Genomic DNA, 288358 nt, shown 5'->3' with positions numbered 1-288358 from the left:
AGGATTAAGCACATTGAATTGAAATATCACTTCTTGAGGGAAAAAGTTCAAAGTAAAGATGTTATCTTGAAGCATGTTTCTACCAAGGAGAAGCTTGCAGATATCTTTACCAAACCTCTGCCTAAGACCACTTTCGAGTATCTTAGAAGTCAATTGGGGGTTGTCCCTCTTCATGAAGTCAGTTAAGCATGATGTTGATTGCATCAGTCCCTGAACCACTTGTAGAATCCTATATGGACTGATGAAGGAGTGGATGTATTCCACGTGGGGAGCATCAACATCACAGTGAGAGCAGAATTACATGTTTTACTTTCACTTTGGCATTGTTGTCAAAGGGGGAGAAGATTTAAGTGTCTATTTAGGTGAATACTTGGTAATGTAAACTAGGATTCCTATTCACCAGCGGCAAGGCAAAGATAGACAGGGCAAGGTGAATAATTGGTAATGTAAACTAGGATTCCTATTCACCAATCTCAGCAGCAATCAGTGGCATTGATATTTGTATTGCCATCAATGCCAAAGGGGGAGATTGTTGGCATTTTGAGTTTGTTGGCATTTTGCATAGAAATTGCATTAATGATATGTATTCATTGATGTCAATTGAACCGGTAAATGGTATTCATGTTATTTTTGATATTGTTGTTTTTTTATATTGGCTAGTAACTGGTATGTTTGTGAGAAGAACCGGTGTAAAGGGTTAAACCTTTCTATGTAATGTAACTGGTAAACCCTATCAGTTGTTAAACCCTAACTGACCAAGTTTGATGGTTTATTATCTGATAAGCGGCAGTGATGGAGATACATGTGATCATTTGATTGAGGATATATTCAAATTGTTTTGGCATGTTTGTTCTTGTCTAGGGAAGGAGCAAAGTGGATTGCATCTAATACACAACGTGTGATGAGTTACAAAGTTTGATGGAGCGGTGATCATGGAGCGGTTGGAATTGTCTTGAAGAATGTGAAGAGATTGTCATGATTTCTAACAATCAAGATTGAACCGACTTGTTTGTAATCTCGATGATGAGAATTAGGTTTTTGTTGTGTTACCGACCTAATTGATTTCTATTTAAGGTCGATGAAGTTGTTTGGCAAGGTTGGTAGAAAACCTATTGAGTTTGTAGTTGCCAAACTGGTGAATGGATCTACACTTTTAAGTGAAGGCAGACTGAAGGTTATAGAAGGATGTGATCAAGCAAAAGCAGTGCTACTCAAACAGATCAAGAAAAACTATTTTTTTCTAACAATTACAGCAAAAGTAAAATCCCTTAACTGGGTAAGCTCTAACAAGCTTGGTTACTCATTAAATCCTCTAACAAGGTGATCCATTAGTTTGGATTCTTAAATCCTCCAGCAAGGTTACTCCTAACATGGTATTGTGCTTCTAACATTGCATATTTGTAAATCCCTTAACCGGGTGATTCCTAACTGGAATTAGTTCTTAACAGGACTTATTGTAAAGCTCTAACAGGCTTTGGCTCCTAACAGGACGAACTTAAAAAGAGTTCATATAGCTATCCTTGTGAGTCCCATCTCACCGTGGTTTTTACCTATTTGGGTTTTCCACGTATAAATATTTATGTCAAGTGGTGATTGCTTTTGTGGTTGTGACTTTATTTGTTGATTTGGTTAATCTCTAATAAGGCATTTTAAGTAGAAGCATTGAGAGATGAATATATTGAGTTATGATTAAGCATTGTTGATATTCACAAGATTGAAGTTGTTTACTGTTAAAGTTGTCATAACAGTTAAACCGGTTGATGTCAAGTATTCTTATGAATATTGATCTTGACTAAGATATGTTTACTTTGTTTGACTGAGTTTGACTTTGGGAAATTTGTATCAGTTTTTCAGTATACTGATTCACCCCCCCCTCAGTATTCTACCAGATACTTATTCTTTCATCATACCATCAGTGATGTCTACTTAAAGAGACTATTTCCTAGAAGCTTAGGAGACCAAGCATTGGAATAGTTTATACATCTCCTACATGGCTCTAATATCACATTCAAAGACTTAGTGGAAAAATTTGTTGCACATTTCTCATATAAAATTGAACACAAAGTCTCTATTCTAGACTTTTACAACACAAAACAAAGAAATGGGGAAATCGTTGCTAACTTCTTACAAAGATGGAGACATATTTATAGTAGATTCCCTTGGGAAATTCTTGAAAAATAATTGGTGACCATATTTGTCCAAAATTTGAATTATGAAATGGCCTTCCACCTACAAATGCAATACACTAATACTTTTGATGAAATCATAGACAAAGGTACAAATATACAAAAAGTGCATATCGCTAAAGGCCTAGTCAAAATTTACAAAGACAACAACAACAACCAATCCAAAGAAAAGACACGCTTTTGGGTCGTAAATTATTTTTTTGTAAATAATGGTTTAGGTAATGTTGAACATGTGCAAACTGTTCAAACACCATCATTGTCCAAAAATAATCCAAACAAATAAAATACTCAAAAAACATCATTGTCCCATAAGGATAACCTCAAAAACACAATAAACTCAAACACAAATACATTCCATTAGGAAAACCAATCAAGGCATTTTTTCAAAAACTTGTACAAGAAAATATGGTTCAATATCATATCAAAAAACTATTTGATGAAAATCAACCAAAACCCACATGGTATAAAGATAATAAATATTGTGAGTTCCATTGCGTCAAGAAACATGACACAACTAAATGTATGAAACTAAAGAACTACATCCAAGACCATATTCATAAATAAGGAATTTAAGTAGTACATACATTTGTTGGAAATTTGAGTTGTGTTGTGTTGTCATTGATGTCAACCTATTTGGTGTTGTCATTGATGTCACTATGTGTTGTATAGATATTGTAGATGGTCTGAAAGTGAATGTTATGATATTGTTGTGTGGTCTGGTAGTGATATTGAGAAAGTTTGAGGTGATTCTGGAAAGTTGGTGTAGTTGAAGTTTTGATATGTAGGAAAGAGTTTTTAATGTCTCTATGGAAGAATGCTCTGCATTCCTTTAGTATTTCAAGATTATGGAGTGAGATTTTGGATATAATGTTTATGATATATGTATGTTGCACTATCAAGTTTGCAAGTTCTCTGTTGCTCATATGGTATAGTTAGTTGTTGTTGTTTTTGATAGTGGGGTGTCTATTAGAACGAATCCAAAGAATGTTGGGCAGTTCTTTGATATGTGGTTTTTAGTGTTGCATCTTGGAGAAGATGTTTATTTAGTTTGTACACTGTTCTAGATCAGAATTCTAATGATAATTTGTTCGGCAAGTGGAGTTATGGTGTTCTGAGTTCTATTTTGTCAGATGGTTTGATTTCTAGTTGACTGAGGTGTTGTATCCTATTTGTATCATTCTTTGGTAGTTGAATTTGGATGTAGATATGGGTCTCACCATGGCATGTGTAGATCTGCATTGATTTTTGTGCACTAGAGGATGTTTTTGGGCTAACTAGTTGGTGTGCTTCATTATTTATCTATGTATTTCATTAGGTGTCAACCTTGGAGGATGCATTAGCATGTTTTGTTCATTGGAATTGTTTGGAAAGGATGTACATTTTGATTGTATTTGGGTCCCATTTATCTCTTGGAGTGGACCACAATGGACGTTATATGTTCAAGTGGTCAAATTTATTCAATATTATTTATTCTATCTATGGATGACCCTCAACTAGGGTTTCAATGAATTATCTTGTATATATATGAGTGTGGATGTATGAGTTGAGTATGGAATGTGTGTGAATTGATGTGAAGTGGATGTGAATGATGCACAAGCAGATTTGGTATACCAAAAGTGTGAATGACAATTTGTGAAGAGCTTCTAGACAATGTGTGATGTCAAATGTGTTTGCCATGATATTAGTCACTGGACATAGTGGTTCAAGGATAATTTCATGATTAGTAGATCTCTTTCATTTCAATCCATTGATCATTTGCACCTGCCAAAAGGTGTGTTTCTTTTGGCAATTTGTGAAACCCTTTGTATCTTGCCCTAAGGTTGTGCACCTTAGTCTTGTCATTTCTTTAGGGGCAATGAGCTCCTTGGCCTTTAGCCTAACTATAGTAATCAATTCTTCATATGCTTGGAATAGATCCAAATCTTGTCATCTATCACCTAACAATGGCACCAGGTGCAAAACCTGTAAAACAAAAGCTGAAAAAAATGAATCCACAAGAGGCACTTTTGGTCAAAGTTAAGCTTGATAAATTACTTGAAATTGGTTTCATCTTACCCATATATTATCCAAAATGGGTTTCAAACATTATACTTGTTGCAAAACCAGCTAGCAGCATCAGAGTATGTACGAACTTCAGAGATATCAATAAAGCTTGTCCTAAGGATGATTTTCCATTACCCAAAATAGACTTAATTGTTGATCATATAGTTGGACCACAATGTTATCACTCATGGATGGATTCCCCAGCTATAATCAAATTAAGATTGCACCAAAGGACCAGCATAAAATAGCTTTCACATGTCCTTGGGGAACATTTTTTTGGAATGTCATGCCTTTTGGCCTCAAGAATGCTAGAGCTACCTATCAGAGAGCTATGGAAACTATTTTTAACAACATGATGCACAATTTGATGGAAGACTATGTGGATGACCTCTTGGGAAAATCAATCACAAGAAAAATTTGTTTAGATGTCTTAGATGAGATCTTCACTCGATTGGAAAAGTACAAAGTGAGATTGAATCCCAAGAAATGTGTCTTTGGAGTAACCTTCTGAAATCTCCTATTGCGTCACAACGAAACATAGAAGTTGATCCAACAAAATTCAATGCTATCTTAGAGATGTCTTCTCCAAAGAATATCAATCAACTCAGATATTTACAAGGAAAGCTACAATCAGTCCAAATATTCATCGCAAAACTTGCAAATAAGTGCAATCCTTTTACACACTTGCTAAAAGAACATTGCATTCAAATGGTATGACAAATGTCAACAAGCTCTTCAGATTCTCAAATATTATCTCATGAATCATCATGTTCTTATGCCCCCAATCGAAGGCAAGCCCCTACTTCTATACATATCAACAACAACGATGATGACAATGCTAGGGACACTTTTAGCACAACAAGATTATGAAGGAAAAGAAAGAGCTATCTACTACATCAGTCACAAGAGATACGAACTTTATTACACTCCTATTAAGCATGGATGTCTTGCCATACTTTTTTCCTCACATAAATTGTGACATTACATGCTCACCCACAAAACAAAGCTTGTAGAAAAGATTGATCCCCTCAAGTGCTTGCTCAACAAGGTGGCCTTCACAAGTCAACTAGTAAAATGGGTAATGATTCTCAATGAATTTGATATCAAATATGTTGAGAGAATGGACATCAAAGAACAATTCATTGAAAACCAACTAGCAGATGCACCAATGATAGATGATCACCCCTTGATTTTAGAATTTCCAGATGAATCCATCTTAGCAGCATCATCTTCAAGATTATGGCAACTCTATTTTTATGGATCATTCACACAACATGTAGTTGGAGCAGGAATCCTTTTTGTCACACCTCAAGGGGATTGCATTCCAAAATCATGTATAGACTATCATTCCTTTGCACAAATAATATAACATAATATGAGGTACTTACAACAAGAATAAATATTGCAGTTCAATGAAAGATCCAAGAACTTCATGTTTTTGGTGATTCCTAGTTATTCATTTGGCAAACAAACAATGATTATCAAACAAAGGATGAAAAGTTCATGCCTAAAAAATAGATGTCTAAGGAGTTCAAGAAATACTTTAAAGAGATCACCCTAGAGCAGATTATGGGAGATAACAATAGAGTTATTGATGTTATGGCTACCATTGCTTCCTTGATTGATATGTCACACAATACAACCTATTGTGAGTTCTTGGTGGATAATCTCTTGGTTCCTACATATGAGATCCCTCCACCTAAGCTTATATGTATTGTTTGTCTTGATTCCCTTTAGTACGGTGACATATTCACCTACCTCTATAACAACACCCTTCCACCCAACCTTTCCAATAATCAACATCGTACCTTCATCTACCAAAATTCATGTTACATTATCATTGTCGACACCCTTTACGATAGAGGTCTTGATGGTACCCTCCTTAGTTTTGTGAAAATGGTGTTGTACACCTTGCATAATAATGTTTCATTGTTATATTATTTAATTATTGTGTGAGGTGGACAAGGAATTATATTATAATATCATAGTGTATTGTTGCACCTAGGAATACCTATATGGACGTGCAACATGTAGAGATTCCCTTGGAATATTCTTGTAACCAGTTGATGACTTGTTCTGACACATTGGTATTGTTAAATTGTATTTATTTAATATTGGAGAATATAATTGTGATGAAGTACCCAATATTAAATGTGGGTCAAGGGGAGGTAGGAAAAATATTATATTTTATTGTCACATTGTTTTGGGCACATGGTTTTGATGTAATATCACTTGGTGGTTTTGTGGGAGCTTGTGTTTATAAAAGCAACCACAAGGGTAGTTATTTGGGTTGGTCAGATAGCCAGGTTAGCATTTGTGAAGGAGGAAGTATTTCATGGGATGTGTGGATTCATGCTTGGTCACATGGAGTGCTTGGTTATGGATGGGTTTTCAAAGGCTTTCCATAATTGTATTGTAATAGACGCATTGTTGATAATACATGGTGGATGATGCTTTTGGAGGCTAGGTTTTTCTCTCATGGGGGTTTTCCCAGGATATATCTCATGTCACATTTTCATGGGTATGTTGTCTATTCTTTGCATGTGGCTTCTATGTGTTGATTTGATTGAAATCTATAATGGGTTATGTGGAAATTGTCATAAAGATGGTTGTAAGTTTCCTTACACTTAGATGTCTAGAATGTGAGAAAATACAAACCACATTGTGTGAGGTACTTGAAGGTATATGTGGGGCTCACTCTAGTGGTCCAACCCTAGTTAAGAATCTGATAAGGACTGGTTACTACTAGCCTACTATAGAAAAATATGCTTATCAATTTGTTAGGAAATGCAAACCGATTGCAAAACCTTGGCCATTTTATTAGTGGGGACTCATTCTCATAGGTAAGATTCACCCTCCATCTTCCAATGGCCATAAATTCATTATTACTGCCACTGAGTATTTCACCAAAGAGATTGATGTTGTTCCTCTCACACAAGTCATGGGCAAAAAGATCACCACATTTATCCTCAATTACATTACATGTCGGTACAGTGTCCCTATCTCCATCACCGTGAATAACAAGTGTTCCTTAAAAAATCGGGATGTTCATGAACTCTATGAGAAGTTGCCATCTTTACAGGTCTCCTTGGGCAATCTTATCAATGATGAGGATTATCAAGTCTCCCAGCTTCAAGATCTTGAATTATTGGATGAGCTGATTATTTCTGGATTAAATTGTAAATAGAAAAATTGCACACAATTTAATCTAGAAACAATTTGATCTATACTATGCATTGTAGAAATCTCTTATCTTTTATTGGATGAGCATCGACAAAATGCTTTTGATCACCTCAAAGTATATCAATTGTGCATGTCTCATAGTTACAACCACAAGATTAAACCTCACACATTTGAGGTAGGTAACTCAATTCTCAAAGAAAATCCTAAGAATCAATAGGTTCGAGAAAAAAGGGGTAAATTTGAACCTAACGGGCTTGGCCCCTATATTATTACAGCAATTTATGGCTCTGAAGCATATCATTTATCAAATCCCAAAGGTTAACCACTTGAAGATCCTATCAATAGCGTACATCTTCTCAAGTTCTACACTTAGACCTTTAGAGAATCCCTTAACATAAAAATAAAATTAAAAAAATAAAAAGAAGAAAATCGCCACCTTGATGAAAACCTAGCAAACAAGTGTCTTGCTGACACAATTAAATTAAAAAATCAAGAAAAAAATAAAGAGAAATGAATTTGTGCAATGGTGAAAACCACTTCGATGGCACCTTGGGCAAGTACCATGGTGAAAATCGGGCAACCAACACCATGTGTAGGGACTTTGATCCTCTCTCCTTCAAGATTCCACACCATCCTTTCACTTTGCACACACTTACATCTTATCATTTCATAAAAAAAATCATCCCCATCATGGCTTGATATTGTTTTACTGAGTTCTTCACCTTCCCAAATAAGCCTACTATCACCCTTGCTTCATCCATAATAATCAAGACCTATCTCTAATTGGGGGCATATCCTTGACCTACTAATATAATTAGATCCTTGGCGTTGTATGTTGTGAGGAACTTCAACTTTTTACCCTCCTTACGCACACAATTTGCAATAAAGTTTTGCTTGCATCACCAATCCCCAGTAAATATTTTATCTTTCTTTGCAATAAAACATCAATTTCATGGAGTGGAACAATTTTAATTGAACATGAGCAACGTTGAGCTTCAACCAAATCAAACTTTTGAGTAGATTGAGATCGTAGAATCACTAATGGTCCTATTTGTCTTAACGCTATCTACCCTTTATTAGGATACAATCAAAATCTAACAAAATCTAAATCTAAATTGTGGAAAGAAATATTTGTAGCATGAGGGTTCTATTGAATATTAGTTTAGGTCTTTTGTTTTCTCTTTTGATTTGATATTTTGGTGACATGATTACTATGCTCCTCAAGGATGTCTACAGACTAGAGTGGTCGAGATGGGGCATGATCACCAGATTGTTGCTTGTGGATTATTCTCTAGTAATACTATAGCTTGTCTGAGGATATGATGGCCTGTGACCATCAAAAAACTAACGAGTCTAGTGTCAACAGGGCCATTCATTGTCTGTGAGTGTTATCTCTCCATGAAAATGATACGTGGATTGTCCAAGTCAAACCCATGTGTAGACAGTCGCACCTGCTTGCCATAATAAGCTCAATGATGATATAAGCACTTTAAATTTACATAATCGCTCATCATCCCTTCCTTATCCCAATAGTCCCATATTGACCAAATAAGTATATTGACATGCCAAAAATACTAGGGGCATGCATTGCATTAAAAACCATCATGCATCACGACATGATTAGTAGCGCATGTATAATCATATCATCTCATATAGTATCACATCTTGCATCCATAATAAGTTAGCTCATAATCACATCATGATATATATATACATCATCATCCATATCTATCATATATAAAATCATCATAGGTTAATGTACATATCCACATAAGATCATTATGCATCCATCATGATAGTACATGCATATAGACATCATAAACATAAAAAAATAGCATAAAAAATCATCATATAGAACCATATTATAAATGCATCTCATCATAAGAATCATAACACATAAGTCATAACTACATCATATAGTATATCATGCATAATCCATCACATAATCACATAAACATCATAGAATCATATAGAATCATCCTATCATATAGAACATCATAAGAGCATCACATAAGAACAGATGTATACAATCATTGCTAGGAATCATGTCATCTCATATATAATCAAAAAAACATGTGTCAGATACAATGATGTCAAAACCACAAAATGGCTACTAGGAGCCTCATCATCATTGACCCATAGGTGTTTGCATATCATCATAAAAACTAACACAAAAAATAGACTTGATGGAGCTATGACAAAATCCCACCCTCAGAACTGAATGGTCTCAAAGGTCTCTAAGCTCCTAATGGCCCAGCCCCTCCTATCCCTATTAGTGGTGGTCCCCCTGTTGTTGCTCCTAATGGTACCCATGGTGGACCCATCACTCCCCTGCTCTCCACCCTTTGTTGTTTAGACCTCCTATAGGAAGTGGTGCAGGAGCACCTAGCACAAAGGTACACCAGGAGGTTAAAGATCATGCCATGAGTCATTTCACTCATATTTGAGTTTATATGGTCATTTTAATGTATTTGAGTCCATTGAGTCAAAATGTAAAGGGCTATGAGCCATAATTGTAACAATTTGTAAAAGTTGCTCAAGTTGTCCTAATGGGTCCTAGTTGGGCCAAGAAGGTCAAAAATATGTAAAATACCCAATGAAGGGTAAAATGGATGTAATATGTTATGTTTAGTCCATTTTTGAATATTTAGAGGGTCCATGTAAATTTTGGAGTCATTCTTGCAAAAAACTATAAAAGTTGCACAAACAACATTGCAAAAATGCAACAAAAATGATGAAGAGTTGGTTCCCATTGGTCTTGGAGGTAGTTAGGAAGGTATGAATGGTCAAGAGGCTTTAAATACCATTGTATTATCAATCCAAGTCAATATTTGAGGAAGGAGAACATTTTGGTATATTTCGATGCACTCAATTCTTGTTATTTTGATTGGTTTTAACTATTTTTTAGTTGTTTCCAGGCCTTGTGCAACCTGTACAACCTGGAAACAATGTATCAATAGTATTATTAGATAGGGGAATTAATAAGCTTTCCTTTGGTTTTGGTTTGGAACATTTTCATTGTGAAATGAATGAGATATGAGGATTTTACTAAAAACTGCCTGGAAACCCTCATTAACAGTGTTAGTCACAAGGATTTGTTGATATCTCACAATGTAACCATCCAAAAATTGTAATATTATATATTTTAGTAGTGGATTTAATTTAATTCAATATGGTTTTTATTTGGTATTGAATGGTTTGGTATTGTGTGAGATATTTGATGCCCTAGGCAGACTGGGCATGCACATTTCTTGTTTTTCTATAACAGTCAAAACAGTCTCGGTGTAGAGGGCATAAATCTCTAACGAACCGTTGGATCTTTACAATTTTTGGATATGTTTTAGAAAGACTGGTTATATATGTCTCCCCTAGAGATATTCCAACAATTTTGTCTGGGTTAAAAGATATGAGTAACAGAATCAGAAATATCAAAACAGGGACAGTCAAGTTTGTCATTTTCATTACTAGTCCAAATCATTTTGCAAGTTGGGGATAAGGTGTTTGTGGATGATAAATGGGATGTAAGAGGGAATTTTTTTATCATGAATAATGCTTGAATGCAGATTTAATTTCTCATACATTAAAATTTTTATTGGTTGGTTGTTGGGATAATATGTTAAGGATGTTGATAATGCCTCTAACTGATTGAAGAATTGTGTTGATATATTGGGCTTCATGGATGGTTTGGATTTCTTGGTTGGAATTTCATGATGCTCTGCATCAGGAAGTCTACTAAAAACTCCCAACCCTCTATCCTATCGGTACTATTTCCTCATACAGTCATCTCCAGTATGTTATCTGTAGCCTAACCCTCATGGAAAACTCCATAATGCCCATAACCTCACCCTGTTGTTCCCTCAAATCCTAATGTATGGTGTCCTCAACTTATGTATACCTCTATATGTCCAAGTTCCTCTCTCGTGTAATATCCTACACTTGTTATCTGAGAGTGGCTACCTCTTCCTAAAAAGAGGTTACTTGCGCATATTGGGCCTATAGTTATACCTACAAGGTAGCTATCTGCCTATCTTTTTCATATGTTTGTGGGGCATCCTTATTCAATGGCCCTTTTCCTATAAATGGTAAAGAAAAGGCCTCCACAACGCACACTATCACACCATATGACTACACCAATAATGTCAACACTTCGTCATATTTTGACTCCATCATAGGAAGAATTGAAAAATCCTCCAACCAAGTAGCCACCATAACCACAAAAAATTCTAAGTGTATCATTACCACCCACTAGGGAAAAGTAACCATTCAAGGAGAATCCAACTCATCCATCAAATCATCAATCCAATATAACCCCTTAGATCACTCTGGTAAGACTCATGCGTAAATTGTTGCAGATATGGAGAAGTGTGTTATCATTGATGTCAACCCATATGGAACATTATGTTGTGGTAGTAGTATGGTGGGTGTAAGTGCGAGAAGAAACGTCTAATGCTTATTGGAGGCAATGAGCCAAACGTAGCTAAATTTGAGTAGATCTAGAAGTGTGCTAGAGGCAATGAGTAGAAATTAGTTGATGAGGTCATGTTGAGTTGTTGTGGTGGAAGTTAATCAATTATTCATGCTAATTTGAGGTTGACACCTCCATTTGATTAGGGAGTGGTGAACTTCCTTTGGTTGAGGCAAAAAGAAATCAATTTAGGGAGTTGTAACTTCCTTGGGTTGTAACCCTAAAATAAAGTTGTAATCCTATTTTTATCATTGTGAGGCTGAATTTGGATAGTAGATCCAAGCATCTTTCTCATCGTGGTTTTTTCCACATAAATCTAGTTTTTCTTGTGCAATTGTAATGTTGTGTTTCATTACTACTGATATATTTTTAACTTCCTTGGGTTGTAGCCCTAAAACAAAGTTGTAATCCTAATTTTATCATTGTGAGGTTGAATTTGAACAGTAGATCCAAATATCTTTCTCATCGTGGTTTTTTCCTTGTTGGTTTTTCCACATAAATCTAGTTTCTCTTGTGCAATTGTGATATTGTGTTTCATTACTAGTGATCTATTTGTAAATAAATGTTCTAGGTTTATGCTAAAGGGTTTAAGTTTGATTGAATATTGATTCATCCCCCTTCAGTATTCTAGTATATTCAACAATTGGCATCAGAGACAAGTTCCCTGTAAGAAGCCTAATAGCTTGAGGAAGATTCAGGTTGGCACACAAAGGTTCTTACAAGGCACTTTAGTTTGATGGTGTTGGCATCTGGCATAACTGATGCAGATCAGGTCATGCATTTGAAGTTGGATGACTACACCGGTAAAGGATAGAAGTCTATTTGTGATGAAGAGATTGAGATTCTATGAATAGATGACATGATCAGTTATTTGTGTTGTCATTGTTGGCAACTGATGTTCTTGATGTTCCTGATATTTTATTTTATCATATAAGTGATTTAGTTTACCAAAAGATAGGGTTTATCGGTAGTGAACTAAAGTCTGTGAAACAAAACTTTTAACCGGTAAAGCAGAATTGCTTTGATTGGATCGGTCGATTGGCTTTGATTGGTGATTTCTAGTTTGGATGGTGAGCTTGTATTATGGAAAGATGTATGTGACCAAAACTGGAACTTGTGATGATTACTGAAAGGCGTATTTCAATTTCTGATGAAGTTTTTCTAAGGTTTTAGTAGGGTTTAAGGACCGGTGAAGAAATCATCAAACTGATAATGATTTATGTTATGATGGTGATCGACAACGAGTCTACTTAAAGTTGGTAACATGGCACAACCTGCGTGAAAGATTTATAATAGTTGTTTTAGCACGATTCAAGGAAGATTTTCTTGGAAATCAGCGAAATGCTTTAGAGAGTGTTTTGAGGATATAGATCGGATTTCTATGATGAGTTATGATCAATCAATGATTGACATTGCATTGTAATTTGTTGTTATGATCTGGTTAGCGATCTACGATGATCTTTTGTGATCTTATTGTAAACTCATGATGTAATTAGGTTTTGTGGCCAACCTAGTTGAGATGGCTATTTATGTTGACACAATTGATGTTTATTGTGTCAGTGGTCTTAGAGAATGTGTTAAGTCATCCAAGTGAAGTGTGTAATCTACCTGAGAGTTGCAGAGTGTTGTGTATAACTGGATCTGATCAAGCATGCAGAGAAGTGAAAGAAAACATATCATTTTCTTACTATTGTTCCCTAATAGTCACAGCAGGTTAAATGCCTTGACCAGGTAGGTTCTACCAGGCCTTAATCATTTAAGTCCCCTAATAGGGTAACTCTCAAAAGAGTGTTAAATCCTCTCACGAGGTTGATCCTAACAGATCATCAAGATCCTAATCGAGTTGCAAGGCAAATCCCCTAATTGGGTGACTCCTAACAGGGTCTTCTCTTAACCAGGCATATTGTAAGCTTTTAACAAGGCTAAGCTCCTAACAGGGCGTACTTTGAAAGAGTACAAATATTTGTGGGTGCCAACTCCCATCGTGGTTTTTTCCCTATTTGGGTTTCCACGTCAAAAACTTATGGTGTTCATGTGTGGAATGTTTTTCATGTGATGTTCTTGTTTATATTTCATTTCATGCATTATTTCTGAGAAATTGGTTATGATGTTTTATCATAAGTTTATCAGAGGTTACCGATACTGATAAGAAGTTGTTTGAGAAAGTTTTTGATCTTATTGATAAGGTTAATGAGTTGGTAATTGATCAAGTTTGTATGATTACTTTGGTGGTGAAAGTATTGGTAAATGATTTGATTAATGTGTTAAGCAAATCTGATAAACAAGTTATTAGATCTGATTACAGAAGTTGAGATATTTGTTATATAGTTTAAGATATGAGATAAGATGAAATAAGTTTGATTTTGAGTTAAATTTTGAATTGGTCTTAATATTGATTCACCCCCCCTCTCAGTATTAACCAAAATCTCATTGGATTAAAAGATGGATCAAACTACACTTTTTGGTGAGTATGGATGGAATCCTATCTGACCTCTCTTAGGTTTAGTGTTTGGCAATCTGATGAGATTGGTTATGCTCCTCCTTCTACTCCCTTAACTAATCTAGATAAGATCAAGGAATACAAAAATAATGCTAAAGAAAAAAAGTTGTTTTGAGTGGATTAGCTGATGTTGAGCTTATAAAGGTGATATGTTGATGCACTATTAAGGATGTTTGGGATAAAATTAGTGGTATGAAGGGGACACTAAAGTCAATCAAGACAAGTTGCAAATCTACAAAGGTAAATTTGAAAACCTAAGAATGTCAGAAGATGAGGATATTGCTAGCTATCTACTCCAAGTAGATGAAGTTGTTAGAGCACTCTGAAATGTTGGAGAGGAATTCAAATAACTAGTTGTGTTACAAAAGGTAATTAGTTCTCTTATCAAAGCTTATAGTCCTAAAGTGCCTTCTATTGAGAAAGGTAGAGATTTAAATAAATTTTCAATGGATAAAATCTTTGGTGCTCTCACTAAGGTGTCTTGCACTCTAGAAGTCGATAAAAACACTAAAAAATCTATGATTGTGTGGAATGCCTTCCATGCAAAAGAAGAGACAAACTCTTGGGTGATTGACAGTGGATGTTCTAACCACATGACAGGTTACAAAAGTAAGTTCACCAATCTTGAGAAATGGAATAGAGGCATAATCAAATTTGGGGATGATTTCTTTGAGATAATTTGCGAAAAGGGCACAATAACTATTGATGAAAAGAACAAAACAAAAAATGTTCTATATTTTAAAGGTCTCAAGCACAATATACTCAATGTAAGTTAAATGTATAGAAAAGGTTACAATATCCTTTTTAATGATAAGGGATGTGAAATCAGGAAGGAAAGATCTGGAATATTGTTGGTAGAAGGAGCCAGGATTAAAGGCAATGTGTATAATATAAGAGAAGCTAATGGAAGAAATTGTCTAGGACAAGCAAGTGAATATTGGTTATGGATAAAAGAATGGGACACATCATCTTTGAGAATCTTGTGAAGAAAAACTCTACACATGCAGTCAAATACATGCCAAAGATTGAAAAGTCTGCAAACATCTTATGCAAAGAATGTTAGATTGGGAAGCAAACAAGGACAACGCTAAAAGCCAAGGAGTACTCTTCTACAAAACTTTTGAATCTCATCCATACTAACTTGTGTAGACCAACCATAACAAAGAGTCTTCAAGGTGAAAGGTACTTCATGTTACTCATTAATGATTTCTCTAGGATGACTCAAGTTACATTCTTGAAAGAAAAATTAGAGGCTTTAAACATGTTTGAGATTTTTTAGTCAATGGTTGAAAATGAAATTAATAGTAGTATCAAGTGTCTAAGATCAGATAGAGGAGGTGATTTTACCTCAAATATCAAATAGAGGAGGTGATTTTGCCTCAAATGAATTTAAAACATTTTGTAAAGAAAATGAAATAAAGAGGCATCTATATTCTCCTAAACTCCTCAACAAAACAGAGTAGTAGAAAGAAAGAATAGAATTGTTCAAGAGATGGTAAGAATAATGTTAAAAGAAGCAAATCAGCCTAATGTGTATTGGAAAGAAGCAGTCTATATTCTTAATAGAGGACAACAGTGAACAATAACAAGAATCCTTATGAGCTATGGCATGGAAGACCTACAATAGTCAAGTACTTCAAAGTGTTTGGAAGTAAATATTACATCAAAAGAGATGAATAATATTTGGGGAAGTTTGATTTTAGATCCAATGAAAGTATCTTTCTTAGATACTCAACTAGGTCCAGGGCATACATATGCTACAACCAAAGATTGAGAAAGGTGGTTGAAAGTACAAATGTCAAAGTGGGTGAGGACTCACACTAAAACACATGTTAACTTGAAGACTATGAATCTAATAAATCTCCAAACACAAAATAAAAAGAGGCACCTAATGAAAAATAAGAAACACCAGAGAAGACTACCAAAACCCTTGCCGAATATGTTCAGAAGAATCACTCTAAAGACCAAGTAATTGGAGATAAAAATGGATTGTAGACCAAGATAAGAGTTGCAAAAATAAATGGACAAGTTAAATTTTGTTTACTATCCAAGATAGAACCAATAATTGTTAAGGATGCCAACAAGGATGAAGGTTGGAATCAAGTAATGGAAGAAGAATTAAATCAAATTGAAAAAAATTGGACTTGGAAATTGGTTCCAAGGTATACTAACAAGAATCTGATAGGAACAAAGTGGGTGTTTAGAAAGAAACCAAATAAAGATAGAGAAGTTGTAAGAAATAAGGCAAAACTTTTATGTAAAGGCTATTCATGAGTGAAAGGAATTTGTTTTGAAAAAACCTTTTCTATGTGGCCAAAATGGAAGCAATTAGAATGTTTCTTGCTTTTGTTGTACACAAGAACTTCAAGGTTTATCAAATGGATGTTAAATCTAAATTTTTGAATGACGAGCTAGAAGAAGTCTACATTTAGTAGCCTAATGGATTTCCTCTCCAGAGAACCAAACATGGTATGCAAGACTAGACAAGTACTTACACCAGCAAGGATTCAATAAAGGTATCGTGGACATAAATATTTTCTTTAGAATTAAGTATGAAAGAATTATAATTATTGTTGTATATGTTGATGATGTCATATTTCATGGAGATGATGCAATGTGTGAGAATTTTGCTGAAAAAATATAGAAAAAATTTGAGATGTCCATGCTAGGTGAGTTGTATTTCATTCTTTGACTTCAAATTGCTTAATCAAAAGATGGAATATTATTTTTCAAGCTAAATATGTTAAGGAAACATTGAAGAAGTTTTGTATGAAAGACTTAAAACCAGTGAGTAATCCTATGGCAATAGATTGTCATTTGATAAAAGATGATCAATCACCTCACCTTGATCAAACTCAATGCAGATCTATGATTGGAAGCCTACTATATCTTACTTCATCTAGGCCTAACATTATGCATGTGGTTTGTTTAGTTGCAAGATTTCAATCTAATCCAAAATAAACTCATGTCAAGGCAGTCAAAAGAATCTTTAGATATTTAAAAAACACTTTGGACTATGGACAACGATATGAAAAGGGTAATTATTTTGACTTAAGTTCTTATATTGATGCTAATTGGGCTAGTCATGTAGATGATAAAATAGGTACCAGTGATGAAGCCTTCTTTTTGGGAAGCAAATTATTCTTATGGTTCAGTAAGAAGCAAGACACAATGTCCCTGTCAACAACAGAAGCAAAGTATATAGAAATAGCATCTTGTTGCACTCATGTATTGTGGATGAAGTAGACCTTGAAGGACATCAAGGTAACATATGATGAGCCTATTCATATTTGGCAAGATAATACAAGTGTCATCAATATTTAAAAAATCTAATTATGCATTCTAGAACCAAGCACATATCTATCTGATATCACTTTCAAAGGGAGAAAGTTGCAAATCAAGAAGTGAATTTGGAATATGTACCTACAATGGATCAAGTTGAAGATATCTTTACAAAAGTTCTTTCAAAGGATAGATTTGAGTATCTCAAACTGAATTTAGGAGTTTTTTCCCCTACTTCTTCTAACTAGATGCATAGGTGAAGCATTTGTCTAGGGGGCTCAAGTCAAGACACATCTTTTTGTTGGACTAATGAGGGTTACCTCTCAGGGGGATTAGGTAGTGGGTTGATGTTGACAGGGGGAGAGTAGGTGGAGCATCTAAATAGATAGGGAGAGTATTCTTATTATTGTAGAGTCTAATGAAGACCCCTTATCCTTTTCCCTTGGTGTTAAAGGGGGAGAGAAATTTGAGTACATAGTAAATGTTGCCATCAATGATAAAGGGGGAAATTGTTGCAGATTTGGAATAGTGTGTTGTCATTGATTTCAATCCATATGGAACAATGTGTTGTCATTGATTTCAACCCATATAGGAATATGTGTTATGGTAGTAGTGTGGTGTGTAGAAGTGTGCAAAAAAAACTTGATTCCTACTAGAGGCAATGAGCCAAAGGTAGCTACATTTGAGTAGACCTAGAAGTGTTCTAGAGACAATGAATTGAAAGTAGCTAATGAGGTCATGCTGTGTTGTTGTGGTGGAATTTAATCAATTATTCATGCTAATTTGATGTTGAAGCCCTCCTTTAAGTGTTGTAATTATCAGGTAGTAGTGAAATTCCTATGTTTGAAGCCATAAAACTGCTATTTAGGGAGTTATAGTTTCCTTGGATTGTAGCCCTAAAACAAAGTTGTAATCATATTTTTATTATTGTGAGGTTCGATTTGGACGATAGATCCAAGTAGCTTGCTCACTATGGTCTTTCCCTTGTTTAGTTTTCCATGTGAATCTGATGTCTCTTGTGCAATTATGATATTATGCTCCATTGTTGTTGATCTATTTGTAAATAAGGGTTTTAGGTTTATGTTGAATGGTTTTTTATTAAATATTGATTCAAACTCCCCCATCTCATTATTTCAGTATATTTATCATAAATATACATCATTGAACTATTGAGAACTTCTCTCATACATAAATAAATATTATATAAAGCTTTACAACAATCTTGGGTCCCTAATGATATCAATGTTTCAAATTCCAAGCCATGATAGGAAATTTATACACCCAACATCACTAAGTCTTTACTAATATAAACTTTGCATCCACTGATGCATCCCATAATAAAGCCCCCCACATTGAAGCTTTCATCCATAAACATAAGATTAAATGAGTCCTTGTAGATGATGTTTCCAGCTTAAATCTATGCACATTAAAACTCATAAAATAATCGAGATATTTTGATGGTGCCATAGATCCTCAAAAGAAAGTTTTTATTTTTTATTTTTTTATTTTGTTTTTATCATTAATAATAGTTTCTTTTATTTATAGAAGGTGGAATTACAAAGATTACAAATTATTTTAAGGAATAACTAGTTATTGCAAAAGACCAATGACATTACCACATAGACATCATCATCCCAAAAAACTAGAGTACCCTGCAATGAATCATGCCAATAGTATAGGACAATACAATATAGAAACCCTACCACCCATAGAAAACCTACCAACTACCACTTACATCTTTCAATTACATCAGGGAGCAAAGAAAACAAAACCCCCATATCACTAGACTCCAAAAATCACTAGATCTTTGCAACAAATGACATTGAACAAAAACCAATACATGAGGACATAGAGAATGAAGACCAGAAGTCAATTACTTCACATTTGAAGTCTCCCCACCCACATTCTGCGGCATCACCTTTGCCACCCTTCCTCACCTCAGACCCCACTTCCCTTTGCCTTTTGTTGTACTGTTGTCCATTGCAACACTTGCCATGGCCTCTCTTTGTCTGAGGTAGGTTTTTCAGATATTACCACCCAATGAGAGCCTTAGCTCGCCATTCATCTCAATTGCATTCTATAGGCCAGAAAATAAAAGGGACCAATTCATACACCTCCACTGTAGTTGGGTCCTCAATCCCCTTACACACATCAAACTCTACCCCCGGGATAGCCCATTCCAAAATGGAATCCAACCTAATAAGCCACTCAGCATCCAGGATTGCATGAACCACCCATTTGACGCTCTTTTTTGCCTCACCCAAATCCAGACCCCATGCAACAACCATCGTCACAATGTCCATGTTGTACTTGTAATGGTGCTTTGCCTGGAGGAAAACCTCACCTAGCAAAGCCTCCATCACTTGCACGAATTTGTCATCAACAAACTTGAAGAGCACCTTCAATCGTTTCACCGAGGCCAAACCAAAGAAATTTTCCTGAGGCAATGAAGTCATCGAGGGGAAATCGACCTTCATATTCTCGACTTCAAGGAAAAACTCAGCTAGAGTTCATAGAAAAAGACACACAACACCCCCCTATAATGCCACCTCAAGCCCCCCATCCCAACAAAATTACACTCCTATCGTCTAATAAATGCGACATTCATTCCTCTACGTGTAAAATTGTCAGTCGTCAAGGATGAGAGTATGAAAATCCTTGACTCTCAACTCACCAACATCATTAAAAGATAGTGCCCATTTTGAAAGGGTATCTGCTTCCTTATTTCTAGTACGATGAATGTGACTAATTTGGAAGTTTTGGAGAGTTTCCAATTCATTACGAATTGCAAAAATGTACTTTTTCAAATGCCAAGCCCTCACTTCCCTAGAAATGATTGCACCAATGATCATTAGTGAGTCGCCCTCCAAATTAATTCTTGATAATCCCAAATGTTTCCCAAATTTGATCGCATAAAGGGCCGACATTGCTTTTGCCACATTGTTTGTACCATTCTCTAATCTCTTTGCACCAAAAGCAAGTATACTCCCCTCGTCCAGTCCCTTTAACTATGATTTAACTATTTTTCTTTGTTGAAGTTAGTGTGCATCATCCCTTTCTCAATTACTTTAGCATGAAGCTCCCTCGGGGCTTCTTCCAAATGGAGCTTCTCAATTATTTTTTTTGAAAGATTCACTATTCCATCTTTTAAGACATTCTTTGAGGAACTGCAATTTTTTTTATAACATAAAAGCCTTGTTACACGATCTATAGGGGGGCATCCTCCACCAATTAGTGACAAGATATTTAAAACCATCGGCTCACAACCACATTTTCTCAAATTTAAAGGGGCATCTCATCGAAGCTACCTCTTTTTGTATTATCAAGCTATTTGGATAGTGATCCGACCCTAAAAACGGAAGGATGACAGCCTCACAAATCCAATTTCCCTTTGTCCAATCCCCAACCAAAAAGAACCTGTCCAACTTCTTTGCAATATTTAAGAAGCCCCTACGCCTATTAGTCCAAGTAAAGTCCCCTTTCTCTAATCTTACTTCAATCAAGCCATTTTCAGAAACAAAGTCATTGAAATCATGTTGAGTTTGACTAGCCCAACCAATACCCATAGTTTATCCGATGGGCAGAGAATGGCATTAAAATCTCCCCCCCCCAGCAAAAAGATGGCTTCATCATCTGCATTTAGGATTGCATAAAGATTTTGCCATAAAACCTTTTTACCACTAGAATTATTTGTTCCATACACATTAATCATGAGGAAAGTTGCATTCAAAGGTTTTGAGAAAATCTTACAACATTGCCAATGTCTATCTTGACTGATAATTTGAACTTCCACGTTGGACTCTTTCCACAACACACCAAGGCCCCCCAAAAGCTCCAATAGCTTCCACAAAGAAACATCTCCAATGACAACATCTCCAACAACTAAAGTACCTACTGAAGAGATCAAAATCATTCACATTGTTGGTCCATTTTTGAACTTGGCCAAAATTAAACTTTAAAGTCATGGTTCATAGTTAGCCTTTTTAAAAAAAAATTAACTTCCAAACTTATGAATTTTCCGGACTTTCAAACTTTTGAATTTCCCAGAATTTTAAACTTTCAAAATTTCCAGACTTTCAAACTTCTGAATTTCCCAGACTTTCAAAATTTCCAGACTTTCAGACTTCTGAATTTCGCAGACTTTCAAAAATTTCAGACTTCTGAATTTCCCAAACTTTCAAAATTTCCAGACTTTCAGACTTCTAAATTTCGCAGACTTTCAAAAATTTCAGACTTCTGAATTTCCCAGACTTTCAAATTTTCCAGACTTTCAGACTTCTGAATTTCCCAGACTTTCAAACTTTTGAATTTCCCAGACTTTCAAACTTTCAAAATTTCCAAACTTTCAGACTTCTGAATTTCCCAAACTTTCAGACTTTCAAAAATTCCCAATTTCCCAACATCACTGATTCACAAGCCTAAAAATGCATCCGAAAAAAGTTGTCAATTTCTTAAATCTAAAGACAACCCATGTAATATTTTAGTCTCAAATGTCTCCGGTTTTAATTTTATGGCCATACAAGCTCATATGATATGTCATTTTAATATTTTCTCTATGGAGCGTTATGGTTGGCATGGCCATTTTACAAAGGAAGTACCTCAAGTTTGTGAGTTGTTCAAAAATGGTTAAAAAACCATATTTTATTTTAATTATCATAACCGCTCACAAATTTTTATGGCCCCAGGATGCTTGGTTAACCCACGATGAATTTACTCTAAAGAAGTTGTAGGAGAAATTAAATTTTTTTCTCAATTTCTCTATAATTTATGTATAACATTTTAAAACATTTTAAGGTGTTTTAAGTCTTTTTGAAAGCAACAATGTCAGGGGAATGTGAAAGGGTTATTTCATTTTTTTTTAAAAGAAGCAGTTACAGAAACTGAAAGGGGCTTATTGGAGAGTCTTTAAATATGTAATCAACAAGTTATAAAAAGGAGGAAAAGGAAGAAAAAGGGGAGAAGGCAATGCAGTTTTCTTTTCTGCACAGTTTTTTTGTACAAGAGTGTTGAGTCTGTGAACTCACATTTTGACATTGAAGGAATAAATAAGATGCTTCCGAGTCTTTGAATTTATTAATGTTTTCTTTCAATTACAATGAACTGTGCTTCTTTGTAATTACTTCTGGTGTCATTCTATTATATCAGACTATGCATGTATTTAATCCTGAAGATTTGAATTTATATTAAATCATCCGTTGATAAGGGTATGTTGCTCTTTCTTTCCTTGCATGTCATTTGTGAGTGTGGGATAAGTAAACTGTGTGTTGTTTGTCTACATTCACTTCATTCTAAAATTGATCTTTTGCATCTACTTTCATGGTTATGGGTAGGTGTTAGTTTTCCTTTTCTGCTTTCTGGTGAAAATCGTACCCTGTGTTTTCATTCATTGCATATCATTTGAAGGTAGTTGCACCTTGTAAAATAAGTAGAGAGAACTTGCAAACACCATTGCAAGTGACTCAATCGTTGGTCAGATTGTCATTGGCATGGGCAAAAGAGTATAAAATAGAAGTGATAAACCTGTCAACTAACAAATTTTTGGCTACTCTGCTAGGGAATGAAAGGTTGGTGTTTTGTTCTCTCAGAAATTTGAAGGTGCCTCCCCAAGGATGGAGGTTGGCGACTCTGTGTTTTAGTTCAAGATCTCTTGGTAGAAGAATTCCAGTGTATGTGTTGGTTAATAGATTTGTCTTTCACACAATTTAACTCTTTAACTTCTGCATGCCCATAAACGAAAGACAAAACACACCAACAGTTGGATAACTGCTTAAATAGTTAACCTATGTATACGGGTACAACTCCCCAAGAATGATTTTCGATAAGCTTAGGTTACAACAATTTCTATGCACACTTTTTACCAGAAAGCATTAAAGGTATTTAAGCATTCATTTGTCAACACAAAATGAATATTGCAAATATTTTTAAGCACAAATTTTTTTTAAAAGTTCACAGACTTTCATTCCTTTAATCGACAAGATAGACATTTAAGTATTTTTTTTCTTTTTGCACATTCACATACACTGCACAAGAAAGATGACAAATTCTGCAATTGAATCAAATCTTCAAAGAGATTCACACTTCAATTCATAAATACACAGATTTAAAAGATGAAATATGTTGCGATTTCATCAACAGATCAAATTGTCTTTCCTTCAGAATACATAGCACTACAAAAAAATAAAGCTTATGTCCTATCTCAACCAAAAAAAATTCAGACCTTTTACAAGGCTAATAAAAGAGTATATATAGCTAGTAGGCCATGATAGTTCGTTACAATTAAAACCAGAGTAAAATGTCCAACTCTCCCCGAGAGTCAAAGAAGTCTATCCCTATAACTAAAAAGCAACTACCAAAATAGGAAAAGCGACATAAGCCACGAGCAATGACCATGTGATCAAGCTCCGGCAGTCGACGTGGCATCCACCTGTTTCTCCTGAGGCGAAGGAGTGCTACGGATATTGCGCCATTCCAAATGAGTTGTAGAGAAGTTGAGGATGAGCTGGTAATGCGAAAGACCAATATGAAGTATTTTCTGCTTCTAGACCTCCTTCTTCTTGCTCACCTATACAACTTTTCCCTACAACCAACATGGGTTCAATTCGTGCAATTCTTGAGAAGTCTTCTATTGTTAAGGATTTTGCTTCTTGGATTTGTCGAACTCGATCCTTGAAGGCTTAAATCATATTAGCTGAATCTTCAAGTGTCTGCCTATCATCTTTCAGGAGTTGAATATCTATGCACTTAATGTCTTTTTGCATAATATTAATCAATTCTTTTAACTCCTTCAAAAGTTTGATTGATTCTTCATGCCCCTGTTCAATAATTGAGTTCCTCCATTCGATATTTTCTTTACATACAAAAAGCACATTGTCGTTTAGACCATGCATTGGTTTTTCTGCTAGGAAGTTCATGACTCCATACCTTTGGGTATCTCTCATTTGTTTCAACATAGCTACTCGTTTGCTTTTCTCTTTCTCCCAAGTGATTATTTATGTTTCTAATTCCTTTCCCACAAACTCTGCACTTCCAAATACCTTAATCTGATTATAGATGTAGCATGTGCCTTGCTGAGCAATTGATTCCAACCACTCACTAAAAATGTCTACTACCATTTGACTTCTTTGAACCTGATCAAGCAATTTCTGGTTCATTGGTGACTTTGAATCAAATGACAAAGGTACCTAGGAAAGCAGTTGTGGATTGGGATCTTGTATGGCATTGATGTACTGAGCCATCTGCATTATAATTTGTTTCATTTCATTCTTATATTTTTCTTCCTTCCAAGTCTTGGTCAGAATTCTCTTGGTGGAGGTATCCAGGTGTTTGGCGTCTATAGCTCGAGAGGCCGCCCCTAAATCAACTTTCTTAATAAAAAAGTCTTTTTCAATGATGGTCTCAACATCTTTATCCATTGGAGGTCGAGCTACCTCTGCAACCCAATGCCCTGGTTGATCATCTACATCTATCATTGCTTCAGTTTTGAGTTTCTTGGACTTTGACGCTCTCCCCAAACATTTGCTAACCATATCTTCCATTGGAATAGGGGTTGGAATTGCATTTCTTTTCTTGCTAAGCGAAGTGCTTAACCATTTGGGGATAGTAGATGTTTCCTTGGGTGGAGGTGTTTGTTGGTTAGAGATAACAACAACCAAAGTAGCATCAACAGTGAGCTTGTCCAATACCTAGGCATCCATTGTCCCTTGAATTTATTCTTCAGAGTCCAAATCTACCACAAGTGGATTTGTGGGAAGTTTCTGACTGATCTTCTTGCTACGAGAGCATATGATGCAAACAGGGGAGGAACTTAGAGAAGATTCTCCTAAGTTTACAGTTTTAATTTCCTCGCTCCTCTATTTTTCATTACCTGCAACATCAATAGCAATGTTAGAAGAGGGAAAAGATACTTGTGAAGTTGCACGAGTTCGGCCAACTTTTCTACTCCTTGATGCAAAAATGATCTGCTATCCAAAATGGCGGTCCTTTAGCCATCTTTCAGTCCGTCTAATAACATTGAAAGTTTTATCTTGAATGTTGTCATCTCCTTTTCAATCCCAATCAACTCTTGGAATAGGTTGCCCTTGTATCTTCTCATTGAACTCGGGATCAACAACTTCTTCATCCTCATCCTCGTGTACATTAGAGACATTCATAGATAGACCCATTGCCACAATCTGTTCAACTTTGAACCTAGACCACAATCTCTTTCTAACTTCAAACTCATCATTACAGTTCTCCTAGTAGTCTTCCAACTGATGTTCATGATGAAAATCAATACCAACATTCAATTTTTCTATGGCATACCTTTAGCTATCAAATTTGTGTCTAACAACATATGACTGCAAATTAAACTTCTTCAATTCAAGTTCAAGATTTAAAGCATCTGAAATAGATTTACAACTATAATAACCTAGCTCTACTAGAAAAACAACTCCAAACTTCCCTTCATTTCTTTTAACAATGTAGGTGAGCTATCAACTGTCCTCAATCAAAATATAACTATCCAAAGCATACCTGGGTAACCTGAAAGGTTCACCCTAAAAGCCACCAACTCTAACATAAGTGAACTGAGCAAACTGAATGAAGAAACTACCATAGATACCTACAAATTCCATCGCTTCTATTGATAATCTTTTGTTTAAGTTACCTTGCAACTCGTGAACCAATCTACCTGCAAAAATGTCGTTCCACCTCATGAAGTTTTCAGCATATTTCTGCTGCTGCAGGTGAGGGTAGTATTTGTAAACCCTTATCCTGTCAACCCAGGGTTCTTGGTATAAAACATTCCAGTCTCGAGTGCAGGCGAGCATATAAAACAGGTACGAGGACATATAAAAACCGCACATCCCTGCAGATTTGTTTAAGCTCTCATGTATTCTCTCTGCAATAACTTGCCCCCAATCTAGAGAAGCGCTTCCATTCAAGATAACTTGAATGTAGAAATACATCCAGTCTTCCCAATAGAAGGCATGAGCATTTCCCTTCAATATGTTCAACAAAATAACAATATCTCGCACTTCTTCTATAAAATGTTCTCTGGTGAGTGGCCTCGACAACCTAGAACCTCCTTTTTGGATTTTCAGCAACCAATTTCTAGCAATTATGCTTCTTTAGGTACTCTTCTTCTCAAAGAAGAAAGAGTATGAGGTACCAATGGTCTAGTCTTTGTATGACTCCTTATGGGGAATTCCCATGGCTGCCATTACAGTCTCCCTATCAATTTTCAACAACACCTCTCCATGGATAGCCCTAATACACCTTTGTTATGCATCATATTGGTTCATGCAGCGACTTCAATCAAACCACTTCTTACGATTTTCTCCATCATGGAATTCTGAGTTGGATTCTTAGCTCTTTCTAAGAAGTCAGTGAGGTTTGCTTGCGCCAGTGAAGTGTCATCCATCTCCGGTAGTGAGCTAATAAAACAGGAAGTACGACCCAATTTCGGCAGAGTTGGCCTCATGATGGCCCCTCTCATACTTATCAAACAACTTCGGGAATAAAATGAATTCCACTATTATAGCAAAGGAAATGAACAACAGCTAGCTTCTGAGCAAGAAAATACAACAGGAGAAGAAGTAATTGAAACTAACCTGATCCTGACAGCAAATTTCTGAAACCTTCTGAGTGCAGATACAATACCTTCGGCCTCCTTCGCTTTCACAGCTACTGAGAAAATACTTGAGAGATTGCTAGTTTTTACAACAAAAATGAATAAAATCTCACTCAAATCCTTGCTAGTTGCACTAATTAAGTAAGTTTGTGTGAATTGATACCTGATTTGATGGATATCCGTCATGCATTTAATTTTGGGTCACTCCATTACATGTCACGCGAATTATCATAATTACTTTCCATAATTAGAAATTGAAATCCTAAACTTCCAAGAATATTCCATTTCTCGTCGTCATTTTCCCTCCATGATACGCGCACCACTTCTGAATGAGGCCTTAGATTATGAATTTTGAGCATTGAACCTTGAACGAAGAACCAAAAGGTTCAAGGGTTCAAGTTCAACTCTGAGAAGAAACATAGAACACAACCCAAAACAATCTTCACAGCATAAAAAAACAAAAGACAACGAACGAGCAAAGATAAGACTGACACACAACTAACTTTGAACCTTGAATCTTGAATCTTGAACCAAATGATTCAAAGGTTCAAGTTCAACATGAATTTTCAACAATAGCGCTCGCCTTTTACCATGAAACAAAGTCGCGAAGACAACTAACTTTAAAGTGGACATTGAACTTGAACTTTGAACTAAGAAAGGTTCAATCACTTAAGTTCAAAGGAAGGAAACACACAACCGAAAAGGAAAATAATAATAAAAGAATGACTTTTAAATTGAAACTCAAAAAAAAAGGGGGGGACTAACAATATGTTATGGCTTTAGTTGCAGCACAACCATGGGGAGCTGAAATTGGACCCTAGGTTTTACCCCAATACTCAGCTTTGCCTAAAAGATCAAGAAAATATTTTCCAAAGTTTGTTGGAGATAAGACACAAGATCCTGATGACCATATTAAAGAATTCATGGTTTCTTGCGGGATTCTTGGAGTGCAAGAAGAAGATGTTTTTGTGTGGTTGTTTGTTGAAAGCCTCATTGGAGATGCTACAGTATGGTTTCAGAATTTGGAATATGGATGTATTACCAGCTAGGATGATTTGAAGGTAATTTTTCTTGGAGTATTTTAACATGTGGTTGATGCATATGAATTATTGCTTAAATTCTTTCAAATACAAAAGAAAGAGGATGAACCTATTAGAAATTTTGTTGAGAGATTCAGTTGGTGTTTTGAAAAGATCCCTCAAGAGTATCAACCAATTGAAAATAATTAGTTATGTGTATTTGATGTTGCATTACATCCCGAGATTAAATTCTTGTTGAAACGTATGAAGGTTCTAAATTTCAGAGATGCACAAAAAGAAGCTATCAAAATAGAGGATGATATGATCATAACTGGAATGAAATATGTAAGTAAAAGTGTTGTTAAAATTCCAGAATATGAAGTACTCTTTCAAAGTCAAAACTTTGATTCAAAAAAAGAATCTTTGCAAAGGAGCCTTGTTGCAAAAAGAGCAGAGATAGTGTCACCTATATCCTATTGTCAAGATCTAACAGTGTTTAATGAAAAATATTTCCAAGCGTCTCCTGTAACTAAAGCTGGCACTTATGATGCTACAAGAGTTTATTATTCTTATATTGATGAAAGTGATTCCTCTAGAGGTGCAAATGATTGTCTTACACAACCAAAGGAATTGGTGACTTTCCCAGCTTCAACTACTACAAAACAAAATTTTGACAACATACATGATCAAGAATTGAACAAAAATTTGTTAGAAAATTCTTTTTCTTCAAATTTTGAATCTCACATATGATATTTCTGATGCAATTCCAGCAAACGATTTTAATCAGACAAGCACGAGAAATCAACATGAAGAAGAAATGTGTAATCAAGAACAACCAAGAAATGTCTCTTGTGTTGATATGCAAACTGATTTGAATCATTCCAATTCCTACAAGCTGATTGTTTGGGAAATTATGAAAGTGCTAGAAAACATGTTAGGAGCAATAAATCATTTACCAATGATGAAATATTTCACATGCAACCAGATTTTGAGGCATTCAAATTTGGTGACAAAAATTGTGAAAACAAGACATGCTTAGAAGAATTTAGTAGTCATCCCATATTGGTATCTTTTTGTTTTGAAAATGAATTTGATGATGCTTTCTTTGAGAGCAAACATTTAGAGGATCTAAGTTTGAACTTGGATAAAAATGTCCCTGCACATCATCCTCGCGATCTTTATGAAGGTTGCCCTATTGATTTTTTGTTCAAAGAATTACACAAAGGATGCTAGGATTCTCAAAGTAGATTCAGACCAGCCTGCACATTACAGTTGGTTTTAGAACTTTATGATGCAAAGTGGCTCTTTGGATTCAAGGTTTTACTTGAGAACTTTTTGCAGAGCATTGTCACCAAGTCTTTCTTCATAGTAGTTGCAAGCTGGTAGATTAAAATGATTCTTTTTGCTTACCAACCACTTTTTCACACTGGCAAAATTATTTTTCCCAACCCGTCAATGACTTCACTTAATCAGTTGTGGGCATGATTTGAGGTAGGGTCTTAATGACCATGTACATATTTAGGTGGTTTTTGGTTTGAGTTTTGTTTTCAGTTTTGGCTTCCAGGTTTTGGTGTGACCAGTTCCCCTCAACTCGTTTGCAAAGTAGCTCCCTTTCCTTTGCCATTTATTGACTCTGCAACCCAATGGACTAGGCATTGATCATGTTCAGAGTTCTGGGATCCTCTTCATCTTTGCAATCCTTGTCCCCAATCAGAGCCTGTTGTCGGTCCATTTTTGAACTTGGCCAAATTTAAACTTTAAAGTCCTAGTTCATAGTTAGCCTTTTCAAAAACAAATTAATTTCCAAACTTATGAATTTTCTAGACTTTCAGAATTTCAAAATTTTCAAACTTTCAGACTTTTGAATTTTCTAGACTTTCAAAATTTCTAGACTTTCAGACTTCTGAATTTCTCAAACTTTCAAACTTTCAAAATTCTTGATTTCCCAACATCATTGATTCATAGGCCTAAAAATGCATGGAAAAAAAGTTGTTGATTTCTTAAATCTAAAGATAACCCACTTAATATTTTGGTCTCAAATGTCCCCAATTTTAATTTTATGGCTATACAAGCTCATATGATATGTTATTTTAATATTTTCTATATGGAGCGATATGGTTGGCAGGGCCAGTTTACAAAGGAAGTACCTCAAGTTTGTGAGATGTTCAAAAATGGTTAAAAACTCATGTTTTATTTTAATTATCATAACCGCTTACAAATTTTTATGGCCCCAGGATGCCTGGTTAACCCATGGTGAAGTTACTCTAAAGTAGTTGTAGGAGATTTTTTTTTTCTCTCAATTTCTCTATAATTTATGTACAATAATTTAAAACATTTTAAGGTGTTTTAAATTTTTTTGAAAGCAACAATTTCAGGGGAATGTGAAAGGGTTGTTTCATTCTTTTAAAAAAGAAGCAGTTACAGAAACTGAAAGGGGCTTATTGGAGAATTTAAATATGCAATCAACATGTTATTAAAAAAGAGGAAAAGGAAGAAAAAGGGGAGAAAGCATCATAGTTTTCTTTTCTGCATAGTTTTATTGTACAAGAGTATTGAGTCTGTGAACTCACATTTTGACATTGAAGGAATAAAGAGGATGTTTCTGAGTCTTTGAATTTATTAATGTTTTCCTTAAATTACAATGAATTGTGCTTCTTTGTAATTACTTTAAGTGTCATTCTATTATATCAAACTGTGTATGTATTTAATTTTGAAGCTTTGAATTTATATTAAATCATCAGTTGATAAGAGTTTGTTGCTCTTTCTTTCCTTGGATGTCATTTGTGAGTGTGGGATAAGTAAACCGTGTTTTGTTTGTCTACATTCACTTCATTCTAAAATCAATCTTTTGCATCTATTTTCATGGTTATGGGTAGGTGTTAGTTTGCCTTTTTTGCTTTCTGGTGAGAAGCATACCCTGTGTTTTCATTTATTGCATATAATTTGAAGGTAGTTGCACCTTGTAAAATAAGTAGAGAACACTTGCAAACACCATTGCAAGTGACTCAATTGTTGGTCAGATTGTCATTGACATGGGCAAAAGAGTATAGAATAGAAGTGACAAATTTGTTAACTAACACACATTCAATTTAGTTTCTTGCAGCGTCAATGAATCTGGCCTCAACTGATCAAGACATCTTTTGTTCAGTCGAAATTTGTCAGGGGTATTGCAACCCCTGACATTTCATGATAGGACCCTCATTGCTCCTAGGGAAACACGTAGCCTTTTCCCAATCTAAGCTTTCTTTTCCCTTTTCCACTCCCAATAATTTTTAGTTACATTCTTGTGGATTTGGGTCCTTTCCTTTTCTTCTCCCCAATCTTAATCTTTGACACTTTCGTGAAAGATTGTCCCAAGCTTCTTTTGTCCATAATGCCCAAATCAACGTTCAATCCTAAAATATCCTCTTCCAGAGAATCCTCAACACAATCATACTCTTCATCTAGATCATCAAAATCATCTCCACTTTCCTTGGCCTCTTCAAATAATTTTTCCAGATTTCTAATAGGTGATATTTGGATATCCTTGAACTGCAGCCCTTCAACAACAACGTAGGAACCATCCTTGCCAAGCTTCTACTCCACCCCTTGAATCTCATCGATCCTATTCCCACTCAAAGATGAAAAATCCATATGCTCCACTCTCTCCCTCATTTGCCCATTGGAGTGTGAACATTTTTCCAATGGAGATCTCTCAAACCAACCTCCAATCCTACCCTCAATATCAATAGTGTGATTCACTGACCTATCCTTCAATTCATCACAAGCTTCCCCTGCAAATAAACCTGGGTTGGGTTGTAAGACATTCATGAAATCATTTGAATAATCAAAATATCTTCTTTAATCAAATACCATCTTGTATACCAATTGATAAACACAAGTTGTTGTTTGAAGATCTTTCATGGTTTAAACCTTCCTCATAAACCAAATTCGTAATACCCCTTTAGCCAATTCAAAATCCTTGATTTTCGGAAGCTCAAATAATTATGACCTTACCTCCTTCTCAAAAGTAGTATCAATAACATTTAGCAACTCCTATCTAACCTTCCCTAAACTAGCTCTAGGTGTACGAGGATTCTCTAGCTTGTCCAACAATTTTTGAAACTTTTCAGATACCCTATTTTGCTCCAACTCCTTCCCTTTAACATGGGCAACACAATCATCTATAGAATGCTTTGCACTTCTACATCTCTTACAATTTTCCACAACCTCCTTGATCTGAATCTTTTGCTGAAATAATTTCTATTTTCGTAGGAATAGGAGGAAGGGGCCACCAATGAACACATATCCTAGAGTAAAGGCTAACATTTTTCTTTTCCTCAACATCATCCACACAAACAAATATTCTAATCTTATTGCCAATCAATTTTAGGGTTTCAGGATGTTTGTATTCACTCACTAGGTTATATAATCTAAACCAAAATGTGATTTTCTCCATTGAGATTGCTAGAGGGTCAAAATTCGGGGACCGATCCTTCATAAAAACCCCATTCCCCAATCATGAATGACCCATTATTTGAAATCCATTTCTTTTCTAAGGTGTTTTGACAGATTACCAAATAGAAGCCATTTGGTAAGGTATTAATGGTGAAATCCTTACTCCAATGCCCATTGCACCATTTGCGCACCTACAAATAGATCGGCCATTCCCTCAACCATTTCATGAAAAAATCTTTCTCCCTCATTTATTTTAGCAACTCCTTCCACTCCATTTTCAATATGCAGAGACAGAGAACAAGATTAGGGATTCTCAATACGTACCTTATGAACTTTATTATGATCTTTCACTCTCCAAAATGTGTGCTCAATTTCGTTGAATGGTTTTTGCTTGGGAAAATCAACTCCCTTAGCTTTTGACTAATATTGGGGAAATCTCGACCCTTTTTGCACCCTAGAGAAGTTTTTCGATGGCCGGTTAGATGTTATAAGGGCACAATCCTCTCAAACCCTAGTAGGAGGACGCTATGCACGATTCTGAAAGGCCCCTCCATTTCGTCGTTGTTGCACATTCTTGCATAGGAAGTTAATTCAAAACCCTAGCCAACCATCGCTCGAAGCTATCTGACCATTTAACTCACCTCCAAGTGATTACTAATTATCCTCAAAAGAAAGTTACTATCAAGGCATATGGTGATGTTGAAAGAGAACCCAAAGGAACAATAAAACTACCACTCCAAGTTGGTCTAGATGTCATAGAAACTAATTGTCAAGTCTTATAACTCAATCTCCCCTACAATATTTTCCTTTAGAGACCACATACCCATTCCATGCAACTCATTCCCTCTAATTACCACCAATGCATTGAATTCCCCCAAAACAATATGGATTTCACTATTCATGTTGATCCACAACCCTTCTAGTATTGAAAACTTTTAGAAGGTGCATACAACCATTGGTACCCAACTAATAATCTCGTATCATCTCCTTCATACTACATTGATCTCATAAATATTTTCTCGTCTTCTAATTCTATTCAACTCAAGATCAAGGCTAAGCTTGTATACAAAGGGTGTGGAGAATATGAACTATAGGATGTATTATATGTAGGACAGATCCCATCTCTAAAGTATTATGGACAACCTCAACCCTTGGAAGCAAAATAAGAAATCATTATCAAGTATGAAGATATAACATTCCAACCTTGGGGACATCTAGACAAAGAATAAAATGAAGAATATGTTACATATTGTCAAGAAAAAACTCCAAGTATACCAAAAGAAAAGTATCATAAAGGATTCCCTATTTATGAAAGCATGGTATACAAAGGAAAAGGTCTTGGAGTCAATGTATAAGTAATCAAATAACCAATCTCCCCTTAGGAAAATCCTAGTTATCAAGGGCCTAGGCATGGTTCACTTGAGAGTCCATCTCTTAAAATTTATTTTATCTTTACTAAAGTTGCAAAATATTTTCCTATTGTCAATAGCACCAATGGGGGTACCCACGAAGATTCCTTTGCACACATCACCAAACTCTTCCTTTCTACAAACATTTGCACCATGAAACCATCTACCCCTATCGACATACCACTTGTATACCTAGAATTAATCAATTATAATCAACAAGGACCTCCCACATTAGACTTTTGTGAAAATGTTGAAGTAATAATGGAAAGTCTTGGAAATCAAAGAACACATACCATCAAGAGATCACAAATTATGATTTGGTATTCAATTGAACAGGGCAACATGCTTTAGAGAGAAATTTAATTCCCTTATTCCTAAAAGTAAAAATCCAATAAAAATAAAGTCTACTAATGAAAACCTTAATAAGGTGCTATAGACAAAGAAAATAAAAAAAACAAAAGACATATCTTCTAGCAAAAACCTTGATAAGGCACAAGAAGCTGAGGAATTCGACTTACCTCTAATAGTACCACCTCAATAAGAAAAGTCTACAATCCTAGTGGAAGAAACACAAGAAGTCATTTTGGGCATTTTAGATCTCCTTTATTGAGATAACATTTATTGTAATAGATCTCTTATTGGTCAAGAAAAATAAAATATAACCATTTTTTTGCAAAGAGTAGAAATGAAATTTGCATGACCATATGCAGATATGCTAGGGCTAAATCCAAATTATTGGTACATCATCTTGTGGTGTATCCTAATGCAAAAATGATCAAGCTGATTTAAGAAAAGTGCATCCATAAATAACCCTACTTGTTAAAGCAAAACTACAAAAACTCCTTGATGTGGGTTTCATATGCCCTATTGACTACCCAAAATGGGTTTCCAATGTAGTTTTGGTTGTTAAGCCCACTAGGGACATCAAAATTTACACTAATTTCAAAGACCTAAATAAAGCATGCCCAAAAGATTATTTTTCCATTGCTAATTATTGATATGATAGCTGATCTCAACACAGTACATGAGATGCTTTCATTAATTGATGGATTTTTTGGTTATAATCAAATCAAAATACAACTGAAGACCAACATAAGACTACTTTTATAGCACCACCAGGTACTATTTATTATCAAGTAATGCCTTTTGGGGTGAAAAATGCTACAACAATATATCAAAAGGCAATGACTATGATATTTCATGGTCTCCTTCACGACTGAATGGAAGACTATGGAGATAAACTCATAGGAAAATTAAAAAACAAGAGGACATATTTAAGTACTTGAGAAAATCTTTGACATACTTGCACAATATTAGTACAAATCAATCCAATAAAATATGTATTTGAGGTCACTTCATGAAAGATTTTAGTTTTTATTATTTTAAAAAGAGGTATAGAGGTGGAACCCACAAAAGTAAAAGTTATACTTGAAATGACACCTCCAAAAACACTAAAGCAATTACACAAGCTACAAAGCAAACTCTAAGCTATCCATCGATTCATTGCGCAATTGGCTGATAAATGTCAACCATTTTCACATCTGCTATAAAAAATACATTTCAATAGGATAATCAATGTCAAAAACATTTTGATCAGCTCAAAGAATATCTTTCATCACTAGCAATGCTCATGACACCTAGTGAAGAGAAACCACATATTTTGTACATTTTTGCAACATTGGTTACCTCAGGGGAGCTCCTAGCACAACAAAAGGGAGATGGAAAAGGAAGATCTATTTATTACATCAGTCATACTCTTCTGGGCTCAGTTAAATCATGCACATATAAAACTAACATTTATTGCAGTTGTCTTCAACACTCAAAAGGTTAAACATTACATGCTCAATTATAAAACATAACTCACGTCCAAAATAGACCCGCTAAAGTACTTGTTACAAAAAGCAACACTTACAGGATGAACAACAAAATGGGTGATGATCAAGTGAGTGAATTTGGACAAGTAATAGCAGATCAATTAACTGATGCACCTTTGCAAGAAGATCATCCATTGAAAAATTCCCATATAATGCAATATTATCCATAACACAAATAACTCAATGAAAATCATATTTTGATTGATCGCATACTCAACATGGATTGAGAGTAAGTGTTTTATTTATTACATAGTAAGGTGATTGTATTCCTAAATTATACATGCTTGCATTCTAATGCACAATTAATGTAGCAGAATGTGAAGCCCTGATTACAAGACTCTCCATAGTTATCGAATGAAAAATCATTGATTTATTAGTCTATGGAGACTCTCAGTTAGTCATCAAAGTGAATGATGAATATCAAATAATGGATGATAAACTTCTTCAATACAAAAGAATGTTTGAAAGCTTCAAGCAATATTTCATTGCAATCAAACTCGATCAAGTACCCCATACAAACAAATGGGCAACTCATGTTGTGACAATAATTCAATCATTGCTAGAAATGCCACAAAATATCCATAAATGTGAGTTCCCAATGGAACATTTCTATTTGTAGCATATGATGTTCCCAAAATAGAAATGGCACATATGTGAAATTATTGGTCCTAATTTATTGTGGTATCATGATGTTTAAGCCTACCTTCGCCATAACACAATTCCACCTAACCTATCTAACAACCAACAAAAAACATTAATTCAAAGCTCATCACGCTTCACCATCCTAGGTGATACACTTTACTAAAGGAACTTTGATAGAGCCATTTTACGATGCTTACATTTAGAAGAAGCTAAAGTGGCTTTACACGAGGTACACAAAGGTATATATGGTGCACACTCTAGTATATCAATTTGTGAATAAATGTCTACCATTCCAACCACCATGATCTAATTCTACACCATCTCAAGAGTTGCATCTCATCACTACTCCTTGGCGTTTCTCACAGTGGAGCTTGATCTTATTGGCAAAATTCACCCATCATCCTCCAATGCCCATAAAATCATAATTGTAGTTATTGAATACTTCACGAAGTGGGTTGAATCCATCCCCTCACATATATCACTAGCAAGAAAATCATAAAATTCATCCTCCACTACCTCATATGTTGCTATGGCATCTCACTTTCTATTGTCATAGACAATAAAAAAACCTTTTCAATAATTAAGATTTTCTTTAAGTACCAGATCTTTCATGTGCCTTGAAGTGTCATTCTCACATGCTTTCACCTTGTGACACTTGGTTAAGCCTTCTCCTTCTACTTCAATCTTGAATGTCCATCTCATATTAAGATCTTGACCCCCGATTTCTCTATTGGGAAATCTATAAAGTGGAGCCTCTCCCTTCGTCATCACTTCATTTCATACTATCATTGTGCTATCATTTTACCTATCCATTTGATAAGGCTGTGATTATTGGACAACTATCCACAAAAAAACAATATAATCAAGAGAAAATCAAGTGATTTGAGTGCATCACTTTGGCTCAATCATGCAAGAAAGCAAGGCATAAATTTGCATTGATTTTATTTTGTTTAATTACTTCTTTTTACTTTATTCTTTCATATTTTTTTTCCTTATAAAAAAAAACATACATAACATGTAATACCAACATGGATGTGGGCCTCTCAAACAAGGAAATCAAACTCAAATAACAATTCCTAAAATAGGAAATCAACCTAATAAACATCTCTTATAATCCTCTTGATGACATCATAAACCAAATCACATGTACAAGGAGATCATCATGTCTACTATACCTTAAAATGAATCTTCAAAAACTAACAATTCATAGCTCAAGATACATATCTATGAAAGATAAATCATAAAAAATAACACATATGAAACAAGAATGGGATAATAAATTTCGTATGATAAATCACTATGTAGACCAAGATTGGGGAAGGAGAATTCTCCTCCAAGATAACCAAGTCATCATGACCCACTCAAATATCCTCTCAAGCCCATCGTGAACTCATATCCATGTCCAAGTGAAGGCTCCTCAATCTCCTCACTAAAACTAATCACAAAGTACCTCTCTCAACAAATGTCTCTAATTCCAAGGGAAATCCAACCTCACCTCAGTCTCCAAGTATCCATGAGCACCTAAAACCAATAAATCCATGCTACAAAATTGCACTATCATGAATCTCCAAGCAAATGACCAATGTACTCAATACCAAGAGTGTTGTGATAAGCCAAAAATGAGAACATCACAAATAGCAATATCTATCATATATAATAAGAGTGTATGTAATGTACATGAGGTAAGGGTGATGACGTGAGAAGGTAGGACACAATGACTAACCATCCATCCAAATATGGAACACTTGTGAGCTCACTTGACAAGTGTGTCAACAAGTGGTAAGTGTGTACACAATATGTGTCTTACAAAGTGACGATGCATGCCTCAACCACATAAGATGATACAAAACTCTAAAATTCCTTAAGTAGTGGTGAGAATAAACTCTAAATGTCCCTAAGTGGAGAATTAATCAAGTGAATAGTACTCACTCCAGGTATGCTAAAATCTAGGTACTTTGATAAAGTCACTATTTACACCAACAAGATCATTTCCACAATTTCAACCAAAGAATTTAGAAGCTAACCATGACATCATGATCTAACATCTCCTAGGATATCATATGCAATAATGCATACATAATGGTGTCAAGAGAACTTGTATCATGTCATCAATCAGATTGGTATTAGGGTAAAACCAAGATAGAATATCTCACACACACTAAACAAAGAAGCAAAATATTCAATCATATGAAGATAAAGATCTTATAATAGCGAATCTACAAATGTGAAATAAATATCACTATAGCAATAGGGTTCAAGGCTCCTCCAAGACATTCCCATACACTAAAGAAGATTGTTGATCACAAAAGATAAATCCACATCACTATAAACAACTCCCACTAAACTATGATATCAAGCTACACTTGCATCATGATAATCATCTCCTAAATTAAGATCACACATGGTCCAAAAATACTCAACTATAAACTAAACAAACCTAGAGAACAAGTAGAACAAACATATCCAAGCCAAGAAGATAAAACTACCATAAAAACAATAGAAATCAATTTTATAAATTGCCAAACCATCATTGTCAAAAGATCAATCATATAACTGTGTATCCAAACTATCCATGACATCGTGATAAAACACATGTTACAAGTTTCAATAACTAACTATCCAAGTACACTAAATAATCCATTCTCTCATCCTAAAGAAACATATTAATGCACAAATTACCATAAATAAATCCCAACAATTTACTTTCTAAGTATTCCAACCATCCATACTCTCATCCCAAAGCAACATATCAATGCATAAATTACCACAGACAAGGCCAGATAACAAAATTTGTATCAACACTAAAGTAATATTATGGATATAGACAATACACATTTGAGTCATCCCATTGCAACTAAATGGGTGGTAATCCAACACAAATACATAACTTGAAGATCATGACTAACATACAAACTTATCATCACATTCGTAACCTAGGATCTATTTTCACATGTTACAAGAGGATGAAGAGTATTGGATAAATTGATTAGAAGAGGTTTGATATGCGAATAGATTATTTTTTTAGTCTATTAGTCAATCTTGTTTAGATTCTCACAATTGTGAATAAATGGAAAGTGTGTCTAGGAGTTTCATTGATGGCTTTTAAAAATGACAAGTGTGTGACAGTGCAAGATGATGGATGAATGATGTATAAGCAGTTCCTTTAAACAACTGCAAGTGTATACAAATAGACATGCATAGGCCTAAACCATCATTCCATTAAAAAAGCTTAGGTATTTTTCAAAGAGGATAATTATTGGGTGGGAAAAATCATTCAAAATGTTAGGAGACACTAGCACAATAATGATGTAGGGGTGCAATCACGGGTGGAGTAAGAATCAACAATAAAAGTGGTCATGCTTAGGTGAAATGAGGTGTTATTTTGTTGTTTTAGGCTTGAAAATAGTCAAAATGGGTCAAAATCATGAATATTGGTGATGAACAGTAAAATAGGTATAAGACATGAAGGGGATAGTATTAAATTACATTTTTAACTCCACATATATGATTGTATTAGATAGTATTTCATCTATAGGATATTGAAATGCCCTAGTTTCGAGCTTTAATTAGTTAGCAATGTTCAAATACTTTTTGCAAATACCAATTCTTGATTTAATTTTAATGTGTTCTTGTCTCCTTAAGCCTAGTTTGAAGATCTATTAGGAAACGATGCCCCTAGCTTGATTCCTTTATTTTTTCTCATCAATACCCTTGGTTACCTCTTACAACATGTCTACTCTCACCATTTGATCTGTCACATAACCTTCCCCACCATTAACATCTCTTTAACTCTATTTTGGTGATGATATTATGTTTTTCATCCAAAAATTTCATAAATAACTCTCCAACATTGTGTGTGCTAGATCTCTTTTATGTCATGTCTAGAAAAACATGGTGAAAAATCCAAGCACCCATGCATCCCCTTTGAGCTAAGAGTTACTTTATTTGATACATGAAAATGGTTCATAAAAAAAATGAAGATTTAGATACTCACCTAGATCAATATATTAATCTATGATAGGCCACATCTAAGTGGGCAACATGATTCCCCTTGCTCTCTCTCTCTCTCTCTCACACACACACACACACACACACACACACACACACACACACACACACACACACACACACACACACACACACACACACACACACACACACACACACACACACACACTATAAGGAACATGCTATAAGGAACTCCCTATATTTATCATATTTTAATGGTCCAAACAAGGAAAAAAAGAGAGAGGCATCCCTATCTCATCATGAGCACATTGAATTCATCCTATGAATATTCAAAGTTTGGATCTCATTAACCTTAGCACTTGAGGCACATGCCTCATAGTTAAATGGATCCTTAGGGGTCATGGTGACACCCTTTAGAAAATGCTCATAAGACACCGCATTGCTACAATCATTAGTCTTCTCGACACCCTACTCTAAGGCTCATGCCTTGACTTAGTTTAATAATATTTAGAAGTCCTGGGAAGCTATCTCAGCACAACTGAATTTGGATGACTAGTCCTTGATATATGTATTGATCTTCCCAATCTCTTCCATTTGGTGAAACTAACTTATCGAAGTGGTTGATCTTCCTCTTTCCATTGAAAAAGAGTTTAGAAAAATATTTTTGTTCTAGAAAATGGATTTAGAGTTCACGTGACCTCCCCAATATTTGACAAACATGAGCAAGACAACTTCAAGCAAAATTTCAAATTACCTCCTCCAATAAGAAAATGATCATCTCAAACATATTTTGTTTTGGTATCATTTTCATCTACTCCTATAATTTCCTTAAGGACTAGATATGTCCAAATGGTTGTGAATTCTCTACTTTCTCACTCAAGCCTTCTAATTTGACTAGAGGCTTCATGCCAAATAAAAATGCTCCTTTAGCAACTCTAAATGGTTCAAATTTCCTTCTTCCCTTTGTAAATCCAAGGTAGACTCCCAAGTGCAACTCAAAGCTAGAAATCTGTTCACTTTAGACTTTCTATAAGTGATTCTTTCCATTTCCTTGAATCCTATCCCATTCTTTATGTATTATGCAAAAAGAATGAGGTTGTTAAACATAACTTTTTATTATATTCCTTGATCTATACTTCCTTTAACTATATGATCTATACTTCCTTAAACTCAATCTTCTATTTGATCTATACTTCCTTTAACTATATGCTATCTTGGAAATCATCCTTCCCTGTAGTTTTTGTTTCTAATAACATTGCATTTGAAATTTGTCAAGAAACCATTTTTAAACATATATGAATATCAATTGATATGTTGATTTAACTGATCTTCTACATTTGTAGGATGTTGGTATTTGATTGCTTTATTCTAATCTCATTTTCTAAATGACAAACCTTACATGTATTTTTTGGGACACCAATTTCATTAAGATATCATCAATTGGGTTTCCAATATTCAATTGTCATTGAAGGTGTTGGAAAATAATTAAGAAGGCTTGTCCAAGATGTTGGAAGAGATCACAGTTATTGTTGACAACTTGTCATCAACTAATTACACTCCACATAACAAATATTGTTTTAATAAAACCAATTAATTGTGAAATAGTTAATACTTTGTAATTATACTTTACACTTTACAATATGAACAACTCCAATTTTCAATTGCAATGTGGATTGATTCTTAATTGAGTTCCAATAAAAAAATGAAACTTTATGATTAATTAGAAGGTAAAAATACAAAAATTACTTATTAAAGTAAAAATAAATTTATGAGTATATTAATGTGTGATTTCAAACATTTTTTTTTATTTTCAAAATTTAGCTTTGAAAAAACAAATTTCATGAATGCATATATAAGTGTGGCATGTGTATACATACATACAAATTTGATTGATAATTTATTCTCCGAATTAGTTTGTACTTTGTAATTATACTTTACAATTTACAATAATTGTATTTTTTTACTTTAATATAAATTAACATTTGATCGAGTTCCATTAAAAAAATGAAACTTTCCACAAGCAATTGATTAGAAGAAATCATACATGTATTTTTTTGGGACACCAATTTCATTAAGATCTCGAGTTTCCAATATTCAATTGTCATTGAAGGTGTTGGAAAATAATTAAGAAGGCTTGTCCAATATGTTGGAAGAGATCACAATTATTGCTGACAACTTCTCATCAACTAATTGCACTCCACATAACAACTATTGATTCAATAAAACTAATTAATTGTGAATTAGTCAATACTTTGTAATTATACTTCACAAATTACAATATGAATAACTCCAATTTTCAAGTGCAATTGACTATTAATCAAGTTCCAATAAAAAATGAAACTTTATGATTAATTAAAAGGTAAAAATAGAAAATTACAATTTTAAATAGAACTAAACCTATGAGTATTAGTAATAAGTGATTTCAAATATTTTTTTATTTTCAAAATTTAGCTTTAAAAAAACAAATTTCATGAATACATGTCTAAGCCTGGTATGTGTATATACATGCAAATTTGATTGATAATTTACTCTATGAATTAGAAAATACCTTGTAATTATACTTTACAATTTACAATACTTTGTATTTTTCAACTTTAATGTAAATTGACTCTTAGTTGAGTTCTAATAAAAAATGACTTTATGATCAATTGTAAGATAAAGATACAACATTACAATTTAAAATAACAACTTTAATGTAAATTGACTCTTAGTTGAGTTGCAATAGAAAATGACACTTTATGATTAATTGAAAGATAAAAATATAAAATTACAATTTAAAATAAAAGAAAATCCATGATATTTTTCAAAATTTAGATTGGAAAGAACAAATTTCATTCAACTTTAATGTAAATTGACTCTTAGTTGAGTTCTAATAAAAAATGACACTTTATGATTAATTGCAAGATACAAAAATACAACATTACAATTTAAAATAACAACTTTAATATAAATGGATACACACAATCAAATCCATAAACAACTCACTGATTGTATATGCAATTTTTATCATCAACGTTTCGATCACACTTGGTGATTCATCATCAAGAATTCCAAGGAAATGAAAGATGAATCATGGTGTGATTCCAAACGTTGATGATAAAAATTGTAGAATCTCTAGAGACATCAAGTGAATATTAAAATGGATTGTGGAAATCTAATAACATTACTAATTCTAATAAAAAATATAATTTTATGATTAATTGAAAAATAAAAATATAAGACTACAATTTAAAATAAAATTAAACCCATGATATTTTTTTGTTTTCAAAATTTAACTTTGAAAGAACAAATTTCATGAAATTCATGTGCAACGACTTTAAGATTATAGTCAACTTGGTTAAAGAGAGAGTGGCGCCCATGGGAAACCAAGATAAAATGTCTGTAAAAAGTATAACAGCAGATCAACGGTGGAGAATTTATCTGCACAGAGAGAAAAAGAGACAGCATTACAGTTGATGATGTCGGTTGCAATGTAATGCATTGGATGCTCTACAATTACATAGAAAGTGGTGAGAGTTCAGCAATGGTAGGCCGCGATATCCAACGGCTATAAAATTAATGGAGCTATCCAATTAAAAAAGTTAAAAAGTGAACCATCCAATAATTATGGCGCTCTGTACTTGTCGGGACATAGTCCAAGTTGTGTTAGGTTTTTATGCGCAATTTAGTGTCGGAAAATCGCGTAGTAAAGTGGTGATGTGGCCACAGGACGCTAGTGATATATACACACGGATATCCCCTAATGCGGGTATATACACACTCACTGACACACAGTATGCAGTATACACATAATCTGACAACCCCACAAATGCAATATCGAAGGCAGGGATACAGGGGAGGAAGGCTTTAATGCTTTCTTCATTTAAATTTCGAGGTGAGCTGTCATTTTGCTTTTCTTCTCTGCGCCTCGGGAGGTCTGGGGTTCGATTCCGGTTGATGCCCGGAGCTGGCCAAATTGCCGCGGTTTTACACTCGGTGAGTGGCTTGTCTCTATTTTTTTGTTGTTGTTGCGGGTGTTGTTTAGGCTTAGCGTTTTTTCTAGGGTTCGAAGCGCACGGCTTCGGGGCTTAGGGTTCACTTCTCTCTTTCCATTTTTATTGGTGGGAGATCCGAGTCGAGTCGCAGGAGCTTCGATTTTGTGAAAATTGGGATGCACATTGTATGCCGTTTTAGGAAATCTCCTCAATTTAGCTCGTGAAACCCTTCGATGTGGCTCTAGGCAAGGCTAGGTTTCTAGAGGTTCTAATGCTCGAACAATGCCAACGGGAGAGGATGCCAATCCTGCGGAACCTGTTTTATTGCTAGGAGTTGAAGAGTGGAAGTGGACAAAGCTTAATTATGAACATAGTTTGCTTAAGGATGATGAGGGGCCGATTATGGCGACATTAAAGAGTAAATGATTGGTTTGTCAGAGAATGCGGCCCAGAATGTTTTAGAACGTTTTCTTGTTTAGAGGTGAACGAAGCTCAACTAATTAGCACTAGTGCGGTGTTTAAGAAAAATGAGTGGGGTCAGAAGAAGTGGCCACAAAGGTTTTAGAACATGTTCTTATTTAGAGTTAAGGGAAGTTCAATTAATTGGCACTAGAGTAGTGTTTACGAGCAATCAGTGGTATAGAGGAAGTGGCTGAAGAGACAGTAGAATATTTTCGTTGTTTAGAGGCGGATGACGGTCGAATGGCATAAGGTTGACATTTAAGAATAATAAGTAGCGTCAGTGGAAGGGGCTGAAAAGATATTAGAACATTTTTCTTCTTTAGGGTTTGTTGAAGCTTAATTAATAGTAGGGCAACCTGGCAAACGTGTCTATAGGTGGGATTTCATTTACGAGGTAAGTTGATAGATAGATAGATAGATAGAAAGATTTTAAGAGTGTTTCTCTGCGATTTCAGGATGGGGGCATGCGGGTGTGGTTTTGGGGATGGCAAATTCTCGCTAAATTTTGATGGTGGGGGATGGCTGTATAAACCAAAATCAGCTAAAATTATGAAAAGTAAATGCAATGTGCTGAGTTGGCAATGACAATCCCCCTACCCCCATCTACCTTTTGAAATTTTAGAGGGTTTTAACTTTTTTCCCTGAAATTTTTCCCTGAAAAGCAACTTTTTTTTCTATTCTTTTGCACCAGATGGTGCAGGATGTCCAGTTCTGCGCTCCCTCTCTCTCCCTTCAATTCAATTGGATGCTTGAAATGTTGGGGACATAACCTTTATCTGAGGGACATGTCCCTGTGGAGTGCTGGATTTTAATATTGTATGCATGATGGAAAGCACCAGCAAAGCAGTGAGAAATTTCTTTGCTGCTGCTTTAAGATCGAGAATTGGCTGCTGCTTCTTTTTGAATTTCAATCTTCCTACTGTTAAACTATGTAGATAGATAGACAGAGAGATTTCACTAATGTGTACTACACAAAAACAGTCCGCAGAGGACCAGGAAATAAAGCATCACTCAAGAAGTGAGAAACTTCTGACAGATAGAGTGGGGAGATTAAGATTGGTTTTGAGTCTGTGCTGCTGCACTTTTAACTGTGACCATTCCCTCTATTAATTTTGGTCAGAATTTACCCCATTTAGTTCATTGATTGCGTAGTAGTTAGTTTAGCTTCATTAGAGTAAAAGTCAAGGCCAAAGTATAGTTTTAGGTTTCAGTCTAGCCAGTGTTCCATGGTGCATGGGTTTCCTAATAGTAATGCACCTTGCTTACTGGGCTCATCCTATCCTCATAAATTGAAAGAAATTTGTACAAGTGGGGTGGTATTTAATGAAAAATCTTGGCTTCTGGGATGACAGTTTAGTTCTATGTCATTTCAGTTTGATGGTTGGATGGACATATTAAACCGGACAGATGGGTAGGTAGATTAACTATTGGGTGGCATTTTTTGAGAAATCTTGGCTTCTTTGCTAGCAGATAAGTATTATGTGATTTCAGACTTCAGTATGCTAGCCAGTAACAATGAAAAATTAAACTAGACAAAGGAGTAGGCAGATCAGTTATGCTTTTGTCGGTGTAGTGATCAAGTAAGGTAATGACAGCTGTTTAAGTAATGAATAAGCAAATGCAGCATCCTATAACCTGACAATTGAGTAAAGGAAGCTTATTCAAAGCTAATTGATAAGTTAGGCAATTGCCATCCACATAGCTATCTCCTCATTAATGTACTAAAATGTATATAACCTTTTGTTTATTATAGCCTATTGGATATTTTTATTAGCTTTCATGGCTTAAGTAGTTAGGCGAAAAAATTCTAGTATTGAAATACTTATAGATCAATGCAAGCATGCTTTGTCATGCATCTAAAGGGAATTTGCTGTGCATTTTGATTTGTCCAAAGAAGGTCTAGGGGATAGTGCTTGTAATGAGAATTTAGATGTGTTCTATTCATTGTAAGCAAATTGAGGAAACAATTTAGATAGAGAAATTACTAGAAATAAAACAATTTTTTTTCTATTAATCTATGCTTTTTGTACATGAGATACTCTCAAGGGAGATGCATGGCCATGTATCCTGTCTTGTTTATCCCATATCTTTCTATATATATACATTTGTCGACTTGATGCTACAGGTATTTATAAATTACATGTTTAGGAGGGGAAAAGAGGTGTTATGGAAGTTGAAATGATCAAGATGGTTGAATCAATGAATTCCCATATTTTGTTAATGTTTGTAGCTGCAGGAGACTTCATTATTCCTGCGATGGTTGTGAATCTATATTGTTCGACAATTTTGAGTTTTGCGTTTGATTCTTTGGGTTTCTTCATAGCTGGAAGGGTAACGGCTTCCTTGATAATCGTCACCGACTTGTGTGTATGACTTGCAGCTTCGTGGGAGCCTCGTGTGTGCTAGTAGTGGTTTCTTTCCTCCTCGTATTTCATCCGTTGAGAGGTTCAGATTGTTTCATCGCCTATGTGGCTCTTTTGATAACCGGTTTATGTAACGGCTCACTTTGTAACTGCTGATAGCTTATGGCGCTTCAGCTTTCCGTCTTCCTCCGTCAAGAGATATCTTCGAGCCTTGTTCTTATATATAGTAGCACTAGTAGGTTGTCGGGTGTGTGCAAGATGTTAATAAGGGGGTCGAGATATATATATTTTCTTATGAGATCATCCGGGTGAGAAGCCTTGGATCTTCATTTGTGTTTCTATATCTTCTCTTCATATATGATTTATGTATGAGTATTTCATATTGCAGAGAGCTTATGTGCTAGCCGTATGGTAGAAACCATCAGTTTTCCTGAGATGTTATTGACTTATTTTGTTGATTGTTAAGTGCTAAAAATCATGTTTAGATCCTTGCTTGATTAAGCTTAAGAGCTTTGTATTCAAATTTGTGCCTTCAATAAAAGTTTGATTTTTGGTGTGGCTGGGTTTTTCACCCTCAGGTGGAGGGTTTTCCCAAGATAAATTCTTGTGTATCTTGTTCTTGTGAAATTTTATTGTTTCAGATTTCTGTGTCTTATGTTTCTGGTTCTAACTTTAACATATTTGAGTTCCACATATTGATGGTTTCACTGCTAGTTTTGACTAATGCCTTGTCATGGAATGACTCCAAAAGTTGTGCCAAATGGTTGCTTCACAACCTAAAATATTATGTGGTATAGTGAGGTGTTGTGTAGGGTTTTACATAGATTTTTGGATTGTGCAAAATGTGTGCTGTTTTGTGTACAGGTGTAGATATTTTGTAGAACTCAAATAGAGTTGTTTGTGAAACTATGCGACATGATCTTTGGTGCCTTGTGGATGGTTCATGATGCAAAGGGCTGCACGAGAGTTGTAGGATGTCTTTTGGGTTGTGCAACAGGGTTCTCGTCATTGCATGAGTGATAGGATATGGTGATAGGAGTTGTGTGTGGTGGTATGACATGGTTCCTAGCACTGCACAAGTGGCATATGACGCAAAGGGTTGTGTGTGGTTGTGTGACATGGTTCTTGAGATTGTCAAGGAGTTGTGTGCATTGCTATGTGATAGACTGAGGCTTGCACATGAAATTACATGGTAACAAGTGGATCATTCACTCCTATTTGAAGAAGAATTGTCTTATTGCACTAAGATACACATTTGTGCAATTTGATATGGAATTGTGTGTCACAATGCATGTTTGAATGCCCAAATACACTATCACAAGAATCAATTGGTGCTATGTCAAAAATTAGCTCCTCTCAAAAAGAACGAGTAACGTACTTGAAGCAACATTGGTGAGTGATGAATTACTTTTGGTGTTCTATTAACTAATCTATCTCAAACACAAGTTGTTTGATAGTAGCTTTGAAGAAGGGATTCTTCATGCCTTTGCCATTGACCAAGAATTCAAGTGATTGCCCTTTTGTGTGTTATTCATCCTTGAAGGCTTCCAATAAGTTTTCATAAGTTGGATTTATATATTCTTTTTGGTTGGTCCTCCTCCCACAAAGCATGGGTTTGCCATAACTCAGATATGGGTGAAGAAACTTTAGAAATGTGATTTCGATCTCTTCCTTGTTAGAAAAGTCATTATAGGGAAATATGATTGTAGTCAATCTAAGAATTTATCTAATACATCTATATCTATTGTACCCTCAAATAATTAACATCTAAATATTCTTGGTATCTAGGGGGACTCTTAAACTTGACAATTGAGTTGATGAAACCACATGTTCAAGGACTTCAAAGAACATTGTATCTTTGATTATGACATGGATTATGTCTTTCGCTTCTTCCATTTGAACTTGCTTGAAACAACTTAGTATGTATTTGAGGGATCTCGTGGCTTGACATTGAACTTTAGATACTTCAATCTCATTGGATGGGAAATACAAGATGAATCAATCTAATACCAATGATTTGGATCCCGAGAAGGATAGGAGGACAACAGTCTAAATGAGGATTTAGATGTGTTATGTGTGGTTAAACAAATGGAGAAAAGGATTCAAATAGAGAAAATACTAGACTTGAAAGAAAAAGCTGTATATGGCCTTTATGTGTTTTGTGCCTTTTGTACATGGCATACACTTGAGGGAGATGTACGACTATGCTTCCTCTCCTATCTAATATCAACTTTTATCTACTTGATGTTATATATATACATTTATAAATTACATGATCATGAGGGGGCAAAAGGGTTGTTATGGAAGTTGAAATAGTTGAGATCAGAGATGCAAAAATCTCCAAAAAGTATCGATTATAACCAATTATTGCGAATCAGTCTTGTTAATGATTTTTTCCCCCAAAAATCCCGATTTTTTGCAAATCAATCCCATGGATGATTTTTACCCAAAAAATTGCCCCCTTTTTGAAAAATTGTTTTGCATTTAAATTGCATTTGAAACCTTAATCAATCTCCCACCGATTTGTAAAACCCTCAAAGCTTACAAAATATTTAATGAAACAATTGCATGATATTTATAGGGCATGACTACCAATGGGAGCAGGCCAGGATGTGCAAAGAAGGCACAACTAGTTGCAAATTTGTAGGGAGTTGAGAGGCGGTGCATTTGAGTCAAAAGGAGGCAATTTTACATTCAATAATTTCACACCATATAAGTAGTATTTACACAAAAGTCAACCAATGCATACAAATTGATGAATAATCTATTAATAAAATTTTTAATGTGCACATCACAAGAACCTTTCAATTTCAATGCACAAAATAAAAAACGTTAAATCTATTTTATTTTGGTGGGGCTTCCATCCAAAGAGATAGTATTTTATTTTTATGATAGATGAATGGTCTATATAAAGAGGTAATATTTTAGCTCACTATTCATACTTCATATTTTGTGTCTACTTTGTCATGCTTTCATTTTATCTATATTTGGATGCTAGGGTTTCTATCAATGTCTTCAATACATTGTTACACATGGTTTAGTTTTGTGTCTTCTTATCTACTTCGAATGTTAAATAAATTTTTGATCTACAGATCACAAGGTTCTTTCAATTCAAATCAACAAGAGTAAAAACGTTAAATCTAGATTTTGTTTTGGTGGGGCTTCTGTCCAAATAGATAATATTTTACTATTACGAGAGGTGAATGGTCTATGTTTTGAAATTTGAAGTTATATTTTAGCTCGTTTTGTCTACTTCATATTTTATGTCTACTTTATCATGGTTTAATATTGTGTTTACTTCTAACTTGAATTTTTTCACAACTAAATTGTTATTGTGAAGGTTGGTTGGTTATTTGGTCCAACCAGCATTTTATGGTCTATCTTTTCTATAGCGGTATAGCCTTGTAAATCAGTTCTTTGGAAATAAATAATTTGTATTCTTGGATAGATGGCCTAAATTTAATTCTAATTTAGACTCTTTGTCATATAATTGCTTTGGTTGATGAATACGACAATGCTATAGTTTCATTTTTTTTTAACTTAGTCTTCTTTACTAGAAGTGAAGAGGTAATGTTATGTGTAGGTCATCTTTATCTTCATAACATTTCATTCTTCTCTCAAGTTGTAGTACAAAAACACTTGGCTGCATAAATTTTGCAGTGATAAAATGTTTTTTCTTTCATCCTACTGGGATGCAAGCATGCTTATTGCAATTGTTGTGAGATCTTACTAAGTTTTCAAAGTTTTCAGAGTTTGATATAATAGTCCACTCTCAATGATTAAACATTCTTTTCATATGAGTAATAATTTGAAATGTAGTGTTGTTAGTAACATTTTACCATCCACTCACATCATACAACAAGACTAGAGGTTTACTTGCATATTATTCAGTGAACTGTTTTATTGTTAACTTAGCAATAACTTTATCAACTTCATACAAAACTTACCAAAGAATTATTTAGTAGCAAAGCTTATATGCTGCTTCTTCTATTTTAGACAAACTTCATTTGGACAATTCATGCGTTAAACTCTCTATTTTATTTGCTCTCTATATCTCTATGCTATGGAAATCCTTCTAAATTTAAAAAACAAGTATCTTTTGTCTCTTCTTCAACATTTTTTGAAGTTTTTTAAAATCTGATTTTTTCCTGTTCAAATCCTGATTTTTTCAAAAAATCTTATACTTTTAGTTTGCCGACTTTTTCCCCAAAAGATTTTTGCTCCTATGGTTGAGATGATTGAACTCCCATGTGTGAGTCCTCAACTTCTGATGGTTTGCACCCGCTTGCATGCTGTGCTAACAAGTGTCTTGTCATGGAACAACTCTAGAAGTTGTGCCAAATGGCTGCTTGTGTGAGTTGAAATTTCATGTGGTGTTTTGAAGTGTTGTGTAGGGTTTTGCATTGAGTTTTGAATTGTGGACTTAGTAGCATGGATGTGGCACCAAACTCAGCAAAGTTGTTTGGGAAATTGTGTTACATGATGCAAAGGGCCGCATGAGATTTGTAGGATATCTTTTGGGTTGTGTGGCACGGTTGTTGATGTTGTGCAAGTGATGCATGGTGAGAGGAGCTGCTATGCTGGCACAACATTGTTTCTTGCACTGTGTGAGTAGTGCATGATACAAGTAGTTGCATGTGGTTGTACGACATGGTTCTTGGTGTTGTGTGAGAAACACATGATGCAAGGATCTGTGCACAAGTGTTTGCACAATTGCATGAGCGATTGAGGGTTGCCTCCAAACTTGTGTTATAGCATGCAGATCTCATTCTATCTAGAAAAAACATGATGATCTAGTAGAACTTTTAAATTGTATCATGGACTAATGATTAAATAGACTGAAGGTGGCTACTGACATTCTTACAATCGAGTAGAGTCAAGGAGTCTTATCTAAAGCTAAAGTTAACTTTGGCAAATGCCATCCATGGAACTATATTCTCAGTAATACATATTAGTCTATACAACTTTCAATTTAAAAATTCATTGCATGATTGCATTGATATTTAAAAGTTGGACTGTTGATTACATATGCAGCATGTCAATGTGGAGAAATTCAAATGGATAGTTTTGGCTGGTTTTCATGGCACAGATTAACACACTACTGAAATATTTTTTAGATGAATTGCATAGGTTTGTACCACTGAAACATTTTGAGTGAATTGCACAAATTTTTACTACTGAATGCCATGTAAGTAGAGGGAATTTACTGTACATTCTACCTGGATAAAATATGATGTACCATTTGTTTTGGTCATGTCATCAAGGGGGGAAGTTACTGCCTATTCTGTTCGGAGAAAACACACTACATTTTTTTTTGAGAACATTTAAGATGGTTAAACGACCTCTTGAAATTGATTTTCGTGTAGATTACTGCCAAAGAAAGTATGACTTTGCAATTGCAATTGAATGTGGCACATGGCATTTGATGAAGATTTAGATGGGAGAGCCAAATGGTACTTTAAATTGTCCTGTTGGTGAAAAGCTCAGCTAAGGAGGCTGCTTCCTAATGGTCAATAATGACTCATATTTAAGTACACTCTAAAACTGATGTAGCTAAGTAGGTTGAAAGCAACTTTCTTCTTTCCACAATCTAGTAAATCCATGTCATTAATATATCAAATCAGATTTCTGTGAAGGTTTAATTTGACAGTTATATCTAATATATACAAAAAAATATTTTGAATGTAAAGTGATGCTTTTGCCTTTGTTCCCATTTTGTATGACTTCCAAGGGATGGTTTATGAATTTTAATTTGTAAAAGTTCCTATTGAATTGGAAATTACTTCCAACACTTTTATTCTGGCTAATCTCTACTTTGCTCTCCATTCAAATTTAGTCTATGTATAGCAATAGAATTGGTAATACATGTGCAAGCCATTGGCAGATGCAGGGCCTCAGACTGAAATGCTTTTCGGATTTGAATGGTCAAAAGAAAAGCAATGCTTTATCTTGCCTGTATGGCATATCACATGGCTTCAAAAATATGCATGAGATTTTTACTTTACCAGAGTTCAATCTATCTTGGACCATCTTGAATTAAACTGGAATTGTATGATGAGTCACAGTTGGGCTGATCTCTTCTTTAGCATGCAGCAGTAGATTTTGTATTACACACACATTCACATTCAAGCGACGTAGATGCAGAAGTTACATTGACGATGCTTTCCATAGATCACAGTTGCAAATCTATTACTTGAGATTGAGGTTTGCAAAGTGTGTAAGCAAAATTGCTATCCTTTTATTCAGTTTGGGAGCGTGCATTTATGTGTCTTTAGCTTATGTTATTTACTAATGTAAAAGACAATTTCACTGTTATCTTTAAGCTTCAAAAGTAGAAAGCAAGATTAAAAGGACAAACACATTAACTTTTTCCCCTTCAAATGGGCCACTTGAGATGCCATCCAGCCTTCACCCTGAGGGGATACTGAAAGATACAAATCATGACTTAATTGAATTAGTTTAAAACTTCTGCTTCTACACTATTTTGGTTCTTCCAAATTGAACTGGAGAAATGAGTGATTTTTAAATTCAAAATTTTCAAAGAATATTGCAGGTGAAGTCCTTCACAATCCTCTTGGTCATATATTTTTCCATAGGACTTCCTCTTCAGCTCTTTTTAGCACTACCACTCGTTTTATCAAGATCTGCCTATTTCGCTACTCCATAAGTGCTTCAAAATCTTATTTATAAGCTTTTGTCTGCAACATTAATCACCACCTTCCTGTAATAATACTGGAAAATTACAGTAAAGGAAATTTTTAGGTGTAGTTAAATATCTGATAAAAGGCTCAAGGCATTTAAAAGATGCTCACCAGATTTTACACATACCTGGAATTTTATGCATACCATGGAAGACACTCAAACCTAAGAATGAATATTTTAATCAAGGGAAATGTTCAATCTGTGAAGAAAACTTTTAGCTTAAAACAGAGATGTTAGGATGACAATCTTCTTCCCTGAAGTTATGATGGAGTGGCCTCATGAAGACTGCTTGGAGACCAACTTGCTCTTTTAGAAAGTCAATAGAGGCAAAAGCTGTGATCAGGGAGGCAACTGGTGGAATTAAGAATCCAATCAACATCACATGGAGGAAGCTGTTTGAGCGTTTACTGTCATGCAGAACTATTTTGGTTGATTTGTCAATAGGAAAATTAGTTTTTAATGAAGTTGTTTAGTTTGATAATTTTTCTGAGGTTATAATCATAGTAGCAATATTTTTTCTTGGGAATAAACTGACAAACCAAATAATTTCTCCATTAATTGGGACAAAATTAGGTGTAAGGAAAAATTGGGTTAGTGTTAGAGAAAAGTTAGCAAAATTGCTGCAGAAATCAGAAATAACCCAGAAACTTCGAATTTATTTGGACCAACAATCCTGAAAAGATCAACAAAAATAGTGATTCAAATTGGGGTCATGTTTATTAGTCCTTGAACCTTTTGAAGGCAATTTAAAAATATGTTTGAGTTGATTCATTCTGATATATGGTTGCCAATTTGTGGTGGTTGTCTTGTTATAAGCTTTGAAGATAATTTTACAACAATGTAAATTTTTTCTTCAATATTATGTAATGATAAATGGTCGGTTTATTTCCAAAAGTTAAGTTATCGGGTTCGCCGGCTGCCTGGCCTGATGCGGGTCCGGGGTACCTGTCAAAACCTTTTGCGAGGGAGATTTCGCCATTGCCGAGTATGCTGAAGTGGAGTTGGGTGGAGTATGGAGTATCTTGAAATAATTTTAGAATAAAGTTTTAAACTTAAATATTTGAATTTAGATATGTTAAGTTAATATATTTTAGTATTTATAATATTTGTTAAATTTTTTTAATATATTTGTATTTTAATATTTTATAATTTATATAAGGTGAATTTATATTTATATGTACATAAATAAATATACATAAATAAGCATAAAACTAACAACCCAAACCCCTTTTGAAAATTTTGTCGAATCGGCCAACTGGGTTCTCGAACTCAAACCCGTGCCCAAACCCGAATGGGCAATTTAGTCCAAAAGCAAAAGTTCTATGTATATCCTTGGGTACAATTAAAAGCAAGAGAAAAAGGAGATGGCACAAGTATAAATCAACAGGAAAGAGATAATAAACATGATATTTGAATGTGATGCATGCTAATGGAAATGACAAATTGGTCTACATGTTGTAACAACTGTGCTGGTTCTAACTCTTCTACTGATGCAAATGCTGTCTTCTTTTTGTAATTTCAAAGGTTTTGAAGAATTTTAAGCAAAAAATAACAAGTGCGCCAGGCAAGAAATGCACATAAAACTGAACTGACAAGAAGTATAGAGCAACTGCAACTATATCAAGTATCAGGTAATTGCTACAATTGAAACTAATACATAAAACATACCCGGAGGTACTCAGATTGTTTAAATAAGAAAATTTTGGAACTTGCCAACCAAGACAGGGAAATTGACCAAAATAGGTGTACAAGTCCAAAATACAATTTCTCTACGCTAGAAATGAGATGAAACCACTTGAATGTGCCGGGCATTGGGAATGGTGCAACCAGATTGCAAAAAAGAAAGGCGTTTCAGCCTCCTAGACAAAACGTTCCTTTTCTGGACCCCATGTGCCAAGCAAGAATTGTACGGCAAGCAACAAGAACTTGTACGATTGCTTATTGAAATGAAAGATGTTGCTAATTGGGGCAACTAAACCTGAATGCCCTTTCCTTATTAAAAAGTCTGCAAATAATTGAAGATAATAACCTCTGATGAAGCATAGTAAGACTCCTGAATGAAGCCCTCGGAGTTGCAATAATTCAGTTGATCTTTCATAGCCTCAAAATCACAGAACCATGAAAAATTATCTTTCTTCAATAGCAAACCCTCCGAAACCCTTGTCTCAAAAAATCCACAGAGCAAAACCAAGCAATTTCAAATAATCAATGGTGAATTGAGGTTGAATTGCTTCTTTCCCTTTATAACCCCAAATGGTACAAATTCCAAGAAAGTACGCCCAATTGCCTTTTAAAATACATTAAATGTATTTTAATTACTTTACATAGTTATGAAATGAATTTGGGTGAACTTTTTCATTTAAGTGATTTTGAAAGTCACTTTATAATATTTAAGTGGCTTTTTAATTTATATAATGACTTTATGATATCAATATAAGTTAATTAAATAACGTAACCACTAAAATATTTATGTCTCCCTCAATATTCAGTCTTTTGACGAGCAGCCTGAAGCTGGGGTCAACACTGTATAACCCCATGTGTGCAGGTGCCCTGACTAAAAATAGATTCATTGCTAGATTGACTTACTATAAATAGTAAGTTCCTCAACTATGCTCAAACACTGATATACAAAGGCCTAGAACTGAACCGGAGACTGAACTTAAGACATGGAGTGACAACAATCTCTATTAACTGCCACTGAGACTCTCTATACAAACATATTAGCCTACGAGAGTCCAAGTAATAGGCTAATCCCTCGAACTCTGATGCTCACGAAAATGGGGACATTACACATGTCAACAATAAGTTAAGTACATTGATGTTTTTGCAAATGACTAAGGAAATGAAAAAGGCAGGTGTAAGTATGAAATTCATAGAATAGTACATCTCAAGATACAATTAATGCATACCATTGGAAGACAACAAATTGATCTACATGCCTATAATAAGTACACTACATTGATGTTTTTGCACGTTACTTTGGAAATGAAAAAGGCTGGCATAAGTATGAAATGCATAGAATGGTATAGCCTAAGATAGAATTCGCTAGTAAACCTATTGAATTTTACAAGGCAATATGGACAAAGGTTAGAAGATATGAACAAGACCTGAGGCTGCTGACAAGAAATAAACATTCAACAAAATTAACATTTATTGATCTAAAACTGATTTTTTTTAATTAATGAATTTGATATGTGAACAGTACCTTTTCAGGTGAGAACCAGTAGTCTGTTTTGTTAAAACTTGTATACCATTTTTTTCTCAAAAAGTCTGCAGGCAATTGGAAATCCTATAATTGAAATTTTGATTGATGTCTAAGGGTGCAAATTAATATGTTCTACAGAAAAATGCTATTGTATTTATTATCTCTGTTGTAATTATTTTATATGTATAAATGAAGGCAGAGGAAAGTTCTGTACTTTTTGTTTGGTTGTTTTTCTTGTTACGTAGCCTTTAACAAATTTTACTTGAATGTGCCTATACAGGCATGCTAGTCTCCAATGTTTGAACTGAGAACGGCCTCTCTTGGTAGCAGTGATGGAATTTATATCATAGCGAATACAATTTTTCAATGGACATCTGTGCTAATGACAGCTTCACAGTTGATAATTATCTTTGTTCTGATGTGCTTGGCTTTTACAAGCTGTAGCAATGCCATAAATCTGGATGGTAATTTTTTAGCTGAGCCAATCTAACTATGTTTTTGCTTTCTTGATGAACATATTGAATCAGTGGGGCACATTGTAACTTTTTTACAACCTCCAGGTGAAGTTTTACTTGCTTTCAAGTCACAAGTCATTGATTCTGATGGTGTTCTTGTCAAATGGAAGAAAGAGGATCTGGACCCTTGCGGTTGGAGCGGTGTTACTTGTGATTCTCGAACCAGGCGGGTTATTCACTTGTGAGTTTGTGTGATGAATAACTTAACTTCTAGTGGATTTAGCATTGTTCAATTTTTGATGAGAGAGTTTATTGTCTTTGAAAGAATTTCTCTATCGCCTTTAACAGTTACATTGTATCATGAGCTAACTCTCTGCTTTCATTGTGCTGTCTTGATTTTCAGGAATCTTCCCTATCTCAAACTTAAGGGGTCTATATCGTCAGACATTGGCAAGCTGAGTCACTTACGAAGATTGTATGCTCTCTGCAAGACCTTGTGTAGTTATCAAACTGACTTCATCTTGCCTTGATATTTATTTCCTTTTGTCTAGTGCATTTTATCATACATATATCATTCATTGTATGAACCCAATTTTGTTGTTGGCCTCAAATTTGGTGATGCATCCGGCATGGACTTAGAGGCATTAGGTTTATCATAAGCTTTCAGAGATTTTTGTGTTGGTGAAACTTCAGGACTCAAAGTTTAGACTGTAAAAAATGGTCTAAAGATTTTGTAATTCTGATGTTACAAATGCTACAAGTTCTAACATACAGTACGAAAGATGAATTGACATCTTTATGAAATTTAAAGGTGATTTCAAATAATTACCTAAATAAAGGTCTTGAAGGAGACTTGAAATGAAAAACCATTACTCAGTTGTTTTCAGAGATATGATATTATGTATTACTGTGAAAACCTTAAATCTTACATGTTACTATGATTTTCAGAGCATTGCATGACAACAATTTTTTTGGTGACATTCCTTCAACCTTGGGAAATTGCACACAGTTGAGAGCTTTGTAAGTAGCATTACCAACACTTCTCATTCTTTCCACTGCATTTTTTGACGTTTGTCTTTCCACTCTTCTGTTGAATTTCTCGAACTAAGTATGCTCTCCTCATCGTGAAAGATTTAATGGTGTAAAGGATTGTTTTGTAATTTGTGATTTGAATCTGCTCCATCATTTATTGTTGAATGCAAATTAACAAAACATATGGTACTTACAGAATTAACAAAATTGAATTCCAGAAGTTAGGCTTTTACCTTCTTTTTTTCTCTTTCTTTGTGATTTTTCATTTGTTTCAATGCTGATACATGCTATGTTGGTGCAAAAATTACGCGGTTCAGACTTTGAGTTACTGGACAAGCATAGTCAACTTGCTACTGGGACAATTTTCAAGCCAAAGTTGGGCAAAATTCATAATATAAGTACATAAAACATTTGACCATTTTAAGTTTTTGTTCTTTCATTGAGTGAAGCCATAAATTGTTGAATGCAGAGTCATTGGTAAGTACTAGAGAGCTTTTCTCATAGTTGAGTTTAACTGAATGTGTCTAGTTTAGGTTATGAGTTAATTTTGAGACTTTTTACACGTACTTGAAGTACTGCCAATCACTGACATGTAGTTGAGTTTAACTGAAAGTGCACCTGGAGGAGTTTTACATGACATATGTCACTTAAAAGTGCCTTTGGAGGAGTTTCACATGACAGTCATCACTAGAAAGTGTTGACAGTCATCACTAGAAAGTGTGCCTCCTTTATCCCCTCTTAACTCTTGGTGGTAATCACTTCACTTACTGCCACATTTTACCCTGCTGGAGAAGTTGCGAGTCGCAAATGCCAATGAAAAGTGCATTTTGTATTGACTGACCTATTATCTTGCTTGGTGCATTTCCTAATGCTTTAGCAACTCATTTTCTTTTGCTAAGTGCTTTTCACTAAATATGCCACTTATCATGATACTTGGGTCGAGATTAGCTCTAATCACCTAGAGTTCTGCTGTTTTTCTTGAATTATGGATGTCATTTTTTGTTTTCTGCTGTTGCAACTTTTTTTTCATCCCGTTCACAATTTTTATTTTGCCACTTGCGCAATTCATTTCCTGCTGCTGCAGGATTTGTTTTCTATTGTGTGCAATTTTTGTTTTTGTTTGATTTTATCTCTTTAAAAGAGGACTGGAACACTTACAGGCTTTTGCCTTGTTTGCTGTTCTAGCATGTTGATATGTTCTTTCTTCCCTAATCTGCTCTTGAACGTTTTCATTGTTTAGTATTTATAAAGCTTGTATTCATCATCTAACCCTACAAAAGTTGTTAGTAAATTGGGCAAGACATTAGAATATAACTGTTTGAATGGATGGAAAGACAAGGTTTTGGTAAATTTTCATATGGGTACAACACACTCTTGGTTTTTTAAAACAAGGGAAAATCACATTAAGAAAAAGGATCAAATCATCAAAAGATACATCCTCTACCGAAGGCTATGAATGAGGTACCCTTGGGGTGTAATGGCAAGGTGCTTTGTCCTCTTTTGAGGAAGACTAATTTGGATTTTGTAATCTTGTTTTTTAGAGAAAGTCTCATCCTAGTGTTAGAAGATTGGAGTAAATCTGTAAGGATAAGGAAATTGTTAATGAAGGTCTTGGATGACGAAATCTAATAAATGAATCTCCTCAACCCTACACTTGTCTATTGACATTCATCCACCTTGATATCTTCTAATAAGGAAAATAGGAAGATGGATTTGGTCAAGAAGCATACTATAGAATTTGTTGATGGAAATAGGTTTTCTTGTATGATTTTTTTTGTAGTTTATATGACGGATGATTTTACTTGAATTTGTCCTAGTATTGCTCTTTTGGGGTGTCAAAATGTTTTGAGTTGTGTTTATGTGAATCGAGAATGAGCAACTAACAAGGCAAAAAATTGAAACATAAATGTTTGAATGGATGGAAAAACAAGGTTTAGCTTCGAAACTCGACTGAATATGGCCTTTTTATATGGATATACACTCTTAGTTGTTCAATAGTCTATGCCAACCTCATTGATGGAAATAGGTTTTCTTGTATGCAATTTTTCTTTGTAGATTTAATGATGTCTTTACTTGAATTTGGCACAATTTTACTCATTTTGAAAGGAAGTCAGTTCCTTAGCTTTAGCTTTTGTGTCAATTCTATGAATGTCCTATTACATACAACCTTATGTTAAAGTTTGGGAGTATGCGGTAGACTTCCTTGTTATGCTGAGAGGCATCTACAATGACATCAAAATGTTCGTAAACAAAAATCCATTTTTGAAACAATTTGACATGCAAACAATAGGTAAATGCATGAAATATGCCATGTTTCAGCTTTTGTGAAGGTGTTATTTTATTACTCCAAATAAAATAGAACCCTTGCCACTTGTCTCCAGCTAGATTCACAACTTTTTGCATGTAGGATTTTAATGGATTTGTAAGCTTTTTGCATGCAGGACTTTAATGGATTTGTATTCTTGGTGTTTAGTATTTTAGAAGAACATTTATTTTAGAGATGATCATTCTCTTCAATTATAAGATATCTCTCGGCATATTTTACATATATTTTTTTCGATATATTAGTCGATATATTGTTTTCCTTGAAAATTAGTGCTTCTGTGATTACAAAATAACATGCTCCTAAGGGCATTGCTCTTCAAGGTGCGCAGTATCCATAGGGAAGTCAACTTTGTGTTCTTGGCTTGGACACAAGGGGTATGAGTTAGGATGTTCCTATAATTGGCACATAGGCTAGAATTGAAGAACTAAATTACTTTTGCATTCCAACCTTGCTTACTTGAAAGTTACATAGAGTTGGCCTCTATAGCCTTGAAACAACTTGGGCCCCTTGTAAGTAATACTGTGCCAAATTCAAATTGAAATAGTAAGACAACCAAATCAAATCTGTGAAAAAAATTGCATATGTGAAAACTTGTTCTTTCATTAGTACAAACACTTGTCTATGGTTGGACAAGGAGCCTAGAGTCTTTAGAAACCCTATTTTCTTTAATTTTTTGGAAATGCCACCACATTCAAGATGTTGGGAAATTCCATTGTGACCAAATATTCAGTAAATCGATCAAGCCCAAATATTTAGGAACCTATTCAGTAGCCTCCATCGTGGCCAAAGTTCTTGGAAACTCCACCTTGACAAGTTTATTAGAAATCCCACTTTCTTATGTAGGTAACCCAATTATACCTGAATCAGTTGAAAACCTCATTGTGCCCAAATTTCTATAAAACCATACTTTGCAAAGTAGTTTGGAAATCCCACCTTGTTGAAATTTTGTGTAAACTCTATTGAAATTATATACAAAACCCATTAAGCCCATATTTTCAAGAAACTTCATTGCATTCAAATTTATTGGAAACCCCACCACAACCAAGATATTTGGAAACCCCACTATATCTAATATATTTAAGAATCTCCGCTATACCCAAATATTTAGGAAATCCTACCTCGTCAAGATTGTTTGGATGACCTCACCTTGACCTCAAGATTGTTTGGAAGATATTTGGAAGCCCCACCACATCTAACATATTTAGGAATCTTCACTATACCCAAATATTTAGGAAATCCCACCTTTTCAAGATTGTTTGGAAGATCTCACCATGACCTCAAGATTGTTTGGAAGATCTCACCATGACCTCAAGATTGTTTGGAAAACTTTACCATGCCCAAATTTCTTGGAAACCCCACTTAGGTGAGTTTTTTGAATACCTAACATAGTCAATTTTTTTTTGGTTTTTAAGTCCATGGTTTGGGATCAACTCATATAGGGGTTGGGGAATGAGGATTGGATCTAGGGTTGAAGAATTGGTTTTGGGTTTAAGATTGGTAAACATGGTTGAGGGGTTTAAGGATGTGTTTGGGGTGCAAGGTTAGGTTAGGGTATAGGGTTGGTTGGGAGACGAGGTCGGGGAATAGGGTTGTGGCCCAGTGTTTGGCACAAGGTTAGTTTATACGTTCTTGTGCCTAGGTTAGGAGAATTGGTATTAGGGCATGGTTGTTTTGTGATGATGTTGCGAGGCAAGGTTGGTTTACCTAGTTTGTGCCTAAGTTAGAGGAACCAGGCTGGGGTTCAAGATGTATTGTTTCTAGCTTGGTTCTTAAAATTATTTATCTAGTGTAGGTTGGTTTTAGGGTTTGCCTCTCAATTCTTGAATAGAGAGAAAAAGAGTTCCTTTAGGTCAACTTCATACGATTGTTGATTATATAGAAAGAAAGTTATCTAGAAGGGTGTTGACAATATTATGGAATGTGTTCCTTTGAAAGATCCAATCTATTTCTAAATATTGTTTTGGTCCAAAATTGTATCATGCTTTGAATTGAGCCGTTAATTCAAAGAACCTTACTTTATGTTTCACAAGGTGAACATCTTTTGCAATTGGTTATACTAATGTATGAAATGCATTTGGCACGTCTTTAAATGCTGTTTAGTTTAGTAGGTCCATGCCATCCCTAGTGCTTGATAGGTTTTGTGTGTACAGTGTTCATGGCCTGTTGCTTGAAATAATTCATCCACTTTGTGCTGGTATGAATTAGTAAAAGGTGTTTCAAAGATCTGAATTTCTTTCTAAGTATTCTTTTGTTCTAAAATGTTGCATGCTTTACAATTAGTCTTAATTCGAAGTAGTTTCTTAATGTTTCACAAGTTGAAGATCTTTTGTAGTATGTGTTGTGACGTTTATACACATCGCCCCATTGCAAATGGGGACCCCTTGTTTTTGCTTTTTAGGGTATTCGTTTTGTTAGTTTGCTTGGCTTGGCAGTAGTTTCGTTAGTTGTTAACCTTTGCTATTGTAAATAGGTCTTAGGGTTTATGAGGTCAACAATGTCAAGGATGCAAAAGTTTGATTTGTCCTCATGGAAATCAAATTTCTATTCTTTTGAATTTTTGTGAGGACAGATGAGAATTCCTTATGGAGATCAATGTTGTACAATTGAGGATTTGAATTGAAGAAATTGATGTTGAAAATCCATTAGGTCCCTATGAAAATCGAATTTCCACTTAGCAATTAAATCAAAGATCAATTTTGTCCATATTGAAATCGAATTTCCACTTCACATGGGAGGTGGAAGGATTTTGAAACAAGTTTAAGAGTAAAAATAGGGATCATTTTTGCTCCTATGAGGGTTGATTTTCCACACTCCCCACAAAAATCAACTTTCTTGAGGGGCATTACATCAAAGTTTGGGACAAAAGTAAGGAACAAAAAGTCCCTATGCAGATCGATTTTCCACTCAGAGCATATAGGTCAACTTTCCTAAGGGGGGGTTGACATCAAAAGTAAGGCCAAAAGTTGGGAAAAAGTAGGGACTAATTTGTCCCTAGAGAAAATGCCTTGCAAGCATTGAATAAAAAGTAGGGATCGATTTTATCCCTATACCAATTGGATCTCCACCAAGGATATAATTTTACAAAGGAACAATGAAAAATCCATAGAGACTGAATTGCCCCTATCACCATTGATTTTCCACTTGGAGGTAAAGTTGCTAAGGTAGAGTGAATTCCATAAGGATTAATGTTGTCGTTACTCTTGTCGATTTTCCACTTGAAATTAAATGTGCAAAGGTAATGTGAAATTCATAAGGACTAGTGAGTCCCTATAAGGACCAGGTTTCCACTCCTTATGTGGTGAAGGAATTCAAAATGCTAAATGCATTTCATAAGGGACCAAATTATCCCTATGCATGTCAATTTCCCACCAAGGTAATGACAATTTAAAACAAATTTATCCCTATGAAATCTGACTTATCTCCAAGGGGTGCGAACCTATGTGTGGATCAATCAAAAGTTGGGACGAATTAATCCCTATGAGGTGCGAATTTCCATTCATGATTATCCAAAATTCAAACAAAACAAACAAAATGAAATCTCACCTCTTGATGTTTCAATTTCAAGTCGGCTGGAGGGAAATCAAAAGGCATGATGAAAAGACATATAAGCCGACCTTATTGGAGATAATTTACCAATATATAAAGGAAGATCAAGGAAGAGCAAGATAATCATTCAATTTCAAAATCGATTTTCTTCAAGGCAGATTTAATGAGAATTGTGCAGATCTGATCCTGATTTTCAAAGCATACCTAAGAGGAGTGAAATTTCCAGCAGGAGTGCAGGTTTAAGTGCAGAAAATCAGACTTGGAAGGAATGAATCAGACCTGATGTCATGCATTTCCAGACTTGTGTTAACATTCTCAGACCTAAAGTGATCATTTCCAGATTTGAGAGGGGTTGTGAGAGGCATGATATGTAAATTGTTAATGTGTGTTTTGATTTAAAATGTGTTTGCTTGGAAAGGACCTGTTGTGACCTATTTCACACATCGACCCATTGCGAATGGGGACCCCCTAGTTGTTTGCTTTTTAGGGTTTTGGGTCTTAGCTCTACAATTTCATGTCTTTTCATTGGGAGTTTAAGATTAGGGTTTTTTGAGAAGTCATCCGAAGACAAGTAGAGAATTTGTGCTCAGAACTCTATTAGGATGTTGTCAAAGTACTCAGAAGGCCCAAAGGACGAAGATCACAATTGCTTTGAGTCAATTTTGACACCTTTCTATTTTTAGAAATTTTGCTTTTTTTGCTTTTTTGATTTTTGGCACTTTGGGACCAATTCGAGAAGCAACTTTTTTGGCTTGCTTTTTGCTTTTTTTGCTTTTTTCTGCTTTTTTGAAAGTAGGTTTAGGGTTTGGTTCCTCAGGTCATGACATCGGTGCCCATGTTGTCAGAATAAAAAAAAAGTAGGGAAAAAGCTTCGGGCTAGGGTTTTGTTCCAGAAGATTTAGATAAAACATGATAGATCAAAACTTGAACATGACAATAGAATGAAGTTTGGAGGGTGGCACGCAAACATACAAAAGTTATAGATGGAAGATGAACTCCAAAGTCCATCCAGCATAAGAAAAATTTAATGTCCAATCTGCCTTCAACGTTGACCAGCAAGCTGAGAAAAGAATGTCCAAACATGTGCAAAGTTCGACCAGCACTAACAAAGGCATTGCCCAAAGAGCATGAAAGTCTGCCATGCCTAACAAGCAGCCAAGTCCGCCTTGGCTAATAACTTCCATCAAGTCTGCCCAGCCAAGTGAAAGATATGTCCAAAGGAGGTGTAAAGTCCCCTAGGAGCATGAAAGGTATGGCAAAGAAGTCTCAACGTCTGCCTTGGATGAATGGCTAAACAACTTCAAAGTTCGCCTAGGAGGAGTTGAGGGTGGCCATGTCCACAAGAGCATGAAGTCCGATCTGCAGCAACTTAAGATGGCCAAACACAAGGAAGTTCCAATGAAGCCTAAAGTCTGCCATGTTGGCTAATGAAGAGTGAAGTCCGCCTTGTCCAATGGGACTTAAAAGTCCTCTAAAGACATAAGAGAAGATGGCCGATATAGGGGTAAAGTCTGCTTGGAAAGATAGAGGAATATGTCGTGACAAATTGGAAGTCCGCTTAAGGAAGGAAAAGTAAGGTAAGATGGCACATTGAACATGAAGTCTGTGCAAGCCTAAGACATGTCCAAATTCTTTCAAAGTCTGCCCTATGAAGAAGTTCGAACACAAGGTGTAAAGTCCACTTTGGAACATAAGGTAAATTGCACAAGGTTTGGAAGATGGCCAAACACATTCAAAGTCCGATTAGCACTAAGCCAAGACATGGCCAAATGTTCTCAAGGTCCGCCAAGAAGGATGGCTTAACAATGTTGAAGTCCGCCCAAAGGAAAATATGAAAGACAAGGTAAGAAGGTTGGCCGATGAAGTCATAAAATCCGCCTAGGCATGATTGACTACAAAGTATGATGGAATTTGACCTAAACATGAAGGATGTCAAAATTCTTTCAAAGTCCACCTAAGAAGATTAAAGAGTATGTAAGAGGTCCGCCAAGATAGATATCCAATCAAGTCTTCAAGTCCGACCTAAGGCATAGACAAATGCCAAGAAGATGTAAAGTTTGCCTAGGCATAAATGGAATATGTGAAGATGACTAAGCAAGATGAAAGTTCGCTCATGATTTGAAGATTAGACATAAAGATGACCAACTTGCCATGACGAATGATAAATTCGACAAAGAAACACATGAAATCAAGGGTCAATTAATTGAACGGGTTGGGAAAATTAAGCTTGACATAGAGAATTATTTTCGAAGGCAAAATAATTTCAACACTCAAGAAAGATTTTCGAAAATTCAACATTTAGAAAAATTTGGAATTTGTGAAAAGAATCTAGAAGATTCCTTTTTTTTTGGCTAAGGATGAAAAATAAAAACTTAGTTAAAACAAAGACCAAGTTTGATGAATGTAAAGTAAAACAAAAAAACGAAGAAAAAAAATAAAAAGTTGGAGCTTCTAAAATTAAAATCCACTAGCTCTATATCTATTCAACCAGTCACTTTCAAATTCATTATTCAGGTTTGAAGATTGGAGTTCGATTGTGAAGAAGCTCTCTCTCTCTCACGAGGTTGTAAAAAATTGATGATTGAAGAAGAATTTTTGAAAAGTGAAATTTTCCAAGTGTTGGAGGCAAGAAATAAAGTGCTTTTCCAGATTTGAAGATAGATTTTCAGTCATGAGCAATTTCGAAGGTTCAAAATCAAAGTCTGACTGATTGATTACACCCTCTTCTGTCTTACTTATTTTCGTGAAATTCACCAAGTACTTGGCCAAAATTCTTCACTTTCAGTCCGCTTTCTCACAAGAATTTAACCTTTTGACAAGCTGAAAGTGAAATTTTCAACTAAAATGTCCAAAATCAGAATGAAAACTTTGAATTTTCTTGAAAAATAATATTGAATTCTTCATGTGTTTCGCAGGATAATGACTACCAAGGGAGCACCTTCAAGAAAAGAAGAGATGAAGTTCGCCAGTAAGGGATTGCAATCAGAATCGAAGATCAATTCAAAATGGAAAAATGTCATAGACACCAACCTCGGGCACATAGATTTCAAAGAATTCAGAAAGAGGATGTATGGGCAAGATGGATTGTTGCCAACACCTATTGCTCGCCGGATGATGAGAAATGGCATCATCCAAGCAGCTGGATTTCTACCAGCCATGGAATGTGCAGAACTAGGTTGAATGCACATTACACTACAATGCCCAAGAGAGAGAAATTGTTGCACCAGATGGAAGAGTCTTGGCTTGTCTCAGAGAATTGGCCATTCAAGAAGCCTTCGGGATTCCAAGCTATAATTGAACTTCATATAAAACAAAGGAAGAAACTAAGAAACTCTATGAAAGTCAGCTCGAACTTTGTATGACAAACATTAATAAGTCATGGCTAGAAAAACCAAGACCTAGGTCCAAGAAGGTGTTGAAGAATTTATTCCGCACTGACTTCAAGGAAGGCTATGGGGATCTCATCCTACTGCTGAATAGAGTAATGGGCAGCCCTCAAGGTGCGCCATTCTAGACATGGATTTATTACTTCATTGATGAGATCACTTCCGGAGTCAGGATGTTTAAGTGGTCTAGAATAATCAGCGACAACTTGGACGAACAACTGAGAAATTTGGAATGGACAAAGCCCTTTTATATGAGCTTCTACATCGTCTACCTATTGGCAAGAGACTATAGATATACATGACTGATTTGCAGAGGCATTGTTGGCAATAGCAAGAATGAGTTCAAGTCCTATGATTGCTATCCGCAACTACAGCTGAGCGAAAAGGCCCACTTCAGGCGAGTAAATGATGCATTCTTGATGTATATCACCAGAATAATGCAAGGAGGAAACCATTAGAGGCTAACTCTAGAGGCCAAAAGTTTAATAAGTATCGATCTTGGTTTATCCAGATTCCTAGATTTACTTACATAAGAATTCAAGGTTTTACTGGTTGTCCTTATCGACTTCCAATCTATCCTACCAACACAATGCCTTCTTGAGGCCCTTAGACAATTGGAGACTTATCAAGGCTTCCAAAGAGCAAAGCAAAAGGTGGCTATTTCCTTTCCTTTCTTCATCGGAAATATGTTGGAGTCTTGCCCAACAGTGCAAGCAATTGAGAGTGCCAGGCTTGAGATGCAATGGTACCCTTTCACAATCTATATCGGTCCAGAGCTGATTATGACCCTCACAACAATATTGGGACAGTAAATGGAGAAAGGTACATACATAGAATAGACTTGGAAGATTTTTGGGAAATGCTGTTGATGAGTTTGACATCAGGAAGAGACTATGGTCTAGATTGCTAGTAAGCTTGATTAGGACAATTGAACTTTTCCATGTGCCTGATCAGTTGGAAGATGATGGTGAATACACCCAACCACGCTTTAATGAGAATGCACCTCTTCCTCTTGTGAAATGGTCAGAACTAGAGCATGTAGATTTGATCACCTTGATGCGGCCAGTTGTAAAGTATTCAAAATGGTGGGTCGATCAGTAGATTCATGGACTAAAAGTAAAGAATCTAACCTTGACCTATAACCTGATGGGTGAAATGGAAGCATATTCTTCAAATGTAGAGGCATCTCAAAATGCCGGACCCATTGAAAGCACTAACTCTAGGAAGAAGAAGAAAGAGGTTGGAAACTCTTCAAATACAAAGGGCAATACAACTATAAATGAAGGACTTGCTTAGAAGAAGCAAAGGCAAGAACCATCTCGTTCTGCCGCATCTGGGAATAGAAATAATTTATTGACTATTGATGAGTCATTGGTTGAGATACAAATTCCTTCTCCAATCCATGGAGAAAATGTAGAGTCAATCCATTAGGAAGATGAAGAGCCTCTGCCACAAATATTGGAGTCAAATAATGAGATGGATCTTCTGGGTGATGAATTTCAAGAGGGAATGATTTCCATTCTTCGAGGAGGCCAAAATATTTCATGTGAAGAGAATGATCAGGAGGAGGAAGGCGTAGAACAACCTACTATTCCTGATTGGCTGAAAGAGAGACTGAAAGTAAAAGCACCAGTGGAAGTTCAGGAAGAGGAAGATGACACAGCCGATTTCTTGGCCAGATTAGAAGAGGTTGTTGCAAAGAAGCCTGCACGAAAGTTTTCCACAATTTAGAGAGACAAGATAGGCTATCGAACAGTTCAGATTTCTATACCTGAAGCAAACAAGTCAAAAGAAGATATAACCCATCAAGAGTATGGAATTACCACCTTTGACTTGGGATCGACTACAAAGGGTCAAGAGGTGGAAGACTTAGACAATTCAGTCGCTTCCATGAAGGCAAGAATAGACAGGGAGGTAGGAAAGACAAGAGAATATAAAAAGGAAGTTGAGCGCCTGAAGGAGTACATTCAACACCTGACCAAGCCACTCAACCAAACCAATCTAGCAGCTCCTCCACTTTTGAATTCTTCACAGGAGACAATCAAAGATTCTAGGGAATGGCCAGAGAAACTAAGGAATGGATGGAGAGCGTAAGGGAAGAGGCAACCGCGTTTATGAAAGGATTACCATTGGCCTATGGACAAACTTCTTCGTAGCTTTCCAGGATTGCAAATATGGCGGAAGCATGGGTTGATCTCCAAGACATTCAAGGCAGAATTGTTTTATGCCTTAAAGTATTGAAAGGAATTCCGAAACATGAGTTAGTAGATGGAAATGTGATTGCAGCAGGAGCTGCATATGACTTAAACAGTTGGCACTGGATACTGGTTGCATGAAGTGAAATTTTAGAGAAAGTAAAGGCTGATAGTGTCAAACCTGAGGAGCAGATAAAATAATTCAGAATAAGATCCTCCTTATGTAGCTGCGGATGTGCTTGAAAAAGAAACAATTCGAGAAAAATATATGCACCTAGAAAGTTTAAGCTCAAGATACAGGAAATGTTCTTTGCCAACACTAGACCTGTCCTGAAGCAGAATTTGACTAAGGCATCGAGCGTCTTGTCCATCCGAGATGCCTTCCAAAAACAAGAATTGGAATGGGAAATTGCTTTTGCTGTATGTGCAGATGATTTGGATGGATTGGAATTCAGGATCAATGTGTTGCCACATGTCACCATGGAGGAGGTCGACCTGATTGTGTCCAGGTTCATTGAACATTTTGCTGCTCAAAAGGATAAGGATGACACCTAGAAGATAGCTCCTTGTGCCACATGTCTAGCTTGCATCTTGTTTTATTTTGGGAAACTCTAATTAGGGTTTTGGTGTCTTAATTTCAGCCATCGATCTTAGATTGATCTCGACCATTCATTCATTTTTGAGAACTCTATATAAACTCTCATTCTCTCATTTTCATTTTGGTTGTGGAGAGATTTATGAAATTGTTGCTTAGAGCTACTTGAATAATAAATAGTTCATTTGTAGATTTGCTTTGAAGCCTTATTTATTATTAAGTGGTTGCATGGTTGCATACTTTCTTCAACAGTAGAATAGAATAGAATAGATTTGCTTAAAGTAAATTTCGCTTTTAATGTTGTTAGATGAATGAAGGATTTGATAGTTTAGATTGGTGAAACTTTGCTCATACTTTCTTTGGATGGATGATTTTCATTCAATGTGTTAAGTTAGCCTGAGCTTATGATGTGGATGCTTTAACTTTTACTTGGAGTAAATATTGTCCGATTGATGGTATTATTCACGAGTATAAAAATCTTACGCACAACCTTAGAAGATTGCACTCGCTTTGCGTAGTTGTCCAAGTGTGGCAAAACAAAGTGTCGTTATTGGTTTCACCCAGTCTTTACTGTCTCTTGAGTTCATTTGAATAGCTTAGAAGGAGCAACTTCTGAACCCTTATCCTTTTTATCCTTTTTTTGAGGAAGTTAAATCTGAAAATCCAAAAAACAAAAAAATAGAGATCATTTATTGTTATATTCGTTTAAGTCCTAGCTTGTGAATGATACTTGTCAAGCGTAAGTCCCCCTTGTATATCAGCATACATAACCAAGGAAGCTATCCAACATAAAGTCCCCTGTTCACACATATAGACCTTGGAGTCGCCTTGTGGTCTTCCTCACAATCTTGGCACAAGTAGTGATTTTGTTTAGAAGAGGATAGAGTATCCTTGGATATTTTATTCTAATGTTTGGTATATGATAAAACGTATACCAACAGGGCCTCACAAGGTTTGCAAGTGGATAGCAAAGAAAGACTTCACAACTTGAGTGAGAGATCAAGTGATCCAAGGAGCATGGAATAAAAGACTTCATCACATAGGAATTCAAGGACTGCTCCAAAGTGTGGCATCAATATATGAGGGATATTTTCACAACTAAAGGGAGATCAAGTCATCAAGGGATCAGAGCATGGTCTTCCTGTTCAAAGATGCGGAATAAAAGATTCAACAATAACATGAAGCGTATATACAACCACAATATGGCAGATACTTCTGCATGAGGAACTCAACATTGCAAGGAAGGACTTCACTACGTGAGGAAGGGTAAGTCATACAATCCATGATGAAGGTTCCAACACACTCAAGGCGAAGTGTACATTTTCAAGACATTCAAGGGTTTTGATCATATGAGGGAGCTTGTCAATGTAAGGAGGCCTAAGGATGAAATCCATCAAGATAGAGGTTACTTTACAAGCATCAAGTTTATCAAGGCATGGAGGAGTTCAAGTCAAAGACAAGTGGGATGCATCATGAAGAGGGAATGCTAGGGAGAAGATCCATACGTTCATGGTGACAATTTATAGGATGAGCAAGTTGAGAGGGCGCCTAGTCATTAATCCAATCACGTCATTCCAAGTCAAAGCATCTAGATTGAATGTACTTGACTTATCCAATGAGGAGGATAACTACCACATGTGGAGGCACAAAGTTCAATGTACCTAACCTCATCACTCATTGATCAACATTCAAAGGACGTGTGTCCAAATTATTGTAATTATTTCATTGGCCAAAAGGGAGTTTGTTTTAACAAACCCTATTTAGGGTTTTATTGTAAAATCTTGGCCATTGATTTGAGAATCAATCTAAGCCATTGAAATTTAACGAGCTTTCTATATAAGGCTCAATCTTCTCATTTGTAAGAGTTGATAGCTATTAATTGGGGTAGCAGAATAGTTATTAATTAGGTAGCAGAAGCAATTAGGAGTTAGAAGTAGAGTAGGAGGAGGAAACCAAAAATTGTTGCCAAGGCTTGTGGAAATAAATACTTGATTTCATTGAAGTTATCGTGGATCTTTGTGTCGTTTCTTCATGTTGCATGGTTTCTTGTTACTTCTCAAAGTTAGATAGAATTCATTGATTATGATGGATGCTTATGAAGATTTTTGTGATGAATTCCTTGGTTCATACTTTTTGTGGTTTGCTGATTGCAAGCCAGTGTAAAGTTAGCCCGAACCTCATTATTATTCTAAGTTCGATTGTGGATACTTGTTCAAGTTGCGCCAACATTGGGTAATTGAGTGATGTATTAAGTTTAACAATGTGAAGATCTTACATTTACTTAGGAGATTGCATCAGTCTTGTGTAGTTGTAGTCATGTTGGTGAAGCAAGACTCAATCTGAGGGAATTTGTCTATCCAAGTAACACTCATCGTCATCATAGATCTTCCATGTTCCAGTAGAGTTCAAGTCAATCGTAAGTCCATGTCTATCCAAGGAATCCTTTATCCTTTTGCCTTTTTTCAAGTCAATTAGAATCCATGTTCTAGTAGAGTTCAAGCAAATTGTGAGTCCCCTTGTGATTCCAACAAATCACATCACACAATGAGTCTATCCACATATCAAGTCAAGACTTGACTATTGGAACCTTGGAGTCATCTTGTTTGATCATAGTTTAGCATTCAAAAGGTCTTTGTTGAAGAGAGGATAGAATACTTAGTATTTTATTTTGTGTTTGAGGTGTCATAAAATACACATCAACTTAGGCTTTAATGGCTACACAACAATTGTTGTTTGGTAGGTTTTCTCGATGTCAAAATTTTTCATTGAGTCCCTTTTCTATTCACTTAGATTTCTTTTTGCCCTTGTTTATGATTGATCTAAGAAATATTTGAATGTGTTTAACTTTTCATTGCTATGTTTTTCCTGAGTATGAACCTTTGTATGCTTTGTTCATGTAAAGATATTTGCTTGAGTTTGTGAAAAGTTTAGGTCTAGGATGTTTTTTTGTGTTTTTAACAGTGTTCCACAAAAATGTGTTCCCCCCTAGGCCTACGTTTCCGAGACAAGGAGACGGGGATGTGTGTCTCCTGCCGTTGCGCCACCGCCACCGATGCTCTGCCGAAGATGTGGAGATGTCTCAACGTCTCCAAGAATCCTTGGGAGACGCCTAGAAGTTTCTCGGGGGGCGAGGAGACGCCTAGAAGTTTCTCGTCGCCCAATATAAAAAGGCATTAAATTTTTTATGTTTTAAAATAATGAGCCATTTTTGGGGGTTAGGGGGTAACCCTAATTTTTATTTTTTCAGCAATTCGAGCAAGCTGAAGAGGAGAAAAAACTTGGAGAAGTCTGATTGAAGGAGTGAAAAGAGTGAGTGCAAGTGTGAGGAGTGAGAAGGAGCAAGAAGAAGAGGAGGAAGAGGATTCTAAAACATTTTGGAGAGATTTTTCAAGCACAAGGTAGGGTTTTTCTTGTTTTTTGTTGGTTTTATTTTCTGATTTTCAATTTTTTGGTTTTTTAAACTATTTTGTTTTATTCATTTCAAAATCAGATTTGATGTTGAATCTTGAGGGAATTCATCATTTTGCGCTCAAGATTCAACATCAAATTTTAAATAATATAAATAAAATTATAAATTTAAAATTTTGTTTAAAAATTCAAAATTCAAATTCCAAATTTATTATTTCAATTTGTTACACTAGTTTGAATTTATTTTTATTTGTATTTTGTGAAATGCAGCTTCACTATCACAACGAGCTCCCATGACATGGGTGAGGATGAGATGGAAATCCATTCTCATAGTGAAAATGATTCAGATTTTGAACCTGAGGCTGAGGGTGATGACCATGGGGCGGATTCTGGAGACCAATCTGGTTCCATGGCGAGTGCACTAGCTAGTACAAGTTGTCTTTCAGAGTTGTTGGTATAGTATGCTAGGGGTGCTTATGATCCTAAATCTTCTTTAAGACAGTTTGCTTTAAGAATACAAGACACATCAAGTACACGTGGGGGAACAAGGAAGTGGCAGTGCAACATTTGTGGGGTTGCATGGTTTGGTAGCATCACTAGAGTGAATGCATGCTTCCTTTTTTGGAGAGGAAAAGGTGTGGATCCATGTAAGTTTTTGGCAGAACGAGCATTCCAGATGATATAGAAGTTGCAGTCCCGACTACTTTGTCTGCTAGGGCAGCCCTTCAACAGAGCCAACAAGTGCAATGTACTTCTCCTCATACATCACAGACGAGAGGAATGATGTCTAGACCTTCTTCCACTTCCACTTCTAGTGCCGTGCCCCAATCATGAGAGGCTAAAGGGATAGGGATACACAAGATGCAGAGTAACCCCATAGCTTATTTGTTTAGTGTGTAGTTGAAGGATGAAATAGATGAATCCATTGGCAAGTTCTTCTTTGCCAATGGCATCCCATTTCATGTTACACGGTCTCCTTTTTATAGGGAGATGATGTCTATGTTGGCAAAGGGGGGACCATCATATTTGCCACCAGGTGAGACAAAATTGAGGACCACGATCTTGAATAAGAGCTATTCCAAGATCAATATTTTGATGGAAAAGATGGAGGCATGTCGGGTGGCCTCTGGGTGCAACATAGTTATGGATGGGTGGATGGACATTAGCCATTGTCCACTCATCAACATCATGGTCACATGTGCAAAGGGCCTATTGTGAGTGAGGTATTCACACATCACCCCATTGCAAATGGCGACCCCCACTTTTTTTTCTGCTTTCTAGGATAGCATTGAGTCCTTAGCTATTAGCCTTTGCATTAGAGGGGTATAGGTGCTCAAAAAGCTAGGAGTCAAGTGGATAGCCTTGTATGAGTGTGAAGTGAGTAAGTTTGTAAAGTCTAGATATCATGAGTTCAATCATGAGTGAAGAAGGATTGCTAATTAGAGGGTCACTTCATGTGCTCCTCTTGAGGGGCGAATTTCACTTCATGTGCACCCCATATGTAGCGAACTTCTTACACTCATGTCAAGAATGTTATCATGGCTTGAAGAAGAGGAGTGAACTTCATGAGTTGAATGACATGAGCGAACTTCAGGAATTGAATTGCATCAACGAACTTCATGTTTTGGCATACACGAGCGAATTTCATGTTGAACTTCATGAACTCCACTACATGAGCGAACTTCAAGGATGAAGGCACATGAGCGAACTTCAAAGATCAGCATAGATGAGCGAATTTGCCCAAAAGAAGAGACAAAACTGCAAATAGATCACATTTCCTAGAGCTTATTTGATGCCTTAACATGCCTAAGAGAGAATAATTTTGAATAAAAGGCAAGTAAGAGGTTAACTCCATGTTGGAAGCAAGATGAGCGAACTTCAAGAATCAGCCCATATGAGCGAATTTCATGTTGAACTTCAAGAATCAGTCCACATGACGAAGTTGATATTGATAGTGGAGGAGCGAATTTTATCAGCAAGGCAATGAGTTCAATCATCATCTACAGCGAATTTAGTCAAGCATTGACATCAAATCTGATCCTGAAGCAGCGACTCCAATCAATAGTGACAACAAAATTCACAAAGGGAGAATTGAATTCATCAAGGAGACAACAAATTTGCTCAAACCAAGGAGCAACCTCCTTTATAGATGCCCTTGTTAAACCTGCAAATTCATTTACACAGAGGCATGATCCACAACATCAACAACATGAAGGGAGTCACAAGAGAAGGAATTCCGAAGGAGAGAGACAGTGGTGACATCAAAAGTTCATTCTAAGGCAACTTCAATACATCGAAACTAAGATCTATACCTTGCACCTCCATTATTGAAAACCTCAAAAGTATAGTTTCAGAAGAGTTAATCAAAGTTAGAAGATCATCATCATCACGGAAGCTAGACAATGTTGAATTTAATATTCCTTCATGATGATCTATCAAGCCTACAAAGTGCAAGTTAAAGGTGGAATCCTAGTCATCATCACAATCATCATCCCACCAATAAGAGAAATTCCACCTTAGTACATCTCGATTCAATGTACCTGACTCACCCATGATGACACAAACTTCGAGGCACCTACGCTCATTATCTATTGGTCATGCCAAAGTATTGTAATTATTTCATTGGCCAGAACTTGTAACAAACCTTAATAAGGGTTTTCATTGTAAAATCTCGGCCATTGATCTCAAATTGATTTGAGCCATTGAATTGTATTGAGAACATTATAAAAGGCTCAAATCTATCATTTGTAAAGGTTAATAGTTAGCAAATAGAATAGTGAGTAGTGGATAGAGTAGCGAACAATGAATAGAAGATAGAATAGAAGTTAGAGTAGATTAGGAGAAAGAAGAATTGTTGTTATGACTTGTAAATGAGATACTCTTTTCATTGAAGTGTGGTGAAATTTGTTATTTCAACAAGCCTCATGGTTCTACTTCTCATTTTGTTTTCATGTTGATTTAGATTGGATGGAGGAAATTGTTGAATGTATTATGTGGAATCTGTTTAGTCCATACCACTAGCCTCTTGCTGTTTGTAAGTGCGCCTTGTGTGGTCAATTGGAATGATATGAACCTAACCTCAAATTGTTATGTGTCCATTGTTTATGCATTGACTTGAATGGTGAGCAGTGTTTGATGGTAATGATTTGAACATCTTTGAAACGTCCCTAGAACATTGCACCGAGCTTGTGTCAAATTGTTGTACTTGATGGTGAGACCTCGCTCGGTAGGATTCCACCTAATCATTCATCCATCTTCTCACATTCTAGGCCTTAGAATAGACTCTCTCAACCCTTCATCTTTTGCCATTTTTTCAAACTCAAACTAGTCTAAGACAAAAAACATCATCATATTGCAACATCAGATGATCAAGTTCCAATGATTCAAGCATTCGACAATTCAACGTAAGTCCCCTTGTGATACCAACAATCACTTCAACCAATTGTGCTTATCCACATGTCGTGACCGGACATACCAAAACCTTGGAGTTATCTCAAGTGATCCTTAAGCTAATCTTCAACATTTGAGTAGCTTTGTTCAAGAGAGGATAAGATACTTTTGGGTATTTTATTCTGTGTTTGCACGTGCATAAAAAACACATCAACATGGCCCATACTTGCTTAGAGTAGTTGATTTATAGGGCGTCACAAAGATGCTGACTTTTCAGTTTGAGGTCCTCAGGAGGCTATTGAGGAGGTTGGGCCACAAAATGTGGTCCACGTAGTGACAGATGCAGCCCATGTGTTTGGAGCAGCAGGGAAACTTATTGAGGCAGCCTATAGACATATTTGGTGGACCCCATGTTGTGTGCATGCCATGAACAACGCACTCAAGGACATTGGGAGATTGGATTAGAGGAGTGGTCAGTGATGTGAGAGATGTGTAGATGTTTATCTGCAACCACCACACTTCACATGCACTCTTCAGGACCTTTGCGAAGGAGGAGTTCTTGAAACTAGTTGAGACCAGATATGCATCCTATTTCATTCTCTTGGAGAGAATGATTGAGTTGCAAGAGGCCAAGACAGAGCAAGGGAGAACGATGAAGGAGATAGTGAAGAGTGATGTGTTTTGGACTGATGCGAAAAACATTGTCTCCATCATTTCTCCAGTATTCCAGGTCATCAAATATGGGGATGGGGATGCACCTAATCTTGGAGAGGTGTATGAGTACATCAACTCTATGATTGACCACATGAGGGCTGCTATGCGAGTGAAGGACCCCACTCTAGCATTCTACAATAAGCACATTCAGTCAATCATTTAGCGCAGATGGGACAAGCTGAACACTCCTTTGCATATGGCTGCCTATGCCTTGAATCCTATGTGGTACAAGGCTAGACCGGGTAGAGTGACATCGATTTAGGATGATGAGATGAAGGCAGGGTTCTTTACGTGCATAGAGAAGATGTATGATTCTAGAGATGCTAACATAATTTGCACTGAGTGGACAAAATTTGCCACTCTTAGGGGTTATTTGGATGTGACAAAGATGGATATAGAAACTATAGGAGGACCCACTTTGGTGTTGGAATTGTCATGGTCATAAATCTTTGACCACCACTCTAGCTATCCGTATGCTATCCCAAGTTTCCAGTTCTTTAGCTGCTAAGAGGAATTGGTCTACATATAGCTTCATCCACTCTCTTAAGAGGAACAAACTTACCTCTAAGAGAGCAGAGAAGCTTGTGGCTATACATAGTGCTCTGCGTCTCATTGACTGCAAGACACTTGTCTACAAGGAGAGTCCAACAACACGATGGGATGTAGAGCTAGAGGAACCATCATAGATTGATGAGGACGATCCTACCACTTCAAATGTAGGGCTGGTTGGTGTGATCTTGAGGGATCTTGACCATGGGGAGTTCAACAGTTCCAATGATGAGGAGTTTGCAGATGATTAGAGGCCTCCCTTCACTACATTTTGAGTTTTGACATTTTGGCATTTTGTCTTTTGTAATGCTATTGCTATTTGCTACTCATTGTAATGATGTATCATGTAGTCATCTTTATAGACTTTGTGATATTAGATATTCATATTTTCGAATAAAAAACTCCAATTTGACAATATCATTTGTCAAATTTTATTTAGCAATTAGAATTCAAGAAATCTTCGTCTTTAGATTTAGTGTTTCAAGTTTTGGTATTTGGTATTTTATAATTTTACTAATTTCTTATAGTTTCATTTGAAATGTAATTCTTATACTGTTATACATCTTTTCACAAGTAGTTTTTTAAGTACTAAATGTATAACTATATCAGCGCCACCACCTCGCTGCGACCTCGCTGCTTTCCCTCCACCGTACCCAAACTTAGGCCATTTGTCCTGCGTCCTCGGAACCCGTCCCCACATCCTTGCGTCTCCCCGTTCCAACGACCATGGAACATTGGTTTTTTATTTTGTTGGAGATGCAGACTTCTAGAGTTTTCCTTGATGTCATGCCATTCATTTGATCCTTGATATCCTACTAAAATGCCTCCGAAACATTTTATTGTCGGGGTATTGGATTTGTGTCTTCGTCGATGCAATTCCTTTGGAATCCTTGATCCCAACCACCAATGAAATGCATTTGTTAAGTTCTTTGATTTCCATTGTGTTGTAGGGTTTCCCCTTCCCAAGGTCATTGCTATCAAATATTTGCTTGTATTTTACACTAGGAAGTTGTACCATCCCGAATAGACATATCTAGATAGTTCCTCCATAGGTCTTGAGTCTTGACTATTTTTGTCAAAGTTGATATTGTGGGGTTCTCTTCTCTCGTGTACTCCGTTCATACCTAACTCAATCCCTCAAAACTATATTGATGTAGCTGCAATTCCCTCTAGAGACAAAGTCCCATCCATACCCTTCACCTTGATACCTATCATGAGGTACCTCTGACCCTTGATTCTCGACATTTCAAAAATTATTTCTTTTCTTGATTGCTTAGTTAGACTTCCCCCATCCCATAAACCTTAGCAGTATGAGTTCACCTTTGACTTCGAACACCCTAACGAAAGGCATTTTTTGTGAACCTTGATGATTCAAAACTTCTGCTTGTTTTTCATCGTCTTTCAATCTCCTTGATGGAACAGCCCAGAAGAGTCACATGTGTGCTAGAAAAAGGTTTGGGTACATTAAAAAACTGTTGACAATTATCTAATTGTCTTGTCACTACTAAAACTATTCTCCATGGCTTTGCCACTTTGACCTATTTTCAATGGTGGAAACTAGAAAGTGGTTAGGGTTTTGTCTATTGGCTAATTTGGCTGTGTACCTACCTGTGGACATTCAAAGTTGGTTTTTGTGCCATCATTGTAGGGATCAAATGCTTGTGGTGTTTCAAGTGGTAATGATGAAAATGGCTTGGATTTGCTATTAATGTTCAGTGGCGACCTTTGCAACCAATTTACATGATTGGATCAAGTACCATGATGAGTTCTTTTATTGTAGGTATGGATTCAAAGAAAAGCAAAAGTGATGTGTCAAGTTAATGCAATTGTTAGAGTTTTTAGAGCTGACACCTTCATGTCGTGCCCAAAATGATTCATAGTGGATTTTTGTAGGTCCATTTCAGTGTTGCACACTCAAAGCTCCTCGTTATTATTGCTATGAGTGATGGTAATCGAAAGGTTGAAAATTTTCTTACTGTTGAGTTGCATTGTGGATCTTGATGGTGTTGTTCTTGAGTGGGGGCATTAAAGATGACAACGACAATGCTTTGTGCGACCCCTACAACGTGATGTCACTATGCTATTGAAGATGATTGATAGTGGATTTTTGTAGGTCCATTTTAGCTTTGCACACTCACATTTTTCCATTATTGCTCTGAGTCATGGTGATCGAAAGGTTGAAGATTTTCTTACTGTTGAGTTGCATTGTGGATCTTGATGGTGTTGTTCTTGAGTGGGGGCATTAAATATGACAACACCAATGCTTTGAGCGACCCCTACAACATGATGTCATCATGGCCTCCTTTGTAAATGCTGGTTAATTTGGGTATTCATTGTATCTAGTGTAGAACAGTCCGGCGTTTCAATATTTAATAGCATGTCCACCATGAAAGCTTCTCACTAAGTTGGAGAGAGGTAGCTACTGTAGCATATGCTTGTAAATAGTTGTTTCCTTGGTTTTCAATATTTTAGAGGGTTTTATGTGCAACAAGCCCTCTCGTAAACTCTCTTCCACCACATTTGCTGGTGCAGCTATAATGGGTATTTGAAAAAATGCTCCACAACAATGCTTTGTGTGACCCCTACAGAATGATGTCACCATGCCTCCTCTGTAAATTCTGGTTGATTTGGGTATTCATTGTATCTAGCTTAGAAACAGAACTCAGACTCGGCTCACACTCAGCGAGGTCTACTCAACTTGGGACTCAGACTCGGCAAAAAAAACTCGGTTCGACTCGGCAAAGTGAAAAACTTAAGAAATTTAGAGATTTTTAAAGATTTAAAACTTGTTTCATGCACTCTTTATTAAATACACCTTGAAGACACGATAACATTATCAAATAGAAGCTAATTTGATTACATACACAAGTATACATCAATCAAATAAGCATAAACACAAATTGTAGCTTAAGGAAATAACAAACATAGATATATAAATATTGTCAAATGTATACAATATTACAAAACTCATGGAATACAAAATCCATGTCATCATATGATCAAATGTTGCATACAAATATCAAAAGTGAAAACAACTACAAGCCTATGGCTCAGAGGAGCCTGCATCCCTCCTACGAAGGCGTCTAAGGTAGGTCTTGGATGATTCGACAGCCATAGCCTCTGCCTGTGATATAATGCCACCCTCACCAACATTAGGTATATGAATATCCGTGTTTGCCTCTGGCTCTGTTGTCTCTGCTCATGCTCTCTGCTCCTTTGCCATGGCTACAGCCTCAACCTCTATCTACTTGGTTGACCCAATCAATGTCGTCGTCACTAAAGACAGGTTCTGTAGCCTGAGTGATCCACTCGGCTTTAGGATCAACCTCCTCTAGAATGATAGTGGAGATGTCATTCTGTGCACTCTGTTTTTGTTTGAGGCGGAGGTTGTAGTGAACAAAGACAAGATCGTTCAACTTCTCCACAAATAATCTATTGTGCCTCGTGGAGTGTATGTGCTCAAACATACTCCAATTGCGCTCACAACCATATGCGCTGCATGGTTGGCTCAAAATGTGATTTATTGACGAAATCTTGAGCACTTTTAGGCTAAAAGCATAACATAAATAAACAAAATCAATTGAAAACATATATATATATATATATATATTTTTTTTTTAAAACTTAAAATGTGATTGCCGCCAGCCAAGTTTGGGAGTCGGGACTTGCCAGACTTGGCGAGTCTGGGCGAGTCCGAGTCTGGGCGAGTTTGGACCCCAGACTTGGCTGAGTCCGAGTCCGAGTCCGAGTCCGAGCCCCTTGGACTCGCTGAGGCTCACTCGGCTCGGGACTCACCGAGTCCAGGCGATTTTGGGTGATTTTTTTGTTTCTCTGGTATCTAGAGTAGAATAGTTGAGGGTTTCAATTTTTAATAGCATGTCCACCATGAAAGCTTCTCACTAAGTTATAGAGAGGTAGCTACTGTAGCATGTGCTTGTAAACAGTTGTTTCCTTGGTTTTCAATATTTTAGAGGGTTTTTAGGGTTTTGAGGTGCAACAAGTCCTCTCATAAAATTTCTTCCACCACATTGGCTGGTGCAGCTGTAATGTGTATTTGAAAAAATGTTCCAATATATTAATCTATTGTATTTGGTAATATTTGAGAATCTTTTACCTTTTATTGGTGAATATTAATGAATTAGAGAGGGATAATTGATTCTTGTTGCTTATTTTGTGCAATATTTTTACTGTTCCTTATTGATTCTTGCTTCTAATGGTTGGACACAACTTTGTTACCCAATAAATCACTCATTAATGAAGACATTGACCTTCCACATTCATCAAAACATAAAACCGTTCCACTAGTTATTATAAAAATAGAAGTAGGAATTGTGTATGCTGTCTGTGATTCAGCAGTATAACCAGGGTTTATTGATTCTTGTTGCTTATTTTGTGCAATATGTTTGCTGTTCCTTGTTGATTCTTGCTTGTAATGGTTGGACACAACTTTGTTACCCAATAAATCACTCATTAATGAAGACATTGACCTTCCACATTCATCAAAACATAAAACCTTTCCACTAGTTTTTATAAAAATAGAAGTAGGAATTGTGCATGCTGTCTGTGATTCAGCAGTATAACCGGGGATTGATGTATACCTTGCTGTATGAAAAATGTATTGAAAGAAGCCAAATGTTAAGGACCGTAAAACATTTTGCAGGGTATAGCATCAGCTATAAAAGGTCTCTTGCACCAAGTGCTGTCTTGACTTGCTGACAAATTTTAGGGGCAAGAACACTATGGGTATAGTTGTTGTGTTTATGCATTGATCGGTCATTCGAAACTGATATATTGATCTGTTTAGGTGACCTGTAGGAATACTTTCTTGGGTATAAACTGAGCCCAAAGAGCAGGAGAGTTTACCCACTCTCATAGTTAGTCTTTAACTGTCTTAAGTCTGTAGATGAGCCATCTCTTTACCTTCTTGAATACAAAACCTTGGGCTTGAAGGTGGAGAAAAGCTCTAGAATTTAGGAACTGCTGGTTTAGGACCTAACAGCCATCACATATAATACCATATTGCAGCACAGTTAATAGAATTTCCTTCTAATGACATCTCCTTTCAAGTTGGTATTGATCAATTGTTTGAATGCGCTTGTTCTCCATTATGTTTTGACTAATTACAATGCTGTTATTATTAAAGTATGTCTTGTACCATTTGTTGTTGTAACAGTTAACGTCAAATAGCATTTACGCTTTTTTATTACACCTTATTGTTGTAAATCTTCATTAAACTGTCTGTATATAAAGGAATGTTTGTGAACATGGATTGGGAGTTTGGGCTTCTTTAGATCTTTTTGCTTGCATGCATTAATTTACATATTAGTATCAAATATGAGAAGAAAACAAAGGGGAATTTTGAATGTGATTTTTCAAATGCAATAATTTTCTACTGTATCTCTAAACAAGGAGATTTTGACAGATACCTTCAGGATAACTTTCTGAGTGGATTAATTCCTCCCGAGTTTGGAAAGCTTTCAGAGCTAAAAATCTTGTGAGTGTTGCAACTGTCCCTCTTTTTCATCTGAGTTAAGTGAGCTAAGGATAATTCAGGAGCTTAATATCTTTACAAGTTTATAAACTATTTTAAACTATTTTAAAAACTATTTTACAAGTTTATAAACTATTTTAAAAACTAGTTTTGATTTTCAAAATTTTGAAATAGTTTTAAATGTTTTCCAACTCTCTGTAGCTTTTATTTCATCAAAGCAAGTCTTTACAGCTAAAATTTACTGCGCAAAAATTTACAGCATCTCTTTCATTTACATGATCTTTTGGTTGTCTTTTGGCTTTTTGTCATTTGCTGCTTCAAATTTGATATCTTGCATGCAATAATTTGCTGATGTCTCCTCCTTTACTTCTTAATGCAGATTAAGTTAAGTATGTACAGACATTGTATTATCCTCATGACCTGATTCATAGAATTTAACTTGTTACAAGAAAAATTTCAAAAATCGGAAATTTCAAAATATTTCTTTAGTCTGGAATTAAAAAGTAATTCTGAAGAATTTCAAAATCAAGGAATTCTAAAAAAGGTTAGTCAATTTCTATAGGAATTTTAAAAGACAGATTAAAAGAGTCAAATCTGGCAGGGTTCCTCACTCCCCAAAAAAATTGCTAATTCCTGGAGGTCAATTTCTGTAGGAATTGAGAAATACAGACTGATTCAGATAAATCTAGCCGTTCAAAAAATTTGTATCTGACTGGATCGAGTAAGCTCTGGACACACTTGAAATGAACTTAAAAGTAAGGTCTGCGTTCTTGACTTATTAGATTGAAGTAATCTTTGGAGGCTCGCCTTCAGAACCACTGACTTAGGTTTACCATATCATTAAATTAGGCCCTGTTTACCCCTAATAGAGATATCAGCAATTGTTTTATCTTCTAGCTTTTTCAGGATTTTTTGTGCTCATTATCTTACTATTTTTATTTCCTTTGGCATTGGGGTAAAGAGGAAAAGACTCTGGATGAAAAATATTGAGAAAGGAACAAAGTAATACTAACATTTAATTCAAAATATATAAATGCTGAGTGCCAGGTATCCCTGAATCCAGCTTCTTATGCACATAGAAATAGCCTTAAGTTATACTAACATTTAATTCATAATATATAAATGCTGAGTTCTAGGTATGCCCGAATCCAGCTTCTTATGACATAGAAATAGCCTTTGTACCCACAAATCTGTAGCTACTCTGACATCCTTCTCCATGTCAAATTCAGTCAGCTTGAGTGAGAGCAATTTCATTTCATGTCATGAGTGATTGAGCCAAATAGATTATTTATCCTGGATATCTTCATGATAGCATTTATCCTGGAAGACATCTAGGAATTGATGGTAGGCTTAGATTTCCTCTTGGAATGGAATGTTAGCATTTCAGTATCCCGAACCTCACCATCAGTGTGGTCATCATGGCTTAGGCTGCTTGTTATTATATCATCTGGATATTGTTCCAGGTTCTTGGGAAGAAAGACTTCTGGCACAAGTAACAAGTATTGGTACATGTCTTGGAGATTCCACATGTTCAGAATCATTAGTACCCCCATTCATATGTAGGTAAAGAAATTTGGACGCCTAAGTCTTTAGCCTTTGAATGGTGATCTACATAACACTTGGTGTTAGAAGATGTTGAATAGGCCCAACGTCTTCATCAATCATCACATCCATTCTGAATGTCAAATGATCAGTGTGCACATCAATCAGCCTGTAGGCTTTACGATTGTCACTGTACCCTGTGATCATCAAGTTCTGACTCTTGGAGTTTTTCTTGGCATCTGGAATCCAAATGTACACAACAGAACCGAAAACTTTAAGGTGGGTAACCCTTGGTTTCCTCCCAGACCTTGCTTCCTCTGGGGTCTTTTCCTTCACTCCCTGTGTTGGAGATATGTTGAGAAGGTATACCACAGTAAAAACTGCCTCTACCCTAAACATTTTGGTACGGTTCCCCAATGATATGGTATGGTTCCTCCTCTCAACTACATTTTGTTGAGGGTTATAGGGGTGCGGTGAAATGGTGTTTTGTATCGTGTTTAGCATAGAAGTTTGTTAATTCATTGGAACAAAGTTCAGCCCCATTATCAGCCCGAATAGTGATTATTGAACAACCTGACTCTTTTTTTGCAAGGACTTGAACTTTGAAATTCTTTAAACACTTCTGATTTTGATATTAGGAAAAATACCCACATTTTCCTATTGTAATCATCGACAATAAAAAGAAAATGCTTGGTACCATTGATCGATGTGGTAATAGATCTGCATGAATTAGTTGAAGGACCTTAGCTCTCCAAGATTGTCCTTTTGAAAATGGGTTTCTGTGTTGCTTCCCTGGTTGGCAAGTTCCCTTAACACCTTGTATCTGTTGTTGGATCTCAGGTAAACCTTCAGCCATATTCTTTCAAGCCAATTGAGAGAAATAGGATAGGTTGAGATGCCCATAATGTTGATGCCAAAGAGTACCGATTGAAGATGAACTCTTTGTAGGCAATGCTTGCTCTTAAACTACTCTAGTATCAGCCGGTCAATACAAACCATGATCTTCTATGTCCAATTCAATGGTTTTCTTGGACTCTTTGTCAACAATATGGCACTTGTGTGCACTGAAGAGGATGTCTTGTTCGAGACAATGACACACACAATTTGTTTCACAGACGATAGATTTAGCTCCATTCTCAGAAGATAGTATACATTGTGGAAAATTTGAGATTTCCCTCAAGATGAAATTTGAACATTGCCTTTATCAACAATTGTACACTCTTTACTACCACCAAAGGTTAGTGAATTTGAGGAAGTTGTATAATGAATGAACCAGGCCTTTCTATGTGTAAAATGATGAGATGCTTCTGAATCATTGTATCATGCAAAAGACTTGGAGTGATCTACTAATTGTTTGGCATTCTTTCTATCCAAAAAACACAGAAAACGAGACACTCTGTGAAAGGGGCCAAAACTTTTAGGAAAACAATTTCAAAACCTAGTCGGGAATAATAAACCATGATTTTATCTAAAATGATGAATGAACCAATCCTTTCTATGTGTAAAATGATGAGATGCTTCTGAATCATTACATCATGCAAAAGACACTCTGTGAAAGGGGCCAAAACTTTCAGGAAAACAATTTCAAAACCTAGTTGGGAATAATAAACCATGATTTTATCTAAAAATCGCAAAAAATCTTCACAACAATTTAGAAACTTTGTCTAAAACGCCAGAAGTTGCAGAATTTAGTCAAAATACAGCAGAAATTCAATGGCCCGGTCTGGAAATGTTCCAAAAACGCTAGGCATTTTCAAAAAAACATGGAAAACAAGACACTCTATGAAAGGGGCCAAATTTTTTGGGAAAACAATTTCAAAGCCTAGTTGGGAATAATAAACCATGATTTTATCTAAAAATCACAAAAACTCTTCACAACAATTTAGAAACTTTGTCTAAACCCCCAGAAGTTACAGAAAATAGTCAAAATACAGCAGAGAATTCGATGCCTGGGTCTGGAAATGTACCAAAAACAGGATTTTAGGAAAACAATTTCAAAACCTAGGTGGGAATAATAAACCATGATTTTATCTAAATGTCGCAAAAAGTCTTCACAACAGTTTAGAAACTTTGTCTAAAACCTCAGAAGTTGCAGAATTTAGTCAAAATACAGCAGAAATTTGACACCCTGGTCTGGAAATGTACCAAAAACGCTAAGCATTTCCAAAAAGCACGGAAACAAAGAGAGACTATGAAAGGGGCCAAAATTTTTGGGAAAACATTTTCAAAACCTAGTTGGGAATGATAAACCATGATTTTATCCAAAAATCACAAAAAATCTTCACAGCAATTTAGAAACTGTCTAAACGCCCAGAAGTTACAGAAAATAGTCAAAATACAGCAGAAAATTTGACGCCCGGGTCTGGAAATGTACCAAAAAAGCTAGGCATTTCCATAAAACAGGAAGTCATTCCAAAAAAATCACTGTTATGTTGTATAAGATCCTGCTGTTCTGCTAAAAAACGTGCAAAAAAATTTAGTCCTAGTTGTGTGAATTGTATTTTCAGTCACTAGAATTCCGTTGTGACATGCAAATACCTAGTTGCGTGTCTAAAAAGAACAAAATAAGCCATCAAAATCTTCAGCAAACCATCGTGGACAGAGAAACGATGCAATGCTGACCAAAATTGTGCTGCAATTTGCAGAAATAAAATCATGATTTTGCACTTGTAAAAATATGCACAATTTTCAGATTAAAAAGTGATGTGATTTTGATTGAAACAAAGCCCACAATTTTGTCAAAAATCCTTGCGTGATAAAGACCACCAACCTTTGAAGTTTCCAGTCAAAAACCTTCAAATTCTTGGTCTTGAAGAAGCCTGTGAATTTTTAATAGAATAAAACCATCAAAAAACTGCCCGTGAATTTATAAAAAAAAGTCAAAACCTCAAGAAAGTTTACCTAAGCTTTGATACTATATTATGAAAAGTAATGTTCCACGGTGTTTCCTAACAAGGGGGTGGGTTTTGGGGGCGGCGGATAGCGGCAGCGTGGGTGGGGTGGCACTGATATACATATAGTACTTGAAAAGATAGTTATAAAAACATGCCGAAGAATTACAATTTTGAATTTTCAAATGAAACTTCGGCAAATTAGTAAAATAGAAAATACGAAATGCTAAAATACTTGAATACTACTAAAATTTGAAGGGAACATTCAATATTTAACAATTTAACATTGAAGTTCGAACAATGAAAATGTCAAATTTGAGATTTATATTATATTCAAGATTTCATAAAGATCATTACAATGAGTAGAATGATGTCAAAATAACAAAAGGTAGTGAATGAATGCCTCTAATCATCCCCAAATTTCTCATCACTAGAACTATTGGACTCCAAACTACTACCAACCAGCCTTGCCTCTGTAACTGTAGTATTCTCATCAATCTGTGCTGGCTTCTTTGGCTCTACTTCCCATCATGTTACTGGACTCACACAAGTGTGTTGTGGGCAATGAGACACAAAGCACTGTGTATAACCACAAGCTTTCTGCTCTTCTAGAGGTAAGTCTATTCCTCTTAAGAGAGTGGATGAAGCTATACATAGATGAGTTCCTCTCAGTAGTCGAAGAATTAGAAAAGTGAGATAGTGTAAAGTCCCCATTTTGAAATAGGATTTAATAATAAATGCTAGTAATAAAAATAAAATAAAAATTAAAATATAAAAGAATAAAATTAAAATAGTTAAAATTTGGTTAAGTTTAATGAATGGGTCAAAAAGCATGAAATGAAAAGTTTTGACTCCCTCAAACACGAGAAATAAAAGGGAGAAGAGAACTTCATTTGAATGTGGGATATGGAGAAGGGAAGAAAGATGGAGCATGTGAATCAAGGAAGGATTAAGGGAAGAAGAAAAGAATCTGAAGTAAATAAGGAAGTGTCTCTTTCAAAAGGGCAGAAGTTATGAAGGGTTGTACTCTTTGAAAGGGTGCTAATTGTGAAAGGTTGTGACTCTTGCCAAAAGGCAGACATGATGAAGAGGTGTGACCTTTCCCCCATATAAGGATCAAATGGAATGGGGGGAAGGAAGTGGAATTGGAGGAGATTTAGAGCAGATTCAGATCAGAAGTATATGGAGGGATCTGAAACAAGATTTGAGAAGGAAAGAAGAAAATAAGATATGCAGATCTAGAAGAAGATATGCAGATCTTAAATGGTATATATGCAGGTTTGAAAAGCAGTAAAGTCAGATTTGAGAAGTGAGAGAGAGGTGAAGATTAAATAAGAAATGAAAGGGGCAGCAGTTGTTTCCAAACAGACGTATCTCTTCATAACCAAAGGGTGTGATCCTTTTTCTCCATGAAGGGTATAAAGTGAAGGAGACATCATTTGAAAGGCATCGAACCATCTAAGAGATCAAGCAAAGGCAATCAACCATAACTGGATATCTCATTTCAGAATTATTCGAAGGATAGTCAGCAGACTTGATAGGTGTTTGGAATGATGCATAATGCATAGATCACTTGACTTGCTGAATTGTTATCATGTCTTCCAATTAATAATATGCAGGAATGAATGCATAATCACTGATGATAAAGATTCCTTTAAAGCTTCAGCCAATCTGCCGTCCCATTATGGAGGGGAGATATGTGCATATAAGGAATGCAAGTAGCATAATGGTCCATTCGAGTTGGATAACCTCGGGTGGGGCTGGGAGGCTGAATGGTGGGTGTCATTCCGTGCCCTTGGGCTTGATGGATAGGCTAAAGGCGCCTTGTATTATCTCCTATAGTGCTTCATTTTGTGGAGGAGGTATTGGGAAAAGCTTGAAGGGAATCCACATGCACATTATGCAAACTACAATGATGATTAAGATAATGTCCCTAACCCTAGTAGGAATGATTGATTTTAGATCTAACATGATTGAGGGGTCTCAACCAGGATCTAATTGGTAAATGATATCTCTATCTCCTTCCTTACTTCACTTGGGAGTGTGCTTTTAGGGCAAAAATTAGTGCATTACAAAAGGGGACATTACAAATAGCAATCAAATGGCTAGAGTGATAGTCAAAGAAATTGGTTCATGGTAGTTCCACCACAAAATTGGGTTCTTCTGTGCTATAGTTGTCATATCCATCTTGGCCGGTTCATAATAACCCCTAAGATTGGCAAATTTGGTCCACTTAGTATGAATGATGCTGGCCTCTACAGGATCATACATCTTCTCAATGGCCCTAAAGAACCTTGCCTTCACCTCAACATTCTATACTGGTGTAACACTCTACCAAGCCTATGCTTGTACAACTCGGGGTTCAATGCATAGGCAGCCATGTGCAAGTGAGTGTTGAGCTTATGCCATCTTCGATGAATGATTGGCTAAATGTGCTCATTGTAAAATGCTAATGTGGTGTCCTCTTGCACGACAACCATCCTTTGGTCAATCATAGAATCAATGCACTCATACACCTCCCCAAGGGTAGGTGCATTCACATCCCCATATCTATCTCGTTCATTATCCTCCCCTTCCCTGTCTTGGACTCAGCCCATTGATTCCATTCTGCTGTCATAACCATTAGTTGCAATGACTCTTGCAACTCAATCATTCTCTCTAAGAGAATGAAAAAGGATGCATATCTAGTCTCATCAAGATTCAAGAACTCCTTGGAGAAGCTTTTGAAGAGTGCTTTGATTCATTCAATCTTTCCCATGTCCTTGAGTGCATTATTCATTGCATGCACTCAACAAGGAGTTCATATTGTTGGCCTTTTCAGCTTGTACCACCATAGGTAAGAGAGGGTACGGTTCACTGCCAATGCCCCCCGTGCTGCCTGAAAACACCTCACTAGCTGAAATCTGTGAACCAGCGGCAGTCACCTTTTGCAGGTTAGTGTTTGAACTTTGAAGGGAAATGGCTATATGGGAGAGGGCAGGAACCATCTTTGTGAGCTTTCAAAATCTAATCTTATAGAATAGTTCTTTTCTGGAGTTTTGAACTACTAATCTCAAAATGGTGCTTTAATCTTTCTGTTTTGATCCATTCAATCTTTCCCATGTCCTTTAGTGCATTATTCATGGCAAAATTTGAAAACTCGGACTCGGCGCGGACTTGGCAGTCCAAAATAGGACTTAGATTTGGGACTCGGCAAAAAACTAGGCTAGGACTCGGCAAAAAAGAAAACAGTAGTTTTACCTTTAAAAAAAAAATTAATTCATTTAGAGAATACGAAAGCCTAATTTGACTATCAATTTGTCATAATTCAAACATTACACGTCATATGATCTTCAAACACTCAATATTTGAAATTTCATAATTCATACTCATGGATTCAAACTTTCAAAGGTATAACAGCATCATAAATTTATAAATGTCTGCATATAATGATATGTCAAAATGAGAAAAACAACCAAATACAATCGACATCTTCCTCTTTCCCTTTCTAATGTAACTCAATTTGTCAGGCGTCAAACTAAAAAGTGCCACAGTATAAAAATGATGATGAATCCTTTCTTCAACATTGTCTTTTTGGATCTCAAATGCTCCTTTTCTCCTCTCCTTTCCTATTTTGGTGTTCAGCCCTGTTTTGGTCAAGATTGGACAAAAAAAAAGTGAAGGAAAAGTCACCTTTTTATGTTTTTTTTACCTCCCTAGCAAAAGTGAAGGAAAAGTGATGACAAAAAGTCCAAAAGTCACTCTTTTGGACTTGCCTCGAGAGTCAATGGCAAGTGGACTCGGCTAGAGATAGGACTCAGGAGTCTGGAGAGTTCTGGAGAGTCCTCAAACTAGATTACATCTTCATTTTCTCGTGGCATGCACACAACAAGGAGTTCACATCGTTGGCCTTTCTAGCTTGCACCACCATAGGTAAGAGAGGGCAGGGTTCACTGCCAACAACCCGTTTGCTGCCAGAGAACACATCACTAGCTGAAAGCTGTGAACCAGCAGCAGTCACCTTTTGGAGGTTAGAGTTTGAACTTTGGGGGGCTATGGTTAGGGGAGAGGGCAGGAGCCATCATTATGAGCTTTCAAAATCTGATCTTATAGAACAGTTGGTTTATGGAGTTTTGAACTTCTAATCTCAAAATGGTGCTTTAATTGTTCTGTTTTAAATATTCACAGTACTTTTTGTCATCTAAAATCTGTGGGCCACCTAGATGTTGTCTTCAAAAGTGACAGTGACATAATTTTATAACATGTTTAATTGTATACACTGCCAACTTGCTTTAATGCATCTGCCAGTAAAGATGATCTAGACGTACTCAAAATGGTAGCAAGCACATGTTTATTTTTTACTTATTCTGTTATCATTTATTTTGTTTGTCATTTATCTTGTAAAAAATGTCCGCATTATGTTCCTATTTGTCTCTTAAATTTTCTAGATCTTTGTCTGCCAATTTCATATTTTTGCATGTATCATTTTCACATTCTTGATGCCTTGATAGCAACTGTTCTGGTTTTGTTTGTATCAACCAAATGTTCCTGTTGATAAAACAAAATTTGATTGCATGGGCCATCTCATTTGATTGTGGGCATCTTTCCCATCTGAAATTCAACATGTATTGTATATCCCAGCTTTGCAGGAAATCTGTGGAGAGTATTGTTTGCTTTCTTGATGCATATTAACATCAACTTTTCTAATACTATAAGATGTAACCATATTCAATTTGACAGTATTTGATTTTGTTCTCTGTTAATTTGCAGAGATATATCTAGTAATACGCTTCATGGTCCAATTCCTGCCTCGCTTGCAAAACTCACAAAACTTTCAACATTGTGAGTTTATTCATTTTGTAATTAGTTATGGTTGTTCAACGTAATTGTTTTATGTTCACATTATATGCAGGCACAATTTAATACTTAACCTCTATTTGACGATAATTTGTTACTTGTGATCTTTTTTGAAGCAATGTTTCAACTAATTTCTTGGCTGGTCCAATACCATCTGGAGGTCCATTCAACACATTCTCCTCGAATTCGTAAGTCGGTTTATAGATATAAGCATAGTCCCGTTTCTTTTGCTTTTGGAAAGTAAATTATTCAATGAATTATAAATAACCTTATAAATTCTATTATTGTTAAGTTAGTGTGCATACTTTTCTTTTGGAAAACTGTGAAAAATAAATGGTCTTATATTTAAGTAATGAGCACATGACATTTTTATTTATTTATTTTGGAAGTCTTTATTTGATTTAGATTCGAGAGTATAGATTATTATCTGAACTCTTGTACTTGATTTGCGAAAAAATATTCCTTTTGTCACAAGGGTCATCTACAGCCATATACTTAGTATGATTTTTTTGAATTTATTGGTCTGAAAGTTTACGGCTATTCTAAGTAAAAAATAATACAACAATATTGTTGGAAAGACTTGATAAATACAAAACTTTCCTTATTTTGTTATCTTCATTTACACAAACTATTTTGTAAACTTCTTTAATGAGATTTTGTTCAGAAGCTCATTTTTGTATCTGGTTTGGTTGGCCCTGACACATATCATGTTGTAGAGGGCTACTGTGTGAGTTAAGACATTATACATACAGGTTGGAAAAGCTCATTTTCCACTTTGGAATAAATCTTGGTGACAATGATCCTGTTTGCTTGTTTAGTAATTCCCTGAAAATGGGCTGTTTTCTCCTTTTTCCTGAAGTTAAACCATTAGTATTCGTATTTGCCATCAATGCTAGTCTTTTCATGGTGCCACTTAAAATAAATATAACTGCACTCACTTGATATTTCAAATTCTCCATCATTTCACCTTTAGATTCCCTAAATACATTTTTATACTGTTTGGGTAATGTACAATTGTTTGGTGTTCGCTGATTTCTTTGGATGAGAATTACCCAAAACCCTCCCTAATTATGTTAGCTCCATAGAGGTTTGGAATGAAGGGATTAAGGATATAAATTTGGGGATGATGGTGCACATCTATTATAGTACTTGAGAAATACTTATAATGTCAATATGGTAAAAATATATAATTAAACATGTGTCACATAATGGTTAGTACATACCTTTTATAAATATATATTTTTAAATTTATAAAATATTTGTAACAATGTTATCTAAACTAATTTTTAATATCAATTTAGCAATCTTATTTTAATTGTAATATTTTTTTAGTTTTTAATTTTGTGTATGATTATCAATATATTATCATTTTCAAAATGTCAATATGACGATTATCAATATATTATCACATTCACAATATCAGTATGTGGATTATCGATTTATTGTTGTATTCAAAATGTCAATATGATGATTATATTCAAAATTGAATTACAATTGTCATGGGAAACTGCTCGTTTCGAATCGCTAGACTTATTGAGCTGAAACTCCTTCAAATCAATATCGACCAAACCTATATGTGCGTTATCGTTGACTTAACTTGCATGTGCCATATCATTGACTTGTGTTGGCTCCTCTTGCTCTATAAACATTATGCTGTTGGATTCCCTTTGTCAGTGTGTTGTGGTCAATCAGAAACAAGGCACTATATATAGCTGCAAGATTATCTGCTCTCCTAGGGGTAAGTATGTTCCTTTTAATAGAATGGATAAAGTTGTATGTAGACTAGTTCGTCTTAGTACCAAAAGAACTTGGAACTTGGGACAAGACGCAAATGTATGGTGTGGTTATCAATGAATGATGCCCATGCATAGTCCACCGTAGTATTGAGTCCTCTTGTGCCATAGTCCCTTATGCATATTTGTTTCTTTTGGCTATCTTGTAAGTGGCAAATTTAGTCTACTTTGTACGAATGATGGCTGCATCCATACATTGTACATCTTTTGAATTGCCTTCATGAACTTTGTCTTCACATCAACGTAGTGCACAAGGGTAAGTTTGCCAAGCCTTTGCACATACAACTACAATTCAATGCATAGGGAGTGTTGAGCTTGTTCCACTTTTGCTGAATGATATGCTGAATATATTTGTGATAGAATTGCAAGGTGGACTTTTTTTCATGATAGAATGCCTTCATTTGGCCAATGCATGTTCTCAATAAACTCAATGCACCTCTCCAAGGGTTGGAGTATTAGGTTCTCCATACTTGATGTTTGTGAAAATTGGAGTTACGATAGACAATATATTTGGCATCAACCCCAAAAATGTCGCTCTTCACCACTTTCTTCACCCTCTTCCCCTACTTTGACATAGAATTAGGCCATCAATTCCACTCTTGTGTCATAACTAATAGTTGCAATGCCTTATGCAATTCAAACATCTTTTCCAAGAGAATGACATATAATGCATATTTATTTATAAAGGTTTTAGAAATTCTTTCTTGGAGAAGGACCTAAGTAATGAATGTGATGAGTGGTGGTTGTAGATAAACATTTGCACATTATAGCATCAAGAACAACTTGTTTGATCCAATCTATTTTAACCATGCCCTTGAGTGTGTTCATCACATGCACTCAACAAGAGGCCCACCATATATGTATTACGAAAACTATATGACATAGAATGATTACCAAGATGTTCAATATTAAACACAGAGCAAAAGTCTCATTAAACACAAAGGATTTATCTGTAAAGGATAAGATCGACAACAAATAAAGCACCAAGTTAAGAACGAACTTAAAGAATAAAGAAATATTTCTAAAGTCTATCTTGTAGACTCAATTGATGTAATGTCCCCACTTTGAAATACAATTTAATGGTAAATGATAATAATAAGATTTAAATAAAAATATAAAAGAATATAATTAGATTTTAATTATGTTAATGAATGGTCAAAGACATTAAATGAAAAGTTGTGACTACCTCAAACATGAGATATGAAAGGGAGAAGAGAACCTCATTTGAGGGGGATAATTTGGGAATCAGAGGTACAGATCTAATTTAAATAAAAGTGCAGATCTGATTGTGAAAGGTTGTGTCCCTTTCAAAGGGGCAGAAATAATTAAGAGTTACACTCTTTCAAAGGGTGCTGATGGTGAAAGGGTGTGCCTCTTGCCAAAGGGCATACATTGATGAAGAGGTGTGACCCATCCCTCACATTGAGAGATATAAAGGAATCCAAGCATCCAGTGAGATCACCATCGATCAGATCAGATCAGAACTGTTATTAAGTTACAGGCAGTAACATCTTTGTTCTTGGTTGGAGATGTGCTTAATATGTATGCTTAATATATGAAGCCTGATAATGTTCTTATGCAAAATTCAGTAGTAATATTAATATAGACTGCACTATGTATGACAGTCATACTTAATTTCATATATATCCATAACACATGAATCAGTTTGAGAGAAATAGACTGCACTCTTTGAAAGGGTGCTGATGGTGAAAGGGTGTGCCTCTTGCCAAAGGGCATACATTGATGAAGAGGTGTGACCCCTCCCTCACATTGAGAGATATAAAGGAAAGGAATCCAAGCACCCAGTGAGATCATGATCGATCAGATCAGACAAGAACTGTTATTAAGTTACAGGCAGTAACATCTTCGTTCTTGGTTGGAGATGTGCTTAATATATGAAGCCTGATAATGTTCTCATGCAGAATTCAGTAGTAATATTAATATAGACTGCAATATGTATGACAGTCATACTTAATTGTTACCCTTAACACACGTAACATTCTAATTACAATATGACAGTGAGAGGCGCCCTAGACTTGGAGGAGTCTTCAAAAGCTGAGGCTTTGGATTTCGGATTAGGATGCGTTGTAGATCTCTACCTCAAAAATTCAGCCTAAAAGTGTTGGTCAAGTGAGCTAATTTGCATAGTCTAGGGGTTTTCTCCTGTTTAAAATCTGGGATTGTGCATCTTAGTTTGCTTTGTGCAATTTCGCAACTTTTGGTTGTTAGATCTGTAAACTACACATAGAAGAGGGGAAAATGTTGTGCTATCTTCGGGCTTGCTAGAGTCATACCCTGTGTTGGTATTCCCACCTCCACTAGATCTATGATGACGAAAATGATAGCTTACCCTTGGTAGGGTAGAGGCTAAATCAGAAATGAAATGTTGAATTGACATGATTATACCTTAGGAATTGATAATGGTGATGATGCAACTCTCTTTAGATAAGTCCTCCAAGTAGGTCGTTGTAACAAGATCATTCATGAAAACATACTTGCTCGATAATGTGTGCTCTAGGAATGATGTAACTTGTAACTTTTCTTTAGGTCTTATGAATGAGAAATGATTGCTTTATATAGGGTTCACAATGCATTTCCTTCTTTAGGCTGACTTCCAATGGTAAAATGAAAATATTGGGATCAAATCACAAATTATGGGAACAAACACTCACACATTTGATTTTGGGTCCCTTTTGGAGGAACTATGGCGCTAGGCACCCTAGTCCACCTAGACAAGGACCAGAGAAAGATGGTTGCTAAATATCTAGACCTAGGATATAGGATCAGGTCACAATATATTATATGACGACAACTTGGATGTGACAAGGCTTCAAATGAGCTAGGAGAGAGCACACTAAAGCAAGGGCCCAAAATAGTGTGTGAAATTGTAAAGGGGTTACTATTTACAACATTACAACTTCGTACACCCATTTCCATAGCCTTTTCCCATTGATGCTTAGCGTTTGTCATTGCAACAACTTGGGGTCATAAACTCTCTAGAGATTGGCCATAAGAGCAAATCTAATGGTGTTCTTTCTCGTCTCTGGATGATCTCACCTCGATCATTTCATCATCTTGAACATCACCAATGGTGCTTTCTTTGTAATGTCCCCTTTTTGAAATAGGATTTAATAATAAACAATAATAATAAAATTAAAATGTAAAAGAATAAAAATATACATACATACCTATATATATAAATAATATATATATATATAAAATTTAAATTATAAATATAAAAGAATCAAATTAAACATAACCATAACTAAAATTTAGTTAAGTTTAATGAATGGTCAAAATGCATGAGATGAAAAGTTGTGACTCCCTCAAACATGAGATATAAAAGGGAGAAGAGAACTTCATTTGAAAATGGGAGAAGGATGGAGGAAGAAAGAAAGAATGGAAGATGTGTAAGAGGAATGAGAAGAAAATAAGAAATTGGTTCCTTCAATAAGCAGAAATGATGAAGGGTTGTGTCTTGTCTCTTTCAAAGAGTGGTAATTATGAAAGGTTGTGACCCCTGCAAAGGGGCAGACATGGTGAAGGGGTGTGACTCTCCCTCACATTGGAGGATATAAAAAGGAGAAAGTTTCATTTGAGGAGGACATCCAAGGGAGATCAATTTGGAGAATAATATATAATTCTCAGAGGGCAGCAATGAAGAGTGATGATTCATTTCTTATTAAGAGTTGTGACTTCCCACAATAGAAGATATAAAGAAGAGATTAATTCAATTAAGAAGGGGGAATTGGAGGAATCATCCTAAGATCAGAGAAGATAAGAAAGTCATTGGATCAATATCTAATATCAGAATTAATAAGGGTGAAAATTAGCAGACTTTGATATCTACAAGGGCAAGATTTAGGGCAATCCCAAAAGCAGACATTACATTCTCACTACTTCAGTCTCTTTTTAGACTCCTCTCCATCCAAATTAGTGTTGCCATCATGACTTGGGTCACTTGTTTCTGAAATGGTAATCGCTTAATTCAATTATCACTGTGATAGTGTACATAGGCAATTAGAAGATGATGTTTCTAAATGAAACAATTGTAAACAAAGCTTAAAATAGAAACTAACTAAATAAACTAAACTATCCTAGTTGACCATTAAATAATACAATATTACTTTAATACCCTCTCGTAATGATCATTCTATCGACTACACCAAGTTGCCCCCTAAATTTTACAATCTTATTCGAGCAAGACTTGGTGAGAATGTCTGCAGTTGGGTCCATAGTTGGAACATACTGCAAGATCACAATTCCATCTTCAATAAGCTAGCAAATGAAGTGACAATGAAGCTCTACATGTTTGGTTCGCTCGTGGAAGACTGGATTCTTGGAAAGTTTCAACACCCTTTGATTGTCACAGTACAAGGGTGAAGGCCTTGCTTGAGACATTTTCATGTCAGAAAGCATCCTTCCAAGCCAAACTACCTCACATGCTGCCTTTACCGTTCCTTGATATTCTGCTTCGATCGAGGAAAGAGCGATTGCCTGTTACTTCTTACTGGTCCATGTGACTACATTTGTGCCAAGACTAAAGACATACCCAAAAGTAGACTTCCTCTCATCAACAAAACCTGCCCAATCAAAGTCTATAAAACCAATCAGCTGAGGATCTTTGCTTCTGCTGTACAAAATGCCGAAGTCAGGTGTACCCTTCACTTATCTCAATACATGCTTCACCGCAACCCAATATTTTGCTTTAGCGGCTATCATGAAGGGAGGTATGTAGCTCCTAGCATAACTTAGATCAAATCTAGTGGCTGTTAGAAAGATGAGATTGCCAACTAGTTGCCTAAAAGCGGAGTCATTCACCACAGGTGAATCTGAATCTGGTTTGTCTGATAGTTTCAGCCCTTTCTTCAAAGGTGTAGAGGAAGGTTTGCAATCATCTTGAACTTATCCAGCAAACTCCTGGCATACTTCGACTGAGAAATAACGATACTACCACTAGTGTGCCAAACCTCTACATTGGGACAATAATGTAGAAGTCCCAAATCTATCATATCAAAAGATTGACACAAATTCTGTTTGATCTGCTCAATCAAATGTGCCACACTACCAATAATGATCAGGTCATCAACATAGATGACAAGAAGGACCTCACTACTAGTATTCTTGAAATACAGGTTGGGATTTGGAGGACTCCTCTGAAAGCCTTGTCCAACCAAATAATGATCAATTTTCATGTACCATGCCCAAGGAGCTTGTTTGAGGCCATAGAGTGCTTTTATCAGTTTGCATACTTGGTGTTCTTTATTGGCAAACTTGAAACCTTGAGGCTGCGTCATGTCTTCCTCCAAATCACCATTGAGGAAGGCAGTCTCGACATCCATTTGATGGACCTTCTAGCCAAATTGTGCTGCAATGGCTAGAACAAGCTGGGTGGTGCTCATCTTGGCTGTGGGGGCAAATGTCTCCTCATAGTCGATGCCCTCTTTCTGTGAGAATCCTTTAGCCAACAATCGGGCCTTGTACCTATCAAGGGTTCCATCAGCCTTATACTTGACTTTATAGACCCATTTGAAGCCAATAGGTTTCTTCCCAAGTGGAAGATCTGATAGAACCCATGTTTTATTATTGAGAAGACTATGATGCTTAGCTTCTTCTCCCATTCACGCTTTCCTTGTGCTTCGGAATAAGTCTGAGGCTCATAAATTCTTTGAAGATTTGCAATGAGAGCGAAATTTACTATGTTCTTTTTGCTCTTGCCTCTAGAGTATCTCCCCTCAACGAGTTCATCATCACAAACAACACCAATGGTCTTTTCCCACCATTTAGGCCAACGAGTAGAAGCACTTGTATCTAACTCAAGATGCTCATCATGGGTAGGAGTGTCAGGAATAAACTTCATCTTGATGCTGATCCACGTTTTCCTGAGGAAAATTTGGTGGAACGAGATCTTGCTGAGGAGAATCAACAATCTTTGTGTTAGAATTGGCAAAATCCCTCCCTTCAGGTGGAGCTAAGGGAAGTCAAACACCCAAATCCTTAGCCTTCAGAGGCTGAGCTTCATAACTGAAAATAGGAGAAGAGAGCTGAAAAGGCCCTCCTTCATCAAACACAACATCTCGACTGAATATGAGACAATCAATGTCTACATCAATCTACCGATAAACCTTATGGTTGTCACTATAACTCGTGAACATCAATTTTTGGCTCTTTGAATCAAGTTTTGATCTCTTGGCATCTAGAATCCAAACATAAGCAGTGGAGCCAAACAACTTTCATGTGGCTGATTTTGGGTTTCCTCCCAGACCAAGCTTCTTTTGGGGTCTTGTGTGGGAGACCAGTTCAGAAGATACACTACAGTATAGACTGCTTAAACCCAAAATTTATTAAGAACATTCCTATGAGCCAGCATAGACTGGGCCATTTTGGTGATTGTGCGGTTTCTTCACTCAACAACTTTTTTTTGCTGAGGAGTTTAGGGTGTGGTAAGATGGCGCTTAATGCAATGGTGTGCATAGAAGTTGGGGAAATTAGTAGAATGAAATTACCCTCCATTATCTGACCTAAGACTTTTGATGGGACATCCTGACTCTTTTTCAACTAAGGCCTTAAACTCCTGAAATTTAGGAAACACTTCTGAATTTTTTTAGAGAAAAAGCACCCACATTTTTCTATTGAAGTCATCAACAAATAACAAAAAATACTCGGTGCCAGTGATTGATGCAGTGATCATCGGTCCACATACATCTGCATGGACTAGCTACAAGACCTTGGAGGCTCTTCAAGTGTCGCCATCTAAGAAAGAGGAGTCCGATGTTGCTTTCTTGCCTGGCAAGCTCTTCAAACACCATGACTCTATGACTGAATCTCAGGTAACCCAACAATCAGACCCTCCTGAGCCAACTAAGAGAGATAGTGAACATTTAGGTGCTCATATCGCTGATGCCATGGGATGCTCTTGAGAATCACGAATGTCAACATGTCTGCAAAGACCATGATCCTCAAGGCCAACGACAACTGTTGTGTGAGTCTCCTTATCGACAATGCTGCACTTGTGTGCACTAAAGATGACATCAAGCTTCAGACAATGGCGCATAATTTGACTAATTGAGAGAAGATTCAGTTCCATGCTTGGAACATAGTATATATTGAGAAATAACAATTTTCTCCCTCCAAATTGAATTTGAACGTTGCCCTTGCCGACAACAATATACTATTCTCCTCCAAAAATCACAGAATCATTGAAAGCCATGTACTCGGAGAACCAATCCCGTTTATTTGTGTAATGACGAGAATTGCCAGAGTCGATGTACCTAGCAAATGATCTCACATGATCTACTGGTCCTTTGGCCATAAAAGCAATAAAAGCAAACTCCTGCTCAGTGTGCTCTGCAACATGGGCCTTTTACTGAGACCCTCACTGTTTAGATTGCTCAGATGCCAATGGTTTCTTGCAATCTTGCTTCATATGACCAAACATATGATAGTAGTTGAATGTAATATTCTCCTCGGTCTTCTCTTGAGGTTTACCTTGTGCTTTTTGCTGGAAGGACTTGCCTTTGCCTTTGTCCTTATTTGAGGCTTTGGCAATGAATGCCTGTTTAGTGGAGGATGTGCTAGTGCTACTGCCAAACTGCTGTTTCCATCTATCTTGCTGTAGAAGCTTGTTGCAGAGGTCAGGAAACTTGAGATCAACACTAGTAGATTGTCATGTAATTTTCTATGTAAGGAGTATTCCTCTCCTTAATTAATTACAACATTGAATTATCATTTCAAAAGATATATAGCATGTAAATATTATATTAACATAGATAATAGTTACATACATGTTGTGAATGATACATTCAAATTAGCTCAAAATAACACTCATACTATTGCTATGAAGCTAATTTAGATAGTTATAAAATCATGAGTCTCTTAAAGTAGCTAGATTCACCAAAAAGAACTAGCAAAACAAAAAGCTTGTGATTAAGTTTTTTTCGTCTTGAGCTTACATACATGACAAAGTCTTCGAGAAATTAGAGGGAACAAACCAAAAAGGAACATAGCTGCAGGATGAGGGGACGGTTAAAAATTGGTAGGGACATTGATGTTAATTTTGACAGACGACTCAATAACTCCAACAAATTCAGCAAAGGTAGTGGCTTGAGCGTTACCTGTTGCTTTCGCAAGCAGGTGAAGCTGAGAATGGAAAAGAAGGGAGAGTGTTACTTGTTGATGTTTTGTTTTCACCTTTTTTACGTGTTTTTTTACCTTTTTTGCTGTGGGAGACGTTGGATTTGCTTGGGAGATTGGGGATATTGGCAATGAGATGCAAGAGATGTTGGGAGTCATCAACTAGCATCACTTTCACATCGGGAGGTATCCTGAGACAGTACCAGTAGCGTAGATTCATGTGTCTCCATCTTTGAGATGCAACCCAGGGGGTCGGAGATGCGTCTCCCGGTTACATATGGTTTTATATTTTGACTCATGTGACCCTATATAAACTAAAATAGCTCCAAACTACTCAAAGTTAACATCTTTCTGACTCTTTTATGTGGTCTATTTTACACTTAGAAAATGGAAAATTGAAGTATGCAAATGTCCAAATTGAAGTACTATAGAGTATGACAAATAGTAATCATCCTAGAATCTTGGAAACACTTCCACATGCCAAGCAACCTAATGGAGATGTCCAATTATAGAAAGGCCATATGTTGAAATTCCACCTGAATTGAAAATAGATTGGTTAAAAAATGTTTCCCTCAAAATGATAGAATCTGAAAACATAATCCATAAGGTCCCAAGCAATTTTATACTGATATTACCTAGAAGCCTTTATCACAATTCTGCCAATCTTACTTCTGCATGCCCAAGCTTTGCTTCAGCAAGATCGTGTAGGTGACTAGATACTAGTAAAAGTAGTAGTTCAACCAGAAAAGCTCAGTTATTTCCTGAAGTTTGAAAAACAAACCAGTTATTTTACTCATATGTCCATGTCTTTGAGTAGATAAAACATTCTAGAATTTTATAAATGAAATGGTGTCTTTGTGCAAGAGAGGTAGATGCCCACCATTAAAAGGGAGCCATAATATTACTAACAGGTTAGTTAGCCATTTTTGAGTCATTTGCAAGAAAATTTCAATGGTTTGTTGTAAAAATGTTTTGTATATAAGGAATGTTGTTGATAGAATAAGTAAAATGCTATAAAAGTTTGCAGTTTCTTTTGAGAATCCTAATTATGTAAAGTCAATCAAAAAAGTTTTTTAGGAAATAAAAGTTTCTTTTAGCAATCTCTTAACAATCTTCATTCATTAGGGGATCCACTCTAACAAGATTGATCAAAGACACGATAGCATGGATAACAAGCTTGCAGCTTTAGAAGCCAGTTTAGACTGGTTAGAAGAAGAAGAAAAGGAAAAAAATGTATCAGAGGAACAAAAGGAAGTTGCTTGCACTATGACTATTTGAGATATCTTCATAAGAATAAGGCAGCAAACGTTTTCTTGCGAGAAAAAAATGGAAACAGTTGAATCATCTGATTATCCTTCTATCTTAATAATGGGAACAAGTGTACTAGTTCAGCTCTGGTATCTGGATATTGACAACAATTTGAATCATTTACAACTAATCAGAGCATGGTCAAATACTTTTGGTACTATCGAATTATTTACTTTACTAAGATGTAATATTCCAACTTATCTAAGAAGACTAAATGATGGAAGTGAGTTTGTCTTTGGTTCACTGTGCTTATGTTACTTAATAGTTCAAACATGTCATCAACTAGTTGATTACCATGTTTGTTGTTTATAGGCTTTGACGACCCTGCAAATGAATTCTTCATTTTCATTCATAAAAAATAGTCATTGTGGAGGAGAGGCATTCACTAATTCCCCTGGTAAATATGTAAGTCCAATACAAATGATTGGAGGTTTTCAAATGATCCTTTCTGGAGCATTAAGTGATCTAACTGAATAGTGGGTAGCATTGATGAAGTTACCACGAAGGCAATGAATTTCAAAGAAATAAAATGAGCCCAAATCTTTGTGTGCTCACTCTCAGTTGAGTTGTTTGGGGTTCAGAAATTCAAGAAATAATACTAACTACCAGTAGTGGTCAAATTGGCGTATTGCCCAACCATGCTGCAATTCTAACAGCTTTGGATATAGGATTCATGAAAATATGACTCAATACCTAGTGGTCAATTATGGCTTTGATGGGTGGTTTAGCCAAGATAGACAATAATGAACTCACATTAGTGGTAAACAATGAAGAAAAAGGTATTGATATCAATCTTCAAGAGGCTGAAGAAAGTTTTAGATTAGCTAAGTGTGCATGAGCCAAAGGCAAGAACAAGCAATCGAGGCTTATGTGGCTTCAAAAGAGCTAGAATATAACTAGAGGCTGTTGATGCTTTTTTGACGAATGAAAAAAATCCAATGTACTATAATTTTCTTCCCAATGATATATGGTAACCAGGTATGCTTCCCCATGATATATTGGCAATTTTATTGTATAACCAATCAAAACTCTAAATATAATAATACTATTTCAATTTTCAAGTGTGTTGGGATAATTTATTTTAGCCAATAAATGTTGGTCCGTTAGATCTATAGATGTTTTCCCACTTCTGGCCCTGGTCCTTTGTTACCAACACTCGTGGATAAAATTAGGTAAAAAATAATTAGTTCCAACTGCCAAATGAGAAATGCAACAGTCACAGATCTCGAGTGACTGGCTTAGCATCTAAAGTAGGTGCACATCCTGTTAATCAAATAGTCCAATGGAAAATCCATCAATTACTGGTTTCCAATGAAAATGGATAAGATTCTCTTCTAATGGGATTAATGAATTACAAAATGATAATGATAATGGAATATGTAGGTCATCAAAAAGAGATATTGCATCAACCTTACTTTGCATCCATAGAACTGAGACTCTGCTTTCTTGTGCTTGCATGTGCTTAGTATGGAAGAACCAGATTTGTGTTCTTTATGTAGTTTCTGGTGGCAGCTCATTACATCAAGTGTCCTTTTGCAGATTCGTTGGTAATCTTGGGCTGTGTGGTAAACAAGTCAATGCAATATGCAAAAGTGATCTTGATGGACTTGTTCCAAGTTCTGAACCACCAGTTCCTGGAGCATCTGGGGCACCAAAGCAAGGTAAGTTTATACTGTTTTTTATGTCATATTTTGCATAATTTTAATTGACTTGATGTGTAAGAAAATTGTCACAGTGGTGAGGCCAAAATTTCAGAGGTTTGTCACTCTAATTAGAAAGAAAGTTTATAGTATTCACGATTGGCAAAATGCTAGATATACAAGGAAAACTGAAAGATTGGTTATTCTGAAAATGCATACATAAATGATAATTAGACAGCCATACATCATCTGGGAGAGTATTGGTATACTTTTGTGTTAAACATTATTAAAAATTCCTTCATCAGTGTGTCAGCCTCAATTCCTTGTTATATATTTTATAGTTCATAATTTTTTTTAATGTTCAATCATTGTTCAAGAAGGCTTATTGATACCTACTCAGATTTTGACCCTATGTGTTAATGATACCTTCTTAGCTGAGAATTCCTGTTTTTAACATTTTTTCTGTCTACTTGGATGTCAATGCCTTTCATTGATTTGCTTCTCTTTCTTCCTGTGTCCTATTATTAGCATTTTTTTCTCAAAGGACTTGACTGCTTTCTTTTATTGCAGCTTATTACAGTGTACTTTTTTTAATGCTTCTATTCTCCTTGATATTGTTGCAGGGCATTTTCCAAGTTCAAAGAAGAACGGTAGATACTCAACTAAGGTGCTTATAAGTGCTGTTGCAACTGTGGGAGTTTCACTTCTTGTAGCTCTTATGTGCTTTTGGGGTTGTTATCTATACCACAAGTTTTGTAAAGTGCGCAAGAGACCAGCATTGAATGTTGATGAAGGTACATATCATGTGTGGTTTTATGGAATATAAAAAGCTGGGGTGTAAAATTAAGGAGAATCTTTTGTTAATATTTTAATGGGACTCATCGATATCCCATGAACAAAAATATTGAATTTATTTTTTATTTGATTTGTTTGATCCATAAAATTGTAGTTTTTATTCACTTTAATTACCGATCAAAAAAAAAATTCTCACTTTAATTTTAATGGTGGCAGGCACATCTGTGGTCATGTTCCATGGAGATTTGCCTTACTCTTCAAAAGACATTCTTAGAAAAATAGAAACTTTAGATGATGAGAATATCATAGGTTCTGGAGGATTTGGAACTGTTTACAAACTAGTCATGGACGATGGCAATGCCTTTGCCTTGAAGAGAATTGAAAAAACCACATTAGGCTCTGATCGGATTTTTGAGAGGGAACTTGAAATCCTAGGGAGTGTCAAGCATCGACATTTGGTGAATCTGCGGGGATATTGTAATGCTCCTTCAGCAAAGCTACTAATATATGACTTTCTACCAGGTGGAAATTTGGATGAAGTTCTTCATGGTAAGTAGAAATTCTGTCTAACATATTCTGATTAGCTTTTATTCAGCTTCTTGAACATTACAAATATATTAAATTATTTGCAATTTCATTAATGTCTTTTGACGATTTGGTATAGAATACTATATAATCCTGCCACACCTAGCTTTGTGACAATAGTTGCAGTCTGATGCTAGTGGGAACTATGTTGAAGTTTTAAGTTTTTAACCTTAAAGTCCGGCTTGTTTACAAAATGGTTAGACAATGTGGGATATCTAGTGTGGCATACAAATTAGTAATTTGGATGGCTATTTCTATTTTTAGAAGAAAACAGGGATTAGATCTCATAAAACCTTTATTTAGTGAAAGACTTAAGGATGAGGGTTCTGGATGTTTTGTGGGACTGTTGGTATCTGGTTCGTTCTTCAAGTTCTTTTAATCCTTATCAAGGAGGCTTTTCATATACAGGTGTTTTTCTGATCTATATTTGGATAGAAAGACTTTTTGCTTTTGATGTAATGGCATCTAAAATTGATGGCTTAAGAAAATTGACTCATGTAATTAGTAGGATTATTTTGGAGTGCGTTAATTTGATTCTGGATGGGTTGTGGAACTGTTGATATCTGATCCATTCTTTAAGTTCTTCTAATCCTTATCAAGTAGGCTTTTCATATACAGCTGTGTTCATGATCTATTTTTGGATAGAAAGGCCTATTGCTTTTGATGTAGTTGCAAATCCTAAAATTGCATCACATGGCCTTATAAAATTGACTCATGTAATTAGTAGGATTATTTTGGAGTGGGTTAATTTGCTAAAAATTGTCAGGCGTAAGATTTCATATATCTATTTGTTACAAAACAGTGGGGTCAATTACTTAAATTGAAGTTGTAGACAAATTATGCTCAATAAACATCAGATTACTGTTGAAATGGTGTTAATAAGCTGTTAAATTATAAGTTATCTGCCAAAGATCAAAACATATAGCAAGGAAGGGTGATTATCATGAAGAATCTTCACTTGTTTACAGCCTTATTGCTTCACAGAAATATGTTTTGTTTTGTTTAGGAAAAGGCTGGAAATTTTCGGAACTTTAGATAGATTAATGTGCAGTCCTTATTTCCCATTTTAGTTATTAAGTGCCCGGTCGCAACTCCTTGTAGAAATGATAATTGCTCTTTACTTGTAGATTAGGCGTTTCCAGCTTGTGGTTCTTTGGATACAAGCAAAGAAACGGGACTTGGACTCGGCAAGGCTGACTTGGACTCGGACTCGAGACTCGGCTCTAAACTCAGCTGGACTCGGGAAAGTGAAAAACTCAAGAAATTTAGAGATTTTTAAATATTTAAAACTTGTTTCAGACACCCTTTATTGAATACACCTTAAAGACACAATAACATCATCAAACTCAGCTCATTTGATCACATACACAAGTATACATCAATCACATAAGCATAAATGCACATTGTAGCTGAAGAAACTAACAAACATAGATATATAAATATTGTCAAATGTATACAATATTACAAAACTCATTGAATAAAAAATACATGTCATCATATGATCATCATCAAATGTTTCATACAAATACCAAAGGTAAATACAACTACAAGCCTATGGCTCAGAGGAGCCTGCACGGCAGCACCCTTCGGCCCCGGCCCCTTGCGAAGGCGTCTAAGGTAGGTCCTGGATGATTGGACAGCCATGGCCGCTCCCCGTGACACCATGCCATGCTCACCAACATCAGGAACATCCGTGTCACTATTTGCCTCTGAATCCAATTAGTGTCAGACTCGGAGCTTAAATTTTCCCTACTTCTATCGATGCAGTTTCCCCCCATATTTTTCGACGGGGGTTTGGGGGCAGCGCCCCCAAGGTGGGGGTCAAGGGGCGTCGGGTGTTATTTTTCTATTGGCTGACATGTTGTAACCCTAATTTTTCTCATTCTCAGGCGGAGGTTGTAGTGAACAAAGACGAGACCATTCATTTTAAAAAGACTTTTTAAAATGTTTTTTTTTGGTCATTTTACTTAAGCTAGGCAGTAGCCGAGTTTGGGGCGCCAGACTCGCCGAGTTTGGCGAGTTTCGCTCAAACTCGCCAACTCGGTGAGTCTGGCGATTTTACTCGCCAAACTCGGACGAGTCCGAGCCCGAGCCCCTAGGACTTGCCGAGCATGACTCGTACTCGGACTTGCCGAGTCCGGGCGAGTCTAGGCGAGTCCCGTTTCTATGGATACAAGTAACCATAATGCAATCAATTATCTTGAATAGACTAAGCTGTCAAAATCTACATGAAAATTAAATATCTCGTCTTTTATTGCTGCAGTTTCACATGTTTGAAATCAAATTACTCCTTTCCAAATGTGAAAAAGAAAAACTTATTTTTCAAAATTCAGTTAAATTGTCAATGCAAGAATTTTTTTGGAACCATACAAAGAGCATCATTGCCATTTATCTTCACATAGTTGTGGTTCATTTCATCAAGGATAGGTTGTTACGACTCACTTCACCCCTGCACTTCATAGGCACATCTGCACATCTGTCATCTACTGTCATTGGATGCAATGGATGATTCCAGACTTGATATTCTTTATTTTCATAGCCATGAGACACTCTTTATTTGTTCTTTTGTATTAACAGAATAATTTATCATGAAAATATATCCAAAAAATCTTCGTAGCAGGGCATTTACAGAAGACATTTTCAGTTGGTCTCATACCCTGTCAAGTGGTACATGAAGATTCAAAGTACCAGCTTTATGGAGTATGCTTTTGAATAGTAGATTCTTGATGAATCAGCAATCTTTCTATAACCTGTTTTTTAAAAGAGCATTTTCCAAATGAGCTGGTAGCCTGTTTGCCACTTGTTTCAATATCCTTGATTTCCCATCTCTATTTCAAGTGGTGACCAATTGGCATTGATGCTTTTTAGCTAGTTATATCATGACCCTTCTTGCCCAATATAGAAAGCCATTTTCTTCTCTAATTGTATTATTTTACGAAAAAAGAAAGTGGGCCATTTGCTTGGAAGAACAATATATCATTGCCAAACTGTACACTTTATTAGCTAAGGTAGTCCAGGGAAGAAGAAAACTGAAAAAAAATATTAAAGGAAAACATGTTACTTGATTATAATACTGCAAACATTTTACATTCAAGCATCCAGTATGGTTAACTACGTTGTGTGTAGAAATTGTTGTAAAATAAAAGATAAGTAGGAAATGGAATAACAACCTGTTGACGTGTATTTTGTACACCATCATACACAGAATAAAATACCTAAAGGCATCTTATCCTCTCTTGAATAAAGTCTCTAACTGCTGAAGATTCGCATGAAGGATCAGTTAGGATGACTCCAATGTTATGGTTAGTAGGGTCTCTACGTGTGGATAAGCTCCAGCGGTATGATGTGATTTGCTGGAATCACAAGGGGACTTGCATCTGATGATTGAACTTCCGATCTGCTTTGCTGGAACACAGGCTCTTACTGGCTTAGATTTTGAAAAAATGGAAAAAGGATGAGGGCGAAGAGAAGATCTAATCCTAATACTAAGAATGTAGGAGCAATGATTTGATTTTTGATGAAACTCTAACTAGGTCTTGTTTTGACATCAATGGACCATCTCCACAAGGCTAGTGCGATCTTCTAAGGGAAGCTTTATGATGTTCAAATCATCACCGCAGGCATAGACACCATCAAGTTGATGCATATCAATGAAGAAGCGACAAATTGAAATTGAGCTTAAGCTGAATGATTCCAGTTGACTACACAAGGCAAGTCTGCAATCAACAAACTGCTAGTAGTATGGATATACGAATTCCACCATTAATCAATCGCATTTCCTCCATTCATCTAATCATCTACCATCTAGGATTGAAGACTCAACAAGAAACCATGCAAATTGCAAGAAACGACACACTTCACCATTACTTCAATGAAAATGGAGTTTGTTTACAATCAATGGCAACAATTTCTTGCCTTGTCCTCCTATTCTACTCTAATTGCTATTCTATCAACTAGCTAACTACTCTCTATTTGCTAACTGCTTTCTATTATTTACAACTCTCTCTAATAATTTTACAAAATGAAATGTCAGGGCTTATATAGTGCCCACAATACAATTTGATGGCTTAGATCAATTCAAGATCAATGGCCAAGATTCAACAATGAAAACCCTAATTAGGGTTTGTTACAACCATTACATAACATTTAATGCTTGACCAATGATAAAATTGTATTGCTTGGACACATGTCCCCTCTAGAAAAATTGACCAATGGATAGCCAGGGTAGGTACATCGGAGTTTGTGTCACCTTCCATGAGTTAAGTACATTGAATCTGGACATGCTGAGATGGACCTCACTGATTGGAGACGTGATGACTAGGATGCCACCTCATCTGACACTTGTAACTTGGTAAATATTCAAGTTGATGTTGTTGAGAAGCTTGCTTTAATTAATTCATCTGGAACTATTTACTTCTTCAACGAGCCCTTGTTCTAACTCCATGTGTCCTCGATGTGCAAGACGATTGATGTACCTTGCCTTGGAGTGCTGGATTTGGAAGAGGTCGCCCTTGTCCTTGCTTGATCGTCCCGGCGGAGACCGTCCTTGATCTGGCTTGATTTTCCTTGAGAGTCGCCATCTTGGTACCTACACAACATTTCAAAATTAGTAATATGATTTTGCAATATATAACATAGATTAGATTAATTTTCAGGAAACTTCATAATAAATCCTTGAGTTATTATTTCCTAAAAAACGATTGAGCTATTACAATTCAAAATTCAAAATTCAAAATTTAAGCTATGACGATCAACGTTCAAAATCAAAACAATAAATCCATATCGCCATACCTCTCTTGAGAGCTAACTCTAGAATGCAAAATGAAGAAAATTCGCCTAGGCAAAATTGATATTAGATGGCTTCAACGTGATCTCTTGTTCAAATTAGGAACTTCGCCACCTTTGATATGTCCTTGACGTGATCTTCAATGTCCTTGGCAAGTTCGCTCAAGTGGAAACTAAGTTCGCACTCCTTTGATGATATTAGCGCCTTCCTTTGCTTGAAATGAAATTCGCACCTCTAACACACAATTCGCACTACTCCTTTGTCTTCCTCAAATTGCACTTGAATGATAAAATGGTAATGTGACAATAACAATCTTCACCACCCTTTATAAGTGCTTACACCACCAATTCACTTAGGCCGACTTTTAGAAAATAAGACAATTTAAATGATTTTTAATAAATAATAAAGGCCGACTTTCATAAACCGAGCGCTCCATTTAATTTTTTAATTAATTAATAATTAATTATTAAATGCCATCGTTTTTTAATTAATAAATTCGATCTTTTTTTTTTGCAAGGCAAAAATAATTAATTAATGATCAAGCGCAATATTTAAATGCCATTTTTAATTAAATTTTCAAATTATCGAATTTTCTAGCATTTAAATAAATTCAAAATGTTTGTTTAGCGCAAAAATTGGAAAAGTGGGAAGATTCAAACCTCATCGCCCTGGTCCCTGACTGAGGGACAGGAGCGATCTACCATTTTAGTCTCGATCCTTGTACTTTTGACGTTCAAAATCTTCATTTCTACGTTGAAATTGCCATTTTTGCTAGGGATTTCGAGCTTGATTGACTTGTTTTTGCAAACGAATGCCCTTTAGATGTGATATCGCCCTGGTCCCTTGGAGAGGGATAGGAGCGATCTTCATGCTTTCTCCTTGATTTTGCATCTTCGATCTCCAATCTTCATCATAAGGCGAATAATGACATCATTTCTCCACTCCACGCTTGTTTCATTTGACTTCTACGAGGCATATTTGATGTTTAGAGGATCATCGCCCTGGTCCCTTGGAGAGGGATAGGAGCGATCTTGATGTTTTCTCCATTTCAAGCTCAAATTGGTAACATTTTAACGTTCTCCTCCTTTGTATCGCCTTCCAAATGATGTTTTAAACTTTGTGCAACTTTGCTTTGACGTGATCTTCAAAGGATAACAAGTGTTCTAGCAAATATCGCCCTGGTCCCTTGGTGAGGGACAAGAGCGATCCTGGTGTCCTGGCTCAAATTTGCAAACTTCCAATCTTTGCTTCTTGTTCATTGCTTTCCAAATGGCGTCCTTGATCTTGCCTATCCTTGCCTTGTCTTGATTTTGAAGGAAAATGAATGATCATGTGCAAATCGCCCTGGTCCCTGACTGAGGGACAGGAGCGAATTTGATGTTTCAAGCTCAACTACACTTGGCCACCTTCAAAAATTATCTTCAATGGTCTTATTGTGCCCCATTTTATTCATCTTTGGCTTGGAAATCATTCAAACTTGGCAAGAAATTCATCTAAGACAAAAATCGCTCAGGTCCCTCCCTGAGGGACAGGAGCGAACTTGAGCATTTGGGTCCCTTGTTGATGTTTCATAATCTTCAATTTGTCTTCAACGGGTTCAACTCACCTCCTTTCTTGCCTTCGAACTTAAGACTTGCTTGATCTTTGCCCAGAACGTGCCTTATGAAGAATTTCGCTCTGGTCCCTGGGAGAGGGACGGGAGCTACAATAGACTTCGCCCTGGTCCCTGACTGAGGGACAGGAGCGATTTTTGCATTTTGGTTCATTTTTCTTCACGACGGCACTTCAAGTTATATTCATTTGGTAAAATGCATCTCCTTGGACCTCTTCAATCGTCAAGTCATTAAAATCCTGCAAAGACAAAGCAATACTTGATTTTAAGCTCCGGTCCTTCACTGAGGGACAGGAGCGAAATTTGCTCTCTAGGCCAAATCGTTACAATTTTCATCAAAAAATGTCTTGGCTAAGGAAGATATCATCTTACTTAATGCTATGAATAAAAGTTAATGTCCAAAAAAAGGTCTAAAATTGTGCATATAAAGAAAATCGCTCTGGTCCTTCAGTGAGGGACAGGAGCGAATTTGACCTTCTAGGCAAAAACTTCATCATTTCATTGTTTTTGATCAAGTCTGGATGCTCTATCATGCTCATTTCGTCCTTCACCATGCTCATTTCGTCCTTCACCATGCCTTTGATGTCTCAATTCGTCCAAACAAGGTCAGAAATGACTCCACTAAGCATTTTCGCTCTGGTCCCTTGGTGAGGGACAGGAGCGCTTCGCCTTGGTCCTCCTGAGAGGGACAGGAGCGAAATTCGCTCTGGATCCTCAGTGAAGGACAGGAGCGAAATTTGACTTTTCGAACTCTCTATCAGGGTAATTTTTATGGAATATAACATTTAAGTATAAGAACTTATACTTTAAGTTATATTCCATATATACTTTCAGGATGTTTGAGAGTGGTTTCAGACCTCCAGGAGTTATATTGCAAAATCTAGTTTTTGGAGGTTTTTCAGTTTCCAGACTTAGTCAAATTTCAGGCCCAGACTCAACCAAATTTCAGGATCAGGACCTCACTCAAGCCGGACTTGCTACCCTATTGATCTCCCCGACAGCACTCAAAATGCAAAGGCCAACTAACAAAACCCTAAAAAACCCAGAAAACAAACCCTAAAAAGCAAAAAACATGGGTCCCCATTTGTAATGGGGCGATGTGTGAAAACGTCACAACACAACCATCCAATGGAAATTATACACTTTTATACCCTTCTAGTTATATTCATTAATCCTGAGTGTGTCCCTAATTTTGAATTTTAAGCAGGTCTAATCTGGGGTAAGAGAAGCATATGTGGAAACTGAAAATATTGTTAAGACATTTTGCTATTGGTGTCAAGTTTATTTGTCAAGCTTGTGCTATTCAAGCTGGAGGATTACTCAAAGTAATATTGGACCGAGTTTGAAGTGCTTTTCGAGCTACTGTTTATTCATTAGATTTTCTCAATTTTGGTTGAGCTGCTTGAGGTTTCATTAGATTTTCTCAATTTTGGTTGAAACTGAAAATATTGTTAGACATTTTGTTATTGATGTCAATTGTTTTTGTCAAGCTTGTGCTATTCAAGCTGGAGGATTACTCAAAGTAATATTGGACTGAGTTTGAATTGCTTTTCGAGCTATTGTTTATTCATTAGATTTTCTCAATTTTGGCTGAGTTGCTTGAGCTGCTTGAAGTGCTTGCCTGCTTGCTGCAGCTGCTTGGTTGGTTGGTTGAGGTGCCTAATTGGCTGCTTGAGTTGCTTGAGGTGTTTGGCTGTCAGCTTCAGCTAGGTGTTTGCCTACTTGTCTACAATCAGCAGCTGAGTCAGAACCTACGCCACATCATCATCTGACTGTTCTAATTTGTCAGCGTTTTTTTTAAAGGGGAATCGTGCTATTCAATTTTTTTTTAACAACACAAACTTATGGAATATGTTGAGTGTCTTTATTGACACGTCTGGAAGAAAATGTTGTCGGCAAGCATGAAGTTGGGTGTTTGTTTTTCTTTGGCTGCCGAAATGACTCCAAGTATTTCAGGTGTGTTGACTACTTCTAAAGACGACTTTTTATTCGTCTTTAAAATCAATATCGTGGGTAATTAATTTTGCAGAGGTCATGCTTATTGAAAACGTTATAGTTTCAGCTGTGTGCGTATTTAAAAACAGAGTCGGTTGTGATAAATTTTATTGGTGGGGCCATCAGGGAGATTCTTTTTGGCAGAGGTCGTATTTTTGAATACAATGAGTGGTTTTTATTTTTGCTCGAATTTGTTCTATTTAGTGGAGGATCCTTGTTAGAGAATTCTTGCACGTGTCATATAATGAGGATACATAGCTGAGAATTTTTTTAAATATGATTCTTTTAAAAAAAAGAAAACGTAGCTTCTGGTAGTATGTTCGATTAAATGTTTTTTTTTGGAGCTGCCTTTTTTTTTGTGCATCAAATCTGGAAGTGCGATTTGTGGGACAAGTCGAAATGGTTTTGTAGCAGCTGGGTACAAAAAAAAAGGAAACTCACTTGGAGTGGTGGTCGTATTTCTCCTTGAAAGGTGGTCGATACTTTAAAAAAAATAAAAAAAATTAGTGTTGTTGTGAGTTGGTGCTCACCGTTTAGAGCTGGGTTGGTGCCCACTGTGAGTGTTAGGGTTTCAAGTAGATCCGAAGCAAATATGAACTAACAATTATATGCAGATTTAAATACAAAAGACAAAGGAATAAAACAGGACACAGATAACACAAATATTTAACGTGGTTCACCGAGAATGGGTTACGTCCACCATACACAGCCATCCAATCTTTCTTATTATCCAGCAAAAACAGTACCTCAACCTTTCAATGTCTTAAGCATCCCAACCACTTATAACATGCGTTTTTAGGGCAACAATCAAAGTCGGCCTTTTTAGGGTTTTATTACAATGTCGGTTTTCATCAACAAAAATACCCCAAAAAACGCGAGATACGTGTTGAGTGTACAGTACTTTTCTGATCAGTCGCCACATTTCAACAATCTCCCACTTGGAGACTGATCAGGCTCCACACCGAACAATCTCCCACTTGGAGACTGATACTACACGACACCACTGTACATGCAGCATCTGCTGGATAAAACACTAGGACTCGACTGGTATAAATTCCACAATTATCAATCAAGAAGACCAACAAAAACTGATGAAGAAATCAGCTTCTCCTGTGGAACTGCCTTCGTGAACATATTGGTAGGATTCTCACTTGTGTGAATCTTCTCAAGCCGTAACTGACCCTCCTCCAAAACAGTCTGGATGAAGTGGTACCTGAGCTGAATGTGCTTTGTCCTTGAATGAAAAGCAGAGTTCTTCGCAAGATGAATGGCACTCTGGCTATCAGTATACAATGAACGATCCTCTTGTGTCTGACCCAATTCCTCCAGAAAACATTGTAACCAAATCATCTCCTTGCTGGCTTCTGTAGCAGCAACATACTCAGCTTCAGTGGTTGAAAGTGCAACAACCTTTTGCAGCCTAGAAATCCAACTGACTGCAGTTCCCCCTATAGTAAAAACATAAATCCAACTGACTGCAGTTCCCCCTATAGTAAAAACATACCCTGTAGTACTCTTCTGTGAATCAATATCACCCGCCAGATCAGAGTCAACAAATCCACTCAGAGCAGCATTAGATCCTTTGAAACATAATGCCTTCATAGTAGTTCCTTTCAAATACCGAAGAATCCATTTCACAGCATTCCAATTTACTATACCCGGATTACTCATAAATCTGCTCACAACTCCCACTGCATGTGCAATATTTGGCCTTGTGCATACCATTGCATACGTGTTGAGTGTACAGTACTTTTCTGATCAATCGCCACATTTCAACAGTGAGTTGGTGCTCACCGTTTAGAGCTGGGTTGGTGCCCACTGTGAGTTGGTGCTCACTCTCTGTATCTCTGAGTTGGTGCTCCTTTAATGAATGGCTCAGTTGAACTGTGGTTTTTTACCCGAGAGGGTTTTCCACGAGATAAATTTTGAAGATATATATGAGCTGTGCGTAGAGTGATATATGCGCAGCTGTGCATTTTCTTAAAAGCTGAGAGTTTGTGTTTTGGTTGTCTCTGTTGTTGATCAAGATACATGTCTGTATTTCTTTGTGCTGCCGATAAGATTATGAAGAAGACTTAATATTCTGGATAAAATAATTTTGTTGTGGTTTCAGTACTTCTTGAGTACAACTTCTTAGTGTTGCTGTGAGTTGGTGCTCACCGTTTAGAGCTGGGTTGGTGCCCACTGTGAGTTGGTGCTCACTCTCTGTATCTCTGAGTTGGTGCTCTTTTAATGAATGGCTCAGTTGAACTGTGGTTTTTTACCCAAGAGGGTTTTCCACATGATAAATTTTGATGTCTCTATTTTTATGCATTCCTTTCTGGCTTTTGGAAGAGTCTTACTTCTCAACAACCTTAGGTGCATTTTTTGATGATTATTTTTTTGGACAAGCCATGCGTTTGTAAAATAGTTTTAATCCGAGCTCCAATGTAACTAGTTTAAAAATTAGGAAATTGTTTTTTCATACAATATGCTCTTGCTGTCATTTCAGAATAAGGCTTTTTTATTATATATCTGCACAATGCAAGAGAGGACATATCATGGTGGTTTTGATTGCATCTTATACAAATAATATTTAAATCATGTCGAAAGTGGAAAGAACATAATCTTCAATTAATTGAACACCTATGTGACTTACGTTGTTTATGTCTAATTTGGCTGTTATTCGTTCTTTTGATTAAAGTACTACTTGTTTCATCAGGTGAGTGAAGGGTATTTTTTTGCATAAATAAATGCCCATTATTGTTACCTCTTGAATGGCATAAGACTAAATATGTTGGATCAGTGAAACATATTCATGATACTAGAGAGCTATAGGATTTTACCCATCTCAATGGACGTTAACATATTTAAACTAAATGATCTATTGATGAAGCTTGTAGGGAAATTTCTGATCAGGAAGTCTTTTCTGTCCTCAAGGTATTTGTTTGATTAACAGAAGGGTGACGCTGATAATTAATTCCATAAAGGCTTTTCCCTTTATGTTTGATTAAAGATGTTTTATGTCAGAGTAATGAATTGTCTGTTATACAATACACACACTTGAAAACATGGAAAATTTCAGTGTAACACAGGGAGACATTCCTCAAAATCCATGTGATTCTGGCTCCAGGGATTGAGGATGTAACTAAATCATTTTTGTGGGTACTCTCTTTTATACTTGATTCTTCGCTTCTTGTAGTGTACATAATACTTCCTTCACACTTAAAATCTCTGAAACAATGATATAACCTTTATAGTATTATGTGGGTTTCACCAACAGTGACATATATTCAGCACCATGTGCTCTTCAACAGCTATGCAGAGAAGGATGACAAGTTTACAGCAATTATAACAGCACAGATCAAACAGCTATAAATGCAAATGGTGCAATAAGAAGCAATAGAATGATTATTCAATACCTCAAATGGATTTGACTTTTGAAGTTTTCGTTTCAAAATAATATATTAACTAGTAACTTCTAAGTACCTTCTAAGCTATTTAAGTAGCATATCATATTTCAAATATTAATTGCAATTTCGAATACATTTTTCTATAACTAATTTTTAAAGTAATATATTATATTATATTTGCATCACCATCAATGCACCACTCCCATATGTTTTTCCATAGTTACCCTGTCCACCTACATATTTGCATCAATTGAGTTTTATGAGCATCATATTTATTTAAGAAGCTTTTTACCTGTATCATGACAAGGTTATTAATGATATGTTAAATGACATCTAATAAGTTGAATACATTACAGATTAATTGGAATGACCTGTTATTCAAATCACTTCTTTGATATAATTACCTTTTGCTGTTGTTTCTCTGAGTTTTGACATGGGTGACGTGGATTTGGGAGCAGCTAAAAATTTACCAAATTAGTGGATGGCGGGAACACATTTATTGTGTTAACTCTGAAAAACTAAATCCATATGAAATTTGAAAAAATAAATACAATGTGCTGAAGTTGCACAACGGCAATCCCTTTTAATTTTTTAGTGGTTTTTAGTAATATTTTTTTCTTCAAAATGTACTTCAAATTTCTAATGTCCCAAATGGAGCAGACTATGCAGTCCTAAATAAAAGGTTCTTCCTTTTCAAGTCCCATAGTCCTTGGAAAGTTTAGAATGCTACCTGAACACCCAGGGTCATGTCCTTGTTGAACATAGTCTTTTTTTATAAGACAGTAAGAGCAACCTGTGAGCTTTTTATGTGGGAAAAATATGATTGGGAGGTTGTTGTCCTCATTTTTGGAAGGACCACTACATGAAATTTTTGTGAAAAAATGAAAATTTTTACTCTATGGCACGCTTCCCGAGGCAGAATTTCGACTAATCCTTGGACTGGCTTAATCCTCAGTCCATCCTCGAACTGCGTTTCGAATTTCGTCAAATTCTGGGTTCGTTTGCTATATCTTTCTTCAATTTCGGGTTTTAAAATCCTGACTGCAGGTGGAGAATTTTCTTCAAACTGAAAGTTTTAATGATATTCATTGTTTTGGTCTTTGTAGGGGAATTTTTGACTTATTACATGTGCACTTTTATTTAAAAGATGTTACTTGCAATTTGTTTTAAATTTCCCTTTCTTGTTTTTATCTTTTTTATTGTTTTTGGTCTTGTTTAGTTAAAATAGGGATTTTTTGGCTCAATTACAAGTAAACTTGCAGTTTGGTCTAAAAACCCCTACTTTACTAGTTTTTCCATGTAATAGGGATTTTAAATCCTCATTACATATGTGCAAGCATTTGTAACTTGTTGTAGGGATTTTATTTCCCTTTTACAAGTAATTAAAACTTGTATTCCTCTCCAAAAAACCCGATTTTGCTTTACAAGTGCATTTTTGACAATTTTAAACTTGTCATTTGTCTAAAAAATCTCGATTTTGGCTTGGCAAGTGATAAAGTAAAAGTAAAACTTGTCATTTTCCAAAAAATCCCGATTTTGGCTTGGCAAGTGAAAATAAAACTTGTATTTGTCATCTAAAAACCCGATTTTCATTCCCTTATGCAAAACGAACTTGTCTTCCTTTCCAAAAAACCTGAAATGCAAGGAAAAACGGTTTTTGAACATTTCAAGGCAATTTTTGTGGAGAGATTGTTGGAGGAGGAAGGCGTTTTGGCTTGCATCCTATTTTCATGCATTCTTGGACACCTTTCATGTCATTTGGAGGTTGCATTGACTGGTTTTTCACCCTAAATCAGCAGTCACGTTTTTCTTTAATGCCACATTTTGGTTGATTAAATCTCCAACAAACTGCAATCTCATAAATCGTTTTGCCTGGCATGAAGTTTGGGAGGAGTTTCAAGCTATTTAATGATGCCATCAAAGATGCAATAGTTGCCACGTTTTTTTTTTCCTTAACGTGAATCGTTTTGGCTGCATATTGGAAGTGTTAGACACCATCAATCTTCAAGCACATGAATCGTTTTGGCTTGGAGTGTCAAGGCTTTGAGGGTTAAGAAGTATTCAAACATTTTCTATGCCATTTTACTCTTGTTTGCTGCCACATTTTTCCATATAAGACGTTTTTTCCCAAAACGTGGCAAGGGTTTAGTGTTGCGGTTTGTCCTTATTGATTGATTTTGCTTCTTCATTCCAAGGATTGTTGCTTTATTGGAGAAGCATTTACATTTTCAAGAAAGGTATGTTCTTTTTCCTTTCTTTCCTTCTTTTTGTTATTTTCTTGCTTTCTTAGTTGCATTTTTGGTATGTGTTGTTCTTCCCCCAAAAATCGGTTTTTGTGAGAGAAATCTTCCCCTTGGTATGCAATTTTCAAATTGCATTGTTCTTCCCAAAATTCCCTCTTTACTTGTATTCGGGATTTTTAATCCCGATTACAAGTTCGCTGAAAATTCTTGCTCTTCCCCTACGGTTAAGGAATTTAACCATTTTTGGTTAAAATTCCAAGTTAAAAAGTGTGAAATACCCCTCCCTTGCAAATTCGGGTTTTGAAAACCGGATTACATGTTGAAGAATTCTTCCCATTTTCATGAAAATGACTTTCCCGGATTTTCCCATTTCTATCCATTCATGTTCCCCATATCTGTACTTTCCATTTCCGTCATTTTTTGCAAGTCAAAATCTCATTTTCCGTCCATTTCTCCATTTGCAAATTTACAAGTATACTTGCATTCGGGTTTTAAAACCCCGACTGTATGTATGTTCTTTCAAACTTGTATACTTGCGAAAATTCCCCCAAGATCCGAAATTGGTCAAAGTCAAGATTTTCCCATATATTTCCCTTTTTCCTCTCACGAAATCGTGAAATTCAAGAAACGAAGTTTTTCCCATTTGGAGAAGGAAGAATGATATTTGCAGCTGACTATGATGTTGCCTTAACTCTTTTAAGTCTTCATCACAGCATTCCAGGTTCACAATCAATGTCAGATTTGCCGGCATCTCCAACTCCAAAGAAGATGAAATACAAATATGACAAATATCAGAACGAGGTTGCAACTTCTCAGGTTTCTTTTCCTTTGGATCGCATTAGAGACATGGAGATGGGGCACGTTGATATGTTAGAATTCATCAACATGGTAGAAGATCCACAGGGTAATAACTTGTAGCGGCTGTTGGACAGCCATATCCATCATGCATCTTCCTTCCCCGTGGCTGCCCTAGAACCTGAGTTTGTTTTTGCTTGCGCCCATCATTTTGACAAGGAGTCAAGAGTCATCAAAAATGATGATGGCGAAGCCATTATTTGTCTTGATGCAGATACAATCGAGAAGGTCTTCAGAATACCTCCTGCACCAGTTTATATGGAAATCTCCAAAGAAAGTGAAGCAGAATATTACGTGAAGAGGGAAAAAGATTGCAAACAACACATCAATAGGTGGATCCAAGAACCACGAGCCTCCTTCTCAAGATGGGCAAAGTTGTATCGCTGCGATTTCAAATGGGAGATAGGAGACACCATCACTCTTCTCAGCAGGATGATGGGCCTTGAGCATTCCAACGTCTTTGAACCATGGATGTAACAGTTCATCATGTTCATATGGCAGTCTCATCACATTTCATGGGGAGAAGTTATCAGCGATGCCTTGTGTGAACAACTCACAGCAGTTCCTACCACCATGACCTTCTTTATGAATTCTTATTTGGTATATTTGGCAGCATCACTTAGACACTTTCCAGGTCTTTCTACCAAGGGTGATCGCTCACTTATACCAGTTTGAGAATATTATGACCAGTTGTCGTTGAGACCCAACAGACTGCATTTTAGAAGGGTCCAAGATGCATTCTTCGGATATTTCATGTGTCAGTTTGACAGAAATCTCAGGAACAAGAGAGTATCAGATGAGGCATGGGACAAGGTGTGTGAGTATGGGTGTTTGTTTCTGCAATTTCCCAACTTCACTTATATGAGGATCGGATGCTATGATGGTCAGCCATATATGCTTCCTAGTTATCCAACTGATAAGATCATTCTTATGGAGTTGGGGAGACAGATCATGGCTGTTCACACTTTTTAGTTTGCTAGGCACAAGGTTGGAATGGGTATCTCTACCACAAATCCATTGAAAATTGGCCGGTATTCCCTTGTCACATCTGTGAAGGCTAAGGCCATGGAGACTGAATTGTAGGAAATCAAGCTCAAAAGGTTTAAACCTAGAGTTGATTTTGATTATAGAGGTATGAAGGAAAAGATCAAGAAATCCTTTGTGCATGTTCATCGCATTGAATACATCTGGGTAGATCTTCGCACAGAAGCCGAAGTTTTGAAGATGGATTATTGCAGGCTCACTGTTGAGCAAATTGTTGATTTGAACTTGGTGGATATCCCACAAGGGATGATTGATGACGGGCATATACTTGATCCTGAATACACTTCACGGAGGGTTGAGGAAGCTCCACTTCCTTTGATCCAACGGTCACACAAGGAGTGCATATCCATCCTTGATAGATTTCAGCCTATCTTGGCCAACACCAATGCATGGTTGAAAAGTAATGCTGTTAGACTTATAAAAATCAAGGTTGGTAAAGAAGATGATTCTATGGGGTCTACGGGGCCTATTGGACGTAAGTCTGAGATTCAAGTTGACAACAAAGAGGGTGCATCATCTTTAGGCACAAGAATCAAGTTGCGAGTCAGTCGTGCAGTAGTGCTTCCTCCTGAGAAGACAACTGTTCGTGGGAAGGAAAAATCACGATTCCATGTTCAGGTGATTGATCTGGATAATCCGGAAGAGGGGCAACAATTTGATGATGCTCCCAAGTCTCCAGTTTCAGACTCGCCTCGTGAGGTCATTCCTCCAATTGCCATTGAGATGCCTCTTTCTCCTCCTGATTTGCTTGTGGATGAGTCTCCTCAAAGTGCCATTCCCATTTCAGCATACGAGCCATCTCCTGATCATCAACAAGAGAGTGTGTTGAAAGTTCCTGAGGATATTTCTACTTGCATCCAGTTATGAGAAATTGATACTTCCACTTCTGGTTTTGAAGAATTCGTGAGGCAATCTTCATGTCCATCGGTAACTGAGCAAACCGTGGTCACTGTCCAAACAAATGTTCCTCCGAGGATGACTATGGTGATTCAAACAGAAACTGCTTCTCCTTTGCCTACGGCTGCTACTAGAGGGGAGTTGATGACTTTGCCTCCATGGCTTAGTTCTTTCACCTCGAAAAAGAAGAAGCAAGAAATCTCACCTGACGCCTTTGACTATCAGCAATTGAAACAGTTCGGATCCAAAGTTGCTAAGAGGCCAAGACTATCTCTAGGGTAACTGTTGATAGCAACAAGATGAAGGTAGCTGAAATTGTGGAACTTATTGCAGATAAGCCACTTGATGAAATGTCAGTTGCTGATTATAAGGTTACAAGGATAGAGTTGGGCAAACAAACGCATGAGGTCATTAAACACGATGCTCAGTTTTCTGTTGCTTCATTGGTGCAAAGGTGTGATGAGCTTCTAGCGAAGAAAGATAAGCTAGAAGAGGCAAACCGACAACTTATGACAGCTATTCATAAAATCACAAAACCTGCTGGTGAAGGGAGAAACTCTATAGCTTCTTCTGGTTCCCAAGAATCAATTCGTGGAGTGGAAAGGGCTACTCAAAAGGTACAAGCACTGGATTCTTGGGTTGATCAACTTCATGATCTATGTACACAGGTAATGAAAGACATTTTTCAGATAATTTCTAAGTTGGAAACCATTGAGGAGAAGCTAGATCAGACTTCTAATACTTTCAAAAAGAATCTGGAAAGTGTTGAAGAAAGTTTGACAATCTGGCATACCATGCCCCAACAGCAATTGAGTATTTTTCAAGAGCATGCTATCATCTCTTCTAGGATCATGTACTTGGAGTTTGAAGAACTCCTGGAAAACAAGGCCCTTGTTCTTAAATCCCTCATTGAGGAGATCGGTGATGCAAAGAGATTTCGAGGCAAAGTTTACCGAGATATTGTCTCACATTGTGAAAAGGCCTATTGCAACATAGTTAGTCAGGATGGAGAGTTGATTCCAGAAGAAGTCCTTGTTGATTTACAAATGAGAATTCACAATGAATAGAGGAGCAAACAATTCTCGGCCGCTTCAATTCAGACATTGATGAAACACCAAGTCTTTCTGCATGAAATCCAATCTATCCTGGATAAAAACAATTCTGCACTCCTCCGGTGTCACGACACTATTGTGAAGACCATGGTTGTTGCCAAGAACACCCATGAACCGAATCCCGAGGAATTACAAGCAAGCATCCAGAAATTTCAAGGATTTGTGTCTTCACAAAATGCAACTTAAGTGTTTTTCAACACTTAGTTGAATTTTCCCTCTTTTGTAATCTTTAGTTGTAATTTTGTTTTGACAAGTTACATGTAAAAGTGTTTTTTGTAGTGTTTTTTGTAAAATGCAAGTTACACATTACTTGCACTTTTGTAATTACATGTAAGGCAACTACAAGTTGTGTCCAATTAGGACTGTAGTTGGAATAAGTCTTAGTTAGTTGGAATAACTCTTAGTTAGTTAATGAAGTCTCAGTTAGTTATTGAATGAGTCTTGGTGGTTGAGAGAATCTCTCAAGTTAGTTAGGATCCTCCCACCTTTTTCTCAAGTCTCCTCTTCTATAAATACTTGAGGGGTCTATTGTAATTGATCATCTTTTGGGAAAGCAAGCAAAAATTCTGCCAAATTTACAGCAAGAAGTCTTTGAGCTTATGTATGTGAATTGAAAGTTTTTGAAGAATAAGAAAGAAGGATTACTCAAGTTTTGAGTCTTTGAGCTACATGTTTGAGTTTGACTCTTTTTATTTCTTCTATGCAAAGTGTTTCTAAAGGAGCTTAGTCCAATCTGATTTGAAGTCTTTGAGCTGCGAGTAGAGAAGATTAATTAAAATAGGAGATCTCTAGAAGGAGCAACAAGTCTTTGAGCTTGCATTAGTTCTTGTCTTTGTGCTGAAAGAATAGATTATTCCAGTCTTTGAGCTGTTGTCTTTTATTCGTTGTAAAATTTAGTATAGCAAAGGGTAGATAGGACTTCCAATAGTCAAGTCTTTGAGCTTGATATTGCTGTCCCATCCCGAAGGAAGTGACGGAAGTCTTTGCGCTTTCAGGAAACTTCATTTCCTTTCTCTTATTTCACTTGAAAGTGGTTACTGCTATTCATATTCAATCGCTATCCTTTTCTGTGAAGAGAAAAGGATATTGTCTTTCTTGAAAAAAGAAGAAAGATTGCTGTCCCATCCTATTTTATTTTCCAAGTTATAGTTAGATAGGGGGAGCCTTCCCTTAATTAGGAGAGTTTTTACTCGTGCTGTGGTTGAAACCACAATTTTGTATATTTATCCAAGTGTACAAAATTTTCAATCAACAGAGGTTTCAGGTAAAAAATTTGAATTTTGCGTGGCTTATTTGGCAGGGAAGATGAAAGATGCAAATGAGAGAAGATGGATGTAAGATATATGTAGAAGACTATATATATGAATATTTAAGATATAGAGGAAGATATATGATGTATAAGGAAATATAAGGTATATGATATACTGAAATGATATGAACAATACAAATATTTTGGAGTTCTATATATGATATGTTATATGAGTTCTTATAATGATGTATATGATAAACTGAAATGATATGAATAATACAAATATTTTGGAGTTCTATATATGATATGTTATGTGAGTTCTTTATATTGCGTTAAGTAGTTAGTCTCCCATCCAAATCTAATCTTTGTTCCCTTGGTATGATTGATTTCAGGGTATAAATTACAACACTCAAATGGTACTTAGGGCTCAAAACTTTGGTTTGTGTTCCCTAGATTTCTTGCTAACATTGGTTTTGTTGTCGGGACATTGGTTAGGTCATATTAACAACAATACGGAATTTTCAATTTCAAAATTTTAAATCGGATAAAGGAGAAGAAAGGAGAATGTAAAGGATATGCTAAACTACAACACTATCCTCTTGACTTAGACCCTATGAGAGGGGGTTAGGCACCAAGGGGATGGAGAATGAAAAGGGAGAGGAATTCTGAAGGGAATCCTTGGAGACATGTGAGCAATTGGAAAGTTACCGGATAGCTACCATGAGAAACAATAAAGGAGTAATGTAATCCAAAACCAAAAAACACCCATGGCAAATTGCATTAGTAAGAAAAGTGACTATGACCAGCCCAACTGATTAGGAGAGAAGACCAAGACAAATAATTGAAAGAGATGAAAGACACCACAAAGGGATGGAGAATGTGGAGAAGAAGAGAGTTGAGTGTGCCAAGGTGGGTGTTACCGAGCACAAGACGAAAGAAAACCTAGAAATTGATTGGAAGACCTTGAAAAAAGCATATTCATGTTTGGAAAAAGGACAAATAATAACCAGTTTAAAGAAAGGCATCGATGATTATGGAAAATCTAGAAGGTTGTTGTTAGGGGATTGTAGTTTAGGGGATTGTAGTAGCACAAAGTCTACAACCCCATAAAAACTTTCAAAAGTCCTAAAAGTAGACTAGATTTGTCAAACCTAACAGTAAAGTTGGATGACAAATTTCTTAAATTCAAAGACTTTGAAGGTGGTCTTATCAATCCAAGAAGAATATCTAGAAGAAGTAGTTAATTGAAAGATAATAAAATTAAGGAGAGAGGAGAGAAAAAGAAGATAAAATGAAAATTAATTTGGGTGAAGAATTAAGGTCATTATCAAATGAGATTTTACCAAAAAGTAAGATGGCAAAAAGATGTTTTGAAGAGTCACAAGCCCAATACCAACACCCATCCCCTAAGGCATATAAGAGTAGAAGAGATACCGCAAAACAGAGAAGAGAAGGAAAAGAAAGAAGAGAAAGAAGCGAAAGAGATTGATTGAGAGGATACTTTGAAGAGAGTATTTTGATATCAAATGGAAAGAGACAAGGGTAGAGAACAAAAGCCTTGTATAATACAAAGTGTGAAGAAAGCAAAGGAGAAGAGTCCACCCATTCACAAACAAAGATCTGAGAGAAAATCAAGTAGAATGGAGTCCTCAATTAGAATCCCAATCTTTGACAACAACACAACAGAGGTTGCAAAGCATTTATTCTTGTTGGAATCCCTTTGGGAGAGAAGATATTGACGACAAGCAAAAGATTTTAAATTTTGTATCCCCATTAAGAAAAGATGTTGTAGATTGGTACAAGAAGACATACCAAAAATATGACAAAAGTTGGAATGAAGTCAAGGAATATTTCCTAATGAACTTTGATACTTCAAACGTCCCCACAAAGAGTGTGAGTATGAGGGATTTGGTACAGAGAGAAGATTGAATGGTTCATAGCCGGTTTGCAAAGAGACATAAGGGTAGCACTAGGTGGAAGAATTTTTGACTCTTACATAGACCTAATCACAATGGCATGCCACATTGAAGCATAGCCTTGGTGGAGAACCCAAAAAGATGAAATAAAGGAGACCGTAACCGTTAATGAATTACAATTGGTGGTAGATAAATTGACAATATAGAATGAAATATTAGCAAAAGGATAGGCAAAGAAGGCTAAAGAAATATGGTGTACCTATTGCTCAAGAGGAGTGGGAATGACTGCCCTAAGGTCGATAGAGAAAGAACAACATGAGCACTACATTTAGAATTGAAAACTGTATCAGTGAAAACAAACTCATTGTATTGCAAAACTTGTGAGTGGGATGGCCACCTACTTGAGGATTGCCCTGTACACAAACTTCAAGTTCAAGATGTCACAAATCATTTTAATTAGGGATGCCACATGAAATATAATTGTAATGTGGGGGTAGATAGGAACATGGCTTATGTAAAAGGACTTGCGAAAGGGCCCTTGTACAATAATGATGTGGGATATAGACAACCACCTTGGAGAGATATAAAAAATGCCTATGCTCTAGAAAACAGTCCATAGCAAGACGATATTTAGGATAATAGACAATCAAATTATAGAGGAAAAAGAGGTCGCAGAAGATGCAAGTAGAAGAGAAATGATGCCACCTGTTATAATTGTGGGAAGGTAGGGCACTATGCGACTAAATGTTGGGATGAAAGAAAAGTGTCCATTTTGTGGAGATGAATCCCATGATATTTATATGTGATAATGCAAAACAATTTTTCCAAAATGCAGAACCACAATCTAGAATTGATGATTTACAAGGCCATAGAGGAGCTAGGGTGATAAGAAGAATGCCAGCACAAGGGTTGAGAGGTTTCCAAAGGATGGATGTTTGGTCATCGGATACATCAAATGAAGAATATTCTGAAGAAGAATAGCAAGTACAAGTCAAAAAGAAGTACAGAACAAAGAAAAACAAAGCTACATTCTTAAAAAGACAAGGAACTAATACCAGTAGAAATAAACAAAAATTGAAGACGTGAATCAAGAATCAAGTCTAGAAGAGGAAGAATGTGATTACTTTTGGCCAAGTAAACAACATGATAGAGTGGTGGAGAATGCTAAACAATAAATTATTCAGCAACAAAATGATGACATAGCCTGTTTTTTGAAAGAGGAGGTGATGATGCTAAAAAAATTGGCCTCTTTGGCCCAACAAAAAAACCTTATGGTGAAGCTAAAACAATTGGGAAAATATTAGAATAAGCGGAAGGAACAACAAATTAATCAACTGATAGAGGATCAGAACTGAAAAAATGGTACTCAAACATGGTAGATCTGGGTGCGGACATAAATATCATTCAGACTACAACTTGGGAAAGATTGGGGAGATCTAAGCTAGTTATATTGAAGGGCCGAAACAAACAGTGGATTTTGATGCGGTAGAAATGAAAAAACCCTTTAATACTTTTAGTTCTTTTTTAGGATTGAGGTGGTTTGTGAATTCAAATGGTATAGTTGATTCAAGAAAAGAAGAGATATCCTTTGTTGATGATGATAAGATAGTCCACATCCCATTAAGTGATATAGAAGATAGATCTTATGCGGAAACCATACAAGACAGTAACTCACTGCTTATCTATTCTGTATCCAAGACTTCTGGTACTACACAACCGCTGCAACATAAGATGTTTGGATTCAGATAGGTCTTTATGATACAAAGCCACTCTAACAATAGAAGTTGTTTTAAGATGGGAAAAGAGTAATTATTCATTTTGGTTGTAAGTGTTCAAAATAGATGGAGCTAAAATTGTTCAATGTAGGCATTAAATTTTATTACAAAATAAATATACAGAAGGTAGGTGTTAAAAACCATTGCTAGCACTAAAATTTTGTAAAGTGGTTTTGGAATGTTTGCTGGCTGCGACCATTGTGCATGGGATTGCAGGTTTAAGATAAAAAGCTCAATCATTTCAATCAATGGTTCAAAGTTGGTAGTTCCATTATTTAAACGAGGCAAAAATTTTGTGGTTCATGGCATTTTCAAGATAGTTGACATGCATAAATTTTGGAAAAGTTGAAGAATTTATTTGAATAAGGCACATTGAGAAGAAGTTGCATGAGGAGGCGGCTCAGATTAATGCACCAAAATAATTGAAAGTTTTTTTGGGTGCTGCGTGGAAAGTTGTTTGAATGAAGATGGGATAAAAAGAAATTGTTCATTTTGATTTTAAGCATTCAAAAGAGATGGAGCCAAAATTGTTCAAGGCAAGCATTAAGTTTTAATGCAAAATAAATATACAGAAGGTAGGTGTTTAAAACCATTGCTGGCACTGAAATTTGCAAAGTGGCTTTGGAATGTTTGCTGGCTGCCACCATTTTGCATGGGATTGCAGGTTTAAGGTAAAAAGCTATGTTACCCCAAGTTTCTGGGATGGGGGGATGGGGAAAAGGGTTTCTGGGACTTTTTTTTCCCAGAGCAGGGAACGACTATATATATAGGGAAATTTGAAATTAATATAACATTGTAACACAGTAAACACTCATCGTAGCAACATAATAACTTTTATAAATCAGAGTCTAGATTCTAAATCTAAAATCATTGAATCTAAATAATAACATTGATCGTGTGCCTTTAGGGTGGAAACGTGTTTATGGGTAACACTGGAAAAATATAGTTGACTGTATGACCAAAAAGTAAAGGCTAAAAACTTTGACAGGTAGTACATAAAAGCTTGCATATTAATTATTACTTTATTCAATAGTCATAGAGGATGTCACATCTAGATAGTAGTGTTGACAAAAATAGAGAGCATAACAATGAAAACCAAAGAAATCGAAACAAAGCTTTAAAAAGACAATTCACTCTCATTTTAAAAATACTGAAAGTTCGGGTGCATATTTGTGTATTAAAATTTAATTTAATAATTAAATTACTAATTCTATGGATTATCGCTGCAATAAAAAAAAGATTTTATAAAAAAAATTGTTTTTAATGCCTCTTGCCGTCGGAAACGGCTGTCCGTCCTAGGGACAGTTGGGGGCTGTCCCCAGCCATCCAAGAGATGGTCAACGGTCTCTGACCAAATTGTTGATCATTTCCGAGTTTCCAGGATGCTTTCCGAAAATTTTGCTTGATTGAGGACGGCTTGGAAACGTTTTCGGCCGTCCCGTTGTCCCCGAAACTGTTTCGGTTTCCGAAACGTGTGCCTTTAGGGTGGAAACATGTTTCCGGTTAATACTGGTTCAAAATTGGTAGTTCCATAGTTTAAATGAGGCAAAATTTTTATGGTTCATGGCATTTTCAAGATAGCTCACGTGCATAAATGTTGGAAAACTTGAAAACTTAATTTGAATAATGTTTGATGAAATTGTTGAAAGATCTGAAGAATTTTTTTGATGAGAAAGTTATATTGGAATGACAATTTTGGAGAAATCATATGTTCTTGCTTAATTTGGAGTGCACAATTTTCATATATGGCAAGTTAGGGTGCAATTAGTTTTGATAGAAAGAGATTTGTGGGATATTGTTAATAGAATTATTAAAAAACCAAGAGATCTAGATGAAGAAGTAAAATGGGTAGCAAAGGATCATAGAACTACAACATTGATTGGTCTCGGGTTATTTGGTGCATATTTGTACCAAACTAATCTTACCAAAACTTTAAAGTAGATATGGGATGGTTGTAATTCTTTATTTGGCTCCCAAACTTCAAGTGCCAAGATGTCAATTAAACAAAAGCTTTTTGGCGTGAAGATGAAAGAGAGTGAAAGTATTGTTCGATATATTAGTACATTCCATTCTCTTAATCAAATTGCTGGCATAAATTCTACAATTGCTGATGATGATGCGAAAGTGTTTTTATTAAGCAGTATGCCTCCAAGTTTTGACAATATTGTATTTACTTCAAACGAAACAAAGTCAATCCAAGCTTAGAGGATGTGATTCCTTCCTTGATTGATGAAGAGAATAGAGTTGATAAAAATCATATTGAAGAAACTGCTTTTTTTGTGAAGGCTAACAATTCGACTGTAAATAATACACACAAATTCTTTTATTTTGTAATCAAAGAGGACATAAGTGGTACCTATAGATCATTGAGGAGTTCTCGGTTCATAGTTTTGAAGATGTGTTGGAAAAATTAATTTTTACTTCTATAATAAAGTCACTTTAGTGACCTAGAATTAGATTTAATAAATAATTAGTTGGGAAGTTGCATACCTGTAGGTTGGTTGACGGGAAACAAAGGCTTTATTAATCTTTCAATTGTAATGTGATAATATTCTATAATATCAATATATCATTTTAATTTTTCTGTGCAGATATGGTTTAACGTTTCCAATATTTTTCTGCTCTACCATTTTTAGCACAAGAGACATTCCTAAAGACAGATTTACTGAGGTTCCGGAATTCTTTATTCAATACTTTTTCTTGCATATTCAATTTTTTTAAAGATGATGGATGATAAACAAACTTTTCAGAATCATTCTGTAAGGGTCACATGAAAAATTGATGTTTACTTTTATAATAAAGTCACTTTAGTGACATAGAATTAGATTTAATAAATAATTAGTTGGGAAGTTGCATACCTGTAGGTTGGTTGACGGGAAACAAAGGCTTTATAAACCATTCAATTGTAATGTGAAAATATTCTATAATATCAATATATCATTTTAATTTTTCTGTGCAGATATGGTTTAACATTTCCAATATTTTTCTGCTCTACCATTTTTAGCACGAGACACTCCTAAAGACAGATTTTACTGAGGTTCCGGAATTCTTTATTCAATACTTTTTCTTGCATATTCAATTTTTTTAAAGATGGATGATAAACAAACTTTTCAAAACCATTCTGTAAAGGTCACATTTATTCCCATTTTTTTTCCTTCCCAAACATTTGCAACCCAATCATGAAAGAACTGTTGAGAAGGAAAATGTTCTTTATTTAAAAATGTTCATCATGTCAGGATTAGGTTTAATGACAAGTGTTTTAGGGTTTAAAGGTTCCTTAACTTGTTCAGTTCGTCTGTTACTGGGCTCCTTATCTTTGAAGATGCTGTCAATGTCTTGCTGGCTACAAAGCAGATTCTTGAACAACTGCTGCCTTGTCTCGCCTGAACATATTTTTGTATATTTTTATACCTCCTTGGTGGTTGAAATCCTCTTCTTTCTTACCACCCTCAATGACATAGCTCTTCATATTATCAAAATTTGAACTTTTGTAAGTGTGGATTTGAAACCATTCTCATTGTCCATTATAGAAGCTATTAGAGCATGTTTTATGATCCAATATGGGATTGAAACACAATTTAAGCAACATGAGCTAGGGGGATATAATGCAACAAGGGTCTGGTAAAGTCCCAACATTAATTGCATGCTACTTAGATAAATTAATCACCATGTCATCACTACAACCAAGGATTCATGCTCATCAAAAATCAATAAACAAACACTTTACCAAATTTAATTTTTGTGAACTTAGGAAGCAAAACACCATTCAACATCAAAATAATGTAAAAAATGTAAATCATAACAGCAGGCACCAAGGAGAGCTAAAGATTGATAGAGTACAAAATGATGAAGGGTACTAATCAAATTTAAAATTGCAGGAGAAAAAAGTGCAGCTCCAATAGCAACAATGAAAGCTCCAATAGCAACAATGAAAGATGACTATTTATTTGTCTTCCCACCTAGCTCCAAGGCACCACTTTCCTCAACTGTATCCAGATGCATCACTTGCACAGCTTTAATCAACTTAAGATGGGAAAACAAATTTAAAAGAAACGATACTCCTTCAGGTAGAATTTATCATGCTAATTACCCCAAAATGAACGCTAGCTGCCTATGTTGAATATGCCAAAAGTATCTTATGTTCTAAAAAGATTTAACTTTCAATTAGGTCAGCTGGAATCCAATTCTATCCAATTTAGGTGAAAGTACTGATTCTGTTCATTGCTTTGAGTGGCTCTAGTCAGATGCTATACTTACATTGCAGAGATTCCTATGTTGGATATGCCAAAAGTATATTAAGTTCTAAAAAGATTTTACTTTCAATTTGGTCTGCTTGAATCATATCCTATCCAATTTAGGTCGAAGTACGGATTTTGTCCGTTAATTTGAGTGGTTCAGATGCTATACTAATGTGACAGAGATGCCAGGGTAATTTAATGTTTAGGTGAAGCTCTATATAGCATTAATGTTAAGGCCTAAGGTGAATCTTGATTACTAAAGTCTTCTCTTTAGTGCTAGAATGTTCTATTCTCTCTTTTGGATTGCAGGTGTAACCGTTTTTACTTTTATGGATCAGGTGCTCCATGGTCTCTCTCTCTCTCTCTCTCTCTCTCTCTCTCTCTCTCTCTCTCTCTCTCTCTCTATATATATATATATATATACATTTATTCCTGTTAAAAATAAAAAAAGCTCCCTTTCTTTTGGATATAACATATCGTCAAGTACTAATTAAATCTTTATACTCGTGTACTCATGTACACAAAGTCATTGTTTTAGATTTCCTTGCATTGAGGATTAATGGAAAATTTACATTTACAATATGGCAGATAGTTCTCAGGATAGACCTCTTGACTGGGATGCTCGAGTGAAAATTGCAATTGGAGCAGCAAAAGGTCTAGCATATCTGCATCATGACTGCTCTCCTCGTATTATTCACCGTGATATCAAATCTAGCAACATACTACTTGATAGAAACTTAGAGTCACATGTATCTGATTTTGGGCTTGCAAAATTACTGGAGGATCAAGAGTCACATATCACAACTATTGTAGCCGGGACATTTGGCTATTTGGCACCAGGTATGCTTTTTGGTGTTGCACTTGCTACCGATTTCCTTGTAGCTCATTGCTTTCTGCACTGCAAAGTTTACACTTTTTAAGAATGTTGTTGTAATGCAATTTTTCTATTCTTGATACAGTAATATCGTATAGAACAGTATAGTATACTGATGTAATTGAAGGTCTGACTTTGTTTGAATATAATGAGGGGCTTTCTTATGGATCCTTTTAACAATTTTATAAGTAGATTTAGCAATGCACTAACTTCTGGAACTAGCATCTGTAGCAGAAACGATGCATCGTTGTGGACAAAACAAGTTTTACTGACGAATGCTATTGTATAAGCTACTACTAGAACTCAGTGGCATGCAGTGCAATTTTATTAATGCTAGACAAGGTAGTCTAGTGTAGTTTGGATTTAATAGAATATGTATTGATATGGTATGTTTTTCACACACATAGAAGCAGAAGTTTTGGGAAATTTCATCATCCTTACAATTATATGTATAGCTAGAGCAGATCACTGACTTATGTGATTAACATCTCTGCAACAAAGGTGGAGTCGTTGTGGACAAAACATGATCTTTTGACATGATAACTTGCAAGCTAATGCTAAAGATAAGCAGTGAATTTTTCCTGCATTTAGAGACAAGTTTTAAAGAGTCATTTTGTGCCATGGGCTTTATGGTGTGTAGTGCCCTGTTACCATGGTTATTATTTCCTCTTTTCAATATTAGATTTGTTTGAGACCCATAGCCTATTTCTCATTTTCCCATAGGCTAAAGGACAAATAAAGTTAGGGAAATAACCTAATTATAATATTTTAATTGGTTGAATGACTTTATTTTATAGGTTTAAAAGGACAACCTAAATAATATTATTCCTTTGATGTGGACCTAATGAGATATTTTCTTAAAAGTGTTTTCAAATACCTTTGGAGATGACTCTAGGCAGGACAAGATCAAATGAAATTAAATGGGGTGAATGTAAGAGAAGAAATTGGAAGGGAAATCAGCATACATTATTATTTATTATCAAACCCTGTATACAAAGCGTGATCATTTTGTTCATCCCCACACCTGAGGACAAAAACCCTTTGGTACATAAATCGAGAGGACAAAAACCTTCCTGGTTTCTAGTTGAGGTGATTTAAGTCAAGAGCCTCTCATGTGCTGAAAGTTTGCAGTATTCCAGTTTCAGTTTGTGGTTGGGATTTACAGGAAGTGAAGGTTTTATTTTAATATACATTTTAGGTCAGCCGGTTTCAGAATATTATATTTTTCTTTTTTATTATAGTGGAAAATCTTTATTTATTGTGGCTGTTCCATATCCTAGCCAGCTGTACCATTTTCTGTTATCATATTGTTGGCTTTTCTATATTGAAAAAAGTTGAACCATTTTATTTGGAAATACTATAATCAAAGTACAGTGATACATCCTCGAGGCTTAATATTGTACATGGTGTACAATTCATTTTGTAGTTATTTCATTGCTGATTTGATGGCCAACATACTTTTCAAAAGTGGCCATTACATTTTTGAAGGAGGTATATTTATTGTGCATATCAGTGTGATGCTTACCTAGCCACACATTCAATTACTGCATACTATTAATTATTGCTTCTGAATTGTGCTACAACCTAGTCATGATAGGCAATGTTGCGTTTTAGTTTGTTATTTTTGATATATGACCATTTAAGTCTAAGGATTTACTCTGATCTGTGCGGCAGTTGATGTTTTAGTCAGTTAGTTTCTTACCTTATCAGTACATTGGCAGCAAGGGAGTTGTGATGGCATATTCATAGAAATGAGACTCGGTCTCGACGCGGTCTCGATAAGGTTGACTTGACTTGGGACTCTGCAAAAAATTGACAGGACTCGACAAAAACTCGGCAGGCCTTGGCAGGACTTAGCAAAAAAACCAATTTCTAGTGACTTTTCCCTTCGGCGAGTCTTGGAGAGTCACGAGTCCCTGAGACTCAGCTAGGGTCACTCGGCTCGGGACTCGCCAGGACTCGGTCCTGGAACTATGGGCATATTCATGTTCACAATTTTTTTTCTGTTTGCCGGCACATTAAAATTAATATAAAAAAATTATCCATCAAAATTATAATATAATATTTATTATGCAGTATATATAGTAGAATTTTTTTCTATATAAATTGAGGGATAGGGTTCTCACTCATTGTACAAAAAATTAGCTAGCATTAACAGGCAAAGGGCTCCATAAAAATATTGAACATTATCATCTCTGGCTAAAAAATTCAAGAGGCAAAACATTACACCCAAAATGCCAAACTACATCACTTAGCCTTGACTAACTTGCGAACGGAGCAGTGTTTTCCTTTGTTTAGCTTCTTATTTTGAGGGAAATTTCTGTTTACTAGAACTTAAATCCATCACAAGAAGAGAGAACGGGCCCATGTTTGGATTTGGAACTCTCAAAGAAGTTAATTCTTCGTTGAAAGATAGAAATCTAGATTGATAAGAAACAAAATGGAGAAAATGTTGAACAGCCTTGGTGTCCCAAGATCCCACAAAAGAAGAAAAATAGTTGATGGACTTGGGGCTGAGCCAGAGTGAGCAAGAGAAGCAGGCAAAGATTTAGGAAGAAGGGAGGGAAGAAAGCCCTTTGAGGGGAGAAGTAGGAAGAACTGCAGCGATATACTGCTGTTTCACTGTCATCCCATGCCACTAGTCTAGAAAAACCATTTCTTGTTTGTATGTTGAGGAGGCACAAATCCACCAAACGACATGTTGCAAAGCAAGATTTGCATCTAAATGCAACTGCATAATCTAATTGTTTCTTTCGAAATCTGTTTCCCAAATTTGTTGCCCACCTTGGGCCAATTTTGGAATTAGAATTGGAAATGTCCAAGTCCACCAAAATCCTTGCAGAGATGAACTGAAAACCAAGTTAAGAACTAAAAGTGTCTTTCTCAATTTCCAATGGAGGAGGGATATGAATAGTGAGATACAACAAATGAATCTAAACTAGAATCATTGAAAAATAATCCTTTTACAAATTAAAATTATTAAAATAAGGCTCTAATCATAAAGTTGCTTTCCCCTAAAACCATGGACCTTTTGTGATAAATTTCTACCTATTATAGGAAGACTTGTAGATTACCAAGAAGAAGCCCTATGAGAAAGGAAATATGAGAGGATTGTTGGCAAGAATAGGAGCCTAGATTTTTCAAGCCCAAGCCTTGAGGTTGAGGGCAGCTAGGCTCAGCCAGAAATTGTAAAAATGACAAATTAGGGCAGTTCCAAGATATTGAAATTGACAACAATATAATGAGTTCCTAGTCGACCACTAGACAAATGTGGAGAGCATGCAGCTTGTTTTGCTTCCATTTGAGTGATCAATTTGTGAGCTCCTTGTTTGCTTGATGCTGCCATTAGAGAGAGAATTATTGTTTTTTTGAGTATTTACATAATAACTTTCCCATGCTTTGTGTTGAGATGAAAGGTATTTTTGAAGCTTTAAGTGTGTACAAGTAAGAATCAGGCTATCGGGGTATGGAGAGATATAGATAGAAAATAGAGGTGGCTTGTGAAGGGAAGCTTGCAAGGGGATGATGTAGCTAGACTCAAAGAGACCTTGTATTTTAGTGAAGACATTATCTGATTTGTTAATTGCTAATGGAGATCCAATGACTGCATGTTGGCACCTAGGAGTGGAAGCAACATAAGGCATTAGATTTAAAACATTGTTCAATATATATAGTTAATTTTAATAATTTAATATATAATTATTATATTGTAATGATATAAGTAATAATACATCTAATTATAATCTATGTAACCCGGGGACGCGTCCCCGGCTTGAAAACCCCCGTCCCAGTCCCGTGGACGTTTCGGGGACTTGAGGACGGCCAGGGGGACGTCCCCCCCTGTCCCCAAATTGCCAAGAATCTAAAGGGGACGTCTTCGAAATGGGGGACGTCAGCCCTAGCAGTGGGGGGCGTGGGGACGGCTGGGACGTTCCCCAATCCGTCCCAGGGACGGCAAGACGTCCCCCACATCTAAGACTATTAAAAAATATTAAAAAAATAAAAGATGTCGTATTTTCAATTTTTTTTTTAATTTTCTAATATGGGTCCCTATTAATTCAAATTGTTATTAAAAAAATTAAAGGCAACATTAATTAAATTTTATATTATAAATAGAAAATATTAAATTGTTAAACATTTAAAAATTTAAAATTAATAATTAATAAATTATAAAGAAGAAATCAAAATAATAAAATATTAATTCATTAGTACTATTTTGATTTTCATATCGTAATTGACAATGAAACTATATGGCAGCAGTGAAGCCTTTGGGCATTTTGACATTTTGTATGTTATTTCTTTAATATCTATTATGATATGCATATTGACAATGTGAATGAATTGAAATTCTGAATTCTGAATGCATAATTACATATCGAGTATTGACAATGTTGTATGTTCAGAATTTACATTCTAAAATGTTTTCATAGTATCATACACATGCTATATCCATGTTTTCATATGAATATAATGTATATATGCATGCTTTATCCATGTTTTCGTATGAACATTTAGAATTTTCCTATATATTTAAAATTTTCCCTATATTTTATATAGTCCCCTTTGCCGTACCCCCACCGTCACCAAATTTGGCAAAAAAAATTGCCTTCCCCGAAATGCGTCCCGCCGTCCTCTGTCGTCCCCATCCCCGTCCCGGAAACTCGGGGTAACATAGATTATAATATTTAATTTATTATATTAATATACCAATAACTTATGTTAACATATCAGTGTAGTCTAATTGTGGTGCCTAGTTAAAGACAACCTAACCTAGTAGGCTAACAAACTTTGAACAACAATCATAGATACTAGATGGAACAATAAACAGATTTACTTGCATTAAAATTGAAATTTGTCTGATGAATTTCAATAATGCTGAGAATGAAAATGCCATTATTGTTAAAGATAAAACCAAATGGTTGAAGTTGATTCAATTCCTCTAGATGGATTAACTCCCTTTGGTTAATCTATTGGCGTTCTCTCTTGTTCCCTTTTTTTTCCTAACGCCTCTGCTTTCTCATGATTTGTTGTTGAATTTTTGCCTTTCCTTGCATAAATATTCTTTGTTGTCTACAATTTAGGGCATGTTTTGTTCTGAGAACGACATGCATGTTCTCCTATGTTGATGTTTTCAATCCATAGAGGGTTTGAGATCAGTTCATCTGCCATAAATATGACTTGAGAACTTAGAAGAATGAAAATCATGGCACACAATTTTAACTACTAAAGATACATTTTTTGAATTGTCGTCAGTTTTCTTTCTTTTTTCAAGAAATGCTATTGTTTACAACTCTCATCTATGTTGTTCAATCCTAGTTGGAAGTCATAATGAAGCTTTAATGATTGCCAAGTGCTTGAGGTAATGCTTGTAAGAGAATAATACCAATCAATTAAACCATTCAATTCATTTGATATTTGGAGGTCTGAAAGAAGTTGATTTGGGTCAAGATGATGCCAAGTGTCCTCTGAGATCTGCAATATAGAAAATCACCTTTGGCAACTATCTATCACATTTTGCTATTGAAGTTGTCCTAGTTGTTGCCAAAGTTAACACACGAGCTTGCTGCTGAATTGACTTGCAAGTAACACTCATCAACGCAAAATCTTCACTTTAAGGGATTATGCTGAAGAAATTAAAAGCAAAAGGCATAACTTACTTTGTATATGCTGGTCTACTCATTACTATATCAGTATTTTGTGTTGATCATGAGACTCAACATTATATGTATTGACAGAGTTTTATTGAATTCTGATTTTCTCTTTGCTTATCAATGTATGATCTTCTTGACAGAGTACATGCACAGTGGAAGAGCAACTGAAAAGGCTGATGTGTATAGCTTTGGAGTTCTTCTCCTTGAACTTTTGAGTGGGAAGCGACCAACCGATTCAGCATTCATAGAAAAAGGGCTAAATGTTGTTGGATGGGTATCTCTCTCTCTCTCTCTCTCTCTCTGTGCTTCTCTGTCTACCTCTGTGTGTGTGCACGCGCGCTTGTGTGTGTCGGAGAATTCTTGCATTTGTAATAGTGAATTCCAAGGCAAAGGTGCCAATGAAAGATCTCACAACATTTTAACTGTGCTATGGTGGCTGAGATACCCTCCACATCTGGCTACCTTGTATACCCCATGCTAATTCAACCTGACAATATAAGAAAGATTGCGAAATGGGTAACCCACAACTTAGTGTATAAGATAACCATTATGGGAACATCAGGATTTGTTTACTTTACCGTTTATATTCTGTTCAAATTTGTAACCCATAGGTTATGAACTCGTGAAATTATCAGTAGTATACCAAGCCTTGCTTATGAACCTACGATAACTAGCTATGAAACACCAAATGATTTCCAAAGATATGCCACACGACTTTTTGTCTGTGCTATGGTGGCTGATATACCCTCTTCGTCTGTCTACCCTTGGATAGCCCCTACAAATTCAACCTTACATTATAAGGAAGCTTAAGATGCATGTTTAGGCCACCCACAACTTAGTGTATAAGCTCTCCATTGTGGGAACAAAGGGATTTGTTTACTTTACCTATATAGATATTTTTTAAAATTTTGTATCCCATAAGTTTTGAGTCTTGACCTCATGAAATCTCAGTGGTAAACCAAGCTTTGTCAATCAACTTACATCAACAGTACTTAGGAAAGGTACGTCCTCAGGGTTCAGTACACTTCCGTTATTCATGGCTTTCTACTCTTTATAAGTGATGTGTTGAATGCATGCATCAAAAATTCAAATCACAGATAAAAACACATGGTGTAGGTAATGGCATACAAGATCCTTCCTGGGAACAAGGGATCTGCTTTATTTCTTCTTGTATTTGATGTTAAATAACCCAAGCATTGCCAATCAACCTGAAATGTCCCACCCCCTTTTGTAATTTTCAAATTTGTTGGATAGCACCTACAAATTCAACCTTACATTGTGAATTCTAGAAAAAAGGTTGAAGTTTTGATTTTAGGCAAAATCATGTAAAAATAAAATAATATAAACAGATACCAAAATTTAACCGGTAGGTTTATAGGCATGAGATTGCTGGAGGATTGGTTTTCAGACAAATGGAATTTTAATTTGTTAAAAACAAAAACAAAGTGTTCAAATTGGATCGAACCATTTGGGTATGCCTGAAAAATTCATATCTGATAAAAGATTGGTAAAAGTGATTTTCTGGGGTACATATTGTGTCTCATGTTGTGATGCCTCTGTGTTCTTGCTCAATTGTTCAGTTTTTGCATTGATTTTGTAACCAGTACTTAAAGCTAACATGTTAATATGTTAACCTGATTTTAGTTGGTTGGGTAGGCCTACATACAAGCAATGAAGCATGTCACACGGGGATTTGAAAATGGGTCTTCATTATGAAATTCCTTATGATTTGCCATTTGAGCTCATCATCTTAATCGACAGTCATGGACAATAATTTATTTTGATCACATACATTAAAAATTTTGTTTATTTTCTTCTTGATTGATAAAGAGAATTTTGTACGTGTAGTTGTTTTACTATTTCTTAATTGTGTAACATCAATAAAATTCTTACATAAAATGTAGTGAATTTGATTTGTGTAAGTTAATATTTATTTATTGTCCTTGGGTGTTAAAACAGTTGAACATACTGGTCAAGGAGAACAGACAAAGGGACCTGATTGATCCTCGATGTGGGGGAGTACAATCAGAGAGTTTTGAAGCAATGCTTCAAGTTGCTATCCAGTGTGTTTCTGCCAGTCCTGAGAATCGCCCTACAATGCATAGGGCACTACAGATACTAGAATCTGAAGTTATGAGTCCCTGTCCAAGTGATTTCTACGATTCAAATTCAGAATGATTGAACCTCATCTTGTCCGACCAAACAGCAAAGGCTCCTCGGAGATGATAAAATGTATCATCATGAGATGCAAGAGGGTTAGATAGGACGAGGCAGCAAAACTTTCAATGCATTCTTTTATTCTTTTATTCTTTGTAGATTGTATAATATTATAACTTTAAAATAAGTGGTGCAAACAAGATATCAAGCACATAAAACATGTTCTTGGAATATTATTATTTGTAGATAAAAAGTCCTGCAATTATTATGTTAAAGCATTCCAATGTTCTCACACGTGTATTGCACAAAAAGCATGATCTGGAATAATCTTTTTATTTTTGAAGGTTCTAGATGCACATAGAAATGAAATGTACATATGGTTTTCGGGAATGTTAAATTTTCCACGAGGCTCCAATCCATGTTACGTCCCCAAAAATCAATGTTCATTATCCATTTCAACTATAATTTTCTTCTGTATTCATGTTGAAGTGTCAAAAAATACAGGTTGTTTTTGCTAGTTAACTATGTCTTGAAATATTAATTTATTTTGAGAGGCTCTAGATTAGTAGAGAAATTAAACGTGTACAGTTTTAATGAATGAATTTAGCAGATTGACATATATCCCTTGTACCTGACAAATTCAGTTTTCTTAACCATTCCAACTGTAATTTCCTTTTCCCTTTTGTGGAAGTCTACATTTGAAAAAAGCAGGATGTTTATTGCTAGTTTCACAATGTACTCTACATCCCCGTCGTAACTTTTTCTGTAAGGTAATGTACAATTTTTTTAACGTATATCTCGATGACAAGGTTTTCAATGAGGTTTTCATACAAAAAACATGATGTTATTGTTAATTTTGCTAGAACAAACGCAGAGAAATCAGATCGCACTATTATTGTGGTTCTCTTATAAATGGATTACTGTATGAAATTGATTTTTCCTTTGATAGATTTGACATTGATACGCATTGGGTAATTATACCATTTATTTTCTGTACTAAACTACCCAATCTATTAACTACATGTGACAAAGCAACTACCAAACACTTAAATCTGTCGTGTACCCTCCTTGATCATTATATATATACTAAATAAAGCAATATTATTATTTATTAATATAATAATTAACAATGAACGATTATTTAAAATTTATTTATATATATTATTTGATTAATATTTATTACCGATAATATTTTTGAAATAAAAAAAATAAAATATTATATTATAAAAATAATTTATATATTATAAATATTATTTACATATTCTTAATTGTAAATAAGTGTGATTTGTTTTTATTTATTATGCCACAAGGTGCAATACAACTCTTCATATCTATATCTTCTCATCAATGAACAATAAAATAATACAACTCTCGTATTATTTGTTAAGAGGAGGATAGCCTACAATACGTAAATAAAACCAATCAAAAGAATGACACGACTGAGGTATAGGGTCAACATCATCAGTGGTGGTTAACAATTGACAAGGATAAGCAAGTTAGATGACCATATGAATAAACGCCTCCCACCATGAAGTCGCCTCTTTCCGAAAAGGGATGAAACGATATGAAGGGAGAATAAGGAGTGAGTTCAAAAAAGGAGATTTACTTAAACCTCTTTTTTTTTTTTTTTTTAAATCTCATTACTCAATTGAGGATTAGTATCATCTGCCCTTTTTATTCTTATTACCAACAATTACATACAACTAAAAATATATTTCTTATTACCAGCAATTACATACAACTAAAAATATAAAATATATAAATATTTAAGGAGAAGAGAGGGACATTATCTGACAACATCTATCAAATCAGATCAGGTCATCACTGTTATCAAGTTACAGGCAGTAACATCCTTGTTTCAGGTGGGGGCCGTATAGATTGATTCCTTTGACCCGCATTCTTAGCATCCATCTGATGTACCTCCCAACCCGCAGCCGAAGCACAAATAAACCCGATGGAAGGCAGGCCACAGGAGCGAAAGTCTCATCATAATCAATACCGATACGAGTGAACCCCCTAGCCACAAGTCTAGCTTCATACTCATGAACACTTCCGGGCCCCTACAATTCTAAGGCGGGTGGGGATTATGTTGCTTTGTTTCAAACAGCCATTCAATTCGAGTGGGGTGCACCACCGCATCGACCATGGGTAACAGAGCTCGCTCGATTCGGTTCGACCCGGAATTCACTTTCGACCCTGTGTTTGATAGCCCGACCGTAGTTATGTTAATCGCGGTTACATTCGTAAGTAGCTCGGTCCATCTCTATTCCATTTCCTATATGTCCGAGGATCCACTCGATCTCGAACTCCAACTGCATATGCCCCCGAAAGATTGACGACTATGTCTGCACTTTTCAGGTCATTCTATCTCTTCCGCATCTCTTACATCGGGAAATGAAGAGGGGGGGTGCGGAGGGAAATGGTTGAATCTTCATGAATTTCGAATTAGAACCACATGTATGACGTAATAATTGCAGAAAAGATGTGTGAACTCCGGGGAGAAACAGCGAGTAATCATACTCTTTTCTTCCCTCAATAGCTAGATATACTAAGTCATTTATCGAGCGTTATCGAGTCCGAAGGAGCCTTTGGGTTATGTTTCTGACCAGTTGTTTATCACTCACTATGAGGTCAGTTGTTTTCGTTAAGCCGCTCTAAGGAATGACATATACAAGACCGTCTTATTACCTACGGGATGCCGCTGGTCTCCTCTTTCCCTTCCTAAGCAAAATCCAAGACTCTTATTGTAGCTTGGTCTTATTACATATATAAGGTAGGCCAAGATCTTAGTTTTGAACACACTGTTCATCGGGAACACACCGTTGGGCAGTCATAGGGGATGTGTTTAGGGAAGGGTACCAACTAATTTCATGCACATAGAACTTTTAAATCGTACATCGGATTTCAATTATGTTTTTTGGTCGTCTCCGTATACGATTTAACTGCTTATAACTAAGGATCTAGCTTCTGGGTAGTGATGATGCACATTGTGGAAATTGTTATGTGCCGAAAGGTCAAAAAGTGGTCATTTCAAAGTGTCTACCCATACATGAACTCCTTTGCACCAAAAATAGAAAACTCAAAATTCGCAGTAGTAGTGGACAAATGCCTCAGTAGTAGACCACCTTTTTTGACATTTTTTTACTATAATTAGCCCATTTGTGCACCACTCTAGCCCATTTGTGCACCACTACTGGAACATTTGTGCAAAATTATCCACTATTGGTACATGTGATATTCATTAATGAACTTTCCATTATCAATTTGTTAGGCTCCTTTGCAATCTAGTACTGGGGGGTTGGGTTGACAAAAAAGTGTCCACTATTGGAACTATGTCCACTACTGGTACCCTTCCCCTAATAGGTAAGCTTCATTTATGTAGCCCAATAATGTTTGCAAAGAATTTAATAACAATATTAACCAAGACTGCAATATTCTATAACAATAATACTTATTCCATAACAGTGGCAGAACAGATCTGCTATGCATCAGATCTGTTTGCCCTTTTACCAACACCTAAATATAGTAATAACCAATGTTTAAAGCAATGGTAGTATCAATAAAGTATCTAAAATGTAATTAACAAATACATTCATAATTAGTTATATTATTTAATTAATTTATTTGTGTATATATTCAAATCAGAATAAGGATTATATATATATATATATAGTAATGTTGTAATATTAATAAGGTTACATACATACATACATACATACATACATACATAATGTCTTAATTAGACAAATAACGATATTAGATTGTAAATTGCAATGAGCTCATAAGAATTATGGATGTATGATAGATGAACAATTTATTTATTAATAGTTAATTGATTGAGTAATGGAATATAATTGATTGGATTCAAGTTAAGGGGAAATGTCTCCTAATATATTTAGTTTGTAGGGGACATTACATAATCTAATATTAACTACTATAAGTATATATTAACATTACTAATGTGTTTATTTTATATAGATGCAATCTACCCCTATTACATAAATCCAAAGGAGCATTGCACTGAGTCTAAACACAACAGCCCCACTTAGAAATGTGATGAAATGGCTACACCAAATCTCCTCTCTTCCAAAACACATCAAACCAAACATATTAGTGGATGTCTTGATTATTGAATATCTTTGAATTGAGATGTACCCAACTATTGGCAAGAACACCACTCCATATGTGAATACAGATATACAAACTATCTAGAATGTTAAATACTCTAGTTGTGAATTGAGACAACCCAATTTTACACACTAACACTCTTGTAGTCAACAATCATAAAAATTGCCAAACTACATCTTGCCCCAAAATGTGTTACAAATGAAGAACCAGTGCCTCATGCAATATGCAATCCTTTCCAAATAAAGGACACAAATGAAGAACTGTTGCCTCATGCAATATATAATTTTTTAAGTGAAATTAGTTCAAAATGAAAAAGATTCCTTCAACCTCTTGCGCCCCCTCAACTTTCTCTTTGCTCTCTATACAGACCTATATCTGAGTAAATAAAATAGTGAAGAACAAGCTCAATAACCCGAACATTCAAGTGTGAGATGAGCGTCACATTAAAAAAGAGATGATTTAACATCTAGGTTCAATACATTTTGCAAGGGGGATGAGGTTGGTAAGGATTGAGGGCTCAGGGTCAAGGAACATAGTTTTTGCTAAAGGCACAAGGGCTTGCATTTAGGAATTGTGTAATGGCTCCATAGTTTTGGGAATGTTGTTAGCGGGAGAAGATACAAGGACTTGAGTTTGGTGACCAAGGTTAGAAAGCATTAGCCCCTCCCACTCATTAGCCAAGAAGTGTGTAAGTTAGGAAAGTTAATGCTTTTGATCAATGGTGTGATGACCAAACTCCCTATAAAGGACCTCAAGCAACACATGAGGCATTAGGCATTATTCCTTTCAACATGACATGTACAATTAGCTATGTATGACCTTTCACAGTGATTTAGTCTTTCCCACAAACCTCTACAATGGTTTTCTTGATGCCGTTAATATTCACATGCTTACCATTGCATTCTTTGTTCTCTAGTTGCACAATAAAACAATTATTTGCTCTAGTTTCACTTAGTGATGCTAAATATTCATTTTGGAAATATTTCATCAAATTTTAGTTGGTTGTTTGCATCGGGTTCTCATTCTTGCCACTATGTAAATTGAGGGGGGCGTTTATAGTGTCTTGCCACATAACTGTTTGGTGTGTGTTTTGGTGCTATAGACTTAATCTCGTGAACATCATTAAAAACTTACGTATTAGTTTAGTCCTATCATGTGGACATAACGTTTTACCTAGATCAACATAATATACATTGAAAGATTGATACTAGTCTTATTTGACTTAAAAAATATTCATCACTTTTTCTATAGACTTGATTGCTCATACACATGCTTCAAAAATATGAAAGTGACGATTGATTTTTATTGGTTAATATTTTGGCATTCCTCAGTTCTTATGATTGCTTAAACCTATTGGTTCTATTTAGATTGTGTTTTTATTTGTACAAGTAAATCAATTGTTTATAGCTATTGAATAAAAATAGAAAGTGACGATTGATTTTTATTGGTTAATATTTTGGCTTTGCTCAATTTTTATGATTGCTTAAACCTATTGGTAGTATTTAGATCGTGTTGTTATTTGTACAAGTAAAGCAATTATTTTATAGCTATTGTTTTAATGAATGGTGTATCTTTATTGATAGTATTAGATTGAATTTTAGGGGACTAAAGAAGTAATAATAAGTATATGAGTGTGGGTTAAAATCTTAATTATAATAAATAACATAGAATTAGAAATCTTAGATACAAAAATTTAATACAAAAGATATTAATTTGAAGGCTGAAACTTTAAAGTAGGAGGGACTTACTAAAATGTAAATAAATAATTAATAGCTTTACATAAATCTATAAATCTTTAATGATAATGAATAGCTTTACATTAGATATTTTAGAAAAAGAATAGGGAATGATAAATTTGTTAAAATGTAAATTCTTGAATTTTTTAAATAATAAATGTAAGTACTTGGTTCTAAGCAATGATGTAGAATGTTTTTGTCAGGTTTTTTGAAGCAATTTGTAACTATTCTAGAAAATCCAAATAAACAAATTCATTATAATCTATCAAACTTTTATTATTTTATCAAATGATCATTTCTAAGACTATGAAATTGATCCCACTACTATAAATGTAAATGGTCAAACGAATGAATTTGATCTCTACCTATACATATAATATCAAATTTAGACACTTTTAGCTTGTTAAAGTACTCCTCACGATCCTTACATAAAACATGGTTTACATGTTTAGGGTTTTTTATAAGATAGTGGTAATTATTCCTTTATTTTAGACCCTTATAAAATTTCAAGTTAATGACTTTTTTAGGCAATCTAAGGAGGGGATTCAAATGAAGACAACCCAAATCTAGCAACCTATAATTCCACTCTCAATCATATGCCAAATGGAAGCAAAATGATGATATATTTATTAAATTAATTAAATATGCCCTTTCGTGTCTACAATAGGCTAACAAGAAGCCTAAATCCTTACACACTTAGCCCCTCATACCTTGCCAACTATGCGTCACAACAAAAAATCTCAATATTGCATTGTTTCCCAAGGCCTCACGACTTGACTCAACCCTTCATAGTCCCTTCCGTAGATTTACACACAAACCACTAATTGGATGCACCTTCAAAGGTCACACTCTAGATGATCGCCTCATATGATCTTGATGCAATCCACAAGAAAAATTGATGGTTTTATTTTCTACATCATTGGCACTATGCAACAAAAATTACTGGTTTTATTCTCTACATGATTCTTGCTTTGTTCTCAATTGTCGTCCAACTATTTCCTAGTTGTTGAACAACCATTGTTAGTTGTGAAACGGTTCTTAGTTGCTTTATCCATTTGAATTTTCATCAAACACTTAGTGCACACATAATGATGGTTGGAACCCCACAAGCCACTTCAACCAAAGCAAATCATGTGGATATTTTATGGTTTAGTTTGGAGTGTGATTATGGTAGTATTGCTTCCTTTTTTTTGCAATAGTTCACCTTCACATTGAGGTAATGTATTTGTTTTCATGTTTTGGGTGGTGTTTGATACAACTTGTTATCTATTGGCAATTGTTCTTTCTTCATATAATATTTTTTTACTTCCTTTGGGTTGTGAATTTTCACATTGTTTTGAGTGGTGGTTATTCATACTTGTGGAGGTAGGTGTTTTGTTGGTGGTCATATAGGTTGAGTTCTAGATTGTTAGAGGATTGTTATTCAGTGTAGAAACATAATTGAGCAAGAAAGGAAGGAAATAGCTAGATTAATAACTACAATGATTTAGAAACAAAATCCCTTGATTTGATTGTGTAGAAGTAATAAATTAGAGAAAGCGGGCATAGAATAGGCTTTAGGAATAGACTCCCAAATTATTTGTTCAAGATAGGGAAGTTGAGTTGAGGCCAAGTGTATTAGATAGAGAAGAAATGTGGGAAGATCTAGATTGAGGAGAGATCTAATTATCCTAGCACAAATTGGACCTTATATAATTTTTGTATATGTAATGAGTTTAGGATTCTATCAATTTCTTGTATAGTATTGTGTGTAATGATTTTAGGCTTCAATAGCATATAATGGTATATTTTATTTTTTAAATGGAGGTAGCATCATTTGGATTTTGCATAGCATGTGTTCTGTGTTAGGTTTTTAGGTTACTAGATTAGGTTATGTTTAGTGAGATCCCAAGATAGATTGCATCACTTTTTAACAAGACTGGGGACAATAAGCAATTGTGTAGTATGCCCTAATATATTAATGTAATGTTGATATTAGTAGACGAGTCTTTGTAGGCCCATGATATGTATTACAACATGCTCAATGATGTGTACATTACATGTTCTATATGCATTAGTATTTGTCTTTAAAATACATCCTAGTATCCAATTCAACTATTTCACACTTCACTTCAACTCATAATAGTTAATTGAAGGAAAAAATACGTTTCAATTTAGAGTTTTATTTTATGAGGACCAGTTTCACAATTCCAAATTTTATCTAGGACATAAATGGATAAATTAAGGATCAAGATTGAACATTGAGAATGAGCATTTACCAAGATCAAGTTATTTACCAAATCCATGCAAAAATAAATAATTTTTTATGTGATATCTATTGTATTAGAGACAAATGGATCAAAGTGAGTCCACAATGAAGGGGGGAAATGCCTATAACACTTTTCAAATAAGCCATGAAAAATTAAAGAATGTGTCAATATCAATAAATCTCCTTTAATAAAAATGTAAATATTTATAAGCAATGATTATCTTTTGGAGTAAAGGTGAGTTCAAGGTAAATATGATATTCTTTTAGCTAGGATAATTTTAGATTAACAATAGAATTTATAAATGTGTACTATTGGTTGGGTCCACTATAGTAAGCTTTTGGTTATTTAGTCCACTTTCTTATTTAATGCTCTTTTCCCTTATGTTTTGGGCCTTCTTTGAATAGGTTGTCCTAAAAGAAATAATTACAAGAGGCTTATTGATGCAAAACTTAGTGCATGAAATCACACAGGTCAATTCCCTTTGTTACCAATCCTTAGATTTGCATATATATAATTCACCACCGCAAATTACATATGTTGGACTTAACCCTTGGACTTTTAGATTCAAATTTCATAAAATGGGCATATGCTTCCCTACCTCACTAAGCATTGTGAGCTAAACTAGCACATGGTTATGTTGATTTCTGTGCTTGATTATTATATTTAGGTGTATTCGTTCACTAATTTGAACCAATGTTGAAATGTAAGAAGAAAATCTAGATTTAAGAGCTAAAAGGAGAATCAATTCTATAGTTGTTTGCTTGCAATACATCATAGGCTCACTACACATTTGCTTGTTAACTATGATCTTCCAGTTAGAGTCATAAAGGAGGTCCATAGGGATTTGACTAAGGATATCATGACCCTCACAATTATCTTGTGATATCATCTTAGGGTCATTGCACATTTTCTTGTTGTCTTTGATGTTTTTCTCATAGTCGTGAAGCTTGTCTACAAGGAGCTTGACCAAGAAGAACACAACCCTCATAATTTAGCAGACCATCCAAGGGTATTTGTAAATATTGCTATACCCTATGCATATTAATACAATTGAAATCAAGGTTAGTGAAATCTAATAGTCTGTAGTATGCCAAATTAGATTCATGACTTTCAAGTTCAAACTTGCACACAAGATAAATTATACATTTGTGTAGGTGATCTAAAGTAATAAGCTATAATTTCTTTTAGTATTTGAGATATTCTTATAAGTCAACCGAAAAAAATCCAAGGCATTGGTATGCACATTTAATTTTATTTCATTTTCATGTTAATTGCCCACTATTTTAAAGATTAGTCCCAACTCTTTTATCTAAGTTAATTTATGTATTAAATGAAAATAATTACTTACTAATGTTTCATTATTTATGTACATTTTTAGTGGTTCATCCTTTCTTTTTAGAATTTTTTAACTTTTTTTTTTTAATCACATAATCTTGTTTTCAAATTTCATTAGGGTTTGAAACCCCTTTTTAGTTGGGCTTCATAACTATATTTTCTCTTAAGATTTTTGTAATCCATTGTATGCTTTTATTTTTAGTAGCTTATCCACCTTTCTTTTCCACCTCTATGATTGCATTTGCTAATTTATTTTCACAAATAAGAGTATGTTGTTTTTTATATCAATCTTTGCATCCTTATATAATAGATTTGTGTAGATTTGGATCCATATTGTTACTAAAAATTAGTCTTCACATTTGAATATTTATTAGTACTTTACATTATTATCTATTAATTAATGCATGCACCTAAATAACATGTGGAGAGGATAATAAATAATAAGTAATAAATGCGCATTAACATCTTAATTTATTAAATAGATATTAAATAGATATTAGTAATTAATAAAATTAGTTTTTCCTGATTTTCTTAGTAAGTTCAAAGACTTTATAAATCATGAATACGTAATAATCAAAATATTAAAGATGATTAACTCAGTAATGTGTTTGAACCTTTAGATCTATTTCATAACTTATTTTTAATATGATATTAGAAGGGTTTACTTGTGTGACCTCTTTGTTTGTCCCCCATTTGATTGCCATTTAAAAGTAGTTCACACAATAAACATGTACTCTCAAACTCTGCAATAACAATTATTTTCCTCATCCACCATTCTTATATTTTATCAAAAAGTGTGTAGTGCAAACCAATTGCAAATCCATGGCATTCAAAATTCATTGCAAAAAGTGTGTAGTGCAAACCAATTGCAAATCCATGGCATTCAAAATGTAAAGCCCCAATTGAGGCTTCCAAAACCTTGCCACAATGGATTTGGTAAAGCCCTAACTTAGGCTTTCAAAACTCAGGCATTCTAGCTGTTCTAGAAAGGTGTTCGAAGAAAGTCCAATTTTTTTATTTTACAAGGTAGTTTGCAATGGCCATGAAAGGAAGAGGCATACCTTGTTAAAACAAATATATCATTTGTTTTACAATGTGTTGTTTGTTCAGCCATATAATGTGTAGAAAGCATATATTGTAGGTGTCTAACCAACTTTGGTCACTTAATTGTCATTCAAACAATGCATAGTGTGGGTGGATTATGTGTAGAATAGTTAATTCATGCGTACAATGAGTTTGGTCATTGACAAGCTCCCTCAGAAATATAAACTCTTGTCTGTTTCCTAGGTCCTTACAATGGTGAAATACTTTGCTAAGAGCAGAGTGATGCAAAACAAATCTTACATAATTGGATTTAGAAAAAAAATGACAGCAATTCTCTACACAAAATGACATACTTGCAAAAATATAAATTTGTAAATATAATGGTTTTTCTGAATTTTCTGCATTTTAACAACATTGTGAGGAGGATTATGAGAACTGGGCGAGTGAAAATCTTGTGAAAATCCATTGTGTTTCGTGGATTTGTGTTTTTGTACAAACAACATTTTACGTGGAGAATAGTCGTGTCCATGAAATAACACATATTAATCATTATTGCATGTGGAAAACCGATGTCATTAAGATATATATGTTTGGAAAATAATGGAGATAAAAGATGGAAGGTAGATGGGTTTGTTGTAACTATAAAGATGTAGAAAGAGGATGAAATAAGCATGATGTTGGAGCATCTATGGGTGAAGGGCAATCATGCATGATGCAAAAATAATGTTTATTCTAAATTCAGTTAAGGTTGGGAGAATAAAAGTAAATGCAAGCTACTATAGGTCTCTATGTACCTTAGAAAGTGTTGAAGGGGACATATGGAGATTTGTTTTTAAAAAAATATTTGTGATCTATGTCAAATAGAAATTGTAATTTTCATGAGGGGACACATTTTAGCATTAATTATAAGGAAAAATAGAGAAATTCTTCATCTTGGCATCCACTTGAAGAAGGGGAAGAGTCATGCATGCACATCTTCGGGTGGTTGCAAAGAAGAAAGGGAAAAGACACCTCCTTAGGTGCCACCTTAGGTGCCCTCTTGGGGAAGTTGAAGAGTCATCTATTGGTTGTGTCGCTTTTCTTGTATTTTTGTTGTAGTTCGGATCTGCAAGAGAATCTTGTAGAATTTTGAAAGGATAAAATCTTCATTCATGAATACTTGACTTCTATTTCAAAAATCAAATGCAACTAGGTTGTTTAATGTGACTATATTACACAATTTCAAAGTTTCAAGGTTTAAAGGAATTCATTGGCATGGTAGAGGAAACTTCTAAAGGAAAATAAATTGAAATTAACTAATTTTGATGTCTAGGGAAGTGTTCATAAGGAAAGTGGCCATTGGAATTCCACTCTTGTTTGATTCTTTCATTTTAGGTGCCTAAAATGGAGGGAAAACTATTGATTTGTAGGAAAATAATTAAAGACTTTTTAGTTTCCCCCCCCAAAAAACTTGGTTCTTGTTTTTATTTTTTTTCAAAGGAATTTATAACCGAAAGTCATTCTATATATCTTAGCAAGCTTGGGTGCCACATTTGAAAGCATTTAATGAGAAATTTCAAGCATATACATAGGAATTTCAAAAGACAATTGGAGGGAAATGAAAGAGTAGATTAGGGTGTCTCTTTGTGATGCTTCACAAGGGTGCTAATCTCTATAAAATGCAGCCTTTGATGATGTTAAAGATATGAAATAAACAACATAAAGGTTGGAGAAAGAACTTGTAGGATGCTCCAAAGAGTTGGATGGGGAAGAGTGTAGGCAATTAGTGTGCCAAAAGTAGAAAGATTGAAGAAGAAAAATAAGAGTTTTGGAAGTGTTTTGGTGGTATTAAAGGAAGCCATGGGAATTGTAGGATGAATAAAATCATCGGACTTCAAATAGGGAGTGAAGCCAAGAAGGTGTGAAGGCTTGAAGTTTTGAAGATTTGTAGGCATGAAATGCCTAGAATCATTGTAGAGTTTTTGAATTTGATCTCTTGTATATATATATATATATATATAGGCTACAAGATTGGACAGTTTGATAAGATCCCAAGTCTTGATTGCATTAGGTGAGGGTTTCATCTTCAACAGATGGTCATGGCTTTTGGGTACCTAATGGTGCTATTTCTTCTAAATCAAAGTTACATACAAAAATACTCTGTTATGGCCACATTGGAGAAAAGGGTCTAATGGCCCCGAAAAATAAAAACCTTGTTGAAGGTTTGAATGATTGTAATCTTGATTTTAATTTTTTTGAGCATTGCATTTATGGAGAATAAATCACGTTCATTTTACTCGAGTTCTCATAAATTTTGTGGTGTGTCAGATCTTATTCATTTCAATGTGTTTGGTCATGTAGATGTTCGTTCCATTGGAAAATTGGTATATTATGTTTAGTTTATTGATGATTATAGAAGGACATGGGTATATTTTCTAAAGAGTAAATCTAATTTTTTCAATCAATTAAATAATTTAAAGCAATGGTTGAGTTCCAGATTGGAAAGAAAATAAAATGTTTGAGGACTAATAATGGTAGTGAATTTCGCTCTAATGATTTTGATAGATTTCGTAAAGATTGTGGCATTCATATACAAAATACAACTCCATATTCTCCATAGAAGAATGGAGTTACAAATAGAATGACCATGACAGTGATGAAGAAGGTTAGGAGTATGTTGAATGGTGCTAGTCTAGAAAATTGTTTTTGGGTTGAAGTTGTTACCACTGCTTGCTACCTGATTAGAAAGTCTCCTATATCAGCTCTTATTGATACACCACCCATGAAGGCATGGTCAGGTCGTAAACCTTCATTGAGAAATCTTAGAGTTTTTTATTGTGAGGAATATGCACATGTACCAAAATATATTAAATAAATTTATAGAACAAGGTTGTGAAATATAAATTTTATGCAAGAGGCAGGATTCACATCAACACAATAGATTGATTTTTGTAACCCTTTAACCATATCAACGTACTAGGACAAAATCTGCCACTTGAGAACAATCCTTAATAAATTTCACTAGAAACATAGTGAAGCGAATCGATTCGATGATATTTAAGAAATCCTAAATACAAACATTTCCTCCAAGTTATAGCCAAATCCAACGGTTAAAACAAAAGTTATGATACTTTTCCCAAAACTGCTAACCTTAGGTATGGTTCCAAGCAACTTGCACCAAATTGCTTATAACTTTTGAAAGACTTAATTGATTTGAACCAAAACACCTTTAGATTAAACTAGAATCATTTTTTAAACTTTTCCAATTGGTTTGATGGATTTTATTGTACCAACAATTCCCATACCACAAATGTTGTACTGTTATCTTCACCAAAAACTGTCAAATTGGATAGCCTTCACCAAAATCGCCATATATTACACAAAACTCAATAAAGTTTAATGAGACAAAAATATTTGGAAACTAGAAACAAATATATTTCCATCCATATATTATAGTCCTCAATATGAGATCATGAAAGTGCCATAAAATAGCATTTTTCAGACTGGAAATTCTGAAAACTAAAAAAAAAACAATGTAAGGATGCTGCAAAAATAAATTCCTTCTTTATTCCATCCTTCTTCAACCTTCTCCAACATTCAAAAAGTCATGGGATTCTTGTTGGAGGCCATATTTATTCCTTTTACAACCAACAATGATCAATTACAATTGACTTTTAAATGACTTGACCCTTCACCTTCCACATACAACCAAAAATACAAAATTGCATGACAACATTTGACAACATGACAACTTTTTACAATATTTTCCATATAACCCACAAATGACCTCCTAAGACTCAAACTCAATATAAATAAGTCCAAAAATGTCTAAAATACCTCGTTACATTATCAAAACACAATGCTAAAGCCAAATTTATAAAATTGCCTCATGGAAGGATAAAGTCCATCAGGTGCTCCTGCACGAATCTTCATTGGGTATAGCTATGGTGTGAAAGGATACAAGATTTAGGATCATGTTGCACAGAGGTGTTATATGGTAGAAGTGTTAATTTTAGATAAACTAAGCCTCCTTTTGTTACAATACATCCAGAAGAAACTAAAAAAGATGTTATCCAATTTTCTTCTACGTTTGAAAAAATTGAATCGAGACCCTTAGATAGAGTTCATCTAGTTGGGTAGAGTTCATCTAGCTCTAAATGTTCAAAAGAAGAGGATGAACCTCCAACTTAGCTTGTTCGAAGGCCTACAAGACATAAACAACAACCTGAAAGGTATTCACCTGATAAATGGAGATGCATTTTTTATTTGAATATTAACATGGATGAACCTAGATCTATAGAAGAGGCAAATTAGGGATGAATGATGTGTAGTCCTATAAAATTTCTATGGATGAAGAAATGGCAACTTTGAGAAAAAAATATACATGGGATCTTGTACCATTTCCTAACGGACTTAAACCCGTTGGCTGCAAATGGGTGTTCAAGAAAAGATTGGTTTAGATGGAGGTAAAGAGAAGTATAAAGTGAAGTTGGTTGTGAAAGGGTACTCTCAAGTTGAGGATGTTGATTATGGTGATATATTTTCTCTTGTTGAAAAAAAGGTATCCATTAAAATTTTGCTGTCTATTGTTGTTGCTTATGATTTAGAGGTTGATAGAATGGATGTGAAAATGACTTTCCTTCATGGTGATTTGGAAGAGGAAATTTATATGAAACAATGAGAGCACTATGTGGTTAAAGGTAAAAGTAATTTGGTTTGTAAATTGAATAAATATTTGTATGGCCTCAAATAGAATCCCAAGATGTGGTACTAGAAATTTGATACGTATGTATTGAGTTTGGGATTTGAGCATTCCAAATCAAATCATTGTGTTTATTATAAATTTGATAGTGATCATTTCCTATACATTGCATTATATGATGATGATATGTTATTCATTGGTAAAGGGAAATGAATGATTTGAGAACTAATGTCGTATCTTGTAGCTAAATTTAAGATGAAAGATCTAGGTGCAACTAAACACATTCTAGGGAGGGAAATTAAAAGAGATAGAGTAAACATAAAGTTATGGCTAGGCTAGAGTAAGTATGTGAATTCAATTTTACAGAGGTTTACCATGTTGGATTGGAGACCATTATGTGTTCCTTTTACAATTGGTTGATAATGGAGATATTTGTATTTATTATTATTATTATTATTATTCTGGACCCAATTGCAAACATAATGACTAAACCACTCGATAACGATACATTTGTCAAGCTTAGAGACAATCTTGGAATTGTATATAGTTTAATCACTAAGAGGTATTAGATTAATTCTAAATTGATATTAGTGTTCTAGAATAAATATTAGTGTTATCACATTATTTTAATTTGTTTCACATAGGTTATAGGTTGTTGGGAGTTTGTTTCTAAATAATAGGATTGGTTTCTTTATTCTTTAGCTTATAATAAGTCGTTTCATACTATAATATTCATTGCCTCAAGAATATAATGATTATAATTCTTAGTTAAATGATAGTTGTTTGGAAATTGATAATTATAATATGCTACTTATAAAACAAAATTTTGCAATATAATACAATATTTAAGCTTGGAAATCCAAATATAGGTAAGAAAATCTAGTTAGTAGAGTTAGTTCTACTTTTCTACTCAATTATATTACTAATAAAAAATGATGATACAACACATGATTGTTCCCCTTAATGGTGGAGAGTGGTACACCACACAATTATTCTCTCTTTGGCTTGGAGAAGGTACTACATATACTAATCCTTGCTCACATAATTTCATATATTGAATTCCAAAGAAGAAACAAAGATACACAACCTTTCAACTTTTTCATTCCCTATGAGTTCTCCTATATGATGAAGTCTTCAAAATCCTCCAAGAAGTCTTATACTCGTGGGAAATTATAAGCATCATCGACTCACTTCATATTTTGTAATTAAAAATTGTATTTGTCATGAAGAAAACCACAATCATGTGGATATTTGTGCACTTACATTAGGATCCAATATACTTTTCCTTAAAATCTATTCCTTCATGACCGATTTGCCATTTGAAACTAATTTTTTTCTCACATTTTTTACTTTGTTCATGATTGTAATGGTTGATTATGTTGGCAAGACACACTGCATTGTTGTTCAAATGTTGTTATTGATGGCAACTAGAGTCAGATATCCAATCCGTAGTTCATAATTCATTCATACCGGAAGATTGATTGAGGTCCAGTGAGAAGAACAAGACATTTGGCATAGTGTGTAGTGTTATGGTTGGCAGAATCTTTTACGTTGAGTATTTTGTGTTGCAGATTTCAGAGATGTATTGTGGACGTGTAATATGCCGTATTCCAAGTTTATGGCCTCTGGTGTTGAGTCTTGTGTAAATTGGAAGATCCAGAAGACAGGTTTTTGAGTAGAATAGTGATTATTAATAGTAACATGTGAAGGAGACTCAGGAGGCTTCTTCTGGTGATAATGATTTGGCTAGTCCCCGTTTTTACCAAATCTGTTGACTTGTCTATTGATGTTGGGGTTTTGCCGTCTACTGGTTCTAGTGAGGCTATGTCTGTTGGACTGCGACAGACTAGTGATGTTGGGGTTTTGCCTTTACTATCAATTGGTTCTGGTGAGGCCGAGACAATGGTTGTTGGCTCTCTCTCTCTCTCTCTCAAGATTTTGGTGCGTTGGATTGGTATGTTAAGGCAACGCAAGTGGAAGAGGGATGAATTTATGTTAAAGGCAAAAAAGCTAAGTCCTTTAAGCCTTTTTTTGATATGACTCTCTGATCCCATAAGAGTAATTCTAAATGTAATCCTTGATGGTTCTTGGGTAGGGGATGGTTTTTGGTTGGCTGCAGGTTGTTCTTTCTACAACTTTGTTGTTTTTGGTGATGGGTGTCCTTTTTACCCATGGTTGTCTGGTGCTTTCCTATTCTTTTTATTCAGACAACTTTCTGGTTGAGGATTCCATATCCTATCTTTTTTGGTTGTAAAGGGTTTCAGGTCCTTTCAAAACTTGTTTTTCCCCTAATAAAAATACTAACGTGTGAAGATTCATTGTGCAGATCTTGCGGATCAATTTTGGAGATTGTTTTTGTGTTCGAGGTTAGTGAGCTGTCATGTGGGAAGCATGTGGACAATTTGTTTTGGTCTGCATGATTGTTTTGGATCGAATTGAGCAGACTTGAGTAACATGTTTCATTTGTGTGTTATGCATTTTTGGGCCGACATAATGAAGACCTAAATTGATGTTGCGGATAATAAGAGCGATTGATATGATCAATTTTGATATTGATGGTGATGTGTGATGTGTGTATGGGCGATTGTGCGCAGTTTCACATGCGCAAGTGAAGGATTTGTGCTCCAGAATTTAGCAGAACAACATAATAGAGCAGTGTTGTAGAATAGAGTATTTTGTGCTTAACCAAAATTGTTTTTAGCATTTTTAGATGTTGTTTATCAGTTCAGACGTTCCAATTATTATTTGTAATCATTTGTAAGGAAGTGAGCCTTCCGGGGTTGTAGCCCTTATTGTAATTTGAGCAGTGTGCTTGAATGCATGTGCATTCCCCTCATGTAATATTATTGTACTTTTAACAAGGTATATTAATATTGTGGGTCTCAATCCCACTATGGTTTTTCCCTTAACCGGGTTTCCACGTAAAAATCTTGGTGTTATGGTGTTGTGTTTATTTGCTTTGTGTTTTTGCACTCTACTTTTATTCATTTTCATTAAGTGGTTTAAAGGATAGATTAAGAATGTTAAAAATTGCAGACCACTGATTCACCCCCCCTCTCAGTGTTCCTTGATTCCAACAATTTGTATCAGAGCCTATTTCCTTGGAAGAAGCCTAACAAATTGAGGAGGATCTAGGAAAGTGAATCAATGGATTCTGGTAGTCTGAAGCAGCAGCTTGTTGTAGCACTTGAGGATCTTGATCATGCTCAAGATAACGTCCGATAAGTAAAAGAAAACCTTAAGGACGCTGAGAACTTCATTGAATCATTGAAGGATCAGTTGAACAAGTCAAGGGAGAAAAGAAAGGAACTTTTTGATAAGCTGAAAGAGAAAGAAATTCAAAGCATTAATGGAGAAGCTCTAAAGGAAAATACAAAAGAATGTGAAAAGATTTCTAGAGCCAATATAGTCCAGAAGAATGAGATGGAGTCTATAGTGATGGTAATGCAGTAAATGGGTCTGCACCTGATTCCGGTATTGGAACCTCATCTAGTAACTAACTAAGGCATCTGACCTTAGGGGAGGTTTTTCATGAAAAGATTTCAAAGCCCCTATTGGAGATCAATGCTTGGTTCCGGTAGGTTGCAGATGTTTTATTTGATGATCACTGATTCAATAGAATATTTTCTGGAAGCATTTGATGATCCGCATAAAATTTCTTGAAGATCTATTTGTATGCAAGGTATCCGGAAGAGTTAGGGTTAAGAGCATTTATTATACCTAAAAGTTAGGTATGTAGAGGATAAAAAGAAAATTAGCCTATTCATTTCTCACTTTGCATTTGAAGCGAGAGAGCAGAAGCAAAATATCCAGAGATTCAGAGAAAAAAGAAGATTTATCGTGTGATCTTGCATCTGGTTGAAATGTATTTATCGGTTGACACTTTTTCAGTTTGAAGCTTAAATTTTTGGATATGGCATCATCTGGAATTGCGACCCCATTGGTAGTAGGTGTCACTGAAAGGGCAAGACCTAACTTTAGGAAGCATCCATATAAGTCAATGGATGATACTTCTGTCCCAGAAGTCCAGACTGTTGAGCAAGTAGAGGTTAATGTTGAGGGTGAAGTGAATGCAAGGAAAGCAAATGAGGGTAAGGACAAGATTGATAACCCTTCGGTTGATGCATTTAACCCTCTGATTCTTGAAAAGGAAGCAGACACAAATAAGGATACAGTAAAGGAAAAGGTAGAAGTTAAGGTTGAGACTGAGGAAAGAGACGTTGAAAAATCAGTGAAGGGGAAGCAGATTCATGTAGCGGATCTAGAATTCATGCAAGGCCCCATCAACCTAGCTTCTCCGTCTCCTGTCCAGGGGCTCAAATTGCCTGTGTTTTCTCAAGCCAAAGCTTGTAAGGACCGGCTAAAATCTCACATAGAGGATAGTGAGCTGCTTACCATGGCATCTGATATTCCGGAGAAACTCATGGCCTCATTTCAGAAGGATACTTAAGACACTCCATCTGGGCAACTGAAAACTTTAATCAACTCTGTGGACAGTCATTTTCAATATTTTGAAAAATCTGCTGAAGAGAAGGCCACAATGAGTTCAATGCAAGAAGGCTCCAGACACTAAAGAAGATGATTGTTGATGACATAGTAATTCTGAATACTTGTGTGGAGGGAATTCAGGATGCACTATCCGAGAGGAAATATTTATAAATTATGTCTAACACTATCTAAGTTCACCCAGGATATTCAGAAAAAGGCTAAAGAGCATGAGGATCAACTTGCCCAGATGTCTTAGTAATTTGATCCTTTATCAGTCTCTTTGAGTAGTCACGAAGACCAAGTAATATCTTTGCTTGAGAAAATCAGGAGTCCGAGTCAGGAAAAAGAGAGAATAATCGATAGAGTCTGTGAACTTAGGAGTCTCATTGCTCCCAAGTTGGATATCATGCTTAGTGCTCTGGAAGATACCCAAAGTGCCATGAAATCCATGGAGCCGACAGATCTCAAGTCAGCAAAGGCACTTGCATACTTGTTCAGTGGGCTTATAACTATGTTGGAGAGTCTCAAGAAGGGTTGGGATAGCCACCTAATTTCTTTGAAGACTTATTATGCAGACATCTTCAAATTTTTGTGAGTATAAAAGGACTATGTGTGCATATGTAAATAACATTTTTGGCTTGAATTTTTCGTTTTTGGAATCCTACCTTTGCCATTGATGTCAAAGGGGGAAAGCAGATAAGTGAAAAATGTTGATCTTAGGGGGAGTTGTTGATTTTTGGAGTCTGGTAGTCATATTTTTTGGTTGCAATGTATATATCTTGGTTTTGGTCCGACACTTAGTCATTTTTCACTAAGTGTTGCCATCAATGCCAAAGGGGGAGATTGTTGGCAAGAGTCACTGAATTGTTGTTCAGATGTTGTCATTGATGGCAGCTAGAGTCAGATATCCAATCTGCAGTTCACAATTCATTCATACCGGAAGATTGATTGAGGTCCGGTGAGAAGAATAGGACATCCGTCAGAGTATGCAGTGTTATGGTTGGTGAATCTTTTATGTTGATTATTTTGTGTTTTGGATCTCAGAGATGCATTGTGGACGTGCAATATGCCTTATTCTAGGTTTATGGCTTCCGGTGTTGAGTCTTGTATAAATTGGAAGATTCAATAGACAGGTTTTTGAGTAGAACATTTCTTATCAACAGTAATGTGTAAAAAATCATTGTGCGGATCTTGTAGATCGATTTTGGAAAATATTTGTGTGTTTGAGGTTAATGAGCCATCATGTGAGAAGCATGTGGACAATTGTTTTTAGGCCGCATGATTGTTTTGGATCAGATTGAGCCGACTTGGGTAACACGTTTCATTTGCGTGTTATGCGTTTTGGGTTGACATAATGAAGACCTAAATTGATGTTGTGTATATATAAGAGTGATTGATATGATCATTTTTTGATATCGATGGTGATGTGTGATGTGTGTATGGGCATTTGTGCATAGTTTCACATGCGCAAGTGAAGGATTTGTGCTCCGGAATTTAACAGAACAACAAAGTAGAGCAGTGTTGCAGAACAAAGTATTTTGTGCTTAACTAGAAATTTTTTTGGCATTTGCAGATGTTGTTTATCAGTTCAAACATTCCAATTATTATTTGTAATCATTTGTAAGGCAATGAACCTTCTGGGGTTGTAGCCCTTATTGTAATTTGAGTAGTGATCTCTAGGGAGTGTGCCTGAATGCATGTGCATTCCCCTCATGTAATATTATTATACTTCTAACAAGGTATATTAATATTGTGGGTCTCAATCCCACCGTGGTTTTTCCCTTAACTGGGTTTCCATGTAAAAAAAACTGGTGTTATGGTGTTGTGTTTATTTGCTTTGTGTTTCCGCACTCTACTTTTATTCATTTGCGTTAAGTGGTTTAAAGGATAGATTAAGAATGTTAAAAATTGTAGAACATTGATCGATCCCCCCCTCTCAGTGTTCCTTAATTCCAACAGATTAATCATCTCAAAATCCATTTGGATCAACATTGTAACCCTCATATTTTATGTAAAATTCACTAATATTGTAGCTCTAGAGTGAAGCATTCTATTATCAATAATTCCATCTTGTCCTATAATAAATTTTACCACTTTTAGTAATGATGCATTAGGGTAGAGGAAGATCCACTTCCATTTGTGGCTAGACAATCTCCCCATGCAGAGAGGATCATGAGAAGAACCAATGTCTCCCCTTGTCATGAATAATACCCTTGTACATAGCCACAAACACTACAACAACATCAATCACTACTTGAGACATAAAATTCTAGCACATTGTGCGATGAAAAACATCTAATGAGAATCCATATATTTAAAGTACTTTAATTTAAAAAGCCCATTTTATGTATAAATTATAATGAAAAGAGATGTAGGATATATTAGAAATACATAATAAGAAAAAATATAAACATAACAAAAGGTCTTATCATTGAACCACCAATGTGAGCATAAGATAAAATAAATTTTTTTTCGCTTCAACAACCCTAAAGGGTGCAATAGAGGAAAATATCAAATCACCACATTTAATATAAGAATATGAAGCCACAAAAAAGACAATGGATCCAACATTGTGCCCCCCATCTTAAGCTAGCAAATTATGGGTTTGTAGAGGCATCCTATTTAGACACACTAGAGAAATTAGAAGCTAACTTCCATATGAAAAAGACTATTATAAGATGCCATTGTTAGATAATACAACTAATTTGACATGTTGAATCTTCTAAACCATTTAATTGTAGGGCTTTGGTTTGATTTCTACATGACACTGTAAGTGAAACAAAAATCATTTTTTAGACAAGGAAGTGTGTGACCACCAACCACCTCCAAAACACCTTAAGTGTGAGATATAATCAACTTTCTAATCACCAGTTTCAAATCTTGACAAAAATCCATTATTTTTTTCATCTTATGGTTAAGGTCCAAGATTTCTTTTTGCATTTCTTTAACCTTTTTAGCATTTTAAGCATCCTAAAATGCCATAACTTAGAACTTTAAACCTAGATTCTTCATTATTTTTCTTCTGTCTAAACTAAGGTGCCTCTACATTAAGTCTCAACTCCTTATAATGTACCAACCTCTATTTTAAAAAAAATCTACCCAAATAGATGCGCTAGAATGTAATATACCATTATCTATAGCCCATCCTAACCCAATATTGCTTTCACCACCTTAAATTGAGCCACAATGGAGCAATAAAAATATACTTTAGATGGTGGTTAAAAAATTCCTCCCTTGTAAAAATGATCATGTTAAGATCTAATGTCATACCCCACCATGAAAATAACCCCTGCTAACAGCGACATAATTCAATACAACACCACTTGAAACTTAGTGCATAACATGCCAACATACCAAGTAGTCAATCCAACCAATGGGTAATGGCCATCATCAAAACATCATAAACTACACAACTCATCATCCCTAACTAGAGACAATGGTTAGAGATATTACAAGACTGTTCAAAATAGACATGAGCAAGGTCATCATAAATGAGGTGTATAGAGATATAAGTAAATGCCTAATATACCAAAGTAAGCACTCACAACTCATGGAGGTTAGTCCTCTTCAATGAGTTTATCTAACCCTACTTAACCAAACATGCCACAAATTTCATGAGATGAAACACTAGTTCTAGATCAATTCTATGATTTTTCAAGAAAAATGACAACTCTATTTTGTTTTTTTGAAGTAGTGGGGGATTTTTACATAATCAAATTTCCTAATCTATGTAAGGATTTCCTCTAGGATGGTACACAATTTTCAATTTGGACAATGCTCTTTTTTCAAGGCACTAATAAAAATTAGAGTCACCTTCCATTATAGATGACAAAAACTTGCAAAAATAAACCAACAAGAAGTGTAACAATTAGAGAGTCACCTTCCATTGTAGATGACAAAAACTTGTAAAAATAAACCAACAAGAAGTGCCTCCCACTTCACTTCATTATTAGATTTTTTTAAAATTATTTGTTTTAATGTTAAAATGTGAAAACTCCCCATCACAAAGTCACCTAAGACATTTCTAAACACAAAAGCAACTTTGAGTAATTTAAGATTACCATAGGAAGCACCACCAAAATTTAACTTTCCCTTTCTCATCAAACTTTTTATTTTTCATATCTTTTAATATTCTCTGAAACTATCTATTAACTTTTAAAAATATTTAATACACATTATTTTCAATCTAATTAAATATAGACTTCTAATCTCAATTATTTTATTTGAGCTAACTATTAAATAGTTTATTCATTTAGCTTGTCTTAGATTTTTGTGTGAGAATATGATTGATTGAATGAATGAATGAATGATTTTTTTTAATGATGTCCACAAGACTAAACAATCTATGAGACCCAAGATTGAAAACAACATAATGATCCTAAAAGAACTAACCAACAAACCCTAGTCACAAACTCAGAGTGACCACTAATCTTTGTTGATCAAATTTCTTCTACTGTGAATTTTAGTGAAGTAATTTGTCATCTTTTCTATTTGTTCTTCCTTGAACAAAGTATTTAGAGACTCAAAATTTAGAATATCAACATATGTGTCCTAAATGTCCTCATATGCCGAACACTTCATGATGTAATGTTATTCTATTTCCATTGACTTTAAAGTGCAAAGACGACAAACCCTGTTAGCCCATTCCTCTTTGGGTGTTTTCCACCTCCCCATTTCACACCTAAGATGGTGCAAGCTAGTTCTTAACTGAGCTATTAAGGTTTTAGCTTTCCATTTTATATTTGCCCCTATGTAGTGTTTTTGTTGATGGTCACATGCAAGATTGAAATTTTTGATGTAGTATTCCCTTTTCGTTCAAGATGCTTTGACCACAAGATCACTTTGGCTTTTTCTCCCACATACCTTTTGATTTACGCATTTATATTTGGGCATTCATGCATACTAATTCCCCATCTACTCAACCACTTAATATTTTATTTCATCAAAGTGTTTTTTCTTTTGTTTGGCTTTTCCTCTACAACAATTTTGGCCCAACAATGACCTTCCATATTCTTCATTCTCTTCAAATATCCTAACAACTCAATCATCAGAATTGCCTCAACTAGGAAGGCTCTGACCTCATTTAAGATGATCTTGTAAGGGACTATGGTTTTAATTTTGAAATTGCTCGTGATGAAGTACTTTTGTAATCTTTCTATTTGCTTCCATCTTGATATTGATATGTTGTTGTCCCATATTTCACAACCATACAATACCACAAGAACACCAAGTAGTCAAAATTCCATTTTATTTGATTCCAATCCCATAGCTTGGCTAATCTACATCTATTTTGAAGCATGCATAAAGCTTTCTATACCCCTTGTATCATTTTTGGGATATTGATGTGTTATTGTCCCATATTTCACAACCATACAATACCACAAGAACAACAAGTAGTCGAAATACCATTTTATTTGATTTCCAATCCCATAGCTTGACTAATCTACATCTGTTTTGAAGCATGTATAAAGCTTTCTATCCCCCTTGTATCATTTTTGCTCTACAAGCCTCCTAATTGAGGTTGCTATAAAATTCAAGGCCCAAGCATTTGTATTCATTTTGCAAGGGCCTTCCCTTAAACTCAACGTTACTCGCACTTCTTTTATTCTCTCAAAGTAAAGATCATGACATTGGTTTTTCCGATGTTCATTTGCATTCTCACCTCTTGACAAAAATATTCTAGAGCTCTTAGGTGTTCTTGAAGATGCTTTGCTATTTTAGCCAATAGAGTGAGATCATCGACATATAACCTTAACTTTATCACAAAGATGGTCAAATGTGGCCAAATGCACAACCTCGCCACTTGACTTGTCAGTCCAATCCTTTAACTTGTCGATATAGAGCCAAAACAAAGTGGGGGACAATAAACAACCTTGTTTGACTTTGATGTCACTCCCAAAACTCTTAGAAATGCCATCCTTAATTCTAATTTTGGCTTGAATTTTCTCATACAACTTATGGATTGCTACCTATAGTGTTTTGGAACTCCCAACTCTTCCACTCTGTGCCAGAGTTTACTTCTAAGAATCATGTCAAAAGACTTTTTGAAATCAATGAAACAACAAAAAACCTCTTCTCCCTACTTTTCCCAAACCTTTTTTATCAAATGCTTGAATGATGCAATGATCAATAATAGAGTACCTCACCCTAAAACCAGCTTAACCTTTTGCCCTTTTTCCTTTTCTTTTAGTCCAAAGACTGATCTTGTATTCCACCATATTGTTGAAGAGATTACTTAAAATAGATTGATCATTATAGTACGATAATTTGCCAAATTGTTGACATCACCACTTTTGAGAAAAAAAAAGACAATACTAATTGTCTAATTTACGAAAAAATCATCCTAAATTACCTAATTAAATATATTTTTAATGTGTGCTGTAAGAACCTACGTGGCCCACTTCAAATTGAATTCTTAGAAGAAAGCCATGCAGGTTCCCCTCGGAACTCAGAATTAAGATGCACGGTCTCCTGCCCTAAGATATCGTTAAGTTGCCCAACATAATCTTCCTATGATATAAGTTGCGTGACACAATCTACGATGGCCCTCCTGACGCTTGGTATCTTTGTACCAATTCTCTCAGTACCTATTCAATCATTCATGCATCCACGTAAAGGGACAAATGTGGAGGGATCTTCGTTTCATTTTCAACCCCACAAGGAGAGCCAATAATGCCTGCGACTATTATACACGTCTTGAAGGCCTCGCATAGAATTAATACCTGTATCAATTGAAAACGCAGTCTGCTATGCTTTTAATTGTATAGTGGGTACAAGCCAATTCCTCCAAATACGAATGGCTGTGGTTGCCCACTTTCAATTTCCCTCCAAGTTTTTTCAGCACTCTCAATGCCAAATTCCTGTTAATAATCAAATTTCCATCAGACCCATTTCCGCCATGACCGCTCCAACTGCTCTCTTAAATAGCAGATTGGCATCCAATCAGAGTCAATCTGTTACCAAATTTATCCTGTCACCAAATATGCGAGCCTTATTGGTAGAGAAATACTTCTCTATTGTTCAGAAATTATTCAATTACCCAGAGGAGAATAATACTCTAGGGAATATTTGGGTGTGGTGCATTTCTCTTGCATTAGTATTTTCTGTGGCAACATTTAATATAGATGATGCCGATGCCTATGTGGTAGCCTCGCCCAGAAAACTGCAGACTGAAGAATTAAGTACAGTTAATCTCTTCAAAGATAGTACTCCATCAGTTGTTTATATTACGAATCTTGCAGTCAGGTATGCTCTCCTTACTCATAGTTTAAGTCGGCCACTTCTTTTTTTTGTGGGTAGAGACGGAAAAATTAGCTAACATCAACACCAACATAGAGTTTTTGTTTTCCCTATCAGATATGGATAATTCAATAACGAAATCAATGTTAACATCTTTCCACTTAGTTAGTAAAGACCAATTGTTATAACAGACCTTGATTACGTATACTCTTATAACACATAGGCGGAATGCCATCCTTTATATTTATTTATTTTCATTTTACTTTCCCATCATGATTGCAAATTTGGATGCTACATAGCATTTTATTATCATAAAATTCACGTCAAAATTTGGTTCGTACAGAGCATTTCAATTGACTTATTTGTTTAGCGTCCAAATTCAATCGGCCACATCACAAATTACTTTAATTTTGTTTGAACTTTGAACCAACCTTTTTTGGTATCCTAATTTTGTTTTGTTTGAACTTTATACTGTTCTCATTAGCATATGTCAGTCAACGTCCATTAGAACAACCTTTTTTGGTAGCCTAAATTAGTGTATTCCTTAGCAAATATATTAGTTTGCAACTCTATCAACCAAGTACGATGAAATGAAAAGAAATCCTATTCAAATGAGGAACTCAAGTTGCTCCCTTCATTCTAACAACCTCTCCGGATGTCTTTCATAGAATCAGAGTGGGCCTTAAAGTAAATAGATATATGGAAAGCTGCTCCTAAAATTTGATGGTAAATTAAAGATATTGTAGTCTTGTATAATGGTTTTTGATCTGGTCACCACTGTTTGTGCAGAAATTAATGCATGTATTTGAGTTTCAAAAGCCACCGGCTGTCTTTTTTTGATTGTTGCACATTGCTGCTCTTTATTTAGTCTTAAACAGGGGCGTAATACAGATACAAGACAGCAAAAGAATGTCGTGGATAGTTCTTTGAGTTGATTAAATGGTGCGCAATCTCTGTTATTGATCAATAATATCAAATTTTATATAAGTGATTACTGATTTATTGTTGACATTGTATACTCCATGAATGCCAGAGTAGGTTTGATCAGTAAAATAGGCCACAAGCAACTCAAATGTAGTTTAAATCTCATGGAATTACATCTGTATAATGACCCTAAGTTGTGGTTGTAAATAACAGAATTGCTACTTGTTCTAAAGAGAGCAGAAATCTGGAAAAATAGTCTCAAGTGAAATCTATGGGAAAACGGGAGAACCAATCTGAATTTTCCCTTGCAACAGAAAACATGACTTTTGAAAAACCATAAAATGTTAAGAGTTCAGTACAATAAACCATACTGAACATCGTTGATCCACATATTCCTTGAGAACTCAATGGAAATTTGAAGATCAAGACAAATTAATCAGTCAGATGAAGAAATCATTGGGATCAACCGTGGTCAAATTAGATTGAAAAAGAATATATTGACTATGATACTTTGTCCATGTCATTATATGAGTGGAAAAAGTGGTTAATAAGCTTGGACTCGAAAAAATAAGGCCCTTTTTACCTTTCAAACATAGTTTCCATATAAGGACATTTAATCATCATGTGGCTAGCAAACATATATTCATTAGCGGGATAAAGATGGTTAAATATAGAGAATAGTGACGAGTTTATGTTGTTAAATTGCCACTCGTCATTAGTCATTTGCATTTAATTGATTAGAACTAAGTTGCCGGTACGGGTACGGGCACAGGTACGGGTACGTGGGTATGGTACGCTGGTACGACAATTTTTTTAGGGGGGGGCTGGGTACGTATGGGTACGTCCGTACAAAAAAATGTAAAAAACATAAATATATACATATATACAGTCTAATAAGTAGAAACAAAAATTAAATTTAGAATCCCACATATCATCCATATGCTAAACAAAACTTGGAACTATCATATATGATTCATATTGATATAACTATAAGTCTATAAGTCTATAACAAAATTACAAATTTACTATAAGTCTAATCTAATATGAAATATCCATTTGTCAAACTTTGAATGTTATGATAGATATCGAATTCATTGTTCACTGGCTCAACCGTTCAACAATAAAATAACACAACTAATAATCAGCAATAGCATCATATGGGTCACTAGGAAGATCAAGATCAACATCATCATTGACATTAGATGATGTAGGTAGAGTACTGGAACCACATGCAGCCTCACTGCCACTTGCACTAGCAGCACATTGGCTATCAGACTCCCCAGAAAGTAAAGATTGTGTGGCAGCTGAAAAATCCAAATCAGTTCGCTCTGGATCTACATCCCAAAACTTTGTGCTCCCATCCTTATACTCATTTTGTTTATGAGTAAGAAGGTGCAAGTTTGAATGCACATAAATGAGCTCTTCCGCCTTACTTGCTGCCAGTCGGTTGTGTTTCACTGAGTGGATAAAGGAGTATGTGCTCCAATTTCACTCAGATGAAGAGGAACTAGCAACCTATTGAATAATTGACACAAAGTGAGAGGGTGACAATTATAAAATAGTAAAAAATCTAAATTTAGAGAGCAATAAAAATTAAGAAACTTACTTGCGATAAAACTTTGATTGCAAGAGTTTGAAGGTTTGGTGATGTATGGCCATTGAGGTACCACCAAGCATGAGAATCCTTTTTATACTTGTCACGGAGAGCGGAAACACTTTGACCATTGGAGGCTACAAAATCAGCAAACTCACTTGTCATTAAATCCTCCATTTCAGAATCTGGGAAGAGTTTAGTAAGTGCTGTCCTACACCCTTCACTGACTTCTGAATCTCTATATGGTGGTACCCTTGATGGCTTAGCAAGCATTTCATCACTATAAAATTTGGGAGTCAATGCAAATGCAAGAAGATGTAGTGGGGTGGTCATTTTGTTCCACCGCTCAACACAAATTGATTGAACCTCTTTGAAGAAAGTTTCTTCGGGATCTTGCTCTTTTGCATTGATGATGGCTTTCATTTTCTCAATCATGGAGTCAATGCCATCATATACCTCTCCCAAACATGGGTGATCCATATCAGTATAACGGATCATACTCATGATGGGCTCAGTGAAACTCAAAAGATATTCCACTCGATCCCACCAAGTGTCATCTAGGATCATGCGCTTTACATTTGCTGCCCTTTCAGTATTGGATTGCCTCCATAGGGACCAACTTTGACTAATTACCATGCTAGCAAGTGGCTGTCTCACCTTCACAAGTTGCCTCAAGACGATTGTGTTGGATGCAAATCGAGTCTCGGCAACCTATTAAAAAATTAAAAATAAAAATTAGAATACAAAGAAGACATGATAAAAAAATAAAAATTAAGTAACCATCAAAGTGAAATGTAGATTTTAAAAATTGAAGTGTTTCAATTACCTTTAGCAACTCCAACTGTGAAAATGATCTGAAAATGGCCTGTGACATGTTATGGTTTGTGATGAACATTTGGATCTCTTCAGCCTCAACATAAATTTGTTTGATCCAATGTATTTTCCTGCCTATCTTTTGTAGCATGAGGTTGAGAGAGTGGACAGCACAAGGTGTCCAAAATATGTGTTCAAATTGTGTCTCAATCAACATACCTGTAGCTCTACAATTCTTTGCATTGTCCGTTATTACTTGGACACATTTTGAGGTCCCACATCCTGAATGCATTGTATAAGGATGTTAGCAATAAATTGTGCATCCTTCACCTGTCCCTCACAATCCACAACTTTCAGAAACATTGCCCCTTTAGGGTACACTGCAATTACATTAATTAATGGCCGATTTTTGGTATCCTTCCATCCATCTGAAATGATGGACACCCTTGTTTGTTTCCATGAATTTTTAATGGGAGCCAATGCATTGTCTATGTTTTTTACCTCCTTTGCTAGTAAGGTGCTATGCACCTTCTCATAACCTGGCCCTGTGTACCCTTGTGGAGCCTCATTTACCTTTCTCAACATATCCTGCCAATATGGTGATCGTACCACATTAAATGACAAACTGTTTGCATATAGACATCTTCCAACGGATTGATTTGCAATCTCTCTAACATCATTCTTAAATGCTCTCTCTAATAGTCCCCTACTTCTCTTCACAATAACAGGTTCTTCACTAATTGGGTCCAAGAATGGGTGGCTCTCTACCACGATATCAGGAAAATCGCTATAAGATGGAGAAGTAGGGGGCCTCTTTGATCTACTTCCTCTTCCTATCAACAAAGGATGGTTTGAGGCACGACCAACTCTTGCATCTGCTTCCTCTTGCTCTCTAATATATCCTGCTATTTCTTGAGGTGACATCCCATTTCCATCCTTTCCTAGACATGGTTTGATTCCTTGTTGGGGAATGGCACAAAAATGGGCTTTGACACGACTGTAGCAGCTAGTTTTTTTCACACTACAGAAGTTGCATATCCATAAAAATGTTCCACCACCTTTTACTTGGTCTATTATTTTGACATATTTCCATAAAGGTGAATTTGGGTCAGTTTTGAAAGTCTGTTGAGGAGTAGAGCTTTGAGGAGTAGAGCTAGTAGTCGTTGCCATTATGATTTCTACAACAAATTAAAAAAAAAATTATTAATATTTAATATTAAACAATAGATTATAAATGTTAAATATATAAAATTAAATTTAATAATTTATTTAAAATAAAAGTGAAATTATTATAATTATGAAAGTTATTAGGTTTTTAAAAAATATACCTATTATTAAATTATTATTATTTTAAATATGAGTAGTTTTAAAAAAAAATTATTATAGTTTAACTTTATTTAATAGTTTGTAAATTGTTTGTTAAATGAAAACAAACAATCTAATGAAAAATTATATTTCTATTAGATTGTTTGTTTTCATTTAACAAACAATTTAATTAGCAAACTATTAAACAAAGTTAACAAACTATAATAAATATTAAAATTTAACAAACTAATAAATTTTTTTAACTATAATAAAATTTAACAAACTATAGCAAACTATAATAAAAAAATTAATATCAAACTTGTGGGAAAAAATGGAGGATGCCGAAGCCCTCCTGCCGTGGCGCCTCCCGCTATCGTCGCGCGCCTCCTCTGTGTCTGCGTGCCTCCTCTCACCTCTGTGCCGTCGCGCCTCCTCAAACCCCTATGCCGTCGCTTGTTAATGGTTTCGCGATTTTTCGGTTTTCCTTTTTCACCATGCGTGGCGTGGAATGGTTTCACGATTTTTTATTTTTGCCTTTGCTTTAGGGTTTTAAATGTTAAACGACATATTCGACCCGTGAAAAAAACCCTCGAAATTTGCGAATGATGCGGATTCATCAAAAAAACCGTATGGAATTGCCACGTCTACACCGGATGCGTCGGGATTCGTGAGTCAAATATCGGATACGTTTCAGGAGGAAAAAATCGGTACCCTGTCCGAATCCACAGGGATTCCAGGGCGAATCCGAATCCGATACGCACCGCATCCGGATTTGTGGGGAAAATGTGAAGTACCGGTAACTTAGGATTAGAACTGTGTGCTTTTGACTATTAAACAAGGTACACATATTTGACCTCTTTTAAGAGGTAACTTGACCACTGCCCCAGGTTGATAACTGTACTCAATTTATTTAGGAACTTAATATCGTTTGATTATTGTACTTGCTTTGACAAAAGATTAATTTCCAATTTTAATTTCTGTATAAATTGCTATGTTTATTGAAATAGTGATAGTTAAATGTCTTAAATGCTTAATTGTCATTGGTGTGAACAGTGTAGTGTTCTACTTGTTTGATCTATCGCTAATGTAGGAAGGTTGACCAAAGAATTGGTGCCATTTATTTTTGTTGATTTATGTATTTTATTTTATTCGAAGTTGAATGCCATGTCGACCACTGTATATGTTTGGCCAAGAGAAGAATTCTTTGTCTGAACATAATTCTAGTTGACTATCTTAAATGCTGCTTTTCTACCATAAATATTGCTACACTTGTTTTTCTAAATCCTCAGTTGAGGTAACTTCCGGGGATGAGATATGGTTGAATACTCAGTTGACATAACTTGTGGGGATAAGATCTGGTTAAATTCTCAGTCAAAATAACTTTTGAGGTTTATAATTATTAAGGCTCAGCTGAGGTTGTTTGTGGATCTTTGATATGGTGATATGATTTATTTCTTAGTAAGAAGAAACTTGTGGGACTAATCAAGTCCTCATTTGCAGTAGCCTGTTGGGATATTACTGCGAACCTTGGTTTGGAAACTTAAATAGATCAATGTGCTATTGTAAATGGAAATTTTTGGGCATTCTAGAAAAAACAAGTTGGGTTGGAGTTCTGAATTAATGAGCCAAATTAACAGTGGAATTGGCAATTAATGTCAAGGCATTCTTGTTCTTCCAAATGTGGTTTGGTGATGATCTTCTTCTGTCCTAGATCTGTTGAGTTTGATTGCTAACCTTGCATGTCTTGCTTTTGTGTCAGTATCCTGATATGATCGATAATGAGGTTATTTTTACCCTTTTTAACTTAAAAAACTCCTTTTTCTTTTCTTTCTATTCAAAATATTTTTCGTTGACAAATTTATCAGTGAAGAAACAAAATCTGCAAATCCTTTCACAAATTGCATTTAACAACTGCATAGGACTTAAATCTCTTTCATACCAATATTCTTCAGTGTTGACCACTCAAGAATTATGTGTTAATTTTTTGGGCTCCACTTTCACACCCTTGAGACTATGTGCCATAAATACTTCAGCTTTGTTACAAAATAATGCACATGGATTTTTGTAAATGGCTGATAAGTCTTCAAAGCCTCCAGGGTAATGTCTTAAATGTGCCACATATCTTAGCTTTAACCAAGTATTTTATGATTTATCAAATACTACAGTTACAAATTTACATGGACGTGGAAGAATCGTTTCCTGGAAGGTAGCTGGGATGCTGGTGAATCTAAAAGGCATCTACAAATGGTTAATTTCATGTATTGTTGTGGATAAATTCCTTATAACTCCTTTACTCTTGCTCATATCTGATTGTATAGTGGATGCAAATCAACTTTTGAGAAGTATTTGGTACCTTGTGGTTCTTGTGACAGCTCGTAGTAAGTGCATATGTTTAACTTCCTAATCAATGCACTTGCAATAGCTCTTTTCCTTCGCTAATGCTACTGGACCAATGCATGAAGTCTTGTAGCCCCACTATATAACTTAATCATTTTGCTATAGTTTCAATACTAAATTTTAGGAACTTGGGCTGTCTATGTTTTCTTAATTGCTGGACTACTTGGTATGGCATTATCACATCCTCCTTAATTAATCTTAATCTTAGTTTAATCTTGTCACAATAAAAGTAATCAGCTAATTAGTAATTTGCATTCTAGAAGACTTAAGGTTTCATTATTCTTGATTTTAATTAGCATTTTTTTGTTTATAAAAAATAAAAAATGTTTTAAAAAAATAGCTTAATCTAACCTAGAATGCAAATTAGCTGATTACTTTTCTTGTTTGTGAGGAAAAATAACTTAGGATTAGAGAATGAAAAATTATATTTTCCAAATCTTAAATTCTCATACAATGAATTTGATTAATTAGAACTCAATGAAACGATAGATGCAAATCTAATTGAGAGAGTCGATGATCAAGCCCCAATGATGCAAAATTGAATTAGAAAAAATCTGCTAAACTCTTGGAAGACTGTAAAACAACCCTCAAAAATCCTGAGGTATGTTAGGTCACTTACCCATATCTTGGAGTCTGATGGTCATGTGATGGATGGAGTTAGGAAGATGGCTGTGATATGTGTGTGGATGAACAGTCACTCTTTCACCAAACCCTATTCAAAATAGTTGAGCAGTGGAAAAAAATGGTGGAAGAGTAAAGACATGAGGCTGCCAAGGTAGCTCTAATGCAGAACTAGAGATGACCTATAGGCCACCCCAATATCTTTCAAGAGTGGAATTGGAGCATGCAAATGAAAGACTACGGGTGCTATATATAAGAGAAAGAAGGTGTAATCGTGATGGCTGATAGTGATCTAATGAAGCCCTACCAATATTGTCATGTAGCAAATAACTGCAGTGGTGGTTGTAGGTGATTGTGTACAAAAATGCCCTTCTGAAAAATGCTAGTGTGATAAAGTCAATATGTGGTTAAAATAAGATTTGGGGCCATTTATAGGCAGTTCTAAAAACCAAGTGGAAGGATAATAACATCACATGTAACCTAAAGAAGGTCCAAAGTTCCAAGAAGTTGGAAAAACAAAAAAAAACTATTTAGACTCAAAGAATTCCTAGATGTGAATCATGGTGGTGCATGACTCTTTTGAAAGATTCACGGTTCAACAATGTTGTGCACTTCAGATTCTTTTAGGGATTGTCCTTGCGAAGTCTTCAAGGGCCTTAATCATTTGTAACATTGATCGACAAGGTTAGGATGACTTGATAGGATGTTGCAAAATGATTAATAAACTTGGACTTAGTTACAAGAGTGGTTGTGAGGTACGACATTCTCAAGTAAAATAGAGACATTGCAACTAGGGCCGTTGTGATGGTGGATTTTTCCTCCAAGTAACAAAATCCTCCATATGGTCAATTCAGTGCCCAGGTAAGGATGCATGGCGCCAAACACGGGGTATGGAGGAATTTTCCTCCAAGGGCAAAACCCTATGCAGGGTCAAATCAGCGCCCAGTTTAGGAAAGGAGTGCTATGCAGGGGTTAGGAAGGAATTTCCTTCTTGGTGATGAATTCCTCCACGTGATGAAATTGGCATTGAAAGAGGGACATGGAAATTAAGTCAAGAATTCAAAATTCCTTAGGAAGAAAATTCGCTCAAGGAACAAAAAATTCATGAAGAATTTTCAAGGCAAAGGTAAAAATTGATCAAGGAGAAAGCATTTTCTCTCTTGAATTTCGAAGCTCAAAATGGAAAAAATTCCTAAAAAATAGGAAAGGTGATGAATTGATCAAAAAATTTCTTGCCAAGGAGAAAATTACACCCAAGATGAAGAAATTCTAGGAAAGTGAAAAATTGACTAAGTGTTGGAGATTCCTTCTTCAGGACATAATTCTTGGAATAGGTGAAAAATTGACTAAGTGTTGGAAATTCCTCTCTTCAGGACAAAATTCTTGGAAAAAGGTGAAAAATTGACAAAGTGTTGGAAATTCCTTCCTTTAGGACAAAATTCTTGGAAAAGGTGAAAAATTGACTGTGTTGGAAATTGCTTCCTTCAGGACGAAATTCTTGGAAAAGGTAAAAAATTGACTAAGTGTTGGAAATTCCTTCCTTCAGGACATAATTCTTGGGAAAGTGAAAAATTGACTAAATGTTGGAAATTCCTTCCTTTAGGACAAAATTCTTGGAAAATGTGAAATTTGGCTAAGGATTGAAGAAATTCCATCCCCAGGGGTAAAGTAGAATCAAGGTCAAGATTGGGTGTTGACGGGAATAATCATTATGTTATGTTGTTATATTATGTTTATGTTGTCGTCGGTAATAATGAGTTACGGCGGTCAGTTAGTTAGCCGACGGGTAGGTAGTTGGAGTTGCGACGGTTGTGTCGCACCCCTTCGGCTGTCATATATTGTACCACCTCCGGGTGTTGGAGGACATGTAATATTGGCGACAGATTATAATATGAACATCCTTTGACATTAATGGCAAGCTTATTCTGGTACTTCTTTTGTATTGGCATTGTGCATTACTGTTCGATCTCTGTATTCTTCCTGTTTACCTAGTGAGGTAAACATTTGGCGCCGTTGCCGAAATTATTTCGAGAGGGACGGGAATATACTACATGGCACAGGGATAACGGGACAACCATTGCCCGAGGGGACGAGCAGTAACCCTGACGAAGATCACCAAGAACTGTTCGAAGGAGAACGAGCACTCACAAAAGATTTCTCTTGCATCCTTCAGGCGGCCATCGAAACACACGTACGGAGGGAAGCCACCATTGAGGCTGTTCCAGAGGATGCTATGTGGAGCACGCTTGGTGTAAGCCCGGCGGTGAATCGGTTGATGAGCAATTTGCCTAACCTTTTGGCTCAAGCATTTTTGGCTCTTCAAAACTGCAGAGAAGACACCTACCGTGAGAACCGACGACAACACATCTTACGAGAATTTCATGAGCGCCAGGATGACGGACGTAGAGAGGACCGACGAAGGACAAATAATCCTTAAATTGTGAAGGGAGAGAAATAAAGAACACTGTTGGAAGCGAAGAATTATGTTGATTGTATACAAAAGAATGAATTAATAAAGACTGTTGTGTTTTGGTTTATGTGTTGTGAAACATGAAATTGTACCACAATTAATGCCCAATTTATTGAATAAAGACAGAAATAAGAAATTAGAAACCGACGAGTGGGAGGCTGCGCAGAAGGCTTTGATTCTGGAACAACGTGTAGAACGTAGACGGAGGCTGAGGCAACTTGCCGAAGGACGACCTGCCGAAGGGTTGCCCGAAGGGAACCAAGGAGGTGTCACGGAAGGTGCAGAAGCCGAGGGGAATTTCTACGCGTCGCCAGACTACTGTAGAGCGAGAAGCATCGAAGAGTTTATGGAGGAAACTAGGTTACGGAGAGAACTAGTTGAAGAGACTCGAGATCGGTTCAAAAACTTATCTCTCACGCCACAAAGGGAGGATCACCGAAGGGAGCCGGGCACGGGTGACGGCGAAGGGGAAGCTAACCGCACGGTAGTCGCTCTCACGCCACAAAGGGAGGATCACCGAAGGGAGCCGGGCACGGGTGACGGCGAAGGGGAAGCTAACCGCACGGTAGGTACAAGGCAGAACACCGTACCTTTGGTCACCACCACAAGAGACATCAGCGGCATCAGAGGGAGCAGCGCCGGAGGACAGACACGGCCACAACCGCCTCCAAGTGGACGACTTCCATCAATGGCGACCAAACAGAAGTTGCCCAAATTCAACGGGGATAGCAAAGATGATCCCGCACGGCATTGCCGTACCTGCGAAACCATCTGGACAGCCAACGGGGTGACTGACCAGGATGAATGGATGAAGCAGTTCCCCGCCACACTGAGAGGAGTGGCTATTGATTGGTATTTAGACTTGGATAAAACCGGGGTAACTACGTGGGATGAATTGAAGAAAGCATTCGAGAAGGAATTTCGGCTTCTCCGAGATGATAATGAGATAGTCTCCGAAATCTATGGAACAAAGCAAGGAAAGAAGGAGACCGTACGGGCATATGGCCGCCGGCTAAAGGAATTAGTCGGAAAGATGGAAAGCCAACCGGCTGATGGCTTAAAGAAGCGGTGGTTTGTCGAGGGTCTGAACCCTAAGCTACGATGAAAGATGAAAATTGTGCCTCCGACATCCTACGATGATGCATACAATCGGGCCATGGACTTGGAAAGTGAAAATAAGACGGCCAAAAAGAAGAAGAATAGATCTTCGTCATCCTCTGAAGATGATACGTCGGAAGAAGAGAGTAGCAGTGATGAGAAGCCGAAGAAGAAAGTCATGACCCTTCAGAAGGATATGGAACGGATGTTAAAAGAGTTTAAGACAATGAAGGGGACCACAAGCAAGGATGATGAACTGTGGTGCACGGATTGTAAGGAGAGCGGCCACACAAAGGGTGTCTGTCCCAAGAAGGCATTCTGTGACATCTGCCAGATCATGGGACATTCTACGAAGGAATGCCCATACAATCTGAAGGCACGTAACCAGCAAGTGCTCTTTGCACATGAGCAGCCCTCCACATCGGATTCAAACAATAATGCATCTTCCGGAGGCTACCGAGGAAACCGACAAGGTGGACAGGGGAATAATAATAATTCCACCAGAAACAGGGTCCAATACGATGCGAAGGGACGCCCGATGATTCAATGTAGGGCTTGCAATCAATGGGGTCATTACGCACGAGAGTGTAATAACAATGACACCGCTCAAAAGCTATGTCGGTGGTGTGGCCCCGGTGACCATGAAGATGCCGATTGTCCGAAGTCTGGCGTAGGGGCCAATCTGATTGATATCGAAGGCAACACACGGGGTAAAGAAGCCATCCTTGCTCTTACCTGAGGGCAAGCAAAGGAAGCCCGATACCCCCATCCCCGCACGGAGAAGCAGAGAATGACGGAGGCAAGGGAGGAAATAGAAAGGGCCATGAAAGCCCGACGAGGAGAGACACACGACTCATCTGGACCCTACTGCACAGACGCGGAGAGGAACATTGTACGGCAGATGCTCCAAATGGAGGTACCTGTGAAACTGGAAGACCTCCTACACACCATACCGCAATTGGGGACAGTGCTGTTGGGCACGAAGGTTGATAAACCCAAACCGAGAGACATGGACGCTCCCATACTAGGAAGCTCGGCAACAAATCCAGTTGTACTTACTGTCAACAATGGCCGACACCCAGCTGTGGTGGAGATGGGCATCCTGGGCACCATCCTGACGGATACTATAGTAGACGGCGGTTCCGGAGTAAATGTCCTTCCGGAGGACACATGGAAAAAGCTAGGAAAGCCCACTCTGTGGCCACCTACGTTTAATCTGCTAGGTGCAGACCAGCACGGGATTAAACCCCTCGGCATGTTGATGGCACAGCAAGTCACCGTGGGTGCACAACCTTTTGTACTCGACTTCGTGGTCATTCCATTGAAACAGAAAGGGTATGACGCCATACTTGGAAGAGGATGGTTGGTGGAAGCGAAAGCAAACCACAACTGGAAACGAAATACACTCGATGGAGAGCGGAGGCAAGAAATTCACTATTGATCTCCGGACGCAGTTGGTGGGCGAGGAACTTGCCTCTTCCTCGGGATCTGAATCCGAGAGGGAAAATGACCCACGAGATGAAGGGAGAGAGGGGATGGACCCAGATGCCGAAGGCATATTAAAAATCGGAGGTTGCTGTTCGGAGGATGACACAGATTCACTAAATGGATTGTTCCATTGGCAGCAGGAGGACTATGAGATGTTCTCACCCTCCTGTAACGTATTAAGCGTCGAAGGAGAGGAGCCAGATCAATATCCTCCAGAATACAGAGAATATTGTAAGGGAGACGCCCCAAACCCTGGCGACGTAAATAATCCGAAGAGTGTCGGCAACGATTGGAACCCTGTGTGGAAGGCCGTAGCCTTCAAAATCTTTATTATCCTTCTTCTTCTTATGTACGGGAAGGAGACTGTAGTCCCTATAGAATTTGTGGCTCCAGGTCTTCGGATGGCCATGGAAAATAAACTTGCCACCAATAGGTTTAAATTGAAACCCTATCACGCGAAGCGCGCAGGGGACCCGAGAGGCCGGACGGACACCTGAGAGCCCGAAGGGGGACCCAAGAGGATGGAAGGGGACCTAAGAGGCCGGGCAAGCGACTTGAGAGGCACAGGACAAAAGCAGGAGACTTTTGGGCGAGGAAAACCGAGAAGGATGAAGGGCGATCCCAGAGACAGGGGACCCGAGCCGAAGACTCTTTAGACAACTTACCCCCCAAAAAAAAAAGAGAAAAAAAAAATCGCACGGTCGTACGATAGCGACCGTACGGTCAAAAAAGAAAAAAAGAAAAAGAAGGGGAAAATGGCCACCGTACGGTGGGACCAAGGTGACAAGGTGACACCACCGTGCGGTGGACGGTGCACCACCGTGTGGTGGAAGCACCGACGGTGGCACCACCGTGCGGTGGCATCACCGACGGTGGAACCACCGTGCGGTGGAAGCACCGACGGTGGCACCACCGTGCGGTGGAACCACCGTGCGGTGGAAGCACCGACGGTGGCACCACCGTGCGGTGGAACCACCGACGGTGGCACCATCGTGCGGTGGTCACACCGTGCGGTGGGAGCCACCGAAGGCGGTCACCAAGCCAAGACATCAAAGACGCCACACAACACCACCGCGACGAAGAACAAAACAACCCCGCACACCGGCATCACCGCACAACAAGGGGTAAAGGGAAGAAGACGCCGAACACCGCACCAGCACGCCACCACGTGATGCGAAGGGTAAAGCACGGGCCGACCGCCACAGGTAGACCAAGCAGCCGCATGATCGGAGGTGCCAATGCTGTGTTGACCGTATAGGGAGGTTGTATGGCCGGGTAGCCATCGGGGACATTATAGTGCTCTTAAAAAAAAAAAAAAGAAAAAAAAAGAAACGACGACGGCCAGATTTAAAATGATTTGCTGACATCTGGAGCCTAGACACTGAAAATATTGGAGTGTAGAAGAAGGGTTTTGACATCATAAAATATCACAGAAATGATGTGCGCCATGGACTTTCATGGGGTTCTGAAGGTTGTAAATTGGTGTTGGCGGTGGGGGCGCTGCCCCTCGACCCCGCTGGGGGCGCTGCCCCCAGACCCCCAGTTTATTTTGAGCTACAAAAGACCACAGGAAGTGTTGTGGTTGTTCGTATTGTGCGAAAGAAGCCCACAGCTAAGCATTGGCAGGGAAGCCATAAGCCGTAGAGGGAGACGGATTTGGAGGTTGCGAACAAACAGAGTTTGAGGGAAGGCATTGCAGGTCCGCGCAGTTGTATGACACCAGGGAGTTATTCAGTTCAGTTTTTAGCCTTTGGGGAGTGTGATGGAGGATTTGAGGTGGCTCCTAGCATTTGTGCCAACGGATTGTGGCCACCTCCAGGCATGACTGGTACGCTTTGAGGAACTCGGAGTATGTCTCGGCTGGACGTGAGGTTGCCTTGGTGGATGCACAGAGGGCTCGAGAGGAGCTGACCACCAGGTTGGAGGCAATAGTCGCGTGAGACTTAGTTCAGCGTACCCAGGAGTTGGATGCCGAGAGAGCAGCACGGGTGGCTATCGAGGACAAATTGGCTAGGGAGACAGAATCATTTGAGTAGCAGTTGGTGGAAGCTGAGATTGAAAAACGTGTTTTGCAGACAAGTTTGGGTTAGGCCCAGGAGAACTGTGATGGCAAAGGAAGCAATATTGGTGAAATCCGCACTTGAGCATCAGATGGTAGCAGAAAAGGGTCTTCAGGCGAGGACGCAGCAAGTGTATAAGATCCGGGCCCGACTGGCGTCAGTAGTTCCTGCCGTTCATCTCTATTTTGTATTAAGTCGTCGGAGTCGACTTCTTTTCTTGGGGGGGATGATGTTGACGGGAATAATCATTATGTTATGTTGTTATATTATGTTTATGTTGTCGTCGATAATAATGAGTTACGGTGGTCAGTTAGTTAGCCGACGGGTAGGTAGTTGGAGTTGCGACGGTTGTGTCGCACCCCTTCGGCTGTCATATATTGTACCACCTCCGGGTGTTGGAGGACATGTAATATTGGCGACAGATTATAATATGAACATCCTTTGACATTAATGGCAAGCTTATTCTGGTACTTCTTTTGTATTGGCATTGTGCATTACTGTTCGATCTCTGTATTCTTCCTGTTTACCCAGTGAGGTAAACATTGGGCACCAAAATGAGGTTAAGGAGGAATTTTTCTTCCACAGCAAAATTCCTTCACCATGGAGAAAATGTGCTCCAAGAAAGGAATGGATGCCAAAATGACATCAAGGAAGAAAAGTCCAATTTTCGAGAATTCCTCCAAGACAGAGAAAATAAAAAAACCATGATCTGGGGGGAAAGTTTCAAAATTTCAAAAAAAAAAAATCCTTCCACAGGGAAGAAATGCGCCCAAGGTGAAGAATTTTAAGGCATGAAGAAAATTGGTGCTATGAGAGAATTTTCTCTCTCCAGGACTCAGGTTGATAAAATTCCTTAGGTGTGGAAGAAGTGGTTAGTTGATGGAAAAACCTCCCTATAGGACGAAGTGTGCACAAAATTTTTCCTCCTGGATAAAAAATCTCTCTGGAAAGATTTTCTCTTTCCAAAATTTCTAGGCATTCAAGAATCCTTTAGAAGTGGAAAAGATTGTTAAAATTCATCCAAGGCAGGAAAATCTTCCAAAATATCTTTTGTGAGCCTGGAATGGAAAGATTCTTGTAAAGAATGAGTTGGCAACATGCAAACAAAATATTATGTGTTAAGGAAGCACAACTCGGAAAATTATACAAGTTCTTATGACGACAAGGCCCACTTGCATGGCAAGAATCTTTTGACTGCATGAGGGCATGGTGGCACATTTATGGCTGGAATATTTGACCAAGTGGTGGCTAACTCAAGGTATGCTGGCATGATGGAACATTTATGGCATTATGGGTGATTCTTGCATAGTGGAGCATTTATTACACATTGGGCAAACTTGGTAGATAATCGTGCATTTAATGCACAGTGGATGTCATTTTTGGCAAACAAGAATTTATTGATAAATGGACATGATGGGTCATTAATGTTTATTCCCACCTTGTTGCATCATGTGTGTAGAATCTTTTAGGACAAACCCTAATTAGGGTTTGCATGTAATCAAGGCTAGATGCCTATATAAGAGGATGACTCCTTCATTTGTAAAGAAAGGAGATTTGCATAATTGTTGCAATAAGTTATTGAGATAATAACAGTGAAACATTGTTCTCTGATGGTGTCCACTTAAGTTATTTTTCAAAACTTGTATGGTTTCACCTTCCTCACTTAGAGTAGAAATTTATTTTCAAGCATTTAGATGAATGGGATTGATGATATTGTTTATAGTGAAATCTTTTGCTCATACCTTTTGTTGCTAGCTGATTGTTATCAATAGTGTAAGGTTAGTTTGAGCCATTTTATGTGAAAGTTTAACTTCGATCATCGGATGAACATTGTTCTCTGATGGTGTTCATTGGTGTTATGAGTATCTCTTGCACAACCTTTGAAGATTGCATTGCCTTTGTGTAGTTGTACAAAGTTGGTGAAACAAAGTGTGGTTGATTTTACTTAAGCAATTATTGTCTCCTATGTTGTTAGATTTAGCTTAGTCTTCCTAAACCCTTTCCCCTTTCATTTCAGTTCATTCCAGTTCAGTTCATTCAAAGTAGAAGCATCACAGAATTGTTATATCCGATGATAAAGTTCCAGCCACAACAAAGAAGTGAAAGAATGATCAAATGTAAGTCCCCTTGGATTACCAACATTTCACATCAAGCCAATTGAGTCATGTCCATTGCAAAATCGGAACCTTGGACTCAATTGTTTGAACTTATTGCAATCTTAACATACAATTGAACTTTGATCAAGAGAGAGTAAAGTGTCCATTGGAAAACTTTATTTTGTGTTGCGCATGGTCACAAAGCGCATGCCAACAAGAAGTAGACAAGAAACCATGCCACAAGTGGAAATAACACCAAATTCACCATAACTTCAATGAAATTAAGTATTACTCCAACGAGTCTTTGCAACAACTTCAAGTTTTCCTCCTACTCTACTCTAACTATCAACTAATTGCTATCTAATTGCTGCTCTTCTCCTACTGTCTTCTTGTCTTCTTATTCACCTACTCCTATGTTAACCTTTACAAATGAGAAAATTGAGCTTTATATAAATGGCTCTTTACAATGAATTGTTGGCGGCAATATTGTACACGGAAATAAAACTAGTTAATTAAATTGTAACTTTGTTGGTTAGTTGGCAACCGAGGGGTGGCAGTTGCGGTGCGACGGTTGGCGCTCGCACCCCCTCGACATCTTTATATAATTCCGAATGTAACTTTTGGACAACGACAATTATGAATGGAATAACATCTCTTATATTGCGTTTGATATCTATGGCATTATTATTCTGCATTACGTGTTTTATCTATGTGCTTTAAGTTATTTACTCGAGAGGGCAAACATTTGGCGCTGTTGCCTAGACGTACTCGGGAACGGAAGACGTGGATGGCGCACAGACACAATGGGCCTACTCGTTGGTGAGGTAAACCCAGAGGCCGACGACGCCCGAACAGAACTTGACACAGGAGAAGACATCGCAACGAGAGAATTCTCAATTCTGCTCCGATAGCCATCCAGACCTACGTTCGACGAGAGGCGATGGAGGCGGAAATCCCACCAAGTGCCGTGTGGACAGCATTGGAGGTGCGGGATGTCGCCAGACCAAGAAGGAATTGAACCTTGAATCTTCTATATTCAAATAAAAGTGTCATTGAGATGAGTTGTATCTGAGGAAATGTATTGCGAATTATGGAAATGTACGGCAATTAATGCCCAATCAATTGAATAAAGATAGAAAAAAAAACAAACAGAAACGGACTAGTGGGAGGTTGCGCAGAGGCCCTTGATTTTGGAGCAGCAAGTAGAATGAAGGCATAGGCTAAGGCAGCTTGCCGAGGGACGACTGGCCGAGGGGTTGCTCGAAGGGAACCCAGGAGGTGTCATGGAGGTTGCGGAGGCAGAGATAGACGGAGAGAAGTACACTCTCTACACTGTCGTAGGGTTGCCCGAAGGGAACCTAGGAGTCATGGAGGGTGCCGAAGGCGACCTCTACAGTTCGCCTGAATACCACCACCGTAGGGTAAGAAGTTGCGAAGAGTTGGTGGAACAAACAAGGCGAAATCTAAACTTGATCGACGCTACTAGAGACCTACTAAAGAATTTGTCCATTTCAGAGGACAACCAGAGGGAGATGACCGAAGGTGACGGTACGGCCGACGGTGCCGAGGGAGCACAAGGGTACTGCACGAGAGGCAATTTGTTCGGTTCGGGCTCAACAACCTTCTCCGGAGGACCCACGAGTGGAGGGTCAGGTGCAGGAGGCGGAGGCGGACCAGGTACAAGCACACAAGGCACCAGAGGAGCGAGACCGAGCGGTGGGATGGCTAGTAAACAGAAGTTGCCTAAGTTCAACGGCGAGGGGAAGGAAGATCCCATCCGCCATTGTCGAACCTGCGAAACCATATGGTCAGCGAACGGTGTTACTGACCAAAACGAATGGGTAACGCAGTTCCCAGCCACGTTACGTGGAGTTGCCATAGATTGGTACTCCGATGTGGATTTGCAAAAAGTGGCCACGTGGGCCAACCTACAGAAGGAATTCACGGAGGAGTTTCGGTTGCTCCGTGATGACAATGAAATTGTAACGGAGATATACAGTACCAAACAAGGTACCAAGGAGACAGTACGGGCATACAACAGGAGGCTGAAGGAATTGCTGGGTAAAATGGAAAGCCAACCAGTAGAGGGATTGAAGAAACGATGGTTCGTTGAAGGATTGAAATCCTCCCTACGAAAAAAGATGAAAATTGTACCCCCTACGTCATATGACGACGCCTATAATAGGGCGATGGACCTAGAGAGCGAATACAAAACGTCAAAGAAGAAGAAAAGCAATAAATATTCATCTGACAATGATGAAGACTCTGACGGGGAAAGCCGCAGCAGTGGCAAATCGAGTAAAAAGGTGCACGCTCTCCAAAAGGACATGGAACGAATGCTGAAAGAATTCAAAGCCATGAAGGGGAGTACAAGTAAGACTCAAGAAAACGACGTGTGGTGTACCGACTATAGGAGTGACGGACACACCAAGGGGTCCTGCCCCAAGAAGGCTTTTTGCGACATTTGTTAGATTGTGGGACATTTGACAAAGGAATGTCCCTACAATATGAAAACCAGGAGCCAACAAGTTCTCTTCACACAAGAGCAGCCGGCCGTCGAAACTTCGCAAACCAACACAACGGCATCATTTAGAGGTTACCGGGACAACAGACGTGGTGGCGGAAGAAATAGCAACAATAACAATAACAATAACGGAAGCCGTATCCAGTATGATGCCAAGGGCCGGCCAATTATCCAATGTAGGGCCTGTAATCAGTGGGGGAACTTCGCCCGTGATTGCACGAAGGAAGCCACCCCTCAGCACCTCTGCCGTTGGTGTGGGCTAGGCGACCATGAGGACGCAAATTGCCCACAGGCAGGGGTTAATCTCCTCAACATTGAGAAGGCTGAGAAGAGTGGTGAGAAAGAAGTACTGGCGATCACCCGCGCCCAGACGAAAAAAGCCACTTATCCCTACCCTCATACGGAGAAGGAGAGATTACGGGAGGCAAAGGCCAATATTGAATGTGAGATGACGGCCGAACGACGGGACAACGAGGTGGCGAGTACATCATCCCGTACGGAAGCGGAAAATAACATCATTGGGCAAGTACTGCAGATGGAAGTACCTATAAGGGTAAAGGACCTTCTAGAAACAATGCCACAGTTAAGAACCGCCATTTTTAGTTCCATACAAACCACTGCGCAGGCACCTTTGCGGGCCACACGGGCGGAAGTTCCGATCAGCCCCTCGGCTGACCCAATGTTGTTGGCCTTAAATAGTGGTCGGCATCCTGGGAACCGTTCTAAAGGACACCATTGTGGACGGAGGTGCTGGGGTGAATGTACTACCAGAAGAGACATGGAAGAGGTTGGGGAAACCCACCCTGTGGCCATCCACATTTAATCTGGTAGGAGCTGACCAAAACGGCATCAAGCCACTTGGCATATTGATGGCTCAGCAAGTGACAATTGGTATGCAGCCTTTCCTGTTAGATTTTGTAGTTATTCCCTTGAAAAAGAAGGGCTATGACGCCATCCTAGGGAGAGCGTGGTTGATCACCGCGAGGGTAAACCACAACTGGAAGAAAAATACACTTTCCATGGAGAAGGGAGGGCGGAAATATACCATTGACCTACACACCCAAGATGTCGGTGAAGAGCTCGCCTCTTCCGACTCGGACTCAGAGGACTCTAATAAAGGGGAAGGGGGTCCTGATGAAAGCAAGGGCAAGAATGCGATGGAGCCGAACAGTGAAGGGGTGCTTGAATTGGAGGGATGTTTTGAAGATGAGGTATGCTCACTTAACGGGCTCTTCCATTGGCAAATGGAGGACTACGAACTTTTTCACTGCAACATGTTGCAGATAGAAGAGACCGCCGATTCGGAGGTCTTCCCTACTGTATACAAAGAATATAAGGAGGGGGAAGCCCATGTGAGTGTGTTGTGACGTTTTCACACATCGCCCCATTGCAAATGGGGACCCCTGCTTTTTGCTTTCTAGGGTTTGTTTTCTAGGTCTTTTAGGGTTTTGTCAGTTAGCCTTTGCATTTTGAGTGTCGCCAAGGGGATCACCTGGATAGCAGGTCCTGTTGGAGTGATGTCCTGATCCTGAAATTTGGCTAAGTCTGGAATGTCTTGATCCTGAAATTTGACTAAGTCTGGAAAACTGAAAATCCTCCAAAAACTAGATTTTGCAATATAGCTCTTGGAGGTCTGAAACCACTCTCAAACATCCTGAAAGTATATATGGAATATAACTTAAAGTATAAGATTCTTTCTTATACTTAAATGTTATATTCCATAAAATTATCTTGATAGAGAGTTCAAAAAGTCAAATTTCGCTCCTGACCCTTGCTGGAGGTCCAAAGCGAATCTTGCTCCTGACCCTTGCTGAGGGTCCAGAGCGAAAAACACCAAAAACATACCTTTTCCCCAAAATTTGACAAAGTTAAGTTTGCAAGTCAGTGAGGGGGCCTAGTTGAAATGTCTTGAAGAGATTTTGGGGGTTGAAAAATGCTAAATTTGAGCAAAACATGAAAAATTGCTCCTGACCCTCAGAGAGGGCCCAGGGCGAGATTTTGATTTACTTCATTTTGCAATGGAAAAGGACTAAGTTTTGAGCATGAAAGGGAAATGAATGACTTTCTCCACCCACCTGAAGAAGTTTTGGCTAGAAATGATGAAGGACCTTGTTGAAAGCAGAAAAATCGCTCCTGACCCTCAGAGAGGGCCCATAGCGAGAAATCTTATAAGGGTCATTGCTAGCCTTATTTGGTCGACTTAAGATGTCAAAGGCATGGTGAGGGATAGAATGAGCATAATGAAGTATCCAGACTTGATCAAAGATGATAAATTGAAGGAGTTTTGCCTAGGAAAGGTAAAATCGCTCCTGACCCTCAGAGAGGGTCCAGAGCGATTTTCTTTGTGTGCACATTTTTGGACCTTTCTTGAACATGAAATTTTATTCATAGCAAAGAACAAGATGACATCTTCCTTGGCAAAGTGATTTTTAGATGAAAAGTGAAACATTTTGGTCCAGGTGGCAAAAATCGCTCCTAACCCTCAGAGAGGGTCCAGAGCGAGATTTTCAAAAATGCATTATTCTTGCAAGATCAAAGTATGTTTTATGATTGTAAGGGATGAAGGAAAACATGTTCTATCCGTTGAATATAATTTGGAGGATCAACACAAGATGAAATCAACCTAAAATTCAAAAATCGCTCCTGACCCTTAGAGAAGGCCCACAGCGAAAAATCGCTTCGGACCCTCAGAGAGGGCCCACAGCGAGAAACCTAATATGAGAATTTTTCATCCAAGTTTGAGGAAAGCTAAGGTTAGGCATGGGTTCGAAACGATGTTTGAAAAACCTTGAAGTGAAAAGAAATCGTTGAGAATCAAAATTATGAAGGCAATTACAAAAATCGCTCCGGACCCTCAGAGAGGGCCCATAGCGATTTTCCTATTTTCTCTCCTTGGTTTGAAGAATTGAGATAAAATCTTTCTTGGAGAGGAGGAGAACGTGATGTGTTATGCCTTGGAGGTGATTTGAAGATTAAAAGATAAAGGAATTTTCCTAAAACCCAAAAGTCGCTCTTGACACTCACTGAAGGTCCACAGCGAGATTTTCAAAAAATGCATGTTTTCTTCAAAATGGTGCTAAGGCAAGGTTAGGATAAGGAGAAGGGACCTCCAAAAACATGATGAATATTGTTTTGCCTTTGAAACTTGATGATTTTGGTCAGAAAATGAAAAATCACTCCTGACCCTCAGAGAGGGCCCACAGCGAAAAATCGCTCCTGACCCTTAGAGAGGGCCCAGAGTGAAATTATTGAAAATCCTCATTTTACCTTGCAACAACAAAGCGAATTTGGATGGAGTAGATAAAGGAAGGATGTTGCTTAATGACGAATGAATTTTCAATGAAAAATGATGAAGAATCAAGCCTAAAATCAAAAAGTCGCTCCTGACCCTCAAAGAGGGCCCATAGCGATTTTTCAGGATCCTCTCCTTTGTTTGAGGAATTGAGACCAGATCTTGTGTGGATAGGACGAAGAGATGATATTTTATGTCTTGGAAGCAATTTGGAATCCAAAAGATGAAGGATTAAGAGAAAGATTGAAAAATCGCTCCTGACCTTCACTGAATGTCCAGGGCAAAATTGGTGATATCCTTCATTTTTACATTATTGAGCGTTGATATTCCTTAAAATTCACCAAGTTGCTAACTTTGAGGCCTTTGGAAAGGCTAAATCAAATTCGCATTAAATTAAAGGCATTTTAATTTAATAAATTAATTTTTAGGCCTTGAAATAATAAAAAATCCACCTTGGAGGCATTAAAATTAATTTTCAAATTTTAAATGAAGGTGAGTGCTCAAATACATTTATTTGCTTTTACAAGCAAGTCGGCCTTCTTTTAAAGGGGATTTTATTTCATTTTCATTTTCTTTTTGTCAAGTCGGCCTCAACAGGAATCAAGGTGAGCGCTCTATAAGAGAGGGGTTTTGTTTCACATTTCAAATCATTCAATCATTTCCTTAAGTGCGAAATTGGAGGGCTAATTGGAGGAGCGAAATCTGGCTTGCTTGGAGCAAATTTCTTCTAAGTGTTGAAGGTTAAAGAGGGTGGAGTCTATTCTTTTTGAAGCTAGAGGAGGCGCAATTCATCCAAGGGAGAATTTTGATTTAAATTTTGCCTAGCAAAATCCATTTTTTGCATCATTTCTTAGAGTTTAATACTCAAGAGGAGGTATGGCAAAATCATCTTGACACCCTTGTTTAAGGTTTGATTTTTAGACATTTGTTTTGGAAAAATCTAAGTATTGCATGGTTAATTAGGAAATGATAACTCAAGATTTATCATGAAGTTTCCTAATTAAAATCTTAAATCTTCCTTTTAAGTTTAATTTCTAGACTTCAAGATATATTACTAATTTTGAAATGTTGTGTAGGTATCAAGATGGCGACTCCAAAGTCCGGAGGGTCTATAAGTTGGCAGGTTCTCATCCAAGAAGATCAAGCAAGGACAAGAGCGACCTCCTCCAGTCTAGCATCGACAAAGACGACCTTCTTCGGTCAAGCATCATCAGGAATGACTTCTCCAATCCAGCATTCCAAGGCGAGGTACATCATCATCCTGCACATCAAAGACGAAGGGAGTTAGAGCAAGGGTTCGTTGAAGAAGCAGATAGTTTCAGAAGAGTCAATTAAAGCTAGCTTCTCAGCAACATCAAATTGGCATCAACCAAGTGTCAGATGAGGTGGCATCCTAGTCATCACTCTTGCAGTCGGTGTGGTCCACCTCAGCATGTCCAGATTCAATTTACCTAACTAATGGGAGGTGGCACAAACTTCTATGTACCTACCCCAGCTATCTATTGGTTGATTTTTCTAGAGAAGACATGTGTCCTAAGGATGTAATTTTATCATTGGTCAAGCATTAAATGTTATGTAATGGTTGTAACAAACCCTAATTAGGGTTTTCATTATTGAATCTTGGCCATTGATCTCAAATTGATCTTAGCCATCGAATTGTATTAAGGGCACTATATAAGCCCCGGATCTTCATTTGTAAAGGCTAATAGAGTAGGAGGAGAAGATAGATAGAGAGTAGTTAGAAGGTGAATAGTCAGTTGATAGAGTAGCAATTAGAGTAGAATAGGAGGACAAGGCAAGAAATTGTTGCCATTGATTGTAAACAAACTCCATTTTCATTGAAGTAATGGTGAAGTGTGTCGTTTCTTGCAATATGCATGGTTTCTTGTTGAATCTTCAATTCGAGATGGTAGATGATTAGATCGAATGAAGGAAATTGTTGAATGCACCTGTGTGGAATCCGTTTAATCCATACCACTAGCCTCTTACTGATTGTAAGGACGCCTTGTGTGGTCAACTGGAATGAAATAAGCTTAATCATAAGTCATTACACGTCTATTGTTTCATGCATTTTCTTGAATGGTGATCGTTGTCAGATGGTGTACGATTTAAACATATTGGAAGCATCCCTTAGAAGATCGCACTGAGTTGGTGTTGAATTGTTCAGCCTGATGGTGAGACCCAACCCAGTAGGAATCCACCTAGTCATTCATCCATCTTCTCGCATTCTAGGTAGTAGAGTAGACTTCCTGAACCTTACATCTTTTGCCATTTGTTTGTCTTCCAGTTAGTTAGTAAAATCCTGTGTTCCAGCAATATTCAAAGCAAATCAGACGTTCAGTCATCAAGTGTAAGTCCCCTTGTGATTCCAGCAAATCACATCATACCACAGAGAGCTTATCCACACGTAGAGATCCTATAGCAAAGAACCTTGAAGTCATCCCGATTGATCCTTTTCGCGACATCTTTAGCATTCAGAGACTTTATTCAAGAGAGGATAAGGTACCTTTAGGTATTTTATTCTGTGTTCGCATGTGCATAAAAAACCCGTCAACAGAGTGACACCACCGCACACCAGGAAGAACCCATCAAGTATCATGAGGTAAATTTAAATTTGAAGGAGACAAATCTGGGAAAGGCAAATGATCCCAAGGTCATCCTTGCCGAAGATGACTCGAACCCTGTGTGGAAGGCCGCAGCCTTCAAAATCTTTATTATTCTTCTTCTTCTTATGTACGGGAAGGAGACTGTGGTCCCTGTAGAATTTGTGGTTCCAGGTCTTCGGATGGCCATTGAAAATAGATTGGCCACCAACGGGCCCAAACTGAAACCCTACCACGCTAAGTGCGCAGGGGACCTGAGAGGTCGGACGGACACCCGAGAGCCCGGAGGGGGACCCGAGAGGATGGAAGGGGACTCGAGAGGCCGGGCAGGCGACTCAAGAGGCACAAGACCACAACAGGAGACTCTCGGACGAGGAAAACTGAGAAGGATGAAGGGCGATCCCAGCGGCATGGGACTCGAGCCGAAGACTCTCGACAATTAGATTACATATTAGAAAAAAAAAAAAAAAATCGTACGGGTCCGTACGGCTGCCCCCCCAAAAAGAGGTGACCGTACGGCATGGAAAAAAAAGAAAGAAAGAAAATCGTGGGGCCACCGTACGGTGACCACACCGGCGGTGGAACCACCATACGGTGGGACCACCAGCAGTGGAACCACTGTGTGGTGGTCACACCGATGGTGGGGCCACCGAAGGTGGAACCACTGTGCGGTGGTCACACCGACAGTGGGGCCGCCGGCGGTGGATGCCACCGTGCGGTGGACACCCGCACGCCGCACTTAAAACAAACCCCCGCACCACGCAGCCCACACAAGGAAAAAGAAGGAGAAGGAAACCCCGTGGAGGTGTCAGTGCTGTTGTTGACTGTACGGGGAGGTTGCATGGCCAGGGACATTACAGAGGAAACACGAAAAAAAAAAAAAAAACGACGATGACCTGATTGAAAAATGATTCGATGACATTTGGAGCCTGGACACTAAAAATATTGGAGTGTAGAAGAAGGGTTTTGACATCATAAAATATCACAGAAATGATGCGCGCCATGGACTTTCATGGGGTTCTGAAGGTTGTAAATTGGTGTACCTGGGGCGCTGCCCTCGGACCCTGCGAGGGGCACTGCCCCTCGACCCCGCTGGGGCGCTGCCCCAGACCTCGCGGGGGCGCTGCCCCTTGACCCCGTTGGGGGCGTTGCCCCCAGACCCCCAGTTTATTTTTGAGCTACAAAATACCACAGGAAGTGTTGTGGCTGTCCGTACTGTGAGAAAGAAGCCTGCAGCTAAGCATTGGCGGGGAAGCCATAAGCTGTAGAGGGAGACGGATTTGGAGGTTGCGAACAAACAGAGTTTGAGGGAAGGCATTGCAGGTCCGCGCAGTTGTATGACACCAGGGAGTTATTCAGTTCAGTTTTTAGCCTTTGGGGAGTGTGATGGAGGATTTGAGGTGTCTCCTAGCCTTTGTGCCAGCGGGTTGTGGCCACCTCCAGGTAGGATAGGTATGCTTTGAGGAACTTGGAGTATGTCTCGGCTGGACGTGAGGTTGCCTTGGTGGATGCAGAGAGGGCTCGGGAGGAGTTGACCACCAAGTTGGAGGCAGTACTAGCGTGAGACTTAGCTCAGCGTACCCAAGAGTTGGATGCCAAGAGGGCAACGTCGGTGGCTATCGAGACAGTATCATTTGAGTAGCAGTTGGTGGAGGCTGAGACTAAAAAGCATGTTTTGCAGACAAGTTTGGTTTAGGCATAGGAGGATGGTGATGTTGAAGAAAGCAATAATGGTGAAATCCGCACTTGAGCATCGGATGGTAGCAGCCACGGGTTTTTAAGCAAGGACGCAGCAGGTGTATAAGTTTCGGGCTCGACTGGCATCAACAGTTCTGTTTAATGTCATTTCTATTTTGTATTAAGTCGTCTGGAGATGACTTCTTTTCTTTTGGGGGGGATGATGTTGGCGGCAATATTGTACACGGAAATAAAACTAGTTAATTAAATTGTAACTGTGTTGGTTAGTTGGCAACCGAGGGGTGGCAGTTGCGGTGCGACGGTTGGCGCTCGCACCCCCTCGGCATCTTTATATACTTCCGAATGTAACTTGTGGACAACGACAATTATGAATGGAATAACATCTCTTATATTGCGTCTGATATCTATGGCATTATTATTCTGCATTACATGTTTTATCTGTGTGCTTTAAGCTATTTACCTGAGAGGGTAAACATGAATGGCTTGGATTGATATATAATCAATGGCTGAGATTACATGATGGAAACCCTAATTAGGGTTTGTTACAACAACTCCTTTTGGCCAATGAGAAAATTACATTTAGGTTCAATACTGAATGTGAACCAATAGAAAACGAGGCTAGGTATCTCGAAGTTTGCGTCTCCATGGGTGAGTCAAGTACATTGCATCTGGACATGTTGATGTGGAATCTTTTGATTGGTTGAGTGATGACAAGGATGCCACTTCATTGTAGACTTGATACTCAACATCACAAGCAAGTGTTGATGCCTCAAGCAATATATCTTGATACTCAACATCTCGAGCTTACTCAATGTGGTGATGATGATGGGAAGCATCATTATGGTCAAGTCAATCCTCTATCTTTGCTTGCTTATCTTGTCTTCACGCCCCAAGGCCTTGACTTGATCAACTCGCCCCACTGCTAGTTGTCTTCTTGGTGATGTTTCGATGCTATGTGATGGTCCCTTGAACCTATCCTTCAAATTGTGAAACCTTTCCCTTTCGTGTGCTGTTGATGGATCATCTGTCCATCCTCTTGCATCATTTGACCCTCGGCTCTAATTGGTGAAACTGCTTCTTGATGTAACCTTGACCTATCATCCCTTTGTGATATTGAAATTCTAACCTCCTTTCTTGCCTTATCAACTTGATGGCTCCTTATAGTTTTTGATCATGATCCCATTCCTTCAATGTTGAAACACCATCTTTGGAGTGCTGTTCTGATCTCCTACAATTAGGCCTGCCCTTTGGATTTCTTCCTTTGTCACCTGCTAAGCAAACAAGGAGATAATCAAACATCATAAAAAACCCTTACTTCGCCTATTGTTCATCCCTATATGCTTGATTCTTTGTTGATTAGATGATATTTAAAGTTTAATCTAAGTCTGATCACACATCCTTAGTTCTGATATGATCTTTGATTAGTCTGATTTCCAATTTCAGGTTGAATTGTGTGATGCTTAGGGCTTGATCTCTGAATTTTATATGTTGTAAGGTCTGGTTTTTTTTTGTTCTAATGTCTGATTTTCCCATGATTGCTGACTTGAACTGTCCTAAAACTTCTGTAAATGATTTTGCATCCACTTCAATTGAGAATTTGATCAAATGAAATGATCAAATGAGCTGATCTTAATGAGTTTTGCTCTGCCTGAAGGGTTTCTATCAAGTTTGCTTGGAGAGATTGCTTTGAATGATGTTTGATTGAAATGGAATACCTCTTCTTATAGGCGCCAATGAGTGGAGTATGCCTCTTCACCTGATAGACGACTTGACATTGCAATGAAATGTTTTATTTCTTCATGCTGAGCCCTTCATCCTTATGTTAACCTGGCCGACTCCTTAAACACATCAGCTTCTCCCTTTAGCAGCATTTTGACCTTCAATTGCACAATGGTAGCGGCATTTCATGCTTGGTTTGCATAAACATTTTGGCTTTCTTCCTTTCATTTGCACAACCTCAGCTTGGGTGGCATTTGAGACTTCATTTGCACAACCTCAGCTTGGGTGACATTTAGCTTTTCATTTGCACAATTGGTTCGGCCTTTGATGATTGAATTGTACAAGCTTTCATTTGGGCAGTATTTTGTTGTGTGAATGCACAAGTATTTCGGCATTCAAGCTTGCAATTGCATAAGGATTTCGGCATTATGGGCTTCATTTACACAGTCTAGGCAGCATTTTATCCTTCATTTACACAATGGATTCGGCCCTTTGATCCTTCATTTACATAATAAATTCGGTGTTTAATCCTTGGTTTGTATTAGGCCACTTTGCTTTGGTGGTGTTTAGTGGTTCATTTTCACAACCTGATTGGCCTTTGACCCTTCATTTACACAACCTGAGTGGCATTTAGGTGTTGATTTGCACAAGAATGATTTGCTTGATCAACTTTTGATCACTTTTTTTGCACTTGGTCAGGTGGGGTTTTGTGCTTCATTTGCACAAACAGGTTGGCATCTTGACCTTCATTTGCACAATCTGCTTGAGGCGGACTTTTGGGCTTTGTTTGCACAGCTATTATCTTACCTTTGGCGCATTTTATGAGCTTGATTATACAACTAAGTGGCTGGGACAGTATTTTGGTGTTAATTTGCACAAGCACACTTGTTTGATCTACTTTTGATCACTTTATTGCACCAATACAAGGCAGTGTTTTGTGCTTCATTTGCACAAGTTTGAGGGTGCATTTTATTTGCTGATTGCACAAGTCAGCTTGCTAGGGCAGCCTTTTGGGTCTCAACTGCACAAAGTTCGTGGTATTTGAGGCTTCATTTGCACAAGTTGGGAAGTCGGCATTTTGGGGTTGGTTTGCAGAATTTCAGCCTTTAGGTGCTCATTTGCACAACCTGGTCAGTATTTGAAGGCTGGTTTGCATAAGTGTAGCTTCACCATGGCAGCCTTTTGCTCATCCCATGCACAACAATTTTAGCCTTTTAGCTCTTGCATGTACAAATATGGCGGCTTTGACCCCTTTGCATGCACAAGCGGCATTTAGGGAGTCATTTGCACAAAACCTTTGCTTGAGAGCAAGCTCATACCAAGACCACATCTTGAGCAAAATCTTGCCTTAGTCAAATTTTCACCTCAAAACCGCAATGAGCTCAATGCTTTCATACTTCATCATCTTGGGATATTCGTTCACTATTTGAAAGCAACATTGATGACCACTCCTTCAATTAGACCTATGCCACTTGAAAACCCTAGGGTCTACCTCACGTCTACAATTCAATCATGCAAGTCTCATCTAATTCCAATTCCGACACTTAAATAAACCAACCCAAGCGATCAAGGACCTTAGGAAATGTCTTGCAACTTAACAACATTTGACTTCATTGACAACATTAGCAACATTTGCAATTTTGACATCTCCAAATAACTTGACCTCAATCCAACAGTACCAACCTCCTCACAAGCAAAGGTTAACGACTAAGAGACTAACACCGAGCCAAGACCACAACACCAAAACCCTAAGCAAAGCAAAAAGTAGGGGTCCCCATTTGCAATGGGGCGATGTGTGAAACGTCACAGGAATATGCAAGGAAGCTTCTAGAGGAAGAAAGCTTCTAAGGGAAGAGAGATGTACATAGAGATATGTGCACCGTTTAACAGTAGACACTGGTCAGTTTGCCTGTGTACAATATTTTATAATATACAATAGCCATTAATAAAATACATTAGCACATGAGGCTATGTCTAACTTCTCATGTGATTATCTTATCATTTTCTTCCTGCTTAGAGAAAATTGTCCACAGATTTTGTTGTAGATATGTGAAGTTCTACTCGAACACTGACCAAGACATCCACTTAGTTTGAGTTGGCAATCTGCATTTCCAACCAAGTGGTCATAGAATTTTGCTTAGTAGTGCATGTAGGAACATCAAGAAGATTATCTTCATCCAAGGGAGGTTGAAAAGTAGGAATGATGTCCTTAGGATGAGTGAGAACAACCTCTTCCTCCAAATGTGGTGGGACATGGGGTTTGAGTTAATTCACATTTTCAATGCCATGTATACTAAGCTGAGAAGGGAGGTCTAATTGACAGTCAGTTTCTCCAATGTGTCGCAAAAGTTATAATTCCTATACCAAATAAGTTTAGGGTTATGATACTGCAGATATTTTAATCATTGTTTGTTTAGGTGGAACCAAACCTGTCACCAATCTGAAAATGTGGAGAAACGCCATCATCATGATTCTCTTTGTATTTTGACTTGATTCTTCAATAATGTATCATGAATCTATAAATTGACTTTAGCCAAATGCCGAACAAAAGCAGATAACTTATTATGCTCCTTTTGTTGATGAGATGAAGAATTGTGAGAAGAGATTAGGGGTCCCATGGGGAGGATGGGTGTACTTCCTACAGAAAACCTCAATAATTATTTTGGCAACAATATATGTAAAAATTATGAACTAAGAAGCAGTTATTCCACAATATTTTCCAAAGGTGACACAAAAAATCTGACAATGGTGAGTGGTTAGCCAAAGTGACACCATCCATGCTGGAAAAACAGGTTCAGCACCTTTTGAAGTATCTATATTTTTCTACATGGAATAAAAGCAATCATCTTAGAAAACTGACATACAACAACAAAAATACAGTCGTGCTTCCTAAGATAAGCATGCAGTTCACAAATAAAGTCCATGGACAAGGATTCCCAGGGATGGAAGAAAATGGGAAGTGGCTGATACAAACCAATTTTTTAATTACAAGTCTTAAGATTGACTGGATAATGACACCTTCCAATACAATCTTCCACACGCTTTCTTATAGAAGGCCAATATAAGTGTCTCTGTAAACGCAAAAGTTTTTGATGTGACATACTAATCACCATATGATGTATAGTGGGTCTCTTCAATGAGTGCAACTAGCTGATTAAATTTGTATAAGAAACCATCTCTTAATTTATAATCTAGACTTATCACTGTGAATTGTTGCAAGGAAGTGAGAATTGGCTGAAGTTGTGGATATGCAGAATCATGGAAGTTGTACTCAATATATCAGCAAATCTATTTGCCGTCCCATTGTTATCCTTAGTCACAAGATGAAATTACTGAAAGTAAGAAATGCATTTTAGATTGCTTTGTTCTTGAATCTTGGATCGTGAATTTAGAAACATTAGGGGATGGTAATCAGTATAAAGGTTGTTTCTATGCCAAGGACGCAGCATCTAGATCTCTTTGTCATATCCTGTACTTCTACTTGGTTTCAGAAAGTGCTTCTGAATGATATGCATTTGGGTGGCACCTGTTCTTCATAGCAAGCATCTAATTCTACCTCAGAGGGCTGCTGCAAATCATGTAGAGAAAGCATTGAAGCTGAGTAAAGGGCACCCTTGCACTCCTTGAATGATTTTGTGGTTGCTACATTCCACAAGAAATTCTGAAATACTTTTTATTGGAGAGTTGATGAAATAGCTTGGCAATATAAGAGAAATACTGAACGAATTTCTGGTAGAAATTAATTACACCAAGAAATTATTTTAGATTTGCTGTATTTGATGCAGTAGGAATATCCTTGAGGACTTTAATTTTTATCCTTGCTGGAATTCAGATGTATTATATGCAGAAGCAAAGTACAAATACAAAATCAGAAACATAAATCACATTTATAGATCAATCGAAAGACAAATATGGAACCATAACAGATTTTTATTGAATGTTCTGTATGTGTCATTCACTCAAAGGAGATAAATAATTGCTCATCTTGGTATTTAATTATGTACATATTTTCATAATTGCATTGCAGCTGCAATAGTAAGATGAAACAATTACCTTTTTCCTTGTGTGGCCCCTTGTCATCCGTTGCATATCAAGGAGCATCATGAAGGAAGAAATGGTTGGTTTTGCCACTCAAGTCACAGAGGGTGGGGGAGGAGTGAAGTGAAGGCAGGAGGGAAGAACTGCACTGTTAGTGCCCCACCTGGGAAGAGGCACACAATTGATCCAAGCCATGACTAAGTAGAGGTTGGTCTTATATTGACACTGGCCATGGAATTTGAGCTGCCACTTGGGTCAATTCTGACTATGCTATATGCAGCCAACAGAAATAGGTTAGTCTTCTCAAGTGAACAAGGTTGAATTCTCAAGGAAAAAAGATTATATGCCAGACCAAATACAAATCCAGTATGCAGGAAAGCATACAGCAGATATATGTAACCTAAAGAACCAAGGTTTTATTCTCAGAAAACCAAGCATAGCTGTATCCTTATGTTCTCTCTAGTGGTCATTTCCCATTAGTGCCTTCAAATCCCATCTAAATCTGATGTTAGCATGCTTATTTGTGAAGCACATTTCATCTGATCTATGAATATCAAAGACTGTTCTCTTCCTGTTTTAAATTATTCACAACACTCTCAAGTCAAAATGTGAAAATGCTAAATACAAGCTTGGGAGATAGCTTCCTCCAAATACTAGAATCCAAATATAATAAAAATAAACCTTTCGACACTTTTAACAGTGCACAAATGGAAGGCCTCTTTAACATTGGAAAAATAACAGTTTTGGGACATGCATATATGTTCAGTGGCCTTTCTTGGATAATTCTTCTAGTGTAGGATTAAGTATATCTACCATTAGCACAAATTTGCATTGAAAATTTGAATGTGATGGATTGCGATCAAATGATTCAATTCTAACAACTCTGTACATGGGAGGAAATAGTAGCTTCACCTTGCGTATACATCTAATCAGAGTTAGCCTGGTTAGTAACTGTTAGATATTTTCTGTAGGTGCAAGCTTCTCTGCCACAAACTTATCTATGTAACCTATCTATTACCTTGGGAGTTTGAGTTGAATATGTTAACTGTTCACATTTTGGGATATACTGCCTTTTATTGGGGACTTGCCTAATCAATTCTAGTTTTGGACCTAAATATTAACACAAGATGGATAAATCTAAACTTTATACTTACAAGAGCTATTATTTTCTACAGGGAAGATGTGTTTACACTGGATGTTTTAGAAGTACCTCAAGGTTCTGGATCCGGATTTATTTGGGATAGGGAAGGGCATATCGTGACAAATTACCATGTCATTCGAGGTGCCTCAGATTTAAGGTGAGCTATTGCACTTTTATGGATTAGTTGAAGGAGAAGTGGTTGATAAATACCTTCTTATATTATACTTCAAGTGCAGGATAACAAGTTTTGTAGAATTACTGTTACAATCAATAAAGTAAAAAAATCAGAAGACACCTTATATCTCCCACATTTGGATTTTCTATGTTTATAACTGTTTAAGCAAAAAAGAGAAGTTGATGTTCTGCTTTTGCTTTTATATATTTTATGTCATCTTTATTTGCAAACTACTAATTACCACATCTCTTGGGTTTTGTAGGGAAGGCAATTCTCTTCCCTTTCCTTTTATCCTTTAGATACTCCATTGAATTTTCAAACTTATCTTCATAGGGTGCTACCTTTTTAATCTTACTAAATCTCTCTCCTTTTTTTGATGAATTGAAATCCTTTTTTATTAGCATGACCCCTCTTTTTGACCGACTCTTAGTACAACTTGACACCTTTCTTCATCAAGGATTTGATTCATAAAATGAAAAACATAGCATATTAAATGGAAGTCCATGGAGACTATTTATAACTTGTTAGTGGTAGAAATTTTGGTTTTGGCAGGTTTCCTAGCCTAGATACAGGGAACTTCCTAGTGGAGTTGACAACTCTGGTAAGAAGTCATTCAAGTATAACAAAACCTGCAGAAACATTATTGAGAATTATATTCTATGAGAGATTGAGGTTCAACACACAAAACTCAACCTTAATCATCTTGGGGACAAACTTATCCTGAAGCTTTATATCGCTGAAATCTCATAGAAGATAAGTCTTGACTGGCATAATTTCACTGGTAAAATTCTTGATTGATCTCTTATACAACATAATTCTGACATGAAATGCATGGCAACAATAATTTTTTTGAATATCTCACAACTAATGTATAACCTATTAAAAAAAAGTGGATGTAATGGCATCATGTCCCCAAATCACACAAATTGGGCCAAGTCTAGGAGAACCAAATTGTCAAAGTATCATGTGGCCCCTCAAAAGAAAACAACTTATAAACACCAATGTCAGTTGGCCCCGTAAGGGAAATCAAAAAGTCATTAAGTTCATAACATGATAAAAGTTATCAAGCAACAAAAGCAATAAAATAATAAAAAGTATCAAGCAACAAAAGCAATAAAACTGGGAGGGGAGTGGATCTTGATAATCCATTTTGGAACTCAGCTCATATATTAAAATTTAAGTGTCTACCATCCTCTTTAGGCTCCTAGTTTATAAGAGGTCCTGCACTGAACTTTTATAGTTTTAATGACCCACTCAGAAAAACGTTACAAAATTCTGAAGCCATTGCACCAAAAATAGAATTAATGAATAAATGAATTTGTTTCAAACAAAACCGCCAAGCTTTAAATTCTGAAATGTCCAAAAATGTGGAGTATATGCATTGAATGCATATTTGATTTAGCCGCCATTTGCCACAAACTATCACACCAAAAAGAAAGATCAATTTGATTCCATAGAAGCCACCATATTTAAGATTCCATAGAAGTCGTCCTTTTGAAAATTCAACTGATGATGTGTCAATCTGACTTGGCACAAAGAAGGGTGAAGTAGACAAGCAACCAGCACAAGCATGCAACCAAGCAGCTCAAGCACACAACCAAGTAGCTCAACCAAGTAAGCAACCAGCTCAAGCAAGTGGCCAAGCAGCTGATGCAAATCTGATGAATAATCAGCAGCTTGATAAGTATTTCATTCCAATTCTTTTCAGAAAGCCATGCATAGAAAAACAATGTACCGTAGTTCCCTATTACTTTGAGTAATCCTCCAAAATTTATATGACTTTGATCAACAACCTTTGACATCAATGACAAAATATTCAACATTTCTGTGCTGGTTTTGACCAGCATGACTGCTTCATTCAGAAGCTGGTCAATGCCTGTTCAACTCTGAGTCAAGCTTCAAAAAATCATTGTTTTTTCGTTTTGACATGAAATGACAATTGCAGTTTTTTTTTCCATGTTCTAATGAGTATTTTAGTGATTGAAATTAAGAGCACAAATATTGCAATCTAAAGTTAAACCATATTGCACAGAGAATAATAGCAAATTATATTATGATTCTTTGGGATAGATTTTGCATTGTTTGCATTGGCTTTACAAAGTCCCTTCCTATCAACCACCTTACAACTACCTCATGGGAAATTCCCACACACAACTACCACACCCAACAGTATAATAATAGCAACATTATTAAATACTAACAAAAGCTAACATTATTATTTGTTTATAAACTCTGCTAACCTGGTACTAATTATAGATGTAATATTTATCCGGCATTAATGTCTTTTAATTTGCCATGTTTTTCCTCTTCCAAACCTGTGTAATTGAATTCCATTTATACTTATGGTTTTCTCTGCTGCTGCTGTGTAAATACAATGCTACTATGGTCCTTTCAAAACAAGGCAGATTAAAGACATGAGATTTCCATGTTCCATAAAGGGTTTGCAGTTTCTGGATTAAACTGTGTGAATAATTTTCTTCATCAAAAAATTGTTCACATGGTTTAATCCAGAAACTGCAAACTCTAAATATTGTAGATGTCGGTCATGATTGAATTAATATTAGATCATCCCATGCAGGATGCACTGACTATAACGACACCGCATTTATTTTAAGCAAACAAAGCTTTTTTATAAACCACAATATTTTTGTAATATATTGGTTTCAATTGACTCTTCCCACCCAGAAATATTATTAATAACAGAAGATTGCTTTACTCCAAGTCAAATTGGAAATTTGTTGTTTGTAAGCTTAAAAAAGGCAACAAACCCAATGCACTCTATAAATTCCTTCTATTTGACCTAAGAACATATATATTTGTTTAATGATTTAATCTAATGATTGGTGGTGAAGGAGCTAATCTGAAATATACCCGACATGGTAGGGCGAGTATCAGACCACAGGAGTATTACTTGGTAGGGAAGTATCTGTATCATGGTAAAGATGTTTTGAAGGAGCTGGTAGTGAGATATTTTCAAGTTGTAATCAAGATTGGGGATCATGATTGAAGGATTGCCTGAAGGAGGCCTATCCATAGTAGAGAAACTTCTAACAAGTGACAACAAAAGTATTGCCATATTGCAAATGAAATATGGCCACTTTTGGCAGCTAATTGTTCAATTTCAAATAATACTGTTTTCCGAATTTGAAACAAAATTAATATTATAATTGCTAACACTTCTCTCACAAACTTGTACCAATGTCCCTATTCACTTTCAAGGGCGATATACCATATTGTATTGTGGGAGGTAGTGCCCAAGCATGCATGTGGCTAAATTTTCTTCTGGTCGTTGGGAGAAACCCATGTGACTAGTACAGGGCTCATGTTTTTTTCTTCTCATACAATTTTTTCAGTGCAAAATATAAACATAAAATATTTGTACACTTAAATTTCTTTCATACTTCACAATACATTATTCATTCATTGTACTATATCCAAGGTATTTGTGTAATGTCCCTACTATTTAGAGATCATTAACCTGCAGAACAGATTATTAGAACATAACAAACATATAAATATATATATAAGTAATTTAAATTGCAATCTAACTTCAATGCTTATTTAACATAATCATAATTTTTATCTAATAAAAAGGATACGAATGTCATACAAAGTATGTCCTTAGGCAGCCGTGAGGCTCACCTTCTTGGAACCCCTTGGTTCCAAGATGTCCTTAGGCGGCTGTGAAGCTCGCCCTCTTGGAACCCCTTGGTTCCAAGCCCTCCAGGAAATCGAAGATGAGTTCGAATCCTGTCTTGGGTGTAACCTCTTACACCCAAGCCCTCCAAGGAAGACCCTTGTCTATTCCTTGCCTTGGGTGATGCCTTCATCATCCAAGTCCTCAAAGGGGATCAGCCCGACCTTGAGTCCTGTCTTGGGTATAACCTCTTATACCCAAGCCAACCAAGGAAGACCCTTGCCTTACCTTGTCTTGGGTGATGCCTCGATCATCCAAGTCCTCAAGGGGAATTGACCAGATCCTTCTCTTCTTGATTGAGTTTTAGTCAACCAAGCCATACATTTGCATAATAGTTTCAGTTCATAAACTATCCCTTGTGTTAACATGAATTCTTAATGTATTCTTAATTAATATAGATATATATAATCTTCCATCTTTTACATATGCATTACATCTCTTAACATACCTTTGTCTTCCTAATCTTTCTTAATACACAAACTTATGTATACAACAATTAACAAATTATATCTTTTACCTATGTTTAGTGACTAGTGAATGCTACACATTAATTAATATATATACATTCACTAGACTACGATTAATATCACATATTAATGAACATTACACATTACCAATATGTATGAACATTACATTTTTTAATTTATATCCCTACTATTCATTGATACGTATACTCGTTAATGTATGTTAATACAAATTCATTAACATACGGTTTATACTTATTCCTTAATATCTGTAAACCATTCATTAATATGTTCATTTAAAGTATTCATTATCATAACATTACATATACATTAATTGCATTCATTAACCTTAACTTCTTTCATTACCTATCTATTATAATCAATATCTATATTTATAATCATTATGTTACTCCTTGTTTGATTGAATATATATATATTCACTAGATTACAATTAACATCACCTATTAACGAACCTCACACATTACTCAGTAGCTAATATTAATGAGTTTCACACATTATTATGATAATGACATTACATATTAAATAATATACTTATATTATTTAATATAAATAAAACCTTGTATCACTTATATTATTTAATAAATAAACCTTGTATCTTACCTTACCTCCGCAGACTGCTCTCCCTTACCTTTTCTCCACCGTCTGCCCTCCTCCCCTTTTCTCCCTTATTTCCTTTCCTTTATATCTCTCAATTTGAGGGAGAGATCACACCTCTTCATCATGTATGCCCTTTGGCAAGAGACACACCCTTTCACCATTATCACCCCTTTGAAAGAGTGCAACTCTTCATTATTTCTACCATTTGAAAGGGACACAACCTTTCATAATCAAATCTGCACTTATTATTTAAATCAGATCTGCACTTTTCCTTACCAAATTATCCCCCCCTCAAATGAGGTTTTCTTCTCCCTTTTATATATCATTGTTGAGGGAGTCACAACTTTTCCTTTCATGTCTTTTGACTTTTCATTAACTTAATTAATTTTTAATTAATCATATTTAATTATATCATTTTATATTTTAATTTTATTATTATCATTTATTATTAAATTCTATTTCAAAGTGGGGATATTATTATAATTTATTATTAAATTCTATTTCAAAGTGGGGATATTATTATAATTTATTATTAAATTCTATTTCAAAGTGGGGATATTATTATCATTTATTATTAAATTCTATTTCAAAGTGGGAATATTACAATTTGGGAGCATATGTATCATATCATTGTGATTGATAAAAACTGTAATTTTCATAAAATGAATTTTAATCTACAAATAATAGACGCTTATATATTTCTAGACATTGTTCATCCACTTATAAAAATTATTGTAGCACTTTTAACATTCTTCTTCCTTTGAGATAGGGACATTGTTTTTGCTATGGTCACTAAAGAAGAGCTTCGATCCAAATTAATTAATTCCTTTACATATTTTTTTGACAAATCATCATAGAGTAACTCTTGGTGACCAATCAATATATGAAGCAAAGGTTATTGGATATGATCAAGATAAAGATGTTGCAGTTTTGCGCATTGATGCCCCAGAGGAAAAATTGAAGCCTCTATCCGTTGGAAGCTCAGCAGACCTTTTGGTGGGTCAGAAAGTGTATGCCATTGGAAATCCTGTGAGTGTGTGTTGACTCTTCTATCTATCTTTTTCCTTTGCTTCTTTTTCTGTTTTTGCCTATTAAGGTTTCTTGTTTATCATTGCATTTAGGGCTTGTAGATATGCAAGCAATGTACAAGTATATTTAATTTGAAGAAGCTTTCTTATTTGGTTTCATGTTGTCCAACTTTAAGATAGAGTAATTTCAAACCACTGCTGGAAAGAAGAATGGCAACTCCTTAAGGCTTATGTATTCCAATTCTTTTGCAAATATAAACCTCCCCGAGTTCCATTTTGTTGAGATGACGTGTATTAAAAGTTTATCAAATAATGTCAAGTCTTAGTATTATGTATGTACATTTAATAAATTTGAATCTCAATGCTATGCATGCATGTAACTTGTAAGTAAATTTGTACTGTGAATAGTTGATCAGTAGTTGCTTATAATGGTCACAGTTTTATCACAATTATTAAATTCCACAAGGGACCTCATCCAAAATAAGTTTTAGAGGAATTGCATTGAAATCATTTTTGTGGGCAGATATCCCTCACATGGGGAATAACCCTGCAGTTGCACACTCTTTTTTCACTTTTATTATATCAATGATGTGCCATTACACACATTTATGTAGTTCCATTTTTATTATGATTATTTGTGCTCCACCTATGTGCTGACTTAACTTGCAATTGCCAAAGGTTTAAGCTGTTGTGATATCCATAGGTTCACCTTTGTAGAAAAATTGAAACAGGAAATAACCTTTTTGGATGTGCTAAATACCATGATTTTAATTTTAAAAAGATTCACCAGAACTGGTGAATCTCACAAAAATGATCAAGGGCATCAATTTGTCTCTGCAAACCATGCATAGATTGAATGAGCAGGACATCATTAGCAAAAGTAGCATGGAAAGCAGAACATGATGGAAGACACTATTGTCACCAACAAGAGTATTTTGCTAGAGAAATTAATGAAGATCATCTATTTAAATATCAAAAAGAGCCTGATAAGAGAGGGTGCCCTTGCTTGACTGTAGTGGTGCTCTTAACAAAGTCAGAAAAACCATGGGATGTCTGGAAATAGCTATTAACTATCTCGTAGAGCTATAAAATGACATTAAAAAAGGAATTGGAGACATCCATTCAACACAAGCTTTGGAAAAGAAGATGCCTTAGGATGGAGTTAAACTGCTAGGTTGCTGGTTCGGGTTTGAAGAACCGGTACGCCGATACAGCAAAATTTTGAAAAGGGGTTTGGGTTCGTTTGGGTTCATTAGTACAAAAACATGTATATATATATATTTATGCAGCCGATAAGCATGAATTAAGATTAGAATGTCACAAAGCATCATATAAACAACAAAACCAACATAAACTTGTAATCATAGCATCATGATCAACCATAATAGCGTCATATACATCAAGTTTAATATCAAAATGACAAAATATTCAAGTATCATTGTTTCAACTTTCAAAAATTTAAAGTTTAATCATCAAATGGATTCTCTAATTCATCATCCTCATTCTCCTCCTCCTCATCCTCCTCATCATTGACATTGACATTAGATGAACCAATGCCAATGCCACTTGCACTCGCACTATAAGTTTGCTTGCTATCCGAGTCATCACATGCAACAAGCTGAGAAGCGGAAGCATCCAAATCAGTATGCTCTGGCTCTATATCCCACATCTTCATTTCCCCTTGCTTGTAGTCATGTTGCTTGTGTGAAAGAAGACATAGGTTGGAATGCACATATTCTAAATTCTCTACTCTTTTGATAGCAACCTATTGCACTTTATTGAGTGGATGAAAGAGTATGTGCTCCAATTTCTTTATGAAACATATGAACTAGCAACCTATGAGGACAAAGTAAACAATTAAAGTTATACATTTATAAAAATTAAAATTAAAAATTACTAGCAACCTATGAAGACAAGTAAACTATAAATAAACTTGTGATAAATTTTAATTAATTAAACTTGTGATAAAACTTTGATAGCGAGGGGTTGTAGGTTTTGGAAGCATGTGCCATGAAAGTACCACCAACTATGAGCATCCTTCTTGGATCTATGACGAAGAGCATCAACACTTAGATCATTTCCATTTGCAAATTCTATGAACTCATTTGTAACAATATCTCGCAAATAATCATTAGAATAGAGTCTAAGAAATGTTGCCTTGTACCCCATCAGATACTTCTAGATCTCTCCATGGTGGAATCCTTTCTGGTTTATCAAGAAATTGATTGCTATAGTACTTTGGTGTCAAGGCATAGGCAAGAAGATGCAAAGGAGTGGTCATCTTATTCCACCTTTCTACAACAATTGCTTCCACTTGTTTGGAGAAATTCTCCTCGGGAACATTCTCTCTTGCATTTATAATGCACTTCATTTTTTTAAGCATTGAGTCAATGCCATCATAAATCTCACCAATGCAAGGCCTATCCATGTCGGTGTAGCGAATCATGCTCATAAGGGGCTCAATGAAACTAAGGAGATATGTCACAAGATCCCACCATGACTCATTCAATATCTGTTCCCTAATTTTTGCTGCCCCCTCACTGCTACTTGGCTTCCTTACAGTCCAATTTGTGCTGATCACCATATTGCAAAGTGCCACTTTTACTTTCACAAGTCGTCTCAAGACGATTGTGTTTGATGCGAAACAGGTCTCAGCAACCTATAACACAAATTAAATTATTAATGCCAAAATGATTAAAAAATAAAGCTAAACTTTAAAGAAGAATACACAATATAGCTTACACAATGATATTATGAACATTGAAAATTAAAAACATCAGAAAATATAAAATTAAATTACTATTTCACTTACCTTCAATAGCTCCAAATTCGAAAAGGATCTAAAAATCCATTGAGACATGTGATGGTTTGTGATGAACATCTAGATTTCCTCAGCCTCTGCATGCGCATGTTTGATCCATTTAATTTTTTTCCCAATCTTATGTAGCATAAGATTGAGTGAATGGACCGCACAAGGTGTCCAAAAGATGTGATCATAGCGTTCCTCAACCAACAAATCAACAACTCTACAATTTTGTGTTGTTCGTTATGACTTGGACAACATTGCAGGGTCCCATTGACTCAATGGCGGAGATGAGAATATCTGCAATAAATTGGCCATCTTTTACTTGGCCCTCACAATCCACAACTTTCAAAAACATTACCCCTTTAGGGGACACTGCTATAACATTGATCAAGAAACGATTTTTAGAATCTTTCCACCCATCTGAAACAATTGAGACACTTGTCTCAGCCCATGAATCCCTTATGGGTTTCAATGCATCTTCAACCCCTTTCACCTCTTTTTTCAATATTGTTCCACGTACCTTCTCATAAGCTGGGCCCTTATACCCTCTTGGAGCTTCATTAACACTTCTCAATATTTGCTTCCAATATGGGGAGCGAACAACATTGAAAGCCAACCCATTTGCATATATGCACCTTGCTACATCTTGGTCGGCAATGTTTCGACTCTCATTTTGAAATGCGGTTTCTAAAGGCCCCTTTGTTCTTTTGCATGTCAAGGGTGCTTCACTTTGAGGTTCAGCAGTGGAAAAGAAGGGGTGGTTTTTTACTACAACATTGGGATTAGATGGGGGTTGCATTCCCTTTGTTTTTTTTGGTGCAGTTTGATTCAATCTGTGGGCCTCCCTTTCTTCTGCTGCCTCATGCTCCGTAATATATTTCATCATTGTCTTATCTAGTATAGGTTTACCCTCTTTTCTAGGGCATTTTTTTGATGCCTCTTCTTGGTATTCCACACAAATGGCCCGCCACCTAAAAATATGAACTATTACATTCAACACCACATCCTTGGCATCTCCAATGGAATCCCCCACCTCCTGGAAGCGGTCTTATAATGTCAACATACTTCCATAGGGGAGAATTTGGATCATTTCTTTGTTTTGAGATTGATTGTTCATTTGTGCCAATGGAGGAAGAGGTAGATTCCATTCTAGTTCCTATGGCAAGAAATAATATGAACAAATTCAAAACAAAAACAAAATAATGAAAAACAATTAATTTTTCATGTTTGACAATTTCTGAAACAAAAATAGTTGAAAAAAAGGTTCAAAAACCTACCTCTTTCAGCCAATGGGAGCTTGCAAATGTGTGGAAATGATGCTGCAACACTTGTTGAAGCTTCAAAAATCAGTCTTCAACTCCTATTTGATTTTGGAAGCAAAAATTTGTTCACCCTTTCTTCAACTTGCTAGCAAAAAGGTTTTGTTTACAACACAAATGAGGAGAATTGAGCAAAGTTTATGTTTTAAAACTCACTTTTATTGTTTTATTTTCATTTTTTAAGTGGCAGAAATTAAAAAATAAATAAATTTTGCAAATAAAATGGCGTTTTTTGGCTGCTGGCCACCCGGGTTCGACCTGGGTTTGCCTTGGTCTGCCCAGGTTCGACCTGGGTCCGCCTGGTCCATCTTGGCACGAACCACGCCTATGGAACACGGACCCTGTCTGGACCACAGGCGGATTGGACTAGGACCCTAGACCAGGACTGGACCGGACCAGGACTAGGGGACTAGGAGGGCGAACTTGGTAACTTAGAGTTAAAGGCCTTCCTAAAGTACAAAGCAGCAAAAGAATTTGAAAGAACATTGATGAACCTCTTCAGTATTATCCCAAAATGTAAAATTTCATTTAATCATCTAGAAGTCTCTCCTAAAGCTACTTTGCTCTCTTGCTCTAGGATTATCACTTTCCATATACTCTGAAAGTTTCATGTCCAACACTAATAAGTAAATTTTTGCCAATGTTCATGTAGTTATTAGGATTAAAACTATCTCCGAATTTGTAGATGGGGTCGATGATTAGCCAAGCGAGGGGAGAGATACCAAACAAAATGTGAATCCATATTAAATAGCTCTTGTGCATGGAAGAAAAATGAAACCATTTGAGAAATTCGTCTTGAAACTCCTCATAATCCGTTGCTTGGATATAGTGCTTCTGAATAGCAGTGTTGGATGTTGGACTTTCACCACGCACTTGTGGTTCATGTAGTATGGCCTCCATTGAGCAAGATGGACACTAGGAATAAAAGGCATGTTGGGTACATAGAGCTCCAATGTAATACCTTTCAAGTCTTTGTAGGTCCATGCAAGCACATCCTTGTAGTCCATGAATATTTAACTGTTCTCTTTCAACGTGGAGTCCTAGTCATTGCCAATGTTTATTTTATTCTTCTACTGTCATAAGGTTGACCTTTCTAATTATCAGTTTTTTATACTTTATGTTGTTTCCACTGCTAGATTGTTCTTTGTATAATCCACAATTAAGTTTTTTTGCAATATTCTGATATTTTTTGTAACTTTCTGGATTTCCGAATGAATAAATAACTGAAATCAGCAAAATCAAATAGATTCTAGGGCTGGCAAATTAATGGCGAATATTACCAAATCCTTATATACTTATTTTATGATCAATACACACTCAGATCTGAACATAAAAGTGGTGTAGGAGCAGATTGGAGACCACAAATGAATTCTGAAAATTTATTTCAACTGCTGAGAATAAGGTACAACGATGTAAATTAGTAAATGCACTCACAAACCCTAAAAACCATTGTACAGCCTCACATACAGGCTGGAAATCATCATCAAAGTCCTCCAATCTGATTCACCCTTGTGCAGAAATTGCTAGCAGCAATAGTGGATGATGTGGCTGCCCTAAGTGCACAAAAAGCTCCTCCAAAAGCCTCAGATCTATAACTCACCCTACTCATAAAATTATTTCTGAATTTCATGCATGATTTACAGCCTTGAAAACCAACTCAAACAGCAACAACTACCCTAGATCTGAGTCGCCTCGCTTGATAAATTTTCCTGATGTTTTGTAATATCCCTTTTCTGAACTAAGATTAGATAATCAATAATAATAAAATTAAATATAAAAGAGGAAAAAATAAAAGAAAAATATATATAATAATATAAATAAATAAATAAGTAATAATTAAAAATTATTACAGATTTTGCATGACATTTCACTATATAAGGAGGAAAGCTTTCGTTTGGGGTATACTCGGAGGTTTGGATATGTGCCTCTACATGAACGATTGGGTATGGGACGAAGACCCTCACAGCCAAGAATGTAATCAGACTGAGAGACAAAGAGCATCTACAGGCCGTGAAGACCAGATATCAAATCAAGAACATAAAGTGGGAACAAGTAGACAGGAATGTAACCATTAAGGGAGCATACGATGGACTTTGCTTTGTCTTTGACAGGCAAAGTCCAGCAACTGAAGTCTGAAGCATTAAGCGCCATCATCCAATGACTACCGATTATGGTGTTGAGCCACGCCAATAATATCATCGCCAACTATATTGTTGTTTTTTATCGCCGAAGTATGATGCAAAGAAATTCCAACAAATCGTTATTCTCACGGGTCTCTTTCTATCATAACTTCGTTAAATAATTCTATATGGAGTGATTGATAAGGAACCATTAATACCTTTGCAAAGGATGCAATCGACATTGAAGACCGACAAGGGTGCTTAGAATAATAGACTAATGAATTACATTCAGAATTAACTAATGACCACCGTGTAAAGTGCAATATCAGTGTGGCATCAATTAAGGGTTCTCAATAATCATTATGTAATAAACCGATTGACAAAAAGGACGCAATCTGCTTATAAGACAAAAGACGTGTCTCTTGGGGTTATTCTCTCCCACCATATATAAAGACTATCCAATCCATTGGGAAGGGATATGGGGTTTTTTGATTATATTTACTGGTATCTGTGGTTAAATCTGCCCAAAGCAAGCAACTGCTATTTGCATATTCAGGTGGCACGACTAGAAGTCAACAGTTAGAAACAACACCATTATTTGCATACTTCGAAGGAATACTTGGGCACAACAATTAATCATCATCCCCATAAGAGACATAGAGAGGACTGATCACATAAGTTTTTAGTTGTATCAGGGACAGCAGAATGGTATCTCCATAATATTAACTAGAACAGTCATTGCATAGCCCCCACGGTTATATCAGACATAACGAAGATATTATATCAGTTTGATAGGGACCATACATTACGAGTTCTGAGTATCACTTTCTGTTGTGACCTAATCACACATCACCCCATCCCAAATAGGGACCCCCTACCTTCTAGGCCCTTTTGGTCGTTTGGTTTTGGTGGTAGTCTCGTCAGTCTCTCTGCTTTGCAAGTGTTTGGGGGTCAAATTGATTAAGTCTTCTTTTCGTTTGAGTGATTTTGGTGAAGTCTAGGGCCTGTTTCATCAATTTTAGGGTTTCTGCCTTTAGTCCTAGATTCGAGGGGTTTTCGTTAGGGTTTTGGAAAAACTAAACATACAACTGGAATAAGGACCCTTCAAGGAACCTCCTAGTAAAATTTGAGCCAAAACGGAGCAACTTTCTATTTTTAGAAAGTTCCTATTTTTAGGGATTTTACTAAGTCCCGGAGTGTCGTCATTCTGCCAAAAATCAAACTTACTATTTTTAGTAAGTTTCTATTTATAGTTAAGTCATTTTGTGTCCTGTTCTAGGGATCTAACATTGACGCTCTAAAGGTTTCTATTTTTGGAAGTTCATTTTTGGCAGGACCATTCAGGCAAAGTGATGAAGGCCAAGCATTCACGACTACTTCTAATTCCAGAAAGTCAAAAAGCAGTCAGGGAGAGTAAAAAATGGCAAGGTGTTGAAAGCCCATTCTTGAAGTAGAAAGCTCAGAAATTCATCAAAGTTCATGAAGAATATAAGACATGTGGATTTCCTTCACCCATGCTAGATTGCAATCCAAGGCGCCAAATTGAGGAGTTCTTGGAAGGAAGGAAAAATGTGGAAATCCTCCTCCATGGTGAAAATCCGCCCCAACACTCAGGAGGGCGCCAAATTGAGGAGTTCTTGGAAGGAAGGAAAAATGAGGAAATCCTCCTCCATGGTGAAAATCTGCCCCAGCACTTAGGAGGGCGCCAAATTGAGGAGTTCTTGGAAGGAAGGAAAAATGTTGAATTCCTCCTCCATGGTGAAAATCCGCCCAAAGCCAGAGAAGGGCGCCAAAATGACATGTGCACGGAGAGACGGATAAAGGAGTGAATTCCATGACAAGTACAAAATTGCGTCCTGGAAGGAAGAAAGGCGCTAGGAAAGGGGGGTCATGGAAGAATCAAATGACAACGAATTCCTTCCCTTAGGTGAAATTGCGCCCTAGCATGATGGTAGGCACCAAAATGGAGTCTTCAAGGAGAATCAAAGAAGTGATGAATTCCGCCATGAATTCCATGTCTTAATCTTGAAAACTGAAGAAATTTGTCCAAGGCATGAAAGTCCAAAGGTCAAGGAGGAATGAAAAGCAAAAAAAAAATCCCCTCGGGAAAATGAGTTTTCCATTTTTAGGCACTGAATCTTATCAGAATCTGGAAATTTTTATGGATTCGGAATCGTGAGAAATTTCTATATCTAATGGACCCGGCTCCCAAATTTTAGGAGGATCCCTGAAAAATAGGGGATGTTGAAGAAGCATGGAAAATTCCCTCTGATGTAGGAAAAGTCAAGCTACGATGGAGAATCAAGCAAATCTTGAAGAATCTTTCAATTTCCCACCGAAATTTGAAAGAATGGAAAGTTAATGAGTTGGCAAAGGGAATATTCTAAGTATGACGCATAACTTAGTGAATTAAGTGAAACTTCTAAATTCGAACTCACTTACATGGGAATTTTCTTTTGCATGGCGCAGTGATTGGGAAAGTATGATGCATAATAAATTCAGTTGCCAAATTAATGCCTCCTAACTTAGCAGTATGATTTGAAGAATTCTATATAAGCATGGAGAGGCATTTCATTTCTCACGTGCAGGATTTGAGAAAGAAAATTTGGAGGAGTGAAGAGAGGTCATACTTAGTCGATTTTTCATCATTTCCCGAGTGCTTTTCAAGATGGTGGAATCAAGCAAGACGACTACCCTCACTAGGCAAGCATTGATCAAGGTGGAGATGAAAGGCTTCCTTCCTAGTTCCCAGATGAATTCCAGATGGAAGGAAATCAGCGATACAAATTTGGGCACATTCAATCTGGCTGCCTTCAAGATCAGAATGTTCGGGATGGCAGGACATAGTCCATCACCAACTGTCAAATTTGTCAAGAGCGGAATTGTTGCGGCAGCTGGTTTTCCTCCTGCTATTCAGTGTCCAGATCTGATTCTGGAGTGTGCAAAGCATTATAATCCAGAGCGGAAGACAATTTCAACATCAGATGGCAGGTTGCTGGCGACATTGACTCCGGAGTCAATTGGTGAAGCTTTTGGAATTCCTTCACACCATTCCATGATGTACAGGGCTAGCAGCGGGGCTAAATCAGTATACGACGTAGGTCTTGCCAAGTGTGCTGACTTGATCAATAAACAGTGGTTGCTGAAGCCTAGGCCACATGTCTCCAAAATGCCAAAGACTCACTATCTTTGAGTTCAAACAGGAATATGTGGACCTGATAAAGATGCTGAGCAGAGTAATGGGATGTCCACATACTGTGAACTTTGAAACATGGATGTTCTTCTATATAGGCGAGATCATGATTGCAAACAGGCTAGTTGACTAGGCCAGATTGATTAGTCATTACTTGCACGAACAACTGAAGAACTTAAAAGAAAGAAAGTTCCAGTCCTTCTCCATGAGCTCCTACGTAATCTATATGCTTGCGCGAAGGGGAGGATTTGATGGTCTGCCAGCAAGCGGAATCATGGGTTGCGGACCAGCACAACTGAAAGTGCATGAGTGTTATCCCCAGCTGCATCTTCACAATGTTAGTTCTTATAGGCTGGCAAATGATACCTTCACTATGTACTTGACACAGCTTATGCAAAAACAATTGCACGTAAGGGTGTCGCCGCAAGTGAGGGCCTTGGTCCAGAAGTATGGAGCCACGTTCTTACAGTTTCCTAAATTTACCTACATCAAGACGCAGGGATTTTCATTCTAGTCATACAAGTTGCCGAGGTATCCATCAGACAAGCTCATACTATTGGAACTCATGAGGCAGTTAACAGCCTATGATCAATTACAGAAGAAGAAGAAGAAGCAGTCTATTGAATTCCTAGTTGTCCTAGGTGACTTCGTGGAAATGTGCCCAGGTTTGGAAGCAGCTGAGAGTGCAGCGGAGGAGTTGGCATTCTATCGCTTGCCATTTTATACATCTAGGGCCCAGTATGATCCTTACCGCCAAATCAGGAAGGTTGTTGGCATGAAATTCATACACAAATTTCACTTAGAAGATTATTGGGCAGATGCCGAGGATGACCTTGAAGTCCGGAGGAAAATGTATTCCAGATTGCCCCTTGACACCATCAGGATAAGTGAAATTTACTAGGTGCTGGATCAGGTAAAAGAGGATTCGAATTTAATGCAACCTTAATTTGAGAAAGTGAAAGATCAACCCATTCAGTTGCCAGACTGGTCGGAGCTCGAAATTGATGATTTGAATGTCCTAGCTAGACCGGTGTTGAAATTCACTAAGCAATGGGTTGATCGGCAGATAAGGAAGTTGGCGGAAGGAAATGTTCATTTGACATATCAGCTAATGGGTAGTCTAGATTCCCATAGTGAAGCAACAGAAGGATCTTCACCAGCCCAAGCAAAAGGAGAAGTCCAGATTGATAAAGGGAAAAGTGCCCCAAAGAGACCAAGAATGGCAAGGAAGAAAGATATCTAGTAGGAAGTTCAACAAGAGGTGCGACAGGAAGAACCTCTGCAAAAGAGAGCAAGGGTAGAAAGGGTGCAGTCACCGACAAGTTCTTCTAGTGTACACGAGGTAGAGATGTTTGCACATCCAGCAGGTCCACCTCCAGAAAATACTCCAACACCAGATATACTCAACGTTAATGCTTCACACAGACCCAATCAGCCAAGAAGTCAAAGACAACAAATTTCTCCACACTAGGAAGAGACTCGTCAGGATAGCTTCGTGGAAGTCATCCTGGGCGAAATGGAAGAAGAATCACAGGAGCAGAAGCACATGGAAGTCCATGGTCACTCCATTCCCGCTCCAGATTGGTTGATAGGAAGGCTGAGGAAGGAACCCGAAAAGGAAATTGATCCAACTCGGGAATTAGAAGAATTGTTGAAGAAGATGGATCAACCAGCAGAAAGGAAGGCTCCCCGGAAATTTTCTAAAGTTGTGAGGGATGAGTCTGGATCCCGGACCCTACACATTGTTGAGCCTGCAGTGGATAAGGACAAGAACAAAATCAGGCAGGAAGATTATGTTATCAGACAGGTTGATCTTGGTCCTGCTTCCACGGGACAAGTAATTGGAGACTTCGAAGAATCTTCCTTAGCCATGAAGGAAAAGATGCTGAAGTCTGTTGACGTGTATTTTGTACACCATCATACACAGAATAAAATACCTAAAGGCATCTTATCCTCTCTTGAATAAAGTCTCTAACTGCTGAAGATTTGCATGAAGGATCAGTTAGGATGACTCCAATGTTCTGGTTAGTAGGGTCTCTACGTGTGGATAAACTCTAGTGGTATGATGTGATTTGCTAGAATCACAAGGGGACTTACATCTGATGATTGAACTCCCGATCTGCTTTGCTGGAACACAGGCTCTTACTGGCTTAGATTTGAAAAAATGGAAAAAGGATGAGGGCGAAGAGAAGATCTAATCCTAATACTAAGAATGTAGGAGCAATGATTTGATTTTTGATGAAACTCTAACTAGGTCTTGTTTTGACATCAATGGACCATCTCCACAAGGCTAGTGCGATATTCTAAGGGAAGCTTTATGATGTTCAAATCATCACCGTAGGCATAGACACCATCAAGTTGATGCATATCAATGAAGAAGCGACAAATTGAAATTGAGCTTAAGCTGAATGATTCCAGTTGACTACACAAGGCAAGTCTGCAATCAACAAACTGCTAGTAGTATGGATATACGAATTCCACCATTAATCAATCGCATTTCCTCCATTCATCTAATCATCTACCATCTAGGATTGAAGACTCAACAAGAAACCATGCAAATTGCAAGAAACGACACACTTCACCATTACTTCAATGAAAATGGAGTTTGTTTACAATCAATGGCAACAATTTCTTGCCTTGTCCTCCTATTCTACTCTAATTGCTATTCTATCAATTTCTAACTACTCTCTACCTACTAACTGCTTTCAACTATTTCTATATTATCCCTAATTAACTTTACAAAATGAAATGTCAGGGCTTATATAGTGCCCACAATACAATTTGATGGCTTAGATCAATTCAAGATCAATGGCCAAGATTCAACAATGAAAACCCTAATTAGGGTTTGTTACAACCATTACATAACATTTAATGCTTGACCAATGATAAAATTATATTGCTTGGACACATGTCCCCTCTAGAAAAATCGACCAATGGATAGCCAGGGTAGGTACATCGGAGTTTGTGCCACCTTCCATGAGTTAAGTACATTGAATCTGGACATGCTGAGGTGGACCTCACTAATTGGAGACGTGATGACTAGGATGCCACCTCGTCTGACACTTGGTTGATACTCAATTTGGTAGCGTTGAGAAGTTATCTTTGATTAACTCTTCTAAAATTATTTGCTTCTTCAACGAGCCCTTGTCCTAACTCCATGTGTCCTTGATGTGTAGGATGATGATGTACCTCGCCTTGGAACGCTGGATTGAAAGAGGTCGCCCCTGTCCTGGCTTGATCGTCCCGGCGAAGACTGTCCTTGATCCGGCTTGATTTTCCTTGATGAGATCTCCATTTGATGCCTACACAACATTTCAAAATTAGCAACATGATTTTGCAATGAATAACTAGATTAGAGATTAAATTTAGGAAACTTCATAATAAGTCCTTGAGTTATTATTTCCTAAAAAACGATTGAGCTATTACAATTCAAAATTCAAAATTCAAAATTTGAAGGCTATGACGATCAACAATCAAAATCAAAACAATAAATCCATATCGCCATACCTCACTTGAGAGCTAACTCTAGAATGCAAAACAAGGAATTTGCCTAGGCAAAATTAATGTTTGAAGCCTTTTCCACGTGATCTTCAAGCGAACGTCCTTCCTATCAACTTCGTCACCCTTGGGGTCTTTGATGTGATCTTCAATATTTTTGGCAAGTTCGCCTTAACTCTAACTTCAAGCTCGCACTCCCCTTTGAAGATGTTTCGCACCACCTTTGCTTTCTCTAAATCGCATGTAAGAGATGATTGAATAATGATTTGAAAATGAAATAAACACCTCCCTTTATAGGCGCTCACCTTCACATTGACCCTAGGCCGACTTTGGTGAATAAGGCAAATTTAAAATAAACTTAAAGGCCGACCTTTGTAAAATGAAACAAATTTTAAATCAAGCACCCCATTTTATTTATAATTAATTAATTTAATGCCTATAATTTTAAATAAACTCGATTTTTAAAAGGCAAAAATTAATTAATAAAGACCCATGCGCTAATGTTAAATGCTAACTTTAATTGGATTTCAAATTTATCAATTTTTTCCTAGCATTTAATAAAATCTTAAAGAATGTTTTAGCGCCAAATTTGGAAGAGGTAAGGACACAAACCTATCGCTCTGGTCCCTGACTAAGGGACAGGAGCGAATTTGATGTTTAGTCTTGATTCTCTTGCCTTTTATGTTCAAAACCTCCATCCTCATGTTGAGACTGGCATGTTTGCCAAAAAACTCGAGCTTGATCGTCTTGATTTGGTGGATGAATGCCCTCTAAGGTGGATATCGCCCTGGTCCCTTGGTGAGGGACAGGAGCGAACTTCATGCTCTGGCCAACATTTGCTATCTCTCAAGCTTTTACTCCTTGTTCATCACCTTGCAAATGATATCCTTGATCTTGCGAACCTTGACTTTGACGTGATCTTGAAGGAAAACGAATGATTTAATGAGAATCGCCCTGGTCCCTTGATGAGGGACAGGAGCGATATAGCTTCCTTGTTCAAATTGATAGTCTTTTCACATTTGAAACCTTTGTATATCATCATCTTAAGACGCCTTAGACCCTGTGCAACCATGTACAATCTTGACTTGGCATGAATTTTGAATGAATTGGCAAATATGGTGGATATCGCCCTGGTCCCTGACTGAGGGACAGGAGCGAACTTCAATGTCCTGGGCTCATGCTTGCTTTCATTAACTTGCCATTGCTTTCATCGTGTAAAATGAAGTCCCTTGGTCCCCTTTGGACACTTGAAACGTGATCAACATTCAAAATCTAAGCTTTCATGAAGATTTCGCTCTAGTCCCTGCTTGAGGGACAGGAGCGAATTTGTACTTTCAAGCTCAACTACACTTTGCCAACTTCCAAATTTATCTTCAACGGTCTAGTTTCACCCTCCTTTCTTGCCTTCAAACTTAAAACTTGCTTGCTTTTGCCTGAATTTTACCTTATGAAGAATTTCGCTCTGGTCCCTGGGAGAGGGACGGGAGCTACACTGAACTTCGCCCTGGTCCCTGACTGAGGGACAGGAGCGATTTTGCATTTTGGTCCACTTTTCTTCATGTTTGTGTCTTCAAATTATATTCAACTGGTAAAATGCACTTCCTTGGACCTCTTCAAATCGTCAAGTTGTTAAAATCCTGCAAGGACAAAGCAATATTTGATTTTGAGCTCCGGTCCTTCACTGAAGGACAGGAGTGATTTTGACTCCTGGGGCATTTCCGTGTTCGTGAAATTCTTCAATTTATATTCAACGGAAAGATCATGCCTTTCTTTACCATTTCTACTTGAAAAATCATCTTGATCCTGCAGAGACAGTAAGATTTTTGAAAACGAGCTCCGGTCCTTCACTGAGGGACAGGAGCGATTTTGCTCTTACAGGCCAAAATATCATGATTTCACAAGTTTAATCACTTCACAAGGCAAAAAACAAATCATTTCCGATGCCCGGGATCAAATATCAAAAAACTCAAAATTTGGTCAAACATACTCAATTGGACAAAATTCACAATTTCATCATTCACACTTAGACAAATTTAGGACTATGCATTCAAAATTCCAATTGAAAATAGACCATTCTGGCGAATTCACTTTATTCAAAATTGCATCCTACGAAAGGAAGCTCAAAAAGCTCTCAAGACTGACTGGATTCTGGCCTGAAAACGTCAAAATAAAAAAAACCTAAGGCTTGACCCTAATCCAGACAACTGACAAACTAAACCAAAACCCTAAAAAGCAAAGCGAAAATGAGCAAAACGAGCAAAAACATGGGTCCCCATTTGCAATGGGGCGATGTGTGAAAACGTCACAACAAAGTCAAAAGCGAAGTGTAAGAGGCCGAGGGAAGAAAATAGAACTCTATGCGAGTACATCAGAAGTTTTAAAAGGCCACTTAGGGAGGCAGGTCCTTCATTCATTCCTCCTTCCCTTCCTAACAAAGTTGTTGATGATATAGAGTTAATTAGAGCAATGGCACAAAATTCCGGGGAATGGATAGAAGATGTTTACACTAAAGCAGGAAAATTCATCGAGGACTTGGCTCAACTTCATTCAAAGTTCGTAGCCCTCCTGAACAGATTGGAGACAGCAGAAGGATTGTGGGAAGATGTTCACGTATACCAGGACTTAACCATTCCGTGGCTCAAGGCCTTGACAAAGATTCCAAGGAAAATTCTAATGGATGGGAAAGTAATTCAGGAGAGCGAGGTTTATGACTTTCCTCGGTGGTTCCGCGCCGTTTGCTCAGGAAAGAACACCTTTGATAAATCCAGCGTGGAGTCTTTAACTTTGAAGGACTCTATCAGAAGGGTGTAGGAAGAAATCATCAATGCAATTGAGGCATTGTTCGCAAGGAAGCTCAATGATAGTGGAGTAACAATGAACTTCTTGAAATCTCAGTTACACGAGTTCTTCTTCGTAGGTTCATTCCCTAAGGAACATTTTGCAAATGTTTCTTCATTTTCCAATATAATGAAGAAGACACAGGAAATCATGATGGAATGGGAAAGCTTCTTTTCCAAGAGCGAGGAAGAAATCGCCTTGATGGAATTTGATATTGAAAATGTGTCAAGTGTCTCCATCGGAGAGCTGGAAGCCGTCATCAGCAAATTCATTGCATATGCCATAAATGAACGGGATAATGGTCGTTCATTCTTGGATGAGAATCTTTTGGCCGAATAGTGGCGACATATTTACTGCTAGAATATTTTTGACTTAGTGGTGGTCCGGTCAATGTATGTTGAATGCATGAGGAATCTTCTTGCATGGAGTTGCCTTATTAATGATTCTATGACAGATTCTCTACGCATGTCGCTGTCACAAGGGGAATAATGGGCATTTATTTCTTGCATGGGAATGTTTATTGTATTTTGGGCATGTTTGATGTAATGGGGTACATTTAATGCACTAATGGGCGCCATTTTTGGGCTTTTAGAACAATTGTATATGGGCTTTATGGGGTATTTATTGCTGATTCCCACCTTGTTGCATCTTGAGTGGGGAATCTTCTAGAGTGAAACCCTAATTAGGGTTTTTGCATATAGTCAATGCCAGGAGCCTATATAAAGGGGTGACCCCCCCCTCATTTTTAAAGGAGGAGAGATTATTGTCTGAGATTGTTGCGAAGGATTGTTGAAGTAGCCAACTTAATACATTGTTCGACTTTGATGGTGTATTCTTGTTCTATTTTAGCAATCTGCATGGTCTTGTTCTCTTCATAGATTAGATTTGCTTTCATGTTGTTAGAAGAATTGAATTTGGTAGGATTACTTGTTGCAAAGTCCGAGCTCATACTTTTGGTGTGTGTTGTGTGTTGCACACACTCCCTGTCCCCGACAGGGTCCCCCTCTTTTGGTTTTCAGCCTTCGTCCTGCTGAGTTTCGAATTTTGATTTTTGTCCACTGTCCCTCTTGTTGGGATCCAGGAAGTGGTAAAGCAGTAGCCTTTGCAGTCGTTGAAGAAAGGGCGTGCTTGGGTTTTTGAGGCACATCCTCTAGGAGTTTTGCGTGGAGAGTCTCGCATCATTTTTGAGTGCCCAAAATTAGTCCAAGGGAGATTTGGTCATAGCGTAAGCCTAGGAATCTGCAAGGTGAGTTTAACGCTTAATTGAAAACTTTTCAAATATCGCTTCTTGGCCGATTTTCAACAAATCTGAGGGCAAAGTTAAAGTTTAGAAAATCTTGCGAAAACACCTTGTAGCTCAAAGTTTGGTTAATAAGAGTAAAGCGTTAAAAATTGAAGAAGTTTGCGAAAGAGCGTTTTGGGCCAAAGTTCGGTGAAAGTAAAGACCTTTGCAAAATCACCTTATTTGCCGAATTTCGGCGAATAGAGGCAAAGTGTCAAAAAAGCTAAAAGTTTGCGAAATATCCTTATTCGCCGATTTCCGCCAAAACTAAGGTAAAATGTCAAAGTCTAAAAGTTTGCGAAATATCCTTATTCGCCGATTTTTGCCAAAACTAAGGTAAAATGTCAAAGTCTAAAAGTTTGCGAAATATCCTTATTCGCCGATTTTTGCCAAAACTAAGGTAAAATGTCAAAGTCTAAAAAGTTTGCGAAATATCCTTATTCGCTGATTTTCGGGAAACTAAGGTAAAATGTCAAAAGTGGAAAAGGTTTGCAAACAAGGCCAAAACCCCAAAGTTCGGTGATAAGTGAAGATGTTTGCAAAAGGAGCAATATAGCCGAAATTCACACCAAAAGGAAAAAAACGCAAAACTTTAAAAAGTTTGCAAAAGCTCAAAAAACGTCGATTTTTGGAGGCTAGAGGCTAAACGCGAAAAGAGCAAAGTTTGCAAAAGAAGGTTAAAGGCCAAAGTTCTTGAAATGTTTCAACAGTAAAACTTTCGAAATCGCCCCAACCCGATTTTCGCTGGAATGACCAGGCGTTGAGCTTTAATGTTTGCAAGAGGGCTCATAACCCCGAAAGTTAGGTCAAATCACTAAGGGGAAGGCTTTTCTTAAGCGTCTCTCTTAGCTGAAAGGAAGTCACGTAAGGAGAAGAATCGTCAACTACACAATCCGCAGTTTGCAAAACCTTTCTTTTCCCCGAAAATCGCCAAAGATCACGAAATCGCAAGAAAAAAATAAGAGTTTTCACGATTTGAAATTTGCAAGCGCTCCAAGCACCGAAGTCGCAAGGTAGAGCCTAGGTGGTGTCTTAGGGTTTACGTGTGTTTCCTCTAGCCCGAAAATTTGGCAATTTGATAATCACGTGAGTAAAGGGAAAGGGCATTTTCCAAGTTTTTAAAACAACCCTGCAGACCGAGTTTGCGCAAAGCCCTTTTAATCCGAGGTTTGGGGAGACCGCGGGATTGACACCTTGTTTGCCAGGTAAGCTCGCTTTGTCTCCTTTGAAATCATTTAAAATAAATGCAAGATTGGTCAAATGTGTTTAAGTAGATAATATAAAATTAATTAAATGGTGAAATTCTGTGGACCGCATCTTTTTCCTTTTGAAAGGCATCAAACAAAGCAGTTAAAGTAGAGTCTGTCAAGAAAATTAACCCAGGAATGCAAATTTCAGACTTAGGAAATTTTGAACCTCATTCATTTTTGAAAACTGAACTTAAAGACTTTGAATGCAAATTTAGCAATCCTTGAACACCCAAGCCCTAAACTGCAATCGAGTGGCAAATTTTAAAGGAAGAGCTTAATAACATTTCATGTCCAAATTAATCAGGCTCTTTTGCTGAAGCGTCGTACTTTCTTCAAATTTCAGTTTTCCATTGATCCTTATGTGCTAACGTTATCCTCTTTTTGACTAACCTTTTTGTCTCCTTCATCTCGTCTCGTAATCTGCATCCCGTTGTGTAGGATAAATGCCTAAATCTGCGGTAGAATCCTCAAAAACACCTGGTGCAGCCAGAACATCTCGAGCTTCTAAATCAGACATCCCTCGCAAAGGCGAAAAGATGAAATACCAGTACCAGAGAGGAGGACTGAGGGAGTCAAAAGTCCAGAGCATATGGGAAAACATAGGCGATACTGACTTGGGCCACATAGACATTCAGGACTTCAGAGACCGGGTATATTCCCCTAACGCCTATGGCAGGCCTAGGCGGATGATGGAAAGTGGTATCGCCCAGGCAGCAGGATTTCCTCCATCAATGCAGAATTATGAGCTAGTAGTTGAGGCTGCTCGACATTATCAGCCAAAGACCAGATTAGTGGTTCTGGAGAATATGGTCCTAGCTGACTTCACACTTGAGGCCATTGGCGAAGCATTCGACATCCCATTCCCGGATAACCCCATTGCGACAACCATAGATGAAGCACAAGTTGCATATGACATGAACCCTGCTAAATGCAGGACATTGATAAACGAGGAATGGTATAGGGAGAGAAGGCCCTCGAGTATTAGAATCGGGAAAAAGACCCCCAAAAGTGACTTTCACAATGAGCATGGAGATATGGTCACCTTGTCAGTCGGGTTATGGGACTCCCTCAGTCTAACTTTTTTGAAGAGTGGATGTTCAACTTTACGGAGCAGGTCTTTGCCGGGAAATCTAAGTTCGATTGGGCTCAGATCATTAGTGATAATATTCATACCCAGTTGGTCTAACTTGAAGAGAAGAAGCACTTCACCATGACCTTTTACCTAGTTTATATGTTCGCCTGACACCAACCACTTACAGGGTTGATCAAGAAGGGTGAAATCGGGAATTGGCCCAATCAGGTAAAGGTGTACGACTACTATCCTCAACTGCATTACTATGACATAGCTCAAAGGGAAAAGATCAACCCTTCTTATGCAATTGGTTGGTATGAGCGTGTCAATGACGCCTTCACAATGCGCCTAGTTAGGCTGATGCAAGGGGGATTGCACAAAAGGCTCTCAGAGCAGGCTACCATTTTGGTACAAAGGTACGACGCCTGGTTTATTCAATTCCCTAGGTTCTCCTATATTTGGATAGCCAGCTTTAAGGGAGCTCTGTCCCGACTTCCACGCTATCCAACAGACAAAGTAATTCTTTTGGAAGTTGCAAGGCAAGCACATCCAGCGGGTAGCTTACTCAGAGACAAGAAGCAGTCCAGATTTACCTTCCCTATGATTTTGGGTAACCTCGATGTGCATTTAAAAAATTCAGCACATGCCGATGAGTCACTTGCTGAATTAGCATCTTATGGCCTACAGGAACATTTCCCAAGGAAATGTTTTGATCATGACAATTTGACAAAAAGAGCCTATGGCAGGCGCTACAGAGCAAAGGAATCAATTGAAGACTATTGGAAGAATTGTTCCGATGACTATGAGGTCCAACGACGTGAATATTCAAGGTTAAGTGTGCAACAAATGCGACTTTATGAATAGCGTCGGGTCCCGGATCAAGTGACATATTCTGGCAATTGCTTGCAGGTTTGGGAGTTTGAGGCAGTAAGGCACCTCTTGTCGGGCATTGATTGGTCTTAGGATCCAATTACTGATTTTGAGGCAGTTATGGCAGCTCTAGGGAGGTACACCGAACATTGGTTACACCAACAGATTGAGAGACTAACCCATGAGGGAATTCAATTCACATACCATATGATGGGTAGTCTCGATTCTCAGTCCTCGGAAGATGAGGGAACCTCAAGTGCACCAAAGGAAGAGGTTGAGAAACCCGAAAAAAGGAAGAAAGCCAGAGCTAATAGAGGGACTCAGACGTCAAAAAGGACTAGAAGGGAGAAGATCCCTATTAGAAGGCTAGAAGTCACTTCATCATCCAAGGACCCCAGTTCCAATGATGATGTAGTTGAACTTATATACCTGCTCCGCCCTCCCAGAGCGATGTTGATGCATTCGAGGCTGATAATGCTCCAGCACAAAATGAGCTAAATACAGAGGTGAGGATCATTGATTCTAGTGAACCTGAAAACCAAGTTGAGGAAGGAGAAATTCCGTCCAATCGAGAGGCTGATGTACATGAACTCACCTAGGGGAGTCGGCATGAATTACAACTGCATAGTACCGACAAAGATGACACCACCGTCGAAGGAGAACAAAAGGCAGATGAGACCCATGATCCCGACAGAACTGAGGAGCAACCATCACATGGGGATACTCGACAGTTGTTCAGTGAGGTAGGGGAGAACTCAACTATAAGCAAAGGGCTGGATACTACCTCTGCTCCTCCTATGATAGATCAATTGCAGATATGCAATGAACCAACTGAAACCTCTAAGGAGTAGAGTGGAAATTTGACCATAACATCCGGGTAGACCATACCTCAAGACTGGTTAGTTGCTCGTGCACAGCGGAAGGCAGCCACCAAGCCACCTATCGACTTGGAGGATATTTTCGCTCGCATAGGGGAAACAAAGTCCAAAGGGAAGAAAAAGCCTAAGACCTAATCTCGGATCACCAAGGATGAGCATAGGAACCGCACCATCCATATCGCTACCCCGCTTGTCGATAAGCCAGCAGATCAAATTGCGTTGGCCGATTATAGCATTACAACTGTCTCGATGGGGCGAGCCACCAAAGAACAAGAAAGGGAGTGTTGTCCTCATTTTTGTTTTCAAAAATGAAGGACCACTACAGTGAAAATTTTTATGAAAAAATTGAAATTTTTACTCTATGGCACGCTTCCCGAGGCAGAATTTCGACTAATCCTTGGACTGGCTTGATCCTCAATCCATTCTCGAACTACGTTTCGAATTTCGTCCAATTCTGGGTTCGTTTGCTATGCCTTTCCTTCAATTTTGGGTTTTAAAACCCAAACTGCAGGTGGAGAATTTTCTTCAAACTGCAAGTTTTAATGATATTCATTGTTGTGGTCTTTGTAGGGGAATTTTTGATCAATTACATGTGCATTTTTATTTCAAATATGTCACTTGTAATTTATTTTAAGTTTCCCCTTTAATGTTTTTATCTTTTTGTTATTTTTTGGTCATTTTTAGTTAAAATAGGGGTTTTTTGGCTCAACTGCAAGTAAACTTGTAGTTTGTTCAAAAAACCCCTACTTTAATGATTTTCACATGTAATAGGGATTTTAAATCCCCATTACATATGTGCAAGTGTTTTTAACTTGTTGTAGGGATTTTATTTCCCCCTTACAAGTATTTTTAAACTTGCAGTTTGTCTTTTAAAACCCGATTTTGGCATAAAAGTGCATTTTTGACAATTTTAAACTTGTCATTTGTCCAAAAAAACCCGATTTTGGCTTAATGAGTGAAAAAGTGAAAAATTAAACTTGTCATTTGTCTTTTAAAACCCGATTTTAGCATGAAAGAGGGAAAAGTGAAAAATCGAACTTGTTGTTTTCTATCCAAAACCCGATTTGCTTCATTTTGAACAAATCGAACTTGTCTTTTGCTCCCAAAAACCCGAAATGCAAGGGAAAAACGATTTTTGACCATTTCAAGGCGAAATTTGTGGAGAAATCGTTGGATGAAGGAGGCGTTTTGGTTTGCATCCTATCTTCATGCTTTGTTGGACATCTCTCACGCCATTTGGAGGATACATTTGCTGGTTTTTGCCCTAAATCAGCAACCATGTTCTTCTTTAATGCCACGTTTTGAGGAGTTAAATCTTTAACAATTTGCACACTCCTAAATCGTTTTGCTCTTTCCTACTAAGGCATGGAGGGTGAGAGAATTTTCGCATCATTTGATGATTCATTGATGGTGCATTGAATATCACGTTTTTTGCAAAAACGTGATTTCCTTTGGCTGCGTTTTTAACTTTTGGCGTTATTGCCTCTTCAAACACCTTTGGTGTTATTGCTCCAGCAAATACCTTAATCGTTTTGCTCCAATAAACTTGAAATGAACACTTTCATTGGCATTTTGCTCCTCCAAGTTTAAGATTGCTGCCATATTTGGGGGCATTTTCACAAAAACGTGATAAGGGTTTGATAGTCCGGTTTTGCTTCTTCATCTCAAGAAGTATTGCATTGTTGGAGAAGCATTTTGCATTTCTAAGAAAGGTATGTTCTCCTTCCCTTCTTCTCTTCATTTTATTATTTTCTTTATTTTTCGTTTTTAGTTGCATTTTTGGCATGTGTTGTTCTTCCCCTTGAAAATTGGTTTTCGTGAAAGAAATCTTCCCCTTTGAAATGCAATTGTTGAATCGCATTGTTCTTCCTAAAAATCCATCTTAAACTTGTATTCGGGATTTTTAATCTCGATTACAAGTTCGCTGGAAATTCTTGTTCTTCCCCTACGGTTAAGGAATTTAATCATTTTTGGTTAAAATTCCAAGCTTGAAAAGTGTGAAATACCCCTCTCTTGCAAATTCGGGTTTTAAAAACCGGATTACATGTTGAAAAGATCTTCCCATTTTCATGAAAATGACTATCCCGTATATTCCCGTTTCTATCCATTCACGTTCCCCATATCCGTACTTTCCATTCCCATCATTTCCCGCAAGTCAAAATCCCATTTTTCATCCATTTCTCCATTTTCGAATTTACAAGTGTACTTGTATTCGGGTTTTAAAATCCCGATTGCATGTATGTACTTTCCAACTTGTATACTTGCAAAAATTCCCCCAAGATCCGAAATTGGTCAAAGTCAAGATTTTCCCATTTCTACATATCTTCCCTCTTCCTCTCACAAAACCGTGAAATTCAGAGATCAAAGTTTTTCCCATTTGAAAAAGAAAGAATGATATTTGCAGCTGATTATGATGTGGCCTTAACTCTTTTAAGTCTTCATCACAACATTCCAGGTTCACAATCAATGTCAGATTTGCCGGCATGGCCAACTCCAAAGAAAATGAAATACAAATATGACAAATACCAGAATGAGGTTACCCCTTCCCAGGTATCTTCTCCATTGGATCGCATCAGGGACACAGAAATAGGGCACGTTGATATGGCAGAATTCATTCACAGGGTAGAAGATCCACAGGATAACAACTTGCAGCGGCTGTTGGACAGCCATATCCACCATGCATCTTCTTTCCCAGTAGTTGCCCTAGAACCTGAGTTTGTCCTTGCATGCGCCCATCATTTTGACAAAGAGTCAAGAGTCATCAAAAATGATGATGGTGAAGCTATAATTCGTCTTGATGCGGATACAATCGAGAAGGTCTTCAAAATACCTCCTGCACCTGTTTATATGGAAATCACCAAAGAAAGTGCAGCAGAGTATTATGTGAAAAGGGAAAAAGATTGCAAGCGACACATCAATAGATGGATTTTAGAGCCACGTCCTTCCTTCTCAAGATGGGCAAAGTTGTACCGTTGTGATTTCAAGTGGGAGATAGGAGACACCATCACTCTTCTTAGCAGAATGTTGGGCCTTGAGCACTCCAATGTCTTTGAGCCATGGATGTATCAATTCATCATGTTCATACGACAGTCGCATCACATTTCATGGGGTGAAATCATCAGCAATGCTTTGTGCGAACAACTTGCAGCAGTTCCTACCACTATGACCTTCTTCATGAATTCTTATTTGGTATATTTAGCAGCGTCACTTAGACACTTTCCAGGTCTTTCTACCAAGGGTGATCGCTCGCTTATACCAGTTTGGGAATATTATGACCAGTTGCCATTGAAACCTAGCAGGCTACATTTTAGAAGAGTCCAAGATGCATTCTTCGGATATTTCATGTGTCAGTTTGATAGAGATCTCAGAAATAAAAGAGTATCAGATGAGGCATGGGTCAAGGTGTCTGAGTATGGGTGTTTATTCCTGCAATTTCCCACCTTCACCTACATGAGGATTGGGTGCTATGATGGACAGCCATACATGCTTCCAAGATACCCAACCGATAAGATAATTCTTATGGAGTTGGGAAGACAGATTATGGCTGTTCATACTCTTCAGTCTGCTAGACACAAGGTTGGAATGGGGATCTCTAGTACAAATCCATTGAAAATTGGTCAATACTCCCTTGTCACATCTGTGAAGGCTAAGGCCATGGAGGTTGAATTGCAGGAAATCAAGCTTAAGAGGTTCAAACCTAGAGCTGATTTTGATTATAGAGGTATGAAGGAAAAGATCAAGAAATCCTTTGTGCATGTTCATCGCATTGAAGACATCTGGGCAGATCTCCGCACAGAAGCCGAAGTTCTGAAGATGGATTATTGCAGGCTCACTGTTGAGCAAATTGTTGACTTGAACTTGGCGGATATCCCACAAGGGATGATCGATGACGGGCATATACTTGATCCTGAATACACTTCACGAAGGGTTGAGGAAGCTCCACTTCCTTTGATCCAATGGTCACACAAGGAGTGCGTCTCCATCCTTGACAGATTTCAGCCTATCTTGGCCAACACTAACGCATGGCTGAAAAGTAATGCTGTTAGACTTATCAAAATCAAGGTTGGTAAAGAAGATGATTCTATAGGGCCTCTTGGATGGAAGTTTGAGATTCAGATTGATAATAAGGAGGGTGCTTCATCTTCAAGCACAAGGATCAAGTTACGAGTTAGTCGTGCAGTAGTGCTTCCGCCTGAGGAGACAACTACTCGTGGGAAGGAGAAATCACGGTTCCATGTTCAGGTGATTGATCTGGATAATCCAAAAGAGGGGCAGCAATCTGATGATGCGCCTAAGTCTCCAGTTTTAGACACGCCTCACGAGGTCATTCCTCCAGTTTCCATTGAGATGCCTCTTTCTCCTCCTGATTTGCTTATTGATGAGTCTCCTCAGAATGCAGTTCCCATTTCAGCATACGAGCCTTCTCCTGATCAACAACGAGAAAGTGTGTTGGAAGTTCCTGAAGATAATCCCACTTGCATTCAGTTATCAGAAATTGATACTTCCACTTCTGGTTTTGAAGAATTCATGAGGCAATCTTCATGCCCATTGGTAACTGAGCAAACCGTGGTCGCTATTCAAATAAATATTCCTCCCAGGGTGACCACGGTAATTCAAACAGAAACTGCTTCTCCTTTGCCTATAGCTACTACTGGAAGTCAGTTGATGACTTTGCCTCCATGGCTTAGTTCTTTCACCCCGAAAAGAAAGAAGCAAGAGATTTCACCTGATACCTTTGACTACCAGCAACTTAAACAGTCCAGATCAAAAGTTGCTAAGAAGGCAAAGACTATCTCTAGGGTAACTGTTGATAGCAACAAGATGAAAGTAGCTGAAATTGTGGAATCTGTTGCAGATAAACCACTTGATGAAATGTCAGCTGCTGATTATAAGGTTACAAGGGTAGAATTGGGCAAGCAAACACATGAGGTCATTAAACATGATGCTCAGTTTTCTGTTGCTTCACTAATGCAAAGGTGTGACGATCTTCTTGCAAAGAAAGACAAGCTAGAAGAAGAAAACCGACAGCTCATGGCAGCCATCCATAAAATCACAAAACCTGCTGCTGAAGGGAGTAACTCCATAGGTTCTTCCGGTTCCCAAGAATTGATTCGTGGAGTGGAAAGGGCTGCTCAAAAAGTACAACCACTGGATTCCTGGATTGATCAGCTTCATGATCAATGTATGCAAGTGGTAAAAGACATTTTTCAAATAATGTCTAAACTGGAAACCATTGAGGAGAAATTGGATCAGACTTCCAACACTTTCAAAAAGAATCTGGAAAGTGTTGAGAAAAGTCTGGCAATCTGGCGTACTATGCCCCAACAACAGCTGAGTATTTTGCAGGATCACACCATCATCTCTTCCAGGGTCATGTACTTGGAATTTGAGGAACTTATGGAAAACAAAACCCTTGTTCTTAAATCCCTCATTGAGGAGATCAGTGATGCAAGGAGATTCCGGGATGAAGTCTATCAAGGTATTGTCTCACATTGTGAAAGGGCCTCTTGCAATATAGTAAGTCAGGATGGAGAGCTGATTCCAGAAGAAGAAGTTCTTGCTGATTTACAGATGAGGATTCATAATGAATGGAGGAGTGAACAATTCTCGGCATCTTCAATTCAAGCATTGATGAAACACCAAGCCTTTCTGCATGAGATCCAGTCTATCCTGGATAAAGACAATTCTGCCCTCCTCCGTTGTCACGACACTATTGTGAAGACTATGGTTGTTGCTAAGAACACCCATGAACTGAATCCCGAGGAACTACAAGTGAGCATTAGGAAATTTCAAGGATTCATGTCTTCACAAAAGGCAACTTAAGTGTTTTTCAACACTTAGTTGAATTTTCTCTCTTTTGTAATCTTTAGTTGTAATTTCGTTTTGACAAGTTACATGTAAAAGTAATTTTTGTAAAATACAAGTTACACATTACTTGTACTTTTGTAATTACATGTAAGGCAACTACAAGTTATGTTCGATTAGGACTATAATTGGAATAAGTCTTAGTTAGTTAGAGTAACTCTTAGTTAATTAATGAAGTCTCAGTTATTTATTGAAGGAGTCTTGGTGGTTGAGAGAATCTCTCAAGTTAGTTAGGATCCTCCCACCTTTTTCTCAAGGCTCCTCTTCTATAAATACTTGAGAGGTCCATTGTAAATATATCTTTTGGAAAGCAAGCAAAAACTCTGCCAAATTTACAGCAAGAAGTCTTTGAGCTTATGTATGTGGATTGAAAGTTTTTGAAGAATAATAAAGGATTACTCAAGTTTTGAGTCTTTGAACTACATGTTTGAGTTTGAATCTTTTTATTTCTTCTATGCAAAGTGTTTCTAAAGGAGCTTAGTCCAATCTGATTTGAAGTCTTTGAGCTGCAAGTAGAGAAGATTAATTAAAATAGGAAACCCTCTTGAAGGAGCAGCAAGTCTTTGAGCTTGCGTCTATTCTTGAGGAAAAATTACTGTTTGATAAGAAATAGCAGCAAGTCTTTGAGCTTGCATTAGTTCTTGTCTTTGTGTTAAAAGAATAGATTATTTCAGTCTTTGAGCTGTTATCTTTTATTCGTTGTAAAATTTAGTATAGCAAAGGGTAGATAGGACTTCCAATAGTAAACTCTTTGAACTTGATATTGCTGTCCCATCCCGAAGGAAGTGACGGAAGTATTTGCGCTTTCAGGAAACTTCATTTCCTTTCCCTCATTTCACTTGAAAGTAGTTACTGTTGTTCGTTTTCAATCGCTATCCTTTTCTGTGAAGAGAAAAGGATATTGTCTTTCTTGAAGAAAGAAGGAAGACTGCTGTCCCATCCTGTTTTTATTTCAGTTTTAGTTAGATAGGGGGAGCCTTCCCTTAATTAGGAGAGTTTTTACTCGTGTGCTGTGGTTGAAACCACAATTTTGTATATTTCCCCCAAGTGTACACAAAATTTTCAACCAACAGGGAGGAGTTCAAGGACTCTGTGCAAAATATGCTTAGGCAACTCGACGAGATAACTGCTGAGAGAAACATGTACCGAGTTCGTGCTGAGCAGGCCGAGGGGTACATTGATCACCTGCTGAAACCGTTGCATCATGCCCCTGAATCCCATGTTCCCCCATCAGCATTGGCGCAAAGGACTACAACAGAGTTGGAAGGAGTATGGGATACCGCCAAGGCTGTCAAGGAATGGATTTGAGACATTAAGGAAAGGGGAGAGCTGATCATTGAAGATGTAAAGGAAATGGCCCACCACCGAGAGACCATTTTGGTCAAATTGTTCGAGGTAAAGAGGGAATGCCTCAAGGTTCATGAGGTCGTTGCTACAACTCTTCCCCTCATGAGGGATCTTTTTTGGACCCATGCGCAGATTCCTACATTGTCCACCATCCTGGATCCTTATGACATCAGAGTCTTTAAAGAATGGTACTCGACCGCCACCATGAAGAATGAAACAAAAGATACCATTAATAAAGAGCAGGCGGAATGTGAGGAAATCTTGAAGGACATGAGGGACCTTGGTGGAAGGATCCTCCGATCAATGGTTCTGGGCTAGAAAAATAGTTTGTCCGATGACCTAGTGCAGCCGGAGTGGGAGGATAGATTGAGAATGGATAAGGTCGCCTACTCCACGGAGGACCTGGAGTTTGCCAGTGGATTGCATTCAGACATTTTGTGTTTTGAAGCTCATCGGTCCGACTGGAAGGATGGGTTAAAGCATGTAGACCGTCATTTGGAGGGCATGCAATATAAAATATGCCATCCTCCTATGCCTCAGTTCATGGTGTTGTTCCAGCTATGCATCAGATTTCAAGACTATGCTCGAGCAGAACGTGCGGCAGGTTGGGACCTTTGGAAGGAATATTTGCACACCGAGGATGAATTTCTAGAAAAGGGGTCTACAACAGAAAAGGAAAAAGTGCCTTCATAAAGTGCAAAATTCTTTTAAAATCTAAAAAAGCACTTTTTGGCCATAAAGTTCATTTCTAACTGCCAAGTCAGTTGTAAATTTTGAGCTTCGTGCATGTGCACTTTTTGAGCTGCTTTTTGGTAGTTATTAATTGCCTTTTTAGGTAGTTATTTTTTCCTCCTTTGGTGGTTGATATTTTGCCTCCTATTTATGGGCATGGGTACTATGTTGTATTGATGAATCTGGGCCACTTGTTTTGTTTTAATCTTGGCCATTCATCTGAGTTTTGAAACTCTATTTAAAGGGGTTGGTTTTCCCTTATTTTTGTAAGAAGTCTAAGATTGTTGTTAAAACTCTGGCGAAATTGATGCAAAATTAATGGAAATTAAAGCTGTTTCATTTCTTTGTGAGTGCATGGTCTCCTCCTTCACCATTTAATATTCTTGTTATGCCTTTTGTTTTCAGATAGTATTTTTAGGATAATATTTGATAAAAACCTTGGTGTTCATACCATTAAGAATTGGCTGATTGTCACTCCCCTGCATGGTTAATCTGAACCCATTTGTGTGCTTAGTTCGGTTGTTAAACATCAAGTGAATGGATGTCAAGTTTTGCATTTATGTTTAGTAGCATGAAAATTCAGCTCCCTTTGAAGATTGCACTAGATTTTACAACATTGTGCTTTATTAGCTGATAATGTTAAATCTGGTTTTTTGAGGTTTCTGTCTGTTTTCCTGAATATGTTATCTTAGATAAATTAATTAGATATTCTCTATCTCTTTTCCCCTTTCCCTTTCCCCCCTTTTTTTCAATCAAGAAGAAACCATACAGTCAACCTGAGATAGTATCAATCCAAATGAAATTAGATGATATAGGACTGTTAAACTTTAGGGAACTCGCTTGAAGTTGTCCGTCTAATCTTAAGTCCCCTTTGTGTTTCCAGCAAAACACATCAAACCGCTAAGTTATCCTACAGTCAAGACCTGACAACCGAAACATTGAGGTAATCCCCATTGATCAATTAAAAACAGCTCTAGGGATTTCCTTATTTCAAGAGAGGATAGGATTCTTAGTATTCTATTCTGTGTTGGCCGGATGGAGTCGTAGTAATGCAATTTCAGACACGTCAACAGTGTGCAGTTGATTGTTGCATACCGTGCAAAGTTAGCTTGAGCCTCTGCTATGTGTGTATGCTTAACTTCGATTATCAGTGAAGATTGTTCGATTCGATGGTCCACATTGGTGATCTAAAAAACCTCTACACACCCTTTGAAGATTGCACCGCTTTCGCGTAGTTGTGCTCTGTTGGTGAAGCAAAGTGTGGTTTGATTTTGCATGAGTGATCCTGTCTCTTGTTCTTAGGATTAGATTAGACTCAGCATAGTTCTCTCTACCCTATTCTCATTTACTTTCAGCATATTTCGAAAATCCAAAAAATAGGGCTTTCATTGCAAATCATGCACATAGAAATCGTTGAACTTGCATGAGTTTGTTATCCTCTTCAAGTGAATACGTAAGGCCCCTTGGGTTAACAACAAACCCATCAATCAATTGAGTCACGTCCATGCATTGAAGGAACCTTGGAGTTAGCCGTTTGAACTTTTTGTGCAATCTTAGTATACAGACTAATTTTGATCAAGAGAGAGTAAGGTGACCGTTGGTAACTTTATTCTGTGTTCGACACTGTCATAAAAAGCACATCAACAGAATTGGTGCTAGGAGGGCCTAGAATTTTCATTGACGAAGAAATCTATTGCTCAAGGAAGAGTTATGACTCAAAATGGTGTTGCCTGGCACTAGAAGTTCGCCTCCTGTTTTGCAACCTGGTCTGGGATTCTGTGATCATTAGGAAGATATCATTGCTGACTTAGCTGATTTTGCCCAAAGAATAAGCACAAGCGAAGAACAGTATAATGAAATTCGGCTGGTACTACGGAGAGAATGAGAGAAGGCTATTGAGATTGCTGTTGAGATTGAAGGAGATTTTCTTAACCAAAGGTTTCCACTTGCTCCACGTGCTCCGCGCCTCTGGTGATCCAAGAAGCTGGAGTGTATTAATTCATTCTCACCAAAAAGACATCAAATGATTCTGCGATCTACTCCAGAAGCGAAGGAATATCAAGAGCTGATATTCAAGCCAAAACGTGGAAGGAAGGAAGTTGCCTCTACGAGTTAGGATTCACCAAGTGTTGAAGATCTTACTCGCTTGTTTTAGACTCCACCACAGAAACCGATACCGAGGGTAGCCTGTGCAAGTGTTCGGCAAGGACCCATTCAAACACCAACACCACTAGTTGTTCAGCAACAACCAAGACCTACGATGGCACAACCATTGCAACAACAACAAGGCTCGGGAGTGGCTTGGCGTCCTGCAAATGCTTCCCCACTCGCATCTTTCACCGCGTATCATGACATGCCAAAGAATCCAGAGCATTTTTGCACCAAGTTCTACGTTAATGATGTCAATCGTACTGTTGAAGAGCATATTAAAGTATTTGAGGATGCTCTCCAGAATAGAGATATCCAGCACGAGGATGTCGCCTGTTGGCTATTTCCGTATTCATTGGGCAAAGAAGCATTCTATTGGTACATCAATCTGCTTGTGGATTCCATTGGAACTTGGCAACAGATGAAGGACACATTCTTGGCAAAATTCAGGTTGCCTGTTTCCCAAGCAGAGGTGTATCGACAATTCATCGAGGTAAGAAGACAAGAGCGGGAGCCGATTGGCGCCTTTAACAACAGATTCCAGAGAGATTATTCCAGGCTGCGCTTGCCATACAATGTGAATGATGAAGAAGCTAGAAACATATACTATGCAGCCTTGGATTGTTTCACCTCTATGTTTGTCCAGCAAACCAACCCAAATGATCTGAAGACAGCCTATGATGAAGCTTTTAAAATCAGCCTTCGAACACCCGCAACTGCTGCGGGAACAATGCCTTATTATACGCAAGCTCGTGCAATGAATTATCTCCTTGCCGTCAACCCAGTTCCTACTCCTGCGAATCAGTTTATGCCTCGTCCAGGAGCTCCGATATCACAAGTTCCGCCACCACAGCTAGTCTACTTGCAAAACACGGCTACTCCATCTAGAACTCAAGAAGAAAGGGACGAGATGAAGGAGCTGATAGAACAAGTGAAGAGGTTGTCCACTGAGGTGACTTATCTCAGAAATCAGAATAACCAAATGCAAAGCATGTAGAGAAATTATCAGGCACACCAAGGAGGCAATAGGGGGTATCAAAGAAACACTCCAAATCACCATGAAAACCATTAGGGACATGGTACTGGACACCAGAATAGTAATCATGGTTTTCAAAGTAATAACAACAATAATCAAGGGTTCCATAAGAAGACATGGAACACAACACCAAACAATGGGGGTGTGCCTACACCGCTGGATAATCCGCCACCCTCCGACAATAGGCCGATAGATAAAGTATTCCTTGCAGAAGCCGCCTCGTCAACTTGGTGCAGGCTACACAATACAAATCAGCATTCTAAGCTACAATGTCATGAATTCCAAGTAACTGCGATATTTTCAGGCAGGAAGTGAAGGTTCCTGAAAATCCTCCGATGACGGGATATAAGATAGTCCCGACACAAAGATATGACCAAGCCTTGATTTTAGATTTCCGCTTGAGTTTGGTGATTATATGCCACCGCAAGGATCTTACAAATTCCCACTAGCATCAGCAAATGGCACTGTGGAGGCATCGGTGTATCAAGATTCATCAAAAGTTTCGCCCGATGAACCTTTGGTCAAAGACGGATATATCTTCCCTCCATTGAACAACAGTGTTTTAGTGGAAGCAGTAGGTGAGGTTCAGGCATTTCAACAATCAAATGGAAACGCCGCTCCGAAGGCGTATTAGAGAAATTATCGAAACCATGAGCCTCTAACGTCGTCTATCCCTCCGAATAATTTCTCAACTCCAAATCCTAATGCTAGCAATATTCCTAGTCTCCCGAGGGATTCAATGGAGTACAGACAAGCAGATGCTCCTCAGAGCGAACGAGCCCAACCATCCGCACACCTTGCGGAAAGGAGATAGTAAGATAATCCTCCTAGGGAGGAGTTGAAAAGATTGAGCTACTATGTTCTGGAAGAATTCAAGAAAATTAAGATAAGCTTGCCTCTGTTTGAACTAATGAAAATTCCTGAAGTTAGAGATTCTTTGTTGGGAAGCCTAAGCGATGCTCTTGTATCGAGAAGTGCTCCACAAGGCGTGACAAATGTTCAAAGGAATGCTCCCAACAATCCAAACCTGGCATCAAACACAAACGTTGTTCAAGATGTGCCACAAGTCTTTTCCGATGCATTCAACGCTTCGCAGCAGCCCCCGAGCTTTATCGGAATGGTGCAAAATTTTCCCAATGCTCCACAAGAATAGAATGCTGCGACGATTGAACTGGCTCTGCAAAGTGCCCCTGCAGTAAAGAAAGAAGGAACAATTTAGAAGGTTAGTGAGCTTGCGAAACCAACTTTTACCAAAATCATTCAAGTGCTGGCTACGGGTTAGGATTCACAACAGGAAGTGAGAAGTCAGGAATTTAACAATAATGGTGATCAGAGAAGGAAGCCCACAATTTGTTATCAAGGAAGGGATGAATCTGCTCCTTTCTTGGTTTCTATCAGGATTTTTGGCAAGCTCTTACACAATTGCCTGATAGACTCTGGTGCTTCAAGCAATGTAATGCCATTGACTGTATGTCAGAAACTGGGATTAATGCCTCTCCATACAAACAAGAAGGTCACCCAGCTCGACAAGACTGAGGTACTCGTTGTTGGGGAACTCAATAGCATTCACATGCAATTGGCTTTCGACCCAAGGGTGCAAAGCTGTATTGATATTTCGGTCGTGGATATTCCAGACGGGTATGGCATATTATTAAGTACAGATTGGTCAAGGAAGTTGAATGGATATATCTCTAATGACTTTTATCACATGTGGATTCCATGGAAGGGTGTTCCTAAACAGATCAGGATTGATAGCACACCCAAATTGTGCCTGACAATCACAGAATATGGAGAAGACAATGAGATCCTATTTCTAGAGATTGATCTGGGTACCTATAGGCCCAAGGTGGAGGAAGTTTTGATGTTGCATGGCTCAACAAAGATTGAGCAAAAGGAAGAGATGCCTAACTCCACCGAGATTCTTATTGAAGATGACCTTGAGGAACAGCCAGGTGGAGGCAAGGATATGTTTGATAGTTTTAGAGATTCCGTCCTAAAGAGTGTAGAGCAAGAGACTTAGTTGGGTAGAGGCATTGGCGTTCGTGATTTGTTATTACCCAACTTGTGTAGAATTCATAATGCTTTCCACTCGGAGTTTACCAGTGAAATGTAATTGGAGAGTTCAAAGAATCTTCCTTAGCCATGAAGGAAAAGATGCTAAAGTCAAAAGTGAAGTGTAAGAGGTTGAGGGAAGAAAATAGAGCTCTATGCGAGTACATCAAAAGTTTTAAAAGGCCACTCAGGGAGGCAGGTCCTTCATTAATTCCTCCTCTTCTTAAGGAAGTTGTTGATGATGCGGAGGTAATTAGAGCAATGGCACAAAATTCCAAGGAATAGATAGAAGATGTTTACACTGAAGCAAGAAAATTCATCGAGGACTTGGCTCAGCTTCATTCAAAGTTCGTAGCCCTCTTGAACAGATTGGAGATAGTGGAAGGATTGTGGGAAGATGTTCACGTATACTAGGACTTAACCATTCCGCGGCTCAAGGCCCTGACAAAGATTCCAAGGCAAATTCTAATTGATGGGAAAGTAATTAGAATTTCAAGGCAAATTTGCGAACGCGTTTAGCTCCGAAATTTATAAAACGCCTTATGGTCCGAAATTTCACTTAAAACGCCAATTTCGGACCCTGGGGGGCTAAATTGGAGAATATGATGAAATTTCAAAAACGTCTAAGTTATCCGAAATTTACCAGAAAAGCATGAGAGTTAGAGTTTTAAAAACTGCAGAAGTTCTCCAAACCTCCAGAATCGCGCCATAAACCCATTTAAAACGCCCAAGACTCCAAAGGTAAAATCACGCAAAAGTAAACAGCCCAAGGATCGGATTTCACATTCGAAGAGAAAGGAGAAGCATTTTCAAGATACATCTCGCAAAGAGCTTCTCAAGCCAGACGTCGTAATTAAATTTAATGTTTGTTAAATTAAATTATTTAATTTTCCAAATTAATTTAATTAAGTGAAACTGGTTGATTGATCACAGGACGTCATTGGAGAACCAAGAGAAAAAAACCTGAAACGCAAATCAAGGAAGGATCACAATCAAGGCCAGGCGCTGAAGATTGGAAAAGAAAAGATGCAGGAGTGCAAGAGAAACCAAACATTGGGAACCGTGCCACTGAACAAAGATGAAGTCCACCACTAAGACTAATGACCAAAGAACACTTTGAATGCTGCAAGTTTATGCATTATCAAGAAAGTGCACAGCTAGATTTAATTCAAGGAATTCAATTCCTAAAAAGCTGAAATTGCTTTATTGTAAACTGCCTATGGGTCCCACGCAAGATATTTTTGTGGATAACTATTCCCAACCACCAAGAAGACCGGATAAACCTGAATTAAAGCCAAAAGTGGCAGGTGGTTGAAATTGTGGTTGGTTGGATAACTGAGAATTGATTAGGCATGGGTTAAAGCTGTCAGCTTCTGGAAGACAGATCAGGGCCCTTAGATGCAGTCCATCCTAGCCTTCGGTTCAAAATTATAATATCTATAAAAGGCAGAGGCCTTTCTTTTGTAAAGGGTTAGATTGTTAGATAGTTGGAGATTTTTGTCAGACAATTGGTTAGATGGTTAGATAGTTAGATAGTTAGATCTTAGAATAGGTTAGATCTTAGCAGTAGCATAGAGATGGTGCAGAAATTGTTGTAATAGGCAGTTGAAATCAATATATAAACATTGATTTGGTGTTTATTGTCTTGTTTTCATCCTGTTTGCATGGTTTCTTTGAGCATTTTAGATAGATCTTTCTATTTTGGGTGTGCAGGTATTTGATAGATTCGGGCTCATACCACTGAGGATATACTGATTGTGTATCCTTTTGTGTGGTTAACCTGAGCCTTCGATTGTGCTTAGTTCAATTGCAGGTGTCCATCTGAGCTGCGCCAGAATTGGGTGCTTAGCCGTGCGTCTCCAGTCTGAAAATCTTCCAAGTCCCTTTGAAGATTGCACCGTTCCTGCAAGGTTGTGAGCTATTCTGGCCAAGCAGGAACAGGTTATGTGGAATCTGTCTACCCGCATACCCGTGTTGTTAGTTTTAGATCTCTTAACCCTTTCCTTTTGCTCTTTATTGCGTAATTTGAGAATCACAGCAGACTAGCTTGTTGCAAATCGTAAGTCCCCTTGTGTTTCCAGCAAAAACACATCAAGCCACTGAGAGATCCCGCAGTCAAGACCTGACAAAAGAAACCTTGAGGTAGTCTCCTTTGATCAAACTTAGAAAACAACATTAGAGACTTCCTTATCTCAAGAGAGAGTAGGATAATCAGTCGGCTATTCTATTCTGCGTTGGCCGTATGGAGTTTGCAGCAATGCGATTTCATCCACGTCAGCAAAACCCTAGGTAGAATTTTTTCCAATGCCAAGGATGAGGGTTTTCATTCTTGCTTTTGGAGATGAGAACTAAGAGGGTTTTTGTCGTTGGATGTGAAAGTTGAAAGGGAAAGCTCACAATGAAAATGCCAAATGAAATCTTGATGCCAAATGAGGCTAGGTGTCCTCTTTTTATACTTTTCCAAATTGAGCCCTTGGGTACTAAATTTCCCTCTAAGTATATAAAAATACTTTTAATAATTTGATTCAATTATTTCGAGTAATTAAAAATACTTTTATTTTGATACTAGTGTTTAGAAACAACATTTTATTTTAATTATGATAATATGATTAAGTTGCCCCCAAAATTAGAAATTACCAGTTTCAACTTTAATAATATTATTAATTATTTTTATCCAAAAAAGTGGACATGAGATCCTTCTCTAGATCAATTTCTTCAAGGTCTATTCAGCAGGATTTTGGAATGATATCACGGTCTCCAATTTTTTAGTTGTTGGGTTCAAGGCCTCATCTGACCTTGAGAGTCTAACAATGATGGCTTTTGACCAACTGCATGATTTTTGGGATCAATGTTGATATTTTTTCCATGATTCTTGCTAGCCATTGAGTCCTCTTAGTTTTGGTCGACCTTGGCATTGCTTAACCAGCCTTGACCAAGCGCATCGTATGTGTTGTTTTTCAATGAGATAAGGAAAAGGACTAGAACAAATATTTGTATAGCAATCATGACCATTTAGCCTGTTAACACTTCTAAACTTTGATTTTTGTATTACACACAGGTAACAAAAGTTTTACAAGATATATAAAGCCAAGAGGTCAGACCATAATGAAACTGTTATCATATAGAGTCCAACCCAAAGACCTCCAAAAGGAATCATATTGTGTCAGGATGCAAACAGGTTACACCAAATTAACAACAAAAAACAAAACAATTAGCTCAATAGCTTCGTAAGGATTTCACTAGCAAGCATTGTTCTCTTCCTTCTCTCCTTGGGTTCTTCCAGTTCAAAATTATAGACTGCCAAGTCACCTTAGTTTCATGATCCTCATTGCTTCATATCCATTTTATTCTGTTTTGCCACAACAGTTTCATCTTTCATCCATTTCAGTCATTCAAGGAGGGAGAACCACCTTGATTATCTGCCTTAACCACTAAGTCACCTACCTACGCTTCCTAGGCTACTGTGTCATCCTGCAACCTAATATCCTGTTGAGTATCAAGGTACTAACTCCCACACACAATGACATCACTCAGTGTGCTTCAAATTCCCCTTGTCAATGGTGAGAGACCCTGTTTTAACAAGTTAATAAATTTTTTGGGAACCTTCAGCAAGAAAGAAACCTGCTAAGTTACAAATGAGAGAGTGACAAACTTTATGACAAAAGTCAGAAAGTAACTTCTTTTAATCTGAAATAACTCGTCGTTCCTTGCTTTCCACAAAATCTTAGTAGATAACACTAACCAAAGAGTCATGTTGATGTGTTTTTTATGACTACGTCGAACATAGAATAAAGTTGCCTAACGATCACTTCACTCTCTTGATCAAAGTGCGATTGCATGCTAAGATTGCAGGAAATTCAAACAATCGACTCCAAGGTTCCTTTATGCTACAGACGTGACTCAGTTGGTTGATGTGATTGCTGGTAATCCAAGGGGCCTTACGTTTGGATCGTTCTTTCACTTCTTTGTTGTGGCTGGAACTCCATCATCGGATATAGCGATTTTGTGATGCTTCTGTTTCAAACGAACTAAAATGAACTGGAAATAAAGGGAAGAGGGTTTAGAAGGATCTAAATCTACTCCTAAGTGCAGTGATATCAATGGATAGTGCTCTGGTGGACAAATTCCAAGTAAACCAAGCTCTGCTTCGCCAAGATAAACTACAACTCCACAAGAACCGGTGCAATCTTCTGAGGACGTTGAAGGATCTCCAGATCAAGAAAGTGCATTTGAATACCCAAAATGGTGCAATGCAAACAACTATCCACAATCGAACTTAGCACAAATTTGGTGGCTTAGGCTAACTTTACATTGCAACTTACAATCAACAAGATGCAAAAAGTATGAACCATGGAAATTCATCAAACACCATTTTATTCTCCATTGAAATCAAAGCACTTTATCTAACAATTGAGAAAATAAAATTCTACTCTAAGTGAGAAAGGTTAAACCATGCAAGTTTTGAAAAAATAACTTAAGTGGACACTGTTGACGTGTTTTTTATGACAGCGTCGAACACAGAATAAAGTTGCCTAACGGTCACTTCACTCTCTCTTGATCAAAGTACGATTGCATGCTAAGATTGCAAGAAGTTCAAACAATCGACTCCAAGGTTCCTTCGATGTGTGGACATGACTCAGTTGGCTGATGTGATTGCTGGTAATCCAAGGGGCCTTACGTGTGCATCGTTCTTTCACTGCTTTGCTATGGCTGGGACTCCATCATCGGATATGGCAATTCTGCGATGCTGTTGCTTCGAATGAAATAAAATGAACTGAAAGTAAAAGGGAAAGGGTTCAGAAGGATCTAAATCTATTCCTAAGGGCAGTGATAACAATGAATAGTGCTCTGGTGGACAAATTCCAAATAAACCAAGCTTTGCTTCGCCAAGATCAACTACAACTCCGCAAGAACCGGTGCAATCTTCTGGGGATGCTAGAGGATTTTCAAATTGAGAAAGTACATTCGAATACCCAAAAATGGCGCAATCCAAACGACTATCCACAATCGAACTCAACACAAATTTAGGGGGCTCAGACTGCTTAGACTAACTTTACACTGCAACTTACAATCAGCAAGATGCAAAAAGTATGAACCATGGAAATTCATCAGACACCATTACATTCTCCATTGAAATCAAAGCACTTTACTATTTCTAATCTAAGCGAGGAAGGTGAAACCATGCAAGCTTTGAAAAAATAATTGAAGTGGACACCATCAGAGAACAATGTTTCACTATTATTTTCTCAAAAAACTTATCACAACAATTTCATACAAAGCTCCCTCCTTTACAAATGAGGGGGGTCACCCCTTATATAGGCTTCAAGCCCTGGCTACATGCAAAACCCTAATTAGGGTTTGCCCAAAAGTTTCTCCACACATGATGCAACAAGGTGGGAATCTCCAATTAATAACCCATCATGCCCATATACAATTAATTCAAAAGTACCCAAAATAGCATCCACTGCGCATTAAATGCACCACCTCCTTCAAATTCGTCCAACATGCGTTGAATATTCATCCATGCAAAAATCACCCCATTATGTCATAAATGATCCATCATTTCCACATGCGGCGACTGCATGCAAAAGGAATCTGCCATAAATTCAACATGCAATGACTGGGTCGCCATTTGGTCAAATATTCCGGTAATGAATGCGCCACTCTATTGCCATGTGTTCAATAGATCCTCGCCATGCAAGTGGACCCTGTCGTCGTATATCCTCTCCTGCACATCTGGAATTGTTGGAGAGGGAAATTCGATTCAGGAATAATTTTCTTGAATTCTCTTCAACTTTCCTTGCTCAGAGAAGGTTTTTCATCAATTCTGCACATTTCCTATTTTTTAGGAAAATTTCCAAATTAGGGTTCCATGGTCCAGGAGAAAGAAAATTCTCTTACAAATCCAAATCTGTAAAACTTTTGAAATTTGGATGTGATTTGATGCCCGAGCATGGATTTTTCAAATTTTTTTCCTTGGAGGGGAAATTTCTTGTTCAGTTCATCCCTGATTCCTTCCTTGCCTTAGAAATTTTATGTTCAAATCCTTGGGTGTATTTCTTCCTTGCCTTAGAAATTTTATGATTTCCAAGAACTATGTCCTGAAGGAAGAAATTTCAAACACTTAGTCAATTTTTTTTTTACCTTTCCTGGAATTTTGTCCTGAAGGAGGGAATTTCCGACACTTAGCCAAATTTTCACCTTTCTTGGAATTTCTTCTTCTTGGGTGCAATTCTTTCTGAATAAAGGAATTCATATCTTTGTGCGTTGTTCATTCTGGCACCCTCCACAAGGCCGGGGCGGAAATTCCTCCTAAGGAAGGAATTCATTGTTTTGTGAATTGTCCATGTCTCCTTTTCAACATCCCTATTTTTTAGGGATCCTCCTAAAATTTAGGAGCCAGGTTCATTGGATGAAGAATTTCATCTCGATTCAGAATCTATAAAAATTTCCATATTTGGCCGGGAAAAAATAGCATAACTGAAAATTCGCCCGAGGGGAATTTTGCTTTTATTCTTCATTGACTCCTTGGATTTCGTGTCATAGGCAAAATTTCAATTTTTTTTTTTAGCTCAGGTGAAATTTTACCATGCCAAGGATTCATGAATTTTCCACTTGTGAATGCCTTCATGGATTTAGCGCCCCAGACCAGACCTGGGCGCATTTTGGAGATGTCCATGGAGAGGCGGAAAATTGCACTTGTGAATTACTTCTTGGTTTTAGCGCCCTAGCCCATACCTAGGCACATTTTGGAGATGTCCATGGAGAGGCGGAAAATTGCACTTGTGAATTACTTCTTGGTTTTAGCTCCCTAGCCCATACCTGGGCGCATTTTGGAGATGTCCATGGAGAGGCGGAAAATTGCACTTGTGAATTACTTCTTGGTTTTAGCGCCCTAGCCCATACCTGGGCGCATTTTGGAGATGTCCATGGAGAGGCGAAAAATTGCACTTGTGAATTACTTCTTGGTTTTAGCGCCCTAGCCCATACTTGGGCGCATTTTGGAGATGTCCATGGAGAGATGGATTTTTCCACTATTTCAGGCTCTTCGTCAGGATATATATATGAAATATAATATACTTTAAGTTATATTTCATATATACTTTCAGGATGTTTGAGAGTGGTTTCAGGTCCATAGGAATCATAATGCAAATTCTGGATTTTGGAAGATCTTCCAAATTTCCAGACTTAGTCAAATTTCAGGCCATTTTCAGATCAGGATGACATTGGTGGATTGATGTGAATTTCTGGACTTGGATGATCATGCTTGCTTTCCTCTTCTGGAATAGGAGATCCAAACTTAGCCAAATTTTGACCACTGTCTGTGCTGAGATGCCACTTTGGGATTTTGAAGGTGGATTTTCCAGACTTAGAACAATTTTGTGCCTTCCACTTCAGGGATGATTCTCATACTTAGCCATTTTAGACCCCTGCCTGTCTGCTTTCAACTTTCTAGATTTAGAAGTGATTGTGCATGTTGATTCTTCGCTGTCTGCTAGCCTGATCCTGCCACAAATAGACTTTCCCAAAATAGAAACTTTCCAAAATGTCAGAGTTAGAGCCTAAAACAGGACGCATGAATGACTTACTATAAATAGAAACTTACTAAAAATAGTAAGTTTGATTTTTGGCAAAATGGCGACATTCTGGGACTCAGAAAAATCCCTAAAAAATAGGGACTTTCTAAAAATAGAAAGTTGCTCCGTTTGGTCTCAAATTTTACTAGGAGGTCCCTTGAAGGGTCTTGATTCCAATCGTATGTTCAGTTTTCCCAAAACCCTAACAGAAACCCCTAAAATCTAGGATAAAAGGCATAAACCCAAAAACGAGACAAAACAAGCCCTAGGCTTAGCCGAATTTGCTCAAACGAAAGGCATACTTGACCAATATGACTCCCAAACACTTGCAAAGCAGATAGACTGACGAAACTGCTGCGAAAAGACCACAAAAACGCAAGCCAAAAAAACCGGGAGGGCCTAAAAAGAAGGGGGTCCCCATTTGCAATGGGGCGATGTGTGAAAACGTCACAACAGACACCATCAGAGAACAATGTTTCACTTTTATTATCTCAAAAACTTATTGCAACAATTTCATACAAGTCTCCCTCCCTTTACAAATGAGGGGGTCACCCCTTTATATAGGCTTCATGCCTTGAAGACATATGCAAACCCTAATTAGGGTTTTCCCCAAAAAAGATTCCCCACACATGATGCAACAAGGTGGGAATCAGCAATTAATGACCATCATGCCCATATACAATTAATTTTATGTGCCCAAAATGGCATCCATTCTGCACTAAATGCACTTCTTCTTTCAAATTTGCCCAATGTGTAATAAATGCTCCATCATCTCCTGAATACGATAGTTACATTCGAAAGATGCTCCACCACTGCATTAAGTACGACGACTGCCATGCAATGAATTAGCCGCCACCATGGTCAAATATTCCAGCACTGAATGCGTCACTATGCCTTCATGCGACGACTACATGCAAAAAGATGCTCCATTGACTCAACATGTGTTGACCCGACTGCCACTTGGCGAGAAACCCTTGGAGAGAGAAAAATTTGATCCATGAAGATTTTTCTTGAAGTTTTTCGAACTTTCCTTGCTCTGGAGGAGATTTTTAATGATTTTCCACCATCTATTTTTTAGGAACTTTTCCTAAAATTTAGGACCCGAGTCTAGGGGAGAGAGAACTTTCTCACGAGTCCAAATTTGTAAAAATTTTCAAATTCTGATGAGATTTGGTGCCTAAAAATGGATTTTTTAGAATTTTTCTCAAGGGGATTTTCTGTTTTTCTATCCATTCTGGATCCTCAATTTGCCATTTGCCCTGGAAGAAGACTTTCAATCCTTGATATGGGCGGGGAATTCACTTGGTGAAGGAATTTCATTATTTCCATGCCTTAGAAAAATTTTCAAGTTCCTGACTAGGCATGGAATTTTGACTTTGATGGAGGAAATTCATCCTTCGAAGGAAAATTCCTTCCTTACCTTCATTTGGCGCCCATTCCTTTCCTATAACACATTTTCTCCATGGTGAAGAAATTTTGATGTGAAGGAAAAATTCCTCCTTAACCTCATTCTGACCTTGATTCTACTTTACCCTTGAGGAAGGAATTCCTTCATGCCTTAGCCAAATTTCACATTTTCCAAAACTTTTGTCCTGAAGTAAGGAATTTCCAACACGTCTTGAAGGAATTTTTGAATTCTTGAAGTTTTCTTTCTAAATCTTGATTTTCACATTCTGCTTCCAACCTTGGGCACATTTCGGAACTGGAGAAGAAATTTTGGAAATTTGTTCCTTGAGGAAGGATTTTTTTTGTGCTTTTTGAGTTCATCTTGTTCCAAGGAAGCTTTTTCATCAATTTTCCACAATTCCTATTTTTTAGGATTTTTCCTAAAATTTAGGACCCAGGTCCAGGAGATAGCAAATTCTCCTACGAATCCAAATTGTAAAAATTCTGAAATTTTGATGAGATTTGGTGTCTAAAAATGGATTTTTGTAAAAATTTCCCAAGGAGATTTTCTGCTTTTTCATTATATTCACGACCCTCAATTTCCCCTTTGCCTTGGAAAATTTTGAATTCCTTGACTTAGGCTCTAATTCCACTTTGTGATGGAATTCTTCATTTCATCCATTTTCCATGCTCATTGCATTTTGGCGCCTTAATTCTTCCTTGGGCGGAATTTTTCACTGGGCAAGGAATTTCATCGTTTTCCCTTTTTCCATGCCTCCTCATATTTGGCGCCCTTCTCACCTGCTTGGGCGCTATTTTCAACTGATGGAGGAATTTTGCTTATCTTGGATTTTCCATGATGCCTCCAATTTAGCACCCTACCTGGCAGTTGGGTGTGGATTTTACTAGATGAAGGGATTTCATGACTTTTGAGTATTTCTCCAGACTTAGCCGATTTGGGAGATTTCCATTTTCAGGATTCCATTTTGGGGAATTCGAAGAGCTTTTCCATGCCTTAGGAGATTTTCAGCTCTCCACTTCTGGAAGGTGAGCCGACACAGCCATTTTTTGATCACTCTGCTTGCTCTTTGGCCTTTCCGGATTTAGAAATGATCGTGAAAGCTCAGTCTTTAGTGTCTGCCTGCGAGGAACCTGACACAAATAGACTTTCCAAAAATAGAAAGTGCTTCAAATGTCAGAGTTAGAGCCCAAAACAGGACGTAGAGACACTTACTCTAAATAGAAACTTACTAAAAATAGTAAGTTTGAGTTTTGGTGAAATGAAGACATTCTGGGAGGCAGTGAAATCCCTAAAAAATAGGAACTTTTTAAAAATAGAAAGTTGCTTAGAATTCACTCAAATTTCACGTGTCGATTCCTTAGAGGGTCCTAACTCCAATGCAACATTCAGTTTTCGAAACCCCTAAAAGGAAACCCCTAAAATCTAGGAGTGAAGACATAAACCCTAAAATTGACAAAACGAGCCCTAGATTTAGCCAAATTTGCTCAAACGAAAAGCAGACTTGATCAAATTGACCCCACTCACTTACAAACTCAGAGAGACTGATGAGACCGCCGCGAAAAGACCCCAAAAACCAAAACCAAAGGACCAAGAGGGCCTAAAAAGTAGGGGGTCCCTATTTTGAATGGGGCAATGTGTGAAAACGTCACAAGAAGTCCAACCTGCCAAGAAAACGCCAAGAAAACACTCCAGACAATGTTAGCATAAGGACCATAGTTACTAGGAGACCCGCCTCCTACCCCTGGAGGTCCGTACCAGTACTGGAGACGTACCAGATACTTCTCCGAAAACTTCTTGACGCATAAGGTGCTTTTGGCTGCCGTCTCCGAAGTCTCCTGATCAAAAATTGACGTCTCCTCCTAGAAAACTTAAGGCAAAATGCAGTAAAAAGGAAAAAAAATAAAGCAAAGTCGTAGGGAAATGACTAATAAGGAAAGTGTTTCACAAGAAGACAAAAATCCATGCAAAGTAATAGTGATCGGATCTATTGATAGTGTAGACTTTTTGAGAGGACTGATTTCTTATCATTGTAATAGTCTAAAGAGAAATTGCTTTCACTATTTAGCCGACAATATTGAGTGTGCTCAACATCTATATTACCTTACTTTCACTAAACAATTTAGATTGGCTATGGTATCAACAATATAAGCAATTTTAACTTCAATTTTTGTTCAATTTTAAAGTTAAACTTTACCATTGTTCTTGTTTTCAAAGTTCTTTGTCATGATATGTTTTGGAAATTATTAAATATTATCTATTAAAATATTGGCGTCTCCAAGTACAAGTACCCTTGTCTCCTATTTTTGAAAATTAGTTGTACCAGTACCAGTCTCCAAGTACCCAAGTCTCCTGGTAACCTTGATAAGGACACTAAAAAAAGTAAAAATAGATGAGAACGGGACTCTTCCACGTTGAAAATAGAATAGGGAGACTGAAAACCAAAGAAAAGCCTACAACCAATTTTTGAAGTAAAAGCCAATGAAAAAATGACTTCACAGATTCAATCCAATAAAATTAAATAAGAGACAATCTAGTACTCCACACATTGGGGAACTCTATGTTCCAAATATTATTCAAGTAGACAAAAATATCCTGGGAAAGAGATAGCTTGGCATAAAGAGATTTGTTTGAAACCTTCCTGCCACTTAATATTCTCCCAATTTTCAGTATTGTAGGAGAGATTAACAGACACAACAAGCCTTTTTACTGCCTTGGAAATCATAGTTTAATTTTGTCTATGAGACTCTAGAATCAAGAATTCAAACTTGAATCTCTTCCTAAGAGATAAGAGCTCTATGTTTAATAACATCCCCAAAAGCTTGATCACATTTGGAGAATCATGTTCTAGGCTTCTCTATAAACATCCTAAAGATCTTCTATTACCTAGCTCTTATAAGTTATATACCTTGTAAAACTCAAGAGGTAAACCATTAGCTCTAGGAGACTTATCATTATTCAAGGAATCAATAATAGATTGAATCTCTTCAAGACATATGTTTGCTTCCAATCTGAAAGCATCATTGTCAACAAATTTTCTAGGAATAGTATTGCTACATGAATTCTTGCATGTAATGTCCCTTTTTATTGGACCTCTTAAATTTTGCCTTCTATTTTAAGATTAAATATCCCTAACTTGGTGTTGTGCTCATTGCACACACACTCCCGTTTCAGGGGACCCCCGTTGTTTTTTGAAAGTCTGTTCGATAGAGAGGAAGTTCAACCAAGCCTTGCATTTTCCCTGAAAATCGCGAATTTCAAGAATTCGCTCATTTGACCCAAAAAACCTGAAAATCACTGAGTGTGTGGGCAAACAAGAGAACTTGGCACTTTTTTAGTTTTACCAGAAGCCCAAATAAAATCCCACGTTTTCATCTAAATGCTCGAATTTCTTGTTAGGAGAGGTTTGGTGTCTAAAAGAAATCGCCCAAATTCACTCAGGATCCCAAATTCGGTGGGTGAAGGGTGTTCGAAATACAAAATCGCGCTTTTCTAATAGAATGGCCGAAGTTTAGATGTATTTGTCTAGCGTTGTGAACCAAGTTCGTAGGGTAAACTCGGTGTTATTTAGAAATTTACCTAGCGCGATTCTCGCAACGTATCTCAAAATTCCGAATTTCTTAGGGCCCAAGTCAAAGGAGAGGGGCGTGATAAAGTTAGAGATTTTTTTTTTGTTTAAAGTCTGCAAAACCTAGAATCACGCATTTTGGGGCGAAATCCCGAGTTTGCTATGTCAAAAAAAAAAGAGGGGTCGCGCATTTACTTCATAAAGCCTGAAGTTTGCCTTCCATATCCTTTGTAAACCCCGAGAAGCACTCGAAAATGATTGTGCGATAATTAAAAAACGCGAAATTGTGCAGAAATAAGGGTTCGCGGTTGGTATTTGTTCGCATTTCATCACGAATGGCCGAGTTTATCATTAAGTCGAAGGCTGGGCGAAATCAAGTTCGCACATTTTGGTGCAAGAAGCCGAAATTCCATTTAGAGCACAAACTTCACACCTTTTGTAGAAATGGCCGAATTATATGACAAGTAAGGTGGGCGTCCAAACTATCAAACAAAATCGCACTTTTTAAATAAAGTGGCCAAATTTCATATTGAGCAAAAGTTAGATGTTTAGAGTTGAAACAATAAAAATTCGCACATCTCCTATAAAACGTCTTACTAAAACAAGTGGTTTTAAAAGTTTAAAATTTGCAAAAGTAAAGTTCGCTTATTCCCCTTTATAAATGCCAAATTTCATGTTAAAAGAAAGGGGGGCATTTAAGATAAAAAATCGCTCAAAACATTTGAAATAGCCAAATTTAATGAAAGGTGTTCAAAAAAAATTTCGGCCTTTGATTATATTTTGAGGGAAAAGAGGACAAAATTTGCTCATTTAAAGTAAAAGCCAAGTTTCGTTAAGGTATAGAGCGTTCAAACAAAGGTCTGACGATTTTTTGCACAAAGGCAAACATCTTTCATCTTCGCCAAAGCAAAGCTCGACGTTGCCTTAAAAAAAAACAATATTTGTTGAATTTATTTAGTTTTGCGAGGTGATTAATTCAAGTCGAAATTGATTGTTTGTAGATCAACGACGTCAAGAAGATAGGATTGCAATCAAAGCCAGGAAGCGAAAAAATGCAGAGCGCGTTGCAGAGCTAGAAATGAAACACGAAGATGCGTGCGACCACTGAACCAGCAAGACTGAAGACAAAAGAGTACACAGAATGCTACAAGGCATGCATTTATGAGAAATACACAGTTGGAATTGATTCCAGAAAATCAGTTTAAAAAACTGAACTGCTTTATTGTAAAAGGATTTCCTATGGGCCCCATCTAATGAATTTAAAGTGAAGGGGGTACAAGGGTTAGTTATTTCCAACTACCAGATTGACCTTGTAAGGAAAGCAAGTGCGGAAATTCGCTTTCCTAATGTTAGTTTGCAGGGGAGAACATACTAGTGTATACAAATTTTCAACATTTATAGAAAATGGCACAAGCATGATCATACACAAATAAACAACACAGAGAGAGAACACACATAATTAACGTGGGAAAACCCTTTCGGGAGAAAAACCCACCACTAACAGATAACGACTTTATTAATAGTATGTCAAAAATACAATAAAGTCCAATCTTCACTCTGTCGAACAATCGTTCCAGATGAAACAAAACCACACGGGTCAAAACTCAATTACAGATCACTCAATAGCTATTCTGGTTCGTAACCATTCATTCGGTTCACATTCAGCTTCAAATACCAAATTGGTCGACTGTTACATCTACCCGACACGGTTGGGAAGTCGAATTGTTTCTATCGATCTGCAATCATGGAAAACCAATTATCCCACATGCAGCAGAGTCGGGTCGGTTCGTATTCATATACACCGACAGTCTCATCCTTAGTGTCCGAGTGTTCACCTTTTTTGGACTTCGGTTCCATTGCACATCCGCGACCGGTCTCCACTCCATTGGCCATCGGACAAACCACAAGCATGTTACTCCAATCTCCTGATGAACCGATAGACAACTTCACCAAAGCAGCTCCAAAAACAGTCGGCTCCATCGGACCATCGGTATAGCCTTCAACCAGTAGATCCGACCTCTCGATGATACCCGATCATCGAAGGCGACTCCATCGGGGCATTGGCTAGACAGATGAAATGTTACCCCGATCTTCGATAACTGGTAGGCGACCTTATCAGCTCATCGGAACCAATACTGCAATGTTACCCCGATCCTGCATTGTTATCTCGATAACCTAAGGTGGTCTCATCGGGACATCGACACATGCCCAAAACAGCTATCCTAATAAGCGAAGCACTCCGAGACAAATAGAGTGGACTCATCCGGACTTCGGCATAACTTCAAACACGTCAATTTGATTGCCGATATCAACCCAATCGCTGAAGGCTACTTCATCGGGTATTGGCTTAACTCCAAACCGGAACCTCCGATAGCCGATGACAACCCGCACCGCCTAAGATAGCTCCATCAGGTCATCGGCACAATGCTGATGTAGTCTTCTCGAAAGCCGAAGTTATCCTGATGACCGAATTAGACTTCGTCGGGTCATCGGGATAACGTCAAAACCTGCTTCTCCGAGCTCCGATGGAAGAAGAGACATCGGCAAGAGTTAACCCGATCAGGATGAACCAATGTCAAGTGAATTAGAGGCACATTTCCAACAGACTTGAATTAATGCCAAACAGTTGTAGGTAGTTGAGAAAGTGGTTGGGAGGACAACTGAAAGTTAATGGGCATGGGTCAAAGCTACCAAGTTTCTACAAGGCAGATTAAAGCCATTCCTTGAGCCATTTTTGCCCAAACTTGAGAAGGAATGGCTTCCTTGAGCCATTTTACCCAAACTTGAGAGGGACTGAATTCCTTGAGCTATAATTCCCTTACACTACTTGACTTTATATTAGCCTTTGTTTATACTAGGTAGGAATGAGGACTTCCTTTGAACCATTTCTACACCAAGCCTAAGAGACTTTCTTGCTCTGCTTGGTGTTTCAAGTCAGCCTTTATGCCATTCTCATTCTCTTCTTGGGAGGGAGGGAAAACCTATTGGAGCCATTTCTACACCAAACCTAAGAGAGGTTGTTCTCCACAACCTTCTTACTCCACTTGGCGGCTCTTATTTTCTGTCCACATCCTTACTCCCCTACGTATTCTTTGGAAGAAATGGGATCTTTATTGAGCCATTCCTACACCAAGCATCTACTTGGCGGCCCTTACTATCTTGACCATCATTTTCACTTCCCTCTTTGGTTGTTTGGAACCAAATTGCTTAACTCCTTAAGGTAATGTCTTGAAGGATCTATATGTTCTAGGATGGACCCTTTCATGAGTCATTCAGCCTGATCATTCTATATCTATATGCATTATTAAATCTCTTTAGGCAATTTAATTAATGATCTATACATTCTTACGTTGATGCTACTTATGATCTTTAATTACAATAACATTAACCCATGTAGAGTACTATTCATTCATGTTCAAACTAATTTTGTTTTTCCTTTAATGTTTTAATATCTTCTTTTTCTTCTATTTGATGTATTTAACCTCTTTTGCATTGATGGTCATTCCTACATGGTTCTTTGCACTTGAAACATAGAGTCTTCCTCCTCGGGTCTTCTCTTTGTTCTAGGCCATCTTTGGTTTGGCACCTTTGTCCAGGTCTCCATATTGTTTTGCAGAAATGGCATGGTCTTCCTTCCTCCTTATAATCTTCATCTCTACAAGGCTTCTTTGTATATGCCTTGGATATCGTATATTTTGGTTTTTCTCTTGAGTAGTTGGCTTCAACCTTAATGGCTCTTTGTCTGGCCTCACCAAACTTTGGGGATCCAAGGGGTTTACTATTTTCTTAATTGACTTTTTGAGTCCTTCCACAAATAAATGGGTAAGTCTTCCTTGGGAGAGGTCAGGGACCATAAATGCTATTTTCTGAAATTCATTGGCATAATCTTCTACAGTTCCTTCTTGACTAAGTAGAGTTAATTCTTTGAAGTACCATTCCGGGTGCCTTTGATTGAATCTCTTGATGAGCCTTTGAATGAATTCACTATAAGTAGTGATGTTTTGATGACCTTGAGTGATAAGGCCATGATGCCACCAATCGTGTGCTGTCCCGGCTAGATGTAGAGTAGCAAACTTGATTGCATTTTCCTCTGTCATAGAATTTAGTGATAGATATGTGTCCAGTTTCTCGACCCATGACTGGGCGGTAGATTTTCCCGAACCATCAAAATGGGGTAAGGATATTTTACTTATCCTTGCCTTAAGGTGTTTATCTGTATGTCTTCTTTTTCTATTGGAGTTAACTTGGGTCTCGATTTCATAGTACTCCTTCAAGGGAATACGCCCTTGTACTTCAGAATCCAACCTTGCATAGATTTCTGCTAATTCTTCTACACTATTTGTCATTGGTTCTTCTCTAGGCAAAAATGTTGGCATGGTAGGTCTAAGAGTGGAGACTTGAGTTGAATGTTCGTTTTCGGAGTGATTGGAATGTGTATCTCTCCCTTGATTTTGATTAGTTTTTGTATTGTTGCTGTTCATGCTTTAGAGAGCTTGAAGGATCAATTGGTTTGTCCTTTTGAACTTTTCATTGGTTTGCTCCATAAAGGTTCTTAGCTCATTTGCCACTTGTTCTGCCATAGTGGATTGGCCCCTTCTATGTTGATAGGTTTGTATTACTATTAACTAGATTCCAACAAGATGGCAGGATTATGCTTTGATACCACTATAATGTTCCTGTTTATCGGACCTCTTAAATTTTGCCTTCTATCTTAAGATTAAATATCCCTAACTTGGATTGTTCACAATTTGTAGAATGACTTCACAGAATCGAATGGAAGTATTACTGATTTTCTTCAATAAAATAGATTTGCACTTGGGGAATTCATAGTAGTTTATATAAAATACACCAAATTCTCTTCCTGGTATGGAATATGAAGTAACCCAGTCTTCTATATAGTCTGATGTAACCCTTTGATCCTAACTTAGTATGGTGAATGTCTAATCTGTATCAAATGGATGCTACCAATATGGATACAATTCTTCTTATGATAAAATCTGTTAGTCTTCTTATATTTAATCTTTAAGGAGGATGCAATCTGATTGTGTTCTTGAGATAAGTCTGACATAACTCTGATTGTATGCATATGATGTATAAAAAAGGGATTTCAATAACTTTATTTGATCATATGAATTGTTTTCAAATACTTATAATATAAAATTGACTGCTGGTTATAATGGTACATTGGCCTGATTGCACATTATACTCCTGATGTTGAATATGAATTACTGGTTGTAATCCCTAGATTGTTGTCTCTGTTCCAATACTTTATGTCTAGACTCTATACCGTCCATATACTGAAGAGCTCTCCTTTCTTCCCACCTGATAGAATGAGTTCGATCTTCATTATGTACGATGGGAAATGGTTCTCTTAATAGTTACGTCTTTTCTTAATTGTGCCTTCCCATTCACATCTTTCTATAGCAATCCGTTTGTTCATCATTTGACATTAACTATCCCAAATCGTAGTCTTATTTATGATTGATTAGTCAGCTTCTAAATATCGATTTGTTATAGATATATTTGATCTTCTTGTGCCTTGATGATCTAAGGATGCTTGATGCTGATTCGGACACTGTTGTAAACTTGTAATCATTCGATCTGGTTACCGTCATGCCGATTCTAATGATCATTGTTATTTCTGAATTGCTATTATATCAAGTTAAGTCGGATGTTGACTATTGTTCGACAGGGTTCATTGAATCTTTCTTCAATGGATGGTTTAGTCTGATCATGAGTCATCGGATCATCTGTGTATCATCCATTCAGAATGATGAGAATATTATCACATTCATCTTTCAGCGATGTGGTAATGATGCCCATGTCCATGTCCTTGACGGCAATGATCATAGCTTGGACATCCGCCATAACTGTGACTCTGATTTCTGGATTTTGCAGCTCGATACCTTGTCTTTAATATGCATAGTGCTCTTGTCATAAATCATAGGCTCATTCACTATCCTTATTCATGTCATTCATAAAGATAATACAAGGAGCTTTCTCAGTATTAACAATATTTGATAGAGTCGTGTTTGGGGACATGACATTGCACCTCTCAATTACCTTATTATTGCCCTCAGAAGAGAACAATGAAATGTAAAAAGAAAAGAAGACTGTCTAATCTCTATAGGATCAGCACAAAAAGACCCTTCAACTTCAATAGCTACACGAATTCTTGTACCTCTCAGTTACCTCATTATTGCCCTTAGAAGAGAACAATGAAATGTAAAGAGAAAAGACCATCTAATCTCAATAGGATCAGCACAAAAAGACCCACCAACTTCAATAGATCTAATTCTTTCTTGAACCTTTTAAGCTTTGAGCATTTCTTAAAAAAGTGTGGTACTCTTGTCCTCATTTTTAAGTCAAGACATCTTAGATTTAATTCTAGAACCCTGAGCCATATAGTTTTGATAACACCTCAATTCATGCTTAGAATTGATCGACCCTTCATGCAGATCGTTATTACAGGCATCAAACTAAATCCTCTCTTCAATCCCGATGAGGTCCTATTTCAATTCCCTAGCATACCTTCTTCTCAATGCCTTGAGACTACCCAAAAGTCCCAAGGAATATTTGCAAAGCAGAAATGCACTTGTTCAATAAATCAACACTCCTAAAAGTTGTTGCAACACCCCTTGATCTGGTCCTAGAAGTATGAATGTGGGTGGACATGAATTTGGTCAATCTTGGTCGATCCAACCTCTTCCATATTTCTTTTGGTTGAACCTATACACCTGATTCTCTAACAATTCCATTTGCAAGGGTTGACACTAGAATTTCCAATTATAGTTCTCTTTACTTCATTATCAATACCACAGGGTGGACAAAAACACGCTTAATTTTAATAAAAAATGCATTTTTTTTGCAAAATTTAATGAGAAGATGCATCCAATGAGTCAATAAATGATAACACAAAAGAAACAAGCTGATTCTAGATATATTTAAATGCAAAGTGTCTACAAAATCGCATCCTCATGAGAAATGCTGATGGATGGAAGCAAAATAGTAAATAGTTTTTGTAAAACCAAAAGTAAATACAACTTCCTCTTCCCATCTCTAGATAAAACTAGTCTCAAACTTTCATCATATTTGAAATTTCATCATTCATACTCAGTTCAGACTTTCAACTCTAAAATGTATAATACCGGGATTTCTTCAATGCTAATTATGTTGTTATATGGAGCCTAATCAGACTCGGAGGTTAAATTTTCCCTACTTCCATTAGCGCAGTTTCCCCCTATATTTTTTGACGGGGGTTTCTGGGCAGCACTCCCAAGTTGGGGTCAAGGGGCATCACTAAAGGATCCTGAAATTTGACTAAGTCTGGAAAATTGAAGAATCCTCCAAAAACTAGATTTTGCATTATAACTCCTGGAGGTTCGAAACCACTCTCAAACATCCTGACAGTATATATGGAATATAACTTAAAGTATAAGAAAAATGTCACTTATACTTAAATGTTATATTCCATATATGAATCCTGACGGAGAGACCAAATTTTTTCACATGTTTGGGCCTCTTTTTTTAGTCTAGCCGAGTTTTTAAAAGAAACTAGCCGAGTTTTTGCTGCGAGTTAAAGTCAGAAAAACTCGCAGAGCTCAAAAACTCGGCGAGTTTTTGAAACTCGCCGAGTACTCTGTGAGTGTGCCATCTATGCCGGTGGACCATATAACCCCCTTTAAGTTGCTTTGGGTCCACCATAAATAGACTAATGATGTTTCTTTGGTCTGGGATGCTTTGAAACTAGATTGTTACTGTCACTGGCACTAGGGTCTATAGTAATATTGTTGTTATATCTTTACTTTCTTCATTATCCATACCTTCTGTTCCTTATCCAAAATCACCCTCTTGAGTTTCTTGGTTTTACAACTCTTAGTTGTTTGGTTGTTAAGAAAATAGAAACCAACTACACATGGGGTGCCCAATGTAAGAGGTGATATGAATGCTTCTTCTCTTTTCTGATGAGTAACTGTTCTTCTATGCTAAAGAAAAGTTGTTAGCTTCAATGATTTAGAGGTTCTCCCTATTGGCAGATCTCTCAGCATCTGAAAGGGTTCTGATCACTCCCTTTCTATGAGAATGATTCCCTTATTCACAGGGAGTTGTTCTATCTCCGTATTCAGCTACTTGATCTGTAGGACCATATTTCCTTCCTTTTTGAAGGGAAAAATTTCTGCCCAACTCAAATACTTCTGATAAAGTCTATGCAATACTTGATTGGCCTTTTGCATTTATTAACTTAAAATATGTTCTTTTCCTAGAACAAGAAAAGAACAATGAGTTGGCAAATTATATGGCTCCTGCTTCCTTGATGTTAATAAACCTCTTCATCTGCTTCCAGTTTTGTAGGGCACACTTTTTTTATTTCAAGAATTCATCTCATAATCTCAGTTGTCTGTTTGTGGGTTTGATTGTTAGGCCCAATATGGAAAGTTGATGTACTGAGAGGGGAGGGGTGAATCAGTATTCCAAAACTTTTCTTTGATAATAACCTTATTGTTATGCATAAACAGAATAGTGCAGTAACATAAAATAAAACTAAAATCAACAGATAACAATCATACATGATTCACTCCATAACACATATATTTTGGTCACGCAGAAACTTTTGGTTAGAGAGAAAAACTGCGGTGGGGATGGCACCCACAACTTCACTACTGCAATAATAAAGAATGCTCGGTTAGAGCTACATTTAGCTATTTCTGATAGCTTACCCTGTTAGGACTATCAAGATCAGTTAGATCTACCTTACTAAAGGATTTTACAACACTATACAAGTGTAGCACCTGGTTAAAGGATTTACAATTTATAGACTTGGTTAGAGTCTTTTACCCTGTTAAAGGTTTCTCTTACAACTTCAAAATATTACAATAAAATCATTACAAATATCTACAACTTTACATCTGAAATGCTAAAGTAGATTCTATGTGCTCTGAATAAGATTACCTAGCTTGTAGCATACCTCGGTAACCCATAATGAAACTCGGTAAACGCTTCTGTTTACTCTGTTCTTCGACTGTTCACTGATAACCTTCTCGGTGACCTCTCTGTGTCTCTGTAACAGTCTTCCTTCATGCATACACACACACCTTATCATATCTCTTGTATCTAACCCTAAAATCATGCTGTATAAATAGATCTCTTACAGCGGTGATTTAATTCATTGCTTCGATCTTACAAAAAAATTCTTCGAATGAATAACTAAACAAAATATCTCATTGGTTAGATTGACCTTGTAATCATACGTAATCTCCTAATGCAATTTCCAATGCAAAAACGGTTAGATGTGCCTCGATCTTGTAACACGTTTTCATGTGCATGTCTAGGTTCAATGTATCTGGTAAAATGTTTCACTCGGTGAATATCAACTCGGTGAGTTAACTTTACCACTCGGTAGCCATGAAACTTTACTCGGTAAACAACTCGGTGAATACTGCGTTCTGTGACTGCTTTCTTCTGTAACCAACTAGACTGTTCATACCGACTTCTCTGTGTGTACCGACTGCATGATTCGGTAATACTAACGGACTAGAATATATAGTATGACTTTGGATATGAAACTAATGGCAATTTGATAAGTAGTAACATGAGTAATGTGTTTGTAAGTTCAAAACTGGTCTTCTTCATATACATAATGCCTTCTTTGAGTTGGGGGTGTCCTTTCCTGGTTAGTTAATGTCTTTTTCGGTTTGTTCTTTGTTTTCCTTGCTTGAGACATCTATGTTGCTGATGTGGTTTTTATGACTTGATCTTTGACATTGTGTTTAGTATGACCTGACCATTCTTATGGTCTTCATTTTTTGTAATATTTTTTATGTTTGGTATGCCTTTGTATATGAACAGCATATAGAAATAAAACAAATGAGTTATTTTCATTGGTTCTTCAAAATAAGAGGAGGAGGTCCTCGTGGTCATGGATTAGTCTGCAAATGCCATATAATCGCAACTGATCTTCAGTGGATAATTTTTCAAAGCATAGGATGAAAATTTATGGAATACAAAATTCCATGCTATATAACTAGCATCTAACATTTTTATAAACTATACCAGTAATATGTAATAGTGCATTAAGATAAGGCATTTACAAGACTTGGGTAGAAATTGCTCACATATACAAAAGTCTGAAATTGCCTTAACTGCATAAAACTGCAATATACTAAGTTTTTACAGTCTTGATCAATCAAACAGTCCTATAACACAGTGATGCAAAGATTTGGACAAACCACAGGATAGATGATCTTGGTCCATCTATTGTCTGTGTTTCAACATCAAAAAAAGTACAACATAAATGTCTTATGCGTTTAATCAATTTGTGAAATGCATAAATGGAGTGGAATGGCAGCTGTTAGCTTTTTTTTTTCTTTTTCGTTACGCCAGAGGTATCCCCGCAACCCAGCCCAACACCCAACACCCAACCCACCTTACCTTGAGCAGCTGCTAACCTTTTAATAAGACCATTCACTTCAGCCTGTGTCAAGGAGTTGAGTAGCCTATGTTAACATCACCTTTTAGCTGATATTATGTGAAATTTAAATATACCTAATTCAAAATTTTGAATAGCAAGGTCTGTTAGCTAAGTTGCTGAATTGGAATTCCGGTACAGTTATGGGTATGTAGGTACAATATGCTGGTACGGCAATTTTCTTTGGGGTCTGGGTATGTTCTGGGTACATCAGTACAAAAAAACATATAAAATCATATATGTAGCCTAAAAATATAATTAAATTTAGAATACCATATATCATGCATATGCTAAAGCTAAACAAAACCATTACAAATTTCAATATTTGAAATACAATTGTTCTAATTTGATATCATTTATTAAAGAATGAAAGATATAATTAACTTATTAAGGGCATTACGGAAGTATATACAAATAAAAATTGAACTATTTATCTAATATATACAATGATATATTTATCTATTTATCTAATATATACAATGATACAATGATATATTTATGATCACCTTGTTTATGTACATACTATATACTGTTTTCTGAGATTAATGAATTTTTCTTTTATTTGCTTCGTATGGAAGAGTATCATTCAGAAAAAATAGACCAGTGATTCTTCGCATGTTAACTTTGCGTCTTTAATCAACTTCTTAGTTTATGATAGATGCATTGGGTTTTATGCTTGTATATTCAAATTTCAGTCATGAAATTGCTTTATTATGGGAGGATAACTAGTTCATGTGAAATATTTGCAGTTTGGCCTTGATCACACTTTGACAACAGGAGTTATCAGGTATCATTCATAGCATTTTATTTCTGAGCATGGCCAACAGTTAATTGCAGTGTAGTGTTAGGCATTGAAAATAGATCAAGGCCTAGGTAGACTCCTTTTCAATAGCAGACTGAAGAAGATTGATTCTTGTTTTGTTTAAAGTGGACTTGATCGGGAGATTAATTCAGCTGTAACTGGTCGTCCCATACGAGATGTAATACAAACAGATGCAGCCATAAACCCAGGGAACAGTGGCGGTCCTTTACTTGATAGCTCTGGATATCTGATAGGCATAAACACTGCTATCTACTCTCCTTCAGGAGCATCAGCTGGAGTTGGATTTTCAATTCCAGTAGATACAGTCAGTTGTAGTATAACTATTATTTCATCTTCCTATATTTTATATGGTTTATTAGCAAAATGAAGCAGAAATATTAGAAATTAGAATATTTTAGAATTTTACACTTGACAAAACATGGTTCTAATAATTAGAGATTGTAGTTTTTATGGTAGATTACTCTAATAGTACTGCATTACTCTCAATTTTTCAGGTAAGTAGCCTTGTTGACCAATTGGTTAAGTATGGGAAAATTACAACACCTATTCTAGGTATCAGGTTCGCACCAGATAAATCTGTGGAGCAACTAGGTGTAACTGGAGTGCTTGTGCTGGATGCTTCTCCAAATGGACCTGCTAGCAAAGCAGTAAGCCTGCTGTCTAACCAAATAATTTTTAACAATTTATCAAGATCCATGACAGGAAGTCCTGAACATAGTTGTGTCATGTGGATTTGCTTGGATCCAGAAAAACAAGATTCTTGACAAAACAATTTGGCATAAAATATTGAAATTTTCACATAAAATACTGGAGATTTTTTCATTAAAAGGGAGTTTTTTTCCCATAGAGATCAAATTAAGTAAGAAGCAGAGAAATGTTTGCCAAATGGAAAATACTAAAAGGTAAACCATAAAATAAACTAAGTTATGGAGTTCTTTTTTCTTTTGAACCATGTCTAGTTTTACTCATCTTTCCAACGTTCTCTGAGTATATATGCTTCTAAATCATTTAGGTTTGTTTTCTGTTCAGGGTCTGCAGCCAACTAAACGAGATGCTTACGGGCGACTTGTTTTGGGGGACATTATCACAGCTGTAAATGGGCAGAAGGTTAGCAATGGAAATGATCTCTATAGGATTATTGACCGGTGCAAAGTAGGAGATAAGGTAAGTTAATAACTTTTATATTTCATTTTAATCTATCAGCCTCCAGATTGAGAGGAATCTGATTTGCATCTGTTTAAATATGTTTATAGTTGCAAAGGTTCTAATAATTACTTCCGATTTTTATTGCTGATTTTCTTTTAAAATTTATGTTTTAAAAAAATATTGTCCTATGAATTGTTTGTGTTAGAATTTGCCTAGAGCAACCAAGATCTAGAGTCCAATGGAAAGCACGAGAACAAGAGAGAAATAATATGTGACAAGAATAAACTGTATTCCTATCAATGATGCAATAAGATAGATTCAATCAATTGGATTGTATTAGATGAAAATACAAAAGAACTCTCAAAGAAGAAGGAGAAGGACAAAACCCCATGTGAGGAAAAAATCCCCCCCATAAAAGAAAAGAAGAGAGACCAAGTTGCCCACCGCCTCCTCCTCCCCATGTAGAATGTGCACCAATGGTAGAAGCTCGAAACTGAATGAAGAAGCTGCTCCACGAATGTCAAACAACATTCCCCTCCTTAGAAAGAAACAAAACCAAAAGTGTATCCATGAAGCCTCCCCAATCATGAAGGGAGGATGTAGGAAAAAAAATCAAGATGTATGAAGTCTCTGAAAACTGCTCAAGTGTTTCCATGTCGATGCTGAAAGCTGCCTCCTCCAAATCAGGTGTACTAGGCCACACTGCTGAAAAGGACAATCCAAGATCTAGTGAAGATGAATGTAGAACATGATCCAAAGACTCAAATGTCTCCTCTAAGCATAAAGAGACCAAGTAGCCATGATACTATGTAAGAATTTGTCAAAGATAACCAAGATCAAGAGCTCAATGAATAACACAAACAAGAGAGACAAAAGATTTGATAAGAACAAACTGTATTCTCATCAAGATGCAAAATATGATCAACTGGATCGTTGGAATCATTACATACAATGTAAATGAGCCTATTTATAAAGGCAAGGCTATGAGAGCACACAATCATGACATGTGGCTCAATGAGATATAAGGGTAGGTAGGGGTAGGCTGGAGAAATAATAAAATATTCCACAAGAGGTGAATCACCTACCGAAGGTCGAATGTGATAACAAGAAGACCACAAAAGGTGGAATTTCTCCTACAACCATCTTCCGCAGATGCATATATCCCTAAGTGTCTCATATGCAAACTACAATGAATGCATTATCCTAAGTAAATTTAAGTAGAGTATAATTATGAGACATAATTTACACCAACAGTTTGCAACGAGTTTGTAACTATGAACTGTTTTATCCTACCAAACACCTAGTTTTGAAATTTCAGAGCAATTACATTTTAAATTAGGTTGTCTAGTACATTTCCTACATTTAGATAACCAGATTCTTTATAGAAATCATGAACCAGAAGTAGATTTTGAGCAGTCATCACGACACTCCAAATCACATGTGGCTGTGACTTTGAGGATCTGATTGTCTGTTCTTATTATGATGTTCATTTTCCAAATCTGAATTAATGCTGCAGGTGATGTATGCATGATATTACTGGCAATGCATTTTTTATTTTTAATTAATTGATAACTTACCCCTTTTAGCCACAGTGGAGGCATAACTTTAGCTTACATGCCACAACCGAAATGGTCAATTTACCCAAGACTTTTGCCAGGCCTCAGACATTGATGTATGCCATACCCTGTATTGCTGCTTGCATGCCATATGTTACTCAATGTTATACATTAACATGTCTTTCAGGGGTTCAAACCTGGGTTTTACTGAAACCACTTTGATTTACTGCCTGATATTGGAACACAATATGATTGGGACTCAGTATCTTTGCCAAACTTTAAATATTATAAGAGGGATGAATCAATTGAATTGAATCTACCACTGTTAAGTCAACAGTGCACCGTGACATCAACCCTCGTTTTTATCAGGTAAATTCTGATTTCTAGGTTGTATGCTTTGGAGAGCATGATGTACTTAGTGAATATTTAAGTGGCAGTGCAGATGCATTAGGATAACGACAATAATTGTATTAATGATGATTAATTAGTTCAAGTAGACAAACTTTTCGAGAAGATTAATTACTAATTAGTCACTTTAGAGCCTAGTGCCACTAGGGCCTAGAATATGGAGACTTAGGAGCAGGTGCAACTCTCAAAATATTGTATCATAGTGATATATCACATTTCAAAATACTGTAAATTTTGGACATTGAAATATCTCTTATATATCATTTTCATATATTCATTTATGTGTTTGCATTATTTTATATTTTATATAGCTTTGAACCTTTCCAAGCCTATTCGAAATTACAAAATTTGGTGAGTATCTCACATTCTTGAACTTATTGAACACTGAGTAAACTCCTCATTCTTGGAACTGCTCCTCATTCTTGGAACTGCTAGACCTAGACCCATCTAGCCAAAGTTCCTTGAAATGGATATCAACCAACCTTGTGGCTAATACTCATCAATTTGTGTCGCATCCTTTGGTTCTACATCCCACTATGTTGCTGGTCTCTCTTTATATGTGTTCCTCTTGACTGAATGGATGAAACTATATGTAGACTTGTGCCGAGATTACCGAACACTGAGTAAACTCCTCATTCTTGGAACTGCTAGACCTAGACCCATCTAGCCAAAGTTCCTTGAAATGGATACCAACCAACCTTGTGGCTAATACTCATCAATTTGTGTTGCATCCTTTGGTTCTACATCCCACTATGTTGCTGGTCTCTCTTTATATGTGTTCCTCTTGACTGAATGGATGAAACTATATGTAGACTTGTGCCTCTCAGCAGAATCATAAACTTGAAACAAGGTGAGTGGCTTGTGTGATTATCAATGAATGAGGCCCATGCATTTGTCCACCAAAGTATTGGGTTCTCCTACGCCAGTCTCCTTCAAATTTAATGTCGAACAATGAATATCTATCATTACATTCAAGTTTGACAAATTGACATTGATGTAGTATTTTAATCTAATGGCGGTTTTGTTTGTTATATGCATTTTATTTTTCATATTCTAAACTTAATTCCTGTTTTTAGAGTGTAAATATGTGTATATATATTTTTTTATATGGACAAACCTAAAATATACCCAACCCCATTTATATTTTTTGTACCAGCATTCCCATACCCCAAACCCAAACCCAAACGGGTAACTTAGGAAAAAATCGAATTGCTTATTCCAACCTGCAAAATCGAGTCTCGGAAACATATGATTTTGACAAATTTAGTTGAATTAAATAAAAAACTAATCACGCAGTTCCAGAAATTACTTTTTGCATTTAAAGACGAAATAAAGTTTAATGCTTATTGAAATTATCATTTCTGTGTTTGTTTTTGACTTTTAAAGTGTATATCCGATAGGTTACTGTAGAAGTTTTACGTGGAGATCACAAAGAGAATATATTGGTGACTCTCGAACCAAAAGCTTGAGATACGGAAACAAACTTCTAATGAAAGGAGTTACTTTATACATATGATATGCTTCTATGCCATTTTGTATATCCAAACTTATCTGATAATGTGTATACCAAGCTCAAAAACAAAAAAAAAATCTCTATTGCATCTGTAAATAATATGATTATTCAATGCTACAAAGAGCTTTCTTTAAAACTGAGTTTTTTTAGCTATCTAATTGTCTTTAGATAATGTAAATAATTTGACAATTGAAGCTATCATAGTATTCTTTTTTTTTTTTAAATTTGACGGCAGCCCAACTCTATATAGAAACAAGAAAACAATATCATGAAGTCTTGCTTGGTTAACTACTCGGACATTGGCAAAAGTACGAAAAACCAAAATATATCTAACACAGACACAGACTTCACACTATGATAGCATTGTTAATATCGAATGAATGAATGTTTTTTAATAACGTTCACAAGGCCAAACAGCCTATGGGACCCACAGATAGCTAGTAAAGCATGTGAAGCCAAAAACAAACTGAAAACTGAGACTGCTAGGCCTCTTTCTCCTTCTGCAACTTGGTTCTTCTGCTGTGTATCTTGATTAGGAGATCTACAACTCTTGTTATCTTTTCCTCAACAAATAGATTACTGAAGGTATCTACATTTAATGTCTCAACATAATTGGTCCAAATATATAATGTGAATTATTTGAAAAATGAAGTGAGTGGAATTTTGCTTCTGCTTCTGGTTCTGCAACATCTTCGTGTAAAATTTATAGTTGCAATCATTGTTTCAGCTTTATTAGGTGATTATCTAAAGTTTAAGCTAGTGAAATTTTGAAAGCTAGCAGGGCATCTATTGATAGTTAAGTGTGAATCTACAAATTTTATTTGTTTCGAATTATAAAAACAAATATACGCTGTCAAGAAATTAAATTTATTATTTTTAAGGATTTCTAATAAGTTAATGACCTGTCTTTTAGCAAACTGGCTTTAAGTTTTCTTCTTCTTAGACTAATTCTTTTGAGAAGCTATTATTTGTAATTTATTTTTGTAGAACCAATCTTGTGTTATATCTTCAAAATTTCTTGACCTTATGATTTTTTTACATTTCTTTCCTTTGTGGGCTTGTTTCTAAAAATTGTATAAAATTTACACAGAACCTTCCTTTTTGGTTCTCTGGCAAGAGCTTTACCATCTGTTCAGCAGTCGGCAGTGAGTGCCAAGTTCGAATCTATTCTGTAAGAGAAGCATTAAAAACAATATTAAAAAAATTAATAGGAGAGGCATTAAAAACAATTGGGAAAAAAAAAATTATTCTACCATAAATTTCCATCTGTTCTGCAGTAGGTACAGCGGTGCTGAGTTTGAACCCGTTCTGTAAGAGAAGCAATAAAAACAATATAGAAAAAAAAAGCTTTGCTCTACCATAAAGTACCGTCTGTTCCTCATGCTTCATTAAAAACGATATACACTAGCAATTGCACACTGGAGATGTGGAAGGTTGATTTATTAAAATTTTTGGGGTTTTTTTCCGCACACATTTGTGCAATATACAAGTTCAATTGGTAGGCCATTTATCAAATGATGTTTGCGTAGTAGCAAAGGTATGAGTGGAGAAGTGTTAGCTACAAATCAACTATTCATCCATTTATAGGAGAAAGAGTGAGACAAGGATAGAAAGAGGGAGAGATGGAATGGGGAAGAGTAAGAAAAGGAGATATGAATATGGAGATGGAGAAAGAGCTCGATATATGGAGAGACGAAGGAGAGATAAAGAGAGAGAGGAGAGAGGGCTAGAGAGGGGGATAGAAAGATATTGATAGGAAGTGAAATAAAGAGAGATGAATAGATATATGGGTAGAGAGAGACATGGAGATAACAAGATAGAGGGAGAGAGGGGAGACAAGTAAAAGAAGTAGAAGTAGACTGTAAATAGAGATGGAGAGAAAGAGAGAGAAATAGGGGAGATATCAAGGAAGATATAGAGATATATGGGAAGAGAAAGAGAGAGTTAGAGCTATATGATAAGATAAAGGAAGAAAGCAGTAGAGATAGATAGATATATAGGGGGATATGGAGGGAGCAAGAGAGGGAGGGAGATATGGGAAGAGATAGGTAGAGGAGAATGAGCGAAAAAAGAGTGTTAGAGAGGGAGAGATAGCTCAATATATAGAAGGGAATTTAGAGAAATAGAGAGGGATTAGGAGAGGGGGGAGGGGGGTAGGAACGGGGGACGAGGCGAAGGAGAGAGATAGGGAGATGGAGATAGAGGGGGTGAGAGTGAGAGAGAAAGAAGGTGATAGAGACAAGTAGGAGAGAGGGAAAGAGAGATCGAGATGGGGAATATATATATATATATATCCTCTATCTGTAGTCTTCTATAGGGTTTTTTTGGTGGCATCATCTTCATGTTTCCAGATTTGCATCATCATGTTGTATTCTCTTGCATGAGCTATGTTGTACTTGCACTAATATAAAGTGTCACACCTCTTTGTACTTTGTCATTGATGACATATTTTGATGCAATTCTCTTGTACTCTGTAGATTAGGAAATATTTTGTGAGATTTGGTGCATGGATCCAGTTGAGATTTAGATTGTACACATTTGTATATGGCTCTAGTGAGACTTGGATTGTACCAATTTGCCATTGATGAGTATCTAATTGATGCTCAAGCAGGTGTCTCAATGTCCGATCTTCATTTTGTTGCAATGAGTGATTCATTGGTCATTCTTCATCGACATTGGTACCTGGTTTTGTCATACTTTGACATTCTTGGTGCAACATTGGATCTATTTTTTCTTAATGGGGAGGAACTTTGGTCAACATCATTTGACCATCACTTTTTCTCACATGGGGTTTTGTCCTTCTTCTTTGAGAGTTCATTTGTATTTTCATCTCTCTTTTGGAGGGAGTTTTTTCCCATTGGGTTTTCTCTCTTTCTTTATTTGTGAGAGATTGCATTGTATTTGTACACGGGTATCTAAAATGGCTTCATAGCTAGGACTTATCTTGCATTGTTAGCTTGAGTTTACATTCTCCTAATTTGCACTTAAGGGGAGGTGTTGATGTAAATTATGTCTCATAATACCACTTTACTTAAGTTGACTTAGGATCATGCATTTCATAGTAGTTTGCATATGAGACACTTAGGGAAGTTGTTTGTAGGAGAAATCCCACCTTTTGTGGTTTTATCTTGTTGTTACATTCTACCTTCGGTGGGTGATCCACCTCTTATGGAATATTTTATTATTTCTCCTACCTTTCATCACCTACCAGGGCTTCTCATTGAACCACATGTCATGATTGTGTTCTTTTTCATTCCTTGTAGTCTTGCCTTTATAAGCACGCTCATTTACATTGTATGTAATCAATCAACTCAGTTAGTTGGGCATTTTGCATCTTGATAGGAATACAGTTTATTCTTGTCACATTATTTAACTCTTGTATTTGTGTTTTCCATTGAACTCTAGATCTTGGCAAATTCTCACACAATCATATATCACTTCTTAAGGGAGAAGGTTGCTAAGACGAAAGTTTAGTTGGAATATATTTCTACAAAAGAACAAGTTGCAGATATTTTCAATAAGGCATTGACAAATGATACATTTGAGTTTCTTTAGGAGAAGCTTGGGTTTATTGCCCCTCATAACTAGGTGCATTATGAAGGTGTATCTTTCTAAGGGGAGCTTTCATGACTATTTCTTTTCCTGGATTGATGTTGTTGCCTTATGCAAGTTTTTTGCCTCCCTAAAACACAATTTTTGAGATACCCTTCCACCCTCTTATTAACAATCTCATTCAAGACATTTATTTGTTTATGCAGATATTATTTATTTACCTTATTATCTTCTTATACAATATGCATAATTCTCCCTCCAATCATATACTCATTCCATTTCATTCATTTGTTTATATATATTTATAATGGAATTCTTGCAAGACTATATATCTTTCTTCTAACCAAAAACATGTGTATTTCATTGAAATGAATGCACTCTTTGTTTTAAAATAGAATACACAATAGGTGATACAAAATACATTTAAATCCTTAGTCAACTTGCATGCTTTTAAACACACTATTTATTTCATTCCTTGGACAAAATTAAAAAAAAAATGGTAAATTGCAATTTTAATAAATGTAATTAAATTTTAGTCAATGCATTTTAGAAGCTTTGAAAACACAAAATAAAATTCCATCACATCTTTGAGCTTTGTCCTTACTTGAACAATCCTCCATATTGTCGAGTTTCTTCTTTTGATCTTGGATTTCCAAATGAAATCCAAGGTCGTTGTAGAATCTTCCTCGTAGAGTAATATCTTGAAACACCTCCTTGCATGACTTGATCTTCTTGAATGTCTTGATGAAGTGTAAATCTTGATGTTGTAAGTCCTTTGTTCCATTGGATCCCACCTTGAAGTGTGAATGTTGTCCCACTTTGCATTGTTGATGAATCTTCCACATTGTAAATGTATTGTTGAGGTTGTGAAGTCCTTAGCACAATTGCAACCTTCATGTCTCACCACCCCGCCTCTTGGAGATGCATGTACTCAATGTTGATATTCTTCTTGATTCGCCATGTTGTAGAGCTCTTCATATTGTAATCATCCTTCATTCATGTAAGCATGACTTGAACCTTGATCCTCATGTCATGTTATTGAATCCTCTAAAACTTGAGAAGGAGGAGAACACCCTAAACCATGAAAGAAAGATGAAACCTTATATTAATCAGATAAAAGAATTAAAAATTAAAAGATTGCATTCATAATCTATATCATTGTTCAACAAATGTTATATATATAGCTAGAGAGAGAGAGAGAGAGAGAGAGAGAGAGAGAGAGTATACACACATATACATATAATAGATAGAGAGGGAAGGAGAGAGATATATAAATAGGTAGAGAGGGAGGGGGGAGAGGAAGAGAAATAGAGAGGAGGATAGAGGGAGAGATAGAGAGATAATATGGTGGGAAATAGAGAGAGAGAGGGGTACAAAAATAAGATACATGAGATAGAGAATAAGATATAGATGGAGATGGAGAGGGGGAGAGAGATAGATATAAATTAAGGAAATCATAATGCTTAAATAAATTAAAATTAGAAAAGTGAAAGGTCAATTAGAAAAAAAATTGATCTAGAAGTTTAAGTAAAAACCACAGGGGCTTCACTGGCTAGGCAATATTTTATCACGTGCATTCATATTGGGAGGTTTAATATCTCAAATATGAGGGTACAATATATTGCCTATCAGTGAAAATAGGGGTTTTTTAATTCGGGCTATGAAGAAAAGCAATATTTGGTGAATATAGGGGGGAATATTTAGTATGCCATGAACGCATGTGTTATAACCCAAGTTCACAAAGTGAAGCCTCAGTGATAAAAAACATACTCAAAAAGAAAATAAAATTAAATCTATTAAAAAGATAAAAAGTCAATTCATAATCTTTTTTATTTAATTCAACTTTTATATATATATGAACAATAATAGTTAATATTATTATTTTTTTTAAATTGTATTTATTTAAAGCTCATTATTATTTATCTATATATTTTTAAAAATTTAAATAATAATATTATAAAACACACACACACACACACATACATATATACGAACAAATAAAAATAAAAATAAACTTTTAAAGAGTTGTAAATATATAATATAATATTATGTGTATATAAAATTGAACAACAAATATATTTAATAATTATATTATATAAAAAATTAGATTATAATTATCCTTATTAGTAAAAATAAATATTAAAGTTGAAACCCCTTTTCTTAAAAGTTCTCGTAGCCTTTACATATGTAAAGTCATGTAAGCTTAATTCATCCATTGTGTCATGTAAGTTAACTATGTGCATATATTGCTCTTTCCTCTGCAACCTGTTTTGTTGTATTGATTCTAAACCTTTTAGAGTCTTCTTTGTAAAGGGTTTCAGGGCCCCTTCAAAATCTGTTTTTGCCTTAATCCAAAACTTTGTGCAATTACTTATGTATAGAAAAAAAAACATATCAAATATTTTTGTTGCATACTACAAAACTAAAAATCTTACTAGACAATTTTTTAATGTGTATTTTTTAGTACAAAAGCTTCTAGGCATCATTTCCACACAACTAGGGCAACAAAGACATATTTGATACGCTGCATGAATAAAGCATGGGTGAAAAATAAAAGCTAAAGAAAACAACACTTTTCCAACAAATTCTTGGTTCAATGATGAGTGCAAGATAGCAAAAAGAAACTTGTGAGATCATGGGATGATTAAGGAAAGAAAGAAAGAGTACGAGAAGTTGTTAAGGTGCAAAAAAAAGAAAAGAAAAATATGTGAATATAAAAGGATGGAGTTGATTACCCTTGGGATTTTGGAAAGAGTTGCAACAAAAGTGAAAATAAATAGAAAATAATATCACAGGGTCTCAATCGCATGAATATGCAACAATGTTAAATGAACATGGGCAAGATAAACATAAACCCATAATACTCAATGTTGTCACTCAACTTTTCACCATTGAAGATATCAATTAGAGCATAAAGAGGCTAGTCGGAGGAAAAACATATGATATAGATGGGCTACAAGTAGAGCACTTAAAATGGGGCATTCATGTTCTTGTACCTCATATCAATCGTATCTTCAACAATGTCACTTAAGAGGGTTCCTAGAAAATTGGATGACCAGTGTTGTGATTCCTCTTCACAAAATCAATGATGTAAATAATCCATCAAATTACTACACTATTACGGTTAACCCCTTCCTTTGGAATTTTTTTGGAAGCATGATTGAATGTAGAATTAGTAGTTGGGTAGAAATAGAAGGAAAAAGAGTTGAAGGATAGGCTAGTTTTAGACCAAAACATTCCACTATTGACCATGGTGTTACCCTTAGGTTCTTGGTTGAAAAAATATGGAATACACAAGGTGGTGAGGCCTTTTTTTGTTTTGTAGATTTTTAAAAAGCCTTTTATGTCATACCACATGACAAACTTTGGAATAGAATGGAGGAATTGGGAGTTCCAAGTGAGCTTAGAGTTGTAGTGCATACACTTTATGAGTAGTTTAAGGCTAAAATTAGAACTACATATGGGATATAGTATTTTTGTAGTGATATTAATGTCAAACAAAGGTGTCCACTTTCCCCAACTTTGTTTGAGCTATACATTGATAAGTTAGAAGAATGGCTAAACAAAGCTAGTCGAGAGAGAGTTTAGCTGGCTAAATATGTTATAAAGTTACTTCTATATGATATCATTTTAATTTCTAAAACGCTCAATGGCCTAAGGGAACACTTAAGCCACTTGGAACCTTTTGTCATGGTGTTAGGATACATGAGAACATTAGCAAAACCAAAGTAATGATCTTCTCTTTGAAAATAAATAAAAAGGGACAAAATAACTTTCTTTTTGAAGGCAATCCTTTAAAGGTTTTGAATGAGAACAAATACCTTGGTATCAATTTTCATAACAAACTCAACTAGTTATGTAGAGTTATGTGATTGGAAAACCAAGAGAATACTTTTTGTTTCGTTATGTGATTGGAAAACCAAGAGAATACTTTTTGTTTCGTTGCTCAACCTGGTGATTCTCTTCGGGTATGAAATTTGAGGTAGCAACATGTCACATTAGAAATGGAGGCAAGTAGAAAGAATTCAAAAACATCTAAACATAAGTAGTCTCAAAATTAAAATAGTTGTCTCGTATGAGATTTTATTGGTATAAAATGTTGCATTCCCTTTAGAATCATCAACAATGGTTTGTTTGTTATGTTGCCTAAAGAAGACTCAAAATATGGAAAAACATTGTTGGTCTAAGATCATTTTGGAGGAAAGACTAGATAGAAGGAAGAAGACATGTGCTGAACACACCCCAAGACTGAGAGGGGGGAGTGGGGGCGGAGGGGGGAGGGTTGAATCAATCTTGATCAAACACTTGAATTTTATACCGCAATTCAATATCAACTCAACCTTAATCTTATCAACACTAATGAAAGATAAAACAATGAACACCACACACAAGAGAACACTAGATTTACGTGGAAAACCCAAACAAGGAAAAACCACGGTGAGAATCAACTCACAATATATGAATAAGATTACAATATTGTTTTAGGCTCATTGCCAAGGAAGTGCACCACTCCTTGAAGGACTTGTAGATTGAGGTGCATTGCTTCTTGAAGGACTTGCAGATTGAGGTGCACTACCCTAGGGCAAGATACAAGGGACTTGCAGGTTGAGATGCACTACCTCGGGGAAAGATACAAAACTTGCAGAGGAGACTCACTATCTCCGAGCAAGGTACATGAATATATGAATTGAGATGAATAGGCCTTCAACAATCTCCAAGTATGAAGTTGTCCTTGAACCTCTGTCTCAAGCAACCAACTCCAAAGCAATCACCACACACCTTCTGCCTCAACTTCACATCATTGACTCTACAAATGATGTTATCATGTAAGTGCAACATACTCCTACTGAATTTGCTCCTAATGTTGTTATGTTGTAGCAGCATGTTGTCGTTCTGCAACAGTAGCTTGCTATCGTTGCTGACCGTAACTCTACGGGACCCTCCCTGCCTGATCCTTCTTTTGATGGTCTTAATGATAGTACTGCTTGGACCATGGTTTGTCGCAAGCGGAGGGGAAGTCTTCCCCCTACCCCATGTTGGCAATATGAAGGAATTGATTATGTGTTGCATTGATGTTTTTTCATTGATGTCAACACTAGCTGTTATGATTGGTTACCGATAGACAAGATTTTGGTTACTGGTAGAAGAACTAGTGTTATCGACATAAGGGACTATCAATTGGATGCTATCGACATGTTTGGAATAAGTTTGGTTTGATGTTTCTGGAGTATGTTTTGGTCAGATGGTATTGACTTGATGATCAGATGCTATCATACACTCTAGTAAGCCTATACCAATAAGGGTTTAAGGTTTTACCGGTAGAGCTTTTACTGAGAATCTTTGACATGATCCATAAGTGGTGTTGGTGCGGCTTCTAGATGGAATTCAGGATGTAGAAGGTGATCCTTGATCGTGCCTCGACTGATTGGAGACATCACTTTGGCGTGTGGACCCAAATTAGGTCTGGTACCTATCTAGGTTATGGATCGGTATCATGTAAGGTGTTCTCTTTACGTTACCAGGATGATTTATGGATTGGTTAATGTTGTTTTGGTCTAAAGCTGACATGACATATCATTGTAATATGAATGTATGTAATGATCTTATTGTAATATCTTTTAGGTGGATGACCTAATTGGTTTAGGCCTTAGGGTTTGTATAAATTGATGTAAGATCTCATTGTAGATCATGGTCGTGGTCATGGAATGAAAAATCATATGCGAAGGAGATTTGGTCAATCATAGGTGATCGAATTGGGTTTATGTAAGAGGTCAAAGGTCTCCGGTATTGAGCTTAACCGAGACTGTAATAAGGCATGGTAGATGCTATCACTGGTAGTTCATTCTTCTGGATTGTTGTCCAATTATATTGAGGTGGTTATAACCTCTCTGTAGTCAGTGAGACTCCTTTGTTATGAGCAGTACGCTTTAGGTAGTGTGCCTTTCTGCATGTGCAGGCCCTTATTGTATCACATACTTTTTGCAGAAGTATTATCTAACTATGGGTAGGCTTCCCACCATGGTTTTTCCCTTTACCGGGTTTTCCATGTACAAATCATGGTGTTATGTGGTATGGTTGCATTGTGTTAATTCTCTATTTCATTCTTAAGTTTTATTGCTTACTAGTATCTATTTCTGCTATTCCGGTATTCAATGTTTATGTGCTCCGGTTAAAGGTTATAAAGTGGTTTGATTAATATAATATGTTGACAACTGATTCACCTCCCCCCCTCTCAGTTGTCCACCGATTATTCTAACAATTGGTATCAGATCTTTGGTCCTCTTTTGCAAAAGCTTAACCGCTTGAGGTAGATCCTATGGCAACTAATACTTCAAATCCACCGACAACTATTTTCAGAAGAGAAATCCCTAAGCTTGATGGAACAAACTATGGGATATGGAAAATCCGAATGGAGACTAATCTTCGATGTCTTGGAAAGAATATTTGGGAGATCAATGAGAAAGGATATACACCTTATGATCTTGCATCTAGCAATCCTGCTCCTATAGACTTAGACAAAAATATTGAAAATGATTGCAGAGCTAGAGAAACCCTTCTATGTGCACTCATTGATCAACAAATCATGGGATTGACTGATAAATCATCTGCAAAGGTTATGTGAGATAAATTGCAAACTCTGAATGAAGGTGACCCTATTGTCGAAATTGCTAAACTTGATGGTTACCGGGTAAGATATGGGAACTTGAAGATGAAAGATAATGAAAGAATTGCTACATTTATGGAAAGAGTAAATGAGATTGTCATGAGAATTCAATGTTGTGGAGGATCTCTGAGTGAAGATGAAATAGTTTCTAAAGTTTTGAGAGCCCTACCACCGGCTTACAAGATGAAGGCTACTGCAATTAATGAATTGAGAACAATGGCAAACACTTCAATTAACAGAGACATTCTAATTGGGAAATTATCTGCTTTTGAGCTTGAAGAATTTGGACCCTCAGCTGCAAAGTCTGAACCTGCTTTTCATGCATCATCATCTACCGGCAAAAGTGATTGGAAAGCCCTATATGCAAAAGAATTGGAAGATATGAGGAAAGAGGATGAAGAATTTGAACAATTTGAAGCCTTATTTGCTAGAAGAGTACCTAAAGGACTGACAGGAAGTAAGTATGAAGGAAAAACACCTTTTAAATGTTTTGCATGTAATAAGATTGGTCATTTTGCATCTAGATGTCCTGAAAGGAATGCAAGATTTCAAGAAAGAGTTAAGAAATCATTTAAGCCTAATCAGAACAAATATAGATTCAATAAAAAAAAAACTATGCTACATAGCGAATGAGGAAGGAGTAAGTGATGACTCAGAGGATGAACTGACAGGAGACTCTGCTAGTGGTTTTGACAATGAAAATGAATGGGTGTTCTATGCTTTAAAGGAAGATGAACTGGAACTGGCTATCAAGAATGAAGAAAAGGCCTTGGCAGCAAAAGTTGAAGACAAGGATGAATGGATAATTGGTGGTGGATGCTCACATCATATGACTGGAGATAAAAGGTAGAGGTATTATTTCTCTGGATGACAAGCATAATACTGATAATGTCTATTATGTAGAAGGTTTAAAGCATAATCTTTTAAGTCTTGGTCAATTGGTGGATAAGGGATTCCAACTTCAGTCCAAAGATAGAAAATGCAAAATCATTAACAGAACTGGTTTGGAGATTGCAACCGATACTCAGGCTGGAGGTAATATCTTTCACTTGAACATTGGTAATAAGACATGTTTGATTGCTCATATTGACGAGAGTTGGTTATGGCATAAGAGGTTGTGTCATGTTAATTTTGATTGTACTGTTAAGATCAGTTCAACAAAGGCAGTTAGAGATATACCTAAGATTATAAAGCCTCATAATTCGGTATGTAAGGAATGTCAATTGGAAAAGCAAGTTAGAACTTCTTTTAAGAGCATACATGATAAATTGAATGATGTGCTTGATTTGATTCATACTGACTTATGTGGTCCAACAAGGACCAGAAGCTTTCAAGGTGATAGGTACTTCATGCTAATAATTGATGATTATTCTAGAATGATGTGGGTGACTTTTCTAAGGGAGAAGTCTAAAGCTTTTGAGAAATTCAAGATCTTCAAAGCAAAGGTGGAAACAAAAACTGGATTGAAAATCAAATGTCTGAGATCAGATCAAGGGGGTGAGTTCACATCTCATGAAATTAACAGTTATTGTAAGACAAATGAAATTAGGAGACAATTATCTGCACCTCGGACTCCTCAACAGAATGGAGTAGTGGAAAGGAAGAATAGAACCATTTTGGATGTAGCAAGAACCATGATGATGGAAGCCAAATTACCTCACATCTACTGGAGAGAAGCATTGAGTACAACCGTCTACACATTCAACAGAGTTCATATCAAAGGTGAAAACATTAAGACTCCTTAAGAATTATGGTTTGGACATACACCTACTGTTAAATATTTCAGAATTTTTGGAAGTAAATGTTATATCAAAAGGAATGATTCAATTGGGAAGTTTGATCCTAGATGTGATGAAGGGATATTTTTTGGATATTCAATTCAGAGCAAAGAATATAGATGTTATAACAAAATATTGCAAAAAATTGTGGAGAGCGCAAATGTGAAAATGGATGAGAAATACATAGATCAATCAATATCATTTGATAGAGAACCGGCAGTGGAAATGATCATAACTGAACCGACAATGCCTCAACCGGTACAAGACACTGAGACAGTTACACTGGTACAATCGGAATATTCAATTGTGACTGATGATCAGAACAGTGAACCTGAAGTTCAAAAGACACCAAGGTATGCAAGATTAAATAATTCTGAAGATCAAATCATTGGAGATAGGAACAAGGGAGTTATGACAAGAAGAAGATTGGCAAATGAAGAGGTATGTCTTATTTCTCAAATTGAACCGGCATCTATTATTGAAGCTTGTAAAGATGAGTATTGGTTAAAAGCTATGGAAGATGAATTAGATCAGATAGAGAAGAATGAGACTTGGACTTTAGTTCCCCAGCCTAAAAATAAGAATGTTATTGGAACTAAATGGGTTTTTAGAAATAAACTAAATGAGGATGGTCAAGTTGTAAGAAACAAGGCTAGATTGGTTTGTAAAGGATATTCTCAAATGGAAGGAATTGATTATGGTGAGACATTTGCACCAATAGCTAGAATTGAAGCTGTTAGACTATTTCTTACCTATGCAGCATACAAGAACTATATGGTCTATCAAATGGATGTTAAATGTACATTTTTGAATGGTGAACTTGAGGAAGAAGTATACATTGAGCAGCCTGATGGATTTTCATTGACATATGACAAAGATATGGTTTGCAAGTTAAAGAAATCATTATATGGATTGAAACAAGCTCCTAGAGCTTGGTATGGAAGGTTGGATAAATATTTTTTGAAGCTTGGTTTTACTAAAGGCAGTGCTGACAGTAATTTATATTACAAGGTCACTGATGATGATATTTTGATTATTGAAGTATTTGTTGATGATATCATTTTTGGAGGTGAAGATAAATTGTGCATGGAATTCTCTAATAATATGAAGAATGAATTTGAAATGTCTATGATTGGTGAGATGAGATTTTTCGTAGGTTTGCAGATTACTCAAACTGGCAAAGGCATTTTTATCTGTCAAACTAAGTATCTAAGGGAATTGTTGAATAAGTTTGGTATGGATAATTCCAAACCGGTAAGTACTCCTATGGTGACAAGTGAGAAATTATCTATCAAAGACACATCTGCACCGGTAAATTCAACAAGGTATAAGTCTATGATTGGTGGCTTGTTATATCTAACTCAAACTAGACCGGATATTATGAATGCAATAAGTATTGTTTCAAGATATCAAAGTAATCCTAAAGAAAATCATGAATGTGCAGTAAAGAGGATATTCCAGTATTTGCAAGGAACAATAGAATATGGCTTATGGTATTCTAGAGATGATAACTTCACTTTATGTGCATATACAGATTCAGATTGGGCAGGAGATACTGATGAAAGGAAGAACACTTCTAGTGGAGCTTTCTTTCTTGGAAAGAAATTGGTTTCATGGATCAACAAAAAATAGTCATGCATTTCTTTATCTACTACAGAAGCTGATTATGTTGTAGCAACAACTAATTGCACTCAAGTCTTGTGGATGAAGCAAATGTTGAAGGATATCAAAGTAAATTGCGGTGAACCAGTAGTTATCTATTGTGATAACTCTGCAACTATTGACATATCTAAGAATCCAATAATTCACTCTAATACTAAACACATTTCAATAAAATATAACTTTCTGAAGGAAATGGTGGAAGAAAAGAAAGTCAAATTGGTTTATGTGAACACTAAAGAGCAGATTGCAGATCTATTCACCAAACCGTTGTCTAAGGAATCATTTGAATATTTGAGAGACAGGTTAGGGGTATCTACCCCTTCGACAGAAACTTAACTGATGGAGCAGAGCATTAGTCCGGTATGCATCATCAGCCTTATCCTTTGCTCTAGATTGATATAGTGGTGCTACTACTTAGGGGGAGTAGTCAACTTTGAGATTCACATGATTTTGATATCTATGTCATATCTTTGGCATTGATGTCAAAGGGGGAGAGTTATATGTGAAAAATAATGTCATAATATGTCATATGGGAGAGAGATTTAGATCAGTTTCAGATTGGACTGCACTCCTCAGGGGGAGTTGTTGGGATTTTTCAGTTTTTTATTGTGATATCTTCTATGAGAAATGTTTGGCATTTCTTGGCACTTAGATGTTTTCTTTTTTACATCTAGTGTTGCCATCAATGTCAAAGGGGGAGATTGTTGGCATTATGAAGGAATTGATTATGTGTTGCATTGATGTTTTGTCATTGATATCAACACTAGCTGTTATGATTGGTTATCGACAGACCAAACTAGTGTTACCGGTAGAAGGGACTATCAGTTGGATGCTATCGACATATTTGGAATATGTTTGGTTTGATGTTTCTGGAGTATGTTTTGGTCAGTTGGTATTAACTTGATGATCAGATGCTATCATACACTCTAGTAAGCCTATATCGGTAAGGGTTTAAGGTTTTACCGACAGAGCTTTTATTGAGAATCTTAGACAGGATGCATAAGTGGTGTTGGTGCGACTTCTAGATGGAATTCAAGATGCAGAAGGTGATCCTTGATCGTGCCTCGATTGATTGGAGACATCGCTTTGGCGTGGTGGACCCAAATTAGGTTCGGTGCCTATATAGGTTATGGATTGGTATCATGTAACATGTTCTCTACACATTACCAGGATGATTTATGGATTGGTTAATGTTGTTTTGGTCTAAAGACGATATGACATATCATTGTAATATGGATGTATGTAATTATCTTATTGTAATATCTTTTAGGTGGCCGACCTAATTGGTTTAGGCCTTAGGGTTTGTATAAATTGATGTAAGATCTCATTGAAGATCATGGTCGTGATCATGGAATGAAAAATCATATGCGAAGGAGATTTGGTCGATCATAGGTGATCGAATTGGGTTTATGTAAGAGGTCAAAGGCCTCCGGTATTAAGC

The 288358-nt window shown here is 36.9% G+C and overlaps 2 protein-coding genes across 3 annotated transcripts; both read left to right on the top strand.

Annotated features, from left to right (window-relative positions):
- The first annotated feature begins 44230 nt into the window (after positions 1-44230).
- Positions 44231-144025, top strand: LOC131034068 (LRR receptor-like serine/threonine-protein kinase FEI 1). 2 transcript variants are annotated; one of them, XM_057965419.2, is made up of 14 exons: positions 44231-44594; positions 57606-57789; positions 57886-58021; positions 58184-58255; positions 58729-58800; positions 84344-84415; positions 93595-93666; positions 93798-93869; positions 106455-106576; positions 107179-107349; positions 107567-107899; positions 135638-135889; positions 141715-141848; positions 143534-144025. In XM_057965419.2, the coding sequence occupies exons 2-14, from the start codon at positions 57621-57623 to the stop codon at positions 143750-143752; spliced, it is 1896 nt and encodes a 631-aa protein (XP_057821402.1). In that variant the 5' UTR covers positions 44231-44594; positions 57606-57620; the 3' UTR covers positions 143753-144025. The 2 variants fall into 2 exon arrangements, with proteins under 2 accessions (XP_057821402.1, XP_057821403.1); XM_057965420.2 differs by having other exon boundaries at positions 44270-44493.
- A 25837-nt stretch (positions 144026-169862) lies between these two features.
- On the top strand, positions 169863-273397 carry LOC131034074 (protease Do-like 1, chloroplastic). Its single transcript, XM_057965426.2, has 8 exons — positions 169863-170637; positions 204547-204669; positions 210324-210495; positions 268565-268602; positions 268744-268942; positions 269133-269285; positions 269668-269802; positions 273149-273397. The coding sequence occupies exons 1-8, from the start codon at positions 170189-170191 to the stop codon at positions 273215-273217; spliced, it is 1338 nt and encodes a 445-aa protein (XP_057821409.1). The 5' UTR covers positions 169863-170188; the 3' UTR covers positions 273218-273397.
- Positions 273398-288358: the final 14961 nt, after the last annotated feature.

Source organism: Cryptomeria japonica, chromosome 2 (assembly GCF_030272615.1).
Source record: "Cryptomeria japonica chromosome 2, Sugi_1.0, whole genome shotgun sequence".
Classification (NCBI taxonomy): domain Eukaryota; kingdom Viridiplantae; phylum Streptophyta; class Pinopsida; order Cupressales; family Cupressaceae; genus Cryptomeria; species Cryptomeria japonica.
The sequence above is the reverse complement of the archived record's forward strand: the minus strand, read 5'-3'. Positions and strand labels throughout refer to the sequence as shown.

What these genes read in the sequence shown, in the direction of transcription:
- LOC131034068 (XM_057965419.2), top strand. Translation starts at nt 57,621, where the DNA reads ATGTTTGAACTGAGAACGGCCTCTCTTGGTAGCAGTGATGGAATTTAT. An exon ending in TGCACACAGTTGAGAGCTTT is followed by an intron (nt 58,801 to 84,343) that starts GTAAGTAGCATT and finishes AGATTTTGACAG; the next exon opens with ATACCTTCAGGATAACTTTC. An exon ending in AACACATTCTCCTCGAATTC is followed by an intron (nt 93,870 to 106,454) that starts GTAAGTCGGTTT and finishes GTCCTTTTGCAG; the next exon opens with ATTCGTTGGTAATCTTGGGC.
- LOC131034074 (XM_057965426.2), top strand. Translation starts at nt 170,189, where the DNA reads ATGGCTGTGGTTGCCCACTTTCAATTTCCCTCCAAGTTTTTTCAGCAC. An exon ending in TTTCAATTCCAGTAGATACA is followed by an intron (nt 268,943 to 269,132) that starts GTCAGTTGTAGT and finishes TCAATTTTTCAG; the next exon opens with GTAAGTAGCCTTGTTGACCA. An exon ending in ATGGACCTGCTAGCAAAGCA is followed by an intron (nt 269,286 to 269,667) that starts GTAAGCCTGCTG and finishes TTTTCTGTTCAG; the next exon opens with GGTCTGCAGCCAACTAAACG.